This window comes from Danio rerio, chromosome 9 (assembly GCF_052040795.2).
Source record: "Danio rerio strain M-AB ecotype USA chromosome 9, GRCz13ab, whole genome shotgun sequence".
Classification (NCBI taxonomy): Eukaryota; Metazoa; Chordata; class Actinopteri; order Cypriniformes; family Danionidae; genus Danio; species Danio rerio.
In genome coordinates, this window is record NC_141029.1 from 27,032,614 (window position 1) to 27,285,000 (window position 252,387).

Sequence of the window (252,387 nt, forward strand, 5' to 3'; positions counted from 1 at the left end):
GGCTTATTACCTGCTTATTATTAAGATAGTGGCTGTTTATTAGTAATTATAAATACAGTTTTTGTTATATATCCCTAATCCTACTCTACAGCTAAATCCAACTACTTCCTTACTACAGTGCCACAGTAAATATTTGTATCCATTTCTCAGTGAATATAGGCAATGTATTTTGCTGCATTTAAACAAAACAGATATATTAATAGGATAAATTTAGAAAAATAATATTTGTCACCAAACATATTTAGAAATGTATACTGTAGATAATGCAATTAAATTCAAGCAAAGTATTGAAAAATTAAACTTCCAAAACCTCAACTAAATCTGTTTGCTACTCTAGATTTTTCCTTTTTTTTATTTGTATTTAATATTTTTCTATAACATTTAAATTTGGGTGTACTGGTTATTATAAGTTATTTTGTTAGATAAGCTCCAGATTGGGGTTCAGTACTGACTAATCTAATGTAAATGCACAAATATAGTATTTGATAGCTTCGTATTAAAAGTATGAACCTAAAAGATAGATTTGTGAGCGGTGTCCTTATATATGCTGACCACCTAACCATTAATAACCATTTTTTAACTATTAATAATCAGTGTTTTAGTGAGCTAAAAGTCTTAGTTAATGGTTGATTTGTAAATACCAAGAATATTACCTTAAATAAAAGTGTAATTTAAAAAGTTTTAATCAAAATTAAATGTTTTTAACCGAATGTTTTAAAGAACATTTGAATTTTTTTTAACCAAAAAAGGTTCATTCATTACTTACTTACTACTAATAAACAATTAATTATTAGTTTATTAAGCTAGTAGTGTTAGTTAATGGCTTGTTAATGCTGTAAACTGAGAACTGAACTAAATTGTTACCGATTATTTTTATATTCATAACATTGTTCTGTTTTATATGATGCTTGACAAAAAAGGGTTGATACACTCTCAAAAAAACGGATGTCCAAAGAAGGTATAAACCCTTGTCGCTGTGGCAGTACCTTTTTTATGGAACAGAAATGTACCCTGAAAGCAAAGAAAACACATTTTCAACCATTGCAGTTTGTATCTTTAAGGACACAATTTGTACCATGGGAAACCAAAATGTACCTTTGATTTTTAAAACCTGCAGATCCAATATTGTAACTTCATCAAAGGTTCAAATCTGATCCATGAAGGTACCACTACAGTGACAAGACACTTTGTACCTTAACATTTCCAAAAATGCTTATTTAAATATTTATTAAAAATGCCTTAAATATTTAATTTACAATAACTATAGTTTATGTTTTACCAGTTGTTTGTATTATTGTATTATAGAACTTAATAATTAATGTTTCTTTATATACATTTAAATGATGATTCATGTTTTAATATGGAAATTACTCACAAAATCACTTTGCCCTTCCAGTCATATTTATTTTCATAGATATTGTAATAAAAAAAGATTTGTCCAACACTTATGTACCTTTTTATGAAAGCAATTGTGTACCTTCATTTCAGTTGTACCATAAAAGGTACAGAACAGTATCATAAGAGGTCTTTTCTGTACCCTATGAGGTACAACTTTTACAAAGATACAAAACTGTTTCTCAAGGAACATTATTTGTATACTGTGCAGCGTTTTTACTGAGAGTGTAGTAAAAACTTTTTTAAATGTTTAAGAATCAGTAAATCCAGCATCTTAAATGAACCCTAAACATTCCATAAAGTTATTTCATCTTGTAAAAAAATTACTGATGTTTTTTTATGGTTTTACTCTGATGTCCTTCTCAGCATATTAGTCTGTGAATTGTAAAGTTTCTTCCTTTAGTGGAGATTCTACCTTTCAATGAGTCATAATCTGGGCAATGCAGTGGCGCAGTAGGTAGTGCTGTCGCCTCACAGCAAAAAGGTTGCTGGTTCGAGCCTCGGCTGGGTCCATTGGCGTTTCTGTGTGGAATTTGCATTTTCTCCCTGCGTTTGCGTTGGTTTCCTCTAGGTGGTACGGTTTCCCCCACAGTCCAAAGACATACGGTACAGGTGAATTGGGTAGGCAAAATTGTCCATAGTGTATGTGTGTGTGTGAGTGTGTGTGGATGTTTCCTAGAGATAAATTGCGTCTGGAAGGGCATTTGCTGCGTAAAGACCTGCTGGATAAGTTGGCGGTTCATTCTGCTGTGGCGACCCCAGATTAATAAAAGGAATAAGCCGAAAAGAAAATGAATGAATGAATCATGAGTCATAAACTGGGTTATTTTGCTATAAAATGTTAGATTTAAATGTGTATCATGCGTTATCAACAAGCTTAATCTTCATTTAAAGTGACTGACATTGTTTATGTTCCTGCAGACAGTATACTCAAATGAAGTGTCACACATGCTCATGTGTGAAAATTACATGTGAATGGTCAATTAGCCAGCTGACTAGTTAATCATCCCATCAAAGAGACGAAGCTATCATAACAGCTAAACAAGCTACACAAAGGTCAGGCGTCTCCAGTCCACAGGAAGCAGACGTTACTAATGCTTGACATCACACCACAGCGGTGTCTGAGAAGCTCAACTGAGTTTACTGCCAATTTCTGGCTGGATCAGAGGCATCTGAGATCATTTCATCTACCACCTGTCAGTCTAAAAGCAATTTAACACAACCCCAGAAAGGCAAAATGGAGGTAGAGGATAAAAACAGATGGAATTTGTTTATATAAGGCTGTAACGTATGGTGATTTTTGACATTTTAATTGCTGTAATCTTTTTCGCCTTTGTTCCTTGACACGCTCCAACCCTTTTATAACGAGTCTCCCATGTATCGCAGAGGTGATTTGTTAATTAGTATTACAGGCGTGATGTGACATATGTGAATAATTTAGCATCAGCTCAGAAGAGGGTTTAGGAGAACCCCAGAAAGTACATGAAAGGAGTGTCAAACAGGGTTCATTCCACTCTTGTGCCTCTTGTGCCGACTTCATCCATCCCTCTATATTTTCCTCTCTCCCTTTTTCACTCTCTCATTCTTGAGCTACTGTGACAGTTGGCATTACTCGCTTAAAGTTCAAAGAACTTTGCATTAAGTTTGACTTCCGTCTCTCACGTCGTGGAGGACTGGTTCTCATACTCATCATGGTGGGTGTAGTAGTTAGTTCTGGATTGGATGAAACCCTCCGGCATGAAGGCTAAACTGTTTACAAAGCGTTCTTTAAATGATTTAAATCACTATCTGTGTGTGGGTGTGTTGTTACGCGTGCATGTTCTTTTGGACCAGTCAATGAAATGAATTTATTGGATAAAAAAAATCACCTTAAGGTTATTTAAATTTAAAGAAAATGCCACCCACATGACTTCTTATTTCCAGCAGCAACTGCTGCACCTTGCTGATTAGGAATCGCGCAGGTGCCAGTCATATCATAAAAGCCTTCCTGACGCATAGCCCACACACAGATTAAGACACACACTCCAGGCGCACACAAACACTCAATGCAATCTGCCATATGTACACTCACTGGCCACTTTAAAAGGGATGCCTTGCCATGACCGAGTTGGATCTCTTTCGGAGCTGCCTTAATTCTTCATGTCATCGATTCAACAGTGCGTTCAAAAACTTTCCACAGAGATGCAGTTGCTGCAGATTTGTAAGCTTCACATTCATGATACAAATCTCCCATTTCAGCACATCCCAAATGTGCTCAATTGGATTAAGATCTGTGGAGGCTACTAGAGTATAGTGTAGATTATAGTGAATTCATGTTTAATAAATCATCACAAGATGGGTGAACTGCCATAAATCGATAGACATTTTCAGCATTAATCCTCATTAGCACTAACAGTACTAATTGGTGTAAATGATTATTATTAAGGTGCAAACTCTGCCACTGCTTTCTGTCATTCAAGATTGATTACACCATGTAGCCTTTTTTCAATCTTCTGTTGTCCAGTTTTGTTGAGCTCGTGTTGATTTTAGGCTCAGTTTGATGTTTCTAGCAGACACGAGTGCCACTGTTGTGCTCTTTTTTGATGTTTTCAAAGTCATCAGTTGTAGCTAGTGAGTAATGTAAGTAACTATTGTGTTTATATTAGCTGAACCAATCTGGTCATTGTCCTCTGACCTCTGGCATCTACAAAACTGATGCTCACAGACCCTTATTTATAGACCTTAGAGATGGCTACACTTGAAAATCCCAGTAGGTTGGCAATTTCTGAAATTTTAGCTCATTTTAAGTTGCACCAAGAGGTATGGCACATATGAATTCACTTAAATCACCTTTGTTCCCAATCCTGCTTCTTGGTTTTTAAATTAATCTTGATCTTGTCTACAAGCCTAATTGTGTTGAGTAGCTTTCCTGTGATTGGCTGATTGGATCATTTAGATATCAGAAGTGTTAAAGTCTGTGTGAACTGGAAGTTGTTGCAGACATTCATTTAGTATGATGATGTATTTCCAACTGAAAGGGAACTTTGAGTAGGGATGAGTTTTTTTTTTCTAAGCTAAGTATTACTGTAACAGCTGGAGAGGGGTGACAAAGCATATCTCACACTAGCCGTCAACCTGACATCATCAGCGAAGGACTGCCATTTCAGAGCAGAAGCAAAAGCTTAGATGTATTAAAGATTACCAAATCAAACATGCACAGATTAATTGTTCACTTTGGGTGTACCTAAACATCTTTTGTGCCAGCAAAATAAACATGGTAGATTTTGACTTCTTGTAGACTTTACGAAAAATAGTTAAAGAGGTGTAAATAATCTGTATTGTAGTTATTCCAAACCTTGATGTAATTTTTAACCCAGCATCTCATGCAAATGCAAACATATCGTGATGATTCAGGCAGCTGGTCTGAGCCTGCGGGTCATTGGCAAATCACCCAGCGGCTGTTGGAACAAGACTTTTCCTGCACAACTGATTGTTTTACAGTTAACTAAAACACTCATTCATATTCATGATTGCTACTCAGTGACTCAGGGGAAGCCCGGCTAAATGGAATTTTTTTTTCATGTCCACTTATGTTGGCTCAACAGAAAGTCCAAAATGTAGTCTAAAATAGTTTTGATAAGAGTAGCTGCTCTTCACGTTGATGCTTTTTTGATGTTAAATTGAATCACTGAGTACATTTACATGGACCAATAATCCAATTTTAATACAATTAAGACAATACTCTGATTAGGAGTCTACCATGTAAACAACCATTTTTGATTAATTCAATCTGATATAGGTCATAATCAAACTAAACAGAAATCAGATTAAGACTTGTGGAGTATGCTGATTTTAGTGGCAATATTGAAGTGCAGTACAGACATGTAAACACTGCAATCAAACTATTACCATCATGTCGGATTTTAGCCATATTTGCGAAAGGATAGTCTTTACCAGGGGTGCTCAACCCTGTTCCTGTAGATCTTCCTTCCTGCAGATTTCAATGCTAGCCATTTCAAACACACCTGCCTTTAGTTATCAAGTGCTGTTCAGGTTCTAATTAATTGGTTCAGGTGTGTTCGAACAGGGTGAAAGCTGTGTTTTGAGAAGGGAAAAGGGATTGAGAAGCCCTGGTCTATACACACACGGCTGTTTGACACTATTCTCTGCACCTATCGGCTCAGTAAAGGACCACAGATACGCATCAAGAAATGCAGAGTTTTTTTCCTGCCAAACGGCGTGTAGTATCAAATTCCATTTAAACAACACTCTTCCAGCAGTTCACCCAATATCTCGTTTGTCCTGGGGCATGAATGAAATGTTCCCGAATGAGAGTGAAAGTGCCAAACTGCAGTTAAAGTCGACAAATTAAGAATTAAACACTCTAAATTACAAGAAACTCCAGAGGAAATGCTGGATAGCGCGGTGACACAATGACGCTAATTGAATTATGTGCTATAATATATAAAACAGGATCATGAAAGGAACGCTCAAAAAGCAACGCTTGCAAACACCTCAATCTTATTATTGTCTTATTCAGATTAAGGCAAATATTTTAATTAATGATGTCCATGTAAATGTAGTCAATGACGCATATTCAGTTCACACCTTTTTTTCGCATTGTTTGGTGTGTGTGCGCCCTGTATTCCTTACATTGTGGGGACCACACATATAGCAATAACAGGAAGTTTTGACCTTGTGGACGGCTCTTAAGTAACTGAGAAATACATGTTTTGCTAATGAAATTTTTTTTTAAAAAACATTTTCTGTGAGGCTTGGGTTTAAGGGTAGGGGGAATAAAATACAGTCTGTACAGTATAAAAATCATTGCATTTATGGGAAGTCTGCATTAGCTGTGTGTGTGTGTGTGTGTGGAGAGGGTAATAATAATATCAATTATTATTATTATGGTTATATATTATTTATTTATTATTACTATTTGGCCAAAGCCTTTACATATAAATGGCCTGAACCATTTTAAATGTTAACAATTATTTTTATTATTCATAAATTTATTTTCATAGCATGATTTTTAGTGATTTATATTCAATCCAATTAGGATCAATCTTCACCTGCAACATCCTAATCATACCCAGAATTCAAACATGTGAGAGTTAAAAATGTGCATCTTCTATTCTTTTGATTGAGACTTCTTGAGATTCTGCTTCATTGTAACTTTATGATCTGACTGTCTTGGTCATCTATAACAGAGCAAAATCTGTATTTATCAAGCGGCGGACTTGATAAACACAGCGTCTGCCAGAGACTCAAGAAAAACAACATTCAGAGGAACATTGGTTTCAAATGTTTATCTGCAGCTACTGCAGTCCAGCTGCTTCAAAATGTCTGATATAGTGGGCTAAAAGCATCTAAACTCTGCACGTATGAACATACAGTATATACCTTCAATAATTATCCACTCAGAAAGATGAAACAGACATGACTCATTCCATATCTACAAACAGGTTTATGACCATCACCATAACAACAACAACAACACCGCTGGCGATTCCGACATTGGGAATAGAATCAGCAAACAGATCAGAGGTTTTGGTGAGGTGCTGAGATCTGAACCCGTCGCTCTTTTTGTAGACCTGTGGACGGTTCTGAGATTGCTCTCCATGTTGCCAAGGAACCCTGAATACAGAGGTACAATTTCACAACCAAAAAAAATAAAAAATCACCTCTGTTCTTAAAAGCATGTTTTCAAAGAATTTGAAACCTGACAAAGTTAAGTGTTGGGTTTGAATCCTGCCACTATCTGAACAGAATGTGCAGCTCCAAAGTGTTTTTGATGGGTTCAAATGACAGTGCACAAGAGTGTACCGAGTTCCCTTTTTTAAAGAACAGATTTGACTTCATGCTGGTTTAGGCTGGTTTGTGCTGGTTGACTTGTCATGCTGTTCTGTTTTCACCTCAGAGCAAAATAAGTTAGATTTGGTCATAATTAAAAAGTTCAGATGCAAAAACCTCTAAATGCCATCTGAAATTTTCTTCCAAAATTGCCATTTTTTGCAAACTCCTGTGTGTATGTCTACTTTTATGGCAAAAGTAGGTTCTTTGCATTGTGTTTAAAATGAAATTAACTTCACGGAAATACTGTAGGCTGAGAAAAATGCTAATTTTAAAAGAAAACTTCAGACGACACTTAGAGGTTTTTGCATCTGAACTCTTCAACTGTGGATTCATGTTACTGCTTTACATAAAAATTGATTTATAGTTTTGTTAAACAAGGATGCATTAAATTGATCAAAGCTGAGAGTAGAATTTACTATTAATAATGCTAAATATTTATATATAACATAAACGTTGCTTTTTTGAACTTGAAACTCTCAGATTTATCAAAGCTGCAAATATTAAGCTGCAGCTGTACTGACACCAAAGACTGGAGTAACGACTGCTGGAAATTTAGCTTTTCCATCACAGAAATAAATTATATTTTATTTTTAACATGTATTACAAAATAATTTGAACTGTTGAAAAATATTTCACAATATTATTTTGTATTGTATTTTTGACCAAATAAATGCAGCCATGGTATAAGGAAGCTTTTCACATTAGTGCACACACCTGGATTAGTTTAGATAAAATATTACTATAAATAATAAATATATAAAAATAAAAATTTATAGTTGAGATGAAATATAAATAATTAATATTTTCATAAATTTAGTCAATTTTATAATGAAAATCATATCAATGAATCAAATGATATGCACAAAACTGTTGTGCTCAATACTTTCAATACTCAAAGTGAAAGTGCAGGTCCAAAAATGAAAAGGTAGTTTAACTTTTAATATATCTAGCATTTTCATAATTAGCTTCTGACCTTCAGGAGATGTTTTTGTGTCTGGATTCAGTGAATACAAACGACAAATAATAAACCAGCAGCACAGACATCAGCTTACATGAATGAGGCTACAGCATCTCAATTGCTTGACTCAATACAAAACACTAGTCACAGCACAACTGTTATCCAAAAACCAGACATTGTAAACAGAACGGTTGATCTCCCGTGACTTTAGACTTCACTTTCTGCAATATAAAGTGCTACATAAAAAATCAAAACAAGAAGTCTTGACATCAAACCGAAACTTTAACACTTATATACATTTTTTATAGTCATTTTATCACATTGATTCATCGATACTGACGTTAAGGGCAGATCCCGGACAGTCTTTTGATGTATCAGTACCCTGTGGACATTGATGCAGTTCATTCACAGATACGATTGAGCTTTGAATACTAATACTTTAGACCATTCAGAACCAATCTCTGTAGAGGTAAGAAGGATTTAATGCCAAACAAGAACCCAGAAGAAAATCCTACTTTCGTAGAGTGAATTCACAAGCAGCTGACACTCTCATTTTTGCCGCTTTTGGACAGATGGTGGTTTTTATTAGGAAGGGGTAGAGAGAAATCCCCATTGCCTATTGATCCAGTGAGTGGCAGGTGTGTGGACTGATAGGCCATCGGTGGGATTGTGTTGACCAGAATTAACTGTAACGGTTTCTTTTCTTCATGAAACTGGCATCGGATGTATCTCGCGAAGGCTGAGCGATAAGTCTTGTTGAAGAGTGTGTAAACCAATGGGTTAACGGCGGAGGACAGGTAACCAACCCATACAAAAACATTCAACAGTCTGTTCATTATATCAGCATTGCACGCATTCGGTTCACAAACCACTGCCAAAACATTGGTTATAAAAAAGGGGCACCACATGACCACAAAGAGAAAGAAAACTACCCCCAGAACTTTAGAGGCCTTCTGTTCATTGCTGATAGACTGCATGTTATGCCGTCCAAAAGGAGGTGTGACAACTCCTGAATCTGCTCCCGGCTCCCGGCTCAATGAACGCCTCAGGAAGAGTTTTTTCTCTGACGGCGAAAACGAGGGTCCTGGTAGAAAGTTAAGAGTTAAACCTGTGCTCCATTTGGGCCTGGGCACCAGTTGGTCAAGGCAGAGCGTGGCTTCACTCTGCAGAGCGCTGATAGTCAAAAAGTAGGTCACCACCATAATAGTCAATGGCACAAAGAATGCCACAAAGGACCCAATCAATACAAAAGAGTTGTCAGTCAATAGGCAGCTGCCGTCCTTGAAAACTTTGGTGTGATCACGCAAACCCAGCACTGGGATTGGCATAGAGATGCCTGCAGACAGACAGAGGGAAGAAAGTGTGTTAATAGTATAGGTTAGTCTGCAGAATTTAAGACAGGCTAAAAAAAAGGTGGCTGAGAAACCAAACGGAACAAAATAAATGATGACAGTCGGTTATTTCATGCAAAACACAAAGGCGAGGTTGTGTGACCTGCAGTTTGTCAGTGACATACTGTATGCTGCTGTTCTGCTAGTGTTCTTTTCACAGTCTATTTGTACAAGCTGCCACGGATGAATAATAGTACATAGAAATAAATATAATAACAGTGCTTTCATACATAACACAACATGTTGATATTATTCTTTTTGGTAATACCTTTTGACTGTAAGACTAACAGTTGTTAGAGTATTTGTAGACGGTCTGCTGTCTGTTATCTTAAAGATTCTTTGTTATTGTCAACTTATTACTAATCATGATTTTGCAGTTGACAAATACTTCATTACAACCCTAATGCCTGCTAGACAGAGTTGGGGAAAGTTACTTTTGAAAATACATTGCAATATTGAGTTACTCCCCCAAAAAGTAAATAGTTGCGTTACTTGGTTATTTTTATGGAAAGTAATGTGTTTTATTACTTTTGAGTTTCATTTCCTTTCCTGGCTGAGGTTTGATCTCTTTCAGAACTTGCAGGTGTTTGTTCACCTTTTTTATATTAAATCTGCATTTAATAGCCACCTATTTGACAACTTTCTGAGCCCAGAGCTAGTATACAAATTAATGAAAGCATGTGTTTGCTATTTTTGTATGTTTTGTGTTATTAGTTAAGTAAATTCACTGCCCATTGAGATAAAGACTGCAATAAAGTATCAACATGAAATAATTTATATTAAGGCAAAAACAGATTTGAAACCTAAAATGGTTAATGTTTAATAACAAAATGAACAGTAAGAGGATCCCCAAAACAAAATAAATCTTTGAGCTTTACACATTGAATAAATTGCTTCACGTAGCCCTAGTAAATGTGTAAATCGTTTCCTAAAAGAGGGTGCAGGTGTAGTGCTTTTTTTTTTCGATGTTGTGTTTCTTGCAGTTGTCAAAACTTATACATAATCTACACTTAATGACAATCCACCTCTTTTATTTGATGAGTTAAAAATAACAAAAATCCTGACTGTCTGTATGATGGGCAATTCGAGAATGAATTGTTTGTTTTAACCAGATCTTCTAAGTGAACCAGTCAAACGAGTCCATTAAAGAGTTGTCGTGAAATTTTTTCTGTCCTCAGTACAAACATACCTCTTTGACTCGAGGTAAACCAATATCTTGAGTTATTCAGTTACTAGAACAGTACACTTAAGAAGCATTGCACAATTCTGCCCCGGCCTATGTCAGTGAACTTATTAGGCCTTATACTGCTTGTAGGCCATTAAGATGCCATGATCAGTTTCTTTTGTCTATCTCTCAAACTCTGCAAATCAAAAGGTGATTGAGCTTTCTGTGTTGCGGCCCCAAGGCTCTGGAACAGTCTCCCTTTGAACATCAGGATTTATCCTTCATTGGATGCTTTTAAATTTAACTTAAAGACTTATTTTTACTTTCTTGCCTTTGAGTGACACATGCATGTTATTTTTTATTTGTTTTTTAGTATTACTTTTATACATTTATATTTCCTCAAATTTTTTATTCCAGTTTTTATTTTTATTTTCTAGTTTATTTTATTGTAAAGCACTTTGGATCAACTACAGTTGTGTAAAATTTTGCTCTATAAATAAAGTTTGCCTTGCCTTGCCTTACACTGACTTATTTGCTGTGAAAAAGGAGACCTGATGATGATAATGACTGTGAACCGACTGTTTCTGTTCCCTCACAGCCCACTCTCTTGTTGAGTAATTCAACCTGACTAAGGTCATTTTTATTTCACAAAATATTTTGTAAAAGCCAATTAAGCAAGGTAAAAAGTAACTCAAATAATATTACTTTATTAAAGTAATGCATTACCTGACTTGTTACTTAGGAAAAGTAATATTATTATGTAACACATTACCAGCCTGAGGAAACATAAGTATTTTATGTTTTGTCAGTTCAGTGGCTAATTCCTACGAATTCGTATGAGTCTAGTCGTACAAAAATGTAAGATTTTAAAAAAGAGGCGTGGCACCCAACCCCACCCCTAACCTCAACCGCCATTGGGTGATGAGCAAATCGTACTAAATTGTACAAATTAGATTGTACGAATTCATACGAATTAGCCACTAAATCAAAAAGTCACGAATTGCCATGAGATTATGTGGCATTACTTGTAACATGTTATCCCCAACACTGCTGATGATGTCAGAGTGGTACAAAGTAACTTATGATCATCAGAATATATAACGAGGATGATCAAAATTATTAAATACTGCAAGATTTTTTTTCTGTTTTAGGATTTTTGTATGTATTAACAACAGTACTATTAAATAATAGGAATTATTCTTACATTTGGTAACATAGCACAAATATATTATGCCTTTTTATGTGTGTGAATGTTTGTGATAAGCATTTAGCAACATTATAATAAATTTCTGTGCATGATTTTTTTTTAAATAAAAGAACCCCTAAACATAATAATAAATAAACTTAAACATAAATAAATAAACAAATAAATAAATAAATAAATAAATAAATAAATAAACAATAAACATAATTTTAACTACATATGCTAATTTATTCATTAATTTTCCTTTTTGGCTTAGTCCCTTTATTAATCAGGGGTCGCCAGAGCAGAATAAACCACTAACTGATCTAGCATATGTTTTAAGCAGCGGATGCCTTTTAAATTCACCTATCACGCACGTCTTTGAGCAGGCAAACTCCACACAGAAATGCAAGCTGACCCAGCCAAGGCTTGAACCAGCGACCGTCTTGCTGTGCGTCAACAGCGCTTCCCACAGCCCCCCTGCGTCACCCACATATGCTAATATAGTCAAATTTTCCTAGAAATAATAGTGCTGTTATAGATACACAAGCATCAGTTAAACAGCATACACTCAGTCTGTTATTTTGCCATATCATCTTGTTTCAATATAGATAATAAGCTCATCTCTCTTAATTACATGTAAACACTTTGCATATTTTTTTCGAGCACAAATATATAATTTATTTACAAATCATTAAACTGTTTCAAACTGAGAGCGCAGGTGGCATATATTTATATATTAAAAACAGGCACACACACAAAGCACGCTGAGCAGCTCAATGGGAAACCCGTGATTGATGGATTTCCTGTTCAAGGACTGGCTTCTACTTGCATGCACACATTGCTTATGCTTAGGCAGCGAAAATGTCCATCTTTGTCACTTACCTTCGGTTTACTTCACACATAATTGATGCTACTTTTTCCCCCCTCATTGTATATGACATTGTAAAAGCATAACCTCAACAACACAACTATTTACGACCATTAGCTTTGACTTCCCCCTACTGTATATAATGCTGCATATGATATATTTCTCATTTCCGTTAGCATCTTGCAAATGGAAAGCATGTATTGCTCAAGGACAAACTTTCAGTGAAACTGCCATGGTGATAAGACTTCTGCATGGCAACAGTAAATCTCTGCAAATCGTGTCTGATCTCTGGGGTTTGTTGGGGGGAACAGAGCGGGTGGTGCCGAATGGACCTCATGCCTCTGGATGGTGCATCTGGCATTGGCTGTGTAAATATGGATAACCGCGGGCCTCGGATGACTATGATAAGAGCAGCAGAGTGTTCAAATCTGAGAGAAAGATGAGGAGATTAAAAAATATACATCAGTAAGGTTTCCCCTTCAAAAGTGAGTTTAAAGTGGGGTTGTTTTATCTTATTCACCATCCACTTCAGCTGGCATCACATTTCTCATGCTTTCCAGTAGAGCAGAGTAAACAGCCCTTGTCTTCTTGGGTGGATTAAAGTATGCTAGTCAGTTATTGATGACTGATGTCTAAATCTGATATTTAAAAGTGTGAAATGGATGTTAAGTTTGTCCTTGTTACCCTTATCATGATGTTCATCCGATTGAAATGGTTTCTGAAATGAGAAAAAAAAAATGTAGGACGGTGCGTGAGTTCATCTTTTGGGTACATATTTGTACATAGATGATTGATGGGCATTGCTAACAAAATGGAGGAAGATTTGAAAGCCAGTTTGCACTCAGTTGTGGTGGATTACTGTCCACTGAAATCATAGTCAGCACCCGCTTTTGCAGAATGTATTCAGATGCGGGATGATGAGAACAAGGAGCTAAATTTTCATATACTCATATTTGAACGACTCCCTCCTGCAAAGGCAGGACAGAAATGGAAAATGCACTGATAACCACACAACTTAAGACATATCCTTTGTGACCAGAAGTGAACAAAAAGTCATTTTGAGGGGGGATAAAAGGCTATGGTAAATTTGATTAAAGGGTAAAACTTTATAATAACAGTACATGAATGATGATGTGTTAATAAGCATAACTTTATTATAAATTGCGCTAATCATGAACAAACTTTAACATGAGCCACATGATTTCATGTGTGAATAATGGCTACCTTAATTACTTTTTAGTACATGATTGTTTGTTCATTAATGTATTAATAACCACATTGGTTTATGCTTAATCATCATGAACTCAGGATATGTTAATGTATAATTATGTCGTGACTTTACTTAGAGGGGCACATCATCATTTGTCTACTCTCAACTGCTCATGAACTTCTTATGCACATCCGCCATTTACACTGAATAACAATACAAAAGTGTTCTGTCAACGTCAACATGAACAGGAGTTCAAGAGTAGTTAAGGATGAGTTAATGGTGATGTAGCCCTCCAAGTAAAATCATGACATAATTATACATTATGCACATATAATGAATTACATAATACATTAACAGCTCATGACTTCATTTTAGTTACATTTAGCTTAAAGTTAAATGCTAATTAAAACATTAATTAACATGTATTTACAAGTTATTAAATTAGCCGTTTTTTCACACAAGAACTCTTGTGACTCATGTTGTTAAAGTTAGTTCATGATTGGCCTTAACTCATCATTAATTCGTAATAAAGTACTGTTTAATTTCTATATTAATGCATCACATTGTCAGAAATGTGTTAAAAGTGAACACAGAATATGTGGAGTTGAAAAAGTCTTATCCTTTTAATGTTGTGTAGAGAATTTGTAGAAAAAGAGGAAGTATGTATGGGTACGACCAATGGAGGACAGGAGAATGACTGGAGAATGACTGACAAGTGACGAATTTCACTAAACTCCACCTGTTAATATCAGCTGTCTTTAACTTGAAGTCAGGAAATAATACTGTTGTGCACTCCTGAACGTAACTCTTGCATTGCATTAAAGATAACAGAATTCTGTAAATTGAATTATTCATTCTATACAATAAATTGCTAATATGATAAACATTAACCTCTCCTGACCTTTTTTAATGCTATTCATTATAAACTCTACAACAAGAATAATAACTATAAATAAATATATATTTTTGAGTTAGCTCTGTAAAGAATATCATTATCGAAACTGGAAATAGTTGAATAGCTTTAATTAATAGCTTTACTGCAGAGCAATTACTGTGTGCAATTAAATGTGCCACTGTCACTTGGATCCGGTGAATGAGCAGTCAAAAACAAAATAGTCAATCTAAAGATGTTGAAAATTATGCTTTTGAGAATATGATTGTGATTGTGCTCTGATGATGACAGCGATGGTAAGATCATTTGCTCAGGTTAATGAAATATGCTTTAATTTATTATTTTGCAGTTGTTATGATAGGTTTCATATTGACACAGCTACAAATCTGTATTCAATCTATACTGTAGGTCTGTTTTGCTAATCACCAGCATAATAGTTATTGCAAATTATTTTTAGCTTAGTTAAAACTTTAACCTCAGAATGCAGTTTTAATAACATTAAAATTATTTGATATTCATGAATTTGATTACTTTCTTATATTAACTGGATTATTTGTTCCACCCATGCTTCTCTGATTGTGATATTTGATTGATTTTGTTGTTTCATACTTGACGTGTTGCGACGAGACAAATTGCCTGCCGCTGAAATCTACATCACATTTTGTTAGAACATGGTGTTAAATATGTATCATAAATGTTTTCTTTCCACTCGTCTGAAAAATAACATTATGGAAGCAAAATGCCATCTTAAAACCAGATTAAGATAGAAAAAACAATGAGTTTGTCTGTAGTGTCTTGCCTTAAAGCAGATTGAGAGCTGTTTAACATGGAAAGGAAGGGGTAATACTTGAACTGCTCTGATTGCATTCCGAATAGATGAAAAAACACAACATCTATCAAATGTTCCAGTACAAAGGCAGCTAATTCTGCATGTTTATGCTATCTCAGTGACAAGCGCCTTCTCACTTGATAATTACATAACCACCTTTTTTGTCTTAGGAACCAGACGTGCTGCTTTTTTTGAAAGCTCCTGACTCATGCTCAAAGAGCCTTAATCTATGAAATGTTAGTAGATCTCCTTTGATCCTCAAATGATAGATAATTACCATCTAAAAGTCTTTTTTACTTAAAAGCAACACTATCTCTCTGTTTTTTTAGTATTTTTTTTTTTGGCCACTCTGAAATTCGAGAGGTTTTTAGACGTTCAGGCAAATGAAGCTCCATCCAAATGTGTAGCGGCACAGTCTAATCGCTTTTTAGTGCAGATATTTTTAGGATAGTTCTGTAGGTCTCTGTTGACTTTGGTTTTATTACTTTGTATTATAAATGTGTTTCATAAACTGTATTGTTTTATTTTTCACATTAAAATTATGTAAATGGCATTGTGGCTTTATTACACTTTATTACATTTTCTGCTCATGTAATATTTCTATTTCGGTCTGTCCTGCACGCAGATCAAACAACAGTTAGTCTAAGGTCAGTTTGAAGAATATCAGTGTGACTAGACTTTTTAAATTTGCCACTCAGAGGTTAATTTTGCAGAGGTCATTTTTTTTTCTTTAGTTATATGAAAGTCATAGAATCATGGAATCAGACTTTTTCAATGCTTTCATGTTTTTTTTTTCTTCAATTTTCATATATTTTATACCATTTTCATAGAACAACACTTTAAAAGTGTAAGTCAATCAATTGTTGAATTAAGGATTATTTTAGCAAATTATTACACCATTGTTATTAGGTTATATCAGAAGTTAGTGTACTTTAATTAAGTACTTAATTTTAGTGTACTTGATTCCAACACAATTTTTAGTGCAAGCTTGAAATTAAAAATCATGCTAAAATACTATTTGCGTGTATTCATGATCCTTAATTTAACCAAACAATTTAAATTAATCTTCCAAATTTTGAGATCACTGTCAGGAGTAATAGCAGAAAAAAGGCTAAATGATATAAAACTTTATACACCTCTACGCATTTTTTAAAGTTGAGGCTGTCATGCATACAATGCGTTATCAGTTCAATGCAGAGCGTACATCGCTCTATAAACATCTTGTAGTTAATACAGAGACTGAACTTGAGGCCACAGGTGATTTGATCCGATAAACTTGCATGTCTTCAGCCATCATTCATTCCAACACAAGCACGCACTAAACGAAAGCGGGAAACGCGTCTCTATAGCAACCTTTCGCGACACCACCTCTCTAACAGTGGGCTTCACGATATTTGCAAACAATTAGTGAATCTTATTTATAAATCATATTTATGACAGTAACGGTGAAACTCCGCCAAATGGAGCAAAGTAAGAGTATAGTTTTTTTCTCTAAAAGTGTATTTAAGAAGTAAAAGTTCTCATCTAAATGTACTCAAAAAGTACACATTACCCAATAATTTTACTCAAGTGAATGTAACGAAGTAAATGTAATTTGTTACTATCCACCTCTGACTCCGAGAGACTTGTGCCGAGTTCAGACTAAAAGATTTTTAAAGTAGTTGTGTCACAGATGTTTTCACACTGCATGACTATCTGGGCTAGCATATCTTGGCTGCTGTGTTTACACTGCAAGGTGGATCGGCAACAGGGGGTTTCACACTGCATAACTTTACAATAGGAAGAATCGCTGACAACTTTGTCTCAGTCGGCAAACGTCTCATAACCAAACTTATGTAAAAAGTGACATGGAAACAACAAGTCACATAGTATATCTTTTGTTACTTGTGTTTAGAGTACATGATTCCAAACCAACAGCTTTTTTAGTCCAAGCTTGAAATTAAAAAGCAAGCTGAACATTTTTTAATTAACCTTAGCAAGATGAAGCTATTTATTCAACAAACATATTAAAAATGTATTTTCAACAGAGAATGCGTTTAAACACATGATTTGAGATGTGGTGAAAATTATACTATGCATGGTGGAAATATTCATGACTTCATCATTTAATATCCCAGACCAGTAAAATTCATTAAGTTTTAGCTTTCTATTATGTAATTTTTTCTCCTTCTCAATTCTTTAGTCTGTGTGGTGCTTCATTGACATTATCAGCAGGATACTGATGAAGCTGCAGTCATAACCGAGAGTCTCATTGTCGCCTCTCAACGCCAATCTATAATAAAGCTGAATATTGCTGCAATTTTACTTCTCAATTACAGATATTCAACTTCTGCTGAAAAAGCTCTATCTCTCTTTCTCTCTCTCTCTCTCTCTCTCTCTCTCTCTCTCTCTCTCTCTCTCTGTATTCAATATAGTCTTTCTTCTTGTGAATGACCAAAGGCATTGAGGCTTTATTAGCCCCTAATATCTCTATTCCCAAAGCAATTCAGGTTCACATAAACATAAACGGTTAAAGACCTCCTGTGATCAGTTCTTCACTTTAGTTGCATAAAAAGTCATTTCAGACCCTTCCGAGAGCAGAATCAGTGGTTAATATGTTATGAGCATACAGAATTTGAAGCTACAGTTGCCCAATTCCAGGGTCACTGCCAGGGGTAAAAGCAAAACGTTGTAGAACAGTGGCTATTCAGAAAATGAGTTTACGACCAATGAGCTCCAGTCAGTAAACTGTGGAAGAGACTGAACCCACAAAGCAAAATTTCTCTGGCCCAGCTCTGGCCCACACAATCAGGTTTTGCTTGGCCCACATGCCGCAGTGAATTACGGTACATGACTGGACCAAATCTGGCTTCTAGACAAGGGCCAAACACAGACCATATCTGGGCCAAGTCTCAGCCAAGTAACAAGTTAATAACTCATAGCTAGGCCTGAACTGGGCCAGTAAGGTTGGTGTGTCACGATTGCAATGAAATTGATAAACCCATGAAGCATTGCGCTTTAGGCACACTATGGGCTTTTATTTTTTGCTCAGTGACCTGATTGGTAGAATTGATGTATTTAATCAAAAATTATTTTAATGTATTTTAAATGTGGGTCAAGACTGGCCAAACTCACCTGGCCCACAAACAATTTTTTAAATCTGGGCCAAATACTATGTTTTACATCTGGCCCAAATCTTGTGTGCCGCATTATAGACGGTGCCACCTCTGCCAAACCCAGGCCATGGTTGGCCCACATGCTGTATGCCAGTGCCGGATGAATGCCTGCTGTCCCAGCTTAATGCCAAATCTGGGCCAGAATTCTTTGCTACTAGGGAAGAAGAGCTCATCAAGATCACAGCAGAACAGAGTGAGAGACAAGTAAAGTCTAGTGAGATACTAGTGAAGTCCATTGAAACTAGTTATGTCCTGTCAGAGACTAATGATGTCCTCTGAAAGACTATTGAGGCCCAGCAAGCCTAGTTAATCCTGTGAGAGTTTAGTGAAGTCAGGTGAAGCCCTCTGAGAGACTTAGTGATGTCCTTTGAGAGACCAGTGAAGTCCAGTTAAAGTAACTGTGTCCTGTGAGACTAGGTATGTCCTCTGAGAGGCAAGCACAGTCTAGTGAGAGACTATAAAGTACTCTGAGAAACTATTTGTGTCCAGTGAGAAACTAGTAAAGACCTGTGAGAGAGGGATGTCATGTGAGGGACTGTTAGAGTGTAAAGATGGCTAAATCTCTCCATAATATGTAACCCTTAGAACTGTTAGGGAATTTCATGAGACAAGACCAAAAGTATTGCCATGCAATAAAACTATGAACTTTCTAGTCTGAGTAGCAGGTCGGCAAGAAAGCAAGTTCTTCAACTGCCTCAGTTACCATCATGTGCCCTCCTCTCTGGCGCTCCCTTCAGTTCTTCAATCAGAGCTCAGGTCACTGACTTTTCAAACCGAATCTTCACCCTCTTCATATGGTGTATCTTGTGAATCTATAACTTAACTTTTCGTGTTTGGTATCATTTTAAATGTTTCTGTGTGATCTTGCAGTAATCACTTGTATTATGATAATTATTGTGTGAGTTTGGGAAAAGTCTGTCCTACTGAAGTGTGAAATTGTCCGTCAATTACGAACTCTTTGCCCCAGATGTTGATTAGTTTTTAGGTTAACATATGACCAGACAGAGGTCTTGGTGAAGCATTTATTAACTTAAATTTATGTTTTTTTTTTCCTGAGTTGAGTATTTAAAGAAAATGTGTAAAAACGTCATGGGGATCTGTTTGCCAGGATACCCCGTTGCAGTGTGTGAGTCTCTGAGCTTTTGCATCCGAGACTTGAATGCCGCAACATACTTGATCCATTTCTAACTCTTGGATTTATCTTTAAGTAATTGATGTTGTATTTCTAAATTGACTTTTTATTCGTTGCTTCTGTAATTGGCATGATACACTTTCATCTAGAAAGTAAAGTGTTGATATCCAGTAGATTACGTGGAGCAAGTTGTATGAAAGTGACTAAATGAACTACTCTTTTAGTACGAGTGAGCAGGAGCAAGCGGACTGCAGAGTTTCGAAATAATGTCCAGAGAAGAAATGCAATCCTAGGGTGCAAAACTCTGTGCAGCATTGGGTCCCTAATGAACGTTTAACTGATGAGTATAGGATCAGATACAAATCAAAAACTAAACTGAGTCATAAACGTTGAATGTGATCTGTTCTTACAATTAGAAATACAGTCCAAATGTGATTGTCACTTAAAATTGTAGTCAAATTAAATTCAGAGGTGAAAAACAAATATAAATTCAAATAAATAACAGAATTATTTTCAGAAGGGCTATAAAAGGCATTTAACCTTCCACCATGCTGTTTGTTTCATCATTGGTCTAATAGATGGACTTTATCACTAGTGATGTACTGTAAAATATTAGTGAGTGAGAGACTAGTTGTCCAGTGAGCGACTATTGATATCGCGTGGTTGTCGATGTGTTAAAGTCATTCAAAGCGGGGGAAAAAACTTTTTGACTGCTGTAAACGTCAGAAATTTTAGTTTTTATTGTTCTTATTGCTACAAACATTGTATTGTATCATTGTTTTTTTTTTTTTTGTATTTTTAACGGACATGTTATAAACAGAAAACTAAAATCCCCTCAAATCCTAAACAATGAAAATTACACTATTTCTGTAAAACCTAAAACAATGTTCATTCACTCACTGCCTCACTCGCTTTTCTTTAGCTTATTTCCCCTGATTTACAAGGGTTCCCCACAGTGGAATGAACCGCCAGTGTTCATTTACTGTTTTCTAATTTATATCTCCACTTTACATGACTTAATCATGACTCATTGGGCATCTTTTTGTCATCATATCTCTCTACAGCACGGAGTTGTGCTCATGTGTTGATGGCATCAGGTGTACCTGCAGAGATGGTCCAGACTGCCGTAATCTTGGCCCGGGCTCGGGAGCGGGAATTTGACCGATTGTGTCGGATGGGGTTACGAATGGCCACATAGCGGTCAAGAGAAATTGCACACAGGTGCATGATGGAGGCGGTGGAGAAGAGCACATCTAGGTAGATCCACATGGGACACAGTGATGCAGGGAAAGGCCATGAGTAACCTGAAGAGGAGATACACATGCAGAGAATCAGATTGAATGAATAAAACTGACAACAAAAGGCACAGAAACACTGACTTTCTTGCTAATGGACCCAGTGAGATTATTTAACGTGCTTCATCCACAAGTGAGGGATTTCACTGGAAGGCATGAATGTGATGAGCTCTTGAAAACAGAACAAGAGCTTAACAATCACTGACAGTGAACTCATTTAACACACAGGAGAAAAACACTTTCATCATTACACTATTATATGTATCAGCCACTACTATACGTAACTGTCTGTCTGTGTCTCTTCTATTTCTGTCCTTCCACCCGTCTATCTAAGAATCATTTAATCTGACTGTCCTTCATCTATTCATATAATATGTATTTTTTTGGTATTTCCTATACATTCATGCATTCAATTTTTAAATGTCTATTTCAAGAGTTCACCCTTAGCTGATGATTGATAAAAATTTGGCATGCTGTCCCAGGAGAGAGCCCTGAGCTAGACCCTGGCCAGGTAAGGACTTGAAACTGTAAAGTTCTTGCTGTGAGGCAACAGTGCTAACCACTGGGCCATCGTGCCGCCCTGTATAGAAAGGAAGAAAGAGTAGGGGTGGAAGTGGGGATTCTTTAAAACAAAGATACTGAGATAAGAACTTCTGGTTATTTATGGTGAGATAGGAATTGACTGATTGGTGGATCATATATTAGCCAATGCTGAAGCAGCCATGTTCAATCATAAGCATGTGCTCCTCTCGAAATTAGTTTATAAATAAGCTTCACTTATTCATCTATCTATGTATATGAATCCATAATCATTTATCTGTTCATCCATTGATTTCATCAATACGTCCATATCTAAACATTCCATATCTATTTTCTGACTGTTTTCTGTCGAATTCTGTCTCTGTTTATCTCGGTGTCCAAATCTAATCAGTTAGGGTTAAAGTAAATCAATCTCTAAAAGTCAATCAATACAGTGATATCTGTCCCTCTATCCTATTTATTCATACACCCATACAGTGTGTGTGTGTGTGTGTGTGTGTGTGTGTGTGTGTGTGTGTGTGTGTGTGTGTGTGTGTGTGTGTGTGTGTGTGCTTGCATGCGTGTGTGTATATATCTATACATATTGTGTATAAATCTATACATATATGTATAGATATATATGTATACACATCTATTTACCCATTCATTGAATATCCATCCATCTCATCTGTTTCTGTCTTATTAGGCATCTTATTAATCTATTCATATTTAAATGTGTGTTTATCTCTATATCTTAATTTAATTGTCAGGATTACATTAGGTTTAGGGTCAATCAAGCTAAATAGTCAAACTATCAATAAATCCAGCAATTTAGTGATATTAATCTCTCTATCCTACACGTTAAACCACAACAAGTCAACTTTATCAAATGACATGAGTGTAGTTAACTCTAAATTTACTGAAAGTTCATTCTACTTGTTTGAAAAGAGTTTTAAACTGGAGGCAATGAGTTAATTAACTATATCATTACTTCAACTTAAATGTACTAAGTTCACAGTATTCATATAGATTAGTTATTTAACTTAAATGGTTTGGTGCAATCGATTTCCTCAAACGGTTTGAATAACATTAACTTTTTGGGTTTTACAGTGTAAACATTTATATACCTATTCAGTATATCTATATTCATCAGTTCATATGTTAATGTCCATCCATCCATCCATCCATCTCTTTCTGTCTTAATAATCATCTTCATAATCTATCCATATTTAAATGTTTGTTTATTTCTATCTCTAAAATTATTTGGTCACAGTTAGGATTAATCAACCTCTCGAAGTCAAACTTTTGGTTAATTCAGCAATATTTAAAAATAAAAATCTATCAAATAACCAATAATTCAGCATTGATATCTATATAGGTAAGACATATCCTATACATCGATATACCCATACAGTATATCTATTCATCAGTTCATATCTTAATGTACATCCTTCAATCCATCTGTTTCTGCCTGTTTTTCTGTCTGTATGTTTCTGTCTGTCGATCACTCTGCACAGAAGCAGGTGATGTTGAATTAGTTCATTTCTGTGAGTTCAGTAGAGTTAGTTCAAGCCGCTCTGGGCAGTCAGGCAGAAAATGACCATCCACCAAAGACTCATCAGTGAAACTGTACAGTTCATTTTTAACACTCCTGGCACTTTGTACAGAACACACACAGACACAAAATGTGAAGGAGAGAAATATTGAATTAATAATACATTTACACAATTTGCAGTTATTTTCAAGTAGTTTCTTTGATATGCTTCACTATCACTACAGGTTTTTTTGTCATTGACAAAAGATTGAAATAAAGCACAAAGCAAAAGAGCCAACACAAATGAAGTGCCACAAAGAAAACACTCATTCAAGAGAAAAGGAAATGAGGTAGAAAAATATAAAGGAATGGGTGAGAGGGTAACAGGAGGAGGAGCTGCAGGAAATGGGATGCATGCAGAGAGAGGAAGTGAAAGGGAAGAATGGTCATATGTGGATGAATGAATATACAGAGCGTGTGTGCAAAAAGATGATAAAGACCATCAATCACCACAACAAAGAGCACACAATCACACACTTGAGTTTCAGAAACAGCTTTGTTCATCAGAACTCACTCGGGTTTGATATTGGATTGTTACCTCAGCAAAGCCACAGAATTACATTAGTTTCCCGGTGTGTTGTGTTTACTGTGTTCTTTCAGAGTGATAGAAAACCTGTGGTTTCCATACAGTTCCAGACAAAGACAGATTCTGCAAATTTTTCTGCAGTAGAAAATATCAGTGTGGACTCAAATTTAGTCTGCAGTGTGATAAACGCAGGCAGCAGCTCAGGAGAAGAACTGTGAGTAAATAACATTATCTTTGCTTTGAAAAGCACCCACGCGAATCTGCCTTCACTATCTACTGGGGTATAAAAAGAAGTTGGGTGACACATTAGCTAAGGATAGATGTGTTTTACATGACATGCAAACCCGGATCATTTCTGCTCTAATATAAACATTTACAGTTTTACTCAACACGGTGGCTCAGTGGTTAGTGCTGTCACAGGTTCAGCTCCCACCTGGGCCTGTGGGCATTTCTGTGTGGAGTTTGCATGTACTTTCCGAGTTTGTGTAGGTTTCCTCAGGGTTCTCCGGTTTCCCCCACAGTCCAATGACATGCACTATAGGAGAATTTAATAAACTAAGATGTCTACAGGGTCTGACTGTGTGTGTGAATAGGTGTGTATGGGTGTTTCCCAATACTGGGTTGCTGCTGGAAAGGCATCCGATGCATGAAACAAGATGTGGTGACCTCTAAAATAGAGAGTGTGAGTGCTCTGAATCGAGAGGGTGCTCGCTGCAGAGCCATTTGAGGAGAGCTGAGCTCCAGCGAGGGGGAGCATGAGCTGTCGCTCCTCCTCCTGTAAGCTGTTTTAATGCGTACACCAACCCCACCCCTAACCCTACCCCCAGTGACATCACTCGTAGAAGAAGTGCAAAAAAGGTGGAGCTCAAGCTTAAGTTCCCCCTTGCTGGAGCTCAGCTCTCCTCAAATGGCTCTGCAGCGAGCACCACTTGTTTGAATCGGGCTCAGGCACGGTTCATTTGGCCAGCCCTGGCTCAGTTGGAAGAGGTGTGACAGAGCGAAGTTCACTTATGCTTTGGCGTTTGGTACGCTTATAGTGTAACTTACTAGTGCAAAGCGTGCCTGAGACCGAAATTGAAGATGAAACTTGACTTTTACAGGATTGTTTCATAGATTTATTAATCATTCTTACTGTTCAATGAACGTAAACTGTCGTAGTTTATTAAAGGCGCAAACCCCTCACAGCACCACAGCTGCACCTTCAGCAAACCTCCTACTTCCTGCAGCACGAGGACTTTGTTCACCCCATCCCAAATGACTAAAACAATATAACTAAAAAAATCTCTACTGTGCTAAGCGAGAGCGCTTTTCTACTGAACAGTGCATCATTGATGGCGTAAGCGTGCCCAAGCCCAAATGTAATGAGAGTGCTGGCTATCGGGGGAGATGGGAGGGGGAACAAGCTTGCTTTGGCCCGGTTCAAGGCAAGTGTATAGTGTAAGTCGCCCTAAGCCAAAGGATAATGAATGAATGAATCATTTCTAGCACATACTGGCTGTTTCTCAATATGCGTTCTTCAGCGATCTTGCATCCTCTTGTTCTCGTGTAACGTCATCAATAACTGGCAAAGTTAGGTTCCAAAACTCAAAACTGCAAGAACAGAGGGCGCGTGCAAGTTCCCAGATGTGTTCTTGATATCGAGGATGCACCGTTGCAAACTTTGGCTACTTCTCAATTCTAAGAATGCAGAGAACAAACTTGCGTTCTTTTGAAGGCCGGTCTTGCCAGGTCACTTTGGAAGAACAAACTAAAGAGACCATGAGAACAGAGAAGGCGTCCTGTGAGAAATGAGATTCTGTGTTCTTCCTGATGGGAACATGACCTCTCACACGTGTTTAACCGAAAATTATTCCAGCATTACAGCATTCATACAACATTTTATAGCTTTTGCCTTTTCACAATACATGCTATGCATAAAGACTTTATAAATATACATTGCAAAATACAAATAAAACAGATTTTAATACGAATTTTAACAAATAAACTGTGTTTACACCTTTATTAAGATTTTCATGTTAATGTTTACTTTCACCATCTCATTTAGGGAACCTCCTGAGATAAATAAGTCATCTCTCTGAACTTTAACAATAAATCTATATAAAATGCTGTGCTTCCCACCTCCAGTTGCAATGACTTCTGGGATCTCTCGAGCGTGTTTGGTGATCAAGTCTGCATCGACACATCCTCAATACTAAGAACACATAGAAAATTTTTACATGTCCTATGTTCTTGCGGTCTTGAGTTTTTTAACTGAACTTTGGCAGTTGATGATGACGTGACACGAGAATACAATAAGCAAAATGGCTGAGGAATACAAATTGAGAAACAGCCTTGAGCACCTAAAAGTCTCAGAAGTCATTGCGACTGGAGGTGGTAACCGCAGCATTTTATCTAGATTTATTACTTAAGTTCAGAGAGATGACTTATTTATCTCAGGAATTTCCCTAAATGAGACGGTGAAAGTAAACATTAACATGAAAATCTTAATAAAAGTATAGACACATTTATTTATTTATTGTTTATTTACTAAAATTCATATTAAAATTTGTTTTATTTTTATTGTGCAATGTATATTTGTGAAGTATTTTATGCATAGTATATATTGTGAAAAGCGAAATACAATAAATCATTGTATGAATGCTGTAATGTTTAAATAATTTTCAGTTAAAAATGCATGAAGGTCATGTGACCATCAGGAAGAATGCAGCATCTCATAGCATGCGTTCTGTGTTCTCACGGTCTCCCAAGTTCGTTCTTCTGAGAAGGCCTGGCAAGACTGGTCTACACAAAAACTCAAGTCCATTTTCTGTGTTCTTGGAATTGAGAAACACCCGAGTTCGTTCTTCCTGGGTAACCTGGCAAGGCCGGTCTCCACAAGAATGCAAGTCCATTCTCTGTGTTCTTGGTATTGAGAAACAGCTGTTGTAATTCATTCATTCATTTATTCATTTTCTTGTCGGCTTAGTCCCTTTATTAATCTGGGGTCGCCACAGCGGAATGAACCGCCAACTTATCCAGCAAGTTTTTTAGGCAGCGGATGCCCTTCCAGCTGCAACACATCTCTGGGAAACATCCACACACACATTCAACACGCACACTTATACACTAGGGACAATCTAGCCAAGCCAATTCACCTGTACCACATGTCTTTGGACTGTGGGGGAAACCGGAGCACCCGGAGGAAACCCACGCGAAGGCAGGGAGAACATGCAAACTCCACACAGAAACGCTGTTGTAATTGTATCCACATATTAAAATCACAGTCATATGTTGAAAAGATTTGTCATGGTGGTAAAAATGAATGAAATCGAATTAAATTTTACTTACTATCAATTCATTTTAAAAATCATTCATATATTCAGCTAATGAATGTATAAAAATTGTTTTGGCCTATTTTTTTTAAGTAAACCCAGACAAATTCAGAGCTTGTTGATCAACAATTTCAGAAGGTAATAAGGGCCTCATTTCTATTTACTGAAAAAAAGAAAAAGGCTTTATTTTGTAACCCATTTCGGGGAAAATGCCTACAGCACAGGCTGAAGGAAAGAGAGAGGATCAGGGCTTACGATATGAAGAGATGAAGGTCTTTATAGAGAATATTAAGATGCAGGGCCTGTTTGATGTAGCGGTATGTATCATGGCATAAATAAAAATCAAAGTCTTGATGAAAGAAGCAGAAAAAGGAAAATGCATAAGTAAAAGAATAAAAGGTCAATCGCTGGCAGACAGAGGAGGTGCTTATGAATAGACTACGGGAGATGAAGAACGTCATCTATTCCTCTGCTCTAAGGATTCTGCCAGCTGTGGCTTTATTCAATAAAGCTCAAACAAGAGACGCCTCATCAAAACCAGAGGCTAATTAATAATCCATTAATACAAAACGGCTGTGGATGTGTGCATCTGCGAGCTGCATGCATGTCTGTTTGTGCTTGTGACTGAAAGGGAAATAGAAACAATGAAGGGCAGAGACTCCATTTAAAACCCTCCAGACCGCTTGTCTAATTGGAGTTGCTCCTCGGGACAGGCTCAGGGGACACCCTAATTACTAAAGGCGTAATCGCTGCTCGTTTAATACTCAGACCCGACAAAAACCTGACAAATTCCCTCAAATCCGTAGAGTGTTTGGGCCTGTGCCTCAGATGAAAGCCGAACATTATCTGGCCATGCAGGGTAATAACCTGATTTGGTTGAAGGACACCTTAGAAAGCAAGTGTGTATGAATTCTATGCTAATTTAAGGACAAATTTGTCCCCGGAAGTAAATAAAATTAAAAAAAAAAATGCTTTTGGGGATAAGCCTACTTTAATAATGTTTAACTTTGAAATCATGTCAACCAGCAGTTATTAAAGTATTATGGTGTCTGCTCAATAGCTGTTTCTATCCACCTATTCTTATGCACATTTTGGAATATTGCATAAAAAAGGCTTTATGGAAATGTCAAGATGCGCATAAATTTTGTCTTGAGCGGCTGCTCTCCAAAAGAGTGGTCTCTTCTGCGTTATAAGTAATATATTACATTAGAAAAAAGCCCATGGTGGCTTCTACCTCTGCAAGTTCAATTGTTCTTCTTGATATTTGGCGGCTGTTTATTAAAAAAGGTTTCGTTCTCTTTGACATCATAAAGAGTGCATCCAGATACTATTGGCTCACTGTGCGTGAAACAATCAACCAATAAGAATGATTGTAAACATAAGAAAGCCGATTGGCTGAAAATTTTGTTAAGGGCCAATAGTTTAACAGGACTTTTGCTTTAACTTGCACATGGTAAATACCATCATGTGTGTGTGAGCACACACAATCCCCATGGTCTTCTCCCTCACACACACACACATACGGTAGGTGTTTATCATGGTAAAGTTAATGCCAGATCCATTAAAATAAATACCAGAATGCAAAACACGAATATCTGACATTTTCCGAAACAGGATCCGGCAAGATCCTGCTCAAATTGAGCATTGTTACAGCACATAATTCAATTAACTTCCCCCGGAGTTAATTTTGGGAGTTTCATTTTTAGCTTAACTGCACTTTGGCTTGATTCAGGAACATTTTATTCATGTCCCCATGACAAATGAGATATTTGATGCGGGTATGAGCTGCTTTAAGAGTGCTGTGTTAATGGAGTTGTCAAGTCGGTAGGTGCAGGGAATAGTGTCAAACAGTCGTGTGTGTATGAAATATCCTGTCGCGAAACATAGCAAAAATCCTACATGATGGTAATCATTTGATTGTGGTGTTTACATGTCTACTGCACTTCAATAATGTGACTGAAATCAGCATACTCCACATCTTAATCAATTTCTGTTTAGTTTGATTATGACTTTAGTCGGATTAAATTAATCCAAAATCGCCATATACATGGTAGACTCTTAGAGTATTGTTTTAATCACATTAAAATCGGACTATTGATGTCCATGTAAATGAGAACATCAAAATAAAACATAACCTAAAACCAAACACTGTAAATGTAACCTTTTATCCTTTCTGAAAACATTATCTATGAATACATACACAGACACACAGTCCCGCTGCCTTAAAAGCTTCACCTGTTGACCACCAGCCCAATATTTCAGCAAGCAGAATGACAAATCTAAGCAAAGATTTGACTCTGGAGTCCCAGCACATTTTGAAATGCATTTCACGTAAGCTTTTATTCAAGCCGGATGCCAGTGAAATGACCACTGAGGGCATGATTGCATGCGTCACCGTGTGTCACCATGTCGATAAAAAGAAAAAAAAAGTCTATGATATTTGCCTGAGGCAGGAAGGAATCTCACTGTAATATCATGAGGTGTGTGTGTGTCTGCATGTGCGCCGGTGTCGGTTTATAGATAATTACAATAGCTCTGGCTCACACCGTTTTTCCTGACCCATCCTGAACTCATCCTCTGCCTCGTTAAGCAGGCCTGAATCTATCAGACTAATTAATCACCTCCTCAGTTCATACACACACACCTCTCTCACCTGCAAACTGCTCAAAATAATGATGAGTTCATACAAAAATGAAAAATCCTTCATTATTGCCAGTTTTCTAGATGCATGCTTTAAATAATGTTGAACAGTGTTGTTTTTTAAGCATGGTAACATCTTAAACTTTTCAGAAATATCAGGGCATGCAGAAACTCAATGTATTTAGACATGAAAAGTTAGAGATTTAAGTGATTTTGAATGTGGCATGACTGCTGGTGCCATACGGGCTGACCTGAGACCTGAAACTGCTGATCTGCTGGAATTGTCACACACAACGATCTCTAGGGTTTTTAAAGAGAAGGGACTGACTGATTCAATCTTATAAAAAGGTAACAATAGCAAAAAAACAACTATTAATTATAATTAGAGGTCTCTAGGAGAATCTTTAAACTTTGAACCAGATGAGCTATACAGCAGCAAAAGCATACTCAAACTCAAATCCTGGAGGGCCACAGCTCTGCACCGTTTTGCTCCAACCCTAATAAATTTTAAATGATTAAAGACGATATAATAAATGCATTTCAGTTTTTATTAAGTGTTAAGTTGAGTCTCAAAAATGTCCTAAAGTCTGTTGCCTTAAAACTTTAAGTTGAGTTACCTTTTTTTACAGGTGTTGTTGACCTGTAAGAACATTTTTACATAAAATCACACAGCAAAGATATTAACTCCACTACAAATGTGAGACTAAAAACATCATCAAAAGAGGATTTTGCTGCATTATATAAGGCAATGACTAATATCTATATTGGCCATGCCAAATCACATAAGCCTACAGTTTTTATTTTTAGTTCACAGCGGTTTGTTAGGTACCATTAATCTACAAAATAATAATATAATATAACATAACATAACATAACATAACATAACATAACATAACATAACATAACATAACATAACATAACATAATATAACATAATATAACATAACATAACATAACATAATATAATATAATATGTAAATAATATGCAATTTATTATATTGATTATTATTATATAGGTCAGTGGGATACTTTAATAAAGTAATTTAATGTGTGCGTTAAATATAATAGACATTGGTTGATAGGCGGTACCGAAGCTTCTTCTTGGTCGGTTGCAAATCTTTTTAAATGCATCAAAGGGAAGCACATATCTTAGCCTTACCCTGGAGTTTGTTCAACATCCGCCTATGAGCACACTGTTGACACATCTTTCGACTGAGGGAAGCAAACTGAGGCTACAAGTCACACAAGCTCATCAAAATTAGATTATTTCCCTGGTCTGATGAGTCTCATTTACTGCTGTGAAATTAGGGTCAGAATTTGGAGTGATCAACAAAAATATGCTGCTGCTGGTATAATGCTGGAGAGTTATTTTTTCTTGCCACATTCATTTTATACAAATAGGAGTGTTTCAACAGCCTGCCTAAGTGTTGTTGCTGAACAGGTCCATCACATTATGACCACAGTGTACTCATTTTGTAATGGCTATTTCTTCCAATCTATCTCCTCATCTAGTTCCTGTCTTTTTTGCCACCATGAATTAGGCAAGATGGGGTCCAACTCGGTGCTATATGGTGTACTAATAATATGATTCATTCATTCATTCATTCATTCAATCATTCATTCATTCATTTTTCTTTTTGGCTGACTCCCTTTATTAATCTGGTGTCACCACAGCGGAATGAACTGCCAACTTATGCAGCATATGTTTTATACACTGGATGCCCTTCCAGCCAGAACCCAACACTGGGAAACACTCTCATTCACACACATACACTACGGACAATTTAGCTCACCCAATTCACCTTTACCACATTTCTTTGGACTTGTGTGGGGGAAACTAGCACCTGGAGGAAACCCACACCAACATGGGGAGACCATGCAAACTCAGAAATGCCAACTGAATGACTCGAATAAGCAACCTACTTGCTGTGAGGCAACAGCACTAGCCACTGCACTCCCGCGCCACAAGTTTAATAAGTTATAATATGTATATACGTATATAATAAGTTTTTAGAATTTTGTTGAGTGTTAATTAAAAATCTGAAGCCAAAATCACATTTGGACACTGTTACAATGAGAAAATACATAAAAACCAATGGATACATGTGAAGAAATTTACATTATTAAATGTTTATTTGTTCATTATTTAATCAAACAATACATCATTCAATCCAACTAGCAAGGCTCAAAAAACAAGACAGAAAAAGATGACATTACTTTTCTGTCAAATGACAGTTGCAGTGCTTCTTTCACATTACATGACACTTTCCCTTAAGTGCTCTACAAGCTTTTTTTAATCCGCAAAGGATGAATGCCAGTCAGTCTTTTTACGATTTTTGCATTAGGTTACATTATTCTCCATGTATCATAGCAGAAACTAAATGTCCAGTGAGTGGCATTAATAATGATTTACCATATTGAAAATAACACCCCATCTATGCTAATGTAAAATAAAAGCACTTGCTATGGCAACCCAATCATTTAACTATGCCTGTGCATGACTTTTTGCATTTTTTTTCATGATTTTGGTTTCAATGGATTTGTACCCAACCACCACCACACATTACAAATGCATGCTTTAGAACCAAACAATTTAGCTGTGTCTAAAAAAAGGCTAAAGAAAAAGCTTTTCTTATTTTTATTTTTTTTATTTTTTTTAATCTTGTTTCTAGTCCAAATATTTAACAATTCTTAAATCATGAAGCTTTTTTCTAAGCAAGCAAAAAAATGTCTTGTTAAGCAAAATGACCTTATGTCAAAGCAAAAGCAAAGATTATTTTGCTTACCCTATTGGCAGATTATTTTGCTTGTTTTAAGAAAAAATTCACTCAATTTTGATATATTATTTCTGAAAACAAGACAATGTTTTTTGTGTGTGTCTGGATGCTTCTTGATTATTTATATATATATATATATATATTTGGACTAGAAACAAAGACAAAAAAACAATTAAAATCATTTTTTTGCAGTGCTTACTTGATGATTATGGAGATACAAATGTGATGAGAATATTAAAATGCTGCATTTTACTGCAAAATGTATTGTAGGTACCAAATTTCTTTATATGTTAGTTTGTTGTAATTTGAATCATTTTTGAAATATTGAATTGTGCTGACAGAGACATTTGCATTTTGAGTTTAGTACAACTATTATTAATTTCTTTCATACCTGGATAGGTTTGTAGTTACAATTAGGGCTGTGCAATTTGGGGAAAATATTGAATTGCGATTTTATTTTTAATTTTTTTTTATTCCGATTTTAACTAATTTTTCTATTTAATTTTGTAGTCAAGCTTCAGCTCAATAATCTGTATCGTAGCTTATACTGCTAAACTGCAGTGAGTGTTAGTTGAAAAAGGAACTGAAAAGATATTAACTTATATTATTCAAATTAGTTTTTTAATATTCAGAAATGAAACACTAATTTTTCTCTAGAGCCACAAATAAAATGACCTTACCTTTTTCTAATTGAGTTGAACTCAAATTAGGGAGATAGTGTAGCTTATTATTAAAACAAACAAAAAATAATTATAAAAATGCAGAACATTCAGCAAACTAACTTGGCTGAAACAACTCTGAAATTGTACCTTGCTGTTGCTAGTGTCATTGTCAATACTTTCAGTTGACTTTTTAGCAAGATACTCCTCAGCAGCCTGTGGTGCTCTTTTAGGTGCTGGTTGTTGTATTTCCTCGTGCCGTGTCTGTGACTTTGAAACCAAAATATTCCCATATTATCGGTGCCCTGTTTTTTTTATATTAATTAGTCTTTAAATGCTTCTGAAGCGGTAGCTAGACGCCATTGTCCCACTTGTCTGCACTTTCCTGTTTGTTTGTTTTTTAATTCTGATTGGGCAGAACAAAAGTGTGCTCACTCAATTGGCTAGTAAGACTGTCACACACAGACGGCAGTCACGCATTGGCTCTAAGTGGGGGAAATTAAATAATACAGATAAATTTCATATCACAACCTTTTGCAATTAGCAGATCGCAATGTTTTAAATCACAATTGAGATTCGATTTTGATTAATCTCACAGCCCGAGTTATAATGCTGTTCTTATTTTCCAGTACTAGGTTGCGGCTGGAAGGGTATCCACTATATAAAACATATGCTGGTATAGTTGGTGGTTCATTCTGCTGTGGTAGCCCCTGATAAATACGAGACTAAGCTGAAAAATGAATAAATGAATGAATGAATAAATGAATGAATGAATGCTGTACTCATTTAAATGTTTTTAATTTAATCAACAATTACTGCTCTTATTAACAATAAAAGACATGCTCTGCTTTTTGTTGTTTTGGTTTAGTTGTTTTCTCCCCAGTGCTAATTATAATAAATGTTTTACAATAAACTGTAATCACGTGACTTTACTCATTTGCAGGTGGTCAGTGAATAAAACTCTGGGTTTCTCTCCGAGAACACAAAGAGCATGAGAGTGTTTCCGCTCCCATTTAAGCAAGCAATGATGGCTGTCCATAACCATGCAGCGTAGAAATTGCAAGCCAGCCTAGATCCATAATGCAGGTGTATGATCAATAGAGAATAGTTAAGCAGCCATTACAGATGTGCCACAGGTGTCAAGTGGCTGAAGTGGCCACGACCCTAATGAGAATGAAATGAAAGATATATTTCAGTGTCTACGCAGATGCTGGTCATTAGCCCTTCATGCCGCTCATTAAGTCACTCCTCTCTTTTTAGTCACTGAGCTCTGTGGCAACGTAGAGACCACCTGTGCCAGAGCACCATCAGTGCTGCATTAACGCCAGCTATTGAGCTATGAGTGTTGTTCGGGAACACTCTATCGTCATGGTGACATGACGTGGCAGCGGATTATGCCAGAGCTCTGCTGCCGAGCCGTTTGGGAGATTGACAGGTTTAGAGAATCAGGAAGAAATTAGTGTCTTTGTGCATTCTAATCCCATTTATTTTGCATTCCCTAACTGTCACTCCATTCTAAAAACAGACAGAAACAAAAGAATACAGACCAATACATTTGTATGTATTTATTCAAACACACACACAAGACTGAAGTGGTGTAGAAATGACGTCAGAACCTGGAGTAATAATTCACAGTGGGTTCCCTCAAGATTTTTCCTGTGGGGTTTTACAATTGGCGCTTTTCAAGTATGACTAAAAGACGACATAAACTGCATAAACATGTACCCAATATGTTTTTCTTGTTATTCATTAGTAGGCCCAGACATTGTGGAAAATCTGTGGATTTATGCGGAACGATTTTGGAAGTATCATAAATCAAAATGTAACATGAAATTTAAAAATAACACCTTTTTATTATTATAATTATTTTATATTTACAATGCAAATCCAATTAGATCCATATATTTGTTAAACAAAGCCAGTCTCTCGTATGATATATCTATTAAAAAAGACAGAAAATATTACTTTACAAACTGTGTTGTAAATAAATCATATGCACATTTTCATATTAGTTAATAATATTACTGAAATTAATTTAAAAACCAAGTAAATATAAATTTACATACCTTTAAACAAGTAAATAAAATTTACTCAATGACGCTCTAAACATATGAAAACTGAACACTTTCATATTAGTGAATAATTGGGCTAAAAATCTGTGAAAATCTGCGGATTTCTGCGCACACAGATTCAGTGTGGGCATACCTATTAGACACTGTGTGTTTCATAAAATACACACCACAGCTTCAAAATACACAATTTAGATATGTGTGTTTGATCTATGTTAAACAGCAAATGGTAAAGCATCATTAAGTTATTGTTTAATTCAGACCAGATTTCTTTCTCATAAATAGAAAAACTCTATTTTAAAACTCTATAGGAAAAACTTGAGGGAAGCATGGCAAATTATTGTTCAGTCATTCTCATTATCATATTAATTCTAATTACATATGGATTTCTGACTTTTATTACACTGCTCAATTAAATACTTGATCTGTTGATAACAACCATTAAACCTGACTTGGCTATATCTAGATTCCTCTGTAAATATCTAACACTTTATAAAGATAAACTGTCTATACAGGTATACATGACTCTTCACTTTGGTGTCCTTGGGGCATACTAAACAAAGATTCTTATCTTAGAGTACATGACTTAAGATATAATATGTAATTCGTATTACAGCAGTAAATATTAACTTGATTCGGGATGTATTTATGTATGTATTATATTACCTTTGCTTCAAATTTCAAAAAGAGAATTATCGCTTGTGTGAGGTGTTTCTAATGCAGCGTCAATGGATCAGGACAGTAAATTTGATGTTAATCTCTTCTCTGGCAGCCGTCCTTAATCTCACACAATTTTTTTCCTTTTTCTGAAAGTCTTTATTACATCATCGGGAAGTTTTTCTTTTATAATTTGAGCAAATAAGATTGTAAAAAAAAATATTTGTTTTATTCTCCCATTCACTGCACTCAAAGTTTTTCCAACTATGACGACTTCTGCTACCCGGAAAGGTGAAAACGGTCTATCTCAGGTCTGTTACTAAGCAATCAATGTGAACGTGTAAGGGCTGCTAATGAGTTAGCCTAAACAAAATGGATAAACAAAACCGGCAAGCTTTAAAAATCCCATGAAATTAAAATACATTTTTTTAGATGTTAGTATCAGGATTATACTTTTTTTTTTTAAATCTATAATCTTGTGTCCTCCAAAACAGTAACAAAATTCATTGTTTAGAAAATATAAAACTGATACAAACATGTTAAGCTTGTAGTTTGTCACTTCCACCAAAATGGATCAACGGTTTTATTTACATCACCTCACACTACAGTTTCTCATCACATCATAACCAATAAAATGCTCTGTTTTTTAAAGGGGAGGAGCTACACTATGTCCCACCCACTCTTTGTGTTTAGGTTGAGATTTAGTCAAACATTGAATAAAAATGGAAGACCTTTATGACAAACTAATTTGTGACATTTGCAAAAGTGCACAAGCATATTGTGCTACTTTGCAAAAATGAGCTACTTCACATTAAATATCACCTTTTGCAAAAAATAATGTAAGGCATTAGTCACTATAACTCACACGTTGTTCTCTGTAATGCTGGTTGCAGTTTGCGTGCTAACTGTAATATCATGTTGTGCGTTAGTCTGTCATTACTAATAAGTGTTTTTGTCACTGAAATTTGAAACATCCTCAGAGTCCTCAAAGGGCCGTTCTATCATTAAACATCATCATTCTTCATTTTTGGACAGCTCAATTATAAGCGTTTTTCCTGTTAGCTTTGAATACTATAATTTTAAAGTTAGGGCAGCTGTCGGGTTGCCCAAAGTTTTTAGGATTTTCTTTTCTTTTTTTTTTCTTTTTTTTGTGAAGTTAGGATTTTCTTTAATACCTTCTTTCTACATACAACGAACTTAGGAAATGACATACAGCGATAACTTGTGTCCTAAATGTTTTCCTAAATAAAATGTCCATGGTCACCAAACAGACAGGATAAGATTTGTGGAGTAAGAGTTGAGTTAACCCTTTAACTTCCACTACGATAAAAAAGTATATATACTTGGTTAAATTGTGTTCCTTAAACTACTCTAAGCAAATTTAGCATATTTTGTTTTGTTTTAATCTTGAAGAGATTATGCCAATCCTAACAGGATTTGAATTGATGATGCCAACCCTGTGAGGACTTTGAGGACACGCTTAAGCAATGTTCTTATTTACAGTAATGATCAGACCAAGGGGTGGTTCTATTTTTCTCAAAAAGTGGTTCTGGTTATACGCCTCATTTAGGCTACTATTTAATTATGAGATTTAAATGCGCATTTTCATGACATTTAAGCACTATTTAGCTGATTTAGATTGTCGGATGGTCATCATAACCAAAAAAATACAATGGAAAATTCAAGGGTAATAATAGCCAAGATAGTGTTCAAATTCATTTTAATATTGGTCATTTTTGGTGCTTCACAGCTTTACATTACTTTTCATTTTTTGTTCCAATATTTACAATAAAAGTTACTTGTAAAAGGTTTTCACTATTTAAAAACAATACAGCAAAGATGAATTGACACCATCAGATTGTATGTTTTCTTGCAGCTGGATGTTGAATTGTGTATACTGGCCCAAACTGATTAGCTGAAGTCACACTGAAGCAACAGCCAACAGAGGATTCCACTCGGTCTTAAAACCTGTATCAATTTTTTATTTTTATTTTTTTACTATTTATGATGGCATAGCAGTCAAAATGGGACTAATGAACTCATTTATGTGACAAATTCTGGACCTTTGTTAAAGAGGAGTCGGTCCTTTGAACCACTCAAACTCCCCCTGGCTACAGGCCTGCAGCAGATATTCACCATATATTGTGTAATTACAGGTTAACTATGTACATTTAGCCTAAAGCCAAAACCTTAAGTAAAGTAGAATTTTTTGTAATAGGCCTCATGATCACCTTGTGGTTTATTCTGTGTTAACTGAATGGAAAGACATTATTTCTTATTATGTTGCTTTATTCACTCCAGTCACATTCATCAGAACTAATTAACATCAGCTTTATGTCACCTTTATGTGTTTTTTTATTATTATTATTAATTGCTTCAAATACAAACACTATAATAATACAATAGGTAGTTGTTTTTTTTCTGTTAAGTACTAATTGTTGTTTTTATATTATTAGTCAGCCACATTTAGGACCATTGTTCAAATTTATTTAATCAGATTTTAAACAAATGTGATTAAATGTAACAGTTTATTTTTATTTATTTATTTATTTATTTATTTATTTATTTATTTATTTATTTATTTATTTATTATTGATATTTTAGATGTGCTGGTTCCCTTCATTCTGATTCACTCATACTACACTGACACACACGCAGCTATTTATACCTTTTCAGATAATAGGTTAGAAGTACACCATGCTATTTATAAAAAGTCTCTGATTACCATCGGACTGTGTGCTTTGTCACGGCTCCAGTACGTCAGTGCATTGCTCGTACTCAGTGGGAGTTCCTCTCTGATTTTATCACCCCTGCTGCTTCACATGTGATCCCTCTCAGGGACTTAAAAAAAAATCTCTGTCCAATTTGTCAGTTTCTTGCTCTCTCTGTCATCTCCTCATTTCTGAAAGCACTCCAGCCTCTCTGCTCTGCTCCAAGACGAGTGGAACCCGTTTATGTTTACAAGTGATTCAGTGGATGCTTTATGGCAGTTTTACTGATATTCCTTATTGGCTCTAAGAAGAAATTCCCTCAAGCGATATCGTGAAGGTGGAAAACTCTAGTGATTATGTAAATTATGTCAAATCTGAAAATTACAAACAGCCATGGTACTTGCAGCATGGAAAACACAACTTTGTTTAATTTAAGGGACATGTGTGTATAAAAATTATCATCAAGCAATGAAGAAAATAGCATTACAGTCATCATAGCATATTATGCATCTAGACTGATGCGTTTTAAAGTGGCATTCAAATGCTGTGATTAGAGAGATGCTGTATTAGATGGAACCATGGTATGAAAATCACATTCAGCCCAAATTTTATATTTTCCCTTATGTGCCAGATATGGATTTGCATATTTGCTTAAATGAACAGCACTATCTGCAGTCACGATTTGTTTTCAGTGAATTCACCCCTTCCTGTTATAACCCCTTTTCAATTATTTTTTATGGCTTTAAAAGGTTTTATTGGATAGTAAACTGAAGAAATGACAGGTAACTGCTGGAGATGAATATATAAATATATAATTAAATGACGTGAACTCATTGTCCTCAATGGTGTGACCGTCTAACACCAACCATCATGGGCATTGGCATATATATTCATAGTGGAATCTTGGGTCAGGCTTTTTTATTTGGTTAAAGTGTACAGAGTAACTTTAAACAACCTGACTTTTAATTTATTGTATTGTCATTTTAAACAAATCAATATTGTTTCTCAAAATCCAAAATCGAAACAAAATATCCTCCTTCAAATTCCATTTTATTATGAAATTCATGTGATACAAGGTTTGTCACACTTTAATATGGTTTACTGTAAGAGGGAAGAGGGTGCTGTGATATATGGTCCTAAAAAAGTATGTGAAAGCCTATGGAGACATCATTTTTGTGTATTACAGCCCCGTTATTTACATTTTGCCAGTATTAGAGTCTTTGCATTGGCTCCCAGTTAGATTTATATTGAATTTGAACATAGTCTGACCACATTACATCTGTGAACTGTTACATCCATCCATAGACATCCATTGTGTTCGACTAACACACATCTCTGATCTATGGGTGATCAGGCTTTTTCACCTGTCCTCTGTAATTCTCTGCCACCTGAAGGGAGATTCAGAAGCATGATAATTTTATAGTTTACTTAAAGATATGTTGTTTTTTAATCAGTCTAAACAGTCTCTCTGTCATTGTGTAATGTTTTTGCAACTTCCTAGACATATGTTTGCTGCCTTAAAGCATATACTGTATGTCTTGAGGTTGATCTGACTGATGCAATTCTTCTGTGATTGGATAGGAAACAAGAACTGATTTTTCTACTTTAAAAAATAGTGACTGCAAGTTGTGAAAAAAGTGGTGCCGTAAAAATACAGATACAGCACTAAAAGAAAGTAGGAGTACATTTTTTTTTTCGTAAAGTATAATTCCTTAGAAAAGCTACTCAATTACAGTTATTTGAGTATTTGCAATTAATTTCTTTACACTGTCTGCTAATACACCACACTGCAATGTCTACAGTCAGCAGATCACAATTCCATTCACATTACATCACTGTTTTGGATATCATAAAGTTGATTGGCACATTACACAACGCACAGGCAACATGAAAACCACAAGAATCTCCCTTCTTCTTTTAGATTAATTAGTCTTTTCAGGACTAATTTATCTTCCTTTTTTGGAAATAACTTGTAAATGTTATTAATATTGATGCCAAATTAAATGCTTATTATTTATTTGTATATTAAATTGTACTTTTGCTTATGTGTTTTGTTTGCTTAAGCTTCAGACTGTGGGAAGTGTTTCAGGTGAAGTGTGCTGCTTGTTTGTTTGCTTTGTATATGTTTGTTATTACGTGATGGACTTGAAAGTGAGATTTCGAGTGACAAGGGGCTATCCCTTTTAATAAATTCAAATTAACCATAGCAAGAACTGATACATAAAATAATCACACAAAAGTGGAATTGAGGGATATTTTCCAAAACATGATTCACAAGCTTTTATGTAACAATACTAAACCCCTATTTTTGCTAATTTTACTGAACTTTGCCTTTTTAAAGGCATAGTTCACTCCAAACTGAAAATTCTGTCAACATTTATTTATTTTGTTTCAAATCTATTTGAAAACAAAATACAATTTTAAGAAAGCTGAAAACCTTTAACCATTGAATTTTCATATTTATTTTTCTACCATGAAACTCAATGGCTGCAGGTTTTCAGCAGTCTTCAAAATATCTTATTCAGTATTTATTAATAGAAAGATTAAATGTAGATAGTGAGTAAATGTTAATTTCTGTGTCAACTATCCCTTTAACCACAAAACCTGTTCTGTGTGTTTGCTGTAAATGCAGTGTCCTTCATGAGAATATCTGTGTTAAAATGTAGCGATCTGAAGCAGCTCATAGTATTATAGTGATTAGCTTCTTTCCTCTCTGTCTGCATGTGGCCTCTGCTGGCACTATACAGAACAGCTGGATGCTGGATCCACTCATTATCAATTCAAAGACAGACTAATTATCATCTGATCAATCAGCGTATTCCCAGCAGTTCAGAGAATTTGTACAGTTTCTGAGAATAATGTAAGTGGTGCTTTACAGTGCAGAATTAGTGTTTGCATTGTGTATGGTTGCTAGGGCATTGTTATGCAGTTGCTAAGGTATATTCTGAGTGGTGGTTCTCATTCTGCTATGTGATTGCTTGAGTGTTTTGGGTGGTTGCTAGGCATTTGCTTATGATAGTCTTTATAATTTTCTTTTTTATAGGTTTTATTAGGTCTATTTAACAAGTGTGGCCCCCTTAAAGGGATAATTCGGCTGATACTGAAAACTCTGTCAGAATTTATTCACTCTTTGCTTGTTCCAAACCTTATTGACTGCCTTTTTTCCATCAAACACAAAAGCAGATATTTTGAAGAGAGCTGAAAACCTTTAACTATTGATTTTCATAGGATTTTTGACTACTACTATTGATCTCGCAGGTTTTCAGCTTCCTTTTATGGAGTATTTTTTAGTGTTTAACAGAAAAAAAAGAAACTCAAACAGATTTGAACAAGGAAAGAGAGTAAATAGCTAGTAAATTTTGGGTGAACTATCCTATATACAGTAACTATACCCTTTAATAAGCCAGAGGATTCAACTTATAATTTGTGTTTTAGCACAAGTGTTCACCTGTTTATATACGACAATAGTAAAAGAGTGTTTAACAACACATTTACCACAGTTCATCTCAAATTAAAACCTGTCATATAAAAATAAAAGTTAATTGTAAATTTTGTAAAAATTATTTGAAGTGCATAGGCCATATACAAAACTAAAAATCCTGGGTTCATTCATTCACTTGTCGGCTTATTGTCTTTATTAATCCAGGGTCGCCACAGCGGAATGAACCGTCATCTTATCCAGCACGTTTTTACGCAGCGGATGCCCTTCCAGCTGCAACACATCTCGGGGAAACATCCACACACTCATTCATGCACACACTCATACACTATGGACAATTTAGCCTACTCAATTCACCTGTACCACATATCTTTGGACTGTGGGGGAAACCGGAGCACCCGGAGGAAACCCACACAAATGCAGGGAGAACATGCAAACTCCACACAGAAATGCCCCAAATTAATAAAGGGACTAAGCTAAAAACAAAATGAATAAGTGAATGATAAATTAATTTACAATGTAGATTGTGTCAAAGCAGCTTAACATAGAGGTTCCAGTAAATTGAAACTGTCAGTTCAGTTTTCAGAGTTCAGTTCAGTGTGGTTAAACTCTTAAAGTGTGATTTAGGGGTTTACGCCTGGATTTTTCCTACTCAAATTCAAAAGCTTTCCAAATAGCAAAGGTTTAATATCATTTAAAAAAATTATCTAGAATTTTCAATAAAATCTGTTGAAAGTGATTAAAACAATTTTATATACTGTTTGTGTTATAATAAATCCCTACAAAAAAGAGGCGTTTTATTTTTTTTTATGAGCTCAAATTTCAAAGTGTACCTTTTTAGGTTTTGTGTGGTCTAGGTTGCTGTAATTAATTTTGGTGGTTCCTGCACATGTCAGTAATCATAGGAAAAAAGAAAAATGTTTCTATCATAATCTATGCAAAAGTTATTCTATTCAAACTGATGAGAGAACAGAACCACTTATGGGGTATTGGGCCAGTACAAACCTTCAAAATTTAAAAAATGCAGAAGTAAATGATGTCACTGACCCGGTACCATGTCCCAGAGTTTAGGAGGCTAAATTTCACTGCTGAAAGTCCACACACTGAGGAGCAAATCCATCAATAAACAGCTCCACAAGTCCCAACCAAGAAATCCAATGGCCACCGTGGTAAGGTACAAACTTTGCCAATTGACAAAAGTTAAGGAAAAAACCTTAAGAGAAACCAGGCTTAGGTATGGCATGACCCATATTTAACTGAAAAATATATATTCAAATATATTTTACAGTGTATGTATAATGTATTGTTGCATATTAATAAACTATACAATCAATAATTCTTCAAGACAACATCATGTAGTTTTGTTAGCTTAACTTATTAAAATAAATTATAATTATATAAAATATATAATATATATTAAAAAAATTTAACATTACACAATGTTTAACTTGATATTTGAAGTAGGTTTAATGCAATATGAGTTGAAATCTCATGTAAAGTTTATTTGAATTAAGGCAGTAACTTTTTTAACAGTGTGTCATTTCTTTTACACACTGATATTAGAGATTTCTAAATGGAATTTGTTTGGTGCTTTTAAATGTGACGCCAATTCTTGTTATATTAAAAAGCTTGAAGAACTTTTCCGTGAGATAACATCCATTTAAAAACACAAATCTCAGAGCTAATAGATTTTTTGGGGAAAAAAGCTTAATATAAGACAGAACTATTTAAATAAAAAAATTATTAAAAATATATACTTACCGGCATTAATCAGAATTGCTTATGCAGTGTTAAGCAAGATTATTGTTCTAAATATATGATCCATTAATAATTTTTCCCATATATTCTTATAATTAAACCCACATACTGGCAGTCCAAATCTTCTGCTTTGTAAAGAATCATAAAAAGGGGAATTAATACACCAATATTCATAGAAAAACCATGCATTTTTGTGTTTTGTGCATGCGGTGAGAGAGAGAGAGAGAGAGAGAGAGAGAGAGAGAGAGAGAGAGAGAGAGAGAGCAAACAGAACGTGACTCAAGCCTTAACACAAGGACAAAGACTTTAATCAAGCCCATTAACGGGCGAAAAATAGGTGCATAAAAATGTTCAAGCAACAATAGCATCATTTTTCCTGAATAACAAAACCAAAAAAGCCCAGCCAGCCAGAAGACAAAGATAAATAGCTTCATAACAGTGCAGGTGAAGTGCTGAGTCTCTACAGAATCCAATGCATTTGAATAGCATCAGTCCAGTGTTTACGCAGCAAAAAATAATTAGTCTTTCTCTCCAAAATCTCCCTTCGTGTGAATTCTTTTGTCTGACCGTTTAACAGGCACATTTACTAAGCAGCAGAGGCCATTCTGTGCTCTCTTTCTTCCAAACACACACACACACACACACACACACACACACACACATGCACCTTATAATGTTAACAAGGTTTTAGCTGTAACATGTGACTGTGTCCTGAAACAGTGACATGACATTTATTCACATTCACAGTCTGACTAATAGTACTAATGCTTCCCACAGCAAATACACCAAGGACAGAGGAGAATCACAGAGATGGTGGCAGGTTTTAAATTGGCATATACAGTTGAATTCAGAATTATTAGCCCCCCTGATTATTAGCCCTGTTCATATTTCACAATGTCTGTTTAACAGAAAGAAGCTTTTTCATAATAGCTTTAATAACTTATGTCTAATAACTGATTTATTTTGTCTTTGCCATGATGACAGTAAATAATATTTTACAAAATATTTTTCAAGACACTTCTACAGCTTAAAGTGACATTTAAAAGCTTAGTTAGGGTAATTAGGTTAACTAGGCAGGTTAGGGTAATTAGGCAAGTTATTGTATAATGATGGTTTGTTCTGTTGACTAACAAAATAAACATAACTTGAAGGGGCTAATAATTTTGACCTTAAAATTGTTCTTGAGAAATAAAAAACAGTTTTTATTCTAGCTGAAATAAAACAAATAAGACTTTCTCCAGAAGAAAAAAAATATTATCAGACATACTTTGAAAATTTGCTTGCTCTCAAAATCAAAATCAAATCAGTCAATAGTTCTGACTTCAACTGTACATTTAATATATATATAATTTTATTTTTAAATTGACAATTAGTTGATGATGATTAAATATCATTGTAAAACAACTATAAGTAAATTAATCAGTAAATTTGTGTGTGCGTGTGTGCGGAGTTGAATTCAAATTTATTAGCTCTGTGAAATTTTCATTATTAAAAAAGTGTTTTTAAACAATAGTTTTATTAGTTTCTTAAAACTTATTGCTTAAAGTGCTATTTAAGGGCTTAGCTACTAGGTAATACATTGGACCACAGTAGTTTGTTCTAAGGCCAATTAAAATATATAATAATTACATTATCAATTCTAACAATTAATTAATTTCATTTTTATCCACTTTTCTGGGGCTGTGTCGCAGGGGCAGCAGTCTCAGGAGAGAACCCCTCTCCCCAGACACTTTCTTCATTTACTCTGGGGGGATCCCGTGGCCAGTGTGTCCCGTGTCTTCCCCGTGGCCTCCTCCCTGTGGGGCATGCCTGGAACATCTATCTAGCTAGGCATCCAGGAGGCATCTGAAACAGATGCCCAGTAAATCAAGAGCTTTGCCTTTCGGCTCAGCTCCTTCTTTACCACAATAGACCGGTACATTGACCGCATTACTGCTGCCGCTGCATCAATCTGCCTGTCAATCTCACGTTACATCCTTCCCTCACATGTGAACAAAACCCCAAGATACTTGAAATCCTCCCTGAGGCAAATAATATTAACCTTAATATTAGAAGTTTTTAATTGCATTTATTTCTAAATTATTCATTTATTTTATTAATAAGACTCTCTTCAGAAAAAAAAAAATAATAGTAAATATTTGAAAAAATATCCTGTCTATAAAAATATAAATATATTTAATCATGAAACAACTCTTCATTTATTGGGATTTACTGTGCTGAAATTGTTTCATTTACTTAAATAGATTAATTTCCCAGTACCCATTAGGATTAGCTTTTAAACTTAAATGGTTTGTTGCAATCAGTTTTACTCATATAAGTTATCATACCTTTTTGGGTTTGACAGTGTCCAGAATAGTACCATATCTAAAAATAGCTACTAAATGGATATATACTGTATGCTTCAAGAGTAATTAAAACGTACAAATTAACATGCCATATTTTACTTTATAAAAACAAAGGTTTTTAAAGTCTTAACAGGCATGGGATTGGAATAATTCATGCCTGAAGATATAGTTTAGTCATTTTCAAGAAAAAAAGTCTGACAAATATGAATACATCTCATAAATGCATATAAGAAAAAAACAGAGAATGGCAGAGATGAAGAATCGAAGAGGGTGGCATGTTGCTCTCATGCACACTCTTGTGCGATCTTAACCTCTCTGTCTGCGAGTTCTTCAAAGCCTCGACGCACTGACAACAGCCTCAAATACAGTGTGACAATGACATTTCACTGTCAAGCCCCATCAGAAAAACACATTTCTTATTCCCACTTGAACCGGGAGCAGTAAACATCTTCAATCTCTGTCATTAATGATTATATAAAGGCTTTTTTTGTGCTAAACCATGCATTTTTCATGTGTGTGGACTCATAGAAGCAATTAAAATAATTAACAATGTCATCCAGCAAGCTCTTTGCATGAAAATACACTCATCAGTGCATACAAGGCCACTAATGATCAATTAACACATCCACTTTAAGTACACAAATAACTGAATAACAGAAAATAACATTTCTCTGATGAATCAGGAGAGACATTGAATGAAAACTAAATTAAGAAAACAATGCAGAATGATCAACATCATTTTGTTTAATTTAGTATATACATTTATATATTGAAATTGGATTAAATATCATTGTCGTGAAAACAATTGATCAGGTAATTAAAACGTGTTTAAAATACTGTTAAATGCCATAATTAGTGCATCATAGAAGTGCATATTAATAAACTATATTTTCTTCATACAGTTTTTTGAGACTAAAAATGTGATTAGAAATGCTGCTGATAAAACAGTTCAATCCTGATAAACTCACAGTGAAGATATTTTTAGTTTTTTCATTAGAACTAAAATAATAATAAAATAGAAATACCTTTGAAGCAAAATCAACATGCAGGTCTCGTTTATGCAATTTATGTTACTTATATTCACACTGCACTATTTTAGCTTTGATTTTTGCTCTGCGACAGGTCAAAACACCAATAAATGCCTAATATCTGAGGCAAATTATGGATTTGGATCCAAATTTGGATTTAATATCATGCTGTGTGAAAAGATTTCTAACTGAAAAACATATCAGCAATGACCTGCAGCCAATGAGAGAGCAGGATAGAGTGCAGCAGAGAGTTCCAGCAGGAGTTATAGACTGCAGTCTCAGAATAAACAAGCTCCACGATAAAATTAAATAGAAACAAAGAAACATTTGTTAATGCATCTACTAAAATGGTCTAACATTAAACAATACATTTATGTTCATGTTAGTTAATGTTAGTTAATGAAAATACAGTTGTTTATTAGTTGATGTTAACTCACGGTCCATTAACAAATGATAAGCATGAATTTGGGTTTTAATAATGCATTAGTAAATGTTTATTTATGAATAATAAATGCTTTAGAAGCACTGTTCATAGTTAGTTTATGTTAGTAAATACATTGCTAATGAAATCTTACTGTAAAGTGTGACCCAAATTATTTATTCACCTCCAACTCTTTTTTTTGTCCTCTCTCTTTGCAAAAGCACAACCCTTGTGTATTTTTTGTCCTTTTGCTGCAAATCAGTATTCAGCGCACAGACCATTTGAAAAAAAATGACAAGTTATTAAAAAAATACTTCTTGAAGGGTACCATTTTCAATAACGCCTGTGATCAGGAGTGATCTTGTCACTTCTCACAAGCCAGAACGAGTTGTCAGTGATTGTTTTGTAGCTATGCAGTGTGCATCCTCCTGTCACTGATACATAGTGCAGTGTTATCCCAACTGAACACTGCCCCAGAGAGTCATGCAGTATGAAAATAATGGCGATCCCACAATTTTGAAAATTTTGGAGTGTGAACTCAGCATTAAAGTCCACATGAACCGGAAGTTGCTGAGACTTTTAGTTCAGTATGTTGATTTACTTCCAACTGAAGCGAAATAATGAGTAATGGTGGGGCTTTGTTTTTGCTCATCATTCCCTAATAGCAAAGAAGAAATGCTCTAAATGCAGGATCAAATGGGCAGACTTTAATTGAAAATTACCAAAACAAACATTTCCTTTCAGTGGATTAACCTGCACAGAATAATTGTCTATCTAAAATTAGCGATGTGTGTTTGCAAAATAAGTTTTGATTTTACAAGAGACTTTAAATAGTTTGGTGAGTATGCAAATATATGCTGCGAGATGTGCTTGTAAATGTGTAAGCATTTGTTTTATGTGTCACAGAACAAAAGAGAATGATTTACCTAGTAGAAAAACAAAAACCTGTCTCATGTCCTTCACATAAAAAAAACAGTCTACCGGCTTTCATGTATAAAAGAAGAGGTCAGAGAAGGTCTCTTTTTAGACCTTCAACAAACATGTTTTCTTCTATAATTAACTTTACACTCTGTTGTCCCCGCTATCATTAATGCCAGACTTTTGAACAGGTATGACGTTTTAAAAATGGACTTACACAAGAAGACTCGTCTTTAGTGTTGCATCATCAATCTGATGACAGTGAGGCGCATTTATATGCAGAGGTGAAATGGCAGCTGGCAAATCAAAAAACATCTCCCATGTTTATTTTAATCATGTCTTGTTTTGAAAAGAAGAAATGGATTAAAATGAAGATTCTGTGATCCTGCTGGTTATTTATTCAAATCTTATGACACTGCCAGAATTTCAACAGAGGAAAGATTTGTGATTCTGTACCACAAATCATTTCAGCATAAGTCTTATGTTGCACAAGAATATTTCTGGCAATAGCCAAGTCATAATAATAGATTTTTTTAATACTAAAAAACATCATAATAGTAAGTTTACTACTGTTAATATATGAAGAGTTCAGATGCAAAAACCTCTAAAAGAAGTTTTATTTTTATTTTATTTCATTTTTTAAATCAGGCTCCTGTGTGGAGGTTCAGTAATTTAAATTTTATGGCAAAGAATACTCTTTTAAAAATCTCTAAAATGAAATAACTCAACATAAACATACAGTAGGTGTCAAATGCTCATTTTCGATGGACATTTCATACGGCACATCTGAACTTATATCAAAACTCTTGATAATACTGAAACTTGATTATAAATGATGATCATGAAAAAAAGAAATTGAATAATTATGTGAATTGGTAAGCATTTCAACCACTTTACAGACAATTTTTCTCAGTATTTACATTTTTTGAACCCTCAATTACCACATTTTCAAATAGGTGTATCTCAGCCAAATATTGTCTAATCCTAACAAAGTATGGAAACCTTATTTATGCAGCTTTCAGGGGTATAAACATGAAAAATAATTGCGCTTATGACTGGTTTGTTGAACAAAGATCACATTTTTGTGATGTCACTGAACATGTCAAATTTTTGATCAAAGAGTAGATTTTGCCAGCTTTAGGCTGTTGTTAAAAAACACATAAGCATTGACTTTATCAGTATTTAGCTTTCAAAACCAAAATACTCTAGCACCTTGCTCATTTCAATGTGTCAAAATTAAATAAAATGATTTTGTTATCAGGTGCAAATATCTATTGTTCAAAATAATGACTTGTTTTTAAAAATGTTACATTATTTTATAGGTATGTAAACAGCTTTTGTAAAAAAATAAATAAATAAATAAAGGTTTAAAAAATTCTTAAATAATACTTCCATTGTCAACAAGTCATGTCTCGCTCATCCGTATCCAACACACTTTCACATCTTTCAATGATATTGATTTTGTTGGCAGTTGTACAGGGAATTCCTGAATACACCACAGGATGGTGCCACGAATTAGTGAGAAAAGACATAATCACGAAATACTCGCAGCCAATAAAAAATATAATTATTTATATTATATTTTTAATTAATTATAATTATACAAAAACTTAATTTCATGCTATGCTTCTCAGTTTGCCAGCATTTTTAGCATCATGTCAAATAATGTTTCTCTATAAGGTTGATGATCAGAAAAAACGATGTTAAACAAGTGTCGTTCCAGTCATTATTTTCAAACAGGAATTGAAAACAATCCCAAAGTGCATGGTGGGAAAATTCTGTCAGTGCTCTATTAAAATCAGCCACATCTACACTCAAACTTTTCCAGTAGAAATTCATATAGCAATAACTCTTTATAAGCTTTCAATGCGCTCGCTGGAAACTATTTCAGTCTAATACTGTAGATAAACACCAGTTCCACCTGATATTGACATTACTACAAACATACCACACATTACTGCTACTTAGGATCACATGAATGTTCAACAATGAGTGAAAGGCTCACATCCAGACATCAGTGCCTAAGGAATCAATGACTGACTACAGTGCACACCTATTACCGGTGTCAAAATCGAAGCAGACTCACCATACACAATGGTCACCATGGAGACTGGCATGACCAGAAGTCCCAGAAGCATATCTGCAACCGCAAGTGACATGAGGAAGTAATTGGTGGCGTTCTGCAGTTTTCTTTCCAGATTTACGGCCATGATTACTAAAATGTTCCCAGCCACCGTAACAATGACCACAACCAAAATCAGCAGCGCAGCCCAGTTTTTGCGAACTAACTCCTCTTTGGTCGTCTCGCCGTTGCACCTTTGCGATGACAGCACTTCTGTCCTTTCGCTGGAGATGCCAATCATGGATAGATTGGGGAAGAGAGATGCTTCTGTGTCAGTCCAGCTTCTGTTACAGCCGATTGAACTGTTATGGACCACATTACCCAGCATTATGTCCGGGCTCGGAGTCCAGGAATCAGGGTCAAAGGGCATCAGGTTTGAAGAGGTCAACACGCTTTTGGGCACGGGTTTTGAAATATTGACATGCAAGTTCATAATGTCCCACACTGAGAGCCTCTCGAAAGCAAAAGTTTGTTACCTCCTGAGTTCACTTAGAGGCGATGCATTCTTCATGGCATCCTTCAAGCAGTCGTTGGCTCCAGAGCTTTGCTTCATTCTGTCCTCTTTGAAAACACTTCCCTCTACTCTTTCTCTGTCACCAAAAAGCCTGAAAAAGCCTGGAAATTGTCAGGTGTAGGGATAAAACGCCGTTCCCTTAATCCATGCATTTCTGAAAGCGCAGTGTGTCTGTTGAGTGAAGTCTTCTGGCTCCTTTCTGTTGTCGTTGTTAGAACACAACAGATTTTGTGAGCTGGATGACCTGCTAGTTGAGCGCGTGTCTCTCTCACTCCCTCTGTCTGCTCTCTCTGGCTGTGAGCGGAGCTATAGTGGAGTCTGGTCCTCCTCAAGCCAGTGATCATTCTGCTCAATCCAGCTGTGCTGAGAGAGGGAGAGAGAGAGGGAGAGAGGGAGAGAGAAGGAGAGAGACACTGAAGTGTGTGTCAGGGGTGTAGCGAAACTTCCTCAGGTGTTCCCTCTTTCTTCTGCACCTGCGACTGAAACTAGCAAGACAAATCGCGGAGCTTATTTAATGTGACAGGCGACACACATACACACACTTCACTTTGCTGGAGGCCCAAAGAAAAAGTGATTGATGGAAATAGGCGAGATTAAGAAAACATTCAGACAAAGATATAAACACACAAACCTACCAAGAGAAAAGAAATATGGTTTAGACTGGCTGAGTATATCATAACTTATTCATTCATTTTCTTTTCAGCTTAGTGTCTTTATTAATCTGGGGTCACCACAGCGGAATGAACCGCCAACTTATCCAGCACATGTTTTTTGCACAGCGAATGCTCTCTAGCTGCAACCCATCACTGGGAAACATTCATACACACTAATTCACACGCATACACTACAGTCAATTTAGCTTACCCAGTTCACCTGTACCGCAGGTCTTTGGACTTGTAGGAGAAACCAGAGCAGCCGGAGGAAACCCATATGAACACAGGGAAAATATGCAAACTCCACACCAAATTGCCAACTGACCCAGCCGAGGCTCGAACCAGCGACTTTCTCCTCTGTGAGGGGATCGTGTTACACACTGTGCCACCGTGACACCATCTATTACAACTGCTGGAACAAATATTTCTATCCAAAGTCTTTCTATCTATTTGTCTAAATATTCGTCTGTCTATCTATGAGTTGTATCCATCCATTATCACTCACTCACTCACTCACTTTCCTTCTTTTATAAGAGGTCGCCACAGTAAAATGAACCTCCAATTACTCTGGCATATGTTTTATCATCTCTAAAACCCAGCACTGACAGTATTCCAACGTGTGCGACCCCCATTGCTGGGAAACCCAACCATCATCCATTACGGTCCCCCCCTTTATACACTAATCTATCCATGTTTAGGTCTATCTGCTAATCTATTTATTGTACATATTCATATCCAAACATTTATATAGAACCTAGGCTCATACTGAAAACATAGTCCCGTGGAGGTACGTATGGCTGCATTTCATTTTTAAAGCGAACGCTGCAGGGCAGTGTGACGCCATTCCTTTCACCCCTTGCCGGCCAGCCGCTCACCTCTGTATGGAGGGCTTTCCAGCTGCAACCAGTTTGTCCGGTTAGCTGAAGGCGCAGAGAGGAGCTGACCACGACGACGACCAGGTTCAAGTCCAGGGAAGAGCGGTTCCAGAAATCAGGTAAGAAAACAAATACAATCCAAAAAATAAAGCAAACAAGTTCATAACAGGGTGAGAATGTGGTCAAAATCCAAAAACGTGGTAAAAATCAGACGAGGGTTTTTCTTTTTCTGGACAGCTTTTGTAAATCGTCGTTGGTTGGGTTTAGGAAAAGACGAGGGTGGGTCAGCCGATTGGCCGGTCACACGGCCAATCATTCTGTCATTCAGACAGACAGACAGACAGACAGATAGAAAGATAGAAGGTCGTTCAACATCAGCCTCTAGCAGGTTTTCGTGGATTTGCGAAAGCAAATTTCTGTTTTTCAGACAGAAATCTGTAGTGTATCAGTATTGAGATGTGTAAAATTCAATTGAAACTGAAAAATAGGCTATGCAAAACTTTGGGCACCTCCTCTTTTGTGTTGATTTCAAAATCTTTAGTCACTTAATGCTGATTGATTAAAACACAAAACTGATTTGAGTAACCCAGTGAACCATAACAACCCTAACACCAGTGCAACCGATCATAAAAAAGGATATTTAAGATAGCGGATAGCTGGTTGTGCTGCTCCTTATTGTGAACCTGAAAGTAGCAACATAGGAACCTCAAGAAAACTTCCTAATGACCTAAAAACTAGGATAATTCACCAACATGAATTATAAGATCGAGGCAAAATATCAAAAGTTTAAAGTCTCTATATCAACAGTCAGGAATATAGTAAGAAAATGGAAGGCCACAGAAACACTACTTATCAAGAGCTAGACCAAGAAAAATATCAGAAAGAAAAAAGCAAAGAGTTAGAATGGTCACAGACAAACAACAGACCACCTCCAAAATGCTCCAGGAACATGTTGCTGTCATTGTACATTATTTTACTCTCCCATCACTCTTGACAAAGAACAGCTCAATGGAAGGTGATGCAGAAGAAGCCTTTTCTGCATTCTGCTAATGAGAAGAGTTCTGCAAAGGCTCATCTGGACAAGTCTGCATCATTTTGGAAAAATATACAGTGGACAGATGCCACAACTATAGACGCTCTGCCTGGCAGAAAAAGGATGTGTGGCTAGCATAGGTACTGGAAACCTTGTCCTTATTTAAATGTCAGTCCATCACTCCATCCTTCCATCCATCCATTTATCCATCCATCCATCCATCATCCATCCATCCATCCATCCATCCATCCATCCATCTATCCATTTATCTTCCTATTCATCCATCTATCTATTAATTTATTCATTAACTTCTGTCTATCTACCCCATCTAACCATATATCCATTCACCTTTGCACATTTAAATATCTGTCAATCAATCCATCCATCCTTTTTCTATTCATCCCTCTATTTATTCATTTATACATTAACTTCTGTCTAACCATATATCCATTCACCTTTCCATATTTAAATGTCTGCCAGTCCATTAATCCATCCATAATCCATAACTTTCTATTCGTCCCCTTGTCTAGTCATCAACTTCTGTCTGTCTACACAATCTAAGCGTACGTCCATTCACCTTACTATACTTAAATGTCTGTCAGTCCATCCATCCATTCATCTTTCTATTCATCCCTCTATCTATAAATTTATTCATCAACCTTTGTCTATCTACCCCATCAAACTGTATATCCATTCACCTTTCCATCTTTAATTGTCTGTCAGTCTATCCATCTATCCATCCATCAATCCTTCCATCCATTAATTCCTCTTTCTATTCATTTATTCATCAACTTATGTCTATCTACCCAATTAAACCATATATCCATTCACCTTTCCATATTTAAATGTCTGTCAGTCCATCAATCCATCCATCTATCCATCCATCCATCCTTTGATCCATTCATTTCTCTTTCTATCAATTTTTCATCAACTTCTGTCTATCTACCCAATTAAACCATATATCCATTCACCTTTCCATCTTTAAATGTCTGTCAGTCCATCCATCCATCCATGTCCATCCATCTTCTATCTATTCATCCATTCACTGATACATCTTTTCACCCATGTATTTCTTGTATTTGTTCATCCATAGATCCCTCTATGTGTTTTTCCATCTATCCATATTTACAAATCTATCTTTTGATCGATACATCTAACCATTCCTTCATTTTCAACACATTTTTATAAAGTAAATCTGTTTATCTACCCTCTATTTATTCTTCCACCCTTCTTCCCACAAATACACATCAGTCATGTTCTGTATTTCCTTAAGCTCTCTCTCTCTCTCTCTCTCTCTCTCTCTCTCTCTCTCTTCTCCACTATTCTCCTCCTCCCACTCTTATTTCTTACATTTGAACTGTCTCATTACCCCCAGCACTGTACTGCTTATCTTCCTTTTTGTCGTACATCTAACCTGGCAGTTCTGTCCTGTAAAATAAACGTTTGCATGTGAATGTGTGTGTGGTGTGAAAAGGAAGAGCATCATCCCAGACACACGGCCATGTGTGTTTGTGTAGACCATGAAAACAAGACTCTGATAATAAATGAACCTGCCAGATGTTGACTTTTAATAGCTGACTGCCAATTAGATCTCACCTTCTGATGAGCACCCATACGTTCAATCTGTACAGAAGAAACACACATGCAAGCTGATGCTTCAACAAACAAAAGGAAGATTGAATTGACCTTTGAATTATTCTCAGTACAAAAGAGGGATGCTAAATGTTGCGTGCATTCAGACACAAACACGGAAAATGACTCTGTTGAAACATTCAGCTCTGATGCACTAATAAGAGTCTATCGTTGGTCATCCAGCACTTTACATGGCAGCAGTATTTCATTATTTACGCTGATTTAGAATACACCATTAAAACAGACATGTTTTATTATCTTTATCTGGCTAAGGACATGCTCAAAGTAGTATTGTAGACTTAGACTGATGGCAGAAGGTCTGGAAACTTTGGTAGATTTGAATCAGCCACCCACTATGCAGTGCCATTGATGTGATCCAAGTCCTGTGAAGAGATAATGCCAACCATAGAGGACTTCTAGAAGTCTCCATAACCCTGGACGAGGCCGAATCCTGAGCAGATGTTGTGGTGGTCATGAAAGAGTGGAGAAACTGAACACCCGCCAGTGCCTTACTTAAATCGGCAGCTTCACCTCGATGAACGAGCAGCGTTCTCCAGCCCCTGTCGAATAGACTGCAGCTCCTCACAAGAAGTTTGGCCTAAGAAGAAATGGTCGTGTCCAACTGAGCCTGGTTTTTCTCAAGGTTTTTCCTTCACTTTCGTCAACTGGTGAAGTTTTGTTCCTTGCCACTTTTGCCACTGGCTTGCTTGGTTTGGGACTTGTAGAGCTGTGTATCAATGAATTTGCTTTTCAGTGTTTGGACTTTCAGCACTGAAAAAATTAAATCACATCGAACTAAACTTAACAACCCAGGCTCATTCTGATAAAATAGCTCTATATACATTCCTGGACAGAGCAAAATACGTCCCAGGAGCTTCGTCTTTTGCAGTTTTTGTGTGTGTATGCTTTTGAGAACTCAAAAAATTTCTTGCAAGTGCCATTTGCACCTGCTGTTCTCATGTAAATCCACCAGAGGCTGCTGTTGACTAACTCACTGTCTGACTGACCAACCGACTGATCCCCCAACCTTCCCCTTTCCCAAACCCAACCAAAAGTATTTTGAAAAGCACCTATTGACCCACCCACCCCCTTCCCTAAACACAACCACAGTGTTTTGAAAAGCAATTCAGAAAAAGAAAAGGCCTTGTCTGATTTTTACCACGTTTGCAGGTTTTACCACATTCTCGCTCTGTTATTTACTTGTTCTTTTATTTTTTTTTAATTCTTTTTTTGTCCTACTTGCTTTCTGTAACCGTTCTTCACTGGACTCAAACCCCATCGTCCTGGTCAACTCCACTCTATATCTCAAGTCTGCCGACATACGCGTCGAGCTACTGGACAAACTGGTAACAATGGGAAGGCCGTCCATGCATGTAATTAGTCAGCTAGTTAACGAGAAAAGGAACGGCGTCATACCGTCTCGTATCATTCATTTGAAAGATAAAATGCAGCCATACATAGCTCTGGCTACATAATTTGCGATCTCCAGAAACATATATAGGGCTACGTTTTCAGAATGGGCCTATGTTGGAACTAAACTGAACTTCAACTATGAAGACTGGGCTGATGCAGTTTCAATTTCAATTTACTAAAACTTCTCTGTGAAGCTGCTTTGACACAATCTACATTGCAAAAAACGCTATAGAAATAAACATGAATTGAATCTATGTCATATGACTGGATAATCAACCAATAACGTTACATTTTGTGCCATGCCATAACTGTGGGCATGGAAATGTCCTCAGAGTAAAGGCTGATTTATACTTCTGCGTCAAACGTACGCTAATGCTACGGCGTTGATGCATAGCCCAACGCCTTGGCCGTCGGCGTCGCTGACGTGCACCTCTCAAAAAATGTAACTACACGTCGCAACGACGCGTAGCGCAAGCTCTGTGATTGGTCGACTTGGTAGCCCTGACGAGTGGGCGGGACCGAGAGCCGCGCGAATGGCGCTAGCCCAATGGAGCGATTGTTTACAAGCGTGGAGTCCCGTAAAGGAGCTCCGGATGGAAAGTTTTGTTTTGTGTTTACCTCATAGTTAAAGTTGTTGCATGTCCGTCGGTTCCTGCCTCAAAATGAGCGAGTTCGAGCCACTTGTATATCCCGGAAGTGTTCAGGAAAAGCAAAACACCAGCAAAGAAACTTGACACAGAGGAGCATTAACACCTCACTGCCAACTCGGGTTTCGGAAGTGTTAATGCAGACCAACAGAGACGCGTTGCATGCGCCATGGGTTACGGTGGTCACTTGACGGAGAAGTATAAACCAGGCTTAACAGTCCTTTTTTATCTGTTCAGACCTTTTTCCAGGTAGGCTGATTAAGATTGCTGCACACTTGATTCCAAGAATTCCTGTATATTTAAACCAATCAGAGGATGACTGTGGGTCTGTTGAAGTGTTTCCAGAAAAGTGTGCCACATGCATCAGACGTTTAGTTAAAGGTTTGTGGGTAGTGCTTGGCTTTACGTCTAAGGCTGAGACTATGCTCAAAGTGAAAAAAAATCGAATTAAGATACTGAATGTGGAGCATGCCTGGTTTAATCCCATTATTGAAGTGCAGTATAGGCATGTGCACATTAATCATACTGTTAAAATCGTGTAGGGCTTTTCAACGTATTGTGTGACCGGACACACTCACATGGCAGTGGTCAACCATTTGACTGCAAACAAAAGAGCATTATATTCACTGTCTGTGAAGTCCATATAAAGCTTTCATAAAATTAAAAATGAAGCACCCAAAACTGTATCTGCTACCACAATGAGGACAACCTGTATGTTCATATGCAAAATTCTGTAGACGAATGTCAGATGGCATGATAATGATGTGTGATATTAATCAATTATGAATTCATTCATTTATTTTCCTTCAGCTTAGTCCCTTATTTATCAGGGGTCATCACAGTGGAATGAACTGCCAACTATTCCAGCATATGTATTACACAATGGATGCCTTTCCAGCTGCAACTCAGTACTGGGAAACACCCACACACTCTCACATTTACACACACTCTCATACACTACGGCCAATTTTGTTTTCACTAATAGCGCATGTGTTTGAACTGTGGGGGAAACCAGAGCACCTGGAGGAAACCCACACGAACAAGGGAAGAACATGCAAACTCCACATAGAAATGCCAACTGGCCCAGTCGGGACTCAAACCAGCTGTGAGGCGACAGTGCTAACCACTGAGCCTCTGATCCACCCCTCTATGTATAACATGCAAAATGTGAACATGTAAGAAATATTCACCTTAATCTGAACATCGTCTCTTTCAGACTAAGTTAAATAATTTGATTGATGGCACCTGTTTAAATGTACCCACCGTTACACCACACTGATGAGAATGTCATCAAGTTCATGCAGAGTACAATGCACAAGTGAGTCATTTAAAGTTGAAGCTATAATCTCGTAATAACAGAGAGCATGAGCTGTTGCGCTGCACACCATCAACACGACTCCAGGTCAGTGGACAGAACATCAGCTCTAGCCCTGCAGCGCTGCTTTCCACTCAGATATCAGCAAACTCGCTGCCACTCACAGCCAGTTGTTGCCATGGAAAGGCTTTGTCGCCAACAATGCATTCAATAGGGAATGAGATAACCAAACGATAATCACATTGTTGCTTCTTTTTTGACCTATCACAGGCTCATAACCATGGAGATGCTCAGTGCTCCAGCAGATAAGAACAAAGAGAACGCAAAAGCCAAGAGGCTGTCTTCAGAAATAGAAAAACAAATTGAAAAATAAAGAATGCAAATGCCATTTAATCTAGAAGATAATAAGCTAATGCGTATTTCTGTGGCTGAAAAACTGTATGAAATATTTAAATATTTTATTGGTGCATAAATACATTTTTCATGCTCTATATAAATAGTTGGCATGAGCTTGGGTACTTTGAAGCTTGTGTAGAAATTATTTAGAAATGATGTATGACTAAGGTCTTAAATAATCCTTTGTTGCCCTTGGCTCTAAAAGTGCTGCAGTCCCACACCACATTCCAAAAACAGAATCTAATTTAAATAACCATTCAAAATGCATTATAAAGGCATCTTCTTAATCTGTGCACTGCATAGCGCAGATTTTTCTGTCATTTGTTTGTGCTATCAATAACACAGGGTGAAAACCAAAGTCTTGAAACTGCTAATCTAATCAAACGTGACCTGAATAATAAAGTTTTGGATGTAGATTCAGCCAAAAAAAGATTTCATTGTGTTTAATTTCAGAAAAAATAAGATATAATAAATTAATGAATATTGTCATCAAATTGTTTTTATGGATTATATGATAAGTCAGTTGGTCATAATTGTTAGATTTTCCTAATTCACTGCTAGTTTTTATTCTTACTTAAAAAAATCATATTGTTTCTTATATGGCAATGTAAATGTCATGCAAATTAGTTTTTGGTACATACTTCTTAATTTGCAAAAAAAAAAAAAAAAATCTAACAAACCCTTTTGACCTTTAATAAATACTTAAAGTCCCCTTTATTAACTAAGTTCATTTTTAAAGTTGATGTTTGACATGCTGGCTAATGGTCACATTGATAGGTACAAAAACTATAATTTAATTTTTTATTAACAAATCCATCATATTAATAAATGTTGTACCTTTTGTTTTATATGTTTCAAAACCCTGCAGTGCATTTCATGATTTTGAGAAAGGTCATATATTTCTTATGTATATATAAAATGTAATATAAGTGTAATATATAATATGGAATATATTTTATTATATAGTTTTAGCTCAAAGTTTAACCCAAAAGTAATTTAAAAGTAATCCAAAAAGTATATAACTTTTTTTAAGGTTTACACAATTTTTGCCATTTTTTTATTTATTCACATAAAATCACAATTTAATGCTGTAGGTTTGTTTAATTTTACTTTCTATCTTCCAGTAAAAAAAAGTGTTAATGTGGAACGCAAACAAAAATTAATCTAATAAACACAATAATAAACTGTCACAAACTGTCACATTTTTTTTTTCAGTCTTCAGATCTGAATGTACACTTCCAGACAAAACTCTTGTCACCTATCTAAGTTTTAGGAACAACAAATAATAACTTGACTTCAAGTTGATCATTTGGCATCGGAAGTGGCTTATATGAAAGAAAAGACAACTAGATTATGCTTAATTTACCAAAATAAAATAGGATCATGCCTTGATTTTTAACTATTTAATTAGGACAGTAATTGATGAGACAAAAGTCTTGTCACTTAACAGAAATAATGTACAGTATAGAATATAGAATAGAATAATAGAATAAAGTCATGGTGCAGTGGAAAAAGAATTCATATTGTGTATATGACTCTTATGAGCTTGGACGACTGCATCCATACATCTCTGCAATGGTTCAAATAACTTATTAATAAAATTATCTGGAATGGCAAAGAAAGCGTTCTTGCAGGACTCCTAGAGTTCATAAAGATTATTTGGATTCATTTTTAATGCTCTTTCATTCATTTTACCCCAGACATGCTCAATAATGTTCATGTATAGTGATTGGGCTGGCCAATCCTGGAGCACCTTGACCTTCATTGCTTTCAGGAACTTTGCTGTGGAGGCTGAAGTATGAGAAGGAGCACTATCCTGCTGAAGAATTTGCCCTCTCCTGTGGTTTGTAATGTAATAGGTAGAAGCAAAAATGTCTTGATACCTCAGGCTGTTAATGTTGCCATCCACTCTGCTAATCTCTCATGCGTCAGCCTCAAACCATGATTTTTCTTTCACTAAACTTGACTGATTTCTGTGAGAACCTTGGCATGTTTAAAGCATGTTCCAATAGGTCTTCTGCAGTATTTGTGATGATCAGGATGCAGATCAACAGATGATTCATTAGAAAAAACCATATTCTGCCACTTTTCCAAATGATCAACTAGACGTCAAAGAATTATTTTTGCTCTGACAACTGGGATCGATGACAAACATTTTTATCAAGTAGTGTATATCAGACTGAACAATTGGGAAATCATATAAAAAGTTAACTGACTTCAAACATGTCCCTAAGTAAGTTGCTGAATTAAATCAAACTGTATCTTCACTATAACAGCTTAGATGACAGCAAATGTCAGATTCTTCTTTTTAATTGTTACTCCAAAAATAAAATCGCAATTGCCACAATAGAGATTACATGAACAGTTTGAGTTTTAATGCTCATTTCCCGTTTGCCACTCATTCCCTACCACCATCATCATCTGTGAGTGTTTTTATGCTTGTGAATAAATATAAACAGTCAGTCTCAGTCAACACCTCTTGTTGGCGCAATCTGTTCCTTTCCATCCTGTGAATCATCTGTGAACGACTTGAAATCTACTCAATTTGCTTATACTAAGATGTCCAAAAAGCGTAGGTGTACATAGCAATGCCATTCACTGTCATAAACTTAAGTTATGTTAAAATGTGTATTGTTAAAGGAAAGATTTTCGCCTCAAATAACAAAAGCACTAATGACATTTTCAAAATCCAACTTCAGTGCTTCTGCATGAATGCATTAATGTCACTGCAAGCGTCAAATTGAGATAATTCCACGTCAGATTATTCTCTGACATCCCAGACAAATCTCTTCTTTCTGTCATGCATCGTCTTTTCTGCCACATCATTGTTTTTTTTTCTTTTTTTTTCTTTTGTTTTTTTTTTACTTCTGAACCCACTGAAGCATTTGAATTGTTCCTAAAAACTAAAATCAATAGAAACAAGAGAGCCAGCGTGTGATGATGTCCACTCTTGGTATGCTAATTTTTAGCCACCTTTTGTCTGTGTGCAAATAGGACTCACTAAGTCTCCAAGATGCACTGATTGACTCGGGTTGGCAAAACATATATTTTACAAAGTGGATAATACCTCACATTTGTATTCTAGAACTTAAAAGGAAAAACAGCAGGGATGTTATAATGCGGATGTTGTGGCAGGAACAAATACAAATCCTTTAAAATTGCAGAGGAAATTTGCAAATTACAGAGACAAAAATGTTGTGTGTGTGTGTGTGTGTGTGTGTGTGTGTGTGTGTGTGTGTGTGTGTGTGTGTGTGTGTGTGTGTATATACGTGTGTGTACATGTGTGTACATGTGTGTACGTGTTTTTGTGACATATCAGGACACAAATCTGTATAATGACATGGGTATGACACAGGCATTACAAAAAGGAGGTGAAATATGAGGACATTGGTGACGTCCTCATTTCTCAAAATGCTAAGAAATCCTACAGAATGAGTTTAATCAGAGAGTAAAACTGCACACAGTCTCCTGTGATGGTTGGGTTTAGGGGTAGGGTGAGGTGAGGGCAATAAAATATACAGTTTGGACAGTATAAAATGAATGGAAACCTATGTAATGTCCCCACTTTTCACAAAAACAAAATATGTGTGTGTGTGTGTGTGTGTGTGTGTGTGTGTGTGTGTGTGTGCGCATGTAAGATTGGGTGTATTATCTCTATGCTCTTTCACGGGACAAAACTTCTCTCACTCGTTTCTCAAAGGACATGACTCTTTCACTAGTCTCTCACAGGACATAACTAGTCTCCTGATATTCTCTCATAAAACAAAACCACTGTCAGTAGTCTTTCACAGGACATAACTAGTCTCCTAATAGTCTCCTTTAGCACAAAACTACTCTCAGTAGTCTTTCACAGGACATAACTAGTCTCCTAATAGTCTCCTTTAGCACAAAACTACTCTCAGTAGTCTTTCAAAAGACAAAACAAGTCTCTGACAGGACATAACTAGTCTCCCGGTTATTTCCCACAGGATATAACTACTCTCACTATTTCTATATTTTCTGAGTAGTACTCTCACTAGTAATTCTCCTATCATGCATTTTCCTTACATGAGTGACCATCATTTTAGATGTCTTGAATGGGTTACTAAAACTGTAAAGATGCATTATTCTAAAAATTACAAATTTGGAATGACCAGCTTCTTTTGCTGTGTCTGTACAGGTCTCCTTTTAAATCTTTCATTCATTCATTTTCATGTCGGCTTAGTCCCTTTATTAATCCGGGGTCGCCACAGCGGAATGAACCGCCAATTTATCCAGCAAGTTTTTGCGCAGCGGATGCCCTTCCCGCCGCAACCAATCTCTGGGAAACATCCACACATACATTCACACACACACACACACACACACTCATACACTACAGACAATTTAGCCCACCTAATTCACCTGTACTGCATGTCTTTGGACTGTGGGGGAAACCGGAGCATCCAAAGGAAACCCACGCGAACGCAGGGAGAACATGCAAACTCCACACAAAAACGCCAACTGAGCCGAAGCTTGAACCAGCGACCCAGCGACCTTCTTGCTGTGAGGCGACAGCACTACCTATTGCGCCACTGCTTTGCCCTTCTTTTAAATCTTCATTGAGACAACCTGCTGTCAAAGGACTGTCACTTTAGAAAGGCTCCTCATCTTGAAAAGTGAAAACTGAAATATTAGGCTTCCAGTTCAATAGGGTTTGTCAGATAATTCAAGAATTTACCAATAAGCACCAGATTACCACCAATAACAGTGGGAAGTCTGAAACTGTTCCCTACTTTTGATCAGTGTTTTCACTATGCTTCAGAATTTTTATAATTGTGAAATAGGCTTTAAAACTGCTCCTTCACTTTCAGGATAAATTAAAACAAGTAAAAGTTTTGACCTCAAAATTTAGGAAAGGTTGTTCTAATCTAATCTCAACTGTATATTTAAAGATTGGATAGAAACATTTTACAGTGACATAAAATATCTAATGAAATACTCAAATATGCAATAAAAACTCAAAGGATCCAAACAAATAAACAAAATATTCTGCAATATTCTTGTTACATTATGATTTAATTGCTTCATCTATGAGAAGCAAATAGAGCAATTAAAATTGCTTGTCACAGCTGCGGTTCTGTGATTTCAATCCATGCCAACACATCCACTCTCTCTCTCTCTTTCTCTCTCTGTGTGTGTCTGTTGTCCTTTGTGCCTTCCTTTATTTGTAACTCTATCACAAGATGCCAATCAAATATTTTTGCCATTTCATTCATAATGAATTAACTTATGGTTCAAGATCTTGGTCAGTTTGCAAACCCCTTTTTATGTTCACACCCCAGCTGGCACTCATGTGACTGATGACAGTCAACAAACCACCTCAGCAAATGCCAAATAATAAATAAGAGTCTACTGCCATGAAACAGAGCAGTCAGAGAATCAGAAGTGGACATCTGGAGGAACGTCCCCAGACACTTCTACAAGGAAAAACATCTGCTAAACATCATGAATATACTGCTTAAAAATAATGTCTCTAACTGTTTTATAGCCAATCAGTCAAACTTAACCAAATGACTGAATAAACAAATAAAAATGTCAAATATATGGTGTAAAAACAGCTATGAATGAATACATTTATGAGAATAGATATAAAAAAGTGTTTGCAATTTTTGCTTTTAATTTGCATATTATTATTATTGAGATAAGAAAACAAATAAGGACTGGACATGATAGGTGTTAGGATGACCAAGGTCAAGAGAGGTCTTCGTTGCAGATATTGGAAGATGTAATTGGCTGATCTGGAGTATATTTCGCTCAGACTAAATACATCAAGGGATCTGTGGCAGAGAGTCTGTGATATCAGGGGACCAAAGTGTTTAAGTGGTGTTTTATGAGGCTGTATGTGTGTGTGTGTGTGTGTGTGTGTGTGTGTGTGTGTGTGTGTGTGTGTGTGTGTGTGTGTGTGTGTGTGTGTGTGTGTGTGTGTGTGTGTGTGTGTGTGCGTGTGCGTGTGCGTGTGCGTGTGCGTGTGTGGTAAAATAAGTGTAATCTAGAGGCCTTTGCCTTTCATAAAAGCCACTTCTGATACCAAATAATCAACTAGAAGTAAAGTTATTATTTGTTGTTCCTAAAACTTGGACAAGCCAACAAGACTTTTGTCAGGTAGTGTATTTACACAGGGAATTAAATACATGCAATCATCCTTATCTTTAGCTTTTAGCTTGATCTTTATATATACAAGCACATCTCTTTCCCTTTCTCTTTCTCCCACAGACACATAAAAATACAGACATTACAACTGAACCACTAAAGTCACATGGAAGGTTTTAAAATTGTTTTGTCAAAACTTGCAAAAAGCTATCTAATATAAATAAATATAATTGCCTTGATCATGCCTTGATTTTTAATTTTTAAATTAGGACAGCAACGTCTGACTTTGCTTGGACAAAAGTATTATCAGAAATAAAGTACAGTATAGAATATAAAGTCATTGTGCAGTGGAAAAAGAATCAATATTGTGTATGACCCCCATAAGCTTAAAGGACTGCATACATCTCTGCAATGACTCAAATAACTTATTAATAAAGTCATCATGGATGATAAAGGACTCATTCTTGCAGGACTCAAAGTTTATTAAGATTCTTTGAATTCATTTGCAATCTCCTCCTCCATTGTACCAGACTAGCTTAATAATGTTCATGCCTGGTGACTGGGCTGGCCAATCCCTTGTTAGCTTTCAGGAACTTTGATGTGGATGCTGAAGTATAAGAAGGAGTGCTATCTTGCTGAATAATTTTTGATGTAATCTGCAGCACAAATGTCTTGATAACTCAGGCTATGTCGCCATCCACTCGCAGATCTCTTGCACCCCCCTACACAACCTACACACACACCTACACACACCTACACAACCTACACACACACACACATCATAAGTAAAACATAAAATGGTCTTAGATTGCTCAATGACCTCATGAGATCTTTTTGATATTTGTATCTTCAAAATGCCCTGAAAACATGCATCATCGAAGAAAAGACAAAATTGTTTTCTCTTTGCAAACAGACCTCTGCCTGTCTCTGTCTGATTAAAAAAACACAGAAATAAATAAATAACTTCTCTATGGTCTTTGATTCTGACTTGTTTGTTGTTGAGCCGTTCCATCCCACCGGCCACCAGTGATGGATGACCTCTCTTTTGTTTCTTCATAAATTTTCCACCTTACAGCAGACACAGATGCCAAGCCACATTACAACATTCAGTTGGACGACTTGCTTTTTATGCTCAAAGAGGTGGAAAAAGCTGTGAGGGAATCTGGGCATGATATGAGTAGCAGTCTTCCTACAGATATTAACCCATGTGAACATAAATCTTTCACAAAATTATTGTCATACATCAGGCCATAATCTGTGAAATAAATGTTTATAGCAAATGTATACATTTATATTTTCTCCCACAAAAGAACAATCTTGTTGTGTGTGTAAGCTTTGTGTTTGAAGTGCACCTTTTGTGCTTTGCGCTTTTGTAATAGTACCTTTCATATTGCCTGTAATAAATGGTTGTGTACTAAATAATAATGTATTGAAAAGGGTGAGTAAAGCTCACATACCTTAATAATTTTCAGGTCAGAACACCAAATGGACAATGCCACACAACATTCCAGTCTAAATCAAAACATTAATTATAATTTTAATTTATAGAAAGTGAAGAAAAACAAATACAAGGCTGAATAAAAATAGCAATGTTTGCATTTTTTTTGTGTAAAAAAATAAAATATTTACTATATTAATTATTAAAAAACTTGAAGATTAAACTTTTCCTCTGAATCACTGAACTAATATTTAGTTTCATAACAATCATATCTGAGAACTGCCTCACATTTGTGTTGCATAAATCAACCAAATTTTGGCACTTTGGAACAGGTCTGCCAGCCAGGAAGATTGTACTACACACCAGAATTCCTAGCTTTGCCTCAGAAACAGCATTTTTAATGTCTGTCCATAAGTTTTCTTTTGGGTTAAGGTCTGGGAATGGGGCAGGCCACTCCATAACATTAATTTTGTTCATTGGGAACCAAGTTGCTGCTTGCTTACTGGTATGCTTGGGGTTGTTGACTTGTTGAAACATCCGTTTTAAGGGCATTTCGTCTTTGACAAAGGCAGCAATATGAACCCTTAAAGCAGTGATTTTTAACCACATTCCTGAGAGATCACCAACAACGCATGTTATGCACATCTTCTTAATCTTTCACACGCATTACAGGTCTTTCAGTGTCTCCTAATGAGCTGATGATCTGAATCATGTGTTTGGTTAAGGAGATATGGAAAATGTGCAGAGTTGGTGTTCCTCCAGAAACACTGCTTTAAAGTATTCTGAAGTTACATAGGCCTAATATTGTAGCAGGAGAAGCATTCTTGGGTTAAGGTCTGGGGATGGGGAGGGCCACTCCATTAAATAAATTTTGCTCAACAGTAACCAAAATGCTGCTCACTTGCTAGTGTGTTTGGGGTCGTTGTTGTGCAGAAACATTAATTATAAGGGCATTTCCTCTTTGACATATGGCAACATGATCCCTTAGAGCGGTGTTTCTCAACCCCCATCCTGGAGGACCACCAACACTGCATGTTTTAGATGTTTTCTTCATCTTTCACACCCATTACTGGTCTTTCAGTCTCTGCTAATGAGCTGATAATCTGAATCATGCGTATTTGGATACATGGAAATGTGCAGAGTTGATATAACGTGGTTGATTGTTGTATTGTTGTTGTATTGTTACATAGGTCCAACATTGTAGTAGGTGAAGCATCCCCATATCATGATACTTGCTTCACCGACTTCACAATGTACTGTGGATTGAATTCAGTCTCTAGGGGCCACAGACAGTTTTGTTAGGTGACCCCCAAACATGTGTTTCAAAATAGGCTTATACAAAATGGTTTTTTTTTTTAACCATTGCAGTTACAAATATGTATATATATATTTGTTTCAATATATTAAATTAAATTTTGTATATGTATTTATATATGACATTTTATATATGTACAATTTACAAATAAACTCATATTGTGTCATATATGTAATGTGCATATATTGATCTATGTAGCAAATATCTATATGGCCATGCACTTTCTTTCCTCCAGAAGAAGTAGTGTATGTCACTCATTGTAAAAACACCCACAAATCCAATGCATCTTACACAACTCTATTTTTTTCATTTACATACCAAACATTCAAACACAAAGTGAGTCCTGCATGTATTTTCCTTCTTTGTTGTGTGACTGCTTGTGGTTAATTCTTCAAGGCTCTGCTCATAGCCTGTGCTCGAGTGACTGTGTGCGCATTGATCTCAAGCCTCTATGTCTTGGCAGCAGGTCGCTCAGCTCTCCTATGAAGCCTTTCTGCCCTTTGAGTGAGTCGTGTTTCCTGCACAAAAGCAGACAGGAGTACGAGGACACGACATGCTAACACGCTAACTCACCCCCTGCTCCCTTCTGTCTTTATTGAGCTCCTTCACCTGCAGAGCTCCACATCACAAAAAATGATCTTCTGCTGGTCCCCATGAGGAAGCAGCTTTTTTGTATTTTTTTTTTTTTTCAGTGAAGTAAGGGAAGATAAAAGCAAGACGGAGAGCAGAAGAATCATAGCCATTCAAATGTAGGGAGTGCATGGCTCCTACGGTTTTTGAGGCAATATCAAAGTATTGGCTCATGGCCAAAATAGGCAAACATAAAAATATATATTTTCATGTATTACAAATATTTTTATTTTCTGACTATATATGCAGTGATGGAAAAAATAAGAGACAGCTAAATGTGTATTCCATGAAATATTCATTTATTTTCTTATCTTATGTTCAGAATAGTAGTATTGCATTGACAAAATTTTATAAGCATGTCTGAAAACATGGGACCTGTTTTCCTTTTTTATACAACAAAAAGTGTTCAAAATGACTAATATTTTACTTTTGAATAAATGTCATCAGCAGTTGAATTATACAATATATCAATTAATTTATTAATAAAAAGTGTACTTTGTTTTTCTCCATTATATAATTATACTCTACTAATGTCCACCCCCAAAATACACACTAATTTAATTAACTTGAACTTGTTCTAAACCTTTAAATGGTAATGTATATAGAAATGCACTCGCCGGCCACTTTATTAGGTACAGCCATCCAACTGCTCGTTAGCGCAAATTTCGAATCAGCCAATCACATGGGAGCAAATCAATGCATTTAGTCATGTAGACATGGTCAAGACGATCTGTGAAGAGGTCAGAGGAGAATGGCCAGACTCGTTCAAGCTGATAGAAAGTCAACAGTAACTCAAATAACTACTTGTTAAAACCCAGGTATGCAGAAGAGCATCTCTAAATTCACAATACGTCGAAACTTGAGGTGCATGGGCTACAGCAGCAGAAGACCACACCAGGTGCCACTCCTGTCAGCTAAAAACAGAAAACTGAGGCTACAATTCACACAGACTCACCAAAATTGGACAAGAACCAATTTAAGTCCCATTATGGTAGGGTCAGAATTTGGCGTCAACAACATGAAAGCATGAATTCATCCTGTTTTGTATCAATGGTTCAGGCTGCTGGTGGTGGTGTAATGGTGTTTGGGATATTTTCTTGGCACACTTTGGGCCCATTAATATCAATTGAGCATTGCGTCAATGCCTCAGCCAACCGAGTGTTGTTGCTGACCATGTCAATCCCTTTATGACAACAGTGTACCCATCTTCTGATGGCTAGGTTTCTTGAACATGACAGTAAGTTCACTGTACTCATATGCCTCCACAGTCACGAGAGCTCAATCCAATAGAGCACCTTTGGGATGTGGTGCAACAGCAGATTCGCATCTTGGATGTACAGCTAACAAATCTGCAGCAACTGTGTAATGCTATCATGCCAATATGGACCAAAATCTCTGAGGAATATTTCCAGTACCTTGCTGAATCTATGCCATGAAGGATTAAGGCAGTTCTGAAGGGAACAGGGGATCCAACCCGGTACTAGTAAGCTGTACCTAATAAAGTGGCTGGTGAGTGTATGTTAGTTGTATGTAATATTTAAATAAATAAATGTAATTTAATTAAACAACAACTAGGCCCCCAACACCTCTGAATAAGAGCATTAAAACACATACATGTGTTACTATTAAAGGTAAAGTGTGGCATGATTATTATGACCTTAAATGATAATTCTATTTACAAAAATCATATTTTGCTAGTAACAGAGCAGCGTTTAAGTACACTGGTTTTCTACCTTTGATTTAACATAACAGAATATATTTTACATCCTGTCAAAAGAGACTGGCTTCTATTTCCCCCATGCTAATGCACTAACCTCAGGTCACAGAAAGGAGAAAATGCAAAACAGAAAAATGGTGAGTCACCTCTTGAAGCGCGTTATGCAATAATATCCTCCAGCACAGAGTCTCAAGATTGGACTTGTCCTTTGAGTTTCACAGAGGACAGCGCTGCACATCTGTCAATTTTTATGACATGTGAGAATTGAAAACCAACAATCTATTTATTCTAGTTTAAACCTATTGATTCGGTGAGCTCTGTCTTAAGCACTGCGGAGAGCTGTCATTGCGATATTCTGCAGCCAAGCAAAAACCGTCCTAGAAAAACCATACTAGGGGTGAACCGACAGGGTGATAAACACATCCATCAAATAAAAGTCGCCCAAATGACCCGAGATCCACAAAGAGCTGACATGTACCTGTTTTATGGTTTACCTTCATGCAGAGGAATACAAAGCAACGCTGTCTGGTTCTGCATTCTTCAAAGCATGATGTTATGAACGTAAATGAGTTTTCGCTCATGTTAAAGGGGTCAGGATATAGGGAATCTAAATGTTTTTGATATTTGCAAAGGTTACTCTACAATAAAAGCACAATGTAAATCATATCATTAGGAGGACAGTCAAACATAAGAGGAGAGATGGGAAATAAAAAGTACATTAACCTACTGTACTTTCTACTATCTTTTTACTTTTTTAACCTGGTTTGTTATTTTTGTTTTAATGTGTTTGGTGGCACAATCTATATTTAGGGGTCAAGCACTGAAATTTAGTGACCGTGTCACCTATGGGTTGATAGTTATAAGACATTCATTAGCCCTTATTAATGAAACGTACAAATTTGGTAATAACTTTGGACTGCATATGCATATTTTGATGAAATTGATCTCAAATTATTACTCGGGTCATGCCGGAAACACTAATATCAATCATGCTTTAATTTTGATTTTGTTCAAACTATTATATTTTTAAATCCTCCTAAACCATTGGAATTCTTCAGTTATGGCACTCAAGTCCTTCATTCATTTTTTTTTTTTTTTTTTGCTTAGTCCCTTTATTAATCTGGGGTCGCCACAGTGGAATGAACCGCCAACTTATCCAGCATATATTCAGCTGCAACTCATCACTGGGAAACATTCATACACTTATTCACACACTACGGACAATTTAGCTTTCCCAATTCACCTATAGCACATGTCTTTGGACTGTGGGGGAAACCGGAGCACCCAGAGGAAACCCACGCAAACACGGGGAGAACATGCAAACCAGAAACAGAAATGCCAACTGACCCAGCTGGGCCTCGAACCAGCAACCTTCTTGCTGTGAGGTGATTGTGCTACCCACTGCGTCACCATGCTACTGGCATTCATATCAATAGACAAAATAGTAATTTAGCATATGTGCAAACTTGATGTAATGCTGCCAGATGACATTACAGGTTGAATCACTGCAATGGTTTGAAGCCAAACTTGAAGTGTGTGATCTAGATCTGACATTGACCAAACTACATCAGTTTGCACCACTTTCTGAGTAAAATTGAAAAACAATTAAATTCTACCAATAGAAATTATACCAAATGAAAACAAATCTAATCAAATGACTTTTGATAGTTTTGTCCAATGTCATGAAACTGGTCTTGCAGAGAACAGAGAACATTCATATATTCTATTCCATAATTGACATGACTTTCTGTCCACCATCTTAAATTAGTTTAAAAATTTGTTGTTTTGAACTCTTCATAGATCGTTAGCCCAATTTCCACCAAATTTGGCTCACACCATGTTGCCAAAAAAGTTATAGAATTTTCCTGTTCCTTTGTAGCTTATTGCAGTGTTTGCTTATGATAATTGCTGCTTGCAGCTGTTTTATTTCTTGTTATTGCTTACCAATGAAAGTCTTGGTTCATTTAGAATTCACACTATCCTTTTTAAAACCTTATTAATTTTGAAACCTGAAACTTCGGTTTGTTATTAAACATAGAAGTCTGTTTTGTGCCTCTTTAGCACTAATGCATTGTTCACTTGCAAAATGCATCAGCCTCTCTGGTGTGAACACATCCTTTTGAGTTTTAATAAACATCCAAGCAATGATTAAATCACCAAGCACTGTTTGAGAATGAAAGCAATCATGCTTTTTTATATTATATACAGGACATTCAGTACATTTATTTTTAATTTTTATCCAATTTAAATCCATAAATGTGGAAAAACTGCATCATTGTGGTTTTTATAGATTGTAGTCTTGTTGGCATCTTAAGATCTGAGCCATCTCATGTATCTAAATCATAGGTGTCAAACCGGAGGGCTGCAGTCCTGTTCAGTTTTTGTAGTGTTATACAACAGTTTGTTAAAATAAAGACGAGATCAGCTTTGTGCATGTCAACTCTGTTGTTGTCATTTTTATTCTCCTTCCTCTTAACTGTCCGCCCACTCTTAAAAGGCCATATACCAGCACATGAATAAACACAATCTCACCACAGTTTTGTTCCAACCCTAACTAAACACAGCTGATCTAAATAATCAAGGTGCTCAAGACTAATAGAAACTATTATGCAGGTCTGAGTAAAGCTGAGGTCTCACTGGGCTTTATCTTAAATAGACTTCCGTTCATACGCACGCGAATGCGTCAGACCGGAAATGCAGGGTCATGCGTTAAGTTCGCAGGTTGTTGTGGTGCAAAGTTCAAGCTTGGTGAACTCTGACCTGCGAAATCACATCAATTGACTACATGAGACCAACCGAGTATCAAAACATGACCTCTCTGGATAGAAATTCAAAACATGGAGCAATCGCTCGCTTTTTTAAATGTCTAATAAGCTTGGTTAATCCCGCCCCTTTTCGCAGCGCCACATGACAGAATATTGCATGCTCAAACTCTAACGTGACCGCAACTTTAGAGGTTGTTGGAGCTAAACTGTGCAGAGCTGTGGTCCTCCAGAAATCGGGTATAAGACCTATGATCTAAATACATGACACATTGTAAGGGGTATTTGAATTTATAGTGTGATGAAGTTAGCCAGCTTGCTATTGTTTCAGCAGGAGGATGCACCCCTTGAAAATTCCCAGCAAGCATTTTTTTGTTTTTAAAAGATGTCTAATAGATTTCTAACAGACGTCTAAACATAGTCAACTTGACTAAAATGAGGCTAAATTTGGGCTGTCAGTGAAAATCTAATAAACATCTAAGAATAGGCCAAAACTAGACTAATCATCAAAAAAACAGAAAAAAACGACTACACATATAAAGTCTGTTTAATCTGTCTATTTGACCACTAGTCTAGTTTTGGGCAATTCTTAGATGCCTATTAGATTTTTACAGACAATCCAAGTTTAGCCTTGTTTTAGCCATGCTGTCTATTAAACACAAAATCGTTTTTTGGGTTAGTATTTAGTTTTAATATTAAAATAAAGATGGAAAATTATCATTTTTACATAAAAGTAGACTGGTTTTCAGCGGCTGCATTCAATGACTCCTTTAAATCCTTATGAAAATATGTGTAAGCAAAATAATAATCTAAAAATAACAATAAAAGCAGGTCTAGGGAGTTGATGTCAAGAAGATATCCATGTCCCGTGTGAATCTCTCATTAATATAAAACGATGCACATTAACCTGGCGAATGCAAATGGAGAGCTGGACCTCATCAGACAAGGTCAGCAATGACTAACCACTGGCAGTAATGAGTCCTCATCGAACATTCTTCAAGAGGATTGCTGAGGAAAGACTTTGACAAAAGTTTTGGCTTCACAAAAATTTGTAACATCTCTTCTATGAATGATTAGTTTTCTTTGACGATTGACTCTAGTAAAGCTTGAAAGTGCATCCTCATGTGACAATGCTGGAATACATGAATCACTGCAGCTTTCCCACTACTCTGAATTTAGTCCTGATGAAATATAATGTTTTCCTGCAGGGATGAATACAACTTTAGTTCTGTATGTGTGTCTCTTTTTACACACTAGCTTTCATTTGGAAAAATACAATCTGCCAAGAAGTGCTCGGTACATGCTCGCCATATATAATAGCTCTGCTCGACTGAAGGTAATCTCTCTTTATGTAAAAAATAAAAATAAAATGTGTGATTTGAAAAAAGGGGAGTGAATGTCTCGCTTAGGTTGGGAGCAGGAGATTTCCTCATCCGACTACACAAATACTTACCTGAAGTTGTTAAAATGCAGGAGAACAGGTAGCATGAAGGTCCTGCTTATGTTGCAGTCTGCTCGTGTCACTTCTGATAAAAGGGTCTGCTGAATCAATACATGTAAATTGCAATGGAAAGCGAATGGCCATCATTACTCAACTGCAGGTAATTCTGTTTGGAGGGCTTCCTGTGTTTTATTGAAATCATGTAAGTGATTGCTGTTTAGCTGTGCACATGATTTGCTTTCGACAATGAAAAATGTCTGTTAGCACGAACTACACACTTCGGGTAAAACTTCTTATTTCAGAAAAAGTATCTGTAATTTTATACTTGATTGCTGTGCATTCAAACGGTGACTGATGCATTAACAATCTGACAACAATTATTAGCGAGTGCATTGTTAGCAAGCTGTTATGTGATTTACTGACATGCATTTTCAGCAATAATGTAACAGCAAGCTGCTATTATTATTTGACATTTTCTTTATTTTATGCAAAGCCCTTTTAGTACATTAATTGCAGGAGCAGTCTGTCTGAGCTAAGCCAGCTATACATCTCTTGTTCCAGGATAAAGTATTAACTGTTCAGTAAACTTCAAGAGATCATAACAGTAATTATCTGTCTGTGGCACACACACAAGTATCTGTACTCATTTGCACACACTCACATTGTTCCAAATCTGTGTAATTATCCTTCTCCAGATGCAATTCAAAATAAGACTATTGAAAAAAATAATAATAATAAATGTCCCGCCAACTTATCCAGCATATGTTTTACACAGTGGATGCCCTTTCAGCTGCAACCCATCACTATTTCAAGAGTTCCCACTTATAGCAGGTTTGGCATGCTGTCCCGGGAGAGAAACCTGAGCTCGGAAATATTTGAGCACAGGGCTCCCGCCCGGTCTAGAAGCATATCAGGAGAACCGAGATCAGGTAGGTCTCGATCGCTCCCGCTTTAAAAGGGGAGAAAAAAAGAAGAAGATGGGGAGGAAGGGGGTATTCTTCCAAAACGAACATAGAGCAATAAGGAGAAAGTGATCCCTTTATATTAAGCTAGGATCATTCTGATTGGATTTTTACTGATTACGGATGAGTGGCCAGCGGTGCACAATCATATCACGTGCTCCTCTCGAAATTAATTTATGAAACTTCACACATATATATATATATATATATATATATATATATATATATATATATATATATATATATATATATATATATATATATATATATACATCGAAAGTGAAATTTTTCTAAGCCTCCTTTGTTTGTTGAATTATTTAACTTTAAAGAACACAAAAGGGCTTATTCTATGCCATAAAATTTATACTACTGACACATTTTAGAAGAAATATTCAGATGGCATTTAGAAGTTTTTGCATCTGAACTCTTCATATACATATACCCACACTGTGCTTTTTCACACAACTAAAATGAATGTAAACCCGAACCTGTCAAAAAAGCTGTTCATACTGTATGAATCTGTGCTGCATTACAAGGCATCTAAAGCTGTACTACAGTTGTGTGAAAGGACTAGATTGCAATTATATTGTTCGAAATAAATCTTGCCTTGAAATTCCGCTTGTCATTAATAGCTTTTGTGTTCCACGGGAGAAAAAGACACCCATACAAGTTCAGGAAGACATGGGAATGAGGATATTATTGTTTGGGGTGAACTCATTGTGTTAGTGTTTTTATGATCACTATATAGAGCCCATTTCTCAGTACTAAGGTCACTGTTTCCATATCTTTTCAAACAGTGCATACAACAGTTAAACAGTAGATTGCTTGTCATCAACTAAATCTTTAAAATTACATGACTTTCTTTCTCTCCATGATGTTAAGACTGTTAAACTTGAGTACAAAACCTAACATTATACAAAGTCAGAAATAATTAGCTACATTTCTTCTGTAGATTTTGAAAAAATATATGTGCCTAAATACCTACAGGGGTGTTAGCCTTCCTGTTTTATAACCATATATAAAAAAATTAAGTTTAAATTTCAAACCACACCACTTAAAAGGAGCTGAAACAACACAGCTCTTGATTTTTATTTTTATTTTTTTCCCCAAGAGTTTTTTTGTAATTGTTTTGTGCTTAATCGGTCAGTGGGTGGAGAAAAGAGCAGAGGCTCAAATTACAAAAAAATAGGTTAATTATTTATAAAATAAAACAAAAGCAACAAAAACAACCCTTTTGCTGAGTTCAGACTGCATGATTTTCAAAGTAATTGAGTCACAAATGTGTTCATACAGTATGACTATCAGGGCTAGCGTTTTGTTGCTGCTTTGTTTACACTGCAAGATGGATCGACGACAGGGGGTTTTACACTGTATGACTTTAAAATAGGAATAACCGCTGGCAACTGTGTCCAAAACTACGTCTCACAATTAAAAAAAAAAAAAAAACGTAGTATATATTTTCATATTAAGTACATTACGAGAAAGAAACCTTTAATGGGGTAGACAATGTACATATTTGCTTACCTGGGTTTGAGGGGAGTTAGTATTTTCTGCTCCCCTTTTTTTTCTCAGGTTTGGCTCAGATGTCACGTCAAACAGACACGGGTGCTCCCACCAAATTTCTGTTAGTATTTCCTCCATTTCTTGGGTCAAAGTAAACTGAAAATGAGCGCTTTTAACTTCTCCCCCAACTTCCCGCTGGCCTGCAGGTAACCACACAAGTGAATACTGCTCTCTCAATGGCTGTAGGTGATCACTGATCTTGTTTTCAGTCAAAACTTATTTTACATGGCATGATTGGAATCACTGACAGCTCCAGATATTCAGCATGCCAAATATCTCACAGGTGTGGTCGACTCATCTGTGATTCTGTCAGATCGTGTCTTTGATAGTTCACACTGTGTGATTTTCACTCACGTGCACAAGCACCGATTTGCCTGTGATTTCAGGCATTTGTCAGCGATATCTCAAAACATGTCGGGGAATCAAAATCAGGGTTAAAATTATGCAGGCTTAACTCACCATTAGGGGAACAACATATGACGAACTGGCACACGACAGCAGACATTAGGAGACTATAAAGGAGAAATAATTAATTGACAGACAGATGAACATAATAAACGAATAATAGGTTAACAAGGAGGGTGGCACTAGACAATAGACAGGAGAGCACATGCTACAAAGACACAGTACAAACCATGTGCTTATGTAAAACAGGACTAGAACATGCAGCCAATGAGAGAACCCATTAACCGCAAGTTCACATACAGTAAAACACAACACTAAAGCACATGACCAACATGTAAACATGGAGACACGTGCTCTACACTAGAGATATGTGTGGGTCTGAATTTTTAGGCACTCGACCGCTCCCTCTGTATGTTCAGCATTTGTTTACACGCTGCCCGACTTGCCTTGTTTTCTATCGGGCCCAACAGTTCCCGCTAAATTTAGATCTGGTTTCCAAAATCTCACATTAAAATTGGGTATTATCAAATGAGAGAGATCACAGATAAAAGTGTATGTTTTACAAGGACAACACAATCTCACAGCAATTCGTAACTTTTTGATTTAGTGGCTAATTCATATGAATTCGTACGATCTAATTCGTACAATTTAGTACGATTTGTTCATCCCCCAATGACGGTTGGGTTTAGGGGTGGGGTTAGGTGCCACGCCTCCTTTTTAAAATCATACAATTTCGTATGACTGAACTCGTACGGATTCGTACGAATTAGCCACTAAACTGACAAAACGTAAAATACTTACATTTTCTCGTGAGATCAGGCTGGCAAAAGGTCCTTATTAATACCTCAAGTGTACATATTAGTACCATATTAGTACATATTAATTACCTCAAGTGTACATATTAGTACCGAAAAAGTACAAAAGTGTTCCTTTTAAAATTTTTAGGTATACTAATATATACTTTTAAGGTACCATTATGAAACCTTTAAGTACAAATGTGTACCTTTTGAAAATGTACCACCCCAGTGACAATTCACGTGCCATTATTTCTGAGAGTGAAGGATAAATATTAGTTTTGCCCTTGAGTGCTGCTTTAAACAGTGATGTGAAGTGCAGTTTGTGGCTGGTGAGGCACTGACTCTTTCAAAGTTACCATTCAAAATACACCAGAGTTACTGACCGATACTGCGTTTTATTCTGAAATTTATTTCCACGCCACAAGAAATCTGGTCGGGTTCCGCGGCTCCCACGGTACAGCCATGGGAATGCAGACCTCTATTCTACACAACACCAAGACAAAACAGAAACCAAGACACAAGTACACAATAAATAAAACATTTATCGTGCACTCACATTGCGGCAGGCGTGTTTCCGATCCCAGTGCCAACTGAAACTGAAACCAACTAGACTGGAATTCTCAGACCGAAAAACACTATCCCGAGCACACGTAGACCCTGCACATCCACTTCAAGTGAGAACATGCACTGCCCAAACTCAGCCAAGATGGAGCTAGAGAAAACTTGAGTCAAGCACAACATACAATACTAGTGCCTGGACTCTGGCACCAAAACAAGAATTAACAACACATGAAGAGGCAGAATTCTGACACAATCCACTCAAATTTATAAAAAACTAGAAAGTTAACCTAATTACTTCATGGAGATTTTGATTAGCAGTTTTTAATTTTGATTATGAACAGAATACAGTAAACAGAGATCCACTGGGTTTTGCACCAAATAAAAGCAAATGAGGAATTCTACCAAAATAAAATTAACTTTAGCTTGTATAAACACAAAGAAACCAGCATAATAATAATTAATTATTATTCCTTGGTATGAGATCTGCCTTTGTGTTTGTTGATTTTTTTTATGTGAAGCGAGCTTCCAATGTCCCTCCATCTGTGCATTGGAAGTACTGAGCAAATAACTGCATGGAGACAATGTTTGTAGAGAGTTTTCGTAATAATTTAGTCACTTTTGCAAACACATACCATGGACTAATGAACCAGTTGTTTGTGCTGTGGCGTAATTGTGTTTGCTTGAGTCAAAGCCACTTTAAGCAGCTCAAATGTATTGAGTGAAACAGCTGAGGGGAAACTCTGCTGATCCGATTGAACTCATGATTATCTCAACTTTCCCTCCAGTGTTTGAATGCCCAGTCAAAATCAGATGAGATTAAAGGAAGAATTAAAAATGGACACCCTCCCTCATATATTTGGATTGCTCGCTGTAGATCAGAGCTTATAAAAGCTTTCACTCTTTTCCAACTGAAGTAGCAAAAGCTAAGACTTTGTTTGGCGCATCAATTTATTTTTTGACATTTCTCTTTCACTGCTGGCCAAGTAACCTACTAAGCAGGAACGTGATATAGCTGTCAATTTCTAAAGAAGAATAGAACTGAAAAGGCTTTTTATAAAATCACCCTTATGCTTTGTCTACATGTTTTACGTGCAGCACTCTATTCTGCCTTCCGCACATGCAAGCCACACAGAGATTTCATTACATGAAAATTGCTCTCATTTTCCCTACTTGTATTATGATTTTGTCAGGATTTCCATTCTGCACAAATGTCAGCTACAACATTTGGCTTCTAAATTATCTTGCAAAGGTTATTTTCCTGGGTGACATTCATTATTCTAACGCACGCACACCACCGACAGAGGACATAGAAAATACAGGCTACCTGAAACCCGCTAAAGCTCCCACAATAACCAGAGCGTGCATTTGCTTGCTCATTATTTGGGAGGCAATGCTGAGCTAAATTATGCTTTTTGTAAACTTACAATGCATCTACATTCAGGGCACTTTACGTAGCTCTAGTGAGACTAAAATAATCACTTTTTAACCTAATGAACAGACATTTTATGATTGTCATGCTAAAAAAGAGGAACAGCCATAAATATATTGTATCGGTTAAAATTGTTGTTAATTTTTGTCTAATCCTGGTTTATGTCTTCTCAATGACTATTCTAACTTCAGTATAAGTAAACTAAAGAAGAGAATCGAACGGCGTCCCGAGAGAGCTTAACACGCTGCAATTTAAGAAAACACATGCAATTACAAAAAGCACTAGCAAATTAAGAAACAATCTTTATCAGTTTGACAGCACGTGTTGCAAATTCTCACAACACAAACAACTGAAAAAATGTACTGCATTTATTAAACGAGCTGCATACTATTAAAACTATGTTTCACATTTAATCATCAATTGTTGTAAAAAAAAATTCTCTCTAAAAAGACCACCAATTCACTGAGCAACAGTCACGGCATAATAACACATCCATATCTCAGCAGGATATGTCATGTTTTTGGGTCCCCTAGAAACATTTCTGTTGTGTTACGTGTAGTTGCAAGGGTTGTGACAAAATGTAGCGAGTTTTTTCAGTTGTTTGCTTTGTGACAAAATGTAGCGAGTTTCTTCAGTTGTTTGTGTTGTGACAAACTGCAGCGCATTAAGCTCTCTCGGCCATCGTACAATCATACAAAACTGGTTTACTCCGCACATGTGTGCGAAAACATTTTGGATTCATAGCCTCCTTAATAAAGTGACATGAAGGTACGATAAGTTCCTAGTACCATTGATGCATGGCAATGTTTTTTTTCCAACATTTTAGACTATATAAAGGAATGACCTTATAATTTTGTCTGTTGCTGCCCCTTCTCTGTTTGTTTGTTTGTTTGTTTGTTTGTTTGTTTGTTTGTCTGTTTGTTTGTTTGTTTGTTTGTTTGTTTGTTTGTTTGCTTGTTTGTTTGTCTGTTATTTTGTTAATCTTAAGACAATAAAACGTTGATCACAAAAAAAATAAAAAATTGACGTTATTTTTTTGTTATGTTTTTCCCCAGACTCTTCTGTCTGTGAAATAAGTTGATTGGGTTTGTGATGTGTCAGTCCGTCAGTCTGGAAGTATCAAGGGTGTATTTAAAAGTTTGGCAGAATGCTAGATTTTCACAAGGATGGTCTAATTTCGGTGATAATTGGGATTATAATCAGACAGTAACCAGATAATCAAGAGTGACATGTCTGAAGGTTCATCTTATTGTTTGATCTTTCCTCCATAGTCATCTGTCAGGGTGAAAATCTTGATGTTGACACCTCAGAGTCACTGCATTTGATCTCTTGATTAAATGTTAATGTACCCAATTCTCCAAATTTCTTTGGAGCACAAGAGACTGCAGTTTGCAGTGTCTCTACAGGAAAGAGAGCAACTGGCTATAAAAACACTTCATTCCAGCCACTTTGTCTAGAAGTTTGACAGTATTTTGCTTCAGGCAATGGGATCAAAACAGTATCAGATTGTCTCATATAGGGTTATTACATATAGGGTTGCTGATACTTTTTCTTCAGGTCACACTTATATGGATTTTATTCCAAGTTCCACAGTCGAAATAAAGATAATTCTTAGTTGTTTGCCTGTTTAAAATACATTATTTATAGTCAAATTTTATAGATTTACATAATCAAACAAACCAAAACTGAAGGAAAAAGTAAGATAACAAACATCTCCAACAGGTATTCCCCCTTTGTGGTTTTACTAACGAGTCACATATTTAACTCTTTGCAAACATTAAGATCTGAGTCCTTACAGCCCAACTATAACATTAAAACAAGAAAAAGAAACGTTGTACAATGGCTTACAATAACAATGTGCTTTATTTAATTATTTGTTAAATTACAGTTTACTTCAATTTTAAACAGGATTTGTGTACAATTATATTTTATGTCTTGCATACTTTTTATTACATTGTTGAGCTATGTAAATATTGTTTTATATTACCAGTAAATGATGATTGTTTTGCTCTATTCATCAAATTATTATTTTTTATTTTTTTGTATTATTTGGGCTAAATGAGTACCCCAGAGAAACAGGTAGATAAGGTCTAAAAACCAACATAGCCTCATAAAGTATGTGGCCAGGGATAAATTTTTGAGAACCCAGAAATATGTTTACATTTTCTTGCAAATATACATTTTCTTGCAGTTTTTGTTTTAACAAATCCACAAGAGGCTGCAGTGTACAGTTTTGCCAATCTCAAATACTGTACATTACTTAGACACATTTTCTGGTACATGCGATTTCTCGTAAATCCAGAGGCTACTGTGTACATTTATGGGAATATTAATGTCCTTCTCATGCATGGAAATGAGAGAAGCTGGTCAGCTTGTCATTGTGCATAATATATTAGCTTGATATTGACTGACCCACACAAAATGCAGTCATTATGTATCTCGAGGCACATACTTCTCAGTTCTCAGAAATGTATCCCAGAGCGCATTTTCCAATTGCTCATATTGAGCCTAAGTTGCAAATAAAAAACAACAACCTTTTTTTTCACTTTACAGATTTGTCAGCTGTAACTTCACAGAATAAGAAAAAGAATCAGGGAGACGCAAATGATATAAGCAGTTCTTTGCATGGCAAGTGATATCATATCCTTCCTTCTTTCTATAAAAACAGATCGTGTATACAGTCTAAAAACAAATGTGTTGTTTTTCTGTTTACAGATTTTTCAGCTGCATGTCCACTGATTAATTTTGTAGTCTAAAAACAGGCTGAAACAAATCTTTTATTTAACTATGTACAGATTTGGAGTCTGCAGAGGTAAATTGGTGTCTCGGCTGGACTCTGATTTTCAGAACGATGTCCCTGGACCCACAGAGCTTTCCCAATCAGATACCAGTTCAAATGAGAGTCGTGCTGTATTGACATCAGCCAGTACTGCTAAACAGCCTCAGTTAAATAAATCATCAGCAGATCCATCCGTCTCAAATCGGGCCATCTGAAGACATTCAAAAGAAGAGTTAAAATATTATATTATATTATATTAATAGTATTTGCAGAACAAATATAAAAATAACAGAAACAAATCTGTGCTGTCATGTAAGAATTGTGTTATCTCCTTCTTAGATGTCTGCAGCACAAACTTGCTGAAGTCTCAATGTCAGGGATTGGTATGAAGTGTTGCTGAAGGAGGTCAGTGATGATACACACAATGCAATTGTACCAAACGTTGCAGAAGTCATAACAAGCTTTGAGGTTACAGACAAGCCTGAGGTTCTTTCTCATATTTTCCTAAAGGAAACTGCTGATGAAGAATTGCTATCTGAGGAAGAAAGTGCTGTAAATTGTCAGCCGTCTGTGACTATTGTAAACCTAGAACTGTTAAAACTGTTGCTGAAGTTCCTAAAGTGATTACTGATCAACCTCTCAAGCAAACCAATATTTTGATTATGAACTGCAACTGGAGACACGTGAACATATTCATCACACTGAGAAGAGAAAACTGAATATACTCAGCTTTTGGAGAAAAGGCTGAAGGAACAAGTCGAATGATCTTTGTCAGATATAGTGCCTATGAATTAGGGTTGGGTGATTAATCAAAACCTAGAATCAATCTATTTTTTCAGGACAATTTTTTCAATTACTTTCCCATACAGGTCACAAGACCACACTCTATTAAAGGCTGTGGCTGATTTCTATTTCTGCGGCCACTTTGCAACCACATCTGATCTATGGTCAAGTTGGACAATGGACTCAGTCTTGAACCTTACTTTGCACTACATTGACGATGATTGGAAGCTGCACCAGATATGCCTTTAGACGGCATAATCATCAATTATAATCGAGTTAAAATGTTCAATTAATAGAGATTTTGATTTTAGGCCAAATCGCCCAGTTCTACATGCACTGAGGTTTTAGAATTTTTTATCAGTTACATTGAATAGTTACTTGCTACCTGAAAAACACTTGATTTTCATCTCAATTGCACATAATTTGCTGGTGGGGAATAAAAGAAGATCATTTCCTATATATATATATATATATATATATATATATATATATATATATATATATATATATATATATATATATATATATATATATATATATAGCGCTCACAAAAGTTTAGGTTAATTGCATTAACTAAATTTTGAAAATGGGACCGTCTTTACCTTTTATGTTACTGTAAATATTTATAAATTTACAATTTTCTGTATTTTGTGATACCTGTTTTGGTCAAACTTTACAATAAGGTTCATTAGTTAATGTTAATTAATGCATTTACTAACATGAACAAACAATGAACAATACATTTACTATTGTATTTGTTCATGTTAGTTAAAGTTAGTTAATGAAAATACAGTTGTTCATTGTTAGTTCACGTTAACTCATGGTTCATTAACTAATGTTAACAAGCATGGACTTGGATGTTAATAATGCATTAGTAAATGTTCAATTATGATTAATAAATGCTGTACATGTGTTGTTCATGATTAGTTTATCATGCTAGTAAATGAACCTTATTGTAAAGTGTTACCCATGTTTTTTTTTCTTCTCGTTAATTTATGCATTTGAAATGCATTGTGAAACCGTGATCTTTACTCCAACAACTTTTGATGTGGTAAAGTTTAAACTTTTATTGAAAGTTGTATATTTTTATTAGTTTGAAGTAATATATTTTCTGGATTGCTGTTGTAAACAAAAACCTGGTAGCCTAATAAACTGCTAGTTCTTTTTCTGTTATTTTACAGACTTAATTCACTTGTTATGATTTCATATACAATATATTGATACAAACTGTCAATTAAATTGTGCATAAAAGTCTCTTTTTTAAACTGCACTGTTGAATTTTCAACATCAAAAGCCAACAGAGCAGAGATAATAATGAAATTCATAGCTGTAAATAAACAGAAAAAACATGTGAATCACAAAATTGGTAACCCATTAAGTAACATATTTAAAATTATTAGCCCCCCTTTTAATTAATTATTTTTTTATATATTTATTTACCAAATTTTGTTTAACAGAGTAAGGAATTGTTCACAGTTTGTCTGATAATATTTTTACTTCTGGACAAAGTCTTGTATGTTTTATTTGTGTTAGAATAAAAGCAGTTTTTAATTTTTTTAAAACCATTTTAAGGTCAAAATTATTAGCCCCCTTAAACTATATTTTTTTTGATAGTCTTCAGAACAAACCATTGATATACAATAATTTGCCTAATTACCCTATAACCTGCCTAGTTAACCTAATTATTCTAGTTAAGACTTCAAATATCACTTTAAGCTGTATAGAAGTGTCTTGAAAAATATCTAGTCAAATTTTATTTACGGTCATCATGGCATAGATAAAATATGAAAATATAAGAAAATAGTTATTAAAACTATTGTATTTATAAATGTTTTGAAAGAAATCTTCTCTCAGTTAACCAGAAATTGGGGAAAATAATAAACAGGGGGACTAATAATTCAGGAGGCCTAACAATTCTAACTTCAACTGTATTTACAGTGTGGTTTTTGTTAGCTCATGGTGCCTAATGCACAAACTAATTTCAGCAAATTAAACTATATATGCAATAAATTAAAGATATCATCAACTTCATTTTCCATGCTGAAAACAGCATGTCGTGAGACTGTATTTGTTTAAAAAAAATGTTGTCTAAGAGGTTGAGAGATTGACGGTGTTTGAAAATAGGTCAGTGATGACTATAAGCGTTTGTGTGTGTAAAAGCTAAAGGGAGACGAAGCATGAAAGTGAGTATTGGAGAATATTTGGCTTAGAGGATGTGTGGAGCAAAGTGTCCACAATGGTAAGTGTTAGTAGCGTGTGTGCGTGTGTGTGTGTGTGTTCCACCACTAGCTGTAATCCCCTAAGAAATTGGTTGGTAAGGAAGGAATGAAAGTAGCCTGATACGAGCTTTAAATGTGAACATGTGCATCGCAGTGACCTTTCCTTGAAGTATGAGGTTATCATTTTTCATTTCCTCTTGTACAGTGGGTCACCCATGTGACTCACTGGTGGTGCTGTCTCAGTGGGTAAGGCCTTTACATTGGTTACCAGAGTTTGATCATTCTCTGACCACTGCTATTGTGCAGACACACTGGAGTCTACCTGTGGTATGTGAAAATTCTCTTACCCCCAAGACCAGGGTAGAGCAATGCTAATGCCATGTACCCAGGGGTGCCACTAGACTTTTTTTTTACTGGGACATGAGCCCCAGTGAAATACAGCTGTGCCCTAGTAAAATATTAGACTACTGATAATTCCTTGCTGATGATGGAACAATGTACTCTCACTGGCCACTTTAGTAGGTAAACCTGTCCAACTGCTCGTTAACACATATTTCTAATCAGCCAATCACATGGCAGCAAATCAATGCATTTAGGCAAGTATACATGGTCAAGACAATCTGCTGCAGTTCAAACCGAGCATCAGAATGGGGAGGAAAGGTGATTTAAGTGACATGGTTTTTGGTGCCAGTCAGGCTGGTCTGAGTGTTTCAGAAACTGGTGAACTACTGGGATTTTCACACACAACCATCTCTAGGGTTAACAGAGGATGATCAGAAAAAGAGAAAATATCCAGTGAGTGGCAGTTCTGTAGTTGCAAATGCCTTGTTGATGCCAGAGGTCAGAGAAGAATGACCAGACTGGTTCCAGCTGACATAAAGACCACAGTAACTCAAATAACCACTTGATACAACCGAGGTTTGCAGAAGAGCATTTCTGAAAGCACAACACATCCAACTTTGAGGCGGATGGGCTACAGCAGCAGTGGACCACACTGGGTGATACTCCTGTCAGCTAAAAACAAGAAACTGAGGCTACAATTGACAGAAGCTCACCAGATTTGGACACTAGAAGATTGGAAAAATGTTGTCTGGTCTGATGAGTCTCGATTTCTGGGATGGTAGGGTCAGAATTTGGTGTCAACAACATGATCCATCCTGCCTTATATCAACAGTTCAGGCTGATGGTGGTGTTGGTGTTGGTGTAATGGTGTCCCTTTATGACCACAGTGTACCTGACGGCTACCTCCGGCAGGATAACACGTCATGTCAAAGCGTGAATCATCTCAGACTGGTTTCTTGAACATGACATTACGTTCACTGTACACAATTGGTCTCTACAATCACCAGATCTCAACTCAATAGAGCACTTTGGGGATGTGATGGAAGGGGAAATTTGCATCTGACAAAACCTCAGCAACTGCGTGACGCTATCATGTCAATATGAATCAAAATCTCTGAGAAATATTTCCAGTACCTTGTTGATTCTATGCCATGAAGGATTAAGGCGGTTCTGAAGGCAAACGGGGGTCCAACTCGGTACTAGTAAGATGTACCTAATAAAGTGGCCGGTGAGTGTATATCATCCAGAGATTAAGTTTCCGTCATGATATGTCAAAAATATGAAACACCACTACCGCATTTGCATTTTGTCATTATTTATCACAGCCTCACACTGTCTGATGATGAAATATTAAATAACAATAAATAACAGGATTTTATTATTTGACAAATCAGCGTTTTAAAACATGAATTAAATAAACATAAAATTGCCCATTGATTTATACACTTATACACATTTCAAGAGTTCACACTTAACTCATGACTTACAAAAGCTTATTTGGCATGCTGTCCCGGGAGAGAACCCTGAGCTCAAGGGATCCTCAAGTCAAGGGCTCCCTCCATTTGGGGGGCGAGGGGAGATTGAGCTCAGAACGATCTCAAAACTCCCCCGCAGCTAAGGCCAAGGTGAACTTCATGAGAGCGAGACATCTAGTAAAAGAGACTTGGGTTTAAGTAGTCTATAAATGTAGAGCGTATTTAGGTTTTGAGAGGAAACCGGGGAACCCTGGGGGAAACCCGCACGGACACAGGGAGAACGTGCCAGCTCCGCACAGAAACGCCAGATGCTCCAGCAAGGAGTCAGAGCCATTGAAATTCCTGCTGGTCGCTGGGCCACCAAGCCACCTCTTCTGGATAAAGGTGGAAGAAGAGGAGGAGGGGTGTTTCTTCAAGACGAAGATAGTTGTAGAGAGAAAAGGAGGATATATGTAGGAACTTGGGATCCTTTGATTGATGAAATATGAGCCAGCTGGGTTAATCATGAGCACATACTCCTCTCGAAATTAGTTTAAGATGTTAAACTTCACTTATACACAAGTTATTTTTAAATGCATTGATTTCTTGCTTTATTAAATGACGTTTAAAAACACAATTTAAATATGTCTATTTATTCATGCAATCATTCATTCGGCTCAGTTGCTTTATTAATCCGGGGTCACCACAGCGGAATGAACTGGCAACTTATCCAGCAAATTTTTTTTTACAGCGGATGCTCTTCCAGCTGCAACCCATTACTGGGAAACATCCAAAAACACTCATGCACACACATACATTACGGACAATTTACCTTGCTCAATTCACCTATACCACATTTTTGGACTTGTGGGGGAAACCAGAGCACCCAGAGGAAACCAACATAAACACGGGGAGAACATACAAACTCCACACAGAAATGCCAATTCACCCAGTCGGGCTTGAACCAGCAATCTTCTTGCTGTGAGGTGATTGTGCTAGCCACTGCACCACCGTGCTGCCATGTCTATTTATTTTGCCATTAACTGTCCATTCAAATTGTGATGTATTTATACACATTTTAATGATTCATTTATTAAATTGATAATTTGATTCTTCCTTTTATTTCTAAACGACACTCCTGGTCCTTCATACAAAAATCATCTTATGTATGTTTTTTTTTTCATCAGCTGTTTACAATCAGAAAAAAATATATATATTTTAAAAAGCTTTTTTTATAAATTACAAAAAAATTCTCTTTTTTTAATTTTCATAAACGTTTTTACATGGAGTATTGAAAATTTCAATGAGAAAAAAACCTGACTTCTGAAAAATGAATGGCAGTTATCAGTTAAAAAAAAAAAAAGTAATTAGTATTTAGAAAAAAATAGTATTATGGCGCCATTAGAGAGAGTTATTACGAGAGAAATTTGAGATTTGAGAAAACATGAATATGTGTGTTTATCAAGACACACATTTTCACATATATGTGTTTATTAAAGAGAGCAACATCTATGCTAGACGTTTGACTGCGTTAAGAACAGTAACGTTAGTCCCTTGCTATTTTTGGCATTTTAGCTTGTATAGCTTTTACAGTGTTAAACCATTTTACTGTTAAAGCTGCAGGGCAACATTGACAACAAGATTCTCTATCTCTCATTGTTTGTGTGTGTGTGTGTGTGTGTGTGTGTGTGTGTGTGTGTGTGTGTGTGTGTGTGTGTGTGTGTGTGTACATTTGAGAGAGAGAGCACGAGAGAAGCCAACTATGTGCTTTTAATAGATAACAAAACTTGATTTAATGGAAAAAAATGAGTATACATTTATTTTTTTGTCATTTCTAGCCTATTGTAGAATAGATTTATTTGCTTGGTCATTGTCCTTGTGTGTTTTAGTTATTTAGCTGTTGTAGACTCTGACCGGACTGAAATAATTTTATAAATAATGTTCAAGACCTGCCTGGACTTTAGCAGTGCATTTACTGATAAATACCTGTAATTTCACACTTAAAAGTGTTCATCACACCAATCTGAATTAAGCAGTTAACAGTTCTGTAATATAAAACTAATTATTAAACATGGAGCTGTTAAATGACACTGCTGAAGGCAAAGACATATCCATAAAACCACATTAAAATATGACTTTTTATGGGCCCTGTATGGTAGAACTGATGGAAACTTGACATTAAAGCAGACGCATTACAATCATCCATCTTGACTATAGAGAAATGCAGGGAATGGGAAGTTACTAAATAGGAAAACAGTAATGCAACAGAGAACGCAGCAAAAATAAATGAAAGGTAAACAAAAAAGTGTATTATGTGAAACCAAGCAAAGCAAATTCCAAACACCAATTAAAAGAAAAGGCAAATAATGGAAGCAAAAAGAAGCGAATGGAGGAGGGAAGGCAGCAGGGGAATATACAACTAGTTCAAATCTATAAATCTGCAGCTGTTCAATTTCTTATACAAAGTGTTTGTGTCGGAATGAAAAGAAATTTAAACTCAAGCCATTGGTGAGCAGGGAAGCGTAAATGAAAGCGAAATATTACAACAAAAAGCATTTTACTCTGGGCTTTCTGATAACATTGCCGCACATGCTTTTACAATCATCATCTAAGGAACTAGCAAGAAAAAAAAATACTTTTTTAAACTGAAATATTGCGGGAGCTGTGCAAAAATACTGCTAGATCTGTGGAGACGCTGACAGTTAATGAATGTATTAATATAAATAATTAGGATCACAGCCCACAGTTGTGCTCCTTTGGTCAATAAGTTATATTTAGTCATTTAGCAGACGATTTTGTTCAAAGCGGCTTACAATTGAGGAGGCATTCAGTGATTAAAAATAGAAGAGGCAATACCCACAGGAAGTGCTAATTATACAAAGTAACTGTTTGTGCTCATAAAAGAGCTAATGTTAAGGGCAACATAGGCTCCCTCTGAAAATGTAGCCCTATATACATTTCTGGAGATAGCAAATTATGTAGCCAGAGCTATGTATGGCTGCATTTCATTTTTTAAACAAATGCTACGAGGCGGTATGAAGCTATTCTTTTTTACGCTTACCAGCTGACCACTTACCTCCATATGGACAGCTTTCCCAGTGTTACCAGTTTGTCCGATGACTTGGAGGATATGAGATTCAGAGAGGAGTTGACCGCAACAATGGGGTTCAAGTCCAGAGAAGAATGGTTCCAGAAAGCAGATGACAAAAAATAAACCAAAAAAAAATAAAACAAACAAGTAAATAACAGGGTGAGAATGTGGTAAAAACTGAAAACGTGGTAAAAATAAGGGGGCTTTTCTTTTTCTGCATTGCTTTTTTAAAACACTGCAGTTGGGTTTAGGGAAAGAGGTGGGTGGGTCAATCTGTGTTTTTTAAAACTTTGTTTATATTGGTTGGTCAGTCAGTCACTCGACAGCAGCCTCTGATGGATTTATGTAAGAAGAGCAGGCACGAATGGCACTCTCAAGAGAAATTGGAGATCTAAAAAAATGTACACAGCAGCCTCTGGTGGCAAAAAAAAAACATAGCTCTTGGGACATATTTAGTGCTCTCCAGAAAAGTATATAGGGGTCCATAATCAGCCTGGGTTGGTTAAGGAGGAAAGGGATGTTTGTTAGTGTTTCTACAGGTGGTTTGTCAAGCCGACTCACCTGTTGTAATGCCTGGGGTTACTTCGGGAAGGCACAGGATCGCAGGAGTATCAAATACGTAGATTTATTACCAAACCCTTAGATGGAAGAACATAGGAGATTTAGGAATGGCGTATGGTGAAAACAAGCGTCAACGCAGAGATTTGGAAGCAGATTTGTATGGAACAAAATCAATGCCTAAAGTCTTGAATTAAAAAGCTTGTTGAATATCACAAACTGAAAAAAAATAATACACCGTATTAACAAGTTCTTGAATTTTAATGACTTGAATTCCTGGGTTTGTATTTTTAGGTCCTGAAATTTAACATATCTGTTTATTTAAGCTGTGAATATTTCAACGAAAAATATTTCAAACACGTTTTCATACTTAAAAATTCAATAATTCATATTCAATTTTCAGATTTCATTTACAAAATATTCAATACCGTTTAAAAATACGATGTATAATATTCAAAAGGTCATTTTCAGTTCATTTTATTTCAGTTCAAATATTCGCTTCCATAAATTCAGTGGATCAAATTCGACTGATAAAATTCGGCAGGCACTTTTTTCCAGGGGTTTCAGTACAGCGTAACCGCTACTGCGTCATCGGGTGGGCGTGGCCTATCTGTGAATTTGCATAGGTCACGGATCATGCGCAGATTGTGAAAACAGCCGTTTGATTCAGATACCTGTACGTATTGCAGGGGTTTCGTGTCAAATGCCTTTTATATGCAGTACTAAATAGCTGTCCTGATCGCAGGTGTTTCATGTGAAGTCAGTGAATGTTATATTAAACAAATTAACTTAAGATACCTCTCAGATTACATTAATACTGTTATAACTTAAGATACCTGTCCCGATCCCACGGCTTTTGTACCAAAAACTTTATATATCATATACATTAACATCAGATACCTGTCCTGATCCCAGGTGTTTCATGTATGATCACTTTTATATACATTAACATCAGATACCTGTCCTGATCCCAGGGGTTTCATGTATGATCACTTTTATATTATATACAGTAACATCAAATACCTGTCCTGATCCCAGGTGTTTCATGTATGATCACTTTTATATACATTAACATCAGATACCTGTCCTGATCCCAGGGGTTTCATGTATGATCACTTTTATATTATATACAGTAACATCAGATACCTGTCCTGATCCCAGGGGTTTCATGTATGATCACTTTTATATATATTAACATCAGATACCTTTTCGGATCCCAGGTGTTTCATGTATGATCACTTTTTTATATATTAACATCAGATACCTGTCCTGATCTCAGGGGTTTTATGTATGATCACTTTTATATATATTAACATCAGATACCTGTCCTGATCCCAGGGGTTTCATGTATGATCACTTTTATATTATATACAGTAACATCAGATACCTGTCCTGATCCCAGGGGTTTCATGTATGATCACTTTTATATATATTAACATCAGATACCTTTCCTGATCCCAGGTGTTTCATGTATGATCACTTTTTTATATATTAACATCAGATACCTGTCCTGATCCCAGGGGTTTTATGTATGATCACTTTTATATTAGTTAACATCAGATACCTGTCCTGATCCCAGGTGTTTCATGTATGATCACTTTTATATACATTAACATCAGATACCTGTCCTGATCCCAGGGGTTTCATGTATGATCACTTTTATATATATTAACATCAGATACCTGTCCTGATCCCAGGGGTTTCATGTATGATCACTTTTATATATATTAACATCAGATACCTGTCCTGATCCCAGGGGTTTCATGTATGATCACTTTTATATTATATACAGTAACATCAGATACCTGTCCTGATCCCAGGGGTTTCATGTATGATCACTTTTATATATATTAACATCAGATACCTGTCCTGATCTCAGGTGTTTCATGTATGATCACTTTTATATTATATACAGTAACATCAGATACCTGTCCTGATCCCAGGTGTTTCATGTATGATCACTTTTATATATATTAACATCAGATACCTGTCCTGATCCCAGGGGTTTCATGTATGATCACTTTTATATATATTAACATCAGATACCTGTCCTGATCCCAGGGGTTTCATGTATGATCACTTTTATATATATTAACATCAGATACCTGTCCTGATCCCAGGGGTTTCATGTATGATCACTTTTATATTATATACAGTAACATCAGATACCTGTCCTGATCCCAGGGGTTTCATGTATGATCACTTTTATATATATTAACATCAGATACCTTTCCTGATCCCAGGTGTTTCATGTATGATCACTTTTTTATATATTAACATCAGATACCTGTCCTGATCTCAGGGGTTTTATGTATGATCACTTTTATATTATATACAGTAACATCAGATACCTGTCCTGATCCCAGGGGTTTTATGTATGATCACTTTTATATTAGTTAACATCAGATACCTGTCCTGATCCCAGGTCTTTCATGTATGATCACTTTTATATATATTAACATCAGATACCTGTCCTGATCCCAGGGGTTTCATGTATGATCACTTTTATATTATATACAGTAACATCAGATACCTGTCCTGATCCCAGGGGTTTCATGTATGATCACTTTTATATATATTAACATCAGATACCTGTCCTGATCTCAGGTGTTTCATGTATGATCACTTTTATATATATTAACATCAGATACCTGTCCTGATCCCAGGGGTTTCATGTATGATCACTTTTATATATATTAACATCAGATACCTGTCCTGATCCCAGGGGTTTCATGTATGATCACTTTTATATATATTAACATCAGATACCTGTCCTGATCCCAGGGGTTTCATGTATGATCACTTTTATATTATATACAGTAACATCAGATACCTGTCCTGATCCCAGGGGTTTCATGTATGATCACTTTTATATATATTAACATCAGATACCTTTCCTGATCCCAGGTGTTTCATGTATGATCACTTTTTTATATATTAACATCAGATACCTGTCCTGATCTCAGGGGTTTTATGTATGATCACTTTTATATTATATACAGTAACATCAGATACCTGTCCTGATCCCAGGGGTTTTATGTATGATCACTTTTATATTAGTTAACATCAGATACCTGTCCTGATCCCAGGTCTTTCATGTATGATCACTTTTATATATATTAACATCAGATACCTGTCCTGATCCCAGGGGTTTCATGTATGATCACTTTTATATTATATACAGTAACATCAGATACCTGTCCTGATCCCAGGTGTTTCATGTATGATCACTTTTATATATATTAACATCAGATACCTGTCCTGATCCCAGGGGTTTCATGTATGATCACTTTTATATATATTAACATCAAATACCTGTCCTGATCCCAGGTGTTTCATGTATGATCACTTTTATATTATATACAGTAACATCAGATACCTGTCCTGATCCCAGGTGTTTCATGTATGATCACTTTTATATATATTAACATCAGATTCCTGTCCTGATCCCAGGTGTTTCATGTATGATCACTTTTATATATATTAACATCAGATACCTGTCCTGATCCCAGGGGTTTCATGTATGATCACTTTTATATATATTAACATCAAATACCTGTCCTGATCCCAGGTGTTTCATGTATGATCACTTTTATATATATTAACATCAGATACCTGTCCTGATCCCAGGGGTTTCATGTATGATCACTTTTATATATATTAACATCAAATACCTGTCCTGATCCCAGGTGTTTCATGTATGATCACTTTTATATTATATACAGTAACATCAGATACCTGTCCTGATCCCAGGTGTTTCATGTATGATCACTTTTATATATATTAACATCAGATACCTGTCCTGATCCCAGGTGTTTCATGTATGATCACTTTTATATATATTAACATCAGATACCTGTCCTGATCCCAGGGGTTTCATGTATGATCACTTTTATATATATTAACATCAGATACCTGTCCTGATCCCAGGTGTTTCATGTATGATCACTTTTATATATATTAACATCAGATACCTGTCCTGATCCCAGGTGTTTCATGTATGATCACTTTTATATATATTAACATCAGATACCTGTCCTGATCCCAGGGGTTTCATGTATGATCACTTTTTTATATATTAACATCAGATACCTGTCCTGATCTCAGGTGTTTCATGTATGATCACTTTTATATATATTAACATCAGATACCTGTCCTGATCTCAGGTGTTTCATGTATGATCACTTTTATATATATTAACATCAGATACCTGTCCTGATCTCAGGTGTTTCATGTATGATCACTTTTATATTATATACATTAACATCAGATACCTGTCCTGATCCCAGGGGTTTTATGTATGATCACTTTTATATTAGTTAACATCAGATACCTGTCCTGATCCCAGTTGTTTTGTGTATGATGACTTTAAATAAAAATAGAAAATAAATATGAGTTATGTTAATTAACTAAGATCGAGAAAGAAAAAATAACCACGATTTATTACAGAAAATGTGGTATTTATTTGTTTAAACATGACTGAATACCATATTTTAAACTACAAAAACACGGTTAATCTTACCACAACCATTATCATTTGGTTTAAAATGGAAGTACAAAAGCCCAGAGACAGTAAAACGGAGTAAAACGAGGTCAGCCGTTTTTGCTAATGAAATCTTTAAAATATAACATTATAAAACCAAAAAAATAACCTGTATGATTGTTTTTTCCCTCGTTATCCACCGCGGTAGGTTCTTTATCCATTATCATCCTGTTTGAAATGACCGCGCTAAAAAAGAACCTGTACTGCGCATGATCGGTGACCTCTCAGTATTGTTTTTTTTTTTAAGGGGGCGTTTCCCAAACACCGACCGAGCCACGCCCATTTTACGTCGTGGTAATGAAACCCCTGGAATTTAGTGCATGCCGATAAAATTCAACATTACATCCGGGAACTGCAGGAGAAGCAATAGATTGCAGATTGAAGATCGCCAGCTGCTCTAGCTTTCACCAGCAGGTGGAGATGGAATAATGTAAGATTTTTAAAAGTATGAGTAAAATGAGTAAAATGTCATGACTTTCACTTTCATTTTACATTATTATGCACAAGAATTTGATCCACTGAATTGGTCGTAGTGTATGATTGTGTGTGGGTGTTTTTCATTACTGGGTTTCGGCTGGAAGGCCATCCGCTGCATAAAAGATATGCCCAAATATTTGGCTGTTCATTCCACTGTGACAACCGCTGATGAATAAGGGATTAAGCTGAAGGAAAAACTATCCAATGAGGGCAAGGAAAGGAGTATTATTTAATCTGTGAATTTGTTTTTCCCTTGATCACGTGTTTCATACTTTCAATATAGTGCACTGAATCTAAATGAATGAATAGTTTACAGTTTACTGTATGTATCCATTGCTTCTGAAGACAATTAAAAATAAAGTGTGTGTAATGGAGCTGTTTACATAATTGTCAATTAATTTATAAGCATTTTTAGGTACTTAAATGATTTATATGAAACAGTTTTAAGCAGTGTTGGGTGAAAAGCAATATATTGCAATTTTATCTTTTTTTGAATGGAAAAAAAAATAATAAAACATATTTTTACTTTCATTAAAAATTAACCAAGTTACAATAAAAAAGTGACTCAAGTTTGTAATATACTCTTTTTGAGAAATGTGGATTTTTATGCTACCGACATTGTTTTAGGGCTTTTGGGGGAGAGTGTAAAAAGTGTAATATCCTGACCAAAATATGAAAGCTTTGAGCATAGCATGATTTGTCACAGAGAATATCAAGTAGGCCAATCAGGAGTCTCAAACAGCAGGATATTTACTGAAACACTTAGTTCAGGATAGTTTTAATTTATTATTGCAATCATGCGACTTCTAAAAAGTGACTTGTAGCAATATCCTAGAGAGGCAATTGAACAGTGTAACAGGATAAAAAAAAAGTCAGCTCTAGTCTGTTTATTTTTATTTCTTGCTTCAAGGGATTTGAAAGTTCTCTGAACTTAACATTCCGTGTAAAGGAATTTGTTCAAAGAGGTTTAACAGTCAAAAAGGCGAATCGAGGTCAGATATAAATAAGCTGTAATTGATAACTTGCGCATCTTTCATGGATAAAATACCTCTTAAATTAAAGCTGACATCTTAATTGTCCATTGCCTAATAATCTTATCTTAAATAATTCTCATCTCTTGAACAGATTATTTCGATTTGGCTCTGAAGTTTACAAACTACTAGATCATTAAAGTGCTCTTTAAAGAGCTGTGAAAATGTATGAATATTAATGGCTGCTTCATCTAACGAGGAACTATCATTTCAGTACGGAGATAAATGAGTCGTGGATGCACTGCAATTACCAGCCAGTATTCAGGATCTCAAATCAAGCCAGTCTAATGCATAGCAGATCCTGTGAGAGGACTTTAAAACATATTAGGTTGGATTACTTGAAATAAAAATAACATTTTGACATATGCAATGTCGCCCATTGTTAGATGGTGATTGGTGGCTTTGCTTTTTGGTCCATCATTTACCATCTTGTAATGGGGTGTGCCCAGAATCATCATTTATATTATAAAACTTATTTATCTTTTTTTTCTAGATTGTTATGGCTTGAGCGAGAGGAAGGTCAAACTATAAAGTCAAATGAGGCAGATCTCAGCAGTCTTTGTCAGCCCCAGCTCAGCCAATAAGAAGCTAGATAAAACATAGAGACAAATCAATATGTTAGGGATAAAATACATCCAGGAGGTTGTTATCGCAGAATAAAGCCTGACAAGCTTATCGACCCAATGCAAGGGCTTTATTCTATGAAAATAAAGCACTGACCTACGTATTATTCATTCACAAGACGGCGCCAAACTGTCAAAACAGTAAAAATAAATAAATAAAATGCTGCATGACAGGCAAGGAGACACATACAAATGTGGATGTAAGTATATAGATTTGAAGGTATTCACTGACGGTCAGGTTGATTCGAAGTTGCCAGATGAGCCTGTTTTATCTAGCGGTTATTATCTCAGGAAAACATACCTTGGAATGTTGCGACTTATGAATCGGAATCGAGTATTCCAGACAGCCGTGTAAAAATAACATTTAAAAGCGGACTCTGAGCCATGGCATACACAAGATGCATGTACACTTGTTTATACAACAGTCCTGTCTAATTCTTGAATCTGATTGGTTGATAGCCATGCAATATTCTGCAAATAACAAGACTGGTACAGCGTCTTTACCCTTAACTCTTGTGTATTACTCCGCCCACATAAAGCAACAAGCAGAGGACTACAGTTTGACAAATATTGCAGCTGTTGGACAAAATAATGTACTTTTGAGGGTTTTTTTGTCACAAATGTAGTTGTTTAGATTGCAACTAGTTTGTTTATAAGGATAGTGCCTATTTTGAAATATGTATAATTTCAGAGCATCTGATTCAGTACATCGGCCATCATCAGCCTGTCTGAGTAGACCAAAGAAAGTTACGGTTGATGTTTCGCTACAAGATGGCCGTATAATAGGTGCTTAAGAGAGAAAAACAGCATTTTCTCAGCGGACATTTCAGACTACAACAGAACAAATCATTATAAATCAGAGTGAGATTCTGAGTCGATCTCTCTTTTGTATTTTGTAGTGCTGTATTTATACCACATAAACTGGTAGTGTTTGCTTTGCTCTGGCTTTTCGGGGTTAATTATTGTGATATTTCAATTGCAACAGAGAAATACTCGGAAATCTTTGTTGACAAATGGTCTCTAACTCAATTCCTGGAGAGCCGCAGCTCTGCATAGTTTAGCTCCACCTCACACCTGCTTAATAGTCTATAGTAGTTTTAAACACCTTGATTAGTTGGATCAGCTATGTTTAATTAGGGTTGGAGCAAAACTGTGCAGAGCTGTGGCCCTCCAGGAATCAATTTTGAGACCTATGCTGTAGACTGATGGCATTTTATGCCGTTCAGCATTATAATCTTAAAATGTGTGCAAAATCACCTGTTTTGTCATCACTTTAGACATGACGCTAAAGAATCATTCAAATTCTAGCTCTAAAGTGACGCTTTTGAACTGGCAATGGTTTCCTGCTATTCTGACCGTCAGCTGCTGATGTGAATACATGCCGGAAGAAAGTAGTTCTTTTTACAAAAGGGTTTTAGAGACTGTTTAATTTCTTTTTTTATACACATGATTATGTCATCGAATTGTTGTAAAAATGCAATATCACACAAGTAGCAGCATATGGCTGTATATCAGCAGGGGGGGTAATTTTTTTAAATGAAATTTGGGTGTGTACATATTTGAACCAATGCTAGATTAAAACAACCAAGCATTTTTTGTGTATTTATATATTTATTGTGTATAGAAGGCGAGTAAAGGCTCAAACATTACACAAAAATGCATAATGCATGAAATTACCTGTTTTCTGTGTTAGTTTCTAAATGTTTGTCTAGATTCCTTTGAAGCTGCAGTGAAAAAAGTTTGCATTGTTTTGTTCCACTACTTTTACTATGACCCCTAAAATCATGGTGAGATTAAATTTATGGTGCACAATGCAAATATTGCTAAAAGATGTTGATATTTGAAAGCCCAAAAACAAACACACCCATGTACCTCAACAAAACCTTTCCACTTTTTGACATCTCTGCTTTGGGTACTAGACCTCTTACTAATTAATGTTGCACAATGCAAATATTGCTAAAAGATGTTGATATTTGAAAGCCCAAAAACAAACACACCCATGTACCTCAACAAAACCTTTCCACTTTTTGACATCTCTGCTTTGGGTACTAGACCTCTTACTAATTAATGTTGCACAATGCAAATATTGCTAAAAGATGTTGATATTTGAAAGCCCAAAAACAAACACACCCATGTACCTCAACAAAACCTTTCCACTTTTTGACATCTCTGCTTTGGGTACTAGGCCTCTTACTGCTGATTGGAAGAAAATGTGTTCTGAGACTCGTTCTAGTAGCGGTCAAAAGTGTATGTTAAAAATGACTTATAGTGCACCTTTTAACTAGCCTCAGTGTTTAGATGCACTAGAAAGAGCATGAGAATATCCAATGCAATCTCACAGCAATTCGTAATTTCTCGATTTAGTGGCTAATTTATATGAATTTATACGATTTGATTCGGGGTAAAGCAAATTGGGGTAAGGGGTGGGGTTGGGTGCTACACTCTAGTTTTTGTCCAATAAATCTTTTATATATTACCTAAGGGTGTAGTCTCATTTCTGTGATTACATATAATTGTGATTTTATCCCTGTTTCCTGTGGTTACCCCTACATCGTCTCAACTGTCTCTGTGTTTCCCATTTTACTTCTTTTTTTCTGACATGCTCCTCCTTTATGCTGTTGTCCCTTTGCATATAAGTGTTTGAAAACACATTTCTTACCACTGAAGTTCAAGCCTGCTGTTCTACAGCAATCAGTGTCAAATCTGACCTTTCCACACACATGGCACACTGCGTTTCCAAATGTAATACAGAACGATGAACCTGTAATTGGTTATTTGCTCTTTGTTGACCAGTAATTCCTAAAATCATCTCTGCCTCAGGAAAATACCCCATTTTCTGAAGACAATGTGCAGAATTCATTGTCATGAGGGTTTTTTTTCCCTCACTTCTCATATTTCCTGTCTTCTTCTCTTCTGCCCATGTGAGATGGACTTCATCATGTTACCCTTAATAAACCCAAGTCACTGCCGTCTCTCTCTTTCTCGCTGTGCAATAGAGGTGACTCATCCACCGCTTTGCTCTGTGCAGATAAGAACACTTGCCTTTTCATTCATGATTTTGACTAAAGGGGAAAACAAGCTGGAAAACAACCCACTGTCTTCAAGCTTTCACCACGACGTGATAAATAGACCAAATAAGCGAAAGGACAGAACAGATTTAATTACCATCGTGATAAAAAGAAGAAAAGGACGGGAGAGAAGCCCCTCTTTCAGTAAAGACGTTACGTATCTCAGTGAGTAAGCCTATTGCTGGGTGCATTGTGTGACGCCCATCATTGAGATATTTCTGTGCATTTAATGATCAATCCAGACACTATCTGCGGTCATTAACCAAATGTCTGTGCGCGGATGAAAGGACAGAGAGGCTGGCTCTCCTAATGCTAGTCAAAGCTTTGTTCAAGCAGGTTGAACCATCTGACACACTCATGAACACCTACAGGGTAAATACCTTGGTGTAGATATTAATATTTCCTAACACAGTGTGGTGCATGGACATGAATTTTCTAGTTTGAGCAAGTTTATTAGTACTTATTGTTTTCTGTGTGTAGCTTATGGCCCGTTTCCACTGAGTGGTATGGTACGATATGGGTCGGTACAGGTCACCTTTATCAGGCTTGCATTTCCACTGCCAAAAGGGTACCAGTGGGCATGGTGTAAGACAGAAAGTTTCAGCCAACGTCATTTTCGCTCGAAGAAATGTCAAAGTAAATCTGTACTGGTCGTTCACATATCATATGACAAGCACTTCTCACAAAACAGAGGCTTTATGCACATGAATACTTGTGTATAAATGTTGGTTACTTACTTTATAAACATGATTTGATTATAACTGCAGATCAATGATCCGAAATAGCCTACTGTAACGTCTGCAATTATATAAAAATAAATAAATAAATGCCACATACAAACACATACAGCCCCTTACAGTCTCCAATATGTTACCAATTACAGAAAAACTACACACAGAATACATTTGGATTCAAACAACACGCAACATGTCGCCCACAGTAACCTCTCATCTGTCTCTTTATCTGTAACCTCTGTTGGACAGTAATTCTGTCATTCCGAGTTCATAATAGTCCAAAAGGTGATGATAATATTTTTATTTTGTTTTAGGTTGCTGAAATAATCATTTGCTCCTTTGTTTTTTTGTTTGTTTGTTTGTTTTTGACTTCTCATTGTTTGTCTGTTTCTGAAAGGATCAGATGTCAGAAGCACTTCATTAATCATGCGCACGTTATTATCAGCTCAAGAAGTTCATTATTTTAAAAATAGATGCACAGGGTAGCTTTCTCGAGAAAGTGAAACCGCTCACGATTTAGATGGCATTGTAAACAACAACAGGGCACAGGGTAGATTCTGCTCTTCTTCTTGGCTTTGTGGTTGTTCATCAAGTTGACCATGGCTCGCTATTATATGCATACAGTATTACAATGTAATGTCTCTGCTGTATATTTAAAAATGGCACTTCCTTTGTTTTCATTATCCTGGCCTGTGCATGTGCGAGTGCTGATGACCTCTGTAAATGAATAGCGTTCATCTGCGCATCTAGCTTCGCCTTTTTGTACCCTTTTTTGTGCTAGGTACCCTTTTGCAAGAGTACCCAAAAAGTAGTACGGTACGGTTCGCTTTATGGTACTTTTGACAGTGGAAACGGCCATGAAAGCGTACCGAACCATCCCTTACCACTCAGTGGCTATTATATTCCTTATGTTGTAGGAAACAAATGTGAATTACATTTGTTTGGTCCCATATGAAAAAACGCAAATAAATCACACAAAATGAACTTCTTTAAAAATTTAATGTAGTTTATGAGGACAAAATTTGTGTAATGGCATATGTATGACCTATTTGTACTCTGGTTTACAAGCACACGCCTTGTGTCCTCATAATTTAAAATGCTTAAAAATCATACCTAATGGGGTTATACTTAAAGGGCACCTTTTTAACCCCTTTTATAAGACATAAGATAAGACTTTAGTGTCTACAGAATGTGTCTGTAATGCTTCAGCTAAAAATTTTCGTGTCGGTTTAATCCCTTTATTAATCCAGGGTCGCCACAGCGGAATGAACCGCCAACTTATCCAGCAAGTTTTTACACAGCAGATTCTAGCTGCAACCCATCTCTGGGAAACATCCACACACACATTCACACACACACACTCATACACTACAAAGAATTTAGCCCCAATTCACCTGTACCACATGTCTTTGAACTGTGGGGGAAACCGGAGCACCCGGAGGAAACCCACGCAAAGGCAGGGAGAACATGCAAACTCCACACAAAAACGCCAACGGAGCCGAGGTTCGAACCAGCAACCCAGCAACCTTCTTGCTGTGAGGCGACACAGCACTACCTACTGCGCCACTGCCTCGCCCCTTAACTATCAAATAATTTATTGTAATGTAGAATTTGCCCATTTTAGTGTCTGAGAACTAGCTGCTTTAAATGAAAATGAGCTTTTTTTATTTTACTGACATCATGCAGCTGTGGTGATTATAGCGATTAGGTATTAGACAGCGATTTTACTATCTTACAAACGTGCTCTGCTTTAAAAACGTTTTAAACTTAATTATTGAGGTGCAGCTGATCACAGAGAGTTTGAACATGTTTTAGTCCCATTTTCTTTGAAAAAAAATGTTCTGTTGACATGTGTATACATGTTATTATGGAGACATGGCACCTATCAATCAATTCGGTGGGCGGGGAAAATAGCACTCCTACGTCACGTTGTGGTGGGCTTCAAAATCACTAAAATTTGGATACTATTTTAACATCAGGAAATTTTAGAAAAGAGACTTGTTGGGGTTATATTACTTCAATATGACAGTGGATACACCATACTTACAGTTCTGTCCAAACAGCATACAAAAGTAGATTTTCATAATAGGTGCCCATTAATTATTAGTCATAGTGAACTTTAGACATTTAAAATTTTGCCACATGTCTCCTGTGAGGGTTGCGTTTAGGCGGAGGGTAAGAAAATATGTTTACAGTAAAAATTGTTTAAAAAAATGGAGTCCTCCTAAACCATATACAAGTATATGTATATGAGTGAGTGTGTGAGTTTGTGTGCGTGTGAGTCTGTCCTCATGCCACCACACTGATCCCAGTTTTATCTCTGCTGCACAATGTACTCAAAAATTATTTCTTCTTCAAAAACATGGCTGAAGCATAGCGTTCTGCCAACATTAGGATAAGACCATGACAGCAGACAGAAAGAAAGAAGGAGTCTTTGCTGAAGAGATCAATGTTTTTTGATGATCAAGATAAACACGCACACACAAACAGCATGTGGAGTGTAAGTCAGTGAGGCTTTGTCTTTTCAGATCTGTTATTTGGAGTCGAATGTATCTTCTTTCTTTATGCTCTACGAGAACAGAACGTCTTTTTGAAATTGAGAAACAAGCTGAAGATGAATGCCAGCTTTCAATCGTCTCTGTTCCTGTGCCAAAATGTGCCAGACTCCCTTCATTAAATTCGATGCAAAAAGATTTTGCCTCACCTGCTTGTCCATAAGAGCTCATTACAGAAAGAAGCGGGCACACACTGTGATTGTTACAAGAAAGAGAGTGTATAAATTGAGCTAGTGTTTGTGTAATGTATCATGAAGGGCAGAGCTATTTTTGATAATAAAAGATAAAAGCATTCTGGATTAATTAGGGTAGCAGAGCACCACAGTACACTATTTTTTTTAAAGGATTGATTATACTACATGAGTTCCCGCACTGTAGCAAGCTGTAAGAGAATTGATTCAAACTAGATTACACCTATGTCATACAGATTTATAGTCAGTATAAATTCTATTACACTCACTAAGGTTGCAAGTATTCAATCAAAAATACAAGAAAATTTTAAATTGTGAATGACATTTACAAATACAAATCTGTTGTTGGCAACAACTGACCAGCTAAAGAAGTCTTCTATGTTGCAAGATCATTCAGAAATTACTAAAAGATTTGGTGCACAATTGAAGATTTGGTGCACAATTGAAGATTTGGTGCACAATAGAAAATGTAATATTTTGTGGAAACCTTTACTTTAGATAGTTACAATTAACACAAAATTAGAATTTTTGTAACTTTCAACAATTCAATGCATCAATGTTAAATAAAAGAGTTAATTTCTTTAATAATAAATTGTAATAATACATTTGAAATAAACCTCTTTATAAAAAAAGTATTTGCTTAAATTTAAAATGAAGTTAAATAGCATTAGCATATGTGAATAATAATAATAATAATAATAATAATAATAATAATAATAATAATAAATAATAAAGACAAATTGAATGTTGGCTTATAGTATGCTTTCAAATAAATAATTTTATATAAATAGATAATATTTCAGCCATGAAACTCTATGCGCGCAGGCTAATAGCTTCACCTAAACTGCTCCTGTGTCATTATGGAACAAAAGATTGGTTGCTGTCACCTTGGCAGCCAAAGAGCTCGCTCCTCATCGGTTAAAATGCTCCTTGTCATTTTATGCTGTTAAGTTGCGGCATGTTTTCAGAGACCCTCTTCCACCCCAGCTCCACCTGTGTTTAGATCTGCTACGGGGGGTTATATAAATATTTTGGTTGCAGCAGCAGTGTGCAGCAGGTCTCTACTTGCTCTGCCATAATAATCAAAGCAGCAGTGACGTAGCAGATTTATATATACATATACATATTCAAGATACTAAATCCCGAGAGTGTTCATGACAGAATTATTTATACATTATATTCAGAGAGACACTTAAAGTTTTCTCAGTAATGCAGTTAAACGTAGGTCCTGCTGTTCTATATGTTCTATTATATAGGTTCCAGTCAAATGTGTTTCCTGCTACATGATTATAAAGGTGTGTTTGGATGACATTGATGCTTTCAAAAGCACATATTCTCACCTATGCATCCGTGACAACTGTTTTAAAAAAGAAAATTATATTACACAAAGATTATTACAGTCTTGTTTTTCAAAAGCTTGCACTTTGGGTCCTGTTTTTAAAAGTTATGCTAACTTTCAAAATGCTATTCAAATTCAAACTTTTTGCCAAATCAATACACAATGCTGAACTGAAAAAGAGACCAATTTTATGAACCAAATGAACATATATATTTTCAAAAGAGATGGTTATTCATCAAAATCTTGAACTGTTTGTTACAAAATATATATTTTATAATCTGTTATTCATTTATTCATTTTCTTTTTGACTTACTGCCTTTTTTAATCAGAGGGCGCCACAGCGTAATTGCCAACTTATCCAGCATATGTTTTCGGCAGCGGAAGCCCTTTCAGCATACACACTCATACACTATGGACAATTTAGCTTACCCAATTCACCTATAGCACATGTCTTAGACTGTGGGGAAATCCAGAGGAAACTCAGGCAAACACGGGGAGAACATGCAAACTCCACACAGAAATGCCAACTGACCCAGCCGAAGCGCGAAGCAGTGCCCTTCTTGCTGTGAGGCGAGAGTGCTAACCACTGCATCACCTCGCCGCCATAATCTGTAATATAAAGAAAAACAATACATTCAGACAAACTGCATGGTTAGAGAAAGTAGGCACAGATGGTCTCAATGGACAAAACAAACACTCACACCACCTCTGTACAAATGTGACAGGAGCAAATCTATTTCTTTAAACCATTTTCTTCAGCTTCCTTGCAGCAGCTTTTATTATCTGAGCCTAGATAAACCATTTATTTGTCGGTGTACACTTGCAAAGTCTATATTTGAGGACAGGATTAGTGACAGACATGAAAAGCATTCAGTTATTCATATCTTGACATTTCTTGAGTTGCAAAATGACCTTGCCATGTTCATGCAACATAAATATTCATTAAGTGCAAACACTATTTCGTTAAGCATTCATTGATAATTAGTTGAATATGCAGTCTAGCCACAGTCATGTTAAACAGTCATGTTAAAGGTTGTGATGTCAAGCAATGATTATTAATGATTATCTGAAGCTGGCAATTCCTAACAATAACAAAAAACAAAAATTATATGTCTATAGGCGATACATAAAATACTTTTGTTTTTCAAAATAATTCTTTGGGAGAGCTTTATGCTTTAACAGCAAAAGTTTGAGGCGGAAGTTTAAAAAGTAATCTGGTGATGGTTTTGCACACACAATCAGGTTTTTGACCAGTCTTTCTTGGGACAGTCTCTTCATTATGTGTAATGGCCAGTTTTCAATGAGCGGCATGGTTTGCTTTAGTGTTTCACATTTATTTCCATTTTCACTATCAATAGCAGTAGCAGGTAGCAACAAAGTGGAGCAGGACTCACTGGGGAACACTATAGAGAATTGTCACCAGCGAGTGCAAAAAGCCAGCAGAACAACAACACAGAAAGTGCCATTTAAATACACAGCCAAGACATAAAACCATTATACAATGATGGCACAGCAATGAACCACACAGAAACAAAGCACATCAATGTCTTAATGACAAACAACCACATGCCAAGAAGCAAGAACATAGTCTTCCAAATCTACTGTATATGCAAGTCACCTTGCACCTAAACAGCCTCTACATCCTACATCCAAAAACAAAGAAGACTGCATGCCAGGGCAACTTTGTTGTTTAAAAGCAGAAAAATGAAAGGCATGCACCCAGTTTTTTTCTGTTTACAAAAAGGGGTGAGAAGAGTTGTTTGCAAATTTCCATAACTCATAACAGCATTTATTTATCTTTTGGTTGGAAGGAAGAGGTTAAAATTATGAGCTTATAATATATGCCTAATTTAAACCTTTACATAAGAATATATATATATATATATATAATTTATAAAATAATAAATAAATTTATGTGTGACCACAGACTTGCAGGACTTAAAGGAAATGATATTACATTAGTCCCCGGCTCATTTGAATCATGGGGAGCTTGAAAGTCCAGATGAGAGATATGAGGTTATCGCTGCTGTTTCCCGGCAGCATGGAAGTTCATTTTTCACCAACAGAACCAGATCTGGAATGTCAGCAGTGACAGTAAGATTTATGGATAAATTGTGTTTAAAATGTAAAATACGAAAAACATTGTGTTGGGCTGTCCATAGCAGTGAGGCTCAAGATTGTGTGGACCTGCTTATCATCACAGCAGATGTAGGTGCAAAGAGATAACGGAAACCAAAGTAGATGCATTTGAATATTTTTATTTTTTTTAATTTACTAACTGTTTAAGAGGCAGCGATGCAGTGGCGCAGTAGGTAGTGCTGTCGCAGTGTCGCCTCACAGCAAGAAGGTCGCTGTTCGAGCCTTGGCTGAGTCAGTTTCTGTGTGAAGTTTGCATGTTCTCCCTGCATTCATGTGGGTTTCCAACGGGGGTTTCCCCCACAGTCCAAAGACATGCAAAAGTATGCACACTACATGCTTCGTAGTGTGTGTGTGTGAGTGAGAGTGTATGGGTGTTTCCCAGAGATGGGTTGCGGCTGGAAGGGCAAAAAAACAAGTGCTGAATAAGTTGGTGGTTCAATCCGCTGTGGTGACTCCGGATAAATAAAGGTACTAAGCCAAAAAGAAAATGAATGTATGTTTAAGGTTCGTCATGGTGGCTCAGTCGTTAGCACTGTTGCCCCACAGCAGTTTAATTTATATTTATTTATTTATATTTATGATATAAAGCTTTGTTAATGAATATGAAATGTTCATTAACATAATACTATAAAGAATACGATACAAATATGATTATTTAAAAAAAGATAATTATTCTTAAGAATATTATTTCAAGTATAATGTAAAAGTTTGGATGCGCTAAGAAGATAAAAACTATTTAAAATTGAAATTTTAGTTTCCACAATACAATATTGTAAAATAAAATATTATTTGGATATACTAACATAACTAAAACAGAAATTAAACTTGATGTTTAAACCTGCATGGGCATTAAAATTAATAGAAATTATTTAAAATGTCTTTAGCTAAATGAAACCACAACAGAACTAATATTTCAGTAACTAAACTGTCATTAATCTTACATTGCACTGGCTTAGTGGAAATGTTAAGATAATGTACAGATAAAATTATGTAAATTTAGATGAATTTTGCTGGTGTCTGGTTTTATGTATTTGATGAATGTCTAATAAGCTGAATAATAAAAGAATATATTTTATAGAAATTTCTAGCGCAATGGAAACTCACCAGATGACAATACTCTCTCGTGTACAAGACCAACCCCTCACCTCAACATTATTTCATGCTTTTACAGTCACTTTTTGTCACAACACTAAATTTGTCATCTCCATGTAAATGTCGATAATTATTTACGGTAATTATACTTACTGTAATTATTTTATAATTGAGTGATTTAGTGATGGAACCAGCAGAAGCTAATAAAGCCACAGAATCATAGGTGGACAGAAACACAGAATCACAGAGGGTGAGCAGGTGAGAAATCCTCCAAGAGTCAGTTACCGCTAATAGCAGATGTCCTCCAGAGAGCAGAAACATGCCCTCGGCTCATCATGTGATCAAAGAGACCCTGAAAGTAGATCAACATCTACAACTAGAACATCTAACATGAACAAGATTTCATCATTAAGGCAAAATACTGCAGGTGAACAGGGTAAACAAATTAACCAATAGTCATTTCTATACTTCCCAGGTTGATTGATTGATTGCATTAAGAATTAAATGACACCTATTTTACCCCTTTTTCAAGATTTAACATGTGTTTTGTGTCTCCAGACTGTGTCTAAAGTTTCAGCTTAAAACACCCATCAGATTATTTATTATACCTTTAAGAATATTGGTATTTTCCGCTCTGAGCACAATATAGCTGTTTTGTTGCCTGTGCCTATGCCTATGCTAGTTCTCCCCACCCACAGTTCCTATGTGCCTTATCAGAGTGTGCCTCAATCTTTGCCTTGGCTGTGGTAGGTGAAGAAATCGAGATTTTGGGAATCTTTTTATCACAATATCTACACTGTAAAAATATATGATCAATTAGTCACAACTACATATGTTTTTAGTTCATTATAACTTATTAAACTAAGTTAAATAAATTCTAACTTAATTTTATAAGTTACGCAAGCAATGTAGCAAGTTTAACATAATATAAGTTCAATGGACTCATTAGGTTAATTTGACTCAGTTTAAAATTTTAAGGCAACCAGGATTTTTTACAGTGAATATTTATTTTTCACAACTGTGACCCTGTACCACAAAATCAGATTCATATGAACGTTATAAGAAAGTTGAATGAAATAAGGTTTCCATTGATTTATACTTTGTTAGTTTGAATCAACATTTTGCTGAAATATAAATATTTGTAATGAGGAATTTGAGGGTTCAAAATTGTGTTTAAAGGTGCCTTGTGTTCATATATTTAAGAAAGGAAATGTACTGAATATCTTCATGGAACAATATCATTACTTTGAATGTTTGTTTTTTTTTCATTAAAAAATCAATAATTTTGATCCATTTTTTTGTTCTTTTTTTTTGCCATTGTCAAAAATATACCTGTGCATATTTTTTGTTGAATAAATTGTTGCATATATTCTGGTAAATTTTATGAACATATTTCTCAGTAAAGGCATTCAGAATACAAATGTGAATAAAGTGGAGAATTTATGGCTGGAGAAAAACTCAAATTGCTTTTCTAAATATGAGCTGAAATCTGCAAACACATTAAAAAAGGGCAACAAAAGAATAACTTAAAAGGATATTTTTGATTTTTTTTTTTTCAAATTAGACTGCAAAAAAAAAACACACTTTTCATTCTGCAAATAAGCAAATAATGTGTTGTAATTGAGAACATTAGGAATATGCAGTGCAAATACCTCACCCCAGACATAGATACACAACAAGTTTCTCATAGGCTACACTATTCAGTACCGAAGCTGTAGGTCCGTCACTTCATTTACACTCCTGCTGCATTATGGGAACGTGTTGGTGGACCGAAGACATTGATGTTGTCGAATGAGTCAGAGATTGCCATAGAGACGCTGGCCACCCTTTTGTGATTTACTGAGCCATTATGTGCCCACAAGGTGTGTGTGTGTTTGTGATGTACATGCCTAGGTGCTGAAAGCCAGTGATAGAGACTAGGTGGTTGTTTTTTCCAGTTTAGATTTGTGTTATTATGAATTCTGTTGAGAAAAAAATATATAATAATTTAGATATAAAGCTTTGGGGAAATAAAAGAGGAAACCACTATTTTATTTTGTAAATGATGGGACATTTCTTTCAGATTTCAAACAAAAAATTTTTAGATTTTTTTTTTTTTGCATAAAATAAATAGGTATCATGCTTATAAATTGTAATGATTATATCACCTTGACCTTTTGTCCATAGCACACAAGAAGTGCTAATTATACAAATGAACTGGAAAAGCTACATGATATTCTGACTAGCTACATGATATTCTTTTTTTAAAAGGATTGGAAGGGCATCCGCTGTGTGAAATTAATGCTGGATAAGTTGGCTGTTAATTCCGCTGTGGCGACCCCAGATGAATAAAGGGACTAAGCAGAAGTAAAATGAATGAATGAATGACTTCAGCTACCGCTTCCAACATTCTTCAAAATATTTTCTTTTGTGCTCCAAAAAAAAAAAGAAACACATGTTTTGGAACTACTTGAAGTTGAGTAAATTTTCCTTTCTAATTGAACTGTACCTTTAATTTTTTAATAGCTGTGTGTAATAGAAAATCAAATGGTTATGATAGCTGTGCTTAATATTGAGACCTATTGCATGGATACAAATAATTAAAAAAAAAAACCATAGTATTTTAAAAGCTCTTTCGTGTGAGGAACTACTTGCAGTGATTCCAGTCTGAAGGTCATTCTCATGTTTATTGTCAGGGGTGGATATGTGATTTGAGGGCCCTAAGCAGTTCCAGGAGTGGTGTCCATTGAAACTCAAAACACTCTCTTTCTTTACAGATATCTGTTTTCTCTCTAAATTCAGTTTTTTTTTTTTACATTCACAGAAGGTAGTGCTGTCGCCTCACAACAAGAAGTTCGCTGGGTCACTGGTTCGAACCACGGCTAAGTTGGTATTTCTGGGTGGAGTTTGTATGTTCTCCCTGTGTTCGCGTGGGTTTCCTCCGGGTGCTCCAGTTTACCCCTCAGTCCAAAGACATGCGGTACAGGTGAATTGGGTAGGCTAAATTGTCTGTAGTGTATGTGTGTGTGTGTGGATGTTTCCCGGTGATGGGTTGCGGCTGGAAGGGCATCCGCTGCATAAAAACGCACTGGATAGGTTGGCGGTTCATTCCGCTGTGGCGACGCCTGATTAATAAAGGGACTAAGCCGACAAGCAAATGAATGAATGAATATTCACAACCTAAAAGCGATACTTGTGATTTGTGAGTAGATTTTAATATTTGCTTGTGCAGTACGGAAGGAACTTTCCACTATTCATGGGGCACCCGGCTTTAGAAAATAAGTAATAATATTTATTTCATATTGTTATAGACAGAATTTATGACAATAATAATTAATAATAAAATAATAATAATAATATTGGGATTGGTCGGGGCCCTCTATTTTCCCGAACCCTAAGCAGTTGTTTACCTCGCTTATTGGTTAAGTCTGCCCCTTGTAAAACATTAGTATTATTCATAATATAAAACTTTATAAAAGGGAGAAACAGATACAGCATTAAACAAATAATAGATTAATGAAATGAAAGATTGAGTGGTTAGCACTGTCGCCTCACAGCAAGAAGGTCGCTGGTTAAAGCCCCGGCTGGGTCAGTTGGCGTTTTTGTGTGGAGTTTGCATGTTCTCCCCGTGTTTGTGTGAGTTTCCTTCGGGTGCTCTGGTTTCCCCCACAAGTCCAAAGACAAGTGCTATAGGTGAACTGGGTAAACTAAATGTCCGTAGTGTATGTGTGTGAATGAGAGTGTATGGGTGTTACCCAGTACTGGGTTGCAGCTGGAAGGGCATCTGCTATGAAAAACATATGCTGGATAAGTTGGTGATTTATTCCGCTGTGGTGACCCCTGATTAATAAAGGGACTAAGCCGAAAAGAAAATGAATGAATAAAGATTGATTTAATAAACTATTACATAAAGCAACAATGGGCTGTATCTCTTGATTAAACACTACAGTAGTGTAAACGTTTCCTGAAAATTGTTCCTGACCACAGAAGCAGCACAAACAGTTCACATACGACTGAATTTAAATCAGCTGTTTTTCCTCTTGATGAACAAGGTTGTGATACCAAGTGATTAATCATTCAGCGTCTCATTAGAAATATGGGAAGAAGCCTCTGACCCATCGACCAAGTGTTGCAAGCACGTCATTCATAATTGTTGACTCTTAACACATATTAAAGATTTTCATATGCATTCGGTAAATGTCTGCCTACATGATATTGACCATGCGCTGAACACCAAACCAAGTAGAGGATGAAAAACAACCAGAGAATGAAAGAAACACATAAAAGCAGCGCCTCTGCCTGATGTAAGTGTGAGTTGTATTTTAAAGCTTGTAAATGTTACATGTGAGTGTGATGTGAAAATAGTCAGCATTGGTTTGAGGTTTTCTTTTCTACATTTGATTCATGTGGAAAACAGTTTTATAGCCTTGCATCTGAGCAAAGTTTATAGACACATGGCAGCAGCAGCGCTCTGTGTTTGTAAAATCTATGAGCCGAAGCAATCCAGACAAAAAGCTGAAGTGCCTGTGTTAAAGTTCACCTCTGAGAGCCTTAATCATTCTCACCTCCGGCTCTTCTTTCGTCCATCCCTATTCACCCGACAGCTTGCTGAGAGCACCGACTCAAATAAAAGAGCTGAAAGAGGAAATGAAGTGAGTGACAGAAGCATTGAACATAGATGCACAGTTGGGAAGGGTTTGTTCTCTTCCCTTTGTGTGGGTAAATTAGCCATAGAAGGAAAGTAATGAATGAGCGTCTGATTCACGACCAGCAAATTCGATCTTAATTACAAGCAGGGACAGCTCTAAAATCTCCTGACGCATAAGCTCACCTATTGGTAAACTTATCATTAAAACACATTAGCATAGTGTTTCAAATAGTCATGCATTGACTCACCAGAGGTATCTTTCACAAAGCTAGAATTAGTAAACTGACCATGGCATTGATCACAGAATTAATGATACAAATATAGATAAAATCCAATGTTGTCAGGTGATGAGTTGAAAAACACTCTTCTCACCCACCGATCTGGTATTTCCTACCAATCTGGTAACTCCCACTGGTTTGAAAACACCCACTAATTTGGGAACTCCTACTGATCTGTAAACTCCCACTGATCTGCAAACTCCCAACCTGGTAACTCCCAATGATGTAGTATATCCCACTAATCTATTAACTCAACTGGTTACTCTCACTGATCTGGGAACTCCCACTGATTTAGTTACTTCCATTGATCTGGTTATTCCCACCAATCTGCAAACTCCCATCAATCTAGTGACTCCCACAGATCTGCAAACTCCCACTAATCTGGTTGCTCTCAATGATCAGGAAGCTCCCACCAATCTGGGAACAACCTCCACTTATCTGGTAACTCCCACCAATTTGGGAGCTCCCATCAATCTGAGAACTTGGACTGATCTGAGAATTCCCACCTCCCACTGGTTTAGTAAAGCTGCGGTTACCCTTCACTTTTCTCTCCATAGACTTCCATTCATACCCACGCGAATGCGTCAGACCAGGGTCATGCGTTAAGTTTTGCAGGTTGCTGGAGTGCAAAGTTCAAGCTTGGTGAACTCTGACCTGCGAAATCACATCACTTGACTGCGTGAGACCAATCAAGGATCAAAACATAACCTCTCTGGACAGAAATTTAAAGCATGGAGCAATCGTTCGCTTTTTTTAATGTCTAATAATCTTGTATATTTATAAACATGTTTTTTCCTACACTCTGTCCACAAAAAAATACAAAAATTTCATGCTTATTATGGGCATGCCGCACCAACAGGTGGCGATAATGACACTTTTAAACTGAGTTCACAACAAACAGAAAATTTTGTAAATTGCATTTAAGACAAGGCAAACATGAGTACAGAGTCCTCTTGCCGACACCAGACTACAGTTCATCAAACTGGACTTGGCTCAGTCGGAAGCACCACTGAAAGCTCCCATTATCCAGATACAGTTTGGAGTTGATGAACTCTGGGTGCACCTTTGAATGGATCTAGTGGACTCAGACAATGCTCCAAATGATTTAACGCTATTTCTTAGCCTTCCTAAAGCACATAAACAGCTATTCTCTCAGTAAAATCCATGTTAGCCATTTAGCAACAAAGCTACAGTCCCCTGGCAGACAGAACCCCTGCCTATGACGCAAATCCACATCTATCGTTAAGTGAATTTGACGTGCAAATGAAGCGAATACCTACAATGTTCACTTTTGCGATTTATTCACGTGTTCTGTGTGTGGTGTGAACACAGCATAAAACTTTGGTTTTAGCATCCACACAACCACATTGTACCCATAATTTTGGAAAATCATTACCCTGGTCCGAGTCATCTCTAAATTATGATGCTGTTTGCTGTGAGCTACCAATCAAACCAGTCAAGGTGGTTGTACCGCTCTCCTAACATTCGTTTTTCACACAAAATGCAGCTATATGTACCCACAAGCACATATTTCTTGGTTCTCAAAATTGTACACCATGGCATATTTTCTCAATGAGCCTGTGTTGCACATGACATGTCTAAAACAAAATTTCATGTATTCTCATCATATTATTGTTTTTTTAAAAAGTGAATTACAAATATAATTAACATTCTGTACAAATTAATGAGAAAAAAAATGACATGCCTCCATGTAATAAAAATGCTACATCTCATTTCAAATCTTTATCTTAAATCTACATATCACTATCTTCCAAAACAGAAGGTAGTACCCCTTTGATCCAACCATTTATAAAGTGACAAATTATTGAATTTATTTTATTTAATATATGAGTCCCAATGCTGTTTAAAATGTTACTTGCATCAAATGTGATTAATATCTTGTAGTAGGCCTAATGGTTAAATTGTTCAGTTATAATAAAAACACTAAAACTACGTTTTTGAAATTGTTACACATGTAAGACCACAACACACAATCAACAGCCATTAATTATTCGAGTCTCCTTATCCTATACGTATAAAGATGCTTTGCCGCTCAGTTAGAGTTGATACGCCATCTGGTGGCTAATGTTACTCTACCTGAAATTCCACATATGCTCATGGACGGTGAATAAATAACTGCTATAGGAAAATCAATAATGTTTAGAGCTAAAATGTTTTAACGATAGACAGAGTACACACATGCTTTGTGTGTAAAAACTTTCTAGAACCACTTAATAGAATTTGAGACATGTTAAATCTAAAACTATTCGAATGTCATGTACTGCTTCTTGTTTTGTTAAAGGGTTAGTTCACCGCACCCCAAAATAAAACTGATGCAGGTAATTACTCATCCTCATGTTTCAAACCTCTCGGAGCTTTTTTCTTCTTCGAAACAGAAATTTGGATATTTTAGGTGAAAGCTGAGTCCCTCACCTGCCATAGACAGAAATGTTTACAACTCATTCAAAGCCTAGAAAGTTACCAAAAATAAGTCTTTTAAGAGTCTTCAGTAGCAAAATCAGCATATAAACTTTAGATTAAGACATAGTCACCTAAAGACTATAGTAAGTTAATGGTTAAGGTGAATTAAAAATGTGATGTGTGTTTTGAAGACACCCCAAAAAGAAGTTTAGAGGAATATTTTTCCTTGTTGGAACTTTAATCAATTTAAGCCAACAATCTGAGCAATCATCTCAAGAGCAGCATCTGTAGGTCTACCAGTATTTTTAGAGGTCAGTGTATATCAATAGCAGTCAAAATACTATGTGAACCAAAACCTTCTGTCAAAGTTGTTCTAAAACTATTGAACACCCATTCTTGTCTTAATACATTGAGTTCAAATGAGGTCTTGCAAATTACTACTGCTAACTACTCTTTACTGAAATTTACAATTTAAAAAAATCACTGTGATCTTAATTTATTTTTTTACTAATCTAATGTATACACAGACATATCTTATTTAGCATCCTATAGAAAGTACTACAGAAAGCCACACTGTAAAAAAAATCAATGTGTTCAACTTCCACATAATTCCTTCATGTTGTCCCATAATAAATTAAATAAGTTAATCTAATTGTTTTTACAAATTGAACATAAAGCAATTACAGTGTCCCTACTCATTTTAAATAAGTATTTAGGTAAAAAAAAATAAGCGCACTGTATGAATGCACGTATACTGTATATATGAACACTGAACCTGAAAGTAAATTAAATCAGACACAATTTATCTTAGCTCCAGAGAGGAAACAATCATTTTAAAGGGTACCTGATGAAAATCAAGTTTTGTAAAGCTGTTTCAGCAGAACTGTGTAGGTATAGTGTGTCCACTATAGGTATTGTGTAATAGAAGCACAATAATCTCTTTTTTTATTTCCTGATGTTGAAATAGGACCCAAATTTTGCTAATAAACTGGAATTAAAATGCATCACAACTCTCTCATATTTGTAATAGACTAAAATCACTTTGTAATTCTTAACTGATACAATCACCACGGCCACAAGGTGTCAGTAAACGTGCACATATGTGTATATACTGCAAAAAGCATTTGTGTTAGACTCATTTCAGAACGGCATGAATAAACTCCACCACAAATACATGAAATAAACTTACTTGGTATTTTTGACAAATGAGCTGTACTGAGACTTCCTCCACGTCTGTCACTGTGCTGTTTATCTGTCACGCATGTAGGAAGGGTGGGCAGGGAGAAGCAGCCCATTTTTATTTAAAGCCACAGGCTACAAAAACAGCTACCCTGTACTCAAACAGCAAAATGAGCAGATTCTGAAGGTTGTAATAAACTATCTAATGGGTATTTTGAGCTGAAACTTTACAGACACACTCTGGAGACAGCAAGGCTTACCTTACATCTTGTAACAGGGGTCCAATAGGTGTCCTTTAAACAGTACTGTCTTTCTTTCACAGTTGATAAGAACAAAAAACTATTTTAATTAATAAAAAAAGAAAGTTTTATTTACAGAGTCTGAAAGTTCAGAGGTATTTACATTGCTATTTATATTCCAACTGTATGCCAGAAATGTTAGCACTTTTGCAAATAAATGCAAACGAGCCCGTCACGCTTCACACAATGAAAACAATGACTTGGTGACATTTGAGGCCAGTGAGATAAAATTATTCACACAAATGATGACTGTGGGCATTCAGAGAAGGAAATAACAAGCAAACTGTTAAAAAAACCAGCCCCAATGAGGGTTTGCTTAAGAGTGAACCTGTGCATGTTTGGTCCTCCTCTGGGCATTTTATGCTGCCATCTCCATCTCCAAATTCACAAGCCAGAAATTGCTGCGACAACATACTTTCTTTACAGATGGACAAACTCTGAACACACACACAAACAAACAAACAAACAAACACACACACACACACACACACACACAAAACATACACACTTAATCGGAGTCACTGCTGCTGCTGGAGGAATCTGTTGACATGGCCTCCACATCATCTTCATTTTCCTTGTTATGACCGGGCGGCTCCAGGCCAAAATCGTTGCCATGGTGAGGAGGCAAAATCCCCATGGAAACATCAGTGGACTGCCAAGGATACTGTGGGGTCAGTACATCTAAAAGAGGAAGGTGGGACAACAGCGAAATGGATGTTAGCGCAAAACAAACAAACAAAACACCAAGAAAACATTTTTATAATTCAGCTAAAAAATAAACAACACAATGAAGAAAACAGAAGCATGGACATTTTGAACAGAAAAGTAGACATGCCTGGTAATCTCCCAGCAGCCAATGCGTCCCCAGGCAGGTGTCCGTTAACGCCATTGGTGGACATGTTGCTCATGTTACCCAGCATTCCACTGCGCATCTCCAGATCAGTAGGGTACGGCCTGCGAGGGTCACCTACACACATGAAAACACACAAAAAGATCTTGAAAACTCAACGGGACTTATAAGTGGAACATGTTTCTTAGGCCCTATTTCAACCTGGTATTAACCTCTTAAGGCCCAAGGTGTTTTTTACATGCATTTTTTATTTCTATTTACTATTTGGGCTTATTGGAACCTAATTAGAATAAAAATCTAAGTATCATATTTTGATATGATGTACTTTTAGAGAAAAATTATGTCCATATATGTGGACTTGTGGAATTTACATAAAATACTTTTTTCTGACTGTTTTTAAAGCATTAATACATATTTTTAAAACATGTTTTCACTATCAGAGAGTAAAAAAAGTTTTTTTGCCCATTTTGAACAGCTAAAAATAGTGTTTGCGACATTTCATATGCCGCAAAACAGTTGCAGGATGACACTGTATGTCTGTAACAAAATATTAAACATTCAGAGTATTTTAAATAGCCACTTAAGAGCTAAAATGTGCTAAAAAGTGGTCAGCCAAGACACAGCATATTACCATTTTCATCTGGTTTTAACATGTTCAAATGTCCAACTATTTGATATCGTCTTGATTAAAACACATCTAATCAACAGGTGTCAACATGTAAACAAAGTAAATAAAAGAAGCACAGTAATGTTTGTATACCTGGAACCCAGTTTAGAGGAGCACATACTGCATTACTGGCACTGATTCTGTGAGCATACTTGATGATCTCCTCTGAAGAGATGCTGCCTGGTGGAAAAAAAGAAAGAGACAGGATTAGTTTTTACTACAGTGGTTTTATTTTGACACGGTTGTATTTTATTTCCTTAATACTAAAGTAAGTAAAATACAATTATTTGCATTTCAGTCTTAAGACCAATACACACCGCAGAGACAACAGCAACAAACAAATTTAATATGTTAAAATGAAGAATAGCCCAACAATTGCCATGTACAATAATTAAATCTTTAATTGAATGATCCTTCTCAGGGCTAAAAAGACGCTTTCATGAAGCTGGTCTCTGGTCAGATTAAATCAGTTTGTTGCCTTTCTTTTTTTAGGAATCTGATGTTCAACGATCCACTGGGCTGTATTTTATGTTGTTACAGACATAAACCTTTCGCTTAGTGTTTTTTAAATTCCAGTGAAAGGTTTATGAGACCATTTTCTATTTCACAAGCTTCCTTTTACAGCATTAACGTTGTAATGCAAATGAAATAAAATTTGTTAAATAGACTTAAGCATCTATTTGGTTGTTCAAGTGTAGAAAGAGATGAAAACCCATTTAAACACAGGAGCCGTCATTAGCTGCATGCTAGTGCAGAAACTCCATTGAAAATACTGGGGTAAAATTAATTTCTCTATTTTAAACACATGGTACAAAAAATAGAATTGAATGCAGTGCTTCTTGTTGGGTCTGATACCTACTTTATATCGCATCTCATTAAGTCAGTCAAGATCACTGTTGTTTAAAGAAATCAGAACTTAAACACAGTGATTTTTAAAAGTATGTACTGAAATTAAAAGTATGTGTGCATATACTGTACCCCATTAACAAAGAACAAACATGTTTAGTCACTGACAGGGGTAAGAAAAACTATCACATTTTCCAACACACTAGTTTGTTGGCTTTTGACTGTGCAGTGAGTCTTAATGGCTAAATGCTAACTCCAATATTTTCTGCAATACATGTAATATATTTAAACATCTTTATACTACAATTTATTTCCAAAAGTGATTGTTTTTTTAAATAAAAAAGTACTTTTGTAACATGTTTTAAAAACATTTTCAGTTTGGCTGTTTGGGTGCTTAGAATAAATGTTGTTTATAAAACATGCCATTACAAATCAAGTTTCTTTTATATTTTTTAATTTCTATTACTGTTCTGCTCTAGATGTAATTACATTTAAAAGTCAGATGAACTAAATGATTATACTTCTTAGTTTGTAAAATGTGTAGTTTTTTTTACTAGTTTACATTTACTTAATGAAATAATAAAATACAAAATACACACCAATAAAACTGCTCTTTTAACAATGCAATTAAGACATCCTATGGCTTTTTACAGAATACATTCATTAATTTTTCTTTGGCTTAGTCTCTTTATTTAACTTATCCAGCATATACATACAGTAAACATTTTAAAAGTACAAGAATACCTTTTCTGGCTTTGTCAATAGACTTTAGCTTCTCTTTAGCTTGATAAACAGCAGTGGCCTGGTGAAAAGAGAAAAATAGATTTATTTGCAAAACTGATCTATAAGTGGTAGTTTATGTTGACAAGGGGGGTGGGTTACTGTTGATTTTAAAGTGATAGTTTGCCCCAAAATGTAAATTACCTCATCATTTATTCTCCCTCAAGTTTTAAACATTTATGAACTTCTTTCTTCTGTTGTACATGAAAAGAAGATATTTATAAAAATGCTGATTGCTGGCACTCATTGACTTCCATAGAGGAAAGAAATAAATTAGTGTGGAGAATATGGGTGCCAGCAACCAGCGTTCTTCAAAATATCATGTTTTTCTGTGTGTGTGTTCTATAGATAAAAGATATGGAAGAGGTTTGTATTAAACAAGTGGTGAATGATGACAGAATTTTCATTTTTGGGTAAATTTTCCCTATAAGGTGTCTTTGTTGTGGTGTAAATGTGGAGCATGTACTGATATTATTAGTTACTATTGGAGCTGCACGATATTATAAAAATCTAACGTTTTATTTTTCTGCAATAAATGTTGCAACATGAATACAATTTCACAAGATGGTTTAAATAGCTCTGTTTGACAGTTTTCTGAGGGGGTCTAACAATATTCATGTAATGAAATCAAGTAACCACCATGCAAATAATATTTTTCTTTGCTTTCTATCGTTTCTCAAAAGTCTTGGAACAGGTAAAAATATTTTTTTGTTGTCACCTTCAGTAGACACAAGGCAAAATGAATTTCCTTAAAACAAGCACAATTATCTGCCAATGGGGTGAGTAAAATAACCTTGTTTTCACTTTGAAATGTAGATATTTGGAGTAGAACCTAGATAAAAATTCTAAGTAAGAAAAACTTTTTTTTTAATCATAGAAATTATTAAATACAAAAATTAAAATTAACTGCCAAACATCTTATTTTTGTGCCCAAATGTGGCACAGGCAAATTATAAACCCTCACTGTATTCTGGTTAAACTTAGCAGTGACTAAAAATGTGTTCTGTAGCTCCTGTTTATTTATAGTTCAGACTCAACATTGTGTATATTGAGATGTGACTATTGCAGATGAGCACATTTTAATATTGATGCTGAAACAATATATTCTGCAGCCCTAGTTATTTACTACTAATATTAATTTCATTGTTTCATTACATATTAGCAAGTTTAGTTAATGTGTATTCATTATTATTGTAGTTAATGGTTTACTGTTCTATACTAAATACATATAATATCTAAAACAGACACTTTAAAGTAATAAATATTGTGACATCTAAATAGTTTTTAACATGTATATTGTAAAAATCAGATCTGTAAAAAGCTGTTTTTGCTAGCTATTAAAAAAATGTCCACAAACCAGAATAAATACATTTTTTACAACACTATTAAAATGGACAGTGATATCATTAATTTAAAGTAACAGTAAAACTATAAGTGACACTATTTTGATAGTCTCTGTTATAGAAATGTCCAGAAATTATACACCCAAGTCTAAGTCTCAATATAGCAAAAATGACATCCTTTGCATGCACACAAGAGTAAGTGAAACATACGCATCAGAAAAGTTTATTTCTTTCTCATAGACACTGCAAACAAACTTCTAAGTAATAATAATAAAACACCAGATGAGAGATTGTTTAAACTAACATGTCCTTGAATTCTAGGGGGAGATGTCTCTGCTCTGTTGAGAATGCTTGCAACAAAGATAAGAAACTCTGCAGCTGGCTCCTTACTTTAGTTCAAAAAAAAAAAAAAAACTGTTACACTCCCTTCAGGCATATTGTCATCACTTTGCAACTACAGCCCATTAAACCCTGTGAAAAGCACAGATTGTCAGCTGAGCTTATTATAACATTTATGTTGATAGGCCCTCAACATATATTTTACTGGTTATTCTACAAGTAACTTTTCAGGTTCATTATTCTACTAACCCTGACCTGACAGTCCACTATTACTCCATTAATTATTAAATGTAGTTGCAAAATGACTTCTAGTAAACAAAATACCTGAAGATGAAATTTGAATGTAACCATTTAAAATGTTTAGCAGCCCAAAACTGTAATGAAGTGAGGCAGGGCTGCACAATACATCATTTCAGCACTGATACCGCAATATCCAAGTCAGCAATTGTCATATCGCAGGGATCTGAATTGTAGTCAGGATTAAAGTTGACCAGACATTACAATAAACAACATAGGAGTAATTTCAATTTTACACACCTTCCAGTGAAAGTTTATTATTTGCATGTGTTTTTAAGGCCTGACTATATCAAATTTCAAGCAAACGTTTGCACATTTGTACTCAAAATTATATAATGTTGTTATTATTATTATAGAGTAATTATTTATTTCTGCTTCTGAATACTGTTTGACTCCCCAGAAAATCCAAAATCTTTGTTTATTTGCATCTTTTGTCTGTTGTATTCAACTATGCTTGTCATTTTAAAACGATATTTTATGCAGATACACTCCCCTACACAATCACCCAAATCTTTACAAGCTATTCAAGTCATCTGGCGAAATTGCATTTATGTCGCAGTGAATCAAAATATTGTAATGTCAGTTTTTTCCAATACCCCCTAAAGTGAAGTGGTATTTTGTTTTGCACAGTGCTGGATGAAGGAAATGATACTCACCAGTATATGCTCTGCCTCTTTGAGCTGTTTCTGGAGCTGCTGGATATCACTGTCTCTCTTCTCAACTTCTTTCTCCAGTGATTGCATCTCCTGGTGAACTCTGCCCTGCTCCAACGCCGTCTGCATTAGCTCCTGGAACTCTTTATCTCTCTGTATTAACAGCTCCAGAATCTGCTCACACAACCCACAGCAATTTTCCAGTTTTAGTAATGAGATTATATAATATGGCTGCACAATATTATAAAAAAACTGACATTGTAATATCTCGTTTTACTGCGATACATATTGCAATGTTGAGTATACTTTAATAGATTTTAAAAAAGTTATAAAATAAATGTGTTGTTTTGTATATTTTGGATGTTTTATAGGGCATTGCATCTGCATAAATTATAATAAACCAATCACAAGCATTGATAAATACAATGGAGCAAAGATATAAATGAAAAAAAAATTGTTTTTTGTAAGTCTGCAGTATTCAGGCACAAACTGGACAGTCAAATTAAAACTTCATTTTATTTGCACATAAATCTAATCTTTCCTAAAGTAAAGTAAACAAAATTTCTTGTGCCTACATTTTTTAAAGGGCCTTGAAATGTTTACACAGTCACAGGCCTTAAAAACACATGCAAATTCTAAATTAAATTTTATATTTTTGGTTAAAATTGGCAATGACTCCACAAATCATCCATGTTTTGAACTTCAGCTCCTGTTCAACTACAATAATACAATAACATCGCAGATCCTGTGACGTGACTATTGTAGATACACACATTGCAATATCGATGATGAAATGATATATTGTGCAGCCCTATAATATAAATTTGTATAAATGCCTCTAATCAGATTGCTTGATTACAAACACATTGCACTATTCGAGTAAATAATTTACTGATTCTCCCTAATTCTTTTTTTAACATGCTTTCATTCTAAATAGTTTTACAGAGTAGTGTGAAAAAATGAAGATCCAAAGTGGAAATTCTTAGTTTCTTTTAATGGTTATACTGTACAATAATGTTGTGTTAGTTAATGCACGGACAAACAATGAACAGTACATTTATTACAGTATTTGTTTATGTTAGTTGACAAAAATACAGTTCTTGTTAGTTCATATTAACTCAAGTCAGTGCATGAATTAATGTTAATAAACATGAATTTGGATGTAAATAATGCATTAGTAAATGTTGAATTATGATTAATAAATACTGTTTAAGTATTGTTCATGATAAGTTTAGGTTAGTAAATACATTAACTAATGAAACCTTATTGTAAAGTGTGACCTTTTTAATGTACAGTTAATTTATATTCATGTGTTTGAATAAAAATTTTGGGGTATTCTGATCATGACATTTATTCTGCGTTCACAGTGAAAATGTCGACAATTAAAGCATAAAAAGACAATTGGTCAAAATCCCTAAAAATCAAAAAGATCATCAAGATTACATTACTGACTTCAATTATTATTATCTAACTTATAATCACTTAGGGACTACAAATTTAAGTAATCTAAACAACGCTGTTGATCTCTCTTTATGAATATTGGGGGGACAGAAATCTTTTAGCCTCAATTTTAAATGTCTCAGCTTTCCAAAGGTGGATTTGTGAGGCTGAGGGTATAGGGCATGGGATGTGTATGTATGTATGTATGTATGTATGTATGTATGTATGTGTATGTGTGTAAACAGCATTGACTCTCACCAGTGTGTCCTCTCCAGGCGGGGGCAGTTTCTGTGACCTGGACAGCGCCAGCATCTCGATCAGCTCTCTAAAACAACACGACGAAAAACGAGACGCGACAGATAACCAGTACTGTAAAATTACTGTATTACTCGGAGAAGACTTTAGTGTATAAGATAGAATTACTCGATTTGTTCAATTGTTAACTAACTCATCAACTCAAACATCACTGGGGAAATACCATGAATGGACATGATCATTCTGCCTTGTAACAGCTAACTAAACACACACAAACAACGTCATAGTAATTTTTTGTCTAAATTATTAGAGCATGTAAGGACAAACCTGGATAAAACTTCTAAATCATCCAGAGTGGATAAAAGCCTTTCTTTCGTAGATTTATCTGCCGCCGCCGCCGCCATGATTGTTTCTCTTTCTGTGCGCATGCGTGGGAAATGAAAAGCGCTAGATGCTTTTGAGTCACACAGCGACGACTGCTGGCAGAAGGACCGCAACGCATAAACACAGTCACTGTTGAGGAACAGGACAAAAAAAATAACTCCTGGAACATCTGTTTGTAAGTATGGTGGCTGTGTAACTGTTATTATATTGTTCAGATATAGCCTATGGATGTGCTATTACTGTTATAATCATTTTTTTTTTGCTTCATGTTTATAGCACCTGCTGATCTATAGACATTGATTTGTTTGATTTAAGAATCATTCATTCATTTCTTTTCCTTTGGCTTAGTCCCTTCATTCATCAGGGGTCGCCACCTTCCAGCACATACACTTCAGTATATTCAATTCACCTATAGTGCATGTCTTTGGACTGTTGGGGGAAACCGGAGCACCCAGAGTAAACCCACAAGGACACGGGGAGAACATGCAACCCCCACACAGAAATGCCAACTGGCCCAGCCGAGACTGGAACCTGCGACCTTCTTGCTGTAGGTGACAGCGCTACCCACTGAGAGACAGCATCGCCGATTTAAAAACCTTTTGAATTATATATTTTTAAAAAGACTGTTTTATGTCTACAATCTTTTAGTTTAGTACTTTATTTTTTTACGAGTGAGTCCAAGAAGTTGACAGCAAACTATTTATTAGCCTATTCATTAACACATTTCCAGCTTAAGACTGGTCACTTAAAAAAAATAGGCACATTATTGGAGAAAAGAGTAGCCAAATTTGAAATAGTGGATGATGAACTACAGCCTAGTGAACGCTGCGCTAAAAATATTCTGTACTAAAATAAATCAGAGAAATAAACTTTAAAAAAGAGCTTTCAGCGAAATAATGTTTTGGGGTAGACTTGTATGTTTCCGTTATAAGCCTTGAATTTAGTTTCTAAATCATTTAATTTGACCTCAAAACATAAGTGTGGCTATTTTCTCAATTTGCTCTAAACACAAAATGTCACATTTTCAGTCAGAAACATAAAAGTTAATATTAGTGTTATTAACTCTAAGCCATGCCAACCTGATAAAAATGTGTCTGGTTTTATCTAATGAACAGTGGTGTAAAGTAACAAATTATAAATACTCCAATGACTGTAATTGAGTAGTTTTTTCAGGAATTGTAAATTACTAGGGTGACGCAGTGGTGCAGTAGGTAGTGCTGTCACCTCACACCAAGACGGTTGTTGGTTCAAACCTCAGCTGGGTCAGTTGTGTCGAGTCCGCATGTTCTCCCTGCGTTTGTGTGGGTTTCCTACAGGTGCACCGGTTTCCCCCACAGTCCAAAGACTGGTGAATTGGGTAGGCTAAATTGTCCGTAGTTAATGAGTGTGTGAATGTTTCCCAGAGGTAGGTTGCGGCTGGAAGGGCAGTCACTGTGTAAAAACGTGCTGGATAAGTTGGCAGTTCATTCCGCTGTGGCTTTTTTTTTTTTTTTGTGACTTTTACTCCACTATACTACTTTCCTTCAACCTGAAGTCAGTACTCAATTCTTTCTTGTCTGTGGGGATTGGTAAAAGTAGAAAAATAAGTTCTGTGATTCCTGTCCAATCACATCGCACATACAAGCTAAACTGCATCATTCAGAACAACCCCAAGAAATGGACACTTCATAAATGCAGCTAATTGTCTGAAAGCATTAAAAGTGTCCAAGAAGATGTTCAGAATTGTTACTCACAATGACCCAGAGACTGTTTAGACTGCATGCTACTAATGCGAAGATAACGCATGTCTAATGTACGATGACTGAAATGGCACTACAAAATATTACGTTTTCACATTCATTAATCCGTTTTCTTTTTGGCTTAGGTTTTTATCTGGGATTGCCACAGCGGAATGAACCGGCAACTTATCCAGCAAATGTTTTACGCAGCAGTTGCCCTTATAGCTGCAACCCATCACTGGGAAACGTCCATACACACTCATTCACACACATACACTACAGCCAATTTACCTTACCCAATTCACCTATACCTTGTCTTTGAACTTGTAGGGGAAACTGAAGCACCTGGAGGAAACCCACACAAACACGGGGAGAACATGCAAACTCCACACAGAAACACCAACTGACCCAGCCAGGGCTCGAACCAGCGACCTTCTTACATCTCTGAAATATGCAGTCTCAGCTTGCAAATCCATGTCTGCATCCAGATACTATTGAACGCATCAGACTTTCACAGTCACTACTCCTGAGTACTTTTAAAAAAGCAACTTTTTACTCATACTTTGAGTATAGTACTTTTACTTAAGTATGATTTTTTTAGTAGCTACAGTTACAAACAACATATCATAACTACAATTGTTGAATGAATTCAATCAGAATTTAATATGTATCGTTTATTCCAAAGCTTGTTTAATCTCGAGTGTATTTAAAAAAAATTCCTCAACTTGTTTTTTACAAGTGTTTTCGAATTAATCCTTAAGACCCCTGGAATTGTGAGTCTTCTTGTAAGCGTTAGACCCTTAAATGATGGCTTTATAAGACATCTTATTTGAGTTAATTTCCATATCTATACTAACTAAACTTACTCCTACCATTTAAAGTAATTTTAAGTTGGAAAGTGCATACAGTATGTTAGAAGTGCTCGTCTAAATACTGTAGGGGTGCAGGTGTTGTGGTTTTTGTTGTCACTAGAGGCAGCGCGAGCAGATCTGTCATGTGCGTCACGCACACACACAAACATTGCTGCTGATCAGGAAACTGAACACTTTCATTTTGCGAACTCTGCTCTCTGTCGCACTTCTCACGGAAAAAAACAACTTACTTTTCAGAATGGTAAAAGTTTCTTTTAACAAGGCTTTCGCCCTAAAGGATCCAAAAAAGGAAACCCTCATTAACGAAGAACAGGTAATGTAGTTACGTAGTTATTAACAAATCTTGCTGTATATTGACAGTACTTCTGTTTCGTAACCGCGTTTAAGGAATATTATTTATACAATGTATATTTTAGTTCGGTTAAAATTTACTTATTACTTTTAGCGAAGTAGATCTCTCAAATACAGAGGTGTTTTTCTTTGTTCATGTTTGCGCGTCAGACTTTGATCAGTGAAAAGAGTTATAAAATGGCTGACAGCCCAAAGTTTGTCAAAGACTGCTTAACACTTTCATAGTTATATCCTGGCAGAAAAGTTATTACTTCATTAAATTCATAAAGTATACTGACAACTCCTTTATTAAAAGAGTTATTTTAATACAAGTAAAAGCATGGTCAAACGTATAAGTTTACCATTTGTTTACTTTTTTAAAAGTGTTATGGTGTAGTCCATTTATTTTATAATCCCTTTTTTAAACTTGGAAATTACTGGAAAGTTGTCCTTCTTAAATACTGACTAATGTTCACATAGCTGTGTTGATGTAATAGTTCTTTACTATGGTATTTTGACAGAAATCATGCTAATGTGAGAATGTATAGGTATGCATGTTATCAAACATAGTTTCCTGGTATTTGTAGGGTGTGAGAGACCTGCCTGAACAGACTGTGTGTGTTTGTGTTGGCCTCTGACTTTTGCTTATCCGTATGCCTAAAAAGAGACTTAATTATTAATTGTATATTTTAAAATGATTAACTACATAATTAAAGTGTCACACTGACCCTCACACAAAAATAAGGTAGAGACAACTAAAAATATAGGTGCACCTATAATGTTTTATGTCTGTGTACCTTAAAGGACAATATCTGATAAATACCTCTTTAAAAGAAAGAAATACAGTATAATTAAAGTATAAATATACTTTAACAGAAAGTATACAATCCACAGTAAATAATGAAGAAGTCAAAGAAAGACTACAGTGGCCAGTTTGTCAAGGCCTCTGGGTGCCAGGGTGTTAAACTGAAAGAAACAAAGGATAAAACGCCATTTATAAACGGGAATGGATATGAGTAAACAGCAGATGCTTTCAGTTTGATCAGAAATTCTCAGAGAACTGTACATAAAGTGTTCCAGTAAGAGGGTATTGTAAGAGGAAGACTGAACACCACAACTGAATTGGAGAAGGAGAGTTTATTCCTTTTTGTATTTTTTTCAAAATACATTTCAATAGAACAAAGACAAAGAAGTTGAGACTGTAGCGCTGTTATCAAGATTAAGTCATCTCAAATGTGGTTTGTACGCAGTTGTTCTGAGGTCTGAAGCGTACAAGATGGGACACCTAAAACGCCACTATCACAATTGTAATTAAATGATAGATAAAATTGAAATGATAGATAAAAACTGATAACTAATGTAACAAACGTACATTTTTATATTTATCATCGTAACAAACATTTACCACTCTCAGATCTGAAACGCCGTATTTGCAATTACAGAGAGATAGCAGATAAGTATATTTTCTGGCTGACTAAAAGGACACTTTACTGTTATATCTGTGAGAGGTTTCCATAAGTTGTGAAAAACAGACACGTTGAGGCATGTTTAACGCGGGCACTTTTAAACATGTTCATGATCTAAGCAATTTTCAAGATAATGAATGCATTGAAAAAGGATTCAAAAATGAAAGCCAAGAATACAAAAAAAATAAAACAAAGCAGAAAATGTAAGCATTTTGTAGAGTTTGGTAATACAGAAAATGTGTATTTAATTTAACTGTGGAATCAGGAAATTGCTGAATGCAAGGTTTCTAGATTAAGCATTATAAAACTCCCATCTGCAATTCCTGGTCAAGGCCATCCAACACCCGCCTCCATGTATTCAAAATAAGGCCTGTGTAGTGACGTCAATGAAATAACATGGTGAAAATAATGTTAAACATGTATCTATATATGTAATAAGGAGGTCTACAGTGGTTGTCTGTGTCTCTCTTTACAGCTTCATGAACTTTTTCTTTCAATTGATGCATAAGCTTATGTGTGCAGTTATTGTTTGAGTCAGGAAGCATTTGGTAGATGAAAATGAATGTTCCTTTTTGCTGAGTTTTGCAGAAGTTACTGACAAACACCAAACAGCTTTATGATGACACCTCTTGGTTGAAGATACAGAGAGAATCTCACTTCTTTTTTTTCTTCTTCTGTTTTTCTCAACAGTTCAATTTCTCATAATATCTGTGTAGATAGACTACAAACAAACTATGGGTTTATCAGAGCTGGATTGTAGGCTGATATCTCCTGTTTGTCTGCTGTGAATGTATACAGCTAGAGAACTGAAGGTTCAGGCTGTTCAGGTCAGGCTTGTAGAAGGTCAAAACAGTTCCTAGAAATGCGGGATTTGAATTTAACAGGGAAAACAGATGATAATCATATTGTTTCCTTTCAAAATAAATTAAAATAACTCAACATAAACACATTGAGCTTTTATTCAAGGAGGCTTCCTTGTTTATTATTTATATGCTTCCTAAAAATAGAACCATTTTTATTTAACAACTATCACACAGACACACACACACACACACGCGCACACACACACACACACACACACACACACACACACACACACACACACACACACACACACACACACACACACACACACACACACACACACACACACACACACACACACACACATATATATATATATATAAAAAAAAACACTTTTTCATTTTTGGTATTAAAAAATAAAATATTTTTGGTATTAAATTATATAAAAGCATACATATTTGGTGGAATAACTCAACTGGTGGATAAACTACAACAAATATTTTTTTTTCTTATAATGTCCAATTGCCAGAAAAAAAAGATTGAAATGACTATATATAATGTATAACAAATATTAACACTTAAACATAATCCAATAAATTCAGAGGAAATGGATATTTTCAAGCGGTCTCTTCAGCCTCTGTACCCCAGTCTTAAATGTCACGTGTTCTTTTGAAATTTAATGTACTGATTTGGTGCTCAAACAGCATTTTTATTACTCTAATTAATTTTCAAAACAGTTTTAGATATTTTTGTAAAAACTGTGCTACAAACACTGTTGCTATAATTGACTATAAATGTCTAAATAAAAGTATTTGAAGCTTTATAAATGTCTTCACTGTCATTTAGAATTGTCTGAATTTATAATTTTTGTATAAACATCATAGTTTTTTTTTTTTTTTTTAAATCTTTTGAAAGAGTGTGTATATAATTGCAGTCATGATTTGAGTGTGATTTGTCCTGCAGGACCCAGAGGCAGTGGTGCTGGTGCGTCATCAGTCTCGGGTGTGGTGCTGGTGCTTCTGTCTGGGATTGACTCTTGTGCTTTCTGGCGTTGTGGTGGCAGGAGCCTATCTGTATAGGTACTATGTGTTAGAGGTGAGATAGTCAATGTAACCATGGTAATATCACAAACAAAACGTAATATATACCATGTTTCATTTTGCATTGATTTTTAATTTTACTTTCATTCATTTCTATAGAGTGTCCACCACTATTGTTGACACCCTTAGTAAATATGAGCAAAGAAGGCTGGAAAAAATGGGTTAATTGTTTAACCTTTGGATCTTTTGCGCAAAAATCAGTATCTGAATTTTTAAGGCAGTATTCTTTCTTCAAACTTGACTTCTCATGAGGTAATAGAATTACATCTCAAAAGGATTCATGTTGAGACCTACTGAATCTACAATCCATACTAATTGGCTTAAATTCTTGGTCATATGCACCAATTACTTTTTTGTAATTTACACTATGCATTTTTTTATAATCTGTAACAGGGATGTCCAAACTCGGTTCTATGACAAGTTTTTGGTCTATAACAGATTTTTTGCTGGATTTTAATTCATGGGGATTGCTTCTGCTTTTTAAACTTACCAAAAATGTTATGTACCAGTAATGCTTGAATCGGGGGATCATTTATGATAGAGATTTTGACATTTTTCCACCTAGATTGGGATGTAATATTTAGTCTGGGTTGCATAGTCAATAAAAATAGTCAATAACATAAGGTGATGCCATACCTCTTTCTTTCATTTGTTAGATGTAATGTTTTGAATTTAATACTGTTTATTTTTTCTCTTGCCAAATAAATGTAACATTTTTAAGCAGAATTTCTACAGGTAGTATAATAGTATAAGTAATAGATATAGATATCGTGGTAGAATCTTCATCTTTAATGAGTCAATTGAGTTACTAAGGCGGCCTTCCACATCTGAATATCATTATCAATTCTCAATAAAAGTAAGTTCAGATTTGCATCTACTAGTGTTGAAGTATCTTTTATTAAGTACAGTTGAAGTCAGAATTATTACCCCCTTTAAATCTTTTTTCTTTTTTTAAATATTTCCCAAATTATGTTTAACAAAGCAAGAAAAGTTTCACAGTATGTCTGATAATTTATTTTTCTTCTGGAGAAAGTCTTATTTGTTTTATTTTAGCTAGAATAAAAACAGTTTTTATTTTTTTTAAACAATTTTAAGGACAAAATAATTAGCCCTATATTTTTTCCCCGATAGTCTACAGAACAAACCATCATTATACAATGACTTGCCTAATTACCCTAACCTGCCTAGTTAACCTAATTAACCTAGTTAAGCCTTTAAATGTCACTTTAAGCTCTATAGAAGTGTCTTGAAAAAATATTTAGTATAATATTATTTACTGTCATCATGGCAAAGATAAAATAAATCAGTTATTAGAAATGGTTATTAAAACTATTATGTTTAGAAATGTGTTGAATAAATCTTTTCTTTATTAAACAGTAATTGGGGGAAAATAAACAGGGGGGCTAATAATTCTGACTTCAACTGTATATTCTTAAATATTTCATCAAATTCTGAAAATCTGCTCAAATTATTGAGAAAAAAAACTGAAGATGCCTGAGTTGGCTTTTAGTTTTTTTAAACCCTTGCAACCAATTCATGGTTATGTAGGTGACGTTGTATTCTAGTTTTTCTGACCTCAAGACCAAACTTCCTCTGTATAATTGAATAAGTCTGGCTTGTGTATTATTTTATATGTAAAGGCCGGTGAAACAGAACATTACAGTTGAACACTTTTACATTCCTAAGTCACTAGGTGTACTAAGTAATACTTCAAAAATGTTTTTGCTAAAATGAATTTAAACCAATAACTGTGGGACCCATATATTTAACAAAGATATTGTTTTTTGATAAAACTCTGCTGTGTTTGCAATTGTTTGTTCTCAGTGAGTGCAGAGTTTGCTTTGTTAATATTTCGAGCAAAAAGTTAAACATTTCCACACAGCCTTCTTTGCTTATATTAGCCAATATTAGTAGAGGACATTGAGTTAAACCTGTCATGAAAGAGTGATTCACAACTAGTGAGTTGTGACCCAGATACATGTCACAGATCTGTTTTAAAATGCAAATACAGCTAACCATATAATAACTGCAAATGGTGCATGTTTAGGGTCACTACGATGGCTTAGTGATTAAAATGTTTCTGATTCGAGTTCTGGCTGGGTTTTCCCCCACATTTCAAAGACATGGAGTATACTGTAGGTGAATTGAATAAACTAAACTGGCTGTAGTGTATGAGTCTTGGGTGTTTTCCAATACTGGCTTGTGGCTGGATGGGCATCTGTTGTCTAAAACATATGCTGGAATAGTTGGCAGTTCATTATGCTGTGGTGACTTATAAAATAGAAACTAAGCCAAAGGAAAATGAATAAATGAATGGTGCATGTCTGCCACTTGACTTAAATCAACATAGAAAGGTAATTTAACATGAATTCATTGATTCCTTTTCCTTCAGCTTAGTCCCTTTATTTATCAGGGGTGGCCACAGCGAAATGAACCGCCAACTTATCCAGCATATGTTTTACACAGTGGATGTCCTTAAAGCTGCAACCCAGTACTGGGAAACATCCATAAATACTCTTTCACACACTACAGCCAGTTTAGTTTATTCATATTCCCTACACCTCATGTCTTTGGACTGTGGGAGAAATCAAAGCATTCTTTAGCAAACCCACGTGAACATGGGAAGAACATGCACACAGAAATGCCAACTGACCCAGTTAGGACTCGAACAAGTGACATTCTTGCTGTAAGGCGACAGTGCTAACCACTGAGCCACCGTTTCGCCCCCTTTAACATTAATTCCTCAACCCAAAATAAAAATCATAATATTGTGCATATCATCATTAATTCTCATTAAAAAGGGTTCAAATTTGCATCTGCCAGTGTCAAAGTTTCTTCTGTTAAGTGTAATCCTAAATATTTCAACAGTATATAGTGAGAAAGCCCATTATCTGGATGAAATTAGTAGGATGATACTTGATGTTTGTTTTCCATCAGAGATTTATTGGGAGATATGAAAATAAATCAAAATTGTTAGATACATTATAGCTACTTTTTTCTTTTTTTTTGTGTACAATCCACAAAACTGAACAGAGGGACCAGGTGTTTATCTGTGGGCTGAAGTACTACGAGGAAGACTATGAGCTGAATGAAGAGGTGGACCCAGAAATTGGAGCACCGCTGAGGCTGATTGAAGAGAATGTCAGCTTTTTTGAAGATGATGAGGTGGAGCTCATCAGTGTACCAGTGCCAGAGTTCAAAGACAGCGATCCAGCTGGCATCCTGCACGACTTCACCATGGTATACCAAATATACAAAGTTACACACACATATATTTGTACAGCTAATCTTTTTTGGGACTTTGATTGCTTTTATATATAGCAAAAAGTGTTTTTTATTCTTTAAACTAGAGCAAAAATTAACCCTCATAGAAATTGTTCTGCATTTTTAGATTTACAATTATTCAATTTATTTATCACTTTATTTACATTGTTAAGACATTGTCCTTACACCCTAATTTTAAGTAGAGCATACACACACATAGTGTTAACCTATGGAAATTTATTGTTTGTGGCACCTTGAAGTTTTGGTTTATTTCTGAAAAGACATTATGACATTAACTAATTAAAATTAATTAATCATCAGCCCAAACAAAAAGTTGTTTTGCTTAATCCACCGCAAACTGAGCAGACATTAAAGCCTCAGTCACACTACGAGCGGCAAGCGTCCAGTGTTGTCAGATATAGCTCACTTTTTCCAGCCCAAAAGCTGTCCAAAACCTGCCCAAACACACAAAAACACACAAAATATTAGATTCATATTTTATTTAATTTTAATTTATTTAAATCAGAAATTAGCCTAGTTACTTTAATTATCATCATTTTTTATCCATACAGCAATCAACACCAGCAGTCACAGAACCACAATTGTACAATTACAACATAACTGGATCACATCCCAACACGGCACTTATTGTTCAGTAGATTACACTACCTATTCGCCTATATATTGTAGATTTATTTGTTTAAATATTATATTTAAAAAGTTTAGAAACTGTTTGCATTAAATATATTATAGAAAATAAATTGTTTCAGTCTGTTAGTTTTAATAATATCAATTAGCTAGTTTGCTCTAATGTGTCTTTAGTAAATCTGGTGAGCCTAAAAATAATTCATTTGGCAACTCATAAAACTATGACTTGTTTGACATAACAGAAGCAGGACACAGAAGTTCCAGCTTTCACTTTGGATTCCTAGTATAGATTTATGTAGCTGCATTATGACGTTTTACATTCTTTTGAACACATTCAAGTGCTGCTTGTCAATCAGACAACGCTTCTATGTTCGCTCTTGCTGTCAATTCCAGGAAAAACTGATCAATAAAAGTTTATGATGTACAGCTGTGTTTCTGCGTAAACCTCATGCATCCGAAGGGAGTCAGATGTTTATGTGTGCATGTGAAGGGGAGTCAGAATTTGATTCTTAAACTTTTTCTAACAGTTTTCTAACAGGCTAACAGTTTACACTACGCTTTGGTCACTACTAACTGAATGGAGTAAGAGCACACAGATATGTTTTGTTAAAAAAAAAAAAAAAGGTTATTTAAAATTTATGTTTCCAAATTGCCCAAATTTTGTCAACCCACCTAAGCCATTTTAACCCGCACAATCAAATTCAAAACTGCCCAATCTGGCAACACTGCAAGCAACCTTTCATTTCAACGGAGAGTTAGTGACTTCCGGCGACTTCTGTCAACCTGAGCGACAGTTGGTGACCAGGTGGGCATGCCAAGCGACGCAACAAAGTTGAGAAACCTTTAACTTTATAGAAATGAAGATCGGCTTACTTGAGCAGCAGCCAATAAGAGCACCATTAGAGCTCACGTGATCCTCTCTCAGCAAGCTCAGAGGCTGGTTGTATTTGTGCTGTAGACCTACACAGACCTGCATTTGCAGAAGGTCGCCTCCCAGAGCAACAGGCAGCTATAACATCACTGCTAGTGTGAACAAGGGGTTCGATTTACAATTATTTAGTATATTTAATAGTTATTTACCTTGTTGGGACATTGCCTTTACAACATAACTTAAAGTAGAGCATACACACATGCACACCCATACACAAACACACATAGTGTTTAGCCACAGTCTCCCTGAACTATCCGCCCCATAGACGTCCATTTATGCGCATTCGATTGCGTCTGGAAATGCAAGCTTGTGCGAGAAGTTTAGCAGTTCGCTGCATTGCAAAGTTCAAGCTTGGTGAACTCTGACATGCGAAATCGCATTATGTGACTGTGTGAAACTAATCAAAGATCAAAACATGACCTCTTTGGACAGAAATTTAAACCAATGAATCAATCGCTCGCTTTTTACAATGTTTAACCATCTTGATTAATCCCGACCTTTTTGCAACATCGTACAACAGAATTTCACATCCTCAAACTCTAGTGTGACCGCGGCTTTAGGCTATGCAAATTAATTCTTTGTGGCCCTTGACAAATAACATGACAGATAACATTAGCTAATCAAAATGAATAATCCATCAGCCCAAACATCAGCTGTATCCACCGTAAACTGAGCAGACATTAACTGCTTTTCTAAAATGTTTTGTTTCTGTGAAAAACATTTGAATGTTTTGTGTTAAAGCAATTGCTAAAATATTAGCTCATTAGTAAAATTAGAATAAATAATGGAATTAGTGTATTATGTACTTCCCAGATCACAGAAAACTTTTAGGGTTAGGGCCTACTCACACCATACCATCCGTGCCGTGCCCAGGCCTGTTTCCCGGATCGTTTGAGAAGTGCGAGTGTGCTAAATCGGGCTCAAGCACGGTTCACTTGGCCGGCCCTGGCCCGGTTGGAAGAGGTGTGCCTGAGCGCGGTTCACTTGTGCTTTGGCGCGGTACGCTTGTGTGTGAGTGCAAAACGTGCCAAAGCCCGAAACTGAAAGCGAGACGTGACTTTTAGGGGCTGTTTCATATGGATTTATTATTCATTCTTACCGTTCAGTAAACGCAAACTGCAGTAGTTTATTAAAGACGAGAACTCCTCACAGCACGACAGCTGCGCAGCTTCAGCAGACCTCATTCCTGCAGCACGAGGGCTTTATGATTGTTTATGAGCGCCAAAATTGGCGGATCTGTTCGGCGAAATATCTGACTGCGTGTCACCGCATATCAAACGACTGAAACAATATACTAGACAAATCTCCACTGTGCTGCTGAGTGAGAGAGCGCTTCTCACTAAACAGCGCAGCAGCGTCATATGACGTAAGCGTGCCGAGGTCCGTTTGTGGTGTGAGTGCGGGCCGTCGGGGAAGACGGTAGGGGGGACAAGCGTGCTTTGGCCCGGTTCGAGGCAACTGTACCTAGTGTGAGTACCGCCTTAAATGTAGGTTTGGAATAAATTACATTTAAAAATGATATTCAAACAGAAAACAGTAATCACATTTTTAACATTTGTCTAAATATGACAAATACTAATTATACAAACACAATGATTACATTGGAGTTTCACAGCAAAAAAGATACAAATATCATCAAAAGTTTGTTTTAAATGAGAAAAATCCAACGAAATGCTTCTATTTTTTAGTCTACAATCAGTTATATAAATAATTTGAATCATTTAATTAATATTTAGTAGTGTCTGTAATTATATATGTAAAATGATGCCTGAAGAAGTTGTGTATGAATTTCAGAAACTGACTGCTTATCTCGACCTGAATCTGGACAAATGCTACATCATCACTCTCAACACCTCAGTTGTAATGCCACCAAGAGACTTTCAGGAGTTCCTGGTCAACATCAAGGTAAGCATCCAGAATAAAACACAAGTCAGTGAGGGATTCTCGTGTCTTTTTTCACACTAAATGAATTTTGTGTGTGTGTGTTTTTGCAGGAAGGAATGTATCTTCCTCAGACATACCTGATCCATGAGGAGATGATGGTGACAGAGAAGCTGGACGACACCAGTGATCTGGGCTATTACATCAATAACCTGTGCAAAGACAAAGACACGTACAGACTGCAGCGCAGAGACACCATTCTGGGTGAGAGACTACAAACCAACACTTAATTAGACTGCATACAACAAACAGTGTGTATGTTTTTCCATAAACATAGCCCTCCACTAATATTGGCTTGATGAATATCAGCCAGGGAGAATCTCTTATTTTAGTTCAATTGTCATATTAACAAAGAAAATGCTTTCATTGAGCATTTGCACACACAATACAGTTTGAAAATAATATATGTGTTAAATATATGTGTTAATTCAAGTGAGCAAAGTGTATTTCCCCCTGGAAGACTTTTGAAAAGAAAATTGTTCCACATGACTTCCTCTTTTACAGAGTGATGTAAACATAAGGGCTGCGGTTCACTCCACTTTTAGACATGCACTTCACAAACTTCCCCTTTGGTTGAATCCTCGCGGCCATTTTAAAGTACTTATCACTTTATCAAGTGAACGAGGGGAGCTTACATGGACATACCCTTGATCCTCTTGACAGAGGAAGTGATTCTGCTTCAATTAAATTAATCTTTTTTCTATAGAGCTTTTACAATGTAGATTGTGTCAAAGCAGCTTAACACAGAAGTTCTAGTAAATTAAAACTGTCAGTCCAGTTTTCAGCGTTGAAGTTTAGTTTAGTTCAGTTGGTGTGGTTTAATTTCCACTGCTAAAAGTCCAAACACTGAAGAGCAAATCCATTGAAGTGCAGATCCACAAGTGCCAAACCAGGCAAGCCAGTGGCAAGGAATGAAACTTCACCAATTGATGAAAGTGAAGGAAAAAACCCTGAGAGAAACCAAGCTCAGTTGGGCACAACTATTTCTCCTCTGGCCAAACTTCCTGTGCAGAGCTGCAGTCTAGGGGCTGGAGGCTGGATAACACTCAATGACCGCCACACCATTAGCTCAAGATGCAGCCTGTTACAGGATTATGAATACCTTGAAAAAAAATGTAAAATAATAATAATAATACATTTTTTTAAAAGGTGCCTTTTTGGCAACTCTGACACCGTACAAAAAGTTAAGAGCATTAACAATAGTTTAGATACAATTAAGTATTAAAAGCCACCTTAAATAAGTGAGACTTGAGTCATGTTTTGAATTATGTAAATTGAAATTGTTGTGTCAAAGGTCTACTCCAGCCCCTATATGTCCCAGAATGCATTGCAATTGTGACATCACAACAATGTAGTTCCCAAGTGCTCAAGGGTTTAGAGGGCATTCCAATTTAACCCATTCAGATGTTCCGCCAGTAGTGGACAGTTGTGTAACGTAATCAATGACGTACAAGTTAGCAAGTGAAGGGCATAAAACATTGGACTGGAATACAGCCAAGGAAATCCACAGGCCAAACTCTCATTCATGGCAAACACGTTCATGAGTAACTCATCATTAGGAGAGACACGCAGCAAACGTTGCTGTAATCTGAGCTGTTTTTGCCAAGATAAAACATCTTGTTGTTGTTGTTTTACACTTCCATTGAGAAATTTTACCCAAAGTATGTCACAGACTTTTCATTAAGGATCATTTCAACTTGTGGAAAATGGACATCTGGTCACCTCTTTAGAAAAATAGCAGTGCGATAACTAGGATGATTCATCAAAACTTCTAGGAAGAGGATGGTTTAGTGGACAAAAATAAATCTGAGATTAGTCTTGGGAACAAAAAATCTATTCAATTCAATTAATCTTTATTTTTATAGTTCTTTACAATGTAGATTCTGTCAAAGCAGCTTCACATAGAAGATTATAGTAAATTAAGACAATGTCAGTCCAATTTTCAGTGTTGAAGTTCAGCGTGGTTTAATATTCACTGCTGAGAGTTCAAACACTAAAGAGTAAATCCATCGATGCTCAGCTCCACAATTGCTGAACCATGCAAGCCAGTGGCGACAGCGGCGAGGAAAAAAACGTCACCAATTGGCGAAAATTAGAAAGCCTAGAGAGAAACCCGGCAGGTTGATCACAGCCATTTCTCCTATGGTCAAACGTCTTGTGCAGAGCTGCAATCTAGGCGCCGGTGACTAGAGAGTGCTGGCCGTCCAACGTAGAGAAGCTGCAGGTGGGAGTGGTCACCGGCTGGTGTACAGGCTGTCTCTTCAGGATCAATGCGAAGACTTGTTGGTCACTGGGGTCTTACGGGGATCAGTCTCATGCTCTCCACTCCTCCATAACCACCACAGCAGCTGCTCAGGATACGGCCTGGTCCAGGATTATGGAAACCCCGGGAATAATAAAAAAGACAAACCTAAGCGCAGATGCTGTTTAACTTATATATAATTATTAATAATTAATCATTTCTTTTTGGGAAGTGGTCCCTAAATCTGTTGCCCTAAATCAGGGGTGTCCAAACTCAGTCCTTGAGGGCTGGTGTCCTGCAATGTTTAGTTTTAACCCCAATTAGAACACCTGAGCCAGATAATTTAGTTATTTTTAGGTGTCTGAAGTTTTGTTAGGAAAAAAACATTAGTGCAGCTCATGTGACGTGTACTGTTTTCAAACACTTTGAAGCCCCTGTGCTGCAGTAGGTGTGGTTGTAAAGGTGTCATGCTGCTCGCAGGTACACCTAAACACAACAATGGCATTTAAGAGAGACAAAGAGTTTCATAAATAACTGTCAAACAGCCTTCTGCGTACCATATCTTTACATTATATTCTCTTTGCTGTGGACAGACACTAAACTCAGGGCCCTGTCCCGCTTTGTTTGAGAATTGTGATTGCTCTGAATCAGGCTCAGGTGAGGTTCAGTTGGCGGGTCCTTGTTCGGTTGGAAGAGGTATGCCAGAGCACGGTTCAGTTGGGCTTTGGCATGGTACGCTTGTAGTGTGAGTGCAAAGCGTGCCTGAGCCCGAACCTGAGAACACAATGTCACTTTTAAGGGACTGTTTCATATGGATTTATTAATCATTCTTAATTTTCAATGAACGCAAAACTGTCTTAGTTGATTAAAGATGCAAACCCCTATCTGCATGACAGCTGCACCATCAGGAAACCTCCTAATACCTGCTGCACAAGGACATTGTGATCATTTATGAGCGTCAAAAGTGGCTGATCTGTTCAGCAAAATAGTTGTCTGTGTGTCACTGCATCCCAAACCACTAAAAGTAACACAAAACAATATAACTAAAGCAATCTCATCTGTGCTGAGTGAGAGCGCTTCTCTCTGTTAAACTGAACAGTCCCATCATCGATGACGTAAGCATGCTCAGGTCCGGTTGGTAAATAATGCAAAGTGAGTTTAGGCTAGGCATGGGCCAGTATAAGATATTGATGTTATTATAATCTTGGATAAATATCACGGTTTCACAGTATCACGGTATTGTGCTCACTCCGCGCAAAAAACAACAACTTTTTTACCCTTTGAAAACTATATATTTTATATTTTGAAAGATTTATAATATTTTGGATCATTAAAAACGTCAGGCTATATAATTCAAATGAATCATTGATTTCTGCTGTCTTCATTAGTTACAAAAACACAGATTTCTGTACTATTTAAAATGGCATCTTTGGAGATTTTTTTTCTGGAGATACTGTTCTAAAAAACTAAAAAAAAGAAGAAGAAGAAGAAAAAAAATCTTACTCATACCTTAGAAACGGGATCACAGATCATTTTGGCGGTTTTAAAACCTTGAATTTACCAAACCGCGGTATACCTTAAAAACTGTTATCGTCCCATGCCTAGTGCAGGCCGAGGGGGAGAGGGGAAGGGGGACAATCGCGCTTTGACACGGTTCAAGCCTACTGTACCTAATGTGAGTACACCCTCATAGTAAAGATAAATAAAGGTAAAGTAAAGGTTTGGATAATGTGTTCATGTGGCTAGTGTTGTTGTTTAGGATGTTGTTTTCCTGTCTGACCCACATGGAATGAGAAACAGGATCGCACATCAAAAAAAGCGATGCTCCAGAACAGACTCAATGTGTAATCATCACGGCCCAATGGAAGCTCAAAGGTGTTTAAGAACCAAAACAAACTGTTTTAAAACAGCCAAGATAAACTCAAAAAGAACTTCCTTTCAGCCAGAGTTTGTTCGAAATCATATCATTTAAGTTCATTTTTCCATTTCATTTAAAGTATACAGGGGCCTTCAGAAAAGTTTCTACAAAAAAAACTTTGCTCATATTTACCAACAGAGCCAACATTATTGGAGGACACAATATGAGCTCAAGCAACAGTATTTTCTCTCATTACACAGCAAAAAATGTTGTGTTTAATAGACGTCTAATAGACATCTAAATGTAGACAGCTTGGCTCAAACAAGGCTAAACTTAGGCTGTCAGTAAAAATCTAATAGACATGTAAGAACTAGTGGTCAAATAGACAGATTAGACAGACTTTATATGTGAAGCCATTCATTTCTGTTTATTTGATGATTGGCCTATTCTTAGACGTCTATTAGATTTTCACTGACAGCTCAAATTTAGCCTTGTTTTAGCCAAGATGACTATGTTTAGACGTCTGTTAGACACTTTTTTTTTTACAAACAAAGAATGCTTGCTGGGTATGTTCACCATATAAACATGTACATCTGAACTATGTCAGCCCACCATAAACCACTTCCACTGCATGTTTTTCTCTACAGGTATGCAGAAGCGCGAGGCTCTGAACTGCCACAAGATCCGCCATTTTGAAAACAAGTTTGTTGTGGAGACTTTGATCTGCGAGCCCTGAAGAGCACATGAGCATCTCTGACAACAACAGCAGATCTACAACACCAAATTAACGCAGTCGAACGCTTTCCTTCTGTAGCTGTTTATTTTCAAGCTTTCTTCTCAGCACGTTTATTCTTATCTGAAATGTGAATGTTTTCTAGATACAGGTGTATTATGTTTTGTGTTTGTATATGTTTGTTTTTTTCTTAAGCTATTTGTGTGAATTTCAGATTAACGAAAGAGTTATTTTGTGCACAAGAACAAAAAGGGATTAGCAATAACTACTTTTGGCTTAACTACAAATCAGATCAGCGTTTAGAAAGTGATTTAATAATTCATTCATTCCCATGAGCTGCTGAAATAGATCAATTAATTTGCTTAATGAAAAGTGACTGCTGTTTTAGTTTTTTTACTATTTGAAATTAGAATACAGAGTGAAGAAGCATCGTCATCACTGTCTCTCAGCTGTGAATCTGCAAATTAGAAATGCTCAATTTTACACAAATATTACAAGTGAAATCTCCTTTAGTTCTTGGCTGATTTGTATTTAATAAACCGTCTGTAAGATCCTCCATTCAGTTCTTCTGTTTTCAGATACAAGCTCCTTAAATCTAATAAAACTAAAATTTAACAAAACATTTGTTGTTCATGTATAGCGTTTAAAGGTTTATAACGAGGGTGTCCAAAATCGGTCCTGGAGGGTTGGTGTCCTGCAAATTTTGGTACCAACCCAAGCACCCCTGGACCAGCTTCATTTATTTATTTAAATGTTTTTTTTTTTCATGAATTGAAATGGAGCAGCACGGTGGCGCAGTGGGTAGCACAATCGCTTTACAGCAAGGAGGTCGCTGGTTCGAGCTTCGGCTGGGTCAGTTGGCATTTCTGTGTGGAGTTTGCATGTTTTCCCTGGGTCATCATAAAAAATATTGGTCTCAGGACGACTAGCACTAGGCAAAAACGTGCTTGGTACAAACCACTAAAAATGTAAAGCTGGAATAAAACAAAAATAACAACATGAACTGATAAGCCATCAAATTATGGTCATGGCTGCTCAGAGTATTTAGCAGAGACACCTGCAGGCAAGTCATTTTTAGGTTTACTCTCTATATTTTAAACATGTTTATGTTGCAGCTGCCAGGCGAACGAGCTTCCTCGGATTTTACGGCTCAGCTGCCCCCTATGGTGGTTAAAAGAATTTTCATACAAGACACTAATAAGAGTAAACTACCAGGCAATAGCAAATGAAATGCCTGAGGATTCATATTCATCTTATAAACAGCACGAACAGGCGACATGACAAAACAAAAACTAGTCTTGTTAACCCAATGCAAGATTAAGCCTGTTCAGAACGCCTCCATAATAAATATTTTATACAGCATATTTAACTGATAGTACACAGTAAGCGGTTTCCCCTTTCCAAATGAACCTGAACAAATTCGAGTGATTTAATAAATCGTTTACAAAGACTTGGGGGTTGCGAAGTCTGACAATGAAATGGAGGTTTAGTTTTAAAGTACTGGTGGTACTCTTGCTTTAGGGCTCGTTTTAAATATCTATTCGTGTAGTCCAGAGCCTTCCAATAAAGCAAATAATCAAATGACAAGTGTAAACAGCCACATTTCGTCAGAAAACCACACTGAAACAATGGTGAACCGTTTTGTTTCTAAATAAATTCAGGGAATCAAGCTTTATATGACTTACTGACACCTACTGGTGGTTTGCGTCATTTATACACGACAGATCTAAATGCAAGTACCACAACAAAAAAAAAAAGCTAAAATAAATAAATAAATCAAAATCTTACGAAATATTGATGCAACTGTTTTTGTTTTATCACACACATTGTAACAACCCAAACTAAGGTAAGTACTTTTGCAGTAAAAGCTACAGAAATGGCTTTGGTGGATCACAAGCAGCTAAAGTATTTGCAGGTGTGGACTTAGGGGGGGATTTGGTGATTTGGGGACCCTAAATAGATATGGGGCCCAAGCATTGAAAACCAAAACATTCTCATTCTTTATAGATATTTACTTTGTAGATTCGTTTTTTTTTTTTTTTTTTGCAAATAAAACGCAAAAATGTTAAAAATATATATTTTAAATGGTATCTATAAATTTAATACAATGCATTAACAAATAACTAAAGTTCACAAACAAAGTAAAGTTAATTAGCCGTATTTGTGGTTAGTTTCTAAAATGTTTATGTGCAGTAGGAAAGGAACGTTCCACTATTCATGAGGGCCCCAGGTTTTGAAAAGAAGTAATAACATTACAATCTTACTAGTTATAGACAGATATTACAACTTCTGATAGTAAATGTATAAGAGAGCTATATGATTAATACAGCCTTCTTGGCATTGGTTGGGCCCCCCTAATTCTCCAATAGGTAGATGTATGCATTAGAATAGACGAATAGATATCCAATATCCAATAAATTCCGATAGAGACCATCAATCTCTAGAATTAACATACTATTCTTGGTGAGACAAAGACAGAAAAAAAAGCAAATGGGCATGAGATAAGGGAGATGACTCCTGAACTGACACATTTCTGAATCCGTGAAGCCATGTTTTCTTTTCTATAGAGGAAAAAAGCACAAAAGCATGGTGTACTAGCTATGTCTGCATTTTGTGGTCACAAAATTGGATTTATTTGTACGAGATACAAAAATGTAAACATTGCAAAATAAATAGTTAAAACAAGTGACGCAGGACCTATATTCATGCTCATGATCCCAACATGAACTGATGCACTTGTCTTGCTTGCATTTTCAAGTGCAAAAGCATGATGAAAAAAATAACAATCTAGGATTCAAGTAACAGAAATGACAGACTAATGATACAAATATACTATTTTACAAGGTAGTGATAATTCCCAATTTTACAAAATGTACACTTATAATATTGACAAATTTCTCTTAATATTTTGATATGCTGCTATTGGGTATAAGTCCATGTAGAAGCGCACAGCTCTGAGCTCTCAAGTCCGTGTGGTTTTGGATGGGCTATGTGACCTCCATGGCCACTGTTGTCTCTGATAATCCATTGAGAGCCAGCCTCTCTGGTTCGTGATTCTCCCTGCAATAAGAACAAATGCACAAACGTCAGATATCAAGTTAAAAAACTCATTTCAGTTATCATATTATATTTTATTCTCAAAACAATTGCAATTTTTTCTGAATATAAATATGAAATGTGCTGTGGTTTATATTCCAAAACAAGTTTGGTGAGTTGCAAACACAGGTAAGTTACTAAACATCCAATACCAAACCACGTTACATCTGCTATGAGCCACTTCAGCCCCAGTATGAAAGTATACAGTTGTCATTTGCATGTAAATGTAATTGTGCCACCTCTGACCATCATTAAACTGTCTGTGTTAAAAACAGAAATGTCACTCAGAAGCACATTGACGGTGAAAATTACATTTCAATGTGTATTGTGTAATAAAATTAGCTTCCTATAAACAAAGCCTCCACACATTTGGATTGGTGCAGAAAAAAAAGACAATGTTATCTCTAAATGATTTTTAGGGCGACCTATTCTAGGTTCACCTGTTATACATCATGTCTAAATTAAAACATGAAATGTAATATACATGAATAAAATTCACCTTCCTTTGTTTTTTCTGTTGTGTTTTCCTTAAAGCAAGTTTTTTAAACCAGCAGGGCTTGTAATCAGGTAAACTATTGATCTAATTTTTTATTTATCAGAGATGAGCATCATGGTTTCCAAAAAATTAAGTACCCCAACCATTTTTAACATTAATAATAATAATAATATTATAAAATCATTCCTGATAGATCATTTAATACTTACAACAAACCATAACTCCAGAAAATCTATCAAAAACGGGGAAAAGAAATCAATAATTCTACTTAATGTTAAACACAATAATTATATTTTATAGTTATCTCTATTGAATTTTTTAATGAAGGATTGGAGAGCAAAAGAAATGTAACAAAAACAAACTAAATGTGAATAAATGCCAATTTTGGGACATGGTGTATAACTTCATTTTTTATTCTGAAAATTATCAGATTTTTCCACTATCTGAAGTAAGAAAAAAAAACGAAGAAAGTAAAAAAGAAAAAAAAATGAAAAGTAGGGAAGAAAAGTATGGAAAGAAAGAAAGGAAGAATAGTAAGTAAAAAAGAAAAAGAAAAAAAAGAAAAGGAAAGAAAAAAGAAAGATTAGAAAAACGAAATAAAGGAAAGTAAAAAATTGTAAGAAAAATTAAAAAGATTAGTAAGAAAAAAAGGAAAGGAAAGAATAGTAAGAAAAAAGGAAAGAAAGAATAGTAAAAATAAAAAAGAAAGAAAGAAAGAAAACCATTAGTAAGAAAGAAGAAAGGAAAGAATAGTAAGAAAAAGAAAAAAATGAAGAAAAGGAAAGAAAAGAAAATTGTAAGAAAAAAAAAAAGATTAGTAAGGAAAAAAGGAAAACAAAGAAAGAAAGAAAGAAAGAAATAAAGAAAGAAAGAAAGAAAGAACTAAGTAAAGATTCAGACCTGGCAATGTCGATGGCACTAGTGGGGGTGACTTTGGGTACCCGGTCCAGACTGCTGGCGACACTGGCCAGTTTTAAGGCTGAGGGTGAAGGGGCACAGAGGCGAGCCGTGTGGTGCGTGTGGGCAGGAGACACAGCGCTCACAGTGCTCAGGTGCCCGTGTCCGTGGGGCAGAGACTGAGGGACGGCCAGCTGTGGACTTCGCACTAAAGAGCCTGATTCACCACCAGCACCACCACCTCCACTCGGAGCTGAACGGTTCACTTTGACTTGTCTGAAGCTTCCTGAAGGAGAAAAAAAAACCAGACATAATTCCACAATCAATCACGCTTGCCGTTCTTTCTGTTAACCACTCCACAAAGAGGCTGATATTGTTATATAAAAGGTCCAAATCAAATCTGCTCTCCATTCTGTTAAAAAAAGTTTCATAAAGCCATTTATAGTTATATAATATTTGGAACAAAAGATCACAAAGAACTATTGAATCAGACACTTTTATGTAGAGAATGCTTTATATTTCACAGCTTTTACACTATCGTCTCACAATTCTGGAGCTGCACTTGCCTGAATTGGGAAGGACGCCATTGACACTAGCAATCTGGGGTCTGTTTTCATTGTTGGGAGTGTTGATCACAGCAGAGGCAGCAAAATGAGCACCAGCCGAGTCCAGAGTCTAAGACAAACACACATGTGAGATCAGGATCACAATTCATTATTCTCCTTAAAGTCAGAGTAAAAAAACAAAAAGTTCTGGCATCATCCACTCCCCCTTCACTATTTCTAAAACTTTTTTTAGTTTTTTTCTTTCTGATGAATACAAAAAAAGATATTTTGAAGAATCGTGGAAACTAGTAGCTTTTGACTTTGTATTAGTAATAGACAGTTTTTTCCTATTATTGATGTTTTTGGCTACCAGTTTTATGCACAGTATGTACACACAAATTTGATATAAATCTATTTTTTTTCAATACATTTTTAAACAATAGTTTTAATAACCGACTTCTATACACTACATTCTTTTTAGTAGACATTTTTTCTATTGATTTTATGAGACAATAGAACTGAGCTTAAAGTAGTTTAATGATTTAACTAGGGTATAAAGTTAACTAGACAAGTTATGTTAATTAGGCAAGTCAGTGTACAACAGTGTGGGTTAATAATATAATCACTAATCGTGTAAAAGCTTACTTTGTTTGATGATGTTACATCAAACTATACTAACAAATGTGTGTATAATAGGAAAAACGTACTCAATTATTAGTGAATAAGACAGAATGATCTTAATAAAAAGTGGTTTTATTCAAGCCAAATTTAAAAATGAATTTCTCTAGAAGACAAAATATAGGAAATACAGTGCATTAAACATACAACCATTAAACATCACTTTCTACATAAAAATGCATATATTTTTTAAATAATAAAAATGAGTAAGTAAAAGTGAATAAAGTGAATAAAAATGGTAATAATTTTTACTTCAATTGTATATTCTTGTTTTAAAATAACAAAACATAAAATTTGAGAACAGAATCTATGTCTTAAATTGTGGTGTATAAAAATGTGATGTATATATTTCCATGTCCAAACCTCTACTCATTTGAACTAAAAAAAAAGGCCTCAAAAGCAGTTATGACCATTGTTTAGTCATATAAAACATTAAAGTGAATCTTTCACAAAATAATGATGTTCATTGCAGCAACTGGACTTGCTGCCTTTCAGAAACCAATATTTTAACCATCCAACCATAGAAGATGAATTACAATTTGGCTATCAATGTAAACATCATGCACACAATGTGAGTGGATGTTAGTACTATTTGTTGGATCCAGAACCTGTGACATAAGATGTAATAAGCAGTCAGGCCTGAGGTGTATTTTAGTGTTGATGTGGCTGTACTCACATGCAGGTGTAAGTGAGCTTCTGCTGCTGTGGAGTTCTGCTGCAGTTCTTGCTGCTGTAACTGTTTGTGCATGTGAACCAGCTGCTGCTGATGGGACTGAAACTGCTCTTCTGTGAATCCACCTGGATGGACAAGGATATGGGGAGAAATGTTATATTCTGTGGATGAAAAGGAACTCATTTTAATTTTCACCACTAGGTGGCAATAAAGCCATTTACTCAGGAAATTAAACAAGAGAATTAATTTTGGGTAGTTTGTATGTTTTTTGTAAATATTAACATTGTAAAAAGAGATTAAGCTGATAAAACGCATATTGTTAAAATAATATTTCGGTTTCAATTTGTTTTTTAATGTATTTTTTGTGTAAATTTTTATTTTTTGTGTTTTTTAAAGCTAATTAGAACCCTGACAAAAAATATGGGTTTCACAAACCAAATTAAACGGCATAAATGTCTTTAACATTTATAAAAAGAAATTAATATAGACCTATTTCATAGAACGCAAAATGACATATTATGCTTTGTGTATATGCCTAAGGAGGATGCTTCGAACTTCCGGTCGGCAGCTTGATGCATATAAAGAGTCACATTTGGAGAGCTTTGAAATGATAGTTTATCTATTTTACTTGCTTTTAACGGCTTTGAACTAATACTGCAACAACCCTCATCGTCATACAGCATGTGTGCCATTAAAATAGAGCATCATCATTGCTAAAGTGATTATTTTCAATTTTTTTCAAATTTACGACCAACCCAACAAATGTAATTCACTAAAACGTTTAACACACGAGTACAGTATAATAGCTGACAGGTTGGGAACACTGACGCTGTATTACAGCATCTAATCTGAAGGCAGACACTGAATTAGGAGAGCGTCCTTCACTTTTGCTTAAACAGCATCTGACAGAGGCATAACGGCTTTAGCACACATCTTTCAAAATAAAAGTTGTGCAACACAAAAACACTCCGTAACCCACTCAAAACTGTACTGGGAAACATTTTCAGATCTTGAATTATCAGCTGAGAAACGCTGTAAAAGGAAGTTCAAAGCATCCTACTGGAGGACGCTGGTCGATATAGTGCTCTCCATGTAGCAACCAAGAAAAAAGTCTAAAGCCACATAAAAAAAAAAAGAGAGAACAAACCAGGCTTTCACAACTCAGTATCTTTTTTCCACCAGATGCATTACTACAATCCAATACTTTTACTTTAAGCAAGAATTATAACCCAAAAACAATAATGAGCCATAATGGTATAATGCACAAGCTGCTAAATTGCTACAGCTCATGTCTTTCTCTGAAAACTTAGGAGTCAGGTACGCATGTATACATCTGACAGGATAGAGCACAATTTAATGTGTGCACCTAAAAAAAGCCTGTTCAAATGTATCAAAGCAATGTAGCTAAATTATCAACAACAACAAAGCATTGTGTTCAGCATATAGAATGCAATCCATAAACTGACAACCACTGAGAATTTCTGAACTCTTGTCAGTATCATGTACACAGCGCTAGAGTTTATTTCTTCAAAACAACTGGCAGGCCACATAAAAATAAATGAAAGGATGGATTTGTTGAAAAACCCTGAAGTAAACAAAGATAGAGGAGTACAGTGGTAAAGAGTTGTTTTCAGCAGAATTCTTTTAATTGACCTTGTGAGTGCCCTTGAGCTCAGATGCCTCACCTGACACGCTGTTAGAGAGTGTCGTCCCTCCACCTTTTTCCACCGGCGGGGTCCCTTTCTTGTCCTCAGCCCTAGAGTTGTCCTGCAGCGGCCGAGGCCGAAAAAACTTCCACCTGCAGGCCTGGATGTCACCGAGAAGCTGAGTCAGAGAGCGTTGCGAGACGTGAGAGTTTGTATTTGTGTGGACGGGGAGGTCAGGCACACATGAGCCGGCGGAGGGATAAAGCATATCAGGGTCCAGGTGCCCGAGGGAATGATCCAGATCTGATGAGGTGCGATCCAAAACAACCCTGGAGGTGAACAACAGTGCTTTCAGATAAATGGCAAAACCTGTGACCTTTAGAATTGATCATAGGGGTTCCGTTTTTATCTAGAGAAACAAAAGCATATTTTGCACCATGTCTAGTCTAAAGTGAAACAAAATTCAGTAGAGGAAGCTATAAACCTTTAAACAAAAAACAAACAAGGCAACTGCAGCATTGTATGCTTTTTTGCAACAAACTAGCAAATGTGTGTTAAAATTTTTAATTCTACCTTTTTTTTCCCTCTCAGAACTGACTTTGTTTCTATAAAGATTGCAACTCTGAGAACGACAGAACAGTGAGATCTTAATTTTGAATTGGGAGAAAAACTTTTTTTTGCAGGAAATATCAACTAAATGTTAACTCAATTCGGAGAGAAATAATTTTGAGAAATTTGTTTAAAGACTATTAAATACATTTAAACATATGTATATTTTTTAGGTCGGAAAGCAAATAAACTTGTCATTGCAAGTCACAATTTTCGGAGGATAAAAGCCATGAGATGTTTACGCAAATGTTTCAGAAAAAAATCTTAAAATCGCAAGAAATACTGTGAATTACAAATAATAAAAAACAAATAAACTCAGAACAACTCAGCAAGAAAAAGCTAAAAAGCCATATGCAAAAAGTGTAAACAGGGCCATACCTCCCACCTCTGCCCACTCTCCTACAAGCCACTGCGATGCACCGTCTAGGCACAGAGAGGGCAGTGAGACAGTTCCGCTGCCACAGCTGATCCTGACCCGTCTGCTGCCAATGAGGAGAACAGCTCTGATCCACCACCGGCTGAGGACACAACACACATTTAACAATCACAAACAAAATTTTAAAAGCACCACTGAGTCAACACCACCGAGTTAACTTAATACTGAAGTAAGTATGGCACAATCTATAGGAAATGAGAACAAAAAACTATGGTTTGGTCTCTAGTGACGCACGTCTCACGTGCAGCATTATTAGCCATGTGCAACATACAAGAAAACTAGAGTAGAGTAAGGTAGGGTAGAGTGGAGTAGAGTGGTGAAGAATAGCGAAGGGTAGAGCAGTGATTCCCAATTCCGTTCCTCAGGACATATAAGACATAAAAAATTTGCAGGATGGGAGGGGTCCTAAAAACTGGAACTGGAAACCACTGGGGTAGAACATTGTAGGGTAAAGAAGTGAAAGATGGTAAGGTAGAATGTAGAGTAGGGTAGATTAGCATAGGATAGGAGAGGAATGAGGAAAATGTAAGTATGCGATTATCAAACTTCCTGTCTTATGAGTAGGGCCAGAAAAACTTTTGCTGACATTTTTTATTATTTCTGCAGAGATTTTTGTAAAAAATAAAAAATAAAATAAAAAATGCAGATTAATGCAGAATAATTTTGGCAGTATTATAACTAAAAACTGTATTCTAAAGAAATCATACAAACATTTCCATATTAGTAAATAGTATTACTCAAATTATAATGAAAACTGAATTAGTATAAATTTACACAAATGATGGGCTAAAAATCTACAGATTTCTGCACACACAGATTCATTGTGGGCCTACTTATTCATACCCACATACATGACATGCTTTCTGCTCATTTAATATTTTGCTTAATAAATAATTAAATAAATTTACTTTTTAAAATATAAAATAAAAATAACTAAAATAATATTCTTTATTAAAATTTTATTACAACTTCAATGTAATAAATTATGCATTTGAAAACAACATGGCTGAAAAGACTCTTGAAAATGGGAAACAAGATAAAAAAAATAAACCGTAATAACAATTTTTAAAAGCAAAACAAATATTAAAACAATACTTTCTTCAAATAAGGACTGTGTGAAATCTATTTTTAGTTCAATTAATTCTAAATCATTGCACACTGCACAATATATTGTTTTAGCATCGATATCGCAACGTGTGTGTCTGCAATAGTCCAATGGCAGGATATGCAGTATTGGGTTGGAATTATAGTTGATCAGCACAACAGTTGAGAATACATGAGATTTGTGGAGTCATTGCAAAGTATAACCATAACAGAGTAAAATATGTCATTTGCATGCATTCTAAAGGCATTTCAAAAGAGTTTAAAGCCTTTGGCCACAAAAAAAGTGCATTTGTAACTTTAATGAAGAATAATTTTACTGACTTAACATGATGAGAACTATACGGTTTCTGTACATAAATACTGTTTTTTTCTCCAGAAAACCATAAAGCACTGTTTATTAGACTTTTTTCATTGCTCTATTGCAGGGGTCACCAATCTCATTCCTGGAGGTCTGGTGCCCTTCAGCGTTTAGTTCCAACTTACCTCAACACACCTGCCTGGGTGTTTCAAGTATACCCAGTAAGACCTTGATTAGCTTGTTCAGGTGTTTGATTAGGGTTGCAGCTAAAATCTGCAGGACACCGGACCTCCAGGAACAGGCTTGGTGATCCCTGCTCTATTGTTATTATTTTGCTGTCAATTGGGTTATTTTTTTATACATGATTTACACGACACAGAAAATTATCGCAATCAAAACATTTCTTACCAAGTAGAACTATTCAATATATATATATATATATATATATATATATATATATATATATATATATATATATATATATATATATATATCCAAAAAAACAAAATATGGCAATGTAAGATTTTTTTCAATATCGTGCAGCTCTACACTACAGTATTTTTTAACTATAGCAAAAGTGAAGATAAATTAGGACTTGAAGATCTTTGAGTCTTTGTGTGTAAATCAAAAACCTTGAGAACAAATGCTTAAAGTCATTTCATAGCAGCTTAAATATTAAAACATAACCTTTCTCCTACATCAACCAGCTTTGATGTGCACAGTTGCTGATTTCTTCATGATCTATAGCCAGCGCTGATATTGAATAGGAAACTCACAGCATGGTAACTGCAGCCAGCTTTCCGTCTGAAGGCAAAGACTCCGTCAGGATCGTTCTCTTCATCTGGCTCTGATGCTGGAGACTTCAGAAGAGAAAAAATACATAATTGATAAGCTATCTATGCTAATGTCTTAATACAACACATGTACACGAGCATGTTCAGCCGAACACTAACCAGTGGATAATCCTCTTCTCCAGAGCTGTGGAAGTCGTACTGTTTAATGTCTGCCTTGTTGATGGTCTGTATTCGCTCTGGCCAACCAGTCTGGCGAAACGTATCAAGTTTGGGCCTCTTGTTGTACTTCTTATGAGAACGCACAAAGTCAAAATGAGGCTCAGGCTTAACGGGAAAGGGGTGCAGGTGTTTGGGCCCAATTTTGTGTGACTGGAGAAAAAAAAACAGCAGGATATGTTTTTTTATAATGATGACTGAGCACATTCATATTTCTCATAGACTAAGGTTTTCGTTTCTTCTTCTCTCCTACTGTTAGATTTTACCTTAATTTTGTTCTCTGTCTTGTGCCGACTGCTGATGGGTAGGGATATGGGAGCAGGGTAAACGGTTTTCTCAGCCAGAGGTACAGTGACTTCATTGAGAATCTCACCAGTGAAGTCTCCAATCTGATATCTAAAATACACAAAACATTTGAGAAACAAAATGTTAGAGCAGTGATAAGAGGAGAGTCATTTAAAAAGTTTCTGGCTTCATGATCAAACTTTTTTATTCATCAAGTGATTCATCAAGCTTTGTGACATTTCCAAATGAACTGCAACATAGATTTATTTATTTTGTTTCGTATCACAATCACACATCGTCATCGCACTTACAGCAAATTGACGATTGGAGAAAAGTGCTTAAAGTCCCAGTGAAATCAAAAATAGTTTTAGGTGTTAATATCAGTATGTTAGTCTTAATGTAATCCATCATTTAGAGTGATCCAAAATTTGTGTGAAAAAAACTGTGACAAATTTCACAAGTAGAAGATATAACCATTCAAATCTTCAGGTTTGTTACTTCTGACGAAATTAATTAACTTTTTCTTTTCTTTTTTTTTTTAAGTCACCTCATACTTGAGTTTCTCATCAAACCTTCTGATCAATAAAATGTGCTCTAGTTTTTGATACATCCTGCCCTTCAAGACGCTTGCTGCATAATAAAATTAGTCATTTGTTCCAGTCAATAGGTGTTTTTAATCCCAAGGGTTTGGCTAAATACTTGCAATTTTAGAAAATGATAAATTTTAACCAAGCTATGCTGATATGAATTCCCTATTCATTTTAAAATACGCTGTGCTGAGATTACGTTTATTAATGAATAAAATGCTGATTTCACAGAAGGAATGCCATTAAGATAATCAAGACATTTTTTAACTAGCATGAATCAATTGTTTACCTCAAGAATATCAACATGATCTAAAAACAATTATACTTTGAATACTGATTTTATGAATATTTTAACAACAAACTCTTTTAAAAGAAACTTTAAAAATAGAAATGTTCACACACCTTTTTTCAAAGACTTCCAGCGTCAGATGCAGCAGCTCTCGTTTGCTCTTTTCTCTTTTCTTGATCATTTCCAGGATGCTTATGGTTCGGCTGAACTCTCTCCTCAGCTTCAGCATCTTCTCATAAGATGCCTCGTCATTCTTGCGATTCTATAGAGAGAGAGGTTACAGATCAGAGACCAAATTCTAGTAGGGTTCTAGTAGCTGTTTAATAAAAATCCAATAAATAACATCCCTAAATATCTGTTTAAAAGATTTTATTAACATTTATTAAAACGTTTGAGCCAAAATTCTTTCATAATTTTTTCAAAGTTCAATTGTGTATAAATCTGCATGTTAAGTCACTTCAATGAATGTCATCGAGAAAGGTTTTTTTATTCATTTAATGGTTACATGTTGCCACCTTTGGCCCACCAATACAATACAATCATCATTTGAATAGTTAATTAGGAAATATCATTTTGATCACTACCACGGGTATCAGTGTTTATATACCAATTATAAGCATTTACTTAACTATACTCTCTGGAATAATAGGAGCATAAAACAGAATATCTGAATATCCGTTATTATAGGGTATACAGAAGTATGCATAAGGACTTTTCATTTTGCAGTAACCTGAGTCAAACGCTTGCAGTGAAATGCATGCAGTTACAAAATCAGCGTGTTTGAGGTCTGTTTTCTTTAAACATCTACACTGCCCAATTAATACATAATATAAAGTGGGTCTCACACTGTACAAGAAGCACTGCGTTTGATGTCATTACACTACAGTGCACATGCATACCTTTCTAGTCTGCATCTTCTCTGTGCGACGCCTGAAGGCCACATAAGCATCACTGTTGGTGGAACCATCCCTCTTCTCCTGCTTGATTTGTGGGATAAGAGACGGCCCCCGGCAGTTCTTCCTCTTCCTCACCCAGTAGTCATACACAGACTTCAACAGGTAGTCATCTTCATTTAGCAGCAGCTTGGCCTCTTGAAGAGTGACCAACTACAAAACAATTATTGAGAGATACAGAAAAAGGTGAGAAAAAAAAGTTACATGCTAGAAGGTGCATTTTACATTGTTTGGAAATGTTTTTCACACCAAAAAAGGGGACTTGTATAATATGGTTAGGTGGGAAAAAAACATAATAATAACAAAAATAGCTAAGCTACATAATTTCACATAGTTTGAATAACTAACTATAAAGGCTTATCTTTTTCAATAAAAATATATCTATATTTTTAATTAAAAAAATATAAAAGTATTTTACTTTTTCCCCATGTCCAACTAGGACAAAATATACTATTATTTGCATTAGGAAAAATTATTCAATTTTAACCATATTGTGTTTTAAGATAAACGCCAAACACTTGTTTAAAAAAATGTATGTATTGTTAAATTATATTTAATATAAATTACGTTCTTTTAATATAACCATTATTATTTTTATTAGCATTATTATTATTATTATTATTATTTTTATAAGTGCAAGTATTTGCTTGTCCCACAATTCCTTGAGTAAATCATTTTCAATTTATTTCCCCACAAATTTTATCAATCAATTACTAAATTTATAACCACACATTATTGTTGTTTTCTTATTTTTATGTTAATATATGTTATTGTAAAATAGGAACAAAAAGTCTGTGTGTATCTAAACATTAAAGCACAATACATGGGTAGAGTGAATTGATGAGATTAGTGTACCAACTGGCAAGCAATGAACATTTAAAAATTAATAAATAAATCCAGAGCTAAATTTTTTTTAATTAATATATTAAATTCAAATTGTCAAAATTAAAAAATAATATTGTAATAACTCAAATGCAATGTAAACAAATCAGTCATGCGATCATAGAAATTAAATATATTAAAATAAAACACTGGTATTGGTATTAATAAATTAATTAATTAAATTTGATCATCACAACACTTTAAGACATCTTAAAGACAAAATTTTTAAGACATCTTTAAAAATCCAAATTTTTAAATGGCAGTGTACAGTAATATTTATTTTGATGCTTTTATGATATTACATTAACTTTGCACAACTCAAGAACACAACTTGGGTCTTCAATGCAGTTGCTGTTACCTGGTTGGTACTGGCTTTCTCTAACCGGTCCATCATGGTCTCAAACTGCACAGGTTTTAGCTCCATCTTACGGTTGAGTCTGTTTAGTAAAGTCTCGTCCTCTGAGTCCATGTCATAGTCGGGTAGCTCGTTATCCAAACCAAGAGCTGGTGCAGAGAACAGAGACAGGATGAATTGAGATTCATATTGAAATCACAATTAAATTGTATATTTAAATCTAGGAATTAAATAATCCAGCAAGACTCTCTTGTAGTGTCACAATACAGATAATTCTTACTTCAATACGATACCTTGAAAATATTTACACTACCATTTTTGACACCACACAGAAATATTACAAGAGCTTTAACTAACTTTTGAAATGCATGTACATATATATTCTTTGCAATGGCCAGTGTTAAAATATCAAGCATGGTTTAGTGTAAAGCTCAGGACACACCAAGCTGACGTTAAAAACTAGCAGTGACAAAAAACAACAACAACAACTGTGTTGTTGCCTCTGGTGGGCTGTGTCTGATACCTTCTAGTCTAGACCAAAAAGCTGCTCATGAACACACCAAACAGACAACAGCGACCTGAAATGAGAATATAAATATCTGCGCTTATGTGAGAGAATGTATCTTTCCAAAGACTTAAGTGGCAGTATCTGTATTGTCATCCTTCAAAAATGGAAACCAGAACTAGTGCTGCACATATACAAACCATAATCAAGGCAGAATTTTCCAGTACTTCTCACTCACCAGAGGGATTCACTCAGTACAAATATGTCTAATAATTCATAGAGTTCGCAAATGAGAGAATGACAGCTGGCTTCGTGTTCCCTCTTGACTTGCATCGCTAGTTTTGTCTCTGTGGTTTTTGTTTTTATTTGCTGATTCGCAGCTGAACAGCCAATCAAAAGACTCTCTCACCAATTGCTGACACCTTTATTAGGCTTGATAAACCACTGGTTTCTACTGCCAAAAGGGTACCAATGGTGGGTTCGGTGTATGACAGAAAGTTTCAGTCAACGTCATTCTCGCTCGAGGAAATATCAAGGTAAGGCTGTACGAGTCGTTCAAGTAACATATGAGAAGCACTTCTCACAAAAGAGACTTTATACACACACGAATACTTGTGTATTAATGTTCATTACTAACCTTTCTATGAACATAATTTGATTATGTTTGTCTGTAATTCCATAAATAAATTAATAAATGCCACATATATAAATACATACAGACCCTTACAGTCTCTGAAATGTTACCGATTACAGAAAAAAACTACACACAACATACATTAAATGTTGTATAAGCCTAATTTGGCTTCAAAAACATATAGCCCACAGTGCAAACCTCTTATATGTATATTTAATCTTCACCAGCACATTTAACTTCTTGTAAGAAAGTAATTTTGTCATTCAGAGTTCATAATAGTCCAAAAGATGATGATAACAATTAAACATGGCCGTTTGTTCATGTTTTAGGTTGCTGAAAGAATGATTTGCTCCTTTGTTTTTTCCAGCTTCTCCTTTGTTTTTTCCGCATATCACTCTCACGTTGGGTGTCAGAAAAACTTCAATAGTCATGCGCACATTATTATCATCAGCTCGAAATTCTTTATTTCAAATATAGATATGGGGCAAGTGCACGCAAGCTCTATGGAGAAATTGAAACCGCATGTGATTTTAGACAACTTTGTAACACAAAAACAGGACATGGCAGATTTTGTTATTCTTGGCTTTGTGTTTGTTGATCAAGACGACGACAAGGTTTGTTTAAGCTTGGGTCGATCATGGTTCGTTATTATATGTATATGGTATTACAATGTAATGTCACGGTTGTGTATTTAAAAATTGCACTTCCTTTGTTTTCATTCCCCTGGCTTTGGCTGTACACCAATAGCGTTCAGCTATGCATCTAGCTCCGCCTTTTGGTACCCTTTTGTCATGCTAGGTACCCTTTAGAAAGGATACTCAAAAAGTGGTACGGTACACTTCACTTTTTGGTAACTTTTGACAGTGGAAACTGCCATAAGAGAATACTGAAACGCACCACTCAGTGAAAACAGGTCATAAAGGCAGCTGTTCTGACTTTCACTAGCCAAGCCAACATTTTTACTGGTCCAGCTACACAAACAAAACAAAGAACAAAATAAAATAAATAAAAACAAGTCAAATAAAAATTTCATGTTTTCGTTGTTCTAAACCACAGGTGTCAAACTCAGTTCCTGGAGGGCCGCAGCTCTGCACAGTTTAGTTCCAACCCTAATTAAACACATCTGATCAAGCTAATTGAGTCCTTTAGGCTTGTTTATAACCTACAGGTAAGTATGTTGGAGCAGGGTTGGAACTAAACTGTGCAGGGCTTCGGCCCTCCAGGAATTGAGTTTGACACCCCTGTTCTAAACTATGTAAAATTACGCTATATAGAATTCTAGAAAATTTCAGAATTACTCATTTTAAATTTTAGATACTACTAGCCTGAGTAGACTGGAAATATTGTAAGCAATAAACAGTTATGAATATACAAATAAGCAAATCACAATCATTAACAACTTAAATACAATTGAATTATTGAACTAAATAATAGTGCTTAAATTAGGTCTAATTATGATTTATTTATTGATCATAGTTAACAGCGGTATCAGGTTGATTTAGAAAAAACATTTCGCTTTATAGACAACTACCTCGTTTTTTTTTTTTTTTAAAGATGGGTACTTTTCAAATATTTAACATACATTTAGTCTATCTGTGCTGAAGGGCAAACTCATGTAGAAAACTCAGCATCTGCATGCTAACAGAGAAAAAGAGATGCACAAACAGTGTGCAATTATAGAAGTGTCTCCCATGCTTAGCATCAACTGTGAATTGAGCTGCTGTAAACTATGGATAAATAAAAGTAAAACTGCCTGGACACACTAGACTATGGTGGACCATAACACCGAAACAAAACGCTTATAGCAGGCTGCATTAGAGTGTGTCTGAATGAGTGACAGAGGAGGTGGACATGTCAGACTGCAGTGTGTATGAACTCACTGATGGAGAGCAAGTGCAGAAGTGCCGATATTCAGAAAAGCAATATCATATTGTTTCAAATCCTTCAGCATTAATACTTTTGACATCACTACTGTCTTGAGGTGAATGTTGCGAATGACTCACGCTGGATGTGGATGAGCTGTTTGGGGATGCGAAATTCTCCTTTGTACAGACGGTCGTAATAGGTGATGTTACTCTCAGCCTCCGGCACAGGGATGACCATGCTCTCCTTCTTCTCCCTGAACACCTGCTGGGCAGAGATGGCCCTCTGGAGATGGTGCTCCTAAAAAAAAAAAAAAAGAGAGTGAGCAAAGCTAATTTTTCAATGACGAATTGGGCCAACTGGAGTTTGTGAAAGGGTTACACCATTTGTGCCAGAACAATAAAGATTTGTCACCCAATACAAGCACCAAAAATTCCACTGTTAGTTGACGTAGCTGGTCTCAGCAAGAATACGAAAAAGTTAAAAACTCACACAGAGATGGAAGCAAGAATTGGGCGAGTACGACTTCTAATGCAGCTGAGAACAGCAACGTGATGAAACCCGCTGCAATGGCTTTCACAGCTCACAAGCATACAAATGAACTCGAGTTGTTCCAATCACTTTTGGATTCATTAGACAGTTACTGTAGCAGACAAGTTCAATAATAGAAAGGTGAGCGGTTCATTATCAGCTTGGTGAGGAGACAAAATGCAATCTGCAGCACACAGAAGATGCTCTGTAGCTACTGTAATAAACTCAATTGTTCAAAGCAAATTAATGATGATGAATCAATCTTAAAAGGTCAATAAAGCTTTTTATGGATACATGAAACAACCACAGCTGCAGCTTCATGCTAGTTGGTTACACCACTGACTGGCCAGACAAACTCTTCTCAGATATTATTAATAATAATTACTACCACAGAGTATTAGTGTTATTATCATTACATACAATAACACTTTTTATGTTAATACAACCCATCTAATAATAATAATAAGTAGAACAACAGGAATAGACTTTAAATAATCTGACTGTAGTAGATATTTGTAGCAATAGTTATTTGCAATAATTATTTGAGTTAATTGTGCAGTTTAAATTTCACTCGCCTTGCCAGAGATTGCTAGTCTCTAAAGCTTCACACACAGTATAAAGATAAGGAGATGCTTATTTTGTTTCTGTGAGATATGATCTTCTTAGAAATTAAGATAATAAAATTGTTGTAAAGTACACAAAGACAACTAAAGGCTTTTAATCCTATATTATATTAGATTTGGATATTATGATTATAGAAGGCATAAGCTTTGTTTAAAAAACGACAGTTAAACCAAAAAAATCCTGACAGGCTTAAATAATAGCAATAACAATAATAACAACAGTAACAATGATGCAAATTGTAGTTACATTTGTTTATTTGTTGTGTGCTTTCACAATGACACAAACTATGTGGTGCTATAGTATAAAATGGCAATACAGTAGTGTTTTGATGTTCAGCATTGTACGAATCATTTCCGTTTTCAGATACCGCTGCAATTTACATTTCAATGTCAAAGACAAAATGTGGCATATTAGTAGACTGCACTCTGTCATTTGCGTTAAACTGATGCGTAAGGCCCGCTGCTGCACGAACTAAACTCTGAAGAATCGAACCTTGATTCTAGCTAGAGACGCACGCTGTTCAGCTCGTGTATTCCTGTCGTAACATACGCTACTCACGAACGCATTTGCGCAAAAAGACTGACATCAATGCGCGTTTACCACTAGCAAATCACTTACGTAAATTACCTTAATCACGCCACTAGTGTAGAACATTTCCCACGAATACGCAACTAGCGTACATTTAATACGTAACTCTGATCATCGGGACGCTGCGCACGAACCTCCGTGAGCAAAGAATTGACTTACGTAGTAAATATGCGTAAAGGCTACGTGAATACCAACACCCAGCTATGCACCTGAACCTCATAAAAAATTATGAATTTAAAATCATTTCCATACCGACTCCTCTTCCTTTTCCATCCCGGTTGGCATTTGTGGGACCGCTCGGTTGATGGAGACGCAGTCGGTGAGGTCCGGGAGGTCTTTATTGCGGTAGATGGGCAGCGGTTTGGCGGCGTCTAGCGCTCGCGCGCGGAACGAGAGTTTACTCATTGTTTTCAGCGATCACAAATACACAGAACACGGATCATTCGGTACAAATACACACACGAGCCGACGGTTTTCTCCGCGGCCGCGCTCACTGACTTCCCTCCGATCGAAATCCGACGGTTAAAGGCATCTCTGAGCGAGTTGTGGTGTTTTTTCACGGGCTTTTTTTTCTCGGCTGGTGTGAAAACATGGCGGACATGATCCCGACAGCCCGCGCGACACTGCCAAAGAGCGTGAGCGGGAGCGCGCGTGTGCCGCTGCGCGCGCACCCCATACTACATGCGTGCACACGATATTACGACACACGGGCACGAGGGAACACATGCGTGCATTACGGACCTGTCATAGACATTAGTGGATCGACCTCCATTAAACAACTTTAGCGATGAAAGCATCTTTACATGTGCCACGAAGACAAATATGGCGTCATGGGTTCAACCAAAGATTTAAGGCCACAAAAATGTATTTGAAAGCCCCTTACTTCGCCATTAACCTATATTTTTTGGGAGAGATACAACGCATTTAATTCGTGCAAACATGAGGTCCACCCTGAATTCTACGGCTAAACAGAAGCAGACTGAAGAAAACGTAAACATTTAAATTTATTAGCTAGGCCTGCTATTTTGCAAATAGGGAGGGTGGGATCACTAGGAGGGTGCACTAATAGCAGAAGACTGCAGATTCTATGGTCTGTCGCTATAGGCATGTCTACAGATCAGAAGGGACTGTTTTACAGCCGTTAAATTCCATCATTGTGTAAATGATTTTAACCAGACGAAGCAAGCAGGTCAAGACTGCTGAATAAAATGAGACTCAGTCCACATCCAAACTGGGGAGCTTTGGCCAAAGAACAATAACGAAATAAATAAACAAAAAAACTTTCCCAGAGATGGGTTGTGGCTGGAAGGGCATCCACTGCGTAAAAATCTGCTGAATAAGTTGGCAGTTCATTCCACTGTGGCAACCCCGGATTAATAAAGGGACTGAGCCGACAAGAAAATAAATGAACCAAAAACAGGACATGAAATCATAATATGCAATTCTAAATGAAAAAATGCTGATTTTCCAAGTTGTGATATGGCAACCAATATATCAGAATCAGCAGATCTTTAACTGTGTGTAACGGACATAGACTTGGCCTTGTTGTGACTCCATATTGGTGGCTTAAAAGTACACATTGGTACTTGAAATGTACGCATGAGTACTTCAAAGTACAAAAATGTACATTTTAAACAGTAGCCTACAGTATACGTATGTTAGTTTATAACTTTGTTTCTGAGGATGTGGTCACTATAGCAGTGATTTACCCTAACATAAATCACAGCGTGTGTCAATAACGTACGTCCTTCACCATTTCTGATTTTTGAACTGAGATCTATGTGCAGTCTTCTATCAGCAGAAGTGAGCTGAATGGCCAGCCTGCAGGGAGGAAAGTAGCACAGGGAGGTGCTTGGAAAAGTTACCTGCTAAGACACAAATCATTTTTAATGAGCGGAACAAGCAGAACTTAGAGGCACAGGCAATCCTATAAAATGGTGGCGAATGTGCAATAGATAAGTGGAGAGTCTGCAGGGGAGAATGTTTCCATTTCTGCTTGGGATTTGATTTTTTTTCCCCTCAATGTTGTAGGCTACAATATATTTTTCATAAGGTTTGGGGTCAGTAAGATGAATTAATTGTTTCATTTAGTTATTGACTCAGTAAGAGGAATTAATTCATTAATGTAGGAATGGACTTTAAGAAAAATTTTTATCTCTATTAGGCAGGAATGATTTAAGTTGGCTATTAAAAGTTACATAAGTGCTATTACCAAAAAAATGTTGTTTAAACTTTTATTTTAAAAATATACTTTTAAAAATATACAAAATATACTTTTCTACATTAAAAAAAAATACATTTTTAAAAATTGCTGATGATAATAATGGTTGCTTGCTTGTTAAGCATAGGATTATTTCAGAGGGAATATGACTGGAGTTGTGTAAAATCAGCTTTAACAAATGCACACACACACACACATACACACACACACACACATACACACACACATACACACACATATATATATAATATACTAATAATTCTGACTTCAATTGTATATATAGACAAATATTTTAAATGGTAAAGTTTCCCAACATTTAAATTTCCAATATTTTTTTCAAGTATATTCATTAAAAAAAGTCTCTGATTATTCTTGGTCCTCTAGTTCAATGCTAAACTGAAATTGAGTAAGACATGGTAGAGGGATCTGGATGCAGACCTGGTGCAGTGCAATCTGAGCTGCATCCAATGCTTTTTAATGCGCTCACCTAACAACACTCCTAACCCTAACCCTCACAGTGACGTCACTAGTAGCAACGTCCATTGAGTGCAATGTATCTGACATTGCATCACAGAGATATGCAGTCTCCGCTTGCATCACGAAGGCTGCCTCCAGATACTATTGGAGCTGTTTTGATAAAATTGACATTGCTGCCCGCTTGATGCTCCCCTTTAGACATTCTGTATAACTTTCCAACCTAAAGTCAACTAATTCTTATGAGAATAGTAAGATTATACAAACTGATGTATACTTGTAAAGTTAGTCTGTTGGTGGATCATCAGTGTTAGCAGATATTAAACAGGCATTAATGCTATACAGCAAAGACTTTTGGTTGATGTGCAAATGTCTAAAAGAGACCATCAAGATGAACTGAATTTCATCTTTCACCCCCCCCCCCCCCCCTCGCCCCAACGAAATGTAATTTTCTGATGTTTAAGGCATTTTACCTCAAATTGATGATGGTGATGGTGACGAGTCCCCTGCTTTTCAGGTCAAAACAATGACGCCATATGACTGGTTAATGGCTAGAGTTGTTGACCTGAGATCACAGGTGGGAATTAGTGTAAAGGGGCTGCAGGGATAAGGATACAAGCTAGCTGGCAAATGCCAAAACACCTTCAGTAATGGCTGTCCCACATTCTCATGGTCTGTTTTCATTAATTTGAATACCTTGAATAGCTTTAACTTCACTGTAGAAAATGCTGGGTTCCACACAATCGATACGTGTTGGGACAATATGAAGGAATTAAGTTATTAGTTTTTGCAGATTTAAGTAGATTAAACATGACACAATTAAATTTCCCTCAAAAAAGTAAGAATTGTGTTGCATTTTTTACTATAATTATATAATAAATTTTATTTAGCAGTTTGACCAAAAACGCAAACATTATTTTTTGAGTATCCCTTCATGTCTGAATGTGGTCTTTAAAGTCCTATATAAACTTCAAGCAGTTCATTTGTTTTCTTTTCTGAAGCTCAAAAGGAAAATTCAAATTATTGAGTGGCCTGGCCTCTTGGCTATCAATTTAGATGCCCTGATTTGATTCTAACTTATAAGCACTCATTTTTATTTGATTTTCAATTTGATTCCTAATTTGATCAATGCATGAATAATTTTGCATTGAATACAAATGCCACTTGCATTTCCAAAAATAAACAGTGAGCATCAGTTTACCCAAGGTGAATAAAGTCAAAGCCATATACCATTGTATTAAACGAATGCAAATATGTGCTGCACAAAGAAAACACAGCAGTTAAAGGGATAGTTCACACAAAAAAGAATCTTCTGTTCTCGTTTACCTATCTTCACTCAACTTAGTCCCAACCTGTTTAAGTTTCTTTCTTTCGTTGACATACACAGTAAAAGGTTTTGTGCTACGGAAAATGTCTACTACAGTAAAAACTTGTTTATTGGTAATTAAGTGATCTTCTAAGAAATTGCTGAGATATTTCAGCCAAAATGTAAGTAAAATATGGACAATGCTTGCATTTGATTCAGTTTTAAATTAAATCTAAATTATTGGGTTTGTTGATGTTTTAACCCAAATTTGAATTGAAACAAACCGGCATGTTTAGAGTATAGATTAATTACTGTAATTGCATAACCTAGCATTTACGGATTGAAACAATGCAGTGACAATTACATTTAAAAGGAAAAAATAAACAGAAATAACTATGATATGCAGTGTTGGGGAAAGTTATTTTTAAAAGTAGTATTATGGCATCCTTGTGTTACTTATAAAAAATAAATGTGTACTTAGTAAAGTAAGGCATTATGTTACTTGTTTCAGCTGGGATATATATTTTACACAATCTCATGTTATCATCAGTACCTCAATTTCTATTGAACCAAGATGTGCACATTTGTTCTGATAGTGAAATGCTCTGGTCTAAAAGAGTAGCCTTGAGCGCAGGATCTGAGTTAAGTTTAGAAAAGACTGTTGACCTAGAGAGAAAAGAGAAATGTAAGTAAACACCTTTAAAGCCACAAAAGAACTGTTGTGCATCAGCTTTCTGAATAACTTTTTTTATTTTTTTTTTTACAGTCTTTGGTTTTGAAGGATCCAAACAGCTGTTTACCTCGTTGTTGCATGTTTCAGTTGTTTTCAGTCTTAGGCTAATTAAAGCGACTCATAAGACATAACTGCCACGCACTGACAGTTTTAGATTTTTTTTTTTAATTTAGAAATCATTTCATAATCTCTAATCATTTCATTAAACTACTTCATTTTAAATTATTAATTAAAAATTTATTTAAAATATTTCTTTAACAAAAAAGCATAGTTCATCATTAATGCACCTTTGTGCCATTTAAATCTGTATGAATCTCTTTTGCAGGACATGAAAATTATTTTAAGAAGAGCTAGTAATCATGTTTTATGATTACTGGGGGTGGGGGCTGTTTATGTTTTTCCCCACTCATTCAGGCAATTGTGCTGTAACTCTCAGAGACATCAGGCCAATCTTCTGTCCGGAATCAGGTGGTTTGTCTTTGTCTGGCATCTCAGCTGAGACCTGTCCACTATGGGTGACCCTGCCAGTACTTGTGAAGTACCAGTGGTGAAGCTCTCAGCATCACTGATGCACACAAGCCCTCACAGCACGTCAAGCTGCAAACCATGTGAGGGACCCTAACCTAACCTAACCTAACCTACTCTATCGTAATAGTGAATAACCAACCTAGAGGAGTCCAGCAACTGACCAACAACACAGAGAGACCGCTCAGAAAAACCTGCCAAACGCATGTCAAAAACACAGAAAACCTCCCAAAAACAACCTGACAACCAGAACCCAAGAGCCACATCAGCAACACTGAAAACCACCAAAACATTCAGCAGAGTGATAAAAACGTAGAATGAAAAGGAAACTTAATGTAAAGACTTACTCTATAACTATTTACAGTATGTACATACGTGCCCTTGATCGTCCATTGGACACTATGATGTCTCAGTGCCTGGGCCTCTTTCTTCGGGGCTCCTCCTTAGGCAGTGGCTCTCCACTGATGTCCACGTGGATTTGAGGAGCGCTGCTGCTTCCGCTGGACCTGCTCTCCGAGATCAAGACTCGTCCATCTGGGAGCTCGGTCTCCAGCAGTACAGGCCGGTGGAGCTTCTCCCACAGCCGCTGCTTGATCTGTAGGCCCCGCTTGACGCTGTAGGAACCACGATGCCTCTCCATGACGGAGCCGTAGATCTGCTGGTAGTCTTGCACGCTCCAGCCGTGGATGGACACCTGCTCCTCCTGCTGACTCTCGTCCACTGAGGAGGACACTGATGCTGCAGGACGAAGGACAGGGATGGCAGGAAGGACCGCCGCGTTCTCCAGGTGTCGCTTCTCCAGCGCTGGGTCAGAGATGCAGCTGTAGGTGTGATCTAACCTCACCGCCGCTGCGAGCTCCTGGCGAGAGACGCCCTCCAGCTTGAAGTCCCTCAGGTGTGCGGGGAGAGTCCTGCTTCTTCTCGAGCGACGCAGCGCCATCAAGATAATCCAAAAACAACTTTCCAAAGTAGAGAAACTGATAAAACTTTTCGAAAGTTGTGAAGAGTTTGTAGCGAGACGATCAATTTAGAGCAAGTTGTGTAGATTTTTAAAAATCAACTCTAGTTGCTGTAGTGACCGAATGACGAGGCTCATTTAAATGTAAACAATTTTTAATATTAGCAGTGAATAATTAAATAAGCACGAGTGGCGTGTTTTTATAGTGTTTTTTTATTAAATAAATATCCTAATTATATTTATTAAAATAATTTTGCCTATATTAGGGATATATATATATATATATATATATATATATATATATATATATATATAAATATATATATATATATATATATATATATATATATATATATATATATATATATATATATATATATATATATATAACTTTTTCTTATGAAGGGCCAAAAAACTAAACTTGACTGAGAGTAGATATACTAAGCTGTAAAGTTGTCATTGTAATTTCTAAATTTAGAATAATAATTCAATTTATAATTTATTATATCATTTAATTAATACTATAAATTATTACATTTAAAATACTTTGATTGTTTTAATAATTATACATTTTTGTACATTGTAATAAACATCTTACAATAAAAAACATGAACAATCCCATTTATAACACTAAAATTACACTTTGCCTTGCTGATGGCTTCTATAATGTCCGCTATCCATCAAGTGACTCTTTTTATTTTTTAAATCTGATTCATTCACAACATATAATTGAAACATGTAATTCCATTTTTTATTTATTTTTTTGTTTGTAGCTCAACAGTTAAGAAACAAAAGTTAGGTTGAATTAGAAATGAAAATCTCTGTTAAAGGCAATCCCTCAAAATTCCCCATCATTTTCAAATCAAAGGTTACTGAGGGCCAACTTTGGCCTGAAGGCCCTAGTTTGGGCATCTTTGGCCTATATGAATCAAAATAAAATTGCATTCAGAACGCTTTTTTACATCGAACCATAGATTATGTTCTGACAATAGCTCAGTGGTTAAAATTGGTTATAGGTCTATAGTATGTAAGAAAAAATGTCGAATCACAGGTTTCCATGTCAGAAATCTGGTCACGTTGGTGAATATAAGCATTGTTTGTTGTTTTCTTTTGAGATGTTTGAGATTGATTAAAAAAACAATTAAAAAAATTGAAAAAGTGAACTAATAATATTCCCTTATACTTACTTCATTATTTACTAACTATATCAGAGCAACTTGAACTTTAGAAAATTATTTTGTTCTTTTTATGCTTCATGTAGCCTATTTTTTCCAGCATTGGATTATTAAATAGTTTTCTATAGTATCTTTAATATTATCATTATTATTAATAGTAATACCGTAAGAAATACAATTAAACTAAATTCAAATATATATTGCTATATACACAATAAAAATATTTAAAGCAGTTGCCTGGCATTCCTGAAAAGAGTTTTCCTCATGTTATAATCATATGTTAGGAGAGGCAGGAGTTGTTGCTGGGAAAGTGACTGATTGGTTTAAGCTCTCTGGGCTTTCCTCTTCTGAAAGAAGCAGAAAAAACTTCAATATTCCAATTTATATATGTGCAAAATACTGACTATTGTGACTACAAAATTCAAATGAATATTGGATTCTGGTCACATTTTAATTTGATTATATCTTGTAAACTTGCAAATCTGACTGTCACGAAGCAGTTAAGCCAATTTCTCAAAATGGTAAATGCCTATAACAGTTTTCTTTATATAATTATATAGGTTTTTACACACTTGGTCAAAAATGTATGGGTAAAGCAATTATTCATTTACAGAGCTCAGCATGATTGAGTACACTCCATTTTAAAAATGAATATTTGTATCTATTTCTCAGTGAATATAGGCAATGTAAACAAAACAGATTTTATTTTAAATAAATATATTTTTTTAAATAATGTTTTTGTCACCAGACATATTTAGAAATTAAAATATAATACAATTAAATTCAAGCAAAACATTGCAAAAATAAATGACAACCTACAAAATTTCAACTAAATCTAAGAATTTTTTTGCTTCTTTGAATTTTTCCTCTTTTTTAAATTTGTGTTTAACATTTTTTTATTTAAAAAAAATAATTTGGGAGTACTCGTTTTTGGACCATTATAGTAAGATTTGGCTTCAGTACTGACTAATGTAATGTATATGCACAAAATATAATATAGCTTCCTATTAAAACTATGAATTTTAAAGAAAGATTTGTGACATGCTGAGTACTGTATTTTTCCTTAAATGTTTTTATTTATAATATGTGAATTTAACTCAGCTAAAGTTACAGAAAATATACTTAAAATAATATAATAATATATAAAAACAAAACAAAAAAATAAATTGGAAATGAATCCAGATTTAAAATAATTATATTAGTCAGCATTGATGTCAAATATGCTCCCTTCTGCATATTCTGAGGTATAAACATGACACAAACATGATAAATGAAAGATCGCCATCCATCTACAAATAACTATAAACGATTGCTGTTGGCAGAAATTAGAAGGATGCATTTGAAAAATGTACAAATTAAAAACAAAAAAAGTATAGACTACAAAAAGGGGAATGTGAATTGAATAAACCTCAGGCAGCTAAATTTGTACAGCTGAGGTTCTGACGTATCATGTTTGCATACTGTACACATGTATTAGCACTTACTCCTAATTTCTATCAAAACAAGACATCAGTCAACAACAGGGGTAAACAAAGTAGCGGCATAACATTTAAGAAGGCAACTTTGATACTTTCTTGGAAATTTATTCCCAAAAACGACATCAAAAACACATTAAATATCGTGTTTGAAAACATATCCATGTCAAAACCTTGACGTCCATTTGACATCTGTACACATTTCTTAGAATATAAATGTTTTATTCATTTGAAAGCGTCAACTCCAAATGAAAAATTGACACTGGATTTTCTTATAATGCATGTAAACTTTTGTACACTGACGTCAGCATTGACAATAAACACATTGATGTCAAAATAAACATGTCAAAATGGATCTTTTTGTATTGTTGAAGTGTTTTTTGAGACCAATGTTAGAAATCAGTGAACTGACCTCAAATCGATTAGCATTTTTAACGTTCTTTGATGTTATTTCCACATCAAGGTGTCCACTGGATTACTAGCTACTTGAAAAAGTAATCTGATTACTCTAGAAGTAAAATTTCTCTGTATATATCTGGGCATTGACTGTTGTTGCATAGTTTCTGTGCTTCCTCATTACTGTCCCGCATGTACACTTCAGTTTGCCCCCTCAGGGTCCTGTTCTCTGGGTACACCGAGTCCAAGACCTGCTCTGCTGTAAGTTTTGTTAGTTCTGAATGTGCTGTTCCACATCTGCAAATAATGGTGACAGGAGTGTGTCCACATATCCCTCATTGTTGAACGAGTAGAAGTTTATACTGCTGACAGTCAGGCTCAGTCAGTCCCCTCTTTATTTCGGCGGGTCTGCAGATTCCCCAGGGTATAAGCAGCAGTTGGTGTTTTTTTTTAGCAACTCGGCGAGTGCTCATTGCGTGCCAGCGACCTAAACGCCACCTGAATTATGTTTGATGAGGTTTATGCACCAGTTGAGGGGAACCATTGGCCCAGGGGCCCGTGTGACGTGGTCCCATGTGAGCCACAGGCTTTACTAGACCCAATGTCATCTCAACTCAAGTGTGAATGTGCTTTCAGTGTGGTAAGTTTTTAAGTATCAGTTTTTAAGTAAAATGACGTTTGCTGTTTGTTTAAATTACTTATTTAAAATGAAAAATTGGGACAACTTAATTGTTACATGGCGTTTGTTCAATCCACCTAAATTTGTAAAAAACGAATCAGTTTATTAAAATACTGGGTTCCACACAAATCCTTCATGCTGTCTCAACACAAATTGATTAAGTTAACCTAATTATTTTTACAAATTTAAGTGGACTGAACATAAACAATTAAGTTGTGCCAAAAAACTTAAGAATTGTGTTGTTTCAACATTTTAAATAAGTATTATGAAAAAAGCAGCAAAATTCCTTTGTGAGTGTATAGTCTTGGACATGTTTCAGTCTGAACATGTAAAGGGAGAAGATTAAGTCATGATATTGACTTTTATGTCTTTTTTATTTATTAATCTCTACTGAAATTCTTTATGAGTGTGGTTATAATTTTCCTTTTTTCCTGTAGAGGCGAGACAGTTTTACCATTCCAACAAATACTGGGATTTGCCTTTTGGAATAGATGTAACATTTCCATCATAAAAACTGGAGACTGTTGACATATTCAACGGTGGACTGATTTTATTAAAGGGCACCTATTTTACCCCTTTTACAAGATGTAAGATAAGCCTTGCTGTCTCCAGAATGTGTCTGTAAAGTTTCAGCTCAAAATACCCATTAGATAATTTATTATAACCGCCAGAATCTGCTCATTTTGCTGTTTGAGTACAGGGTAGCTGTTTGCGTAGCCTGTGGCTTTAAAAATTAGCCTGCGCGTCTGCTTCTCATCACGGGTTACATCAGATAAACAGCACAGTGACAGACATGGATGGAGCTGAAATACAGCAAAAATATCAAGTAAGTTTATTTCATGTGTTGGTGATGGAGTTTATTCAAGCCTTTCTCAAATGACGAGTCTCACACTAATGCCGTTTGCAGTACACGTCCACACACATGTGCGCGTTTACTGACACCATGCGGCCGTGGTGATTATAGCGGTTAAGGATTACATCGCGATTTTACTCCCTTTATTACAAACATGCTCTGTTTTAAAAACTTCAGAACTTATAAAAATCACAGAGAGTTGGGACAGATATTTTAATCCCAGTTTATTAGCAAAAAAAAAAATGTTCTGTTGACATGTGTATACATGTTATTATGGAGACATGGTGCCTGTAAATCAAATCGGTGGGCGGAACCACGTTGTGGTGGGCCTCATAATCACTGGAATTAGGGTACTATTTTAACAACAGGAAAAAAAAAAAAAGACTGGTTGTGTTTATATTACTCCAATATGACTGTGGACAGTATACATACACACAGCTCTGTCCAAACACCTTACAAAGGTTGATTTTCATCATTGCTGTCCTTTAAACTGTCATTTTGATCAAAGACAAAATATTTGATGGTAGTTTATTGATTATCAGTACTTAAAGACGTCAAATACCAAAACAAGATGCACATTTGATGAGAGGACCAGACTAAAGCATCTGTTAAATTAAAGGTTTTGTGATCATATTATGCATTTATGCTGTCATTACTTGGATGCATGCACATTAATACAGAAATTTCCAGATCTCTAAATGTGGTTTGGACAGAAGGATTGCAAAAGACTCAGTATGTTGTGGCTTTTCAGACAGCTATCTGCTCTGCCCAAGACTAATAAATCAGTTTTACGTGTAAATGGAGAGTTTTAAATGAAAAAACTTTGCTACTGAGGATAACAATAAAGTTAATATGGAGTTATGTGGGCGACACGGTGGCTCGGTGGTTAGCACTGTCACCTCACAGCAAGAAGGTCGCTGGTTTGAGTTCCGGCTTTGTCAGTTGGCATTTCTGTGTAAAGTTTGCACTTTCTTCTTGTGGGTTTTCTCCGGGTGCTCCGGTTTCCCTCACAGTCCAAAGACATGTGCTATAGGTGAATTGCGTAACCTAAATTGTAAAGCTCAATAAAATATTTTTGACATTTAATTTTGATCTTTATGTTCCAAAATATATTTCACAATGTTTTTCAGGGTCAAGAAAAAACTAATTATGTAAATGGATTATATTTATTAAAATAATTTAATCATTTTAAATGTTTTTCAGATATTAATCAAGTACATTTCAGAATATCTAAAAACGAATTTTTGTAAAAAAATATATATGTTTTTTTATTTTGCCAATTAATTTTTGTTAACTGTGGCAGCGTCTGTGTGTTTCTAACAAATGAAAGGCTCTGGCGATGATTGAGAAGCAGGTGGCAGATGTGCACAGAGGCATTTGCTTTGGCATTGTGATTTCTGTGTTTGGGGAGCTGCCAAATTATTCTGGAGACGCATGCTTTTCCCAAGAGGAGCTCAGTGTAGATGTTAATTTTCTCCCTCAGGGATAAAGTCTCTCTCTCATCAGGTTATTACCAGTCTTCAGTCTCACAGGGCAGTTTGACTCACTCACTCACAGAGATGCTTTGGCAGGTTTACTAACCAAATCAGTCAAAATCCAAACATACCACAAGCAAACAAACAAACAGCTGTGTGTGATTCTGAGACACCAAAACAGTTTTTCATTTCTGAACAAGAAACTTCATTGGAATTTAGTAGTGATGGAAGGAGGAACATGGGTATTTTATTACAATTTATTTATTCATTTATTCATTTTCTTTAGGCTTATTCTCTAGTTCAGAGGTCACCACAGCAGAATGAACCGCCAACTATTCCAGCATATGTTTTACGCAGCGAATGCCTCTCCAGCTGCAAACCCAGTATTAAGAAACACCCATACACTATGGACAATTTAGTTAATCTAATTCACCTATATCGCATGTCTTTGGACTGTGGGAGAAAACGCAGCACACGGAGGAAACCCCAAAAAAACATGCAAACTCCACAAAGGAATGCCAACTGGCCGGAACTCAAACCAGCGACCTTCTTGCTGTGAGGCGACAGTGCTAACTACTGAGACCACATCATTTATTTATTTATTAAAAAAAAAAACTTAATGTTTAAATGTTAGAAAAAAAAATGTCATAGCAAACCTTTTTAGTAAGATAAATACCTTGATAATATAAAAAAAGCACAAATGAATACAAATGTGTAATATCTAAAAATGAAAATTAAACTACCAAAATGAAACTTGAACAAATAAAAGCACAAAAAACCCTTTAAAAATCATTCTAAAATAACAAAAGTGTGTCATTCTCAGATTCAGTTGTAGAGATATTAGAGAGTCACTTACTACTGCTGCTATAATGTCAATAGCACATGACAAAGGCTTAACCAGGATGCATAATTACAAATAAAACGCTAAATATGTAACAAAAATTATAAATGATTATTAATAAAATAATTGACATTTAGATTATGGAGAATTGCAAACAAACATTTTGATAATATCATTCAATTTTATTAGCTGGTGGTGCTCTAGTAATAAATGTATATTTTGTTTAAAAAACTAGGGTCATAAGCTTTTTTGAATACTCAACACTTAAATATTATTAAAAATAAAATATTTATATTGATTTTATCAATATTAAAATGCTAATTATTCAGTGATTCATTGAAAAGTTATCTAAAAGTTTTTTTTTTTTTTTAAGTTATTGTGCTACTTAATTCTGTCTGAAAACTAAGCGTTTCAGGGTCCATTGGTGAATATAAAGTATTAAAAATATCTCTACTGTTCTTGATAAATTACAGCACTAGTTTATTAGAAAAAATAAAGAAATATTAACAACAATTATTATTACCAAAGCCTTTAAAGCACCAGGAAAACAATTATTATTATTAATTATATTTAAATGCTGACACCTAGTGGTGTGATCAAACATAACAATTCATCAAACGCCTGTCAATTTGGAGTACTTTTCATGTTTACACTTCTCAGATACAGAACATCGATGTGTTTGTACTTAAACCTGACAGAAAAACTTAAAATATACTGCAAAATAAAGAGACAATTGGGCAATTCTGTTTCTAATGGAGCTATCAGGTTTTAGTTTGAGTAAAATATTAATGTGTGCTTTTGTCTAATATTATTTCTTCCAAATGTTTCTAAAATATATAACTGTTTAAACCTTTCAGTTTCTAGTTGTGTTCGGAAATGAGGGTTATTTCACCACATGTAGATTTATGATCTCTCCTGAAGTTAAAACGTTGGTATGTGTTAAATAAAAATCAGGCCTGTGCAAAAATAAATCGCGATTAATCGCATCTAAAATAAAAGTTTGTTTTGACATAATATATGCACCATATTTATTATGCATGTATAAATAAACACAATCATGCATATATTTAAAAATATATATTTTCTATATATTTAGATATAAATACATTTATGATACAAATTAGCCTATAATAAGTTCTGACAGCATGTTTTGTGTCATTGTAACCTATTAAAACAAAGTTTATCATTTTCTAACTTAAAATTATAATATAAATTTATATAACTTAATTTTAATATGAGTTCAATGGGAGTGACGCAATTGGTAGCGATGTCACCTCACAAGAAGGTCGCTGGTTCAAGTCTCAGCTGGTCAGTTGGCATTTCTGGTTGGATTTTGCATGTTCTCCGCGTGTTGGCGTGGGTTTCTTCCGGGTGCTCGTACTAGACCTAAGCTGAAGGCGAGTAAGCAAAATTGGCTATGTTAGTATGTTTGCGAATAAGTTTGTATGGGTGTTTCCAAGTGATGGGTTGCAGCTGGAAGGGCACACTGCATAAAACTTGATAAGTTCATTATTAAAGGGACTAAGACCAAAAGAAAATGAATAATTAAATGAAGTACATAGGGTTAATTTAATTCAATCTAAAAATGTAATGTACAACCAGAACTATAGTGTATAAACTTTAATATCCGTGTAACAAAATTGCATATATAGTTTTGTTTATGTATGTGTATAACATATAATAAATATATATAACACACACACATATATTATTTCGAAACAACTATTATTTTTGGATGCAAAAAATCTTTGCCCAGCACTTCAAAAATTGAATGTAAATAATGTCTGATAATACGGCATCTTTTTCTGTTATTTAAATAAAAGACAACCATCTGTTTAAAAAATACTGATTTAAAAAAGAGACATTGGGAATTCATTGAGTAATTGACACACACAGCGCAATTTTGAGAGCAGTCACTATACTTTATTTGAGGGGGAGTAGTAGCATAAAATTTCATCTGTACATTATGTAACAATTACGTCTGATCAGGCCCTGAATGCGTTAAATACTCAAAAGAGAAAAGTGGACAGAAAAATGGCATGTCCAGCACAACAGTAATACAGCTGCTCGCCTCGCACCTCAAAATGGAGTGTTTTGGTAAAGTGGAGACATTCACTCGATGGCGGAGAGTTGAGAAGAATCGCTGTCGAAAGTGTGTCTGAGAGAAAAGATGAAGAGCGAAAAGCTGCTGGTCGATTCCCAGGAGCAGTAGTTGTAACGCCGCACCATGTTGTCAGTCGTGCTACACTTTTTTGAACGCTGTGAGTGGAAGTCTGAGGTAAAACATTGATTCGTTTTGTAGTGTTTCATCTCGCCGAGAAGAAGCGTCACTTCTCATTTATCCAGAAGAGGAATAAAACGCCAGTTGGGCCGTGATATAAATTAATAAAACTAAAATACAGATGTACAAAATTAACATTAAAATATTTTATAATAATAATAATATCAATAAAGGATTTTTTTCTGAGACATAAAAAAAATCATGCTCTTTTCACAATCTAAAACAACATTCATATGTACATACGGTGCATTTTCAAACCTACTAAACACGGGGATTATTTTGTTTTTAAAGTTTGGCTTTTTATATCATTCAACCTTTTTTCCAAATTCCCCAGCTAAAAAACAAAACAGAAAGAAAACCAGACAGGGGAACAGGACAGCACCTGGTGAAACACTCGACAGGCCAGCAGCAGTCAATTTAGTGTAGTGTTTACAGACAAAAGGGAAAACGCACTCAGACTCAATCTGCCAACTTGGTCGTATAACCGACTGACCTTGTATTACGCATCTACAGAGTCCAGAGGTGGAGCAGGCCCTTGTGTTAGTCAGATGAAATCAATCTGAAAGAGCTGGCTGAAAGAGAGAGATGCTACAGTAGACAGAGGGAGAAAAAGAGAGAGAGAGAGAACTTTCATTGAAAGGGCTTGATTGCATACAGTTGTATGAACCTGAACATTGTCAAATGCATCACATGCGGCATCATGAAAGCAAAGTGAATCCAGGCGAGCCACTGAATCAGGATTTGTTCAGACAGGCAACAGAAATCCAACATTGTATCGAACTCAAAGCAGTTTAAGATGGTCATAGTCTGAATGGATGAAAAAACAAACAGATTTATGAATTTGATTCAAAGCAGATCTGAATGTGATCAGATTTAAAAAGAATAAAAACATACATTTGTTGAGTATGAAGGGTCAGATTAGATCTCAGTTCATTTTTCCACCATTCAGGATGATGTATGATTGTAATATCAAAAGCAAAACAAGTGGAAATAAGAGTAAGCGAATCATATTTGTTCAGACAGGCAGGATGAAGCTGATTCAGTTTAGGATCCAAATGAGTTTAGTTGAAGTCTCAGCAAATTACAAATCCAGAAATACACAAGTGGTTTGAAATCAGATTTGTGAATTCAGATCTCATTAATGATGATAATATGACTCTAATACTGAAAGCGAAATGAACCACTGAATCTTATTTCAGGATTCATTCAGACAGGCAGCGGTGAATACAACTTCACATCAGATTCAAACCAGTTTAGTTGTTTGCAAGTCAACTTGTAAGAAACAAATGCAAAACCCATTCAAAAATCACATAAATATGTGGTTTGAATTCAGATTAAAAACAGATTCAGTGTGAACGCTCAGATCAGATTTCAAACCTATTTTAAAAATGATCTGATTTGTAATGACTCATACTGACTCCCTACTGTCTGAACAAACTCTCCCCAAATGACAGTGGATCCCAAAGACAGAAACACAACAGATCACACCGGATTGAAATACAGTGTGAACAAAGAGCAGCAGCAGAAAAAAACTCTTGATTTGAAAGTTACTGCATGTGTTCGGTCCCCGTTACAGCATATTATTAGCTTAATACTCTCAGAAAACTGGGCGTCAAACATATGCATAGCATGTCGTAAGCCTGACGTCGACTTCAGTTTGTGATGTACATTACGGTTTAAGCAACTTGCTAGGCGCTTGTATTTTTACCACACTGGAAGTGGCCAGTGAGCTGTGAAACAGTCCCTGCTAATGATGTTATTGCACATAATATGACCACACTAATAAGGTGTTATATCAAGGGCCCTTGCATACATAATACAACAAGGGTCACCAGAATGGCACCGTAGGGCTCAAAGCAAAGGGAAACGCTTCCTGAGACATACTGAGATACAGTTCTTGTAGAAGTGTGTAAAAGGTGGCCTTGCTGCTGATTTGAAACCAGTGTGACGTGTCTCTTGCGAGGTCAGGCTTCATGAGGAGGCTGGTTTGAATGCAGCGCATGAGGCCGGTCTTCTACCCGCAGCACAATAAAAGCAGAGAGAGAGAGAATGCAGAAGACCAGGATTGGGCGATTCCAAATGGAAATGGAAATGAAACAAAAAGAGTGACGCCCCGAATACAGGAAATACTTCAGCTTAACAAATAATGAAGCGGGTTGTCCATGACTGCTAATGGGATCTCATGCACAAGCTCCACATGATGGAGGTTTAAAAAAAAAAAAAAAAAAACGAAGGAAAAGAAAACACAAGGCATGCACATACGTCAATGTTGTGAGGACACCGCAAACCTATATTGGTAAGTGCTTCTGTATTATTTTCACAAAATTCATATTTTCAGGGATTTGCTTTCTTCTCAACAGGTCTCGATAAAGGTCAAAAATGGTTTCAACAAAACCGTCACAATGCTAAAAATTAAAGAAAAAGAAAATCACATTTTAAACAGCAGGGCAACACAGAGAACAACTAAAAGAAAGAAGGCAGAACACTGGTTTATGAATGGCCATCATTTCTTGGCATAATCTGTCATATAAAAAAAGTTTTCCCCGTATTTAAAAAGCTTCCGTGCCAAATGGAGGTCATCGAAAAGCCTCTTTCGTTTATATCATATAGTGTTACAAAACAAACGTATTATTAGGATGAGAAACTGAGGTATACCTTGTCGAGAGGTTGGTGGTTATCTGACAGAAACTCTGAAAGCTTTCAGAGGAAACACGTGTTGATTTGGGTTGTATCGTCACCCTTTCTGTTGATATCTGTACAGCAGCGTCACACTACACATTCAAAAAGCTGTTTCTTATTGGCATTACAATAGTCATTCATATGAACACATTAAATATGTGTCTCTTTTTTTGTTTTTTTACATGGACGTTGCCCTTTTTTATACTGAAATGACACGAGCGCTGTGCGGAGGACGAGTCTCGCTTGCTCCTCGAACGGGAAAGTTGCTTCTCCGAGAAGAGAAAACGACAACTTCTTTTGTCGTCAGCTTATAATCCGTTCGTCAATACGGCCCGTGGTAATAGTTCATATATACACACACATACATAAACGCAGCTGGCTCCAGATAAAGCCCAGATTCGGCGCAAAATGCACGATCTGCATTTGTTCCAACCGCAAGTACAGGACAATCATCCAGCATGTCTGAAGCCAGTCGTCAGAAGAGCAGTCAACCACCATCCCCGACGCATCTTTTCTGTTCGGTCAGCCCACAATTCACATGCTGATATCCTCTAGTCATAGACTAGACTCCTTTGGGGGATAGTCCACGTTGGTCACCATTGTTACAACGGTGACTATTTCCTCTGGGGCAGAGACGCTGGTCTGCCTCTGCATCTGGACCACACGCTCCTCCACGCAGCCCGCAGAGAGACGCGCCTCGGCTTCATGGTCCCAACACTCTTCTATAGTCTCGCACAGCATGGCCAGACCCTGAGAGACACAGGAACATGCATTATAGCCAGCAGAATATTCATTTCGAATCGTCCATGTTTAATTAGGTTTGTTACATACCGGATGTTTCTGCCAGCACTCCCTGAGAGTGGGCCGTAGCTTTTTATGGACCACCACCTCCTGCATGTCCTCTAGAGTGGGATGTTGGCCCACCTCCTCCTCAAACGGAAGCATGTACTCGTCAACTGGACCTTCGCAAACAATGCACATACATCTTAGATTAGAAAAATCCACCATCTGATTTTCAACAATGAGTTAGGGGTATGCATAATTGACAAATGATCACTAACAACAATTAAACAATACTTTGCAAAGTGTTTGGGCACGTACGGACGAAAAATGTGGCAAAAACTGCCAGTGGGTGGCAGCAGCTCCCTGCCTTTATGAGTGATTCACTGAACCATTCAAACCGATGATTGAAATGGCTCACGTTGTTTAGAATGCACAAATGAAGTGCTCTGGCTTTGTTTGCAATTATTTTCATTGATGAAATAGAAAACAACAACAACATAATAATTTAACATAATTTCATCTATATAATTAACTAATAATGGCCAGCCTGGTGAAAGGGGAGGTTTATTTTTCTCAAAAAGTGGACCTTTTTGCAGTTATATGCCTCATTTTCTATTTAATTATGAGATTTAAAGTGCTATTTTTAGCTGGATTAGCTTGTCGAATAGTCATCATAACTACACTTTTTGATGTACCAAAATATTCCCTAGATCTAGAATAAGAAAATATGAAAAAAATACTCATTCTTAAAATACAAACTTATTACATCCCATACCATTAGAAAAAAAAAAAAGTTTTAAATTAAAAACAAGCCTATTGTCATTTATAAGGCAAATTATAAATAACAAACTGGCCAGCACATTCAACTTTACTCAGTCAGAGTTTGGTCATTTGAATAATAATAATAATAATAATAATAATGTAGAGCTTCACAATTTTTCTAAAAAAGTGCATTTGAAAATTCATGTATAACAACAATTATACTTAAATAAAATTTTAATTTGATGGTTTTCAATGGGTTATTTTCACTATTTATGATGACATAACAGTCAAATAAACTCATGTATGGGACAAATTCTGGACCTTTGTCAGTGAGGGGTGAGTCTTTTGAACCACCCGAACCCCTGCTGGCTACGAGTATGTAATATGAAGTTTTTGTTTTTTGAGCTATTGAATAAAATCAAAATTACATTTGTGATCAAACTCATGCTGATATTAATTTAAATAGCATTCTTGTTTGATATTTAGAGGTGTCATATAAAACACAAAAACACATACATATACATATAATAAAAATAATGAATAATAATACATTATTTGTATACAGCATCTTTAAAACTTAATTATGTTTTGCTTTTTTAACTTCAATTATAAGATCATTCTAAAAGGTTTTACCAAGCAGTCAAAACATTTAAATTAAGTGAACTAACAAAGTGTGACATACTCAGAAACATCTGCTCGCACATCATTAAAAAAAACAATACAATAATATAACAGGGACAAAAATATGAGACATCATAAAAAAAGATGACTTGGTTTAGGATTAAAGATTTTCGAATAAGTAACATACTCAGTTCTCTTACAATGTATGTTAACTTAATAATTGTCTGTCTTTCTGTTCTGTCTTTCACAAGAATTTCTCACAACTGTCTTCTTTATCTTCAGCACACATTGTAAAGGTGCCCTGGCATAATATGCATTACAAAAAATACCAATAAATATGAATTTAATCAAAAATATATGCCTGAGGTTTATACATCTATAATTTTTAGCATAATAGGGATAATTTTGTTTTTTAATAATTCATTCAACAGCTCACTTAATTCTCTGCAGGTTCACAGAAATGATTATAATGTTTTATAATAATATATGATAATATTCAAAGAATTCGTTTTTGACTTCAGGAGATTAAAAATAATGAAGGCAATAAGTTAATTAAAAAATAACAATTGATGCATAATATGTTTCCCCACAGTGTGAATATGTTTATTAAGAGAACTGTCCTTAAAGGAAACACTGGTATCAAAGTATTAAGGGATTTTAGAAACCCTTGGGTCAAAGTTTTGCTGGAAGAATAAAAACATGTTTGTATGCACATCAAAAATGTAAATGATGTGACTACTGACACAAACAGAAATGCATATTGTCTGTTTGTGAAAATATTATCCTGTGCTAGCAACTAAAATAAAAAAATTATCAAAAGAGGACAAGCTTTGAACAAAACAACGTTTAAAACACGGTCTTCTATTAAATCCCATCATGTACTGCACTCAATGAGGTCACAGCAGTCACAACAGTCCCTGAGGTCTGCTTCATAGTCCAAATCTGATCAATACTGTTCCATTAGACCAGGCAACAATAATCAATAACGTCAAGCATACTGCACTTACAGTGACAGGGATATTCAGGAGCCTGAATGGCGATAAAACGCACTGAAATACACGTTTTCGGCGAGTATTTGACTCCAATGTCAATAAAATTGTACCAATATAATAGGAAATACAACTACAGACTGTGATGTCATAATGCTGTGAGAGGAATTTCAGAAATTTGTACCGTCAGAAGCAGTGCAGCGGGCCGCCAGCTCCCACAACACCAGCCCCACTGCATACATGTCTATCCTGAGAAAAGCGTCCCGCTGGAAGTTGATCGCCCCCTCCAACACCTCTGGGGCCATATAACGCCTGGTTCCCACCTAGGAGCCCACACACAGATCATTACATTATTAGCACAACACTAAAAAAAGTTGCATACATGGTCTCTTTTAAAGAGTACATCACTAGTGAATAATGGTTAAATGTCCATCTGTCAGAGAAACTTCACATTAGAGGATATGAAAACGTCACATATGTATATGTACTGAGGAACCATGGGTAATTCATTAAAAAGTCAATGCAATCAAAAAAGTATCGATTCTGTCAATTCAGCCCTGGTCTGAATATAAAGGTCCAGCCAGCCGTGATTTATAGCTTGAGTCAAGATCCTGTGTTTTGTACTTGTTGTAGAACACAATACAACAAGAAAGCTATATTTGAAATTAGATTAGATTAGACTTGTGCTTTTTATTAAATTACTGAGTGTTTACCCAAACACTTCACACCGCTGTTAAAGTTGTGAGAAAGCTCAGAGTTAAGAGTTGCTTAATTAATTTGTTTCCTTGTTCTTATGCTTTTAATTATTCAACGCATGCATGATTTCATTTACACTTGTTTACTTTAATAATTTCTTGAAAAAATGTCAAGATGTGTTTACCTCATTTAGAAACACTTCAAGGCTAAATGCCATGGTTTTAAATAGAATTTGTTAGCATTTTGGCATGTGGGATAAAATTTGCTGCCGATATGCTATTGACTATTGGTATTCTGGTTTCGTGACCAGTCTATTATGTAGGCAGCACGTTAGATTTTATGATACAGCCTCTAATACTCCTCCACAGAATCATATTCATATTTAAACACGGCCAACCCTCACACAATGGGATCTGAACAGCTGTTTTAACTCTTACCTGCCCATGCGTGTCCCCAGCTGACTTCCCAGCCTCAAACTTTAAAGCCAATCCAAAATCAGCTATACAGGCTGTCAGGTTTGTCTTCAGCAATACATTCTTGCTCTTAAAATCTCTGTGAACACATGAGACACATGAGACAAAGCTTAAATAAGGTAAAATGGCTTATATTGATGAATATATTGTACTGTATCTTTTATACATAGCATGATAACTTTGGCTAATGTCTTGACAAAATACTGAAAAATAGAAATATAATAAAGAAATAACAAAACCATTCAAACAAATACAAGCACAAGATATTTACATCAGACTTTTACATAAATAAATAAATATATGATAATATTTTGTCAAGTTTGCTTTAAGAAAAAAAAAACCTTTACATTCTTTGAGTCGAAAAGCAGGACAGTCCAAATTGTTTTTTAATAAAGATATTTTGAAGACTATTTTTGCCTTTACAGACAGTCAACAGGGTCCAAAGCTTTCATAGTACAGATAAAAAAACCCTTCTTTAACACTCCCAATGATTTAAAGGAAGCTATCTAGATTTAAAGTTCAAGACACCCTGAAGTACTTTTTTGTGTGATTTTAACAGATTTGTTTGTGTCGAGCATCTTTTAACCATTTTTTTTTTTAAATTCTGAGGTAGATTTGAACTGAAAGAGAGTGGTTTCATGACCCTTTCAGTAAGTCGAAAAGCAGGACAGTCAAAAAAAAAAAAACTTTTAATAAGATATTTTGAGGCAGTGCAGTGGCGTAGTAGGTAGTGCTGTCGCCTCACAGTAAGAAGGTCGCTGGTTCGAGGCTCGGCTGGGTCAGTTGGCATTTCTGTGTGGAGTTTGCATGTTCTCCCTGTGTTCGCGTGGGTTTCCTCCGGGTCCTTCATTTTCCACCACATGCCAAAGACATGCGGTACAGGTGAATTGGGTAGGCTAAATTGTACGTAGTGTATGAGTGTGAATAATTGTATGGATGTTTTGCAGAGATTGGTTGCAGCTGGAAGGGCATCCGCTGCATAAAACATATGCTGGATAAGTTGGGGGTTCATTCCACTGTGGCGACCCCGAATTAATAAAGGGACTAAGCCCAAAAGAAAATGAATGAATGAAGATATTTTAATATATTTAGACACTCAACAGGATGCAAAACTTCCACAGTTTAGAGAAAAAAAAATGAGGAAAAAATCCTTTTTTTTTTTGCAATGCCAATGGTAGAAGAATGCCATCCAGATTTCTAACAATTTGTGACTTAAGATTTGTTAACTTTTCAATATTTTCAAGGTGCAAAATATTTATTAAGCCTGTTTAAATGTGGTATTAAATGCCTTTTCAGACTGATTACAAGTGAGCCATGCAATATACAACTAAAAGTGTGGTCTAAAAAACAACTTTTAGAAGTAGTGTAAACACCTATTTCGTCAAAAAACCCACAAAAGACCACAAGCCACAATAATTACTTTCCTCCTACAAACCTAACACATGGTGTCAATGAGACATAATCTGAAGAAAGCAGACGTAAATAAGGTATTCATACACCACTGCATTGTCCCAAAACACAGGTTATGACTGAAATCCTAGTTGCCATAATGCCTTTCACTTAGTTTTAATTTACTTACATTATGCATGTCTGTTAACCACTTGTGATCAAATACCTAAAAACGCAGACGAGACGGATATACATTTCTAACCTGTGTGCGATGGCTGGTTTGTGACCATCTCTGTGTCCTGGGAAGTCGGAGTGCAAGTAAGCCAGTCCTCGAGCCATGGTCTGAGCGATGTGGCACAGCTCGTTCCACGTCACTACGTTGGCCTTCAAGTAGTCCGTCAGAGAACTCTGCAGATCAATCACAACTGCGCATCAGCCTGCAATACAATTAACTCAACCCTTTTGACTAACAATAAGAAGAAACAAAAGTAAAAACTAATAGGATAACCGACTGCTAATAAAGCAACGTGCAAAGTATGCTTGCACTATTGACATATATTGACTCAAATGACTTGAAATATTCTTTTTATGAAAATGATTTCTTTTGCACGACTGAATCCAGCCAGGCATCAACATGAAAAATGTCACTTTTGTCACTTCATTATTTCTGTCTCTTGAGAACAGCTCAAACAAAAGACCTCCGTATCTAAATATTTTAACGACAAACTGCAAATTTATAGAGAGACAACCACATCAATAGCATTCAAAAATAGCCGTGTGATGCATTCATTCTCTTTCTCAGCCATCAGTTTCTGTCATGATTATTTTAATATACAAGCAAAATTAAAGTCTTATCCAAATTCATGAAAAATAAATCAAAGACTTTAAATATCATTAGCAAAAAGAATATAACGATATGTGATGGCAGAGGGATCAATTAGTAAACTTTGAGAAAGTAAAATATGGATCTAGAAATGTTCATCTTTTAAAGCGTGAGCTAATGCGGCCCAGTTGAATTGGGCTCCAGACCTTCTCATGGTAAGCCGTGATGAGCCACAGCTCAATGTCTAGGTTGCTTCCTCTCTTCTCAGCCCCGATGAACTGCAGGATATTTTCATGCCTCATGCCGGGGATGTTGTAAATGTCATACTCGTTCTGCCAAGACAGTTTGTCCTAAGAAAAAAACAAAGTACACAGCAATTAGAGCAGTACTCGGGTCAAGATGGGCAATCTCCTGAACAGTGATCCACTGGTATGTCAACATCAGTAGAGCTGCTAACTGCTCATTATAACAAGTGACAAACTAACTTAAAAACTTAGCTGACATTCACAACCAACTCAGATTACGTAGGCAAGCAATTATTAACCAGAGATTTGAATCTAGGTAGAGGAGTGAGACAGCTTTTCTTAGACTCAACTAAAAATCTCAATTTACAGATACCATTTCATGAAACAAACATGTGTTATTTAATCTATAAACTGATATATACTGTTATATCATATATATTTAACAAATTTATACATTAAGCAAATATAGTACAGTACTTTTGTGTGTTTTTGAGATTTAAAAAAAAATACTTTTGCAGACATAGAAAAGCAAGCAACAGACAAACCCATCATGCAATAATAATCGGTGTAAAATGTAAAATGATGCATGAAACAAGGGCAAAATGGTGACATACAAGACATATATTACCTACAAAAAGATACAGCAATAGATGTAAAGAGAGAGAGAAAAACAAAACTTTCAAATCTTCAGAAATTAAACAATTCTATTAGTCTTTATGATTTTTTTTAGAAAAAAAAAAGACTGTATCCCACATTTTATACAATTTCGAAGAGTTCCCAGAAGTGGTATTTCTTATTCTTTCCAAATGTAAAGTTGAGATAAGTCCAAAAAGCCAGTCAGAAAAAAAGAGGCCAAACATTTTTCTTCCAGAAACAAAGAATAACTTTTTTTTTTTAGCAATGATTATGTCACTCTAAACAGGAAGCTGTACATTTCGGTTGAGAGTCGCCAGAAAATCTGACCAGCCAAAAATAGCAAAGATTGGGTCAGGGAGTAAAACATAATTGTAAACTTTAGCAAAGAACTGAAATATTTCTAAGCAAAAAATCTGAATTTGAACACAGAACCAAAAAAGATGTGCTACGGTACCCACAGCAGCTTTACACTTGTTGCATGTGGGTAAAACCAAGGGATGGAATTTACTAAGATTTTTTGTGCGTTTTAAGCCCACATTTCTGCATTTATTTAAAAATGCAATAAATATTTCTAACATGTAATTTATTCCTAGGGTGCTAAAATGTTCACATCAGCACCAATTATTTTAAGAGTAAAAAAAAAAGTACAAGATTTTCACAGATTTCATAAGACCAGCAGTTATTTAGGTTTATAATTGTTGCTGAATATAAGTATTAAATTGATTCTGTTAAATAGGGCTGAATGATATATCGTTACAGCATTAATATCTGCAATAGTTATATCTCAAAATTATATTATTTATTAATGATTAAATGATAAAGAAATTTTACATTTTTATTTTTATGTGTTATTTTACATTCAATTACTGTACCAGGGTTTCGACAGGTTTTATCAAGTCGAATTTAAGACCATAATGAATGAAATTTCTTACACTAAATGCTAAAGATCCTATTTAATGGCCAAGTAAAAACCTTAAAAAAGAAATTTTTAAAAACAAATGTTATTGTAAGGAAGATAATTAAACCCTATTATTAAGTCAATAAATTTAACAAATAAACATTTCTTAAAACGTTTATTGAAATATATTGTTAGTGATTGGATGGGTGTTGGCCCAATTGGGCATAGATTTCATAGGAAAATAAGACCATTTAAAATGATTTAAGACCTACAGTACAATATTTTAATGGATTTAAGACTTTGAGGCCTAAAATTGTTTTTTTTTTTTTTTTAATTTAAGACATTTTAGGACCCCATAGATTTATTTAACTATTTATTTAACTTGTTTTTTTTTTTTTTTGCTCTGTTGTATTTATGTTTTTAATTTATTATATTTCATGCTGATGCACTGGATAAAAAAATACCTGATCATCACAGTTGATTCAATTTAATGACATCTTTTCAAATAGAGCTATTCAAATCATCTGGAGATATTATATTCATATTGCAATATATATATAGTCATTGTATGCATCTGGTTTTGAATCATTTGATGGAGTCTTCTTTTCCACCAGCCTCTCAGCAATTAGAAATAGATTCATTAGGTTTAATTAAAATCACATTATATGCTAATGTTGTAAATGCTTTGCACATGTGCTTCAGAGGCTGACACATGGCTCAGCTCCACGTTTGGCCGTTTAATTGGTTAAGCAAGTTCAATTAATTAACTGATCAGCTTTAGGAGCTAAGTCTCTTCGTGCGGTACCTGAATGGGGAAAATCTTCACTGCCACATAGTCATTGAGCAGTTGAGCCTTCCACACACAGCCAAAGCGCCCCCTAGCTTTGATTTCCAACAACTGCAATGGCTTTTGGACCAGGGTGGGAGATGGTGGCATTGGTCCAGGGTCCTGCAAAAAATAACAAAAAACAAGGTGTTGGTTAAACAAATCAACGTAGAAAAGAAGTTCTGTAATCTTCATTATTATTATAATATCCATCATCAATCAACATGTTTCACAGCAACACTGGCTGTGACTTATGAACGCCTTAGGGAGGGTTTTAAGAGTGACGTCATTTACCACCATAAGATCATTTCAGTAAGATGTAACTAAAGGGCCATTCAAAGCGATTATTGCAGAAGGTCACTGTCCAGAGGTCAGACCCTAATATAATCCCATGACTCTTAACTAAAGCATCATCTATGTTTATTCAATTACTGCAGAACTGTGACCTGCTCTGTTAAGCAAGTTAAGGGTTGGTTCATGCTAGACTTTATATTCAGTTAAATACACTTCCACTCATACGCATGCAGTCGCAAGAGAATGGGTACACAAGCACATGCAAAGAGTTTGTCTGTAACTTGGAAAATATGTTTGTCTAATATAGAATCAAGTATGATCAATCAGATACACCTCATGTCAGGAAATCAAATACGGAGGAAATGCTCACTTAATCAATTCCAGGTTCATTCTGTGTTACATAAACAACAACAAAAAATAATTTTTTGTAATTTATTTTTGTTAATAAATTGATGCTGTCTTCAGCGTCACAAAACATTAATACTGTCAATCAACTGAACATCCTTCCTAAACAAAAGTACTATTTTCATAAAAAAGGAAAATAAAATCATGTCAACACTCATTGTTATAGATGAAAAGAAAAAAAAAAGATTGTATCACACCAAAGCAGATGTTGTCTGCATTAGGATTATAAACATTCTGAGCACATTTAAGGATCACATTGGTGGAGAGCACTACTATTGTGATACATTATATGAAATTACACATGTCAGTAATGCTAACTGTGGTGATGTGTTAAGTGGGTTAAAGGTGGGTCATGTCATGCAGCTGAGCTGCATAAAGCTTGGCCAGAAGGGGCTTATGGGAGTTGCAGTTCAGAGCTTGTTAAACATAATCCATAGCTTCTGTAAGTGGACCACAGATTTGATAAGCAGCTGACCTAGTTTGTGGGTAAAATGCACTGGCATGCCATTACACCTTGAAGGCTTGAACCTTTCTGTACTTGCCTACATTTAAAATGTTCAAGTGAGCTAAAACCCAGTGTACATCCAGCATGACCTTTTCTGATCAATTACCCTTTGCCAGCAAAACACAAAAGGCTGTTTCCCACTCATCAAACGAATCCCAGTTATTCAGTGTAAGAAATAGGCATGGGCCGGTACAAGATTCTGATGGTCTGATAACCTAGTGTAAAAACATTACAGTTTCACTGTTTGGTGATTACTGCTCAAATTATATTATTTTTTTAATGTCTGGCTAAAAAAAACAAACAAAAAAAAAACAATCATTTTCCCTTTTGAACACAATATATTTCATTTTTTAGAAACATTTCAAATATTTTGGGGCAGTAAACATGTCAGGCTGAATAATTCAAATGAATCACTGACTGCTGCTGTCTTCATCAGTTTCAAAAACACTGATTTCATTACAATTTAAAATGCCATCTTTGATTATCTTTTCTGTTGTTGTTTAAAAAAAATGTAAAAAGAAAATCTGACATATACCGTTGGAATGATAAAGCAGAAAATATTGGGGGTTTTAAAACCTTGACTTTTCTAAACCACGGTATACCTTCAAAACGATTATCGTCCCATGACTAGTAAGAAAGCAATATAGATGGTATCTGTAGGCACAAATCTAACCTCTGCTGCATTGATACCTGAGCTTGGAAAAAAGCTATCCTGATTGACAACCATGCAAATTTAAACAGCACATTTCACATGGAAAACATAAGAGTGTTTGTCAATGTCTGAATATAAAAAATGAGGTAAAAAAAAAATACAAGAAAAAGGAGAAGGATACATTCTTTACAAGTCTTGAGAGATTCACTCAAAAGCTCTTTAACAACCTACTTCCCTTTGTTATTCTTAAGAGCTGGAATTGAGGGGGAAAACAGCTTCATTTGTCCTCCTTTTGAAACAAACGCGCAATAAGTAGGTAGGATGAAGAAATGCTTGTCCACAGAGCACCTGCTGGATTGTGGTTTGGAGTTCAGGCAAAAGTAGGACAAATGCAGAACAGGCATGTTTTTATATGTGGCCTAAATTTCCACCAACTGAACATGGTGGGGGGAAGGAAAGCACCGATTGTTCTGAACAGAGACTCCTTAGCATATGGATCTGGGTTGTTAACTAACTTTTCCCGAGTCCTCAAGGAAACGAATGCCAGAGAAAAGTACATCGCATGACTGTGGGTGGGAGGAGACGGGGTTAAAGAACAGAACATCCATCATGCAGAGAAAAAAAAAACACGAAACAGTCAGGCGAGAAAGGGAGTACATCTGAGATGGCAATGCTTCGCTGTTACACAAACCCAGAGAAACGACAAGTAATGAGGGAGGATGGAGGCACCGAGATCCTGAGGGGGATGTGAAGAAAACAACCCTGACCCTGACCTCACACACCTACACCCACGGGTCAGGGTCATGTTTACTTTTCCATTTGCCCAAACGTCAGTCACAGAGTAGACAGCCGTCATAAACATGATGACAATAGGTCTTACGGGAAGCGTTTGCCCCTGGGGCAGTGGCCGTGGATGGAGGCTCAGACTGACATTTTTAAAGCATTCCTTTTCCAAAATAGAGAAAAAGAAAGAACAACGTAGGTAATTTAAGAGGGCTATCTATCTACCCAGCGCCAGTAGCAGCTATAGGACGTCAGTCTGCAGATTACTAGAGTTGTTTGCATTTTTTAAAGGGCACCTATGAAAATCATCTTTTGAGAGCTGTTTGGACAAAGCTGTGTGTAGGTATAGTGTGTTCACAGTCTGTTTAGGTGATATAAAGACAATAAGTCTCTTTTTTAAATTTACTGATGTTAAAACATTATCCAATTCCCTCCCATTTTAAGTTCAACCGCAACGCAATATAGGAGTGTGGGTTCCCTGCCCACCGAATTGATTGACAGCCGCGTATTAACATTCCTCTGTAGTAACGCATATAATCATATTAACAAGACAGGATGTGCGCAAAGCAACTGAGATTAAAAGATCTGTTCAACTCTCTGTGATCATCAATCATCACCAAACGTGATGAAGAATAAGTTTTACAAGTTTAAAACTTTTTAAAATGGTGCATATTTGTAATAAATTACAGCAATTTTACCATCTTTACTTTATCATCATAGCCGTGTGTCAGTACAATTATAAAAGAACGTTTGTAACAACATTGTGAGTAACTCCTCATTGTAACTCCACAAAAAATACATCGAATAATCATTAGGAAAGTTCTTACTGTAGTATTTCTCACAAACGTTATGGAGATCTGTTTCCTTCATGTCTGTCACACTGCTGTTTATCTGACGCAGCTGGAGACTGAGGATTGCGGCACACTGACAGACATGTGGGAACGTTGGGCGACGAGAACTAGCATTAAAGGGTCACGAAACACCAAAACACATTTTTTGAGCTGTTGACAGTTGTATATGTGTACCACACTCCTACAAACACTAATAGGGCACATATCTCACTAAAAAGTGTAAATTGGTTGTTTTTGCGTTATTTCGAGCAAATTTGTACTTCCGGTTTAAAATGAATTTTTGAAGCTGCGTCACGGCCATTACTTTAGCGTGTGTTCCAGCATGTAGACTGGACGTCTGTACCTAGGAGTAACGTATTACGTCTCAGAGTGCGCTGCATTAATGCATGAGTAAGGCTTGGTTCAAACCAATCAGCGTGACCTATTGTGCAACTTCATTAATATTCATTAATGTTACCATGTAGACGGCAGAGACGCCGCATTGTGTTGGCAAAACAAGCATGCAGTGTTGCTTTTATAATTAGCTGCAGTGAAGTTTTGTTTTCGTTTTCTCTCTATGAGAGCGACGCGCGACAACAATAACTTAGGTGTCTAAGGAACATTGTTTACCCAAGCACTTTTCTCTTCTGCAAATGGTGAGATCTAGATTCGCTGCTTGTCTCCTCTTAATAAAGACGCGGTTCTGGTTGCTGTGGATTTTCCTGTCTCTACAGATTTGGTAAGTGAGCGACCAATGGTCTATGTTTATTCAGTTTGTTCGTATCGGACTATTAAACCGAGTTTGTTAGCACCACAACCAAACTATTGCCGTCATGTAGGATTTTCACCGCATTTTGTGACCGGAATAACACAAACGGCTTTCTGACACTACCTGCTGAATGCATCTTAGTTACAGAGAAATGCGTAGGTTTTTTTTTTCTCTCATTCGCTGTGTGGTATCAAACATTGCATGAAAAATACACGCTTAGAGCGGCTCGAATCAAATATGTCGTGTGTCACGAGGGGCACGAATGAAATTCCTGAATGAAAGAGCCAAACTGCAGTTAAAGTGCACCATTTGATAATTTGGCAAATAATTCTATTACAGAGGTCCATGTAAACACAGTCACCTTCTCCCCTGTGTGTGTGTGTTTTGACTCAGAAACTCAGCGCTCAAATCGACACGCCCACATCATCCCTCTTTTGCTCAAGGGGGTTTCATGGCCCTTTAAATTAGGTGCCTTTTAATGTCTGAAAATACAGAGACTATTTGGTTTGCAGTCATACATGCATTTAGAGCCATCCAGAGTGTATGTCCCCAAATCTCATTTTTAAACTTCAATTTGAATACACATATAAAAAGAGATTATTTTGGTAATGTATTTTTCATTTACATTTTTAAAAATGATATGTACAAATCCTCTCATATTTGTTTTTGCATTCAGCCCACAAGGACATTATTGTCACATCCATTCAGACAAAATAATTGAAAGTATTGATGTGAATAGTTTTGAAAGATTTTAAGTCTCTAAACGAAATTATATTGCAAATCAAATTTCTTTATATTGCACTACATAAAAAAATGAATCAAATTTGTATCACCTGAATTAAGGCAACCCCAAGGTCGACTGCTTACCAAGACTTGGTAAATGCAAGTGCACCTGGGGTAACTGTTCAACCTTGAAATTTTAGGGGGCTTCAGCTCTCCAGTAAATCATTTACATACAGTTATTCATTTGGAAGACACATTCAGGCCAAGAGGTTTTACCAAATGGAATAGTACCAAGATTTATATACAATGTAACATTGAGACAAATGCTTACAGAACTACATAGACTTTTCAGAGCCAGAGTTTATCTTATCAGCAATGACACAATGAAGAAAAGCATCAATGTGATGCTTTGTATTAAACCTTAAGGATGGACTAAATCTCCATAGCAGTCGAGCAACAATCGTTGGCTCAAGAAACACTGAATGGTCATTTGATTTCCTTTTGGGCTTCCCAACATTACTGTTCAATCACCCTCTAAGAGCACAAAGTGATTTAAAAGGTTGTAAAAGGGCAATATCTTTTTTTGTTTATCTTTCCCTTGAGGTCCACTTATAATGTTAGTCAAGGTTTACTGGATCAAAAGTTATCATGGTCATAATATAGTTTTTGTTTTTCAACCATTATTCATTTTTTTCCTGGACCCAAGAATAAAACTTTTTTTTTTTCACCTTTTTTCTCCTTGTTAGGGTGATATGGAAACAAAGTTTAAAATTATATATAATAGCGGTTTAATGGATCACAACCCACAGTTCGGATTGCGGAATCATACGCTTTTTTTTAACTTGTAGGATAATCCAACATATATATATATAATAATTGCAGAGAGATCGCCTCCCACATCATTCAAATCATGTGTATGACAGCATTTTAGCCTCCCTGTAAAACATAATGATGACGAAAAAGCACCTAAATGCTTTCTTAGGTAATTAGTTAAAGGCGTTTTCTGCCACTGTTTGTTTAGCCTGTATTAATACATTCAATGTAAAGCTGCACAATGAAAAGATCATGATCTCAATTCAAACCCGCGTAACATGAATGATAATGATTTGTTTAATTATCCTTCAAAGTGCTGCATTCAAATCTGTGTTTGATCAAGAGATTCAGTTTTTACACTTTTTCAGTTACTTAAAAACAATTAAATAACACAGAAGTACTGGGAAGAACGTTTATATATCAGATATAAACACTGATGTTGATGGTACAGATTAAAATCACAGTTTGATGGAACTTGACGCTGGTGAATGTTGTAGCAGTTACATTAAATAACCAATAGGTGGCGACAAACAATAATGAAAATGGTTGTCACTGAACAGGTTTTCAAAAATGATCCACCTATAATGAAACATAAGGTTTTATGTGTAAATTGTAGAAACATTAATTGAAAAAGAAATGTTGTACAAGATGTTAGATTACTATATTTAGCCTTATCAACAACAATAGCAAAGATCATTGAATATTTTCCCTTCTTTAGCTGGTTCTTTTTTGATTTTTATCAAAATTACTGGTTCTAAATTATTTTTGCTAAAACCAATGGTTTGTGCAGTAATATTTATGTATAAATGGAAATCAAATTACATTTGTGCCGATCCAAAAAATGGTCCGATCCATGACTTAAAAACTGTAGTGTGATCCGAATTGTGAGGTTTTTTAATCCTTTACACCATTAATATATAATCACTTAACAACCAAATTACTATCTGATTTTTTAAAGTTCTTTTTAACATACTAAAGCATTGCCTCTATAAAATCCATAATAACATTTTAAACTATATTTTGCTGTGGCAGATTTTTTTATTTATTTATTTTTTTTAGCTCAGAACATCTGTCAAGAAGCACATTCATGTAAAAGTAAATGCAGTTCAGGACTCACCAGGGCATATCTTAGTTCAATAAAGTTTAGCCTCTCTTGTCAAAACTGCAGATCTGGACCCTCATATCCATTAAACTGATCAAACCACAGATTTCTCACATATATATTGTGTGTGTTGAAACGGAGAATGACCAAGTGGCAACGCAACACTGATGCAATATGACAGTTTACCATGAATCTTTCAAAAAAAAGACTACAAATGTGAAGTACAATAAAAGCACTTTAAGCTGTTCCCCATTCCCACATTCATAACATTCATCTTTGCATACATTTGCTGCATGCTTGGAGACGTGCATTTTTTAACCTCAGTACTGTGGTTTTACCATGCACCTAAATCAAGGGATCTCTGCCTGAATCCCCCGAAACAGAGAGGATTTCATTTTGTTATCCGTGCACTGAAAGTCAGAACATCACAGATTGATGAGGCAATGTGCAGGGATAAACGCAAAATAAACCCAGTGGGATATTATAGGAAAATGGGCTAACAAAAACAAAGGGGTGCTTTTGATAGCAATGAAAAAGAGGTTTAAAATGAGATTCGAACAAAATCTTGAGGAAAAAAAAAATAAAAAAGATGAATGAATCAGGCTTCTCTTACCTCTATCATTATATGAAAGGCGTGCTAGTTGAGGAAGGAAAGAGGAAATCAAGCGTTAGTTTTAGTGTAACCTATAGGAGATGAAAAGACGAGATGGGGAATTTCACGATTTCTAAAAAAAAAAAAAAAAAGTAAATGAATCAGCCATCTATTTAATATAAAAAATGAATTACTTGCCGATTTAACACAGTAGAGTTATTCTACCTAACCTAGTAACATCTGTCTAAAAGATTTATGTCAAGCCAAACAAATAGTAACACGGTTTTGTTTAGTGTACAATTTCACAAAAAAGTGTTTTTATATTAGTTAAAATCTAGCTTTATTTGTTTAATGACCAGATAATTATGGCGTGTTCATGCCTGGTTAGGTTTAGTTCCGTTAAAACAAATTCTGTTAGTGTGGTTGTTGTCCATGCATATGTGAACATGGCAATCATATTTTGAATCACTTAATCAAAACAATCCATTTGAACAAGTGGATCTTGGATCCTTGAACATGAACACTGGTGTCTTGTGGTGAAAAAACAATCCAACCCATTGGAATAACAAACCATGCTTTATTATAAAGCATTATAAGGCATATACTAGGGATGCAACGATTCAGATTTTGGTTGTACGATTATAGTCTGAGGAATAATTCGCATTCATTAATTACAAAACACTACTATTTTAGTAAATCACATTAAAACTCTATATATTTAAAGTGTTATTCATTGCTGCTCAGTAACCAAATAATACAGCACATAAATAATAATAATAATAATAATAATAAACAAACAAACAAGTCCATTTCTCTTTGGACTTAAGTAAAAAAACATTTTTGGCTTTTAAATATATATATATATATATATATATATATATATATATATATATATATATATATATATATATATATATATATATATATATATATATATGTATATGTAATAATTTTACACTGAAAATAAATTACGGAACAATGAATAAATAAATAAACAAATGAAGCAATAAATAAACAAAAATAAGAAAAAAATAGTATTTATCTAATGTGATTTAAGCAACATAATAGCTCAATATATCCCTTTTAAAGACAACAAATCTATCAAAGGCTGCTGAACCCCTGTCTAAATGGTACTTTTGATCAACAATATTATGAATTTGTTTGGTATTTTTATTATGTATTTTTTTCTCTTTGAAGTAGAAATGTATATATTCCATACAAAGTATGCAGCTGAACGGTCAGTTCTTGTTATGTGAATCGCAGTGCGATCACTACCAATATGCATGCAAGAAAAGAAATAAAAAACTTGTGGGTGCAAAAGACACAATATATGAACAGCCGTTAGTTGATAGCCTCAGATATAGTTAATCTGGTGTGTGTGAGCCTCGGTGTACAAGCTTGGAACTTTAAACTAGCGCACAGGTGTCATAACTGTTAAGTTGCAGCGGTTTTGTTCTGTGTAGAATTGCTGTGTTGAGAAGCCTTTATGATTAATTAACCATGACGAATTAAAGTGCTGTTAATAGTGATTTTATACACGGCAAGAAAAAAAGCTCTGTTTGCTTTGCTAATGCCTCTAAAAAAATTATTACTGGGTAAACTACAGCAAAGTCAAAGAGAAATGTTGGTTGAAATGAAAATTAGTTGAAATAATACTGTTCAGAACAAATGTTGAAAAACACACAAAAAAAGATTTCATTCTTTCTTAACATGATAAAGTAATAATTTAATCTATAACTAAAACAAACAGCATAATAATGCTGCATAGCTGTCATCTATCCATTCTGACCGATGACTGATATAACTGGAATCCTAGAACATAAACCATTATACTCTGACTAATGAGACAACAATTAGCTTTTTTGTGGTATATTTGCGCTTGTTTAGTCTTAGAAATGACAGTTTGAATGCAAAGCAAACCAGAATAAAATGTATAAAAGCCTTCAGTGGTCTAAAATAAGTAAATAAATAACAAATAAATAAATTAATAAATAAATAAAAGAACAGAAATACAAGTGCGAACACATCATAAATGCAAGCCATTCAGATGCTGACATGACCCATATTAAAACTATTTCAGCCAAAATATTGCATTGCATCTGTTTATCCATCCAATTAAATGTATTTGTTTATTTATTTTATTTTTTTTTATGCAATCTGGTTTTGTGTTGTTTGTTTTAGATAAAGACACTTAAGGATACGGGTGTGAGTCTCAATTATATGGTATGATCAAATATCTTGCCTTAAATATTTTTATTTTTTTTTACTTGTGTGTGATTTTAACTTTATGTAAATGAATTTAAATGGAAAGAATGAACATTTTGCCCTGAGGACCACACTCAGCGGTTGCTGCGCGCACCTGAGGCCAAATTTGCATGTTACAGCAACTGCCAGACTTTCTTAAAATACTAAGAGACCTCACCAAATAAAACAGACAACTGGGAACATTTAAAGATCTCAAAAAACAAAACAAAATGTATAGTTTAAAGAACATGGGGCACAAATCGTTACTTCTCAGGGAGTACAAAAATCTCCATGCATTCTCATTAACAGACACAGACTGAAATCTCACACTGCACATAGTTTTGTACGGTAACACTTTAACCAAGACTTTAACAAAAAATGAAAATAGTTTTTAGAGCTAAGGTGCAGCACTTAGCACACCATGCCTCTCCACCTACTAAATAATATACAGCATAATGCAAGATGACAAAGTAACAAACAAAGAGGTGTAGAAAAAACATCTACATGATTATTTAGATCAGGGGTTCCCAAACTTTTTAGCCCAGAACCCATAAAATATCAACTGCCAGTGACTTGCAACCCCCAAATTCCTCGGAGGTGGTTATAATATAATATAATAAAATATAATATAATAAAAAATAATATAAAATAAAATAAAATAAAATAAAATAATATAATATAATATAATATAAAAACATTGCGCTAACAACAACAGGCCTATATAAACACGAGCATACTGACAACACAAATAAGTGCAACAGTCTAACCATATAATTTTTATAGCCATTTATTTGTTTGTTTAATTTAAAATTAACCTCAACTAATGAGACTGATGGGCACAATATAGTCAGCATATTATAAGTATAAGTCTAACCTTGGTTTAATTTTGGAGACTATATATATATATATATATATACACATATACATACATACACACACACACACACACACACACACACACACACACACACACACACACACACACACACACACACACACACACACACACACACACACACACACACACACACACACACACACACAAACACAAACACAAACACAAACACACACATATACATATATTTTTTAATCTATTTGATAAAAGCATCACAAAGTTTAACCTGGTGTTATAAAATCAATCTGCTGCAGCTGGCGCTATTGCTGTGTTTGTAATCTAAGGTAAACACACAATCCTATGAAGAAAACAATATTTAATAGCTTTTCGTTTGCATGTTTTTTACTATTAAAAACTACTATTTTTATTATCTGTTGGTTATGGTTAAAATATAGTAATTCTGATAGTTTAATAAAATCATGTGACACCCACTTTGGGAAGCACTGATTTAGATGATGATAAAAGTTGAAAATTTGCCACGGCACTAAAATAAGTGTAGCTGAGCTGAACCTGAATCTAAAGAAATGAAAGCAAGGCAATGAGTTTTACATGAATCTCCAGCATCTGACCTCATGACCTGCAAAATGCATGCAGCTGCCTGAATGGCCGTTCCTTCCTGAAACAAGACATTCCCTTTCTCGCCATGAAGCCAAGCACTTAATGCGGTTGAAGCACACTGTGCTCTCTCTCCTGAGGGGCATGCTGGGTCTTGGGCTCTCGCAAGAAAACTGTTAAATAATCAAGAAGCCTCTCTCTGCCTTCTAAATGTTATGTATGAGCCTCTAAAGTAGAGGCTGGGGGCCAAATGTTTCCAAAGAAGACACATTATTTTTAACTACATGTTTTAAACCGGCCTGAGAATTGATGGGGAAACATTTCAATCAGTGCTATTCAAAACAATGCTGATGACATACGCTAAAGGCATCATAAAATGAATCTTATTTATGGTGATAAAGTGGCCTATGTGAATGCATGGTCGAACACAGTTCACCTATCTGAATGGGATTTATTGTGCATTTATGGGTTGCAATGGAGCCGCCTATATAGAGATATAGAGATAACATCAATGAGAAAATAAGTGATAGAGTTAGAGTGAAACTAACAAAAAAACAAACAAATGGTGATAAATATCAAGTTAGGCAGCTCTCAAATTATTCATATTTGGCTTGGCCTGCAATATAAATATTTAAGTTTAGCAAATATTAGCATAAAACACTACAAAGAGTGGGTATATCACAAATGCAGCAACCACACGGCAATATTAGCTCTTCTGAAAAACTGAAGAAAGCAAAATATTATTTATCAGCATACACTGAGCAAGCAATTGGACCTTAATGGTTTCATCACTGAGAAGAAGAAAAAGAGCTGAAGTATTTTTCTGCACTGAAATGTACAATCTTATGAAAGACGCATTCAGGAGAAATGACATTTCTAAGCATTTCATAGCAAGCAGATTTCTTTGTGGCACTTTGTGAAATGTCACATGTTCCGTCAACAATTTCTAAAATCACTTCTGGCAATCTCACAATGTTTATGACGCATTAGAGTGACAGCTTTAAAGCTCGAGTCAAAATTCTTGAGAAATCATCGATTAAAACAAGAACAAAACGAACATGTACTGCCATTCAAAAAGTTTGGGGTCAATAATAAAAAACAAACAACAACATTAAAATTATAAATTCTGAATACAATTTATAATAACTTCTAGTTTAATTATGCACTTACATTTCTAAATAGTTCTATTTATCCAGGATGCTTTGAAGAACTGACAGTTTAAAAGAAATTATTTTATTTTAAATATAAATATTTACAATATAAAAGTATTTAATAACATTTTTGATTAATTAAAGGCAACCATGCATAATAAAAATATAAATGTACAAACAGTTCAAGTTAGAATTATTAGCCCCCTTGTTTCCCCAATTTCTGTTTAATGGAGGGAGGATTTTTTTTTCCTCCCTCCATTTCTAAACCTAATAGTTATAATTAACTCATCTTTAACAACTGATTTATTTTATCTTTGCTATGATGACAGTACATAATATTTGACTAAATATTTTTTAAGACACTAGTATTCAGTTTAAAGTGACATTTAAAGGCTTAACTAGGTTGGGTTAACTAGGCAGGTTAGGGTAATTAGGCAAGTTATTGAATAATAATGGCTTGTTCTGTAGACTCTCGAAAACAATATATAGCTTAAAGGGGCAAATCATTTTGACCTAAAAATGTTTTTTCAAATAATTAAAATTTTATTTTAATCTAGCCAAAACAAAACAAATAAGACTTTCAGAATAAAAAATATGATCAGACATACTGTGTAAATTTCCTTGCTCTGTTAAACATTATTTGGGAAATATTTATAAAAGAAAAAAAAAGAAAAAATCAAAGAGGGCTCATAATTCGGACTTCAACTGTGTGTGTGTGTGTGTGTGTGTGTGTGTGTGTGTGTGTATATATGTGTGTGTATATATATATATATATATATATATATATATATATATATATATATATATATATATATATATATATATATATATATATATATTAGTGCTGTCAATCGATTAAAAAAATTAACTAATTAATCGCACTTTAAAAAATATAATAATCGCGATTAATCGCATTTAAAAGACTGAAACTTATAATTTGGGCTATTCTAGTGTAAAATTAATGTAAAAGCAAGACAAATACTTTTTAAATACAAAATATAATTCATTACTAGAATTTTTGTTTAACTTGTAACAGATTATCTTCATGTAAACAACATACCCACAATAAACCATCAAGATCCTGGCTTGACAGCCATATTTATTACAGAAATAAAAACACAGTCATGTTAATGCCATTTGAATTTCAAAGCAATCAATGCCAATAAAGAAAACATTGATTTCCATGTTGGATTCTAAGTGGACTGCAAAAAAAAATGCCAAAATACAGGCATTGCAGATATGGAAAATTATAATAATAATAATAATAATAATAATAAAGTATTGAAAATCTGTGCATGTCCTTGAATAGGTTTACCAACTCCCATTCTATAAAAGCACAAAAGCCATATATAGGAAATAACGAGAGTTGACAAATTAAAAAACTACATTTTTTTTATTTATTATTAAAATAAAATTATAATCCACACTGGAAATGTGGGTCCCTGTGTGTTTTGAGGGAGCCTAATAAATAATGAACATAACAAAAACTGCCAGCTGACGCACACAGTTAATGTTGAATAATAAAATAAAGATAAATTATAAAAGCAGAGAAAGTCAGAGACCCTTAAAAACATGTTTAACTCAACAATGAAACATCAAATGTAGCTAAAAGATTTTACATTGTCAATCAAATGAACTTAAACAACTGAAAAATGCAACAAATATTTGTTTCTGCCCGAACTACAAAACTAAATGTAAAAAAAAAAAGTTGCTTAAGTTGCACACTAGTTTGGTCATGTATAAATATCATTATAATAACCATATTGTATAAATATTGTCACTATAAGCCTACATCATGCTGACGATCAAACACACAATGTCATGATATCTCCTGCGATTGTCTTCTGACCGAGTGCATCTTAAAATTCATGACTGACACCCCTCAGAGCTTTAGAAGCGGACCTTCTTTATAATTTGTAAAATAAAGACTTGCAGGTTAAGGAAACAGCAGGCAGAAGTTGCCGCGGGCCGTGGTGCAGATTAAAAGTTTAAAAAGTATATTTATATGGACAGATAGGTAACTAGATAGAATAGACAGGAATATATTGACCTGTGCCCCGCTGCAGAGTGCAGACGCAAAAGCCTGCTCTCCCGCGGCACGGACCGGCGCGTAAGAAACAGGCGTGACTCTCGGCTATTTTGACCAATACACAACTGGGTTACACAGAGCCCAACATGGAAGTTTGTGATTGAGTCAGCCCAATGTCAATAAAGAAAAGAACCAATGGGCTACAGATTATGTCGCACGGCTGCTCTTTCCGGAAAAGCGTTTCAGAGCGTGACAGCTCACAGCACCGTCAATAACTGAGGCAGAAAAACTTGACAATAGTGTTTTATGGGCCGATCAGATCATAAGAAGATGATCAGCCCGGCCCAAAAAAGTACGTCGAAACAGCGGGGAAATTGCCCGGCGTCTGCCCCTGGCCACAACAGAAAAAAAAAAAAAAAAAAAAAAAAACTGCGTAAATTTTTTTAAACTCGTTAATTATTTCAAATTATTCGCATGCGTTAACGCGTTAATTTTGTATGTATATATATATATATATATATATATATATATATAAACAGAACCAGCAGTGCATATTTCAGCTAACATCATCAAGCCCCTTTACATTTAATCGACCCCTTCCCACACTCAAAACTATAATTCATCCAATTTACGAACAAATGCACCACTAAAAAAAAATTGCCAACACGGTTTCATTTTAACCAAGTGTTGTTATAGTCCCTGAAGACTTTTGACTGCTACATTAAAAGCTAATAAAACTTCTTCCATATCAAAAACAAGTTTGGGCTGATCATGATATTTAATATCAGTAGCGCTGCGGGGATGGTTCATCTGTCAGATCTGGCCTACATAACACTGAAACTCAATCGGGGAATTCCAAATGCTCACCTGACACAAAGGTAACCCTTTGTGCAACCATACAAGTCCCATAGCTCACCCCGACACACGCGCTTGTAAATGCATCTATTCAGAGCTGCCAAAGATGTCCTGCAGTGCTCAACAGTAAGGATTTTTCTTCCCCCCTGGCCCAGATTCTTTGACATCACAGGCCAAATCTATAAAGATCTATTGTGTAGTTCAGAAATAGATGTGAATCTTAACACTAGTCCCACACAGAGGGTAAAGGTCACCTGATTGCTCGTGTCTTGTGTTCTGTCAGCTCTGTAATCTCGTGTTTATGGTGGGAGAAGAGGGCATCGAATCACAACAGCGTCCTGACGGATCTCGTCTTGATTTCATCTGACAGTGTGTTTGAGCTTGAGCGAGTGTGACATTGAGCACATTAGATCCCTAAAATCACTGTCGTTCGCATCAACAGGAGGTGCCAGCAGGGGAAATAACAGCTCCCGATAGCACCGCTTTTAGTGGCAAGAAGAACTAAATTCACTGATAGGAGCAGATGGACTTTATAATACTGTGCTGAATGTGGTTCACTGACATAAGTGTTTCAAAAGAATGAAAATACACCTCTTATTTCATTAAATGTTAATCAAAACGCATGCAAAATATATTAAAGACATTAAGTTACCTGGGTAGGCACCAGAACAGGAGGGTATGCCAACTTGTGATGCCGATACATCCAGAAGGAGAGCAGGACAATGGCTGCAATGCCCATGATGGGCACGATGGAGTACAGAAGGGTACTGAACAGTGGCGGCTTCTGGGTCAAGGGGTTTGATGTCGCTGATGAGAGAAAAAACAACAAAGATCAGCATTAATAAAAAACATTTATTAAGTGCACAATTTACACATCTGTTCAATAGTTTGGGGTCAGAAGGATTTTAAATTTGTTTCCGATATTTACATATATCACAAAATGCTATTTATCTGGGATGTCAAAGATGAACTTTCAGCAGCAACTACCTCAGTCTTCAGTGACAGAAGATCCTTCATATATCTAATATGCTGATTTGGGGGAAAAAAATCCTCACCCCAAACTTGTAAACAATATTATATCTCTGACTAATATGTTACTATTTGGGAATAAATGGGAATATTCTTGGCGCTGTTCACACAGGATATATTTCCATATGTTTTCATAAGCACTATTACTTCAAGTAGATTTTTCATTTGCTCAAGGAAAAATATCAACCGAAAGTTTCACTTCAGTGTGCTCCATCCAGTGTGAAGGTCTCCTTATGCTCCTGTGCTTAAGAAAAACAAATGATTGCTGTATTCTCCTAAATAAGTGATACTACTCACATAATGCTTTATACAAATTATAATATTTACAATATTTATTTTATTATAAAACCACGCATAAAAAAATCTTCAGAATATTTTTTCAAGGTTAAATGTAGGTATCTTTCCAAAGAAAACATTTACAGATGCTACAAAAGGTCGCCTAAAATTCTATATGATAATGCCAAATGTAAAAAAAAAGGAGCTGGACATAATTTCTTCTCCGCATTAAGATTTCACAATGTACAAAATGTGTACAGCGCAACAGCTTGTTTAGTGCTCTTTAGTACTTGTTTAAATTTTAGACAAGTCAAGTTGTGATACCAAACAAGACCACGTGGACAAAAGAAACTGCTTTGACCTGCCAGCGTGTACTCACTACAGTACCAACACATTTACATGACCAGTTAAATTGTTATCCTGAATGTGCGTGGAAACAATGGGAATGTACTGAAATTTGCCTGTGCATAAATATGGTGTATTGGGAGCACACATTCATGATTTAACTTTGCATAAATAATAATGGATTTCATGATGCCGGATGCATGTCACTGTGATCATATTTGGGCAACCTATAAAACCATTCTCATCCATCAAAACTTTATAAAAATGCTGGTTTGCTTCATCCAGAAGATAAACCAACAACACATTATTTTAAGTCACAATTCATGGTATTAACAAAAAATTAACAAAACCTACTAGTAGGGCTGCTCGATTATGGGAAAGATCATAATCATGATTATTTTGGTCATAATTGTAATCACAATTATTCAAAACGATTATTAGTTGAAGTCAAAATTATTTGTCCTTTTGTGAATTTATTTTTATATATAAATATTTCCCAATTGATGTTTTGATTTCCTATAATATTTTTTTCTTCTGGAGAAAGGCTTATTTGTTTTGTTTCAGCTAAAATAAAAGCAGGTTTAAATATTTTGAAACCTATTTTAATAGCTCGATATTATTAGCCCCTTTAAGCAATATATATGTTTGATTGTCTGCAGAAGAAACTACTGTTATACAATGACTTATCTATTTACCCTAATTAAGCCTTTGAATGTCACTGTAAGCTGAGTATCTTAAAAAGCATCTAGTAAAATATAATGTACTGTCATCATAGCAAAGATAAAAGAAATCAGTTATTAGAAATGAGTTATTAAATCTGTTATGTTTAAACTGTGCTTTAAGCATCTTCACTGTATTTTTGATTTTATTATTGATTAATAATAAAAACAGTCGGCAGCGGCAGGAATACTGCACACTGTCACTTTAAGAATAGTGCGGCTCTCATATGGTTTCTCTTTCTCGTGTCTTTTGATTCTCAACTTGTTTGTTTATTACACAAATGAGGATTAATATGAATAATCACTAAACACCGCTCTCTGACACAAATGTGCATGTATTTGACCATTAAAGCGCTCACATTAAGATCACGTTAGATGTGTGTGTGCGCTCTGCTGTCCGAGGCTAAGCGCGGCTAAGGGCAAGGGGTATACACCCCTTCAAACGCAAATTTTTCAGGACCACACTCGAAACCAAGGGGTAGGAAAAATTTCCCAATATACAATAGCTCCAGCTGCACCCGGAGGTAAGGAGATCCACTTATTAGTATTTTTTGTCATTATTACAAATTTTTAAAACAAACAAACAACCGTTTTAATATATTCATAACTGTGTGCTTAATATTCATATGTTCATGTTTTACTTTCATGCTTTAAAAAATAAACTGCTAAAATAAAAAAAACGCTAAATTTCGCAACCTATAATCCCTAATGATAAATTCTGTACAGCAGTCCCACAACATTCTGACACTCAATGAAACTGGAATACCCGGTCAGAAAAGTCTAGTGGCTGGGAACGGCCTTTTTTACAGTGTCTGCTATAATTTTAATGTTGTTTTTGGTGTGTTTACATTCATGAATATGGCCACTGTGTAAATGCATAGTACAGTTACGATCTTATTGCCACATTAGATTGTTATGATAACATAATACATGGCTTCAGTGATTTCCTGAAGATAAATACCAAAAAATAACACAACTGGAACCACTCATAGTCGGCATCATCTGAAATCATATGAAGCAAGAGATTGCGAGGACATATGATGACGTGTGCAGGTGATGTAGCGCTGTCCCAATTCTTAGGGGTATATTTTGAAGCCCTTCCCCTTAAACCTCGGTTGCAAGGGCTAAGGGAAAGGGGTAGGGGTACAAAAATAGAATTGGGATTGGGCCTTAGATTCCCATTGTTGCACATTTCTGCTGTGCGATTGGCTTTTAGATCAATACAAAGAGCCCAATATAATTGTTATTGACATTCATTTTAATCGCAATTCGATACAATATCACTTATCGGCCCAACCCTACTTTTAGCCGTTTATTAATAGTATTGTAGAAGTTGGGTAGGATTAGGGATGCAGAATAAAATCATACATTACAGCTACTAATGAACAGTTAATATCCTAATAATTGGCAGGTAATAAGCCAGTAGGATATAGCATGAATTGTGACTTAAACCTAACCTTAACTGACCATATAGTGGTGGGATGTGTCAACAGATAGTATATTAGTATTATTTTTTATTACACATATGGTCATAGGAAATATTCATGATGGTCACACTATTATGATTATTACCATTTTTCTAAGCGATATAGATGTGAAAAGGCATGACATCAGCATTTGACAGAATGACTTCAGCTTGCATTAGCATTACTAAGCAGAACCTCAGAAGAGAGTTTGCTCCCAATTCCCTTAAGAGCAACGGCACACACACGTGGAACAGGAGAGATACGTATAAGTCTAAAGCGCGCCTTCTATACAGCGCATTAGAGAGATAAGCCGTGTACATTGAGCACCTCTCACTGCATACTTATTTCATGTTCCGCACCTTTTTTTGAACTCGCTAATTACAATTCTCAGTCTTGAAACTCAAGGTTGTTTTGATCCCCGAAGGCAGCTAACAGACCCTGCCTTATGCAAACAGATTTATTCCAATGCATTTGCTTCTATGCAAATGCAAATTTCCATTAAGAGTGAATCAACAGAACTGCACGAGTGTGTGCTTGAGGGAGAATAACACGCATGCTTAGTCAGTGCACACGGTGGCCTTCGCTTTCTCTGCATCTACTGCCAGAGATCGGATTGGGCCGTGGCTGTTCGCCAGAGATGCAGCGATCCCTCACTCTAGTGTTATGGCAGAGCATTTCCTATTTGTCGGGATGACCGGAGGACCATGTGTGCGACCCACCCGGTCAAACTTTGACTGAACCTGTATTAGCTCTGGTTCAACAGAGATCCCACTCGTGATGCCATTGCTTCCCTCTCGTGCCAGATACGGACTTAGAAGTGGGATAAGGACTGTGGATTAAAAAAAAAAAAAAAAAAAAAACACCACATCCACCCCCAACAAACCCACTCGAATGAATCTAACCCTTCCCCCATTCAGCGGGCAAAACAGCCACACACTGCCGCGGGGTATGAAAGTACCCGGTCACAAGGTCATGAAAAGCACACAGCTACATGCTCGCAGAAAGAGAGTTCTGAGAAACTCCAGTGCGCTTTGTGCAACTCTCCGCGTCCCTGTGGGTTTTTGCATTTCATATCAAGATCATTCCATATGGAGTGAGTCAGTGCTGGAAATAGAGCCATTACATAAGCTCGAGTGAGACCCCCCACCCACCTCCTCTGCTACTGAAGTACTGAAGACTCTTCTACCCACCACTTCTGCACTGATACCACGGTTATAGTGTCAAAACTCATCAGGCGGAGCTCAACCAAGCGCTGCACGCAACCGAATCAAGCGTGTTTTCGAGAGGCCGAGAGCAGATGATAAATCACGATTGCTGAAACGTACAACAGCCCCCCTGCAGGGAGCAGAGAGCAGTGGGCCAGTAGATTAGAACCGCTGGCTCTGTATTCGCTGACATGCCTCCATCCCTCATTTAGTTAAGAGGATGTTGATGTCAGTGTTTACTCAGAAGAGATAAAGCGACCAGATCAGCCTCGGTAATCTAAAAGACACGGCCATCTCTAGGGCTTGGCCAGCACGTTATGCTGTTGAAAGCCCAGAGATGGCAAAGCAGACTGCTGCAAAAGAAAGCTCTGATGTCTTCTATATGCTCTGCTTCACAGTCTTCTAAATGCTTCATTTTAGGATGGAGGGATAAAAGCCAAACAGCTTGGAGTTGGCAAATTATAGAATAGCTTAATATAGATGCTTGCTGAAAAGCCGAGCTCATGTTCATGTGGTTCATGCATTTCGAGGATGTACTGCAATGGATGCCCAAACTTTTTAATGTTAGGCTTGTTAGCGAGGGGTTTAAAATGCTTAATATGCAATTTACCTATTCAACATTTTCTATTAAGTTAGATTGTATTGAGCACCAATTTGTATTAATTATGCATTTATTTGCTATATTTTAGGTTATTTCATTCCCAAACACTGTGTTAATGCATACCAATTCATCCTTATATTGTTTCTGTGCTAGACAGTGTACAGTGTTCTCCAGCCTCTGGCACCTAGACTCTGCACAAGGAGACTGGGCAGAAAAGATATGGTCATGCCCAACTAGAGCGTGGTATATCTCAAGATTTTTTTCTTCACTTTCGTAAATTGGTGAAGTTTGCTCCTCGCTACCAGCTGGGCTTAAAATTGTGACCGTTTTGGTCACATATGTGCCCAAAATTGTATTTAAACGACCTCAAAATATATTTGGGAGGATTTGTGCGGGTGCATAAAATAGTTGTCATCACCAGTTTTCACAGTAAAATGTTCACCACATGCGCAGATTTAGAAGGCCTTTACGCATTAAGCATCTTTGCACTTAAAAACACCAAACGCAGCGCTCAGGAATGGTTTAAAACAGTTGTCATGTCTGCAAACAAAGCCTGCAATGCTTGTCCCACCTTCAAGCTCTTCCTATTGGCCCACAGCTCTAGAACAGAATGCGAATGGATTGGTTAATATGAGCTGTCAATTACTCAGTTCCGATGACAGGGAGCTACAGCCTTTAAAACGGTCAGCATACGATAGAATAAAGACCACACTGACAGATGTAGTTTTAGAAACCACCTAAAGTTACAAATATGATTAGTGATCATGTGGTGAATGTCAATCCAGCATTTACACTTTTTGAAGAGTGGTCAAAAGACTTCCAGTGTTTAAAGTCCACCATGAAAATGACTTGAGCCATTTAACCTTAAGCCGGTGGGACAGAGTTTTCAGGTAACAGTGTTTGCCACTGAATCTACACATTATAAGCACGAGATATTTTCACGCTATTAAATCCTTCATTCAATTGTTACGATGCTGTCAGTCGTGTGACTGACACCACTTTCACTATTGCTAAAGAGCATGCAGTGACTGAGACAAAACTAATATTGCTCATGAAAAGACTGGTATTGCTATTAAGATGACGTATGCAAATAATAAGTTATCATCTGTGCAATATCAGACACCACCCGTGAGAACAGCACAGTTATTACTGTTAACTCAGTTCATCTCATTCACATCAAGCAATGCGTGCAGGGCTGATGGGGGCATGCAGATTTTTGTTATTTTGTTAGTTTTGATAAGTGTTGATTTCAAATGCAATAAATCTGTTAATATAAAACATGTAGTAACTGTGGTCATAATGTTTGGTTGGTGCGACTAAATGTTGTCTTGCAAAGTTAAGAGCACCAGTGACCAAGAAAAAAAGGTTAATTTCGAGCCCTGACTAGCTTGCTTGGTTTGGGAGTTGTGGAGCTGCGCATCGATGGATTTGCTCTTCAGTGTTTGGACTTCCTGCAGTGAAAAATAAACCACACTGAACTGAACTAAACTGAACTTCATTTCTGAACACTGAACTGACATGGTTTTAAATTTACTTGAACTTCTACGTTCATCTGCTTTGACACAATCTACATTATAAAAGCGTTTTTTTAAATAAACATGACTTGAATAGACATTAACTAGAATTTTACTATAAATGCTGCCTATTTTTAATAACAAAAACTGTAAATGTGCATATTTGACTGCATGGTGTTAAATGCAATATAAATCTCATGTACCCATCTTAGTAAAAATTCCCTGTAATTAACAAACACAAATTCATAAAATCTTACATTTCCTACTTGTTTCCAACAGCAACTACAAATTAAATGATTGTAAACAGGCTGCACGATAATGGAGAAATCTTGCATTGCAAATTTTTATTTTTTATTTTGCAATATATATTGTGATATGAATACAATTTTAGCAGATTACTTATCTCTGTTTGGAAAGAATTAATAATGTTAGATCCATTGGGATGATTCTGCACTGGGAGTGCATCTCCATAAAATCTAATAAACAACTGTCCCTGACACATTTTAGTTTTGGTTTTTACTATTTGCAGTGAATTTTTGTGTTTGCAAATGTTGTGAGTATTTTCATGCATAACAATCTTATAAATACAATCAAGAAAAGATACAACAACAATAAAGTGTTGTATCATTTCCCGAGTCAAACAGTTTTCAAGTACAGAAATTAAATGATCAAAATAAAGATAATTCAATAAAATGAATCGTTGTTAAAGTCACAAAAGGCACAATTTACTATGCCTGAATGCTTTTAAAATCATTATACAATTACAGGCATAAAAAACACATGCAAACGATTAATTGTTATACAAACTCAGCATTGCATATATCATGCGATGTGTCTATTGCGAATTAACACATTGCAATATCGATGCTGAAACAATATATTGTACAGCCGTAATGGTCACAATCATTTTAAATCACATCTGCAGGTATTTGTGTCTGTTTGGTCACATTAGCTAAACATAATGTAAACTTATTACATTAGCTAAACATAATGGTTTTAAACATTGATACTATGAAATTCAGCTGCAAATTCATTCTGATCTCATAAGAAAACGTAACTAATTTATAGTTAAAAAAAAAAAAAAAGAATATGATTGCAAAAAATAAAAATGTAAAATTTTTAAAAGGAGGCATGCCTCAGACTCCACTTTGAAACCCTACCACTCATTGGGAGATAAACAAATCATACTAAAATTCAACAAATCATCGTACAAATTCATAGGCCACTATATCAAAAAGTTACTAATTGGCCTGAGATTGCATTGGAGATAGCAGATGGCAAATCAGCACATTGGAGTGATTTCTGAAATATCATACAACACTAGAAAGATAAAAATACAAATAAAACAAGCTATTTAACTCACAATACCACAGTTCTTAATACATTTTGCTTATGTTAATCTAATTCTGTCTAAATCATTGTCAGAAGAGGTGGGCCAGAGAGCGGTTGAAAACTGAAAACACTGAAACTAAAGACATATAAATTTTTATGAACTGCTTCAAATAGTTTTATTTGCCCACTTCTACTTTTCAATGAACGCAAACTGTCATCATTTATCAAAGATGCTGCACTTCAGCTGCCAACTTTAGCAAACTTCCTAATACATTTAGCACGATTACTTTTTTAAAAATTGATGAGCGTCAAAAGCAGTGGAACTGTTCAGCAAAAGATTCAATTATGAGTCATTGCATCCAAAACGACTCGAAATAATGCAAAACAATATAACTAAAGCAAATCTCCATTATCCTGAGTGAGAGCGCATCTCTTCCTATTATTGAACAGTAGCATCATTGATGACGTAAGCATGCTTGGGTTCGGACCAAGTGTGCCGCAAGCCTACGTTTGAGTGAAGGTTTTGGCCGTTAGATCGCCCCCCTGGGGGCTGGCTGCAGTACAAGTCATAAAGCCCGCCTCCTCCGTGTTAATGAAGGAGACTTGAGCCCAAATAAAAAAAAATATTACACTTGCAATAAAATGTCCCGAAAGATAGTTCTGGTCGATTAAGGCACTGGTTATTGTGCTGAAATAGGTGCAGATCTTCATTTTTGTAAACAGTTTGTTTTTAGCAGTAATTTAATGCTGGGCGTGTCATCGTGATTGACAGCTGTGATTGACAGTTTCTCAAAGCGCGGCGTCTGAGCTTCGGCAGGAGACTGAAGTAGACTGAAATGTTATTATTCGATTTCTGTGTTATTTTACCATGACAAAATGAGTTCAGCAGTAAACTATAGTTTCTGACATACATGATCCTGGTGGAACACTGTTTATTCGCTAAGTTCAGGGCTTTTTTCGGGCTTTATTAGTTTGCTGATACACGCCTAGCCACCCAGATAGCAAAATACAGTTCCGGCTAGATTCTCGCCTGCCGGAGACTTATCTCTTAGAGCTCAGACTGACTAATGTTACCTCTGCTGGACCTACTCCGGATGCCTGGACTCACTACCCGATTCCAGCCCGAGTCAATCGAGCCAGATGCGGCGGCCGAGCGAGCAGGCGCAGCCGCATGCGAGCCGGAATCAGCCCGCGACGCCGCGAGTAAGTTATGTGTTGCGGCCTGGAGCTGGCGCGATTGAATATATAAAACCCTCATATTTGTTAACGTTATTACATCCATTTGTGTTGATATGACAGCAAACGCATGCTGAGCAGTTCGGGGGGCAAGGTTGATTTTACATAAAGCGTTTGATTGGAAGCTCGACTCTGCTCATTTTCGCGGCTCCTCCTCTGGCTCCATCAGACAATCCTTCTGCGCATGTCTGGCTCCAATTTCAGCAGTCTTTTGCGACAGTTTGTGCCCGTCAAGCAGGCGTTTTGCCCTCAAGGCGTTCAATGGGAAAAAGGGCTGTCGCGTCGTCCATATTTTTTACAGTCATTGGTTCGGACAGTAAAAGGCAGTGCGAGTGAGTGCCATGCAATCTTGCCCAGTAAGAGCCTACCCTAAAAGGTGCAAGACACAGCCTACAGCAATACAATACGGCAACAGCATAAACTGTAATAATAATTAAAAATAAGAATAATCATTTAAAATGTTTTGTTTACAATACAGCGCATCTAATATTGAAAATGTCAGAAGCTCAAATTTGCCAGTGCCAGCACACACAGTTGCCACTCATCATTTACCTGCATTGAAATAAATCATCAGGTATAAGAAAGCCGATACTGATCATTCAAAAATTATTGAACACTCCATGATAACAATCCTTAAGACCAGCTTAGGAAATCCCTATAATAAAGTATACAGATATGCATGTATAACAGACACAGGATATATGCCCTGTTATGAAGCCAACCCAATCTTTCTGTCTTTAGAACACGATTATGAAACAACTTCATAATTATTGTAAAACTGCTTCAACCAGAAATAATGATCAACTCTCACCCGTGCTTCAGCTCCCTCCAATGTGCCTGAGCTTGTTCGCAAAAGCATGCTTAGTTTTTTTCTTCCGGACCTTAAATAGCAACTGAATTCATAAAAGCTTCCAGTCTCTTAAACATCACAAGAATTGATTTAGATTTTACAGAAGAACCTGCCGCAACCGCAATGAAGTAAAAGCAAAGGTTATGAAAGATGAAAAGGCCTGATGAGCTGCATCAATAAGATAACATATGAGACAGACAACAAGCCCTTCATTCAAAAGCGGATTAATCCACAGCCACTGAGCTGTGCAGTGGTCACGAGAAATGCAGATATGAATAAGAGCCAATGCGCGCAGCAATTAACAGAGCTATTTGTCGGGGAAGAGTGAACATTGGTAGCCTGGTCAAGATAAGCAGAGCTTTTGCTATAAAGAAATTGAGATTTAACTGAACAAATGAATAAACACAACAGAGATTATTATTTGAATAAATAGAACCAAATCCTAATATCTGGAGCTTAAAAGTGCTTTTGTAATTTGATATTTCAAAAACCTAAAGTTGCTTTGAAGGAGAATTGCAATTTTTACCTTCACAATGAATTTACCGGAACTAATAATTACCATTCAAATCAGTGACACCGTGAACATGTTGCAAATTCAATAAGAGCACGCTTTAAAAGCCTTCACGGGAACCACATGACTTAATAGGAACATCATAACAATAATAGGTTATAATGTTCTGCTAAATGAATACATAGTACATGCAGGCACAGCAAAAGGGAAACTGCAAATGCGTATATATTATTCACAACCTAATGTGCACGTTTCAATTGAAGATTTTCATTAAAGATTTATGGTCATAAATAACATGCATGCAACACTGAATACAGACTAATGATAATGATCATTACAGAGAAACCAAAACAGGCATGCATTCAACTTGAATGTGGCTAAACAAACACACACCTTGTAATTCAGAATATAAAAAACACAAAATGGGTCGTAGGAGAACAGGGAGGAAATAAAAGCACCGAGCCTCTTTATGACTTTTAACATGAACAGTCATGAAAAATGCCTGAGAGGCGCTTACAGGTAATCTGATGATTTTCATAATGAGGTTATGAGGAGACAAAGACAGATAGGAGGGATTTACACCGACACAATTACATCAGAGGAAGGGGTATAACTGAAGAACTTCCAATACCCTTAAAGACTTTTGTGTCGCTTTTTGTGTCGCTGAATGGAGCCTTACTCTGAACTGGCGCCGTGTTGGGATTGTAGAAGAACTTCTCGTTGCACATATTGCCCTCACAGCAGCAGAAGAACACATCTGGGTCCTCCTTCTTCTCCACACACTCAGTGCTGTGAGAAAAAAAACAAAACAAGCAGAGCTGTCAGCACTGGAATTAGGGCTGCACAATATTAAAATAAAGTCTAATATTGTGATACTTTAATTTCCTGCGATAATTACTGCTATGTAAATGCAATAATACAAAAGATGGTTGAATAGCACTATTTGACTATTCTAAAGCCCCGGTCAGATGACACGAATTTCCGTAATCCGTAAACGTCAAATGGGTGTTGTGACAAGATTTAATAATTTCTTCTTGTGTAATGTGGCACAATTCACAAAAATCGATACTATGCCTGCAACGCCTCACGACACAATTGTAGAAAGTCTAGCATGTTTCATTTTTTTCTCGTCGCTTGTCGTAGACGTCATGGGATGACGAATCGTGAAGGAACGTGTAGTCTGGCACATTTTTTTTATCCCACAACAAGTCAAGTTTTTATCAAGAGAGAAAAAAAATTAATTTGCATAATCTGACATAGCGACTTTCGTAACTGACAATAAAAATCGCGTGATCTGACTGGGGAAACTTTGGCGAAGCATTAAATCACAGTCATATTAGTCAAACCTGTGCATGACTGCATAAATTATTATTCATTTAAGAAAAGTTGAATATTGTGCATGCCAACTATAATACACAAATTGTACTAAAGCTGGTACCTTAAAATAGTAGGGGTTTGTATCTAAAAAGTCTTTATACTGTTATTTTGGAGTGTAGATTGCATACATTTTATTTTTATATATATATATTTAACTTATTTATATATATTTTATATATTTAGGTTCAGCTAATTTGAGTAATCTACGTACAAAGAACGGACCCCTGGTCAACTATAATCCAGACTTAACATTGCATATCTTTGCGATGCGACGATATCTTTGTGCAGCCCAAACTTGAATGCATATTATTAATTTTTTTTTTGAGTTTTCTAGCTGACACTATATTACCAATCTCTTATTACCAAATAAAGCTTAAAGGTTAGGCCTAAAAAATAATATTTGGCCTAAGGGTTAAAAGTAAGATAAAACTGTGACACACCTAAAAATGATACCAGTAAATACTTTTACAGGCTTTGAAAATGTATCATTAAAACTGGGAAAACATTTACTGTCAACTGAGCTGCTGTGATACGCTGAATAAACTGTTATTGTGAGCTGCTTATGTCAAAAGATTATCATGCTACGCATCAGATCACGTCCATTACATACTTACATGATGACTTTACAGTTTGAAAAATGCATCAAACCATATCATGTTTTTTTAGGCACTGTTAAACTCATTTAACAAAAAGTTACCAGCCAACTGGCAAGCATCACCCTTTCATATAATCATAAACAGTAAACACCTTTTTTTACTTGCATGTGGCCCTTGCCAAATGTCTCTTTCAGACTTAATTTTAGCTCACAATATCAAATATGCAATTAATTTTATCAATTAAACAAATGCAATAACAACAGAATCCACTTAGTTTTGGATTCTCTAAAATCATATACATTTCTAAAATTGCACAAGACGATTAAATCAAGCCAACATCACATTTGAAGATAACGAAGACATGCATGCTGCAGGGTTTATTTGGATTTCACTTGGGTTAGAGAGCAAACAAACGAATAAACACACATGGGCAGAAAAGGCCTGTGCCAAAGAGATACTTTTTAAAATCTGGCAGCCCGCATCAAAGCAGAGCTCTCAGGTTGGCTTAAAGAAGATAAACAAAGCTTAGCAGCACACCAATAATCCTTACGATACACACACACAGGTGCAAATGAACAAATAAGAGGGGAATGGATGGCATTCCAGGGCATTTAGTCAGTTAAAACGAGTCCGTTACTGCTTGCGACGCACACGCGCCATTAAGCGGTCGCAACACTTTCACAATCTACCTAAGAACCTGACATGGCAGCGCAGTGCGCATGAAAAAAACATAAATCTTTCCAGTGAAGGAGGTAAACGGGTTCAGCAGCATGTTCCAACAGGAGAAGCACTGCTGCCTTTGCACGCTATCAAAACACCTACGTTGAGAAGAAACACTTCCTGATTTGCCAGCAGAGCTACCTGTTGCATAGGGGTGATTGAGCTGATAAGACTGTTTTCAATATCTCCCCTATTATGGCCGGAGGTTACAAGGTTCATAACCAAACCTCGACATGAAGACATGTTTACACAAGACTTTATCCAAAATGTGGTGAAATCTTGAGAAAGGAACTATTTTAGTCAAGAGCATTAACCATAGAAACATTTCCAAAAATTGGGCTCATTTAATTATCTTTCAATGTTTTTTATTAAAGAGCATTATCAAAATAGCTGTTTTATAACATTACTGAATTTGCCTTGATGGATAAAAACTTCTAAACCGAATTGATTTGAAATATAAATCTTAAAAGGTTTTAGTTTTTTAATTTTACTGTCATTTCTGCTCTAAAACATTATTGTTTCTTTGTTTAACACAGTTATTGCATTAATCTAATCTGCATCTTATAAGTGGCACTGGAGGGTTCAACCACGGTCTCTTTATGTCAAATCAACATGATCGCTATGTGGAGAGGAAAGCTGTGACGTGACTGTGGTTAACACTGAACCTGACACTTGACGCTGATTAGCACTGACAGAGGCTATCAGTCAAAAAGTCTCTCAAACTGCTGGCTTATCAGTTTGAATCATTCCAACCAATCATTCACTGAATCCGTCAGAGCGAGCACTGAATAAACTTATGATTCACTTACTGAAGCGCAAGTCATTGTCTCTTTCATTCATATCTGAATCAAAATGACCCAGATGCAGTGCAGGTATAAAATGCATGTCAAATTTTTGAAAACAACCACAAATAGTGCTGTTCATAAGTTGGTAAACGCTGGTGAATCAAGTAATCTCAATGTGTAAGAATTATTGGTGTATTCTGGGCACATAAAAATGTTTTCAGACAAACATTCTCTTTATATGCCCTTAACAGCAAATAGTAGGAGCATAACAAATATTGCTCAATACTGAAACACAGTATTATTGCTTAATACAGTCCAGTTGGTTTATATAGAACAGAATCACTAATCAAAGTCCTAACAACAATTTATGAGTCAATTTAGTTGCACTAATAGTTTTAATTTTGACATTTTGCATAATAAAATGACAATTAAAACAAATAATTGCACTTTTATTCTACTCAAGTAAAAAAATAATGCAACTATCAAAAAAAAAGTGAGAATAAAAAAAATAAGCCTGTTGTTTATTGTAACTACTTGAAAATACAAAACAGATTATATTAATTATTGAAGCTAATATTGTTGTATTTAAATAATAATGTTTCCTTACATAAAATGTATATATTTTTAATTATCGATAATGGCTTCAAATTGTAAACATCTGTATCATGCACGGTTGACTATGTGCCTAACACCAAAAGCGGCGAGAGCGTCAAAGTAGCTAGAAGTCATTGATTTTAAATGGGAGCCGGCAGCCATAAGCGGTGAGGAGCAGCATGGTGCGTGTTCGCCGGTGTGCGCAGAGGAGAGTTGAAACCAAGTCAACTTTATTGTAATGAGCTATGATGTGGTTTCATGGCAACCAGTCAAAATTTAGACATCCACCGCTTGAGGAGTCCAGAGAACACAGTCAATAGTTACGTTTTCATCCACCTATTTTTATGCGCATTTGGGATATGTGCATTAAAAAAAAACAAAAAAAATACAAAATAATAATAATTAAAAAAAGATGCACATACATTTTAAAAATGCACATAAAAAAACATATGTGCATAACTGAGTAGGATAAACTTTTTATTCAATTAGAAAAGATGCGCTTAAACTGCGAAGGAAACACTTTTACCAAACAAATTCCAGTATGTGCATTTAAAAAGGTCCTGTGATTTTGTGATGATAAAAATGTGTGTGAATGAGCAAACCAGCAGGTTGAGCACATTGTAAAACATCTGAAATGTTGTTTTGGTCATTGTTAAACACCTTCACTATTTCACTATTAGTGTTATTATATTATTAATGACCTCCAGAACTGTCAAGAGTGTCTACGCTCCACGTCTGATGCCTTCAAACGCCACCGCATATGCATTGCTCGTTGGCATACTGTCTTTTGAGGCACAAGACACATACTAAATGAAGAAAAGATTTATACAGCTTCATCTACTGCAGCAAATTATGTTTTTAATGTTGATATTTGGCGCCAGTTAATCAGGAAGTCACGTTTATTTGCTTTGACTCACTGGATGGAAATGCTGCTTTATCCGCACATCTTTTATGTACAACAGCACTAACAGCCCTTCAAGGCACCTTCACTGTAAGATGTTTCATTTATTTGGGAAGCTAGTAAAAAAGAGAGTAAAATACACAAATACATTATGTCATATTATCACGAGTGTGACTTAATGGTCAAAAGCTCTGATGAAAAGGAAACCGATGAATTCTGTGACAGCCACCAATCATAAGCAGCTTAATTCAGTATCTGCTCTATTAATCTTTTTTTTTCATATGGCTTCGAAACAGCCTCCCCCACAGCAGACAGTATTTCACTGGAGACTTGATTTTCTTATTCTTGTCGTGTTGCTGTGTGTGGCAGGTTTACTACCCTGCATTTACACAACAACACTTCATGCACAGATCTATTTTGACATTGACTTGTCAAATGTTTGTCCAGGCTATGACTCCAGTTATCGCTGTCAATCATATTCAAGGTGTGACTCACGGAAGAATTTATCTGATTCACACCCATAATTAACTTTGTTTGTCATGGTGTAGTTTACAAGGACATTAATCCTCATTATAAATGTAGTATATACTGAAATTTAAGGCACAATTTGTCATTTTCCTCACTAGAGGGAGCATATTCACAATAAACAAAGGTGTAGTTTGATGATGCCGCAAATGTGTGTTGAATCACGGAAGTTGTTGTATTTATTACATCCTAAATGGCTCCTGCAGAAATCATTATTATGCTTATCATTTATAACTTATCATCGTGGTATGAAGCAGAGAAAAGCCGTGCTCACACTGTACTTTTCGCCTCATAGACTTCCATACATATGCACATGAATGCGTCAAATCAGAAACGCAAACTCTTGCGACAAGTTTCGCAGTTCGCTGCATTGCAATGCAAAATCGCATCACCTGACTGCGTGAGACCAATCAAAGATCAAATCATGACCTCTCTGAACAGGAATTTAGAATATGGACCAACCGCTTGTTTTATAAATGTTTAATCATCTTGTTTAATTTCTGGCCCTTTTCACAGAGCCGTAAAACAGAATTTCACAACTCTAGTGTGACCGCGGCATAAGACCGAAAGGAAACATAGCGAAAAGTGACCACTGAATTAATTACTGATGAAATTATACCATAGTACACCTCTTCAGCTTCTTCCACTCGTAATCACATGGAGAATAATCAATGCTGTTTCATCATACTAAATATATTTTAGGATTCTGTTATACCGCTGATCTGTAAAGTCTAATATAACACACAATATAATAAAGTGTCTTTGGTGTTTCCCTGTTTTCTATAAAACCAAATTAGAAATTGAAGGTGTATGATATCTCTAGCATTGCGACAAAGGACATGTGCGATTTGTTAAAACTGCTTATTTCTCTGGATTTGAAAATTCTTTGAAATCTTTATCATTAACGTAAGTACATAATAAGTCAATAAATATTAAAGAATTCTCTGGTAGTTTTTGGATATTTTAATTAAATAAATCAAACATATTTATTAGTGGATTAAAAACTGTTTTTCCTCCTCCTTTCACTTTAGTTATTTGTATCACACCATCCTGACTCCTTATTAATGTCAAATGCCATAAAAGCAGTAGGGAATACCTGTCATAGCAGTTGACATCATCAAGCCAGCAGCCTTGCTTTACTATTTCAACCGTTCCTGACACATTTCGCCAAGTTGCGAAGCAATGAAGCCTCTTGTCCTTGTCTCCCACGCAAGGCTCAATGCCGCTGCGGTTTCCTCGGTTCTCCAAGCTGGGGTTGTAGTTGTAGAACACGCACTCTTGTGTTTCTGAGCGGCCGAGAATGGCACCTGGAAAAGAAACCACAGGGGAGAATGGTTAGGACATGGACTGCCAGCAGTTAGGAGATCTGCTTCACTGAGATCTGAGTAAAAATTTAAACCCGATGTGTGAAGCTCAAATCACAAGCAACAGTCAATGATTAGCAGCTGAATATCATTGAACATTGTATGTGTATAGCTCATACACAACCAAATTGAGATTTGATATGATTAAAAAAAGAAAGCAAAAGACTAGTGAGTGTTGTGGTTAAGCAAAACAACAGAGATTGTGATTAACACAGAAGCCATAAAACAGGAAGCGGTACAGGGCGGTTTCCCAACTTCTTCCTGAAAGGACCACAATGTAGATTGCGTTTGAATATGCACCGATGTGATGAAACCTTTAAAATTATTCAAAACACATGCTTTGTCATTACAATCACTTAACACACGATCTTGAACAAAAAAAAACAGAAATGTGTATTCAGAGTCTTCACATGCTAAAACCAATTAAAGGGGATCTTGCGCAGGTTGAACAAAGTCACACGACTAGACTAGTTCTCTCTCTGAACGTTTACATAAGACGCATTCTTGCGTTAAACAACATTTAGATGGAGTGTAACAGAATAGAACAGAAAGTCAAGCGTTATGATGCATTTATGGGAAACCAGTTGGTCCAGACATTTGACAACGCTTGAGTTGATGTTCATATCTCGTGCCACAAGGAACAGTTTATGCTTTGGGCCACTATTTAAGGACTGGTTGCACAGGTTTAGTGGGAGCACCACATTGGTACACTTGAATAGAACAGAAAACACGGTGCATGAAAACAGCAATACAGTGATGACAGGAACATTCTTTAAACAGCATTTCAGAATGCTCTAAAAATACTTGCGGCGCTTTGTTCAAAAAAATTACTAATCATTAAGCATGTGCAATCCACATAAGACTTCTGTAGTCTAACAATTTCATTTCACGTGTTTGTATAACCACAATAACATAACATTAACACCAAATGCACGCAAGCACGCGTGCACAGTGAAAACCTGTGGTTCCTGTCTTTCTATTAACATGTAAATGATTAAAAATAAATAAAGATGTTTACACACACACTCACATATATACAGTTGAAGTCAAAATTATTAGCCCCTGTATATTTTTTTTCCTTAATTTCTGTATAAAAGAATTTTTTTGAACCCATTTCTAAACATATTAGTTTTAATAACTCATTTCCAATAACTGATTACTTTTATCTTTGCCATGATGACAGTACATAATATTTAGCTAAATATTTTTCAGGATATTAGTATTGAGCTTAAAGAGCACGTTAAAGGCTTATCTAGGTTCATTAGGCAAGTTGGGGTAATTTGGCAAGCCATTGTATAATGATGGTTGGTTAATAAAAATAAACAAATGAGCACACAATATTAGGGGTGGGATTTTTAGGTCAACAAATCTGAGAGTTCGGCTTGTATCACAGTTCTGTGGTCATGGTTTTCAATTTTAATTCTATTTACATTGTAAATTTACATTGATTTACCATTTGTAAATATTATATATAATAAATCATTATAACGTACATAGTCTTATAAACTGATCATTTACAATATTTAAAAAAGTTAATCTCAATGCCATGTATTCAGATTTCAGTTCTAAGAGTTTTAATTTAGGCTTTATTTGTTGAATAATGGTACTGATTACAGAACATTCATTTTGGCCGCTGACATTTAACAAACTTCTTCCACAAACATGTACTGTCACTTTAGACTTATTGACGTTACGTTACATACAATCCGCCTATATGTTGCAGCGCAAGCACATGTTAAATACAAGAGAGAGAAACGCGCACAAGCATGAGTACAACAAACAGTTTCAAGTGTACGGAATGGAGGTGTTGACACGAGAGAGAGAACAATCCAAACTGTGGGATCACATACTCCAGTAAGATACCAAAACCCTCCAAACACTTGCTTCTCCATCAATTGATAAAAAAAATAGTAATAAAAACACACACACACACGCACTCTCACACACGCACACACATAATAAAAAAAGAACTATTTTTTCCCCCCATCAACCGTCCTTACCCTAACTCGCTACAGTACTGACCTGTGCAGGCACAAGCATTGACAGGTGCATACCTACACATGCTGCCTAATGAGGTTAATTTGGACAAAGACAAACAAAATTGATCATTTTAGTGATGTTACATGAAACTGAGCTTCTTGTCCGGTGTCCTCTGTTCAAATTCATGCGGTGGCTCAAAGAGAAACCTAAATTCATCATAGATTTGGTGTGCGCTGTATTTATAGTTCGGTGTACCACTGGCTTTAGAAACAATAAAGAACTAAAGAATGCAGACAGGGTGGCATTAACATGATGCACGGACACTGAACTACATTCGTTGGTAATAAAGCTGATTGTTCACACATGTTCACATAAAATGTGTTCATGCAGTATCTCCGACAGCTTACGATGCGCTTTTCAGAGAGGTAATTGTGACCAGGCAAACAGTAGCAGGGCTATATCTATATGTTGAAAGATGGATTTGAGAAACGTAAACTCAGAAATGACTTGCTGAAAGATATTAAAAATGTACACATATGTGTCACATCAGATTTTGTGATAAGAATTGGATTTAAGGAAAAATAGGATTCGTGCATGCATTTGAAAAAATTTAATAGTGAATTAAATTAATGCAAAACTCGGCACGATGGCTCAGTTGTTAGCACTGTAGTCTCACATCAAGAAAGTGGCTGGTTCGAGACCAGGTTGTGCTGTAATCAGTACCATTACCAAAATATGATATTGCAATATTTAATTTTTCTGCAATAAATATTGTGATATGAATATAGTTTCAGGGGATGATATAATAGCTCTATTTCATGTTTTTCTGGACACTCTAACAGTACTCAGGTACAGAAAATTGCTTTTCTTACTTTGTTTGGTCTTGTTTCTAGTCCAAGAAAAGATTGCTTAGTTTTCACCGTAAGAAGAAATAAGTGAGAATTAAGACTTTTACAGAAATTATCTGCCAGCAGTGTAAGTGAAATAATCTTGTTTTTGCTTTGGAATGTAGATATTTGGACTAGAAACAAGACAAAAAAGTTAAGTTTTTTTTACAATTCTGTATCTCATGGTCAACTATAATTCAGACTCAACATTGCATATCTTTGCGATGTGACAACTGCGGATGCGCACATTGTAATATCGATGCTTAAGCGATATTGTGCAGCCCTAGTTAAAAAAAAACCTTTCAAAAAACCTAAATAAAATAACAGTGATTTTTTAAAAATGTATTTCCTCTTTTAATGCATTATAGGAACCTGAAAATGTAAATCTGCCAAATTAAAGTGTTTAATGACATTCAGTAAATTAAAATGGTCAATTATCTTTACAAAAGGTATAAGCTGTCATTACTTTTTCTGTTATTGTACATATTTATTTTTTTATATTCATTGTGAGGTTATTTTACATGAAATGGACTTAACAGATTACAAACCGACATATGGACTTGAATCACAGTAAACATTTCTTTCACTGATAAAGCCTGGGTGACTGATTCACAGACTGAACAGAATTTTGCAATCACTGCTAAAAATAGGTTTGTGTGTGCGATGAGTTGTATAAAGATGTATATTACACATAACAAATAAATGTTTAGTTAAACATATCTGAAACAAGTTTAATCAACGACACTGTGATAATAATGATCAGTAATTATTTATAGGAAGAAATATGCATTATTACTATTGAACACACAACAAAAACAAAATCCTAGGGGAAACACAAGGCATAAATTGTTTCGGTGGGAATTAATTTGCTAATTGCCCTTTAGTGGGGATAAATCCTCAGGATTTGTTTCAGAGACACAAGTCAACGTTATTGGGATTAGAAGGAAATCTGCTGGAATTACTGTCACATTCACATCAAGGCAGAAAAGAACGACGGTACTCAAGACGCACAACACCGATCAACGGCACAAAAACAAATGTACTCCTTTTAAATGACAAATGGAGCACTGCAAATTGCTCCATAGCCTTCAGCATCTGTTTTGGGAACCTCTAGAATAAATTGGAAACTAATTACAAGTGGCAAACATATGGGAATTACTCACCTGCCCTCTACACTAACATGGAGATGGCTCAATAAATCTTTGACCCATATTCTACGACCGCTCTTCCCGACAACAGCCCTTGCCCCTCAACTGAGCTGCTGTCGGTTTTTAATATGAGATACACAGGCTCCTCTGAATCAGCAGGGTTATATGAGGTAAAACGACAGAGTGTACTGTAAATATGTGGAGCTGGTGGAAGGGGCGGCTTAAAAACCCTCTAAACACAGCCCGTGAAGGACAGCCAACACGTGAGCGAACAGACCATAGGCGTAATGTTAATGGACCGCTTATGGTGGTTTCCTACGCAAGATAAACTTGATGACAAACACTTTGCTTGTACATTAGAAACAAACCGCAACATTATCCTGAAAGGTTTTGACTAGTAAAAGCGGACTAGTACAGAGCTTCTCTAGCTTGCATTTTCCAACTCTGACACATTTCAATTCTTAAATTGAACAGGGAGACATCCCAGGTTACATTGCATTCATAGTACATCAATCCAAGAACAAACATTTATTTTGGATTTGTTTTCCTTACTACAAATGTCATCTTCAGTGTAATGGAACTGAGAAATGATCTGTGAATGACCCAATGTGGTTCACTGGAGAACAACACTGTCCGCCTGTGCTAAAGTTCACATCAAAGACACAAATTTGATAAGTGACCTAGAAGTGAATGCGAAATAGTTCTTCATTTTACGTCACAACTTTATGGTTTTAAACTTGTTGTGCTGTGACAAATTACTTTCTCTCAGCGCGAGCGAAACTGCACACCAACATTCCTATCAGGCACGGCATGTTTAATTCATTTGCTATACATATGCTTGTTTTTCCGTCTAGGTCTAAGTACAACAACTCACTATTTCCTGAATTTTTAGGACACCTCACTGTCCATACACATATGTAATGTTTCTACTTTATTGACAATGTTATCATTATATGTGAAATAATAACAGTATGATTCTGTTTTCCTTTCAAATACACTTGAGAACTATTACCCCAACAAGACCCAAATACAAAAAAACTTGACCTCAGTAACAAAGTGCTGCTATTTGTTCCATTTACTGTTAAATCTCACTTCACATCCGTTTTTCCTCATGGACCATTAGAAAGACCGTTTTAGAAAGAGTTATTTTAAAAGTACAAGAGAGGGCCACAACAAACAATTACTTTGACAAATGATTAGAACAGTTATTGCAACGATTAACAAACTACAGACTATTGCACCAGTTAATTGGTAAGTTTTGAGGTATTTTATATGTAATCTTTTTTTAATTCACACAAGAGTATCAAGAGTATCTTAAAATAATTTTATACATAAAAAAAGAAATCTAGAGCTACATGAAGCTTTATTCAGTGCAAATTATATGATCAATTTAATATACTCAAGTTTTGCATGAACTAATAAATAATATAAAACGAAAAATTTCCACACTAGGGAGGTATTAAAGCAGAAAAATTAAATGTATAATTATATTTGAGAGCTGCAATGATACCATTTTTTGTGTTAAATAATATAAATCTCAAAACAAAGCTGTTAAGCAATCTATGGCATAAAATCCTAAATTTACTGCATTATTGTAACCTGTAGGGATGCTCCAATCGATTGGCCGATAATCAAATTTCACGATTCGACCGGTACTTGTTAATCTGGCTAATCTAATGAACCGATCGCAGGTGTTTGTTTAGAAGTTTACAAGCAGAGAAAGATGCATCCGGGTTATGAATCAGCAGCTCTACAACAAATGTGCAATGTTTCCAAATTGCATTTAGTCATTTTTCTTACCATATTTTTTTATTGGTTTTATCTATTTTCCTTTTGTAAAGCTGCTTCCTTCCATTACATGTATGAAATATCCTTAATTCATTATCTTAGGCAAGGCAAGATCTTATACTTGAAGGGTAATTGTGCTTATGCAATGGCAAAGTTTTATAAAGGTTAAAGAATTAGAATTGTTACTCCGTATCGGCTGCACAAATCTTGATCGGAGCATTCCTAGTAACCTAACATGAGTAGATGTAGATCTAGTACAAACATATCCACCTCATTATAACCAGCTGCTTTCTTAACTGCTGTTTTCTCACTGTTTTGTTGTGTGTTATTAAGAGCAAAACGCACAGAACGTCTTCAAAAAAGCCCCAAAAAAATCCTGAATGCCCAGACATTTGTATGTGATCAGATATGAATTTTTTACTGGTTGCTTCGATAATGTTGCAGATGTCAGTACTCATCACAACTGAATGCAACAAAAGACAAGTATATGAACACAAAATGTGCATCAGTCACCTGGGCCTCATTGCATTTGCCATTAAAAGAAGTGTTGAGTAATCATATTGCTATACAATTGCTACTCTATTGGTTTAAAACACATAAAATTGTCCATGTAAACACACCCAAGTGCTTTTATGTGGTCTTGGACAATTGAATTGCAATCAGATAGCTATCAAATTACTTAAGATGCAGTTTCATGGCAAGAGTAAACTGGGCCGGAATAGAGGAGGAAGCTGGTATGAGGAGCTCTGTATCATCCATGCCATCTCACAACTGTCACCACTGTGGTGTATTAAGTAGATCTGCATGGTCAAAAGACTGCAAAATCAATGCAAATGAGATCATATTAATTACATTATGTTAATAAGTGGTGACTAATAATTTTTATTTGTCCCTGAATAATTGAAGAGATTTGTTCAAAAAACTTTGATTATGTACTTTTCCAGTATATCGAGCTGAATGATTCTGTTTGCTTAACCATTCTATTACATGCTGATTATAGCCAGTCAGCATGCATATGGTTTTATTTCCATAGGGGAGGTTGATAGGCAAGCTCACTGGAATGCAATACAAATGATATTCAGATTTTTACGTTTTGAAGACTCCTTTTTTTGAAATTTGTTTCCTGATAGTTATTTTTTTGAATAACCAAAAGTAAATAAATAGAATTCTAGAGTTCAGAGTAAATGATTTGTAACTGTGCCGTGTCACCAGGCTCACATGGTAATAAAACTTGAACCTTACCTGACTGTTCTTAGAAATATTCGGCAGGATAGTGGAAAAGCAGCAGTTAAGTCTCCATTCATTCAAAGTGAGATATAAATAATTAATTTAACAATATAATTATATAATATATTGTCTTAAAATATAAATATAAAATTCTTAAAATGTACTACAGAATTTGCTATTAAATTATGTGTTATTTTTATTACACTGTCTGTACATGACTGTAGGGACATTGCCATTTCTATTTTTTTTTAAATTCTAAGTATGTCTTTTTTATTCTAAGTATGTCAGTACTTTAGAATAAAAAAAGACAAATTTCATTAATAATCTAAGTCATCTCAACATAGTTTCAGTAATTTTGCAATTTCATCTCGTTTTGACCACAGTAAATGTCATGGATTTGAACTGCCGAAGTTTTTCAAAAGTCCAAACCTTTATATAACTATGAAATTATTACGTAAGATGCTATAAATTAAATAACTTCTCATGGTTAATTGTGAGAGTTTATACTTTTTCAGCAGGATCAGCATTTATATGGACATTGGATATTTATTGATATATTATATTCACGAAATTTAATACTGCAAATATAACATATACATTATAAATATAATGAATCAATAAGAACACAATGCTGCAAATAAATGCTGACCCTCAGGTATAAGTCCTCTCATATAACCACAACAAAGGGTCTTTTTAAAGAACTTTTCACTGCATAAATGCATCTTAGGCTGTGCTTCTATTGAGAAGCTCAGACAAAAGCCCTCTCATGCAGTGTGAGACCTTGCACTTTAACATTACAAACGCACTTCCTGGCATTCATGTCTGTGAAGTTTTTTCCAAGAAATGTTTAAAGCCAGATTCTGTTGGAATGAAGTGAATTTTTGAAAAATTCCTGCATATTTTAAAAATAAACTCAAACAGAGTCAATAAGACAGTCATCAAATAGATAGACTTGGAGATGACCACAATATTTTTAGGAATTGGAATATACATTTTCACAAATAATATTAAAGCCATTTTACAATGATATTTTTACGTCCCTGGTGATTGTTAATTTACCATTTACCTAATAGAACATTTAATGGAAAATATATATTTACCTTCAGTTAAAATTATAGATATAAATAAATATAAATATAAAATAATTATGGCCATTTGCATTATTATGCTTTTATATTATCATTACATAATCAGCTGTATAAAATTATCTCAAAATGACAATAATATCGCTTATCACAGCAATTTCTGACAATATATCGAACAAAAACATTTATTATCTTGACAGGCAAGTTAGACAATTAACCAACATCTGTTGGACAATTAACAATTAACCAGTTAGACAATTAACCAACATCTGTTTATAAGCCTTTAACCTAATGAAGACATAATCACTTGTTTTTGGGGTGCTTCTTGTTATTAACTAGTTTTCCTGAGAATAAGTATTTGTAAATTTAAGTTAGATTTTGTGTCTAACTTAAAAAAAAAACATTTTTTACTGTATGTATTGTTTGACAAGTTAAAACTGATTGCATATACATTCGTGTTGTATTAATATTCAAATCAAGAAATCAAGAAAAAAAATTAAATAAAATTAAAATAAAATTCGCCCCCTATATATATGAACTGCATTACTCATATAGTGAACCCCCCAACCAGGCCCCCTCTGTAAGCCCCTGCACCCCTACCTGCCACCTTACACACCACAGGACATTGATACAGGACAGAGTAAATCTTTATTAACAAAAATGAAATAGAAATATGTGTGTTGGTCATATAAGCTGGGCTTCATGAAGAATAAAGAATAACCTAGATGGCCCAATCAGGGTGCGAATGTGCATAGCCACGCCCTCGTTTCTAAAAGTCTGTTTTCAAATTAAAATGGTTCTGCTTTCAAGTGCCATCAAACCCACAATAGTGATGAGGATGCCACATACAACTGCAACAAAAGTTATGCCCTTTAAAATGAAAAGCCATGAAAAGCCATGTAAACACAGCCTCAATGTGACGTAACAGACATAACAGCTTGACGTGTTTAATGAGGAACTAAAAATGGGTCACTGAAAGTGCCATCTCCTCAGCCTAAGTAAGTTATTGGTTCTCCTCAGCCACAGTAGTGACCAAAAATTTCATGTTTGCTGCTGCCAAATACTTATTTCTTACGTGTAGAAATACCATTCTGGTCAGTTTTAGTGCAAAGCAAACTTAATATGAAAGTGAAAGTTTATCTGGACATGGGGTCTTAAAGAGACAACAGCTATTTGGGGTGTAACAGATCACAACCAACATTTCAGAGCACATGTGAACCGCGGATGAATACTTTTTTTGTTTGCTTGTAGATTAATCCTAAATTTGTAAAGATCGCAGAGAGATCACCTCTAGCGTCATTCAGATCACATGTATGAAATCATTTAGGCTTACCTGTAAAATATAATGATGACGGAAGAAGTTGTGGTAGGTTATTCAAGATGTGATGGGTTTCTTAGATGTTTTCTGTCACTACCTGTTTAACCTGCATTAATGCATTCAGTGTAAACTGCACATGAAAAGATCAGGATATGCAAATAATTGCGATTTGCATTTGTTTATTAATCCTAAACGGTCTTTAGTCTTTTGTGATTTATTTATGAAGTTACAAACAGTGAAATAACACAGAAGTACTGGGATAACAGTTTATAGTTTAGATAAAATCATGATGATTATGATAAAGATTAAAATCAACATCATGTGCATTTAACAACACTCAAAAATGAAAGTTGTAGGCAGCAATTACATTATTTAACCAAATGGTGGCCATCTAAAATATGCCACTGAATAATTCTTCAAAAATGATGTAATGAAACATGCAGTTTTATAAGTGGATAACAAATCAATTATTGAAAATGAGACTAAATATACATTTAAATATATGGTTATTTCAAATATACCCTTTATACACTTATTGTTGTTAGCAACAGTAGTAGTAGTATTAACAGTGAATTTTTCACAGTACTGAATAATTTACAATTTATTATTATTTCTACAATATTATTTTTAATACAATTACAGGTTCTAAGCTCTGTTTGTTAAAATCAAAAGTTTCTTGCACTACTGTTTTTGTAATAAATGGAAAGCAAATACATTCTCCTCCCCTTTTCGGCTGATCCAATAAATGGTCCGATCCATGACTAAGGGTGCTTTCACACCTCCCTTATTTAGTTCGATTGAATCACACTAGAGTTCGTTTTCCCTTTTGATGTGGATCGTTTGGGCAGGTGAGAATGCAGCAATCGTACTCGAGTGCGCACTAAGAGCGGACCAAATAAGCGTACCGAGACCTGCTTGAAGAGGTGGTCTCGGTACGCTTTCAAACAAACCCTGGAGCGGTTCGTTTGGGGTGAGAATATGATCCGTACTAAAACAGGTCCAACCGCAAGAAGTACAGCGCCTTTGGGACTAATACAGCTGCCGTAGCCGTGCATTATGGCATATGGAGGAAAAATATTAGTTGACAGCGCTTTACCAACAGAAATTGGGAGGCGAAAACATTACCTGATGGATCGTTGGTAATATTTCCACAAGATGAGCATATCGCAGTTTAGCTAAATTAATTCACGCCTCCTGCTGAAGTGACGAGCAATATAATAAAACACTGTTTTCCAGCCGTGGCCGCGCTTCATTCTCGAAATGTATAGTTTGTCTAAAGCAGAGATACAATCAGTCAGTGCAGTCGTCCCTTCATAGTAAAATGCAACATTTTGTGTCTGCCGGTTTTGTTTACCTGCGGGAGTTCATTGGCATTTTCCCACACATGAATTCTGACCAATCAATGAGCAGTTTAGGAAATATGTTCAACAACATCTGGCCAATGAGAGATGTGGATTTTGTCAGATGACTGCATTTTGGTTCGTTTCAACTGGTTCGGACCAAAGCCAGCAGTGTGGTGTGAAAACGACCCAAAGACGGCAGAATATACAACAATGTATCATTTATTAGCCTTGGTGCGGACCAAATAAAGCGAACTACAGATGTGAAAGCACCCTAAAAAAATATAATGTGATGCGAACTGTGAGATTTGTTGTCCATTACATCACCAGCTTTTTATGCCACTATTAATCAAACACTGGACATAATTGATGGATGGACAGCAAAATATACATTTTTAAAAATTATCTCAAATAACAAATAGGTTTTATATCTCTAATTTCGGTTGACAAGTACCAAGAAGGTCCACACTCAATAATGTTTTGGCTGTGTGCCTAATCACAGATCTCTGCAATATGAATAGCCCACCATGAATATAAATATTTAACATTTTTTGCAGCAACCACATATGTGTTATACATATTTTTAATGTCTGTTTTTATCTATAACAAAGTAGTATGCATTTAGTGGTATAATAATAGATATTCAAAAAAACAAAACCACTGGAATCAAAACAGTATCACCTGATACTCAGAATCTGCATATCAGAAAATTGGTACATACAAAGTTACAATAACATATTTTACGTGGAAAAATACATTTATATGCGAAATTGCTCACCGATACATCATATATTCTGTCAGTTAACTAACTTAAACTTTTCATATAAATTTAATAAGCACAGATCTGCACACATCACTAACCAATAAAGTATAGACCAGCAATGTAAGCGTAATTCATATTTAACACACTTTCTGCAGAAAACCCCTTTAATCTGCTTTGATTTCCTTCCACCCTGTTCAATCAGCCACTGTTACAGGACTGGCTGAGCAAGATCACAGATCTATGAAGTCTCACATGAACGCTCACATAAAAAAAAAAACTGCTGGATCAGTCTTTGTTACTGCACCTAGCTGTCAGTAAGCAACCTGACATTGTATCACACAGCAAGTTGTTGGAGGATGTGTGAAATTCATGTGTAAATATGTAACAAAACATTTATGAAAACAGTCTTGTTCAGAGGTTGAAAACACGTCCAGGGATGACAGGTTTAATCTGCTATCCTTTGAAAAATCATTCACACAGAGAATATTTAGGCCAAGCAGAACTAAAAGCCCTAAACACGTCAACTGTTTCTGTGAGAAACTGTTGGTTTGATTTATGTATTTACTCGATCACTATTTAAGCACAAAATCATCGTTCACAAAGAAACAGGAAAACTATAGCGCAGGTCAAAGCAGAGTGTTAGAGGACAAAAGTAGCACATTTGATTTCAAATAGCCCTTCCGTCAGCAGTGGTCAACCGGGGTTGTAAATTATTCACAGAGGCATCTGCATCTTGGGCAACAGTGGCTGCAACCTGCCTATGTCATGGAAGTCCAGTTGGTGAGGATCAAAATACACTGCGAAGCAACACAAGGTCAAGCTATCAATCACACATTAGCCCTTCAGGCAAAATAAATATGCAGATAAATATAATAAAAAATAGGATGTGTTCTGCATCAACATCCCACAGATCAATACAGAATCATTTTAATAGAAGGACTTTCCATTTTCAAACCTCTCTATCAGGGTATGAAAAGTCAATTGTTCTTTTCTATCCTGTCTAACCTTCTGCTTGAATATTACTGCTGTGACTTGACTAAATGGGGTGAATGAGTATAGTTTTATAACAATGCGACAAACTGCACAGCACATGGGTTCATACAGACATTTGATATCAGGCCGAAAACATCCATCCAATTGGCATTAAAGAAACATGGTGCAGCCGAGAACACTGATTACATCTGGGTAAAGATACTTTACTGAGATAAACAACTAAGGAAGACTAAGGTCAAGTACAGTAAGGCACCTACTTTTTTTTGCATGTTCTCTTTCTAATGCAACAAGAATTCACGCTTGTAAAGTGTGCCCCAGTAAACCAGGCATTTGATCAGCTAGGAACAACACAAACCTATTTAGCTACGAAATAAATATATTTTGATAAATAATATTAACAGTAATTATAACAACATTGTAAATTTCAGTTTTGTTTTTGCATAGCAATACAATTTCAGTAGTACTAAACATCACTGTAAAAAATACAGGGTTACACAGTTCATTCAAAAATCAATTAAGTTAACTTAATAAGGTCTTGTGAAATTAAAATATATTTTTTTAGATGTTAGTTTCAGTCTGTTCGTTTTAAGTACATAGCTAGTGTGCTCCAAAAAAGTGACAAAATTCATGTTTAAAAGATATTAAACAAATATAAACATGTAAAGCTTGCAGTTTGTCATTTCCGCCTAAATCGATCAACAATTATTTTCACATCATACGACATTTTCTCAAACGTTGATCAAATCAAATCATCAAATCAAACGATCAAACAATCTCTAGCATCTGACATGTTCAGCCCCTTTTAAAAACTTTTCACTTGATGCGCTTGAGATCAACCACTCTCACTGGCGTAGATGAGATAAAAAGAAATGCGATTGGCTGTTTTTTTTTTTAAACGGGGAGAAGCTACTCTATGTCCCACCCTCTCTATATTGTTCAGTTAAAATTCGTCAAACACTGAATAATAAAGGTACATTTTAAAGCACTTCACAGAACCTTTAACTAATTTAAGTAGATTGAACATAAAAAGGGCGACACAAGAGGCATAGTAGGTAGTGCTGTCGCCTCACAGCAAGGTCACTGGTTCAGCCTTGGCTGGGTCAGTTGGCGTTTCTGTTTGGAGTTTGCATGTTCTCCCTGTGTTCGCATGGGTTTCCTCTGGGTGCTCCGGTTTCCCCACACAGTCTAAAGATATGAGGTAAAGGTGAATTGGGTAGACTAAATTGTCCGTAGTGTATGAGTGTGTATGGATGTTTCCCAGAAATGAGTTGCAGCAGAAAGAGCATCCGCTGCGTAAAACATATGCTGGATAAGTTGGTGGTTCATTCCGCTGTGGCGACCCCAGATTAATAACGGGACTAAGCCGACAAGAAAATGAATGAATAAATGAATGAACGTAAAAAATTAAGTTGTCCCAAAACAAAAAAATCTCAGGAATTGTGTTGTTTCAGCTCATTTTAAATAAATAGTTTGAACAAGCAACACAATATTAGCTTGGTTTCTTGGCACAGAGGAAAATCCGCTTTTCCTTTAATTATAAACAGCTAAACAAATAGAATTATACATTAAGAATAATGCTGACACTACATAGATATTTACATGATATGACTGAATTCACATCAGAGCATGAGAATTCACTCCAGCCTCCTTGCCAACAACGCTGCACGTTCAGATAGCCGTCGAGATCGACATTCACACATGCTGCCCTGCCGTTGACGTTCTGATGCGTAGTATGGCACCCAAGCTCACATCAAAACGTGTTAACTGTGCATCAAGCTGATATGAGTGGCTGGAATCAGCGGATCATAATCGGCTCATGTGTAAAAGAACACAACGCTTCCTTCTGAAAGTATATAATTAGTCTTTATTATTGACCAGTCTCACAATCTGGCAAGTAATTGTTTAATTTACTAACCAACACTTTTCCATCTCACACTTGTGCAATGCTGTCAGAAGCACAGAGTGCATTAAATAGATTTATATGAAAATGCACTATTTGTTTAGTAGCTTTAAAAAAAAGCCATTTGCTAATCCATGCGAGTCAGAAGAACAGTTAGCATAATCATTTAAGATGATAATAATAATAACAGAGTTACAATCTTATCCCAGGCTTCAATTCCGTGCAGTGTTCCACTGAATTTCTTGATCATTAACAATAAAGGCACTGAAGCATACACAACGCCTAGATCTAATCAGTTACAGTTTGCAAATAAATAGTGAACTGACCCCTAGTTAACTATTAAACCCAGAACAAATAGACTTAGTGCTTCAAATGGGCTATGAGGTGAAATGATTCTGTGTTTAACAAAATCGCCTTATAAAAAGATTAAATTAGCACAATATACTAGACAGGTCAAAAATAAATGAGATAAAAATTGAGCGTTAAGCAATAGTTTGTGACCATCAACTAGCCCTGAACTAGTTTACATAAGTACAAAAGTAAAAAATAGTTTTCATCATGTAGTCTCAAGACTAAAAACAGCTACTGTAGAATTCAAATGCACATTTATCGATCTGCCCATCAGCAACGCTGTTGTGACTGCACAAAAGAGGATTTCTACAGCAAATGTATATTATCCACAGCACAGTAGGATCTTTGTTTTGGCAATTTGTTTCAGAAGTCGTGCTGCTGCACAATGACCCCAGCTAAGCTGCCCGGGTGTTATACAAGGGAAATAAATGTAGGCTCTCCTACCCACAACAGCTGTGCCAATAGATTTCAACGAATAAGACACTGGAAGAGGAACCACCATTACTTCTATTCTACACACCGGTCATGATGTAGTCAAAAGCATGAACACAATCAAAAGGACACAACCCACTCTGCGTAAATGCGTCATTTTAATGCAAACCAAGACGCAAATCCAAGAGGCACGCAAAGTGAATTTTGCAAGCTACTCAACTCCATCAAAGCTCTCGTGAAAAACAGCTGACCACCACATGTACTTTTAATAGTCGGTAAATATTTGCAACAAAAAAGAAAACAGAGGAACTAAATTTGAAAGTGATGTGTGAAAGTTGCCTTCATACAGAAGATCATGAGGCAAAGCGAGCTCAAAGCACAACATATTATCGTTATTATTAACAACTAGAAACAATAATAGGAGTAGTATTAGTGATAATAAAGTGACTTTTCAGTTGCTTCATGAAAACATATTGCACCACAATGCATCTAACACAATTTTTTATTCCAATGCATTACTATACTATTGAACAAAAACTATGGGCTCTATGCAAAGCTATAGTTTTAAAACTTCTGGTGAAAGATTAATGTGACTATTTTGAATTCCACAAGGTTGTTTTTACAGCATTGATGTTGTGATCTAATTACAATACATTCAGTTAAATAGACTTAAGCATTCATTTAGCGTTCAAGCGTAAAACGAGATGAAAGGCAATTGTAACCACTAGCATCACAATGCATTGTAAATGTATGTCTGTAAGCAATGTATATTTAATATAGCCTAATGTTAATAATAATAATAACAATAATTTAATAATAATTGTTATTATAATACAGTGTTTCTTATGCATCCTATCACCATCATTATAAGTTGTACTAAAGATATTAGCTGGGTATATTGGGTGTTTACTAGCTTCTGCTGCTGCCATCTACAAAAAGTAGCTTGTCCCATGGCAAAACTCGAGTGAGAATTTGTGATGCACCAGTATCAGATACAAGCGGAAGGTTTTGAACTGTAATTCTATGATTTCAAGGGAAATCAAAGAGAACATGATTCAATCTGATCGCTCGTAAAAGGATTAGACTGGAAACTAAAAAATAAAAATAATAAAAAATAAATCTTTGATGTTATCGTCAAACGAACATAAAATCTATTCGACAGCAAGAACAGATAACAGCACTGCAGCTTCTAAATGAACTCAAGTACAATATATCTACACACAAAATGCCCATTAACATTATGTTTCTGTCTTTTTGCTACACTGAAAAGTTGCCATTGAATACATTTAAACTTCTCTTCAAGCTTACAGTTTCTCTGTGTGCTTTGGTTAGATGCTGCCACTTGTGATTTATTTTAGGAGCCATGACGTTTAAGGCATAATTTACATTCGACTGGGCAAGTGCTCAGACTTAATTCTCTCAGCAGTCATAAACTCATGCCTGGGCAAAACTTCTGCAAATGCTTACATCACATGTAACAAATAAAGTCAAACTGTTCAATTATATCTGGTTTCCGAACAGATGCAAGCATAAAGACGAAGTAAACTGAAGTGACTCTAATAGGCGTTCAGTTCTGGAACACAACAAAACATACAGCACAAATCAGTTACTAGCGGCTCTAAACATCCATAAACACAGGTGGAATCATAATCAGGTGAAAGGTTCCTCATATCACTACAAGCAGAGGTCTATAATGGTTTATACGTGCACATCCCATTAGTTTACACTGATTCCTCAGAGAGAGCATATGCAATGTGACCCAAAAGATATGGTTTCTTATGTTACCCAGAAGCTCCTGAATACTTCTACCTTTAGACTGATATAAATACCGAAGCGATGTGCTCAAATATAACATTTTATTGATTAATTGTCTGTGTAGCCAAAAGAGTGCAGAGCTGTGTGGGCAAGTGCGATGCAGGATGAGGGATGTAGTGGGAACACAGAGTACAGGCACAAACTGTGCCTATTGTACATTTTGCAATAAAAGTAAAATCCTAACTTTGATCACAGAGTGTGTTGAGGAACATCCACTGTTTTGACTTGCTGTTGCTTAAATATTCTACTGAATAAAAATAATCATTAAGGTGTAGATCAAATATGCAAGGTAATCTGTCCTATCTTATCTAATGTTCTCACATGCAAATAAGACCTTTGGCCTAGCCATCGGCCTCATCAAATGATTTTTCCCCTTCCTAAACCACTCATATACATAAATGTAACATTCCTTTTCATGAATAATTAAAAAACAAAAAAAAAATAAGATCTGCCAGTAGAGGGGGTTTACATGCAACATATAAAACATGCATGCATGCATGAACAGCAACAGCAGCCAGCACAATGACACTGGTCAATATTAACAGAACGTTCAGATCACATCACCAGAGTGTTTTCTCAACTCCACTGAGCAGGTCTTCATGTTGGATACTTGTCAAACCAGTTATTGAGAGAAATAAGCTGCTCAATCCTGGCAGAAATCGCTGCTTCTGTGTTGTGCATGCTCAGATCATATTCATATGGTGTTGTGTAGCTATTTTACGAGAAACCAATGAATTCGATCTCAATGCGGAGTAACACGAGAAAGAGCCTCCGGTGGCACATGCATACACACAAAAAGAGATATGTCATGACACAAATGCACACTGTGCGTGCGCGTATTGCATTTAAAGGGGTCAAACAGATTACTACCCACCTGAGGAGCAGGAGATGAGGAACACTCCGAATGCCAGCTTTGTTGCAGGTCCCATTTTTTCACTCTTCTGTCTTGTCCTACAAAATCCAAGAGTCTTTGCATTCAAGTTTCCCCTCAAACTACTGATAAGCAGTCAGTGAAACACATCCATGTCACCGAGTCAGTGACAGATATACGGCAGTGCACAAATCCAGTGCCAGTTTATAGTCCTCGGATTCAGCGAGTGAAACGCGGCATCAAAGTGTCCACTTGAGATTCAAAAATTTCGAGCTTTCAGAAACAAAGTCAACAATGACTGTCCATGCAATTTGCTTTAAAAGCCATGCCAATAACGAGGAAATTCCAACGCGGACGAATAATACTGTATCTACACAATGTTGCACTGTCGCGCGCTCAGAATAAACGAGTCCGTTCAATAAAGCCGTTCAGTAAATGGGCCAGCTCCCATTGCCAGTAATCAGACCAACTGGACAAGCTTTGCATAGAACCCGCCATCAACATATATAAAGATACTGCTGATTATTAATGCAAATGAACTAACGTAATATCTCAAGAAGAGCAATGCCTCCAGTTCACTCCCACCCGACAACTCACAGGCAGTACACTAAATCCATGCACGTCTACGGGGATAAAAATGAAATTAACATCGCCAGACGATGTTTCCACATCACGCTTAATTCGCGTAATGTTTAAATACAATGTATGTAGTACAACAGATCATGGATAAAGTGAAATAAATGGGGTCACGCGCACGATTTAGCGCACGCGCGAGCTCAAGTTGACAGTGAAGGACTTAAATATGGCCAACGCGCTATATCTACATTCGCTACGGGTGTAAATGATTCAAACCTGCAATTAGCGATCTCGCAAAGCTTCTCCACAACTGCAAAGGTAAGTAGTTAAACCAAACAATCGTTCGGACTAAGACAAGTCGACGGCTGGATAAAGCTTAGCACGTACAGCCTCCGAAATAACTTCATCAGCCCCGTCGGGAATATGACGCAAAAAAGGAGACGGATATGACAGATGTGGTCACTAAAGGTAATCCTTCAAAATGTACTGTCCCGGTGTTCGCAGACGGCGGACTTTTTAGAGCGGTCGGAACTCAATTTATCGCTATTTCCCTCTCCGTTGCTGTCAGTAACCGTTGGCTTACAGTATTCAAGATGGACGCCCGGGCGGATTGTTTTTGTTTTTTTCTGTCCTCCACTGCCTTTACCCGCCCATTATTTTACGTAAGCGCGGCACCGTACTGACTGACGAGCGCTTTGCCCAATCAGAAACATATATGTTAATAACCGAAACCAATTGCAGCGCTTGGTTCACAGAAACCCATCCCTACTCATCATGAGGGGTTTGTATGTGGCAGTAGAGTGACGTGCATTCCAAATGTAGGCTGTGAAATATTCACTGTATGTTGATAGTAGTGTTGGGTACTATCATATCCCTGATGTAACACTCTCTCGTTTATGAAGATACACAATATGTTATATTATGTGCAGTTGAATAGTCTATTTCAATTTAATGGTGGTATATATTGGGGCTAGAACATGGGAAACCTGTCATCATATATGTCCCCCTCACTTTTAGAGACAGATCATTTAGAAACGGGTGATTAATAGTTACATGAACGTAAAGTTTTGGATCTCATACAGCTGTCCCCCCACTTTTAAAATGTCCGCTACATCCCTGGACATTTTTGTAAACAAATGAACACCATAAACTGTACGAACATTCATCCAGGTGAGCCTATAACCTATAAGTTAATGAATTAGATTTGAACAGGAAGGTTTACAGCATGATTGTATTATCTGTAAATGTCAGGTTGGTTGACAAAAATGTTTTGAAATATACTATTCTCTAATGTATACAGTTGATCAATAAAATATTATTTGGTCAAAATTATCGTTTAATGTTTTGCGTCCTAAAAAATTCGTTTTAAGTATAAATAATTGTTATACTGCTTAGTTTTTCTTTCTGCAAAGCCTATAACCTTGCTAAATGCATTTCTCCAAATTCTCTAACAGATCTCAAAATCTGTTCCAATACAGTCACAGTGTGTTGAAGTGCAGCTGAAAAATTATAACCCTACCCTTTATACCATAGCAAAATCTTAGTCTGGCAGACAATGATTCATCTTTCTGAATAAATTATAACAATTATTCAAATACAAATATATATATATATATATATATATATATATATATATATATATATATATATATATATATATATATATATATATATATATATATATATATATATATATATATATTGCTAGTGTCTGAGTGACAGTGATTTACAAACGTTGTAAATTTTAAAAAGTTTATCTTAGTTTGTTTAAGTGTATGGTGCAAACCCTTTACTCTCATTTAAATTAAATTAAAAATAAAAGTAGAGGTTTGTACCTGGAAACTGTTGATATTTGACTTCTTTAAAAGTGGCTATAGGCAGTTCTATTGCATGTTTGTTAAAATGCGCATATTCTCATACACATACTCACAAAGTTTATTTTGTTGTCAAGATTAGGAGAGTGACCATCATGAAGCTTTTTTTTTGTGTAATTCCATATTTTCTATTCTCACATTTAATTATAGTATAACAAATTGATCAAAGCTAAAGATTTTAATAATCTGATTTTTTTTTTAAATAAAAAGCATCATAAATACATCACAAGGTCCCCACAGAGGACTGCTCTTAGTGATTTGTGGGCTGCTCACATTGTAACATAATAGCAACTCCCCAACCTGGCCCAATGCAGCCTATGTAATCTGATCCACAAATATTCACACATAATCCTGATGCCCTATTTAACCATAAGCATTTTTTTCATTGCTGCAGGGATCTGAACCTTTGTTCAAGTCCTTTAGTTGCTTCATTCAGTGACTACAGTGAACAACTTGAGAGAGTTTTGGTACTACATGTGTGAAAAGAGCACGCTGGAGCATATTTCACAATGAAATGTCATTTTTTTCCAACAACCAGAGGTGACTTTAGAAATATCCAAACTAAGCTACTGTGAAGGTCAAAGACATGTGATCAATGGCAGTGCCCACCGCACTTTGTCTCCCTCTCCTGATATTTCAAACCTGAGAGAATGCTGAAGAACGCTCTTTTCTAGCATTCTACCAACCTCCAAATGCACATCCTCCTTCTCTTTTTTTATATGAACCAATGCAGATAGATGGATGTATAGACAGACGTAATAATTGTTTGAAAATAAATGTTTTTATTTTGGTCACGATTCATCTTTTACTTGGATTTTTGAAGTAATGTTAAAGTTGTCATCATAACAAAAGAAATACAAGTGAAGGTTATTCCAAAAAGCAGAAAGTTATGTGGCATTTACCGGATATGTTTAAGGATATGTAAGCAAATAATCTCAGTATTCGGTTCCAAAAACTATAGTAGCTTTTATGGTATATAAGTTGCCACAGCAGCTTATGCTCTTATCACAACCTTTTCTGGAGCAGCCTTTTGTTTGTTAACTCTGTACAGTATGGTTTCATTTGTTAACATCAGTTAATTAAACTTACTTCAATTTAATGACACATACAAAAGCATTTATTTATCTTAGGTAATGTTAAATTCTAGGTTAATCATATAATTGTTTTATTAAATGATTCAAAGTTATTTATTTTAACTATAATATGGCTATTTTTCAGTGTTGATTTTAGCGCATGTACTAATGTTTACTAATGAGACTTTATTGTAAAGTGATATCTATTGTAATTTTTTCTTCTTTTGCAATTTAATTTGTTTCAAACATTTGTTTACTCCTAACATGTATTCACAATAAAGCAATGTGCATATAGTTTTTTTGGTTATTACAATTCTCCTAAAATAATCTATTTTTTTCAACATGGGTCAAAATCCTGATAATATTGATTATCGCAAGAAGAAAGATCTGATAACGGCAAAAGCCTATTCAAAAAAAAAAACTGAAAAATTTAAGATCAATATTATAAAAAAGTAGAACTACCAATAGGGGTGGGTGATGAGCTTTAAAAATGTAACTTAGCATTAAACAGAAGAAGAAACAATAGGTGTGACACCCTGCTTTTGGCATCTGTTTTTATGGTAACTCCTGGGCTGTTTCTCAATATGCATTCTTCAGCGTTCTTGTGTCCTCGTGTAACGCCATCATCAACTGCCAAAGTTCAGTTCCAAAACTCAAGCCCGCAAGAACGGAGGACATGTGAAAATTCCCGGATGTATTCTTGATATTGAGGACGCATCAATGCAGACCTAAGTAGAAAACTTGCTCTAAAAGTCCCAGAAGTCATTGCAGCTGGAAAAAAAGGAGGTGGGAAGCGCAACATTTACTATACTATTATTATTAAAGAATTGAGAAACAGCCCTTGTTTTGGTGTTCTGTTGAAAATAACTTTTGTTCACGGTTAACATATTCTTAGTTGTCGGCATCAATAGCCTAGTGGTTAGCACACCCCTACGGGGGCCGAAAGAGCTTAACATGCTGCAATTTAAGAAAACTCGTGCAATTACAAAAACACAGAAATGTTTCAAGGGGACCCAAAGATGTGAAGGATGCCGCTGTGCCGTGACTATTGCTCATAGCAGTTGTAAGTGATCTTTGAAAGGTAAGTTTATTTTTGTTTATTTTAATATCCAGATTCCTGTGTCTTTAGTATTTACTGTATTAGCCTAAATAACTGTAACCTAAATGGCTTAAAACATTTCCGTTGTGTTGTGAGAAAATGCAGTACATTTTAGTAGCATGTTTGCATTGTGTGAAAATGCAGCTCGTTTTTAAAAAAATTGTGTTTGTGTTGTGGCGATTTGCAGCATGTGTGCAGTCAAACTGATGAAGATCTTTTCTCAGTTTACAGGCATTTTTTGTAATTGCTTGTGTTTTCTTAAATTGCAGCACATTAAGCTCTCTCGGCCATCGTAAGCAGGGTGTCACACGGTTGTTGCTATATTGAATATGGTTGTGGCCGAAAGTCAATGAGAATTATATATATTATTTTTTAATTTCCCAATTGTTGTATTTGATATTGTCTACCCCAACCCTAAACCCAATTAAAAACGGTAGTTGTACCGAGTATTTTTATCGCTATCTATTTAATTACCCACAACAACCCTAAACCCAACCGTCACAGTACTGTAAAAATATTAATTATTGTTATACAGTATCATAAAAATAATGCTGCTATACTGATGTGCATATCGCACTTTCGGCCGACCGCGTATCTGATCTAGACTTTACCGTGTCACACCTCTTGTTTCTTCTTCTGTTCAATGCTGAGTTACATTTTTAAAGCTTATCGCCCCCTATTAGTAGTTATTCTTTGAAAAAAATAATATTGATCTTAAATGTGTGTGTTTTTTATGAATGGGTCTTTTCACAATTTGCGTTCAAAGTAATTGCACGAATTTCCTAAATTGCAGCACATTAAGCTTTCTCTGCCACCATACCTATCCAAAAAAACATAAATAAAAACAATTCTAAGTTCACTAAAATTGCTTCTAGGAGTGCAAGGTTAAAATCTACAAGTTTCACATAGATTTAAAACTTCCTTTTAGCATTTTTTTAACTAATTCAATTCACCTTTATTTGTATAGCGCTTTTACAATGTAGATTGTGTCAAAGCAGCTTCACATAAAAGATCATAGTAAATAGAAACAGTGTCAGTTAAATTTTCAGAGTTTAAGTTCAGTTCAGTTTAGCTCAGTTCAGTGTGGTTTAATAATCACTACTGAGAGTCCAAACAATAAAGAGCAATCCATTGATACGTAGCTCTACATATCCTGAACCATGCAAGCTAGTGGCGACAGCGGCAAGAAAAAAAAAACTTCACCAATTGGCGAAAGTAAAGAAAAAAAAAAAAAACCTTGAGAGAAACCAGACTCAGTTGGGCACGATCATTTCCATTTCTCCGCTGGCCAAACGTCTTGTGCAGAGCTGCAGTCTCAGCGGCAGAGGCTGGAAGCTAAACCCTAAGCGAAAACTCGTCTGTCCCTGGAGTGTCACAGGAATCAGTCTCATGCTCTCCACTCCTCATTGACCACTACAGCAGCTGCTCAAGATACGGCCTGGATCCAGGATATGGAAACCTTGGGATCATCTCGTCGCTGGTCTTGAATCAAATCAGTGACGCTTTTTAGTCTGATTAAGCTCCAAATCATCATGTGACAATAAACTTTATTTAAGATGAAATATCAAAATGCCTCTAGTACAAGACGCTGCCTAATACAGTAGTTAAGCTTATCTAAAGCATTGGTCCCACGCACTTCAGTTTCTGCTGTATGCACTTTCTGACATTCTCACGTCTTTTGCCATAAACGTTCTGTTGCTATTTTAATTGAACTGATATCAACAGGTTAAAAGGGACAGTGAAAGAATGTTTCCTCCGTCTATCTCTGCTTTTCAAATGATCTTATAAAACGCCTATTTTGTTCACTTCAAGTACAGTCTAAGAAGCATCTTGTCTATCATCTCTCGCTCTGGCATTGATAGCATTTCTCTAGATCGTCATCTGCTCACTGCTGATTGACAGCACATACTTCTCAAAGCCAGAACACTGTTGTTGAGCAATTACAAAGATTCCCTGCCATTGTCATTATACCAGGAAACTTTGCTGCCCCATAAATTGTGCAGCAAATGATTTTGAACTTGTTCTTTATCATCTAGAATGGAATGGCTCTTTTGTGGCCTTTGAGGGATTGTCAACTTGACCATGAGTGCCTGTTAAGTGTTTTTCTTCTCTCTCCAGCTCCTTGTAATTAAGAGCTAGAAAAGCGGAATATATCTCCAGCAGTCTGGCGCTCTTATTGAAGGTCATCAAAATAACGCGTTTTAATGACATTCCCTCACGTGCCTTTGTATCGACCTTGTGACACACAGGAGCCACTTTGCTAAGTCAATCACCCACAGCGCACAATACTCGAGTGGATGCTTAACACATACTTCCACTGACATGTTGACAGCGCAGTGTCTCCGTGACAGAAGCACACATGCTCTCTACAGGGCCAGTGTTTTGCCTCGCGGCTTGACTGCCGGGATTCTGCAGATGCCGAACATATCTGGTCCTGTGAGTTCATTAACTTTTAATCAAAGTTCTAAACGTGCCGGAGATTATCCTGATGAATTTCAGAGGGAGCGTGCATGATGGCAGTGCATCTGTCAGAGCTTGTCATCCCAGGTCGTCCTTGGGCGGATGGACATGCGGCTCTTCTGTGTGGCTAATTAACGTTTCCCTTGGTGTTTGGCCTGTCACTGCTGCCCCAGTAAAATAAATATGCACAGCTCACCATCAGTCGCAAAATCCCAATCACATTGGACCTGCATGTGTACTAACATCAGGTGGAATCGATCAATTTCTGCGTCAAAGATGAAATCAGCCAGATTGGGTGTTTGATGCAAACAGAACCCCCGCCTGGAAAATGAGCTCTCAAAAAACTAAGCCACATTCTTACGTCTTATATTACCTCTTCCTGCTCGTGGCTAAGCGTGCAGCCTAAGCACTGGCAAATCACATTACATCCTGTTCTCTTAAAGCACATTAATGCTGAGCCTTGACATGTGGCAAGAATACCCCTATTCATTCACCAAAACAGCAAATCAAGACATCATCTTCCGTTTCCCTTTCATTTTTTTTTGATTGAATTATTTTATGGCAGTCTTAATGAGGCCTTGCCGTTTATCTTTGAAAGCTGTAATCAAGTCTCAAATGCTAAATTGCAGCTGTTCCGCTGACCGACGTTTTGCGATAATATAGCTCGAAAGATCTGAAAACAGTCCTGAAATGTATTCTGGGAACAGGGCTGTACGTGTAATGTATGCTTGAGATATCCATGGTGATGTGGATTTAGCCATGCATATGATACTGTGCTACACTGTGCACAACAGTCAGCGGAAGAGCCTCTCAGAGTATATATTCTATTCCAACCTCTATATAGTAACCTTTAAAAAATGCATGCGTCAAGGAAGATGAACCTGCTTCGAAAAGCCTTTAGACTTTGAGTTCAATGACATCCTTTATAATTTCAGTTTTACACGGATGCACATAGGCATATATAATATATATATATATATATATATATATATATATATATATATATATATATATATATATATATATATATATATATACATACATACATACATACATACATACATACATACATACATACATACATACATACATACACACACACACACACACACACACACACACACACACACACACACGCACACACACACGCACGCACAGAAATACAGTGTGTGTGTGTTTGTTTATTTATATATATATAGATAGATAGATAGATAGATAGATAGATAGATAGATAGATAGATAGATAGATAGATAGATAGATAGATAGATAGATAGATAGATAGATAGATAGATAGATAGATAGATAGATAGATAGATAGATAGATAGATAGATAGATAGATAGATAGATAGATAGAAAATCTTCTCTCCGGTAAATAGAAATTGTGGAAAAAATAATAAACAAGGGGGCTAGAAATTCTGACTAACTGTATTTACACAAAAAAAACCTCATTTGATAAGCTTTCAATGAGGGCAGGATTTAATTGAGGGCTGGATTTACATCCAATAAGTTTGTTTAGCACCAAATAAAAAAACTATTTGCACAATTAAATGCAATTAAGTTGCTTCAACATGATTTGATGAAATAAAAGTTTAAATACATTTGTATTTTTTATTTAACTGCACTTTCTATTTATTAACTCAAAGGTATGATAATATCATGTATGTCTATTATCTATGTGTCATACATTTTGAAATCTTTTAGTTTTATTTGAAGTTATACTAAATGAACTAAGAGAGACATTTTTACATATACAGTTAATTGAGACTGATCTCAGAACTAATTTTAGGACAGTTATTGCTCACTGAGCAAAGCAACAAACTGCATTTTTGCTAATTAAGCTGCCAAAAACCAAAGCATGGTTGCTTCTGCAAGGTGGTAATCTCAAAACTCAAAGCATTACATGAAAATCTTCTATATTTTCAAACTAAAGTGAAGATTAAACTCTAACAAGTCTTTATCTTAACTTTAAACACCTAAGATTACTTTTATTGTTGACATTTTACTCTCTTAATTCAATATCACGCAAAGCATGCTGCGAACTACAAATCCCCTAAGCAGGTAGTTGGTCCAACACAATTCCTTCATGTTGTCCCAACACAAACGTTTAAGTTGACTTAATAGTTTACAAATTTAAGTGGACTGAACATAAAACAAATAAACTCACCAAAGAAATGACAAGAGTTCTGTTGTTTTAGCTCATTTAGTTTGAACAAACAGCAGTAATCATTTTTTGAGTATATATATATATATATATGTATATATATATATATATATATATATATATATATATATATATATATATATATATATATATATATATATATATATATATATATATATATATACAGTATTTGTCAGATATACTAATATAGGGTAAGAAAAATATGTTTATAACTATGGCTACAAAAATATAAATGTATCTTTACTCTAATCTTTTGTAAAGGAGGAACATTATTTCATGCATTAATGACATACGAAAGTTGTAAAATTTGTTGGTTGGAAGTTTCATAGAATGCTATTTTAATATTTCTGTAAATTGGTTTACTGTGTTCTTCATGAGAAAACACTGGCACATTGAAAAAAGATTTAGTTGACTAGAAAAGTTCATTTTTTGATTCATCTCAATTTAAGTCCATCAAACTGACTAAAATATTAAGTTAAACTTTGTTTAACTTAAAACAAATGTTGAAACATGATTAACTTTAAAATAAGTTAAAGCAACAAATACAAATATTTGTTTTATCTTGACTTTTTTTTATAATTTTTTTTACAGTGTAAATCTCTTAACTGTGTAAATACAGTAAGCAGGGGCGCCAGTGGCCAGTATGGGCCCTATGACAACATTCTGATAGTGTCACGGATGAAAGTAAAGTGAAAAAGGAGGGGGCGGGGGGTGAAGTGGATGTCGCAGATGAATCGTAACTCTGCTGGTCCCAAAACAGCATTGGCCCTTAAACCTTTCAAAACAGCGTTTTTTATGATTCACAGAATGTCAGCCACACAGGTATGAAACAATGTGAAAATGATGCCAGTTTCCCTTTTTACACAAAAATAGCTGTAAATATTCATAGTAAACAGTACACTTAACTAAAAGTGCTTCAAAAATGTTTTGAAGAAATTTACTAGAAAACACAACAAAGTGCTGAATAAATGTGTGTGTTGAGTTAAATGTAAGTTGCACATTCCCACCTAAATAAATCATTAGATGGTTATTAGCTTCTTATAGCCTGACCATTTTACAGGTGTCCCTCTTCTATAAACCAAAAAACATAAAGTAAACACAGTGCAGTGGCAGCTAATTGACCAGCATTTCCTAGAGGAGTGCTGTTATACTGCTGCGTAAGAGTCAAGATTAACATGGTCAAGAAACAGATTTGTTTTAAGAGTAAAGGCTTAAGGTTGAGTGTGAGTAACTCAGAGACTAAAGGTGACTGGAGATTACCTGAGTGACCCAGGTGGAAGTGACACAT

At 35.7% G+C, this 252,387-nt stretch overlaps 5 protein-coding genes and 2 long non-coding RNA genes across 12 annotated transcripts; 3 read left to right on the plus strand and 4 right to left on the minus strand.

Annotated features, from left to right (window-relative positions):
- Nucleotides 1-8,469: 8,469 nt before the first annotated feature.
- On the minus strand, nucleotides 8,470-51,631 carry htr2aa (5-hydroxytryptamine (serotonin) receptor 2A, genome duplicate a). Its single transcript, XM_087267884.1, has 3 exons — nucleotides 50,769-51,631; nucleotides 21,120-21,320; nucleotides 8,470-9,524 (listed from the first exon to the last, which is right to left on the minus strand). The coding sequence occupies exons 1-3, from the start codon at nucleotides 51,235-51,237 to the stop codon at nucleotides 8,719-8,721; spliced, it is 1,476 nt and encodes a 491-aa protein (XP_087124010.1). The 5' UTR covers nucleotides 51,238-51,631; the 3' UTR covers nucleotides 8,470-8,718.
- LOC147842374 (uncharacterized) lies at nucleotides 20,735-24,519 on the plus strand. The gene is made up of 2 exons (XR_015499442.1): nucleotides 20,735-22,399; nucleotides 22,465-24,519. It is a non-coding gene; the product is annotated as an uncharacterized LOC147842374 (long non-coding RNA).
- Nucleotides 51,632-118,289: 66,658 nt separating the features above from the next.
- med4 (mediator complex subunit 4) lies at nucleotides 118,290-126,125 on the minus strand. The gene is given in 7 exon segments (NM_001017883.1): nucleotides 118,290-118,916; nucleotides 119,071-119,202; nucleotides 119,846-119,932; nucleotides 121,343-121,400; nucleotides 124,014-124,184; nucleotides 125,709-125,775; nucleotides 126,033-126,125. Coding segments are annotated over 7 exon segments (765 nt in total). The 5' UTR covers nucleotides 126,110-126,125; the 3' UTR covers nucleotides 118,290-118,743.
- Nucleotides 126,126-128,843: 2,718 nt separating this feature from the next.
- On the plus strand, nucleotides 128,844-144,616 carry itm2bb (integral membrane protein 2Bb). Its single transcript, NM_212976.1, has 6 exons — nucleotides 128,844-128,992; nucleotides 132,243-132,374; nucleotides 135,413-135,619; nucleotides 139,017-139,127; nucleotides 139,217-139,367; nucleotides 143,911-144,616. The coding sequence occupies exons 1-6, from the start codon at nucleotides 128,918-128,920 to the stop codon at nucleotides 143,997-143,999; spliced, it is 765 nt and encodes a 254-aa protein (NP_998141.1). The 5' UTR covers nucleotides 128,844-128,917; the 3' UTR covers nucleotides 144,000-144,616.
- A 1,972-nt stretch (nucleotides 144,617-146,588) lies between these two features.
- On the minus strand, nucleotides 146,589-169,291 carry epc2 (enhancer of polycomb 2). 3 transcript variants are annotated; one of them, XM_087266253.1, is made up of 14 exons: nucleotides 169,215-169,291; nucleotides 161,978-162,137; nucleotides 158,839-158,984; nucleotides 157,545-157,751; nucleotides 156,759-156,907; nucleotides 155,751-155,880; nucleotides 155,428-155,637; nucleotides 155,251-155,334; nucleotides 153,015-153,154; nucleotides 152,067-152,356; nucleotides 150,385-150,506; nucleotides 149,052-149,160; nucleotides 148,489-148,771; nucleotides 146,589-147,056 (listed from the first exon to the last, which is right to left on the minus strand). In XM_087266253.1, the coding sequence occupies exons 1-14, from the start codon at nucleotides 169,230-169,232 to the stop codon at nucleotides 146,984-146,986; spliced, it is 2,121 nt and encodes a 706-aa protein (XP_087122379.1). In that variant the 5' UTR covers nucleotides 169,233-169,291; the 3' UTR covers nucleotides 146,589-146,983. The 3 variants fall into 3 exon arrangements, 2 of the variants coding, with proteins under 2 accessions (XP_087122379.1, NP_957369.1); NM_201075.1 differs by lacking the exon at nucleotides 169,215-169,291 and adding an exon at nucleotides 163,833-164,184 and having other exon boundaries at nucleotides 146,602-147,056; XR_015498796.1 differs by lacking the exons at nucleotides 146,589-147,056; nucleotides 148,489-148,771; nucleotides 149,052-149,160; nucleotides 150,385-150,506; nucleotides 169,215-169,291 and adding exons at nucleotides 150,753-150,928; nucleotides 163,833-164,208 and having other exon boundaries at nucleotides 151,450-152,356.
- A 9,301-nt stretch (nucleotides 169,292-178,592) lies between these two features.
- acvr2aa (activin A receptor type 2Aa) lies at nucleotides 178,593-243,008 on the minus strand. Of its 4 annotated transcripts, none has more exons than XM_087266496.1 (12): nucleotides 241,837-243,008; nucleotides 223,668-223,878; nucleotides 217,753-217,862; nucleotides 206,642-206,796; nucleotides 198,282-198,305; nucleotides 190,772-190,915; nucleotides 188,394-188,537; nucleotides 187,627-187,772; nucleotides 185,940-186,054; nucleotides 184,991-185,129; nucleotides 182,483-182,613; nucleotides 178,593-182,401 (listed from the first exon to the last, which is right to left on the minus strand). In XM_087266496.1, exons 1-12 carry the CDS (start codon nucleotides 241,889-241,891, stop codon nucleotides 182,207-182,209), a joined length of 1,569 nt encoding a protein of 522 aa, XP_087122622.1. In that variant the 5' UTR covers nucleotides 241,892-243,008; the 3' UTR covers nucleotides 178,593-182,206.
- On the plus strand, nucleotides 235,262-241,409 carry LOC147842375 (uncharacterized). The gene is made up of 2 exons (XR_015499436.1): nucleotides 235,262-237,961; nucleotides 238,021-241,409. It is a non-coding gene; the product is annotated as an uncharacterized LOC147842375 (long non-coding RNA).
- Nucleotides 243,009-252,387: the final 9,379 nt, after the last annotated feature.

What these genes read in the sequence shown, in the direction of transcription:
- htr2aa (XM_087267884.1), bottom strand. Translation starts at nt 51,237, where the DNA reads ATGAACTTGCATGTCAATATTTCAAAACCCGTGCCCAAAAGCGTGTTG. An exon ending in CATGGTGACCATTGTGTATG is followed by an intron (nt 21,321 to 50,768) that starts GTGAGTCTGCTT and finishes TCTCCTCTTCAG; the next exon opens with GTTACTCATGGCCTTTCCCT. An exon ending in AGTCTGGACCATCTCTGCAG is followed by an intron (nt 9,525 to 21,119) that starts GTACACCTGATG and finishes GTCTGTCTGCAG; the next exon opens with GCATCTCTATGCCAATCCCA.
- epc2 (NM_201075.1), bottom strand. Translation starts at nt 163,985, where the DNA reads ATGAGTAAACTCTCGTTCCGCGCGCGAGCGCTAGACGCCGCCAAACCG. An exon ending in AAGCTCACTTACACCTGCAT is followed by an intron (nt 149,161 to 150,384) that starts GTGAGTACAGCC and finishes TGTTTGTCTTAG; the next exon opens with ACTCTGGACTCGGCTGGTGC. An exon ending in AGTGCCATCGACATTGCCAG is followed by an intron (nt 147,057 to 148,488) that starts GTCTGAATCTTT and finishes TTCTTATTGCAG; the next exon opens with GGAGAATCACGAACCAGAGA.
- acvr2aa (XM_087266494.1), bottom strand. Translation starts at nt 241,891, where the DNA reads ATGGGACCTGCAACAAAGCTGGCATTCGGAGTGTTCCTCATCTCCTGC. An exon ending in AAACCAGCCATCGCACACAG is followed by an intron (nt 186,055 to 187,626) that starts GTTAGAAATGTA and finishes ATGTGTTCACAG; the next exon opens with AGATTTTAAGAGCAAGAATG. An exon ending in CTGGGGACACGCATGGGCAG is followed by an intron (nt 185,130 to 185,939) that starts GTAAGAGTTAAA and finishes GTGGGCTCCTAG; the next exon opens with GTGGGAACCAGGCGTTATAT.
- itm2bb (NM_212976.1), top strand. Translation starts at nt 128,918, where the DNA reads ATGGTAAAAGTTTCTTTTAACAAGGCTTTCGCCCTAAAGGATCCAAAA. An exon ending in AGTTCCTGGTCAACATCAAG is followed by an intron (nt 139,128 to 139,216) that starts GTAAGCATCCAG and finishes GTGTTTTTGCAG; the next exon opens with GAAGGAATGTATCTTCCTCA. An exon ending in GCGCAGAGACACCATTCTGG is followed by an intron (nt 139,368 to 143,910) that starts GTGAGAGACTAC and finishes TTTTCTCTACAG; the next exon opens with GTATGCAGAAGCGCGAGGCT.